Source organism: Rhinatrema bivittatum, chromosome 2 (assembly GCF_901001135.1).
Source record: "Rhinatrema bivittatum chromosome 2, aRhiBiv1.1, whole genome shotgun sequence".
Taxonomy (NCBI): Eukaryota; Metazoa; Chordata; class Amphibia; order Gymnophiona; family Rhinatrematidae; genus Rhinatrema; species Rhinatrema bivittatum.
The window spans coordinates 568,176,577-568,458,683 of NC_042616.1; the positions used below are offsets into that span (position 1 = coordinate 568,176,577).

The window sequence follows — 282,107 nt, forward strand, 5'->3', positions numbered from 1 at the left end:
GGGGACGCTCTAGCTAGCATATTAATTCCCACACTGACTCTCAATCCCTGGAGGGGGGGGGGACTTTTTATGAGGGCAAGCTCTCGTTTGCATCCCAGACGATAAGGAAAAACCCTTCATGTGTGTGTAGTCATTTGGTGCTTCCCATGAGGTGAGAGAGGCTGTAATAACTCAGACAGGACCAGGTCAGGGTGCTAAATAAAAGTTTACTGATTAATAATCATAAATTAAAGTCCATTTTTCAGAAGTGTGAATTTACATCTGACTGATGGTACAGGTAGGTGTCCTTTTACCAGATCTCTGGGTAGAGCCCATGGTGATCTAATTGTACAAACTCTCCCAGCGGCTGTGCAGCAATCCTCATGGAGGTATTCCTAACTTTACTGAAAAATCCTACCTTTGAACATCTTGACACCCAGTCCATCCTGGTCCTGTAGTTGTAGAGAACCGGATGGTTCTCCTACTCTTATTCTTCCTTCTTTAAAGAGCCTGTCATCCTTATTCTCTGATCTTTCTGGGGAACTGCTCTTGGGGAAAAGTTAGTGGGATCAGGCAAGTTCTCCGCTCTGAAATCCCAGTGGGGAAGGGGGATCCAAAAACCTCCCCACTCTTCTTAAGTCCAAAAAATACTTTAAAGCTTAAACTGGATCCCTCTTCTGCCTTCACGGTCTCTCGCAGCAGAGTCCATCACTGGTGCTTGCCCACCTAAAGAACAGCGTGGGCTCACAGGTCTTTGATCCCTTGGTGAGAGCCCTTTTGCCCTAAAGGGTATCAGGCTTAAAAGTCTCTCTGTAAATTATAAGAAGGACCCTCAGGCAGGGAGTGCACTGGGAGGGGTCACTTCTAAAATAAACTCCTTTGGGTGAAGCTGAGAGGCCCCGCCAAAATGTGGAAAAAAAAAATACATCTTTACTCCTTGACTGCTTCCTCAACTAAACACCTGGTGTTTTAAAATGGCTGGGCAGGCATCCATTCCAGACTCTCCAGGTGGAAGGGACTGAGGGGTATGGATGGCTCCTTACAAAGTGTGTTTTAAGACAGAAACTGTGACATCTTGTGGCCAGATCAAGGGGGGTCTGTCACATAAGAATTTACATTTTGATCATATTAATAAGATGAGATAAACCATTTCAATACATTGTACCTGGTTTGGAATAATAGGTGCTGGTTTAAAATAAGCACATTCTCATTATAGGCTTTAGATAGTAATCTCTCACCAGTTTGTACAAATGCTTCACCAGAAGAAGTGCATCATTTTAAAATATAATTGGATAGGTCTGGGGGTTCTCGGGGAGAATGTCTGTCCCATTCTAAAGGCGTCTCTTGGATATGTGATTGGTTACATTTGTTAGATGTGTGGCATACGCGCCATCCATTGGAGCGTGATTATTCTCATGACTCCCATGCTCATGCCACTCAATCTGGAACTGACTACCATTTACTTGTTTCTCTAAAGTGATTTCTGCAGTCATTGGTCCCAAAGAAAGTTTGGATCTCGCTATGATATGGGATAGATTTAAATTGAAATGAGCAATGGGATGACACTAGGATATGGACATTTCTGGCTTTCATGTATGAGAATACCCTTTTTCAAGATTGTTTAGTATAAAAATGGGGGGATTTTCAATTACATAATTCTGAACATCAAGGTACCTCAATTTTTTTTATTGGAATACAGCTAAGGCTCTGATGAGAGGAGAGGTGATAGCTTCCATGATTAAATATAAACAAGATCTAGATGCTAAGATCTTAAACCTAGAAAAAGAGGTCCAGAAATTTTAAAAGGTTTTGCTTATCAAGAGAACTGAAAAAACATATGTGAATTATTTAGCCTCATTGGCTTCTTTAAATACCTACATTCATCAGAGGACAAAGATTTCTTTTTTACTACAAATTTAAGCTATTTCAGTATGGGAACAAAACTGATAAGATGTTGGCATCTTTCATTAAAAAACAGGAATGACGGTTGAGGGCGAGTCAAGATGGCCAACACATAAGACACGTCGGAGGAGCTCTCTCTGTATTTCATAATTTCCTCTTTGAATTTTCTTCTAATTTGTAAGATTTGCAGGATGCCGCACACAAAGCATAAAGCTAAATTTAAAAATGTTTTACCTGGGAAAGAAGGCACCCTGCAAACTAAAATTGAGAGTTTCTTTGACTCCAAAACCAAAACGCCGAAAACGAGGGTCGCAGTGAAAGAGAGCCAGGAGCTTGGTTCTCCCTCTATGGCCGAGATGATCTCATTGAGCCCGGGGGCTCCAGAAACACCATCCCCACCACGAGGTCAGACTGGAGTTGAATGTGATGAACTAACACGTTCCCCGAGAGTGAGTAGGATGGATTTGGCATCTCCAGATCTGCACGGAGCGGGCGGAGAGAGAACAAGTGAGAAAGATGTGAGTATCCTGATGGGGGGAATCATGTCTACACCCAGGCCCCCTATGGCTCCACTGGCAACAAACATTGATGAATCCAGCAAGCCTCAGGAATTGCAAAAACTAATTTCAGGTACAATTTTCTCCCTGAATAAACCCCTGATTGTGACTTTAGACTCTGTATGGTTGGCCTTAGTATCTATTGAGTCTGCAATACCCACACTAACTCAGTCATTCTTGTAGACAATTAAAAGAGGTTTAAATGTGGAAAAGATTGTTATTCAGCAACAGGAAAAGTTTGAGAAACTGCAAGAAAAGATAACTTCGATGGAAAAAGTACAAACAAATTTAATTAAATCAAATATTATTGCTGAGAGAAAATTTGAAAATATTGAAAACTCTCTTCGGTATCTGAATCTTCGGGTGGTTAATTTTCCTGAATTGAAAAAAATGTCCCCAGTGGACATGTTTAAGACATATATGATAGAATGCTTAAAAATGCCTCAGGAGATTATTCCTGTAATTACCAAAGCTTTCTTCATATCCAAGAAACCTACGACATTGCAGGGAACAGAAACACAGGAACAGCATTCAATGAATATAACAGAGTTATTGGAGATGTCGATTCAAACTGAGTTTCTCACAAGAGGGATGTTGTTAGTTTCCTTTGCTCTGGAATATGACAGAAATTTAGTTTTGAAATGTTTTTTTTAGAAACAGGATGGCTTATTACCATGGACAACAGATCAGGATATATCCAGATATAGTTCGTCCGACACAAGAGCATAGGAAAACATTTCTGTTCTCATCGAAATAAACAATAGACAGAGGGGCTAGTATGATACTTAGGTATCCATGCAGATGTCTAGTAAAATACCATAATGAAAAATATGTATTTTCAGAACCAGAACAATTAAGGGGCTTTTTTGGATGGGAAGGTATGAGGTATAAAGTTGTGGATAAAATGGGGTGGAAGTATCTTATGTGTGGGTGATTTCCATGTTAAATGATTGATGTGTGAGCTCCTTTTTCATTTATGGCTCCCTATCACCTTAATGATTAGAGATTTAAGTATATGAGAATTCTTTGATTATGTTGCTTTATATAAATATGTTGTATAATCTCTATCTCTTTATAGTATTTGGATATTGTAATATATCTGAAAATGCAAAATTAAAAATAAAAAACAAAACAAAAAAAATAGGAAGGACAAAAGTTTATTGTGACTGTCAGAGATGTTATGGGCAACCTGGTTCATAGAAAGCAACGAATTCATGAGGTATTTTTGGAATGTTTTCGGAAATTGTACACAAAAGATTCTGTGAATCCTGATCTCATCCAACAGTATTTAAATAGTGTTCACGTGCTTCAAGTATCAAATGTACAACTGGATCACCTTAATGCACCAATCACAATTTTGCAAATTGCAAATCTATCAGGCTAAGCTTTATAAAACTCCTGGGCCTGTTGGCCTTGGGAGATAATTTTATAAGTTGCTTAATGGACAGGTGGTGGCCCTACTAGCCGCTATGTATGCATTGTCTATTGAAATAGGGACTTTCCACTATGATACAAATAAGGCATTAATGACTTTAATACCTAAACCGGGCAAAGATTTGGATAGGCCTGAATCATATAGGCCCGTTTTACTTTTAAATTTTGATTTGAAATTACTAACTAAGGTGATGGCAGAGAGACTAGCTCTCGTGTTCCCTGACTCGATTCTAGATAGTCAAGTGAGGTTTGTACTCCATAGGCATCCAGTGACTAATATTTAGAAAAATCTTAGCTTCTCTGGTGACTGTACATTACTCTCAAATAGATTTGCTCTTGGCAAGTTTTGATGCAGAGAAGATATTTCATTGAGTGGATCTATTTGATTGTAATATTACAAAAGTGAGGAATCCAGGGCAATTTTATGAAAATGATACTATTACTGTACTCTAATTCCCAGAGTGTCCTATTAATAACTGGAGGGGGATGGACAAATTCAGCTTACAAAGAGGTACATGTCAAGGATGTCCTCTGTCCCCATTATTGTTTATCCTTTCTCTAAATCCTTTATTAAGATGAATTCATGCATTAGATGCCATTGAGGGAGCTGTTATGGGGTGAACCAAATTCATAATCGCAGTTTTTGCAGATGATGTTCTGGTTGTCAGTGTTAATCCTGTTAATTCCCTTATTGAGCTACTGCAGCAATTTTCATCATTTGGTAAGATTTCAGAATTTAAATTGAATTCAGAAAATTCTGAGGCCTGGGATATCTCTCCCAAGGTGAAATCATTTGGAATGGAGACTTTCCTTTTTAATGGTCTGAACATTCTTTTCGGTATCTTGGAATTATTCTTCACTCTGATCTTAAGAAGCATTACAAACTGAATATTACACCATTGCTAACACAAGCAAAAGCAAAATTGTTACAATGCCAATCACTTCATTTATATGCAACATTGGCTCATCCATGGGACAGCTCTCTGTATTTACCGATTCAAGATAATCAGAAGTTTCTTGTAGGAACCCAATATAAGGTTTTTAATATGTGGATCTCTAAAGGTCTTACCCAACTCTGGCATGTCATTGGTACAGAAGGGTATTTATCCTTTCATGATCTTCAACAATTTTTTGGTCTTACCACCAAGCATTACCTTGCCTACTTGCAGTTTAAGCATGTCATGAGCTTAAGCTATCTCCATCTTCTAGGAATATTTGTGATAATTTAGAGGGGCTTTTTTTTTTTTTTTTTTTTTAAGAAGTGAAGAATTTGAGAGGGTGACAAAATCTAGACTATATAAATTGTTTTATTATTTATTTATTTATTTATTTTGGACTTTTATATACCGACATTCTTGCATTAAATGCAAATCATGCCAGTTTACAGTGAAACAGAAAAAGCAGGAAAAAATTCCTTAGTCGAATATAATGAAACAGCTTAGTTAACAAAGGAAACGTAAATATAAATTTTTACATTTATAAATTGTTGTTTATAATTTACCTGAGGCAGACTTATAATTCTCTACTTGAGGGAAATAGAAATCTAAATCTTACAGTTATTGAAACACACTTACAATCCAGTTTTAAACATATTGTTGCTCGTCGTAAATATTGAACTGAGAGAGCTGCAATACAAGTTTTTAATACAAGCCTACATTTCCCCTGTCTGGGCTTACCTTTCTGGATTTGCAAATATAGACCAGTGCCAAAAATGTAAAATAGCCTGTGGTACTTTGGGACATAGTTTCTGGATCTGTGAGGTAATAAAGAAATACTGGGGTGGAATTCACCTGCAACTTTCTGAGTGCACTGGTAAATCGATCTCTTGAGTCAGGCCAGTTTCTGGACAGTTTAAAACAAACTTCAGTTCTCCCAATAACAAAAAATAAATTGAGAGATCCTCTAGATCCCAACAATCTCAGACCTATCGCTTCCATCCTTAGCTAAACTCATAGAATCAGTAGTATTATCTCAACTCTCAGACTTTCTCTCTGAACATTTCTTCTGGTGTTCCACAAGGATCTTCTTTTTCCCCTATTCTTTTTAACAGCTACCTGCTTCCTCTCTGTCATATTCTTTCCTCCTTAAACATTCAATTCAAAATATATGTGGACAACATTCAGTGTTTGGTTCCTTACAATACCTCATGGTCCTCCACCTTATCCATGGTTACATTATACATAAATACGATCAATGTCTGGCTATCATAAAACCGTTTAAAATTAATCCCCTCCAATAAATTATAAATAAAAAAAAAAAAAAAAAATTAATCCCCTCCAAACAGAAATTGTTCATCTAACATCGATCTCTAATCCTACAACTGGTCCTCCATCTCATCTTTTAATAAATGGTTTATCCATCCCTATTCTAAACCAAGCATCCAACCTATGAATACTGATAAACTCTGATTTGTCAATGACACAACATCTCTGCTGTAACAAAAAAAAATCATTTTACAAATTACATCTGTTAAAGCAACTTCGTCCCCTGCTATTTTATCAAGATTTTCGAACAGTCCTTCAATCTCTTGTGTTTTCAGGACTCGATTACTGCAACGCCCTCTATCTGGGCTTACCTGATTCTACCATTCGTCCTCTGCAATTAGCCCAGAATGCTGCTGCGCATATATTATCTGGTACCTCTTTAAGAAACCATATATCAACAATACTCTGTTCCTTCCACTGGCTTCCCATAAAATTTAGAATTCAATATAAAACATTGCCCATAATTCACTCATTTATATATAATCCATCCTCAATGTGGCTATGCTCCATCTTATAATTTATAAACCAACACGACACCTAAGATCTTTAACAAAAAATGTATTGGATATTCCTTTAGTCCATTTGCAAGGCTGGACATTACATGAAAAAGAGCCTTCTCTGTTGCTGGCCCATGTATCTGAAATTCTCTGCCAAATTTTCTTCGTCAAATCTCAAATTCTCAACAATTCAAGAAATCATTAAAAACATACTTATTCCAGCTTGCCTTCAAAATTCCAGTAACAGAACACACCTCATCTATATCTTTCATTATCTTCTTTCATCTCCCCCCCCCAAAAAAAAAAAATCGACTTACTTCTTATGCGGTTTGGCACTTGAATAATTAGATTAGATTAGGTATTTATTTCAGTAGTTTTTATTTTTCTTATGTTTTGTTTGTTAAATTAGTTTTTATACCACATTGTTTGAGAATTGATGTTACTATTATGTATGCCTGTATTTAAACCATTTTGATTAATTTTATATTGTAAAAGTGGTATATAAACATTTTTAAATAAATAAATAAGATATTGTTTTTTTCCTGTAAAGGTGTTCTATTTGATTATCCTTTGGTGTTTCAGCTATGGGGTAGGGCTTCTAGTATGTAAAGCTTGTTTATTGGGGGAAGAGGAATATTCTTAACATGTGGAAAGCTGTGGATGCTCTTTCTTTTTGGATGTGGAGAAATTTCTTCCATAATTTGATGATGTTGGAAAAAGGTACAGTGGGACAATCCTTTCAATGCAAATGGTTCTTTTTGGAGGTTTGGCACAACTACCTTCAAGATCTTCCAGCAAGAGTCCGAAGCTTGGTGGTTAATGATATTCCCTTATAACCTGTTTATTTATATGACCAGCAATGGACATGACTGTGATAAGATACCGATTTGAAGTTTGGGTGGATTAAACAGAATTTGGGGGAGAAGATGGGGGTGGGTTGAGAAGAATATTTTCTTGTCATATAACCCCTGATTTGTATTCGGATTTTCCTTTTGGGGTGAAATGTAAAACAATTTAAATATTATACTGCTTCATGTGGTGGGCATCAGAAGCCATCATGCACATATGTTTATTTGTGCAATTGTTTCTTTATTCAATAAACAGTTTGAACATTAAAATATATCCCAGCTAATTATTATACATTCATGCCAAAATGCACATGTGCAATACATACAAATACTCGTAAAGCAAATGGTAAAACAAAAAGTTAATGAGTGTCAGTATTTGCCTACCATTAGAATATGTTTAAGGAAGAAACATAGGGGCAGATTTTTTAAAAAGTACGCACGCGCGTACTTTTGTTCACGCAACCGGCGCAAACAAAGGTACGCCGGATTTTAAAAAATACGCGTATAGCCGCGCGTATCTTTTAAAATCCAGGGTCGGTGCGCGCAAGGCTGCACAAAATCGGCAGCGTGCACATGCCGAGCCGCGCAGCCTGCCTCCGTTCCCTCCGAGGCAGGGAACTTTCTTTCCGGCGCCCTCCACCTTCCCTTTCCTTCCTCTAACTAACACGCCCCCTGGCCCTAACTAATTCCCCCCCCTACCTTTATTTCAAAAGTTACGCCTGCCCAAGGCAGGCGTAACTTGCGTGCGCCACGGCTGCTGCCCCCACCCCCGGAACGCCCCCGATGACGCGCCGGCCGTGACATGCCCCCCCCCCCCCCCCCAGGAAAGCTCCGGGACTTATGCGCGTCCTGGGGCTTGTGCGCGCCGCCGAGCCTATGCAAGATAGGCTCGATGCGCGCAGGGGGTTGAAGGGGCAGCTTTTCGGGGGTTACTTTGAAAATCTGCCCCATAATGCTTATGAAAATGCTCTCAAATGAAGAAAAATGGGGTGAAGAAAACCAGAAAATGTAGAGATTCTGTTCTGCTTCTACCACGATTCTAAACTTTACAAAAACCCACCAATTGAGTTCTCAGCACAGCTAATACCAAGAAATATTAATATTGTACCCGATATTGAGAAAATCCTCCATAAGAATGCACAGAGGATAGCAATTACCTTTCACCTCCTGCTAGTTATATTACTTAATGCCTTCATTTTTCTTCTTTCCGCTAAGGATTTCATTCCAGTTTGCAGGTAAGGCATCGATTCCCTTGGACATATAGGGGCAGATTTTCAAAGGGTTACCCCTGAAAAGCTGCCCCTTCCACCCCCTGCGCGCGCCGAGCTTATCTTGCATAGGCTCGGCGGTGCGCGCAAGCCCCGGGATGCGCATAAGTCCAGGGGCTTTCCTGGGGGGACGTGTCGTGGCCGGCGCATCATCGGGGGGCGGGACTGTGGTCGTGGTTCCAGCCAAGGGGCGTTCTGGGGGCTTGGACATGGCCTCCAGACCAGCCCCCGGACCGGAACATGGCGTGCCGGCACGTGCTAGTTACGCCTGCCTCGGGCAGGCATAGCTTTTGAAATAAAGGTAAGGGGGGGAATTAGTTAGGGCTGGGGGCAGGTTAGTTAGGGGCAGCCTCGGAGGGAACGGAGGCAGGCTGTGCAGCTCGGCGCGCGCAGGCTGCCGATTTTGCGCAGCCTTGCGCATGCCAACCCCAGATTAAAAGATACGCGCGTATCTTTTAAAATCCAGCGTACTTTTGTTTGCGCCGGTTGCGAGAACAAAAGTACGTGCGTGCTTTTGTAAAATCTGCCCCGTAGTATCTGCTCTCATCTGTACCTGTACTTTTCTTTATTTCGCAGGGTGAAATATGTATCTGAGTAATTTCTAATTAGATTTTTTGAGAGATTGACGTAAGTCGTAGTTCCAGCAGAAGTACTGGCTAAATATCTCAAAACATCATTGGGGTGCAGTAAACCCTCGCTAGAGCCAGAGCCGAGCAAAACCCTAAACTGCCTTCTTACCCTTTGCCATTCCATCTGTAACTTAGGGATTTAAAAAAAAAAAAAAAAAAAGTAAATAGAAGCAGTTTCTCACTCTTCTATAATATCGTTTTTGTGTTTTCATGGACTGGAGTATGTATACTGCAGGCTTATTTGTCTTTATTTGATCTTAGTTTGCAATTTTAAACATAGAAAACTAAAAGCACTTTTACATTTTGGAAGGTTTACCCAGAGTAAATAAGTTCTGTGGAACCTACCCCATGGTTCAAGCCATATCATTGCACAGAGCGGCAAGGAAATTCCAGGTCTGGGTCCTCAGAGCAGCACATGCTCTCCTCCCAAATGTCCCTCTCATTCTACTTTCAAACTGTACTGTTTTTACTCAAACTGTATTTATTTATTTATTTAACAATTTTATATACCGACCTTCATAGTAGATTACCATATAGAGTACCATAACTGTACTATTTTTACTCAAAAACTTGCCCGCTGCCCAGTGCATTTGCTCCACTGTGCATCTGTAGATGTCCCTGGTAAAACACAGGATCTGATCGGTTATATTAAAGACTGGAATAAACCGACTCTTAACCCTGTTACCCCAGGAAATGGGGACCTTTTTGATACACATTTTTGGCATGGGGTATTTTGTAACAAATTACCTTTCATTGTTGCTATGAATGTTATTATAATTGTTTTCCTATTTCTTTTGTGGCAGATTTTAAAAGACCTGCGCGCCGGCGCGCCTATGATGTATAAGCCGCCGGCACACGCAAAGCCCCGGGTCTTTGCTTAGGGGAGGGGGGCGTGTCGGGGGGCATGGCCTCCGAACCAGCCCCCGTGCCTGGGAATGGCGCTCCGGCAGCCGGCCGGTGTGCGCAAGTTACGCCTGCCTGAGGCAGGCGTAACTTTCTGAACAAAGGTGGGGGGGGGGGATTTAGTTAGGGCTGGGGGGTGAGTTAGGTAGGGGAAGGGAGGGGAAGGTGGGGGGACTGGAAAAAAGTTCCCTCCGAGGCCGCTCCGATTTCAGAACGGCCTCAGGGGGAACGTAGGCAGGCTGCTCGGCTCGGCGCGCGCAGGTTGCACAATTGTGCATCCCCCCTGCGCACCGACCCTGGATTTTATAACATGCGCGCGGCAGCACATAACTTTAAAAATCTAACCCTTTGGGGTAGATTTTCAGACAGCGCGAATAGGCGTACTTTTGCTGGCGCGTAGCCGCGCGTATCCGCTAAAATCCTGGATCGGCGCGAATCCCGGGGTCTGCGCATGCCGGTAGGCCTATTGAACATAGGCGCACCGGCGCGCAGGGCCCTGCTCGCCTAAATCCGCCCGGATTTGGGCGGATTTAGGCAAGCAGGGCTCTTAAAATCCGCCCCTTTGTGTTTAGATATCATGTGGATATGCTTCCAGTGGATATGCTTCCAGTGTCAGACTTCTGAAGCCCAGACTTCCTTGGTTGTGACGGAACATCCTCCTATTGATCAGGGCTCATATTGCACTCTCATTGGTACTAGGCATACTTGCCAGGAAATGAATAGGCTAATTGTTACAAATGATCTACAGATCGAAGAGCCCATCTGTGAGGACCCTATGAAGGAAAGGGTTCCACCACAACAACAATTTGTACATCCATAGGCGGGCAGTCATGAGCCACATGACTCTGAACCCTCAGCGATACAGCATTATTGTCCTTCCTCCACAGACACAAAGCTTAGGGGTACATTTTTTTAAAAAAAGCGTGAGTTCGTACTTTTGTTCGCGCACCAGGCGCAAACAAAAGTACGCCGGATTTCAATAGATACGCGCGTAGCACCTTGCGTGCGCCGAGCCCTGCGCGCGCTGCCCGTTCCCTCCGAGGCCGCTCCGAAATTGGAGCGGCCTCGGAGGGAACTTTCATTCCGCCTCCTCCCACCTTCCCCTCCCTAACCCACCCCCCAGCCCTATCTATACCCCCCCTACCTTTATCGCCAAACGTACGCCTGCCCAAAGCAGGCGTAACTCACGCGTGCCATCACCCGACCCGGGGCCTGATCCGGAGGCCTGGGCCACACTCCCCGGAACGCCCACGGGCCGGCACCCCGGAACGCACCGAACGTCGCGCCGCCCCCTAACATGCCCGCCTAGCAAAGCCCCGGGACTTACGTGCGTCCCGGGGCTTGCGCGCGCCACCGAGCCTATAAAAAAATAGGCTCAGCGCACATAACTTATGCGCGTAACCCTTTTAAAATCCGCCCCTTAATATTGCAACTTTTGTAATTAAGCAGGGGAATTTTACCTCAAGATGCTCTGGACGACTGAGGAATTGCATGGGCATCCCAGTATTTCCTATGGCACTCAAGTCTGGGAATCCTAGTATTCAAAGCATAACAGGAGGGAATATTGTGGAAGTTTCTTAGGTCAAGTCTTTACGTGATCTAGTCTGGCCTATGTTTAGTTTTGCTTTGTAAACTGAGAGATTTCTGGGTAAGCTTAAAATAAGTAATTAAGAGGTTAAAATTTAAGAGATTGCTTCAGGAAAAATAAGTTGAAAAACTTTGCAATAGGTGACAGTCTTATCAAAAGAGACTGTTAAGGATTGTGCAGGTGTCTTTCAAGTGTTTACAGAAAGATACTCTGTGGGTTTTTTAGCATAATGTACATGGAATTTTTAAATAAAGTTAGAAGTTACTTTCCCTCAAATAGAAATGTGGGTTTAACTAAAAGGCTAAAGGAATAAGTGACCTTTAATACAAGCGCTAAACTAATATATTGTTCCTATCTCATAACCATAATGATATTTTTAAATATAGAAGATAGCCTAGATCAAACAGCCAGATGTTCAGATGTGTAAAAAGCATCTGATGCCTCAAGCATGTGAAGAGACTGAATGAGCTTTTACTAGCACTTCTGTGACTCCTGCTCATTTAATATCCTGGGTAGACTGGTTTGCGATTGTGGATGCCTGAAGATATCTGTGCCCGCCGTCCAGTTTGTGGGTTTCACACCTGAGATGTATGTGATTGCTAAGCCTTGCCATGTATTACGATGGTCTTTGAAACATATACAAAGCTGTGAAGGTTTGTCATTAGGTAGAATGATCTTAGGGGGTTCTCCCTACATGTTTGTAATATAAGGCCAATAAATATAAGATAAGCTTTACCGTATTTACTGAATGATTCTTTTGTCTTTAAAGGAAAACTGCCTTGGGTCTAAAAATTTCCTTTCACAGTATCCAAAAGAAAAATCCACCATTGTTTGTATAGGTTTAACAATGCATGCATGTCTCACATACACACACACATACATCCCCTTTGATATTGCATGACTTGATCCAAAATTATCCACTTTAGATCAAAATCAGAGCGGCCTCGAAGGGAACATTCTTTCCCCTCCCCCCCCCTCACCTTCCCCTCCCTTCCTCTACCTGTCCCGCCCCCCAGCCCGAAAAAAAAAAACCATACCTTTGGGGCAGATTTTAAAACGTGCGCAACTCGGCGCGCACAAATGTACGCCCGAATTTATAACACGCGCGCACATCCGTGCGCATGTTATAAAATCAGAGGTTGGCGCGCGCAAGGGGGTGCGCACCTTGCACGCGCTGAGCCCTTGGGAAGACAAGATGTCTTTCCCCATTCCCTCCGAGGGCGCTCTGAAATCAAAGTGGACTCAGAGAGAACTTTCTTTCCCCACCTCCACCTTCCCCGCCCCCAACCCGAAAAAAAAACCCCTTACTTTTATCTCACAAGTTACGCCTGCCGACTGCCTGCGCGAGATCCCCCAGCACAGCCACTGTGCTTGACTCCTTGGCCATGCCTCCCACCCCGCCACACCCCCCTGCCCGCCCATTCAGAAAAGCCCCGGGACTTACACGCGTCCCAGGGCTATAGGCCCGGCACACGTAGGGCTTTGAAAATCTGCCCCTTTTTTTCGGTTACGCACGTCGGCCGAGTGCTGTGCCTGCGCGCGATCCTCCAGCCGCTGTGCCAGAGTCTTCGGACACGCCTCCCAGACTGCCCCCCCCCCCATGACCCTGGACCATCCCATCATGCCCCCAGACCACCATGCCATGCCCCCGGACCATCTGCCCTGCCCACCCTTTCAGAAAAGCCCCGGGACATACGCGTGTCCCGGGGCTTTACGCACGCCACCAGGCATTTTGAAAATAGGCCCGACGTGCTTAGAGCTTTGAAAATCTGCCCCTCTGTGTCCAATCAATTCTTCTACAATATCCAGTATTTCCCTCAGGAATGAATGAATCACCATGTCCGTAATATTCCTACCACGAATGAATACCTTAGGACTGGATGATATAAGAGTACATGCCAATATTATTTTTTAATAATGGTTATAAATCCATCACTCTGCTAGAATGCTGTAAAGCTCACATAAATGTTAATTCCTTCTCTGGTTGAAGATATTTTAATAGAAAATCATTATTGGCATATAAACCTTGCTTATAAGCTGCTTTCACACAGGATAGCAGGTAAGACCTAGCCAGAATATGACTTGTCAGCTCTTGTGCATTTAATTTACATTCATCTTCTGTGGAAAAATCCAACTTTCCCCTTTGTGGAAGGGGGAGAATCTGCTTTCCACCCCCAGAGTTTTCAGAGTTCTCTGCTGTGTAAAGAGGGTCACCCAGACAGTTCCCTGTGGTGGTGTTTCTGATACTTTACTGAAGTAGATGTATGTGAAGGATTCAGCAACAGGATGGAGATGGAGAATATCCCTGCTCCAAGGACATAAACCTCTCACCCAGGGTTTGTTCTTCTATGGGGGAAGGAAGACCCCCACATCCATGTGTGAACAAAGATGGCTGCAGGAAGAGTGAAAAGTGAGTGCCAGGTACCTGCCCAGGAGATAACCAGCAGTGTGGAAAGAGGAAAAGGAGAAAAGTGGAGAGCAGCTCATCAGGTGCTATGATCAAAGAATCCAGGAGAGAGAAAAGAGAGGTGTGCAGGAGAAAGACTCAGTCAATGGATAGTCAGGTACCAAAAAGGATTCTGGCGAGTCAGGGAGCCCAAGAGGGTGAATCAGCAAGGATTAACAGTCCCCCTTGGAAAAATCTCAGTATCTGCTTTTGGGTTTTCAGTACTAAAAGACGGCACCAATTGCCATTGTCTGATCTGAACTCTTTTAGTAAAGATTTTTATTTTTGGAATACCATCACCGTGTGTCAGGGGTTTCTTTAGTGCTGTACCACAACATAAAACCTGGAAAGTAATCCTTTTCACCCATCCCGTCAGAGAATCCACACCAAGTTTTGGAGGACTGAGCTCGGACTAAGCCCTGGTATCAAGTGTGTCCCCCAGATCACAGTTGTACTTGGAAAGGAGGCTATGCTAACATACAGAATAATAAAATAAGTTGTTAATTGTTTATGCACTTAATATGGGCATTATCTCCCAGAAAAAAAGCACATTTGGTTCCTAATGTACTAAAGAACATTAAACTTGTTTTATGGGAGATGGTGCAGTGGTAATATAATCACATTCACCATGGGAACCAGGCTTAATGTGAGTGGCAATCACCCCTGCATCCCCCCTCAAGGGAGACAAAAAGGGCCCTATTGCAGGTTGACCAAACTGCTTCCTGTCCCTCTCCATGCCCCTGGACACCCTTCAGTGTTTGTGCAGAAGCTGAAGATGGCAGGAAGGCCCATTCCTGCCTTTTTTGTCCTGCAGGCTCTGCCATGGAAAAAGGAGTCAGAGGGGCAAGAGGCAGATGCACTCTCTCCAGTCTCCCTTATGCTTCTGTATAGCTACAGATGTGGTAAAATAGGGGTTCCACCCTGGGGCAAAGGAGAGGGACCAGGCAGTTTCAGTTGGCCTCTGGGCAGGAAGGGGGGGGGGGGGGGTACTTCTACATTAGATGAGTGGGGAAGCAGCCCATGAAAAGCTGAAGCAATTGGTCAAAGACAGCCATTTTGTCTCACTTGCAGCTGGGGGAAAGCAACTGTGAATGCAGCCCACCTCAGACTCTGCATTAGCCCACCTTGACTAATGTAAAAACTTAACTATACGTCCCTATGCAGTTACATATTTGCATTAGACAGTGGGATAACACAAATCACTTAGCTTAGCACAATTTGCATACCCTACTTTAATATTAATGAACTTCTTTGAATACATTTGCATACAATATATTTCACTAATATTTTAATCTCTTCAATCTACATTAATGGTGCATTAATGTTAAGGCAAACTGATACATACATGCATTAAGACTAACACAAACTTTGGCCTGGATTTATCAAAATGCACTAAATATCACATGCGATAGAAAAAGGGGCATGTTTTATGGTAATAGGCAGTTTATAGAGATTACCCAGGTAGAGAGTCCTTCAAGCTAGGTTGAGAGAACATTGCACAAATCTCATCTTTGGGTGAGTTTCCTCACTCCAAAGGTCATCAAATCTTCACAAGAGAGCACTGTTCTGTTCATACGTCTCACTTTGAATGTCAAAGTGGTCCCTAACCCCTACCCTACACTAATACCTAAACCTCACCTCGAGTTACTAGGTGGGCCTCACATAGAGATATAAATACCTATCTAGTGTGAGGGTATTATGGCTAGGCTGGCTCGCTCTCTCTTTTTCTGATTTGCATCGCACCATACACTATTTGATAAATGACCCTGTTTATTACAAGAGCATCTTAGAGGATAATTTTGAAAGGGATGACTCTAGGTACAGCGCTACTTTATCCACAGAAATAGCCCTTTAGAAAATTGTGTGGAAGGTTACATGCATTGTTTGCATGTACTTTTATGAGCATATGGGAGAGGCATGCCAGGAGGATGGGGTTGGGACTTCTGCACACATTTTTTGACTTTAAAAAGTATCAGGTGAATTTTCAGAGGAGTTCTGCCAGCAAATGTAACATACTATCATGGCAGTTTTCATGCACTTAATGTGGGTAAAACCTATGGATAATGCATTGGCATGCATCATAGCCATTTTCAAAAGCCCAATTGCATAGATAAAATGCATTTGCAGGTGTAAAACCCGGTTTTAAGCATGTAAATGCACATAAATTCTCTCAACAAAACTAAACGCATCATAAAGCAGTTGTAACTGCATGCAGGCAGTTTTGCCAGGATAATTTTCAAAGCAGACATCTGCACACAAGTCCATTTTAAAAATTGGTATAACTTATGCACAATTTTACAAAATTACCTCTTTAATGTGTAAAACCCAAGGCAATGAGGGGAATGGGTAGCACTGGACAGAACATAATATTTTGCTGGACATACAGTATCTTCTGTACTTTTGTGAGCTCAACAGTCTCTGTCAATGAAAATTGTATATAGCAATTGATCTGGCCGTCTTTCACACACACATTGTACCATGATATTATACCATCAAGCAAACTGCACAGCGTGACACACAGGTCATTGTGCTCCTTACTAGACCTTTCTCAGCTGAAAGTAGAGAAAATAATCTCTAATCATTTTTTTCTGTATTAAATAGTTATCCCACAACAAAACTGCCTATTATCCTTTGGTTAAATATATTCTTTAATGGTGCAGAGTGCATAGTAAGACTGCTGTAATACAGATTTAATAGTTTTCAGTTTGGAGGGATTGGAATTTTTAGCCATGTTTTTTCCCTTACTGCATGGGTATGTCATTATTTATGACAAGATGAATCGAGCATTTCTCCAGTAGACACAAGTGGACTTCATTCATCAAGATCTTCCATAGATAAAAGAGGAGGAGAAAAGCCTTCATGAATCAAACCCAAAATGGAAAAACACCTGACCATAGGCTAAATGGAAACCAAAATGTTATTTCCAGTCATCTTGTTACTACATTGTAATAATTTTTAGTGCTTTTCAATATGAAATGTAAAATCAATGATTCAATCCCTCCATCTGACCATCCAGAGGTATGAAGCTTCCTCTAAACTGTACCAATCAGCTTGAAACTTGGGCATAAATTCCATCAGAGTCCTACAGGTTACACTATTAAAAATGACTAAAACCAGAGTCATAGATAGCCTATGCCAATATGGCCTGTGCCACAGACACCACACCTTCAGAAGGGGACCCTACTCCTGCAGCCCAGAGTGGGAAAAACAGGAAGGGAGAGGTTGAATTAGGGAACAGAGTAGCTCTTTGGTCTATTCTGCTCACTTCACTCCGAATTTTCCTGCAAGACTAGAGTGGAGGGTCTGGATTAGGGAGAAAGGTGATGCTCTTCCTCTCTGCTCTGTCTGCTCCAGTTTCTGCTTGATCCAGCCTCTCCCCTATCCTGCAGGCTGTTTGGTCGGAGCTGGAGCAGGAAGCAGAGGGCTGTTTTTGTTGAGTGAGACAACATGCACAATCCTTGTGTGCCTATAGATAGGGGATAGGAGAGTATTGGCATCTGTCCCAAGGCCAGAGAAGGGGGAGTGTACCTAGGTAGGGCACACACTGCCACATACATGTGCAGACACACAATTCACAATGAATCTCAGGGAGAACAGGACACAAATGTTCCAAGGTATGACCACACAGAGGCATCTTGGTAGGGGAAAAGGGTTGGAGAGAAAGTTTGCTGTTTGACTACACGCAAATAGCATGCACTAGAAATATAACTAAGCCTAGCAGTATCCCTCTGAAGTGGATTAAGGGTTGATCCTGTTCATAAAAAGAAGTGATTGGGATAGAAAACTAACCAGATATGCAAGAGAAACATACCAGTGACAAGACATGTTGGGCTTGTGAAAAGCAGAAAAAAAACTAATGAGACTAAGCAGTGAAAAGTGTTTAAAAAGTGTGTGAGTTGGCCAGCCAGGTGTAGGAGGTGAGGAGCCTATTGTGCAAAAGTCTTTAGCTAATAGTTACCACAGGCCCTGGAGTAAGGTTGTTGCTATGAGTCCTGGAAGTTAGTGCTGTTATGATATAGTAGATATCCTATAAAGGTCATGAGCATTTTTGACAGGGTGTTGTGGTGCATCAGAATGGACCTTGGAAGGAATTTGTTTTATTATTAATGAGATCTAGAACCTAGTTAATATAATCAAATATCATATAATTCAATGGAAGCAAAAAAGGCATGACATCATCATGGTTTAAAAGCACACATTCCCTCTTCCGTCCCTGCTACTTACAAGATAGAGATCACAATCAGTTGAGTAGGGGATAAGGGTCAGTTATGATAGAGGTTAAGAATCACATCCATACAAACCTAACAGTCACAATTTTGGAACCAGGATCACACTTTTGTCTACTTATAGATTGTAAATAATAATAGAGTCCCACCCATCCCAGGGCTGCCTTTCAAGGCAGCCCCACAATAAAAAAGTATAAGAAAAGATTTCAAAATCATGCAATTGCACCCCGCTCCCTATCCAAACCCTTTTCCTTTGCGCTAAAACCCCCATCCTAATTAACTTCTCCCCATGGTAGTATGCCCCCATGTACCCCACAACCCAGCACCCTCCTTTCCAAAAGAACTTAAGAACATAAGAAATTGCCATGCTGGGTCAGACCAAAGGTCCATCAAGCCCAGCATCCTGTTTCCAACAGAGGCCAAACCAGGCCACAAGAACCTGGCAATTACCCAAACACTTAGAAGAACCCATGCTACTGATGCAATTAATAGCAGTGGCTATTCCCTAAATATAATTGAATAATAGCCATTAATGGACTTCTCCTCCAAGAACTTATCCAAACCTTTTTTGAATCCAGCTACACTAACCACCTCCTCTGGCAACAAATTCCAGAGCTTTATTGTGCGTTGAGTGAAAAAGAATTTTCTCCAATTAGTCTTAAATGTGCTACTTGCTAACTTCATGGAATGCCCCCTAGTCCTTCCATTATTCGAAAGTGCAAATAACTGAGTCACATCTACTCATTCAAGACCTCTCATGATCTTATGCCCAATCATATCCCCCCTCAGCCGTCTCCTCTCCAAGCTGAACAGCCCCAACCTCCTCAGCCCCTCCTCACAGGGGAGCCGTTCCATCCCCCCCATCACTCTGGTTGCCCTTCTCTGTACCTTCTCCATCGCAACTATATCTTTTTTGAGATGCGGTGACCAGAACTGCACACAATATTCAAGGTGCGGTCTCACCATGGAGCGACACAGACGCATCATGACATTTTCCGTTCTATTAACCATTCCCTTCCTAACAATTCCTAAAATTCTATTTGCTTTTTTGACTGCTGCAGCACACTGAGCCGACGATTTTAAAGTATTATCCACTATGATGCCTAGATCTTTTTCCTGGGTGGTAGCTCCTATATGGAACCTAACATCGTGTAACTGCAGCAAGGGTTATTTTTCCCTATATGCAACACCTTGCACTTGTCCACATTAAATTTCATCTGCCATTTGGATGCCCAATCTTCCAGTCTTGCAAGGTCCTCCTGTAATGTATCAGTCTGCTTGTGATTTAACTACTCTGAATAATTTTGTATCATCCGCAAATTTGATAACCTCACTCGTCGTATTCCTTTCCAGATCATTTATATATATATTGAAAAGCACCGGTCCAAGTACAGATCCCTGAGGCACTCCACTGTTTACCCTTTTCCACTGAGAAAATTGTCCATTTAATCCTACTCTCTGTTTCCTGTCTTTTAACCAGTTTGTAATCCACGAAAGGACATCGCCTCCTATCCCATGACTTTTTAGTTTTCTTTGAAGCCTCTCATGAGGGACTTTGTCAAACGCCTTCTGAAAATCCAAATACACTGCATCTACCGGTTCACCTTCATCCACATGTTTATTAACCCCTTCAAAAAAAGGAATCAGATTTGTTAGGCAAGACTTCCCTTGGGTAAATCCATGTTGACTGTGTCCCATTAAATCATGTCTTTCTAGATGCTCTACGATTTTGACCTTGAGAATAGTTTCCACTATGTTTCCCGGCACTGAAGTCAGGCTCACTGGTCTATAGTTTCCCGGATTGCCCCTGGAGCCCTTTTTAAATATTGGGGTTAAATTGGCCACCCTCCAGTCTTCAGGTACAATGGATGATTTTAATGATAGGTTACACATTTTAACTAATAGATCAGAATAAGTCCCTGGTAGTCTAGGGTAGCTTTCTCACCCTCACTTACCTCAAACTAAGTCCCTGGTAGTCCAGGATGCCCCAGGCACCCTCCCACACCTCCTGTATCTACCTAAACCTTAAAAAGAATCATTGGTGGTGCAGTGGGGGCCCAAAGCGCCCCCTAGCTCCAGCTCCAGTCAACACCATTTTCCAAAATGATGCCAACCAGCCTTTTCCCCATCACATGGCACAGCATTCAATTAAACAGTAACCAAATTTAAAACATAATAAAAATAGTAAAAAAAGAAAAGAAAAAAAGAAAATATTAAACAGAATAATGAAATAGCAAGAATTAAAAACTATGTATGTAAGATTAATATAATAAAATGCAATTAAACCCAGAGTCTACAATCATTAAAACATATTAAAATATAGTCAACAAAAGCTTGGAAAGGCAGTAAGGATTTCAATAGATATCTCATATGAAGATAATCATTTGTTAGGGGACCTAAAAAAAGAGAAAGCCCAATCCCAGGTCAGGAAGAAGCATTTATTGATTCATATGTAGAAATTAAGACAACTGAAACCTGCTAGTGAACAGCTGCCATGATGTATAACCCAGCAGGGAACACACAAGGCTAAAGCAACAGAGACAACAGGTAGAAAAATGGTGAAATATCACAATCAGCCACAAGTGGCATCAACCTATACATTAACATCTGTAAAATTTCCCATTTCCTTTGTTCAGTATATTTACAATTTTTTTTATTGTAAAGTCCTCAATATTCAAAGCTGAAGAGCTATGTACATTAGATGAATAAGAGTTATCGGGCTAACTTACAAGGGATATTCAGCAGCATATCCCCGTAGAAACCGCCACTTAGCGGGCTAACTCATATTTGGCTAAGTTTAGACCTGCTATTGAGCAGATGTAACTTATCCATCCACTGTAGGCATTTAAGTCCAAATATCAGCACTTATATGATAGATGGATAAGTACCTCCTCCCAGATCCATCCATTGCCTGCCCATTAGATATTTGCCATCCACTTAGTCAGATAAGTACTTGCGATTGCTGAACATAGCCAAATATTCAGTGGCCCTCATTTACGAGATAAGTTGCTATTTATACAGCTAACTGGTACAGAATACCAACCTCAAAATATCCTAAAGATTATTGATTAAGTTTCTTGGAGGCTTTGAAAGTCAACCCTTCCGAGTGTAGATGGGGCTTATCTGCGCATGCAGCTTCTGATCTCTCTCTGGTGTTAGTGGGCTCTTATCGCTAATGTCCATCGTTCTTGGCCTCAAACTTCTAACAGGTATGCCTGCTTGCTCAAGGTTCCCATCAATACTGTTCCCCATAGATCGTCTACTCAGTTGAACTGTGCATGTGCTTATAAGATGGCATTGACCTATAAATTATCAGCTGTAACATTTATTTGGTGCTTGGTTTTGCCCTTTTGGACACTTTAGATGTTTCGTTGTTTTTTTCACTAATCTTATGCCATTATTTTGAATGGGCAGCTTTTGTGTGGTTGCTGGGTTTAAATGTCTTCTGTCTTTGAGAAAATGTTTAAGTACATTGAGGCACAGATTTAGAAACTGATGACGTTTTCACCTTTTTCCCCCCACTTTAGAAAATTTTTAATGTTGCTTTATATTTTTGCTTCGGTCACCAATTTTCTTTTGTTTTAGTATTTGAAATATCAACCATGAAATTGCAGAGATTTTTGGACTTATTTAAAGAAGAGACTCCTTAGTTGATTTATCGAAAGATAAGATACACAAGGTGCAGGATAATAGCGAAACAGATCAGAAATATATCTACAAAAAGAAAAAAGCTCAGCACACAACAAAGAATGAATGATTGAACGAGGTCTTAAATCATTTTTCTGCTGCCATTCGATGATAAAGAGGCCATCCCTTACTGTTGAGAGCAGTTTGTGAAGCACTGGGATTCTTTCTCCATCAGTGACAGATTAAATGATCTGTGCTTGCTGGTACATTTTTTTATATGAGAAACAAATTAGAGCATCACAGATAAACAAACACATACGGTCATTGTAGCCTGCAGCAGAAAGGAACATTAACCAGGAGATCAGCAAAAAAAAACTTTTGGAGTAGCAATTACCTCAGAGATAATGGCCTCTGCTCGCTATCCCCTGCATTTTAGGGGAAAGACACAATGAGGCAAAGTACTGCCATGCCAGCCCGACTTCGCGATGCACTAAGAAAAAAAAACCTATAGGCTTTGCGAGAGATTGAAGATCCAAAGAAGCATCACATAATAGAAAATGCCGCTTAGGGAAACATCAAAAAAGTGCAACGCCATCCTCTTAAAATGCCAGTGTTCTTTTGCAACAAAGCAAGTTAGCTTAAAGCATCATTCTTTGCATGCACAGCTGAAAACAAGTTAGGTTCCCAATCATTAGCACCTTCATGTGTCGTAATGCCAGAAATGACATGACATGACAAATAATTGCCATAACATGGAGAAGGGGGATCTTATATAATGTACATACACAAAATGCCGGCATGCTCTTTCATTTAATTTCTCCTTGCATTACATTGCCATGAAAATATGTATTTCCAACCAATTTTAAACAGAAAAGCAGAGAGATTCACAAGGTTGGCTGACAAGGTGGCTGCAGTAATTCTTGTATCACGGGAAATGTATGTAACAGAGGTCTTGAGACAGGTTTCTAATTTAGCTTTCTAGGCTAATGACTCTGCAAAGAGAACACAGTCAGAGATTTGTTCATTACTAAGTAATTAGTCAGACTTCTGGCTTTATAATGGCTAATGAGGTTAATTTTCTGGATAAAAACATCCTAAAACTCCAGTGATCTACATACTTACAAAAATACATACTGGACATTCATCACCTACAGACCTATTATATCAGGGAATGGACTCTGTTAGAACCTCTTTTTATTTTTGATGATTTTTTTTTCTGAAGCCTTTTGTCTCCCGATCTGATTCCTGCATATGTGACTCCAGGCATGTGATTGAGATGCTGGAAACATTACCCATTTTGTCTGGTCTCTATGGATATAGAAACCATCTACACAAATATTCTTCAGAAGCAGACTGAAAAATGCTCCAAGCAAAAGCATTTTAAATATTATTAATCGTTGCATAACTCATGCTAGATGAACTCAGCACTCTACAAAGTAGGCAGTCCCTGTTCCTTGGAGCTTGCAATGTGGTCAAGACCGACAAACATGATATGCAACAAAGAAACAAGAGGATCCGAGTTAAAACAGTGAGGCCATGATTAGGAAGAATTAACCCAGGTGGGTAGTGGATGAGATTAACCGAGGAAGGGGCATTAATACCGTACCTTAAGACCCTAAATTGACATTGAGACTGATCAGCATTGCAAGTTTAGCTAACATTTCTCCTGCAGTCAAAAAGTCCAATAAAAGCAAAAGGAGGAGGAGGACAGGAATTAAAGTCTCACATAAGCTCATTTCACCCAATTTCTTTCTGGCCTCTAGAAGGTGAATCATGGCACAACTGTCATAAAAGCAGATATCTGGCACAAAAAAGAAAATCACAGCATAAAGAAAGATATCCAGAGCACACAGGAAGAAGAGGCACCAAAAGTGCTCAATTAGTGTCCTCCCCGCCACCTACAGATCTGCTCGCCCAAATCCTTTTATTCACCTGCTGCAGCACTTAAACCTGAATATGTTGATTCCTGTACAAGGTTAAGTCCAGGCAAGAGAACTGCTTAGTTAAGCAGCTTCCACTAAAGATTTTGACATTTTTAAAACATTTTTATGTTTTGGAAAAATAGAATACATTTTTCTGTTTCTGTATCAGGTAATACTCCCTAGAAACATTTTGATTACCTTTGCCTATAAACTAAAACAGTCTAAAATTTCTCACTATTTTAACCCTATATTACTCAATATAACAGACATACCATCTCTCACATACTATCCTGAGTATCTTTTTTCTTTTCATCACAACTTTATATCTCTTTTCACATACACATTCTGTCACACCTCAACTTTCATTCCACATACTTTCTCCAAGTATACAAACCCCTTATACACAGATATACCTTTTAGCTATTCACACAGAAAACATTTATTGAACTATGTATTGACAAGGCTTTAAGGAGATCAAAAGGCATGTGCCCTGTTGGTATATAGCACACAAACATGATTCAAGAACTCTGAGTACTTATAGCACTAGGTAACTAGGTAACAGAAATTTCACTTCACATATAATACTTGCATCCATCCATAAAACCACACATATAACCCCACCACTATCAGTTCAACACTCATATCTTCTTTGCAATATATAGCATTAAAGCAACAATAGGCATAAGAAATGAACTATAAAGGATTTATTTACTAAAATTAAATAAAGAGGCCCATATTCAGCAGCTGTATGGCTGTGTTAGTTGGCTGGTTATACATAACCAACTAACTAGCAGAGTATATTCTGTGGCGTGGTTGCACCACTGAATATAACTGGCTAACTTAAAGTTAGCAGGTTATGTATAACTGTCTAATTTTAGAACAGATCTATGACCTGACCAGAGTTAGCTGCATAAGTTAACCAGTTAGTAGCGTGAATTGCAAACTGGTTGACTGACAGGAGACAGCATGTAATGATAAATGGAAACTACTCTGAAGAAAGAATGATGTTAAGTGGAGTGCCACAGGGATTGGTTTTGGGATCAATTCTGTTCAATATCTTTGTGAGCAAGCTGGAAGAAGGGATAGAAGGTAACGTTTGTCTATTTGTGGATGATACTAAGATCTGCAACAGAGTGGACATGCCTGAAGGAGTAGAGAGAATGAAAAGTAATTTAAAATAGCTTGTAGAGTGGTAAAAGATTTGGCAGCTGGGATTCAATGCCAAGAAGTGCAGAGTCATGAATCTGGCGTGCAGCAATCCAAAAGGGCTGTATGTGATGGGCGATGAAAGCTAATACGCATGGACTAGGAGAGGGATGACAATCTGAAGGCAGCGAAACAATGTGACAAGGCAATAGCTAAAGCCAGAGGAATGCTGGGCTGCATAGAGAGAGGAATAAACAGGAAGAAAAAAAAGAGGTGATAATACCCTTGTACAGGTCCTTGGTGAGGCCTCACCTGCAGTACTGTGTTCAGTACTGGTGCTCGTATCTCAAAAATGATAAAGACAGGATAGAGGCAGTCTAGAGAAGAGCGACCAAAATGGTGGGGAGTCACCATTGGAAGACCTATGAGGAGAGGCTGAAGGATATGAATATGTACACCCTGGAAGAGAGAAGGTGCAGGAGAGATATGATACAGACCTTCAGATACCTGAAAGGTTTTAATGATGCACAATCGTCAAACCTTTTCTGTTGGAAAGAAATAAATAGAACCAGGGGTCATGAAATGAAACTCCAGGGAGAACAACTCAGAACCAATGTCAGGAAATATTTCTTCATGGAGAGGGTGGTGAATACCTGGAATGCCCATCCAGAGGAGGTAGTGAAGATGAAAACAGTGAAGGAATTCAAAGGGGCATGGGATAAGCACTGTGAATCCCTAAAGGCTAGAGGATTGAAATAAAAAAAAAAATAAAAAAGAGTACATGGGGGTAACTAGGGGTAGCTTGCTGGTGTGGCAGTTGCTGCCCTTAACAAATAAGCCTTGATACCGCAAATGCAACTCCATCATTGCTCTCTGTTTCAACAGCAGTAGGAAAAAGGGAATTGGATTAAGACACCAACCAAAGTGGGTCCCAACTTTTATGGTTGGGGTAACAAAAACATTGGGGTAACTTGCTGATGTGGTTTTTAGTCCCCTTAATCACCAAGTCTGATACTTTTGATACAGCTCCAACATTGCTCTCTGCTTCCACGGCAAAGGTTAAGGGAAATTGGATTCAAACAGCATCCGAGGGCCTTGACATTTACCGTCTGGGGAACTGATAAGCATGAGGGTAACCTGTACAGTGCAGCAGATACTGGCATAAGCATAAGTTTGCTGGGCAGACTGGGTGGATCATTTGGTCCTTTTCTGCCATCATTTCTATGTTTCTATGTAGCTAACTCCACTCCTCCCCGGAATGCCTCCTACCCACCCCCAGAACATCCCCATCTTATCCATCTAAATTCTAGCCTAGTAACTAGTTACCCGGCTAGAATTTAGCCAGATAATGGCAGAATATAAACAAGTAAGTCATTTAAACTGATAACTATTATATTATCTGTCTGTATGGCTTTTTAATATGGACCTCAAAATTTCCTGATCTTCTTGACTCAGACTATATACCTGAGTCAATGGTAGAGTGTGCGCACTTCTCCTACTGCATCTCCAACTGGAGGAACTGTACATCATGATGGAGCTGCAAGAGAAGTAAAACAACATAAGAAAAACCAAATACTTAAACCCTATTGTGTTAGGGTCAACAGTCCTCACATTATAAAACAAGGAGGAAATTGTTTAGGCAAGAACAACAATGGTCCAGCCCCATAGACAAAACATGCAAATGAATATAACAGATTGGTACAGTTCAGAACCAGAAAGAGTCCTTGGGCAGAATTCTGAGGATAGGGTGGGACGGAATGCCACATCCTTCATCCGGGTATGGCAAATTGGAAAGGCCTCAAAAGAAGCTGTAAAATCTCAGAAGGGAGAGAGAAAAAAAAAAGTAAAGTGATCAGCCCATGGAAATTTTAATGCACAATAGAGCTACTGTATAAAAGATATAGGAAATAAATAGAGGTAACTGGCACTTGTGCCAGAGTACTAAGAAGACTGATAGATGCAGGGGTAAGGTATGTGATGTTAAAGTAAAGATATGCTCTGGGGAAACTTTGTATCAGAAGATGGTGGGGGTCGGAAGGAGGCAGCAGCTCTCCCAGACTCCAGCAAAACTTGGAGGAGCCAACCACAACTTAAGGGATCACCTACAGGGAAGTGAGAGAAATTATTTGTGTGTGACTATGAAGGTTGGAATGGTATAAAAGTAATGTTTTGTCTCAAGGTTGCTCTTGTTTCCCTGCATAAAGATAAAGGGATAAGATGATTAATTGTAAGAGTATTGGACCAGAATATGGAGTATTACACCTGCCCTTGATAGAAGGAAGAGGATAAGAAGCAGTGAGTAAGAGTACAAGTTTCCTCAATTGCAAGCTTGAGACAGGGAATTTTTGATTATGGTTTGAAAATCAGTCAATGAGCTGACAGACACCTCACTAGGGAACTCCTATCTTTCAGAAGAGTCTTGGTATTAGGAAGTCAATTTTTATTATTGATTTGTTAAAGTTAAGGAGCAGGTAACCCTGGAGAAAAAAAAAACTGATGAAGGAAGGAAGCACCTGCTGCAACCGGAACTGTTACCCAATACACCTGCTGTAACCAGAGACTTTGCACAGGATCTTTGACAAACTAGGACCAGAGATAAGTGTGCACAACTACATTAAAGTGACACACTCTAGGTTTGGACAGACTAATAGTGCTCTGTGGATTAAATAGTAAAGCAACACAAAAAGGAAGACTGAGAAGAAAAAAGATGGAGGAAAAAACCCCCAAAAATACTTACCTTAAGGAACTCTGCACAAGAAGAACTTGTAAAGAGAAACACAACTCAAAGAATCACTTTCTTAAAATACAAACCTTGAACAAAAACATAGAGATCAATATTCAAAGTGCATTCAGTGCTATTTAGCCAGAAAACAGAACTTATGCGGCTAAGTAGTAGCTGCTGAATATGCAGCCACTGCTTAGTCATATAAGTCCCTCGTACTGCTTAAAAGTTAGCTGAAAAAGTTGTGGGCGGGTAGTGGGCTGATCGAGCAGAGTGAGTTAGCCATACAACTTATGCAGTTAACTGCCCATATTCAGACTTAACTACATGAGTTGTACAGTTAAATTAGATGTGCAATACAGCATGTCTAACCTTAGCCAATTAAATTCAAATGGCTAAGTTACTTAACCAGCTAGTTTTGAATATTGACCCCACAAAATAAAGAGGACTATAAAGACAACACTTATTTGACTCATAGTTGGTCTCAGCCTAAAATCCTGTGACAAAAAAAAATAATTACTATGAGTGCTTCAAGGTATTTCTGTGTGTCAGAGAAAAGGGTATATTTCCTGGTCATGAACCAAGATTGACCTGGGGCAAGTGCCTTGTGCACAGAGCCATAGAATGACTCAGAAAAAAACTAACCTTAGACTAAAGTTAGCCTCCTATATAGCCCCCACCCCTGAGAATCCAGATTTGTCCTCAGGAGTTTCAAAAGCAGTCCTGAGATACCTGGGAAGTGTTTCCAGCATTTAGATGGCATGGGAGCCAAAGAAAGCTTTGGCATCCCGGGGAAGGCCTATGAGTGCTTTCCTTGGATGCTTATTAATGTTATATTGTGCTAAAGCCATTTGTGCTGTGTGCTGTAAGCTGACAGAATCTACTGTGAAAAGACCTGGATTGTGCACCTGGACTGCAAGTAAGCCTTACCCTAATTGTAAATTACTGCTTAAGTTTACCTGCCATCCATAAGTCAGGAACTGTTATGTTATTTCATTTCTAATAAAATCATTTTTTGAGACATAATTCCTGTGTGAATGTATTGCAGAGGTCTCCAGCCTGACAATATGCTGGGAATCCTTTACTCTGCCTCCAGCTTTTGCAGCTAGCTGGCGAGAGGAACCATGGACAGACAAACTTTCAGATGAATGCCTTTTTTACTCTGTCACTGTAAACTGCAATTCCTGTGCTTTTTTTTTTTTTGTTTGTTTGTTTTCAAACCTAAAGGAATATAGCCTTGGTCTGAAGATAGAAAATTAAAATAAGTATAGTTAGTGCTCTAACAGAGCAAAACAGATCACTAGTGAAAATTTTAGGTTTCTCTGTGGCCTCCCTTGCTTCCAAGACTTCTCCTAGAACTAACGTGGGTGCCTCTGTTACTATTGTAGGGGCTCCCCCATCTGGTGTCTTATCTTTAACCAGGAATGCCACGGGTTCAGGCCCAGGTCCAGACAAGGAGGAAGAATTATTTTCCAAGGCCCTGGGTGCAATCACTCTCTGGCTTACTTACAGCTCACAATCCAGGTAGATAATCTCACCAAGGTTCAATACTGTCCAGAAAAAAATCAAGGAAACAAACTGAGTAGAATAGGCAAGAAATAAGATTCAACCCAGTGTCCATCAATTCAGCCCTTTCACTGGAATCAGCAGGAAAAAATTCAGGAGTCCAGAAGTGGTGTTCAAAATAAGTACTTTACCTCAATTTAAAGAATAGGATCCAGGCAAAAACATCAACAATTGAGAATCAGCATACAGCAGACAACCAAAATAAAACATAGGGTTTCCTTGTCCATGGTGAACCTTCTCCTCACTCTCCTACCTCTTGCACCTTTATCATCAGCCAATACATACTTGCAAGTGGGGCGGGACAACTAGAGTGTGGCTTGCAACATCAGGCAATCTATTAGAAAAATATTCCCAATCCAAAAATATCAAAAATGGATTCCAAACTTCCCAAAACCTTAAACTGTAATCCAATTATACAACATTCAAGTTCTTGATGCTCTCTTCAAAAGTCTCTCATTCTTTCTCCACCTCACTAATATATCTAACACCAATCCTCAGGTAGACAGGGGGAAATCTTTCCCTTCAGACCAAGAAGTCAAAAACATTTAACTATCTAATAGTTCTCCTCAGTTTAGACTCTGGATGAATCTCAAAAACAGCTCTACTCTATCTCCTCTCTGCTCTGAGATCAAGAGGTGATCTCCAGCTCCTAGCCCTCTCTGTTGATATCCTAAGAAGGATCTCTAGCGCCTTCCTCCTGGCTTCTTCAGCCAAGCCTAATCCTCTTACTATTGAGCATGCTCCAAGGGATTTTATACCCCCTTGAAGCCTATCTGTCAAAAAGGTGGAGTTCCGGCAAGGGGAGGATTCAAAATGCAAACTTACTCCCACCGCCTTTAGCTGGAAAATCTGGGGATTATATTTAGTGACAGGCATAGCCCCTGTCACACTATTTTAGATTCTCCCTTGAAATCTGTAATCATCACAACCTCTCAGTATGATTCTCCTCTCCTCCTCTTATAGGACTGAAACCCTCCAAGCACTTGCAGACCCCTCAGAAAATGCAGATTGAAAATATACATCATCTTCATGAAAATAGAATGCAGCCATATAGCTATGGATTTCTAATACACTACTCTCTGATCACAAAAAGATTGCAGGGGACTGGGTTGTCTTCCCTTTGGGAAAAAAAGGGAAAACATGCCCAATCTCAAACTTTATTAGATAAAACATAAAGGAATAGGCCCACTATGTCTGTGTGTAAGGAGAATTGACCTCCCCCATTGAAACAGTGAGAAGTAGGCAAACACCTCCAAACAGCAGGCCAGCACCAATGCTCCCTGTCTCAAAAAGTTCTCCAAGATTACTGCTTCCAACAATACTCCTCCTTGAGCTGGTGTATTATAGATAGGGCTTTTGATTTTAGGTTTTAAGTGATAAAAACCGATAAAATGTGCAGATGAAAAAAAAAAAGAAAAGAAACTAGGTGTTATTTGAATAAATACTGGAAATAAACCACTTCCCATAGTCCTCTCACAACCTTCCTCTGGCTTTCTTTGTATCCTCAACTCTCTTTTTGTGCTTCTGCACTAACTCCTCAGTTGTGCAAATATATAGATTTGATTCAACCAGAAAAGGAACCCAGAAATAGTACCTGCACTGTGCAAACTATTTCATTTGAAATTAAAAATGTAATCAACAGTTTTCATCGTACCCCACTTCAAGCTTTGTTTTTCAAATAATAAGTGGCTAATAAATATATAAATATGCACACACCAGTTTTTTTGTATTCTCAAAGAGCATCTTCTTAATAGGAAAATAAACACCTACATCCACAATTTATAAACATCTGGGCTGACCTGGTGGCTCAGTTGGTAAATGCTGTGCATTGCCATGTGAAGGTCCCTGCTTCCATACCCAGAGGCAGGGTTCACAGATCCTGCAGTAGAGAGAGATTCATGTCATTGTTGAAGGGTGACACCTAGTGGCAAAATTCAGTGCCATGATTGAAGGGTTCTAGAAGGTTTTCCCTTGAGGGTCTACCTGCCAGTTTTGATGATATTTTGCTATGGTAATCCTATTTTTAGAGACTTTTCCTTGTGAGAGCCTTGAAAATCCTTCACAGTGGATTGGGGCATCCCTGTGTAAGTTTAGATCAAGTGTTAGAGAAGATTCCAGTAGACCTCTATCACGCCCTTCAGAGGCTGGATCTGTCTGGTGACCTGTTGCAGATGAGTTTCAACTTTTAAGTATTCTGTTTAAGAGGCTATCTCCTCACTTGGCGGCAAGGACATTTTTCCACCCTTCCTGTCTCTGTTTTGATTTGTTTCCCCTTTTGGAGTTACATACAATTTTGGTTTTTGGAGCTGTGTGCCCTTGTGACTCAGTTACCAATCCATTGGGAGAGAAACTGAAAGAAACTGAAGTGTGGAGAAATTCATCTGTAAGGAAAAGATCCCTGCCAATGGCAAGAAGGGAAAAATCGGAGGGTAGTGAGAACTATGTATGTTAGTGACTCAAATGAGAGGTACCTGCAAGGGGAGTGCCCACCTGGTACTACATAAGGAGAGCTAACTAACGTATTGCAGAAGACTTCAAAAAAGGTATGAGAATTGGGACTTATGGTCTGATACAATACTGGGACTTTATTCTAACCATTCCACAAGTGGGGAGAGAACAGTAATAAAAACAGTGGAAATTGGAAAAGGAAGCTTTGACTGTCTCAGATTGGAGTCATCTGAGTAGTTGGAGCAACTGGGAAAAGGAGATCAAGTATTAAGAAGCGTGCTTCCAGATGCATTAAAGAGACTTTGCTAGATGAGTGAGGTCACAAATTTATTAATCTTTCATGCTGTCCTATTTATCGACTTCATTTGAATGCTGAATTAAGAACTGTAAATATTCTTCAGTCACCAAATCAACTATCAGTAAAAATGTTGAAAACTACATTGCTTCTCGGTGTGCTTTTTGGATGCAAAAGACCGGTGATGATTATCTGTGCTGTTTACCAAGGAGGGACAAGGACTGGTATAGTGTTGAATGCAAAAGGCCCTTGGAACTCATGTTCCCCCCACGGGGAGCCCTGGAACTCAGAGTTCAAATGCTATCCATGGAGAGACTGCCAGATTGAAAAGGAGTTGAAAGCAGAAAGGGTCCACCTCATCTCTCTTCCTATGTGCAAGTTAAAGAATCCATCATACCCAGAGATTACTGAGCAAAACTAAAAATATCATTAGAATTTCCCATTTCATTTCAACAAAAGTACATCCCTAGTGGAAGTCAGGGTAAGATCCAAAGAAGAAAGAGAATCTCAGCCTAAATGTTCACCAGGTTTGGAGGAGAATTTAAACCAAGTAAAATCTTTGAAAGAAGAGTGGAGAAAGTAAAAAAAGGAGATGGAGCTTGTTCTTGCACCCCCCAAAGAGCTTAGGCCTTGCCAAGTTTGAGAGAGGAGAAAAAGAATGTCATGTTTGCTAGGGTAATTTTTATATCTGTTGAACTAAGTCCAGTAATTTCTAGAAACTGCAAGACTTTTGTGAATATTTGTCCTTCCCATTTTTTCAAAAGAAATTGATGTGGGAACCACATACAATGCATTCTCTACTGTGCTGAAATACCAAACTGTTTACACATTTCCTTTCATTTGTCAAAGCAGAGTTGCCCTGGAGCATTCTCTCTCCTCTCCCTGTCCCCCATCCCTGAACTCCAGTATTATAAATTCTTTTTTGGTGTGTGACCAATGAGTTAAGTGACTGGTTGCAAGTACATTTTGAATTCCTTAAGCCTCTCTGCATAGGGTTTATTTTACAGACTCTGTACTATTTTAGAAGTCCTTCTCTGAATTGCTCCTATCCTATCGATGTCTTTGCAAAGCTTTTTTGCCCTCCAGAACTGAACACAGTACCCAAGGTGGGATCGCACTAGGGAAGGTTCTTTTTCCTGCTGGGGATATTCTCTTTGAATATCTGAGCATAGTCAGCTTTCCCTGCAAATGTATTACTCTGTCTAAAAAAGCACTTAAAGGGGGTTTACATGACTTCTATGAGATACAGACGGTCCTGGAGCCCTGTTTTTAAACACAGGATATAATTATTTTTACTCACCAAGCTTAATAAATAATTGCTGGCTGTTAATTTTGTTAAGTCCCGAAATTTATGTGATCTAACCCCTATGAAACTGCAGTCTCTGCTTTCTTTCAGGCCATTACATTGATTCTGTCTCCCAGTGTGTCATTTTCATCAGTTAAAGAGAGATGGATTTTTATTTCATTTGACTTTAGAGATTTGTAGTGTCATATTAATGTCGTCATCTGGCCATTACAACTAGAGATGGACAATCTAGTTCAAATTAGGTTTGTAACTGATTTCCAGCGAGACGTTTTGAATGGTCTTAGGATTTTTTTTTAATTAATAGGTCTAGCAGATGGTGTAGGGGATCTCAGATGGAGAAATCAATGCAAAGCTGACAAATCCTCTCTGTGGTAGCAGATGCAATTTCTGTCTCTTAACGCTCAATAATTGGACACTGCTCAGCTGGTGTCGTTCCAAACTAGTCTAACCTTATTTACAATGCACTTGATGAACAGTCTACATTCCACAGGAAAGAATGAGCAGATACGGTTATCAAATTCTGTGCTGAGTAGTTGAACTGTAATAGAATGGCTTTTGAGCAATCTCTTTAGGAAAAACTGTACTAGCTTCCTTTTATTCCTGTGTGCCCAAGTCTCCTGACTAAGATGCATATAACTCCACTTCCTGGATCTACTGAAAGGGGAAATCCCACAGTATTCACACTTTTGAGTCTTGGCTGCACACTGGTATATCCAGTGATGAAGATTTCAACAATGGTGTTCTGCATGAACCTCCCAGGACAGTTACTTTGCCCAGCTGAGGAGCTAGATGGGATTCACCTCCTTCATGCTGATGCTGGCTCTAGCATTCTCCTCGATCACAATTCTCTGTATCTCCATCTCTGCAAGGCTTATATTTTGTTTCTTTCCTTCAGCTTATTACTTGTTAATATACAGGGTAATCTATAAAGGGTATAACATTCCCAGAACACACACAGACTGGCTCATACTACTAGGGGTCTGAAGCACATTCCATGTTACACTGCGCATGCTGACTGCATATGGAGGTACTATTTGAAGATGTCATATTTGAAAAATGTTCTGCCTCTTCATCAGGCTAGCTTGCCTTCTATTTTCCTTTGTTTATTTTTTTTTTGTTTTGTAACCTATCATTAAAATCATCCATTGTACCTGAAGACTGGAGGGTGGCCAATGTAACCCCAATAATTAAAAAGGGCTCCAGGGGCGATCGAGGAAACTATTTACCAGTGAGCCTGATTTCAGTGCCGGGAAAAATAGTGGAAACTATTCTAAAGATAAAAAGCACAGAGCATATAGATAGACATGGTTTAATGGAACACAATCAGCATGGATTTACCGAAGGCAAGTCTTGCCCCACAAAACTGCTTAATTTTTTTGAAGGGGTTATTAAACATGGATAAAGGTGAACTGGTAGATGCATTGTATTTGGATTTTCAGAAGGTGTTTGACAAAGTCCCTCATGAGAGGCTTCTAAGAAAACTAAAAAGTCAAGGGATAGGAGGCGGTACCCTTTAATGGATTACAAACTGGTTAAAAGAATAAAAACAGAGAATAGGATTAAATGGTCAATTTTCTCAGTGTAAAAGGTTAAACAGTGGAGTGTCTCAGGGATCTGTACTTGGACCAGTGCTTTTCAATATATTTATAAATTATCTGGAAAGGAATACGACAAGTGAGGTGATCAAATTTGCAAATGATACAAAATTATTCAGAGTAGTTAAATCACAAGCAGATTGTGATAAATTGCAGGAGGACTTTACGAGACTGGAAGATTGGGCATGCAAATGGCAGATAAAATTTAATGTGGACAAATGCAAATTGATGCATACAGGGAAAAATAATCCGTGCTGTAGTTACACGATGTTAGGTTCCATATTAGGAGCTACCACCCAGGAAAAAGATATAGACATCATAGTGGATAACACATTGAAATGTTTGGCTCAGTGTGCTACAGCAGCCAAAAAAAGCAAACAGAATGTTAGGAATTATTAAGAAAAGAATGCTGAATAAAATGGAAAAAGTCATAATGCCTCTGTATCATTCCATGGGGAGACCGCACCTTGAGTACTGTGTACAGTTCTGGTCACCACATCTCAAAAAAGATATAGCTGTGATGGATTAGGTTCAAAGAAGGGTGACCAAAATGATAAAGGGGATGGAACTGCTCCCCTATAAGGGAAGGCTAAAGAGGTTAGGGTTGTTCAACGTGGAAAAGAGATGGCTGAGGGGGGATATGATAGAGGTCTAGAGCAGATAAATGTGTATTGGTTATTTACTCTTTCGGAAAATAGAAGGACTAGGAGCACTCCATGAAGTTAGAAAATAGCACACTTAAAACAAATTGGAGAAAATTCTTTTTCACTCAACACACAATTAAGCTCTGGAATTTGTTGCCAGAGGATGCGGTTAGTGTAGCTGAGTTTTAAAAAAGTTTGGATAAGTTCTTGGAGAAGTCCATTAATTGCTATTAATCAAGTTGACTTAGGGGTAGATTTTCTAATGTGCATGCGCTTCCCAGCGCGTACACATGGGCACACCAATTTTCTAAAATGCACGCACCAGCACACACATTAGAAAATCGTTGCATCATGCACATATGCATGCCGGATTTTATAAACCACCCCCTAGCCCTATCCTAACACCCCCCCCCCCCCCCCCGACCTTTATCTTACCTTTTGCGTGGGCAAATGGCCGCTATGTAGGGAGCCTCTGCTGGGCGTGCGTGCGTGACGTCACGGCGTACGTTCGTGCGCTTTGCTGGCTTGAGCACCCATATTGACGTCACGGCGGAAGAGCGAAGAAGCTTCGGAGGAGAGGCCGCACTTTAGTAAAGAATTCGCCCGGGAGCGATCGTGGCAGAGGGCCCGTGCAGGCATCCATCTTCGCCGGCGGCAGTGGCGTAGCTACGGGTGGGCCTGGGTGGGCAGTGGCCCACCCACTTTCCATTCAGGCCCACCCAAATTTGTTTGCAAGACACTGCAGCCAATAAAAAGCAGGCAGCATCAGCAGGCACCCAAGGGAGGAAAAAAATTAATAAAACCAGCTGGTATGTTGCAGCTCCCGGTGTCCCACAGCGCCAGTAATACTTCCCTTTACCTTTTTCCTGCCCCCGCAGGCGAATGGGAAACCTCCTCCCTTCTTTCTGCCACCGCTTGCCAATCGGAAGCCTCCTCAGTTCTTCTTGCCCCCGCGGGGCCAATCGGAAGCCTCCTCCCTGCCAGTGGAAGGAGGAAGCCTCTGATTGGCTGGTGGGGCAGGAAGAAGGGGGGCATCGGGCTGGGAGGAGTGGCAGTGTTCTGTTCACTTTTAAAATCTAAATAACTTTTTTAATTTTCCTGTAGATTTCAAATAAAACTTGTTACATTAAAGCTTAAAAAAAAAAAAGCCATGGGCTGGAAGTGCTGAAATGCAGAGAGCCACAAAGAAAAGAGGCCAGCCCAGCCAGGAACCGCGATAGAGTAAGGATTCCCCAAAGCAAGCATGCAGAGGCCGGTTGCTCCGTGGAGTCTCCTCCTTCCCCCAGTGAGCGCGGCAAACTGCATTTAAATTAAAATTGGCACTCAGCTATGCTGATTTCAGATGGGGCAATTGGAGCTCCTAGCGGCCGTAAAAGCAGGCAGATTGGGGGGGGGGGGGGGTGCGGGAGCCTAGGGATATCCTGACAGCCAGAAGAAAGGCTTGTGTGCTGTGGCATATTTTTCTAAAATAAATGTTTGCTGCTTCAGTGCGGCTGAGAAGGCAGCGGCAGCACTAGGAAATCTGCTACTGCGAAATTAAAGGGGAACACAGTAAGCTCTAAGCAAAGTGTGTGTAAGAGACAGAGTCTGGGCAGGGAGGTGACTGGGGGGTGTGTGAGTCTGGGCAGGGAGGTGACTGGGGTGTGTGTGAGAGACAGACTGGGCAGGGAGGTAACTGGGGTGTGTGTAAGAGACAGAGACTGGGCAGGGAGGTGACTGGGGTGTGTGTGAGAGACAGAGACTGGGCAGGGAGGTAACTGGGGTGTGTGTGAGAGACAGAGACTGGGCAGGGAGGTGACTGGGGTGTGTGTGAGAGACAGAGACTGGGCAGGGAGGTGACTGGGGTGTGTGTGAGAGACAGAGACTGGGCAGGGAGGTGACTGGGGTGTGTGTGAGAGACAGAGACTGGGCAGGGAGGTGACTGGGGTGTGTGTGAGAGACAGAGACTGGGCAGGGAGGTGACTGGGGTGTGTGTGAGAGACAGAGACTGGGCAGGGAGGTGACTGGGGTGTGTGTGAGAGACAGAGACTGGGCAGGGAGGTGACTGGGGTGTGTGTGAGAGACAGAGACTGATCGTAGGGTTTAATTGGGGTGTGTGTGTGTGTGTGTGTGTGTGTGTGTGTATATACAGGGCCGGTGCTTCTATTAGGCAAACTAGACGGTGGCCTAGGGCGCCACAATTTTGGGGGGTTGCAAACTCCCACCAACAAATCCAATACCAAGGGAGGGGGCGCTGTGCCAGAGCTGCTGCCAATACGTAATCCAGGGGAGGGGTTGCATTACTGAATGTTCGCCTAGGGTGCCAAATACTCTTGCACCAGCTCTGTGTGTGTGACTTGTGGGCCCTAAAGAAGAGAACCGTGAGGACAGAGCTTCAGCAGCTGCTGCTGCTCCAGGTATGTGCTTTCAAGGGAAAGGAGTAGGAGAGTTGCTGGAGATGGTAAGTAAAAGGTGGCATTTTAAGTTTATTTTTCTTGATTGACTGCCATTTTAATTATTGAGTATTATGTGATGTGTCTGCTGTTTTGAAATATTTTATTGATATTTGGACAATTTTTAATAATTTTTATGAGTTTTGTTGGATGTTATTCTCTTCATCAGCTGTTTTGAAACATTTATTAATATAGTTTTACAATTATTTCTGTGTGGGGATCTATAGCAGCTTGGCTTGTTCTGTTTTCCTAATAGGAGGTGTATTAGTGTTTAGGACCTGATTTAATATTTGTAGTGTTGCCTTTTCATAGATAGGGTTGTTATATGTTCCATAATGCTGGTGTAACTTTGTGCGGCTTAGTTTGTATGCATTATTGCAGATCCTGGGACTGTATTAAGTGCTATATTTCTCTTTCCATTTCTCCAGGTTTGCACTGCATGCAGAGTGACTTTTTTTGGTTTTCCATTTCAGTTTCTATCTCCATATTTATAATGTGTGGTTTTTCTGTACTTTGGTGAAGGTCAGTTCTGTGTGTGTGCCCGAGGTGAGGTATTTTACTAGCATGTAGGCAATTGTATCAATCTTATTTGTGGATGCAGAGTGTATGTTTACATGATGATAGCTTAGTAAATGACAGAGCTGGATAGCCTTTTTCTCCTGTCTACCCAGTTATCCTCTCCACACAGTTAAGGATACATCCCAGCTGTCAGCCAAAGGGTGTGACCACCTTCAAGACATCTCTTTATCCAGAACAGTCTTTTTTCTGTTCTTCCTTTGTAAAGAATTGGGGATGAATGTCAGGAGCCCCTGGACTCGATTCAGCAAATGTCACCATCAGAGGAAGACTAAAACTAAATAGTTGAGCCATAGGAAAGGAAAAGTAGTCTTCAAAAGGTATTTATCTGTTTTATTGGTACAGATTAATAAGGCATTTGCTCAATTATGGTAAATATTTTGGTACAACATTCCAGAGGGTTTTAAAACATCTCACAGAATTCTGTGATGCATGATGAGATATTTGTCTTTATAGTAGACTAGTATATGGTTCTTTGTAAGGTATGGGATACTGCCACTTGAGATCTCTTTAAGTATAATTGAAATGCTTCCATAACTATATATTAGGTTTAGCATTGGTAGCTGCTTGAAGTAATTGAGTTTAAAATATTAAAAGTATAACAGCTGTAGCAGATTATTTAGAAATCTATTGTCAGGTATGTGTGTTTGAAAGTATTTATCAATAAGAATATGAATTCCATGGCTCAGACTTTGTTTAGTGCCCACCCATGTTAAACCTTGGGCCCAGCCAAAAATTCATTTCTGGCTACGCCACTGGCCGGCGGGGGCCGCTTTCGCCACCGGCTGCCCCCCAGGAGGCAGGGAAGCCACGGTCCGTCTCCGGAGGAGGGCTGCAAGAAAAGTTACACTTTGCATGTCGAGTCGCTTTTCCCCTTTTCCGCTTTTTTCGCTTTTCGTTGCTTCGGGAGGAGGGAAGAGAGGACTGGGCTGCCCCGGAGACCGGCACCCATGGACGCGGCCAGGGCAGGTGGACGAGGGCTGGGGGAAAGTTTGCCGCCTACCCTTACCCCTGCCTCTAACGCAGGGGTAAGGGTAGGCGGTAAGTTAGCAGGTTAAACGCGCGGCAAAACTGCAGGTTCAAAAAGCGATAATCGGGGCGCGCTTTACTGTATGGGAGGGAATAGCTAATCCGATCGTTTACATCTCATATACATGCTGCGGGCGGAAGGGGTTTCCCGTTGATTTAAAGAGGCGGTAAGAATGGGTTAAAGGGGATAGTGAATCGCGGGTTGGACTAACGAGGCCAAATTGTGAGTAGAAAGCGGGTTAGAAGCAGGGTAACCGCGGCCGCACTTTACTGTATTGACCTGTCAGCTTGTTAACAGAGGACTTCAGCTTTTGAAGTTTATCAGTTATAGCCACAGTTACAGCACAGGTGAGCTCCTTTTTTGTAACTTCAGGAATCCCCAACACCATTTTATCCTAAGCAGCAGAAGCAGCTTTATCCATTACCAAACTCTTCAATCGGCTGGCCATTGTGCTTGGTTTCTTGATTACAAAGTTGTCCATGCAGTTAGCAATAATAGTTGTTGATTAGGAATTAGTATAAACGTAGATTATTTGCAATTCGATGAGTCCTAGGGAGAGAGCAATGGAAGCTTTCTCTCAGGGCACATCACCAGAAGTCCACAGTCACTTCTTCCTGATATTCACTGGACAACCATAGGGCCTGATTTTCAAAAGCATTTACATGCTTAAATTTGGATTTTACACTTGTAAATGCACATTTCCTATATAAGTTGGCTTTTGAAAATTGCTACAATATATGCCATTGAATTGTCCATAATTTATTCATGTGTAAGTGCAATTTGGGGTAGATTTTTAAAAAGTATGCCCGCGCGTACTTTTGTTCGCGCACCAGGCGCAAACAAGAGTATGCCAGATTTTAATAGATACGTGCGTAGCCGTGCGTATCCTTTAAAATTTAGGGTCGGCGTGCGCAAGGCTGTGCAAAATTGGCAGCCTGCGCGCGCCAAGCCACGCAGCCTGCCTCCGTTCCCTCCACCTCCCCTCACCTTCCCCTCCCTTCCCCTACCTAACTGACCCCCCCCCCCTATCTAAACCCCCCCTACCTTTGTGGCAGATTTACGCCTGCCGAAAGCAGGCGTAAATCTGTGCGCGCCAACGGGCTGCAGGCGCGCCATCACCCGACCCGGGGGCTGGTCCGGAGGCCTCGACCATGCCCCCGGGCCAGCGTCACGCCCCGACATGCCTCCCGCCCCACCCCAAAATTTGTGCTGCCCACCCGACACGCCCTGACATGCCCCCTTTGCAAAGCCCCGGGACTTACGCACGTCCCGGGGCTTGCGCGCGCCGCCGAGCCTGTGCAAAATAGACTCGGCGCGCGCAGGGGGGGGGGTTGGGGTAGGTTTTCGGGGGGTACGTGCATATCTTATGCGCGTACCCCTTTGAAAATCTACCCCAGTACTTATTTTACTTCTACCCAAAACTTGTTTCAAACCTGATTCACATACATTTCATGATAGCCGCAATAGAGACTTCTTGTAGCTGTATCGGTCCTGATGAAGGCAGGATTGTCTGATTTGTGACACTTTTGTTGGGTCATCATAATAAGGGACCTATTGGTTCAGGTCTGGCACTGCACATGGCTCAGCTAGAAATGCTGTGGAAGCAGCATTCACAGCTCCTGGTGGAGAGTGGGGGGAAGTGTCCCAGTCATTGTGCAACAGTGACACCTAGTGGTTTTAGGGCTGATGATTGCAGGGTTCTAGGAAGAGACCTGGTGCATGATCCTTTGAGGACTGACACTGTAATGACTGGACAAAGGGAGAGAGAAAATAGAAAAATAACTGGGTAGTTTTAAATGAAGATTCATGGTTCCCTAGCCCTGCAGAGTCCAGTTGTAATGGTGCTGATTGCCCAAAGGAGCAACAGGAAGCTGCTGGGCCATAAAAAAAAAAGTAGAAGGGACCTATGTGATCTCTAAATTTCATATTTAGTAACGTCTTTGGATACTACTTGTGTTGCTGTAAAAACAAAGATACCAAAAATGACAAAAAAAAAAAAAAAAGAGTCCACATTACATTTTTGCACACACCTTTTGTTTTTGAGCGGGTGTGGAAATCCGGAAGTTCTAGAATCCAGATCCCAAAAATAAATTCTGCACAGCAAAGAAATGATGCTTTAAAGCAATATATTTTCCAATGTCTGAAAATCCAAATCAAGTGCAGTTTAGAAAAATCACGAGTGAGCAAAGTGGACAAGTGCCTTGAAGCAGAGGAGTATTTAAAAGCTAAAGAAATGAAGAATACGAAATGCTGAGGCAAAAGCAGCAATTTATAAACACATTTTATATAGCTGTATAACTCTTCGATTGATGAATCAAATCTCTCATTTTTAGCTTATTAACACAACACTCTTGGCATTGTGCCTTTCTCCATCCCATGCCAGGCTGTGTACAACCAGGGACAGTGCTTTTTTGGTTGCGGTACCTATTTTATGGAACACTTTTCCAGATGAATTGCATTTAGCAGACAGTTTAAAAACTTTCAGATCCCTTTTAAAAACATGGCTATTTAAGCAGGCTTTTTTATTAAGCTATGGTACTATTGTAAGCATCTCCTGATTCGGCTACCTTTTGTGTGTGTGTGTGTGTGTAATGTATTATTATAATGTCTAATTATTTTATGTATGTTTCAAGCTATACAGTGCCTAGGTTTCTTTAGGCGATTAATACATTTAAATAAAAGATAAAGATTGAGATATACACTGAGACTTGGGGTCAAAATGGTGAAGGGTAGTAGAAGTATATCATGAGAAAATGAATTACCATAGTAACAGAATCAGCTCACTTTAAAATGTACTCTCTCTGACAGCACTTACAGAACTTGTTCATCTTATTTAAAGATCATCTACTTACCTTCTAAATGCAGAGGGTAAAAAGGCTCTTGCAACCCAGATGAAGTACAAGACCTAGAAATTAAGCACAATCCAATGCAAAAATACAGGTTTCCAAATGGACTGCTTTAAAAACATGCTGTGGGCATATAGTGGTATAGTCGCATGTTAGGCCTTACAAAATGATATCAGGCACTGCCAAGCAGATAACACAATCACCACACTCTGTTGCAGAGATAACAACGTGCTCTCCACAACATGCAACACACAAAATGATCTTCAGTGTCTTTCTCAGCCACAGAGCCTGGACAGGGCAAGACATCCAATGATGGATTAAGTAGGAACAGGGGAATGAGGATGTGATAGGTGCCTGGGGCCCAAGCCAAGAGGGTATCCATATGAAGCATAAGGGTAAACAGTAATTATATATGAATGGGAGTAACGGGGAGGCTGGGAGCCTTAACTGGGATACCGCCTAGGGCCTAAGGCACTCCTCTTCCATCCCTGAAGACACCTAAGATTTGTGGTTTTGACAATGGCTAATTAAAAAACATAATTATGAAAATCCTCCAAGAGAGAAGACCTTTGTGTCCTATTATCAGTATTCTGTGGGAATACGAAGCAATTCATCCAAGCTGAAAAAAGGTGTAAAACAGACAGATGAATACCTACTTAATGAATTCTGACATTAGTTACAATTAGAGTGGGTGCACAAGTCACTCAGGAAGATGGGATAATTACCTTATAATAGATCTATACTGAGAAAAAGATAACTGCAAAGTAAAACTGAAATAAAAATGATCTTATAATCACTGCAGAGCATTTAAAACTACAGCTTTACATATTCACAAGAATAGTAAAACTGAAACTTGGACGTTAGGCTTCTCCCTGACTTTTTATGCTTACTGTGTGCTAGAATGATGGAAAGAAGGAATAAAGGAGCAAATATTTATTTTTTTATAAATGTTCTACATTACAGAAAAAAAAAAGTGTTTTGCATCGGACGTCCTCCATAAAGTAGACACATTATACCTTACCTATCTCCTCTGCCCATAGGAAGGAAGGAAAAGAAAAACATGAAAACGAAAAAAGAAATGGGCCTGCAACTGGATCAAATATATCATTACCATGTCATTTCTGGGCACACGGGCTAGGTGATATCAGTGGCCAATCTGCCCAGCTATTTCTATTCAACTTGCCAAGGTTAAATCCCCATCTGCCAGCTATAGCGTCTGATTGGATGCTTGTAGGACATCACTTTTCAGCCAGGACGGTTTTTGCCATTGCCCTCCTTTGCGCTCCACTGGGTAGAGGAGCATACAAGATCATCCCCAGTATCCATCCCTTCAAACATAACCGCCTGTAGGTGTCAAGGAACCTGCAGAGCAGGGAAAAACTGGCTGCACTCCGGATCAGGATGCTTCACTGGAAAACAAACTTTTTCCAGTAACATACTGCATTACTTTAGGAAAATACATTAGACAGAAGCAGGTGTAGGGAAACCCCCCAAAAATATGGTGCACTGTGTTGGAGTCAGGTAGCGGTACAAAGGATATTTATGCCTTCCTTGTTTGGGAAAAAAAAAAGTTTTATAGCTCTGTTGATGCAATGCTACTTAAAGACTACTGAATAGCGTTGTATATGTGTGAGCATTGTATTAATGAGGTAAGGTGATACTGGGAAAACAGTGTGTATGTTGCCTTAAAGACTTGGACGGTTGTGATTGGGTGATCCAGGTTTAGCAGGATCTATGCTGCTGAGTTTTGCCTTTTCTGTCCTGCCCTGTCCAAGAAATGGGTTGGGAGCTCCAGGAATGTGATCTTTTGCAGGCCCAGGGACCCCCCCCCCTCCCCAGGGAGAGGGGACCTGCAGGGGCTCTTCCTCTCAAGGGAAGAAGCCTGAGGCCACAAAGGAGAGGTTTCCTCTTCCTCCTGAAGAGCTTACCATAGTGGTGAAATGGAGATGGCCCGCAGCATGGAGTGCCCCAGAGTATCCCCTGATGTGCAGTGGTCTGGGGAAACTGCACTGAGAGGAAGGAGAAATAGAAATCGTAAAGGAGGTCAACGACCCCGGAAATGTGAGTAACCTATGTATTTAGGAATTGCATTTGGTTCCCATTGGATGTATTGATATGGGTACGCCATTATGAGCATCCGTCCCTAAAAGGCTTGGGATGAATGGTATTAAATAAGAAAATTGTCAAGGTATAAACCACATTTGTGAGGATGAAACATAAAAAACTGGGTAATGCAATCCAGTCTCCCATTGTAATTCTCCCTTTCAGCTACTGCAATAATAGAAATATGCTCAAGTTGTGCTATTTGTAATAGCAGAATATCGACCACATCACTTCCTCTGATGGGAGGATGAATTTTGACTCATCATGGGTTAAAATTGAGGATACGTTTTGTGATTTACTTGCTACAATATCTCTGTAGTTTACAATATATTGGTCAAACAAAGCAACCACTATGCACACGCCTTTTCAAACATAAGACTTGCACCAATAAGACATAAGACATGCACCAATAGTGTCCAATTTTTTGGAACAAAGACACTTATTTGGGGACATCAAATGGCCTGGGTTGGATATAATTGAAAGTGACTGGAGAGGGGAAATTAGGCTAAAATTTTATTATGATGTGAGCAACACTGGATTTTTTTTTATATGGACAAGGTTATACCAAAGGGATTGAACGTAAATGTGGAAAGGAGTCACTATTTTTAAAGGTGGATTCTGGTTGACGTTCTTGACAGCTGTCATTAGTTTAATTGTTCGCTACTCATGAGGTTGCACTAGCATATTACACATAGCATATTTAAAATGCTCTGATGCCACAACCATGGCGCAGCATTTTGATCCTTTGCTAAGTGTGTACCAACGGAAGCTCTCAATGCCAGTAAGCTTCATAACAACGGTGCGATATGAGGTTTATTTGTTCCCAATATCCATGTGTCTTATTTTGATCTCTCTGATTTCTCTCCTATTTAGCTAAATGAGTGACATATTTGCAGTATCTACCCTGACACAGAGCCTTCTCGAAACAGCGTTATGTCAAGATGCCTCCTGAGGTCTCTATGATTCAAGAACCACTGCTGCAACAGGATGATCAAAAAATAAGTGAGAAAAGAAAAGTTATTGATTTTGTTTGCAAAAGAAATTAAAAAAAAAAAAAAAAAAGAATTGGGGTCAGATGATTATATATGACCCGTTGTATGTGTGACAGCAAACAATCAGCTCCACGCTTACGGGTGTTATGATGGTCCATCCCACTGCGTTTATGATGTCTGTTTAACCAGCAATATTAACTGTGTCATGAATGCTTGAACTTTGCATTGGATACTGTGTGCATTCAGACGGCCTACTTTAGTGTTGGTGATTTGCAAGGTATATTCCAGCCATCCAAGTTAGTTCAGAAAAAAATAATTTGTGCAAGAAAGCAATAGCTGAGGAGGAAAGTTCCTAAGCAATTTGGGATATCTTGTGTAATGCTGACTGTTGGAAACTCATGAATTTCTGATCTATTCAGTGCTTAAATGCAATCATGCTTCACATCCCTGAATATAGTTTGCTGGCTGGTTAATCCAGAGAATAAAGTTAATTGTGTTGAATTCTGGAACTCTGCAGGTCACATTTTTTTCCAGCCAACATTGGGTTGAAGCAGAAGGTCAGAGTTCATGGAGGGGGGTTGAGGGGAAGTCTGAAAATGAAAGTGAAAGCAACCTTCTAATCCTACTGTCAATTCACAGGTCCACTTCACCATCTGCATCATCATATCTGAACACACCAAACAAATTTGGAAGGGATGACCCTTAAACAATAGGGAAATCCAATTCCATCATTTTAAGTACCCCAAACCGGGTTGCACAGGTAATAAAATTCATTGGTTAGAAATCATATTTCAGGTAACCTACATTGAGTTGTGCCTCCTCTTTGACATGCACAGGAAAAGCACCTGGAATAGAACAGTACCCCACCACCTGTATGGAAAAAAGGTAGAAAAGATACAAGGAAATAGCACACCTCATATAGCACGTTCCTTTTGCCAGATAGCATAGCTTGAAAAGGAAACTGAGAATGAATGGGGGGGATGGGGGACATCCTTCTGACTGGGATCCTCCATCCTGAAAATTAAAAAATGGTAAATGGCAAATTTATTTCGATTTTTAAATATCATCTAAATGGTTTACAAGCAATAAAATGTATAAAATATATACAGTTAATTTATTCCAAATTAGAAATGAATAAAAGAATAGAAAAACATATGGAAGTGTGTCTTGGAACAGTGGTTTTAATATTTTGAACTTGTTTTCCCTTTTTATGCATTTTTTCATATTGCCTTTTTTTTTTTTTTTATAAACACAAATCACCTATCAAAACAGGGAGGATAACTTTCAAACGAATGAGCACCATGGCATATATATGCATTTATGGCCACAAGTAGATATACGCAAGAATTTTATAACCTGTGTGTATAATATACGAACATTTTATGAAATATTTCTCTCTACCCCACAACACAAGCACGTAAGTAGACTTACGTGTAAATATATGCAATGCATTTAAAGAACGTAAATCAATGATTGAAAACGTGTACTTTTTCTACCTATTTTAAAAATACGCGTGCATATATTTTACATGTGAAAATAAAGTAGGACTTACATAAGTCGGCCAATTTTACAACATAATCACGTAAATGAAAATAACCAGTTTACCAATTAGTCCACCAGCTGGCCCAGTCCTTTTCCAGGTCATTGAGACCTTCCTTTTCTTCAGCCTGAACTCTACCCAGTTCACCCAAACATCCTACCAGTCAGTAGTGCACAATAAAAACGTTTAATATCACGCCAGATAAATAGCAGGTGTGAAAATACACGAGTAAGTTGGCAAATGAATGTGTGTTTTAAAATGGCAACTTATATATGTGTTGACCCTGCCCCAAAACATCCCTAGACTGCCCCTTTTTTACGCATGTATATATGCGCACAAAAGTGAAAATATGTGCATATTTTCAACATACAAAATATGTGAGTACAAGCTACTTATGAACATATATGCTAATGCTACCACATAAAAAGTTTTGAAAATTCAGTGTCACATGGATGCTTTCAAATTAACTACAATTAAGTCCTTGGAAAATCAGGTGTTCTTCCTTGCTCTTCTGCCTTTCAACCCACTTCCAGTAGGTCATCATCTTCATTGCATTTTTTCCCCTTAAGATTTCATAAGTTCAAACTGTTTCAGAACCTCAGATCACTGGAATCCTCACAGCAACCAACAACAAGTAATCAAGACACACAAGCACACAAAATAGAGAACAAAGCATTGTCTATTTGAAGTCTTCTCTCTTTCTTATGAGCCTAATAATAAGGTGAATAAGTGGAACAGTTAAATGCATAAGACAGTGCGGAACACCTGAAATCTCTTATTTAAGCAGTTTAAGTAGAAAGTAATTTTCCAAAGGGGCACTGCCTCCTCCTCAGAGCTCTCATCCCCAGGCCCCTGCACTGAAGTCTGAGATCTCACATCATGAGTGGGGACTGCATACACTGGTCTCTGTATTTCTATAGTCCCATCATGCAAGTGGCATGCTTGGAAAATGTCTGCAAAGTCCACTGAGACTACCTCAGGTCACAAACACTCTGACCTCATAATAACCGGCCATTTCAGGATCATACGTGAAAAAAAAAAAAGTTTGATGTCCAGGCTCTTTACAGCAGGACTGGTACTTCCACAGGCTCAGAGTGACTCTGACATTTGCTTGAGTCTCCATCACATCATGGAGACTCTCTCCTCCATTCGCAGCTGCATGGATCCATTAGACGCTGTCCTGGGGAAGTGCGTGCCAGGAGTTTACTTCTGCTCCTGAGGAGCAGTATGTATAGAAATAAAAAAATTTGGGGTACCTAGGTAGGGGTTAGAAGTCAGGGGGGAGAGGGCAAAAGGGAGGAAGGTTAGGTGGGGGGGTAGGGCACTGGGAAAAAGGCTGATCGCATCGCCACACTTAATTGGAAAAATACCCCCCCCCGTGCATGTAGACATCAGGAACCGCGTGCACGTGGATATGCGCGCGCGGGTCTTAAAATCGACCCCATAGTAAGGCCTAGACAAGCCTTACATATGTCCAACCACAAAGTTTTGATATAATCTAAATTGTTAATTTAACTGTGGCTTTGCACCCTTACCGAGCATTTTCTTGTTTACATCTGCTGGGAGATTTTTGGATCTTCCCCAGGGTTTGGCAATTCCCCCTGGTTTTTGGGATTGGTGTTCCCCTATATAAGCTGGGGATGAGCATGCTCAGTTGGTGTTGGCTGTAGCTTTGGTTTGAGATATTTGGTTGTATTTTTGGAGTTTGCCAGTTGGGTGGGTTTTGTGCTGGAGATCCCAGTGGGGGTAACAGGAAGAAATGCTATTTGTTTGCAATCCCAGTGCAGAAGGGGTAGACAGAAGAGATTCCCAGACTTTCAGAGAGAAAGCCTGGGAATCTGCCCAGCCTTGAAGGGAATTCTCTGCCTTCCTAATAGCCAAGTAGGCTTGCAGTGGTCAATGAGAGAGTTTTGGGTTGAAAAGAAGAAGCTGGTTTTTCCTATTTTTAAAGGGGGGAATTTTCGACTTTCACTGTCCTACCCCAATTTTGAGGAGCTGTTTTTCTTTTTCAACATTGGGAAAAAGATACTGATTCAGGCTGGGAGGTGGAAAGGGGAACAATGATTTTGGGAATGATCATTTTGTTTTTCATGATGATGATTTTTGCAGTCCTGACATGGATATTATTATTTGAGTTATATTAAATCCTTTTATTTTGAACACCACTCCCGAGTTTGTTACTCGAGTGTTTGATCTCATATTTGGAGCATCTGAAGAGAAGACTAAGTGAGCACACTGTGGGACTTTGAGAATGAGAAATTGTATGAGAAATCTCCCACTAGCACCATGGGCCCGAAGGCTTGTCCACCTCCCCACCGGTGGAACCCCAGCGCACAGAACCAAAAGTCTGGATGCATGAGAGAATTCGAGGACCAGGATGATGAAAGACCCTAGGCATTGCTATAATCTCTGCATTAGGTGTCCTAAAACCAAGAGAGGGTTACATTACCAAACTAATGAAACAGGACGGCAGAAAAAGACCATATGGTCTATCTAGTCTTTGCATCCAACCAACTAATGTATGTTTACAAGTACCATCACTCCCTCAGAGATCCCCTGTATTTATCCCATGCTTTCTTGAATTCATATACAGTTTTTGCCTCCACCACCTCCACTGAGAGGCTGTTCCATGTATACACTTCCCTCTCTGTAAAGAAATGTTTCCTAAGATTTCTCCAGAATCTACCTCCTTTCCGTTCCTTCTCCTTTTCACTCTTTCTGGACTCCCAGGAACTTCACTCCTGAAATATTTTACTTCACTCATAGAAACAGAGAAACATGAACCCTCCCTGTGAAGAGATAGGCCCTTCGGTACCACTCTGTGAAGAGAATTATATTCTAAGAAGCATTGAAGAGAAAGGGATTCCCTGGAGTTTTAGGGAATAGTATAATGGGAGGTGCCAAAAGAGAGGCATATTGCCTGGGAAAGCCCTTAGAATTAAAAGCTTATCTAACTCAAATCAGACAGCGACTCCAGGTAGAGAGAGAGGAGGAGAGGAAGATATCCATCATCCAAGAAGGTACTGGGAGGGTCCAGAATAGAAGGGAACGTTCCCTGGAGAGCTTACCTGTCTGGATAAAGGTGCAAGAAAGTGAAGACAGAGATTGAATTTGGATTGTTGCTGCCTTTTGGATTGTAGTACTGTGCAGCACTATCAATTAAGCCCAGATTTTATACGGGCTACGTGCCTAAATTTTGGGGGTTACGTGCGTGGCCAGGCCTTGCACGTGCTGCGCACATTTTACAAAGGGCCCCGTTATGTGCCGAAGTGCTGGGCCCAAAGAAAGAGGCAGGCCATGGGGCAGGGCAGGGGTGGGCCAGGACAGTGCCATTCAATGCTGCCCTGGGGAAGTGCATGCCGGCAGTCAGTCGGCACGTGGAGATTACTTCTGCTCCAGAGAAGCAGTAAGTAGCAAAATAAAAAACTGGGGGCTAGTTAGAGTAGGTTTAGGGGGTGGGGAGGAGGGGAGAAGAGGGAAGAAGGATAGGGGTAGGGGTAGGAAAGTCCCCTCCCAGTCCACTCCAATTAAGGAGCGGGGAGGCCCGATTGCATCTCCGCGCGTGTGTGCACACGAGACCCATATTTTATAACATGTGTGCCGACGTGCGCATGTTATAGAATAGCTGCGTCCATGTGCACGCATGCTCCTTTTAAAATCGACCCCTTAATGTTTTTCTGTTTGGATTTTAACTTTCCTGCCATCTGCTTGAATGTATTTATTTATTTTATTTAACAGTTTTATATACTGTTGTTAAGTGGGACACTGTACCATAACATAATAAATATAAATAATAAAATAATAAAATACAAATAATTACTCAAAAAATAAAACCTAATAAGATTATATAAAAATCAATAAGAGCATAAAACATCATTAATAATGTAAAATACACAATAAATACTAAAATCCTAATTAAAAAGGAAATAACAAATAACTACTCTAAGAATCTCCTTTCTCCGTGGTAAAAGCCTGTGGTATATAGCCATGTTTTCAAATCCTTCTTAATTTGCTTGAGGTCATGTTGAAGACAGAGTATCAAGGGTATGGCATTCCAGATTTTTGACCCCGCAAGTGAGATTGCTCTATCTCTAACTTGAGTTAGATGTGCTGTTTTTACTGATGGTTTCAGTAATAGGCCTTTATTTGCAGATTTTAATTCCTATGAGGTGTGTGAAGACGAATTGTTGTATTTAGCCAGTCTGCATGCTCATAATATATTAATTTGTGGAGTGTACTGAGTATTTTATACTGCATTCGATATTCGATTGGAAGCCAATGTAATTCTGCTAATATTGGTGTGATGTGGTCCTTTTTTCTGTTACCGGTTAATACCCTTGGCTGCTGCATTCTGTAAAATTTGTAGTAGTCTAATAATACAGGATGGTAAGCCAAGCAGTAAAGAGTTGCAGTAATCAGTACGTGCAAAAAGTAAGGACTGTAAAATAGTTCTAAAATCATTTTTAAGTCATTTTAATATCATTAATTTTCCATATCCTTCTCTTACTTTAAGTGCTATATGTTGTTTTAGATTCAGTTTGCAATCGATAATGACTCCAAGGTCATGCACGTTATTGGAAAGTTTAACTGTAAGACTATAATTAATTTTTAATCGGTGTTTGAACGATATTTGAAGACTTTCTTTCTAGATGAATAAATTCAGTTTTATGAATGTTTATAATTAATTCCATTTGTGTCAAAAGCTGTTTAATTATATTCAAATACATTGCTGCAAGTTTGAAAGTGTTCTCTATGCCGTGTCTGTTATTGGTAAAATTATTTGGATATAATCTGCATACAGATAATGAATGATACCCAGCCCTGCTAAAAGATGGCATGAAAGCAGCATGTATATGTTAAAAAGTGTGGCTGACAAGGCGGAGCCCTGGGGGACTCCATTTTTTTAACACAATTTTTTTCGGAAACCGTATTATTAATTTGCACCTGGTAAAATCGATTCTTCAAGTAAGATTTAAACCATTGAAGGGTAATTTCACTAAGTCCTATTTCATCCTGTCTTTTTTGTTTTGAACAGCACAGATGTGAACAGTGGTTATTTTGAATGCTTTGAGTTAGTGTGCAGAAGAGCCCCAGAAAAGAAGAAACTCTAAGGACCTTGAAAAGACTGAACATCCCCCCATCCCCATCATGGAACCGCAGGAGGTCATGGGGCCTTGCGTGGTCTGTGGCCCTTCCCATGTGGCTCCATGCCCAAGAGCTGACCAGGATGGGGTCTATACCGTTATAATAGCAAATACAATCATAACATTGCATTATTCTTAGACAGGAAGTTTAATCCTCCCTGCTGGTCATAATCATAACTGTGGCCCCCAAAGAGGTCGGGAGGCAGAGCATTAACACACTCCCCTCCCACATTATGCAGCTTCTCAGCCTCATTCAAAAGACCAAGAAGGGACTCTCCTTATGTCATGGCGCACTTGATAAAAGCCAAAAGACCACAAAGCGATCTACACAGAATTCTAAACCCACCGAGAGAACAAGAGAACATAGTGCATAGTCCCACTCTCTGGATGTCAGTATTCTTGAGTAATATCAATAGGTGCTGCCTTCCCTTTTGGTATCGCTAAGAACAGTTCCAACACCACAGGGTGATGCATTATAGTTAAATATTAATATTCTTTCATTGTAAAAGGACAAGCACAGTCAGATGCTAAGCAAATTCTTAACATTCAACGAGGTCTGTGTATACTGGCGAGTTCATTTTCTTAGCACTCCTGCATCAAGAAGGCAAGGGTGGAGAGATTCAATAAAACTGTGAGGAAAACATCTGTAATGGAAACCGAGCAACCCCAGGAATGTTTGGAGTTCCTGCTGGGATTTTATTTAGATTTTTAGATTATTGTCAAAAGAAATGTCATGAAATGGAAATCAGAACAACAGTGTAGAATAAGTCAAATGTATACAAAATCATCTAGTCTAGAAATATAGTGTAACCCCAAACTGCCCTAGTTAGCTTACTATTGTAGGAATTTTGTTGTAATTTGCAGACCATCTCGCAGGCATTCTCCTCAGAGCTGAATTTGGATTGGTCAGTCTTTTCCTATAAAAGGTGGTGCAACAGTGTGGCTTTTGAGTAGTTTTTGGTGTTGTGAGATGCAGTTGGAGATTTCCCTACTTTGGGCCTCCCAGCACGAGCCAGGGAAAGTTGTTTTGGTTTTTTTTTGTTGGTTATGAGAGTTGCGAGCGGAGTTGGCATTTCCCATTTCTGAGCACCCAGCTCAGTACCAGGGAAGGGGCTCTGCCCTTACCAGCACCCTCATGTATCTGGAAGAGATTGTTTCAGAGGAGTGAAGAGGAAGTTAGAAGACTTCAAAAGAGCTTTTGTCTTTTGCTGGAGATTTTGTTTTAAGATTGCTCCTGCCCGAGGAAGGAGCAGATTAGGAAGGTGCTGTGACTCCCTCTGTCCAGTTAAAGAAAGGACAGCAGTGACTTGCCAGTGTATTGAGAGAGAAGTCTTATTTGCTTAAGCCCTAATTATAAAAGCACTATGCGTAGTAAAATCGGGGGTTGTGCGCATTTTAGAACGGGCCCGGCCACACGTGTAACTCCCAGTACACGCAGAATTGCCAGGCCTGCTAAAAGGGTAGGCCAGGGGGCATGGACTGGGCGGGGAGGGTAGGCCAGCACCATTAGACGTTGTCCCAAGGAAGCGCTCGCCAGCAACTGGCCGGCACGCAAAGTTTACTTCTGCTCCGGAGGAGCAAGTATTAAAAAAAAAAAAAAAAATTATCGTTTTTCATATACCGCGGCACGTAATGCACATCACCTCGGTTTATAGCAAACAGTAATTCAGCCATAGGCTTTACAATAAACATAAGTGGAAAAAGCCAAACGCTTGTTTAACAGTTAACTAGGAATATAAATATCATATACATGTGTAACAATGATAACTGAAATAATTAACTTAAAGTCTGTCCTGTAAGGGAGATTTTTCTTGGGAATAATATGGGTAGGGAAAGGGGGGAATCGGGGGGGGGGGGGAAGGGAGTCAGGGGGGGAAGGGAAAGGCAAGGTAGGGGGGAGGAATCAGGAGGAGGTTGAGCAGCGATGTATGTAATTTGCATGAGTCCCATCCTCCAAGGGTAGGCTTTTCTAAACAGCCATGTTTTTAGGTTATGTTTAATTTTCGGTGGCAAGGTTCCTGGCGCAGCTCCGAGGGCATATTGTTCCACATTGTGGTTCCTGCTATGATGAGCGAGCGTTCTTTTGTAGATGCATGTTTAGTTAGTTTAGGAGAAGGTGTACCGGCCACCTCCAGCCCCGCCCCTCCCCTTTATCTGGGCCCGGCACTTCGGCACGTAACAGGGGTTACGTGCGTGGCCAGGCCCCTTTGAAGATGCACGCAAGGCCCAGCCACGTGCATAACCCCCATTTTTTGTGCGTGGGAAGGGATTTAAAATTTGGCCGTAAATGAGGTATCACCAGAGGCTTGTACAGAGATATCATCATCTCCTTTTTCCTGATGACTATTCCTCTCCCTGTGCACCCAAGCATCCTGATGGCTTTTGCTGTTGCCTTTTCTACTTGTTTGGTCACTTTAAGATCAAATGTGATTACTATCAGATCCCATTATTGTTTTGTGTACAGAACTTCACCCCATTCACTTTTCTGTTCATTTGGATTTTTGAAATCCAAATGTATAACCCTTCATTTTTTATCATTAAATATTTGCTGCCAGACTGCAAACCATTCCTCAAGCTTCCCTAGATCCCTCCTCATGTTTTCCAAATCTTCCTGGGTGTTTTATCCTATTCCAGATTTTGGTATCATCCACAAAAGGCAAACATTTCCTGTTAGCCCTTTCTCAATATCACTTACAAATACATTAAAAAGAATTGGACAGAGGACCAGCCCCTGAGGCACACCACTGGTAACTCCTCTTTCCTCAGAGTGAGCTACATTTATCACTACCCTTTGTCACCTTCCACTTAACCAATTTCTAATCCACTCAGTCACACTTTAGGGCCCCTACATAGGATGCTCAGTTTCTTTATAAGTCTCTTGAGGAACCGTTTCAAAAGCTTTGCTTAAATCCAAGTACACTACATATCTAATGCTCTCCTTGATTGAACTCTCTGGCCACCTAGTCAAAAATTGATCAGCTTCATCTGACAAGACCTACAATTGTATGCAAAAGTTTGGCATCCCTGGTCAAACTGCATGTTTCGATAAAGCTCTAAGTGAACAGATCTTGACACAACTTCTACATAGTATAAGGTTTAACAATGAAATCTATATACTAAAAACTTGATTATGCACCTACAAAAACATTATCACAAAAATACTGCAGATTCAAAGCAAAAGAAAAGAAAGTGGTGAATGCATGGTCAATCATATGAAAAGGCAATTATACCAAAACCCTTTGAACCATATTTTATTTCTTAACATAATAAGCTGCCAAAGTATAATTATAGCCCATGAAAGTGTACAAATAAGAAAAAAATAGTGAAAAAAACCCTAACATTCTTCTCAGTGCAGACTTCATAAATCAAATAAAACATCACTTAGCTTATTATGGAGAAAATAGCCATCACATCTTGATGGTGGAAAGAAGGCAAAACGAATACCGGCATGGTTAAAAGGATGAAAGAAGCTATTTTAGCCAAAAGATCTTCATTCAAAAATTGGAAGAAGGATCCAACAGAAGAAAATAGGATAATGCATAAGCGTTGGCAAGTTAAATGTAAGACATTGATAAGACAGGCTAAGAGAGAATTTGAAAAGAAGTTGGCCATAGAGGCAAAAACTCACAGTAAAAACTTTTAAAAATATATCTGATGCAGAAAGCCTGTGAGGGAGTCAGTTGGACCGTTAGATGATCGAGGGGTTAAAGGGGAACTTAGAGAAGATAAGGCCATCGCGGAAAGATTAAATGATTTCTTTTCTTCGGTGTTTACTGAAGAGGATCTTGGGGAGGTACCCATACTGGAGAAGGTATTCATGGGTAATGATTCAGATGGACTGAACCAAATCACGGTGAACCTAGAAGATGTGATAGACCTCAATGACAAACTTAAGAGTAGTAAATCACCTGGACCGGATGGTATACACTCCAGAGTTCTGAAGGAACTAAAAAATGAAATTTCAGACCTATTAGTAAAAATTTGTAACCTGTCATTAAAATCATCCATTGTACCTGAAGACTGGAGGATAACTAATGTAACCCCCAAATTTAAAAAGGGCTCTAGGGGCGATCTGGGAAACTATAGACCGGTTAGCCTGACTTCAGTGCCAGGAAAAATAGTGGAAAGTATTCTAAACATCAAAATCACAGAACATATAGAAAGACATGGTTTAATGGAACAAAGTCAGCATGGCTTTACCGAAGGCAAGTCTTGCCTCACAAATCTGCTTCACTTTTTTGAAGGAGTTAATAAACATGTGGATAAAGGTGAACCTGTTGATGTAGTGTACTTGGATTTTCAGAAGGCATTTGACAAAGTTCCTCATGAGAGGCTTCTAGGAAAAATAAAAAGTCATGGGATAGGTGGTGATGTCCTTTCGTGGATTACAAACTGGCTATAAGACAGGAAACAGAGCGTTGGATTAAATGGGCAATTTTCTCAGTGGTAGGGTGTGGGCAGTGGAGTGCCTCAGGGATCTGTATTGGGACCCGTACTTTTCAATATATTTATAAATGATCTGGAAAGAAATACGATGAATCAGGTAATCAAATTTGCAGATGATACAAAATTGTTCAGAGTAGTTAAATCACAAGCAAGGTGTGATAAAGTGCAGGAAGACCTTGTGAGGCTAGAAAATTGGGCATCAAAATGGCAGATGAAATTTAATGTGGACAAGTGCAAGGTGATGCATATAGGGAAAAATAACCCATGCTACAGTTACACAATGTTAGAAACATAGAAACATAGAAATGACGGCAGAAGAAGACCGAATGGCCCATCCAGTCTGCCCAGCAAGCTTTACACATTTTTTCTCTCATACTTATCTGTTTCTCTTAGCTCTTTGTTCTATTCCCCTTCCACCCCCACCATTAATGTAGAGAGCAGTGATGGAGCTGCATCCAAGTGAAATATCTAGCTTGATTAGTTAGGGGTAGTAGGGGTAGTAACCGCCGCAATAAGCAAGCTACACCCATGCTTATTTGTTTTACCTAGACTATGTTGTACAGCCCTTGTTGGTTGTTTTTTCTTATCCCCTGCCGTTGAAGCAGGGAGCTATGCTGGATATGCATTGAAAGTGAAGTATCAGGCACATTTGGTTTGGGGTAGTAACCGCCGTAACAAGCCAGCTACTCCTCACTTTGTGATTGCGAATCCTTTTTTTCTTCACCCCTGTCGTTGAAGCTATACAGGATATGCGTGAAGCATCAGTTTTTTTTTTCCCCTGCTGTTGAAGCAGAGAGCTATGCTGGAAATGCGTGATGTATCAGTCTTTCTCCCATGCCGTTGAAGCAGAGAGCCATGCTGGATATGCATGGAAAGTGAAGTATCAGGCACATTTGGTTTGGGGTAGTAACCGCTGTAACAAGCCAGCTACTCCCCGCTTTGTGAGTGCGAACCCTTTTTTCTCCATATAAGGTGCTACTACCCAAGAAAGAGACCTAGGCGTCATAGTGGATAACACATTGAAATTGTCGGTTCAGTGTGCTGCGGCAGTCAAAAAAGCAAACAGAATGTTGGGAATTATTAGAAAGGGAATGGTGAATAAAACGGAAAGTGTCATAATGTCTCTGTATCGCTCCATGGTTGAGACCGCACCTTGAATACTGTGTACAATTCTGGCCGCCACATCTAAAAAAAAGATATAATTGCGATGGAGAAAGTACAGAGAAGGGCGACCAAAATGATAAAGGGAATGGAACAGCTCCCCTATGAAGAAAGACTAAAGAGGTTAGGACTTTTCAGCTTGGAGAAGAGACGGCTGAGGGAGGATATGACAGAGGTGTTTAAAATCCTGAGAGGTCTAGAATGGGTAGATGTGAATCGGTTTTTTACTCTTTCGGATAATAGACTACGGGGCACTCCATGAAGTTAGCATGTGGCACATTTAAAACTAATCAGAGAAAGTTCTTTTTCACTCAATGCACAATTAAACTCTGGAATTTGTTGCCAGAAGATGTGGTTAGTGCAGTTAGTATAGCTGTGTTTAAAAAATGATTGGATAAGTTCTTGGAGGAGAAGTCCATTACCTGCTATTAATTAAGTTGACTTAGATAATAACCACCGCTATTACTAGCAACGGTAACATGGAATAGACTTAGTTTTTGGGTACTTGCCAGGTTCTTATGGCCTGGATTGGCCACTGTTGGAAACAGGATGCTGGGCTTGATGGACCCTTGGTCTGACCCAGTATGGCATGTTCTTATACTCATTTATACGCCCAACACAGTTGTGTTTTGGTGCATCCTGAGCGGCTGCTTCAGAGGCTTCAATTCTGATAATTCTGGCCCATCTGCAGAATTCAAGACATCCAACCAATATCACCTTACTCTCCGTGTCTCCTCAGTTAAGCAAGATATCTTTCTGAAATTTTAATGCATAATCACTTTTTTCTGATTTTAACAGATTGAAAATAATAAACATGTGAATATGGCTTGTGCAAATAAGGCCCAAAAAGTTGATTGACTCATTAGGCCATGAATTAGGTGAAGAAGGTTCTGCAGAATTAGATTAGATAAGACCCTCTTGATATCTTAAGGACTTCATTATTAGGCCAATTTTGCAAATAGTATTGCTGTGGAACAGATAGCTGTGCTAAGCAATGGTTTTTTTATTTGTCTAAAAAAAATGAAAGATTAAGTCATAACTGTCTGAAAACAAGATTTTAGCCCCATATGTGGGGTATTGGATCATAACGAAACTGCAATTGTTCCCCATTTTCGTAGGAGATAAACATGCTTTCCAGTTGAAAGAGTGAAAAACATCACATGATGCTCCATCTAAAATGGAAGTCAAAAGGACAGCTTGTCCTTGGATCTAAAATGGAGGATAATATCTAAGATGGAGAAAGGGGGCATAATATAGCTTACATCATACTAATTACTAAATCAGTATATATTTATATGAAGAAAGGAATCTCCTGTCTGATTGGCTCTATGAGGTGATGATGTCATGAGAATATGATGCAAGGAAATGCATAATGTATTGATTGGCTGTGTATGTGAGTATTGAAAATGTAAATTATAACACAAATTACCTATGTAGGATACAAGGAGCAAACTGATTTGTTTTAGATTTCTGTTAGAGTTGTACTTGAGATAAATAAACCACCTAAAAGAGGAATTTTTGGTTTCATGTCAGATTTTCTTGATTAATGTCACTCTACTAATTTAAGAGTTTGCTCCAAGACAAATTGGGACCTGGAGATCAGTTTTACTCCAAAGCCAGGAATTTTTAAAGGAAATTGTTGAGAACGGGGGAGTTTAGTGTGCCCATGGGCCTCAGCCCAACCCAGACCTTCAAGGCCGAGCCAAGGGTTGACGGTGGCTTCACATGGCTGATGGTCTGACCCTCTGCCAGGCCGGCAAGCTCCCAAGGCCAACATCCGAGGATGTTGGAAATTGAATGGTTCTCCGACTATTCCGAGCCCTTTCGGACCTGCTGCGAGCAGCATGGAGCAGCAGGCCTGGCCTGAGGTTGAGGGCAGACGGACCTTGACATGAAGACAAGACTATGAAGCTTGATGCAACGGCATCACATGGCACGAAGACTTGGGTTGATGCGACGGCATCCATGGCACGAAGACTTGGGTTGATGCGACGGCATCACGTGGCATGAAGACTTGGGTTGATACGACGGCATCACGTGGCACGAAGACTTGGGTTGAAGACATGACACCAGGACTATGAAGACGTGACACCAGGATCGATGCAACGGCATAGCAGATGAAATACTGGGTTGATGCAACGGCATCCAAGACGAGACTGGGTTGATGCAGACGGCATCCAGACGAGACACTGAAACTTGACTATGGCTGGGAAGACATTTGCATTGTCTCTCAGGGCGCCCTACTCAGCCCACCTTCACGGGCGCACCCAATGGGCTGTCGCGGACCTCCCTGTCCACTACGTGCCCTACACAGCCCCAAGAGGCTGGTCACGGACCACGAGAAGAATGGGACAGATGCAGGAAAGAGTCCAGTCACGGTGGAACTACAACGACGGAGCCATAAGTCGCCACAATGGCTGGCGGGACATGACGGCTCAGGAGCACAGGACAGACGTCCACCAGCAGGCTAGTCCACTCAGGCACACATCATCTGAGGGACCCCTGGCCTACCGGTACCAGAAGGCTCGAGAGCGAAGACGAGACACAGGAACAGGATATCCAGGAACTTGGAACATCAGGAACAGAGGATCAGGATGAGACACCAGGACATGAGGATCAGGACACCTGGACGAGGACCTCAGGCACGAAGACTTGACATGATACAGACGGACGAGACGAGGAGCTACACGAAGACAAGAAGACCTTACACAGGCTCTGGCAGGCAGGAGCCTCCAGAGGGAAGTCACCACAATGCAAGGCCAAAAAACGGATTCACGGAGCAGCCCTATATAGGGCTGGTACAGGAAACGGTCACAGAGGTGGGGCCAGGACACTTCCTGTGTCTGGCCCTTTAAATGTTGAAGAGAGGCACGCGCCGGCGCCTAAGGAGAGAGCAGGAGCTGTGCAGGACCGCAGACAGCGGCCTGCACAGACGTAATCGCGATAGACGCAGGGCAGGGCCTGAGGAGCAGGCCCTGACATTGGCAGTGGCTCCAGCCGCTGCGGGGAGCCCCAGGGGCGGCTCCAGCCGCCAGACCAGCCCGGGGATGTGGCCTTAGCGTCGCGAAGAAGAAGATGTCGGCGGCGTTCCCAGCCGCGCTGAGGGGGCCGCGACTCCGGCCACGATGGAGAGGGGAATCCGGGGCGGTCTCTGGACCGCGTGGGCAGGCCGACAGCGGTGTCCTGCCGCGTCAGCGAAGAAACAGCATGGTGAGTCAACGGAGCCTGCTCGCGGGGAAACCCGCGGGCAGAGTTCATAACAGAAATAAGGGACCGGTTTTCCAAATTCCTGCAGTTCCACAGTTAAACAAATACTATGACCATTCTAGCCTCTCAGCTTGTGATTATGTCTTCGTTCAACATTCATGGGTACCTATAAGCAGCCTGAGCATTTGAAAATGAAGATAATTCACTCTTATAAAACAGGGGAAGGCTATTAAAAAAATCCCTAAATGATTCCAGCTATAAATTTCAACTATCAGAAACATTGTTAAAAAATGGAAGTTAGTTAGTTCAGTTCATTTGCCAAACCAAAAAAAAAGAACATTAAACCCAAATATCTCAGGTTTACCCTGAGCCCTGGAGCTTGCTATGAGCTGACCCAGCACCAATGCCTACTCGGTGCTGAGTCATGCCCTGAACCAGTCCAGAACCAACATCTACCCACTGCTGGAGCCTACCCCAGGTTGATCTCGTACCAATGCCTGCCTGGAGCTGGCCTGTGGCCCACTTTCTCTCCTTTCCGCCTTTACAATTTCCAGAACTAGGGAAATTGTATCCCAGCCCCCACTTACCCCTTTCCCCAGATTCTCCAAAAAGGGTGGAAGAGATGCTCACTTGCTCCTACTCAAGTCTCTGTTGCTTTAAAAATGGCACCATCCACCTGAAGAATGGCACTGAAGTAATGTCACTTCAGCAACTTCTTCCATTATGGCCAGTGCCATTGCTGCCCCCTTTTTGGAAGATCTGGGAAGAGGGTAGGTGGAGGATGGAGTATGAAATCCCTGACCCTCCTGATTTTCAAGGGGAGGGAACGGGAAGTAATAGAGCAAGGCAAACCCCAGCACTGGGTAGGCCTTGATGCCAGGTCAATTCACGGTAGACCCCAATGCCAGATTTTTGGCCTGAGGAGGCCCAGCTAAGGCCAGTGGAAGCCCATTTTTTCCTTCAAAAGTACCACATATATGAAAACTATCACAACATTTTTAGGTATTTTCATAGGAGGCTTTTTTCAATTTGTTACATTTGGAATGGACCAAAAATGGCCTCATTCTTTGAAAATGAATGCTACTAGATAGCACTTTAAATCATTGCTAGGCACAGTATTAGTGAATGACTAACAGCACACTATTTTCTCTTTTAAATTAATATAAATAGTTTTGTAAACAGGATTTCTTTTACTCTAAAGTTTGAAGCAAGAAGCTTCAGAATCTCTGCCTTTGCTTTCTCAGATCCAACAAGGAATAACCGAGAATAAAACAGTCACTGCTCAAAGTTATCTTAGTTTCATTTTCACTTAAAAAAAAAATGAAGTAATGATATGCAGCTTCCAGCTGGGATAAGCTAGTTGAAAACATTTGCTGAAACATGATTGATCTCACTCCTTCCTTGACCCAGCCCCAACTGGCTCTGATTTGTCTGGCTTGGAGTACAAAGAATACATTGATTTGCTTCCTCAAACTTTAATGTCATCAAACCAATATACTGGAGGGGAGGGGGAGGGGGAAGCTACAGCCATTCCATTGTTGAGCCAAAACAAACTGAGTCATTGGCCATGTTTTTCCATTCAGATTCAACAAATGCATCTCTCTAATAATCAATTTATGCATCTGGAGTAATAGCCCAGATGAAACTCATGAATGGTAACCAATTTCCTCAATAGTCATGTCTGCTTAAAATGAAATTATAATCCGTAGTAGTATTAGGGCAGTTAATATTGTTATGCTATAATAGTGCACAGTAAGCACATTGCCAGACATGTTAGGTTGCCACAGAAATGTGATAGTCCTTGTGAACTGTTCCCACGGCAACCTGTGACATGTCCACAGAGCACAGCACACTGACAGCATCTTAACAATACCCAGCAATTTATAAAACATATTCCAGGCATAAGTAAGTTATGTCCATATTTTCATGCAAATTGTCTAGCAAATTAGAAATTGGGTTTCATTCTTAATTTTTGTTGAAGGAATGCAATTTATTTATTTTATACTTATTAACCACCAGTCCCAGAAAAGGCTCTAAGCAGTGTAAAAAAAAATTTCATAATTTAAAAAGCACAAACCAAAATGTGCAAAATGTTCTGCACAAAAACTACAGAAGATGTTTGAGGACTTGTTATGGTCATAAGTATGAATTAGACTCAGTATCATCTTGTAGTGCAATATTCTCCTGCAAGTTCACTTCCAACCGGCATCAAATAAAAACAGAAAAGGCATACAAAAGTATGAACAGAATCAACGTATGTCATATCAGCAAAAATCATTATCCTGTTGAGCAAAGCACAGTCAGGAATCTAATTATTTCTATTTCTAGCAGGTCAGTAACAAGGCAGAGAAATCCCTCCTGAACTGGATTATAGCTTGTCACATAATGTTCATTGTAAAATAAGTTGAGGTATTTATCCGCATGCTGGTTTCAAGAACCTCTAGAAACAATTGTTTAGGTCTGTATCTTCAAAATAAATATGCTTTTTAAATTCAGCATGGCAGAAGTGTATCCACTGTCTGCTATGGTTTGCAACTAAGTTTGATTAATTTTCCTGCTGTAAATAAAAGTACTTGTTCACAGCAGGAAACAATATAATGTTCATAACATTTAAAATAAAATAAACACAGCAAGTATACAAGTACAGTACAATTAAAATACCATGACTAGAAAGATATAGATATATATAAAATATACTAATAACCTACGAGGAATCTCCTCTAGCATTTAGAAAGAGGTGATTTGTCAAAGACCTTAATACTACATTTAGAAACCAGAAGCCTAAATATCTACCATAACCTTGTTATTCATTAAGAATTATGAGGTCTATTTTAAAAGGATCTTCTCTGTGGTGATTGTCAAAAGAAGAAGAAAAAAAAATGTACAGGATTGCTTGGTGGTAGGAGAGCAGTTAGGGGGATGAAGGAAGAAAGTGGCAGGATAGCACAGGCTATAGTAGCTTGGGGGATCAGCAATCACCCTGCTCATTTTCTCTACATGTGCTCCATTCTCTTCTGGCAACAGGTGGCTTTCCAATCAAAATGGTTGCAGGTCAATGAGCAAGCATAAAATCTGCATTGCATCTACCCATGTAACTTAGGGAGTTATGCAAATAGACCTAGTCATGTGAACATTTACCCCCCTCCACCCCCATCTAGTGGTTGAAAAGTGCATGTGTATTTTATAAAGCATGTACTTTTGACAGCATAAAAGAGAGCTTTTCCTATCTGTATGTTTAGGTTGGAAGAGTAAAATACACACTCATAAATGAACTTGCAAATATAATTGCATTATTTTATGCACCTAAGCCATCTGCAGATATAGGTGAAGAGTGTGCAGATACTAAATTGGTACTCCAAGTAATTTTAAGAAAGTTTGAAAATTAGCTACAGCATAGTGAAAATGGACACCTTGAACCCAGGGGAATATGTGAACCTGGAAGAGTCTACTACTGCCTAAATAAAATGTTCAAGTACAGCAATGTACAAATTCCATAAGCATGACTGAAAAAATTTAATCTGATGCTTTTTTTTTACCTCTTCTCGAAAACATATTAAGAGGGGTTAACTGCAGCAATCCGTAAACATGGCAATACTGAAAGGCGCAGCTGCAAAGGTTAAGAGTGTAGAATAGACAAGTATATTGTTTAAAAATACCATCTTAGAAGCGCAGTCCAGATTTATTCCTAGCATTAAAAGAGGTGGAAGGAAGGCCAAACGATTACTGGCATGGTTAAAAAGCGAGGTGAAAAAGGCTATTTAGCCAAAAAAATATATCTTTCAAAAATTGGAAGAAGAATCCATCTGAAGAATAGTAAAAAAGCATAGGCATTGTCAAGTTAAATGTAAAATATTGCTAAGACAGGCTAAGAGAGTATTTGAAATGGTTGGCTGTAGAGACAAAAACTCATAGAAACATTTTTTTTAAATATATCCGAAGCAGGAAACCTGTGAGGGAGTCAGTTGGGCTGTTAGATTATTAAAGGATTAAAGGGGCTCTTAGGAAAGCTATGGCTTTTGCGGAAAGACTAAATTAATTCTTTACTAATGAGGATGTTGGGAAGATACCAGTTCTGGAAAAAGTTTTCAAGAGTGTTGATCTGGATGAACTGAAACAAATCACAGTGAAACTGGAAGATATGGTAGGCCAGATTAACAAACTAAGAGTAGCAAATCACCTGGAGCGGATGGTATGCACCCTAGGGTTCTGAAAAAACACTAAAAAATGGAATTTCAGATCTATTAGTGAAAATGTGTAACCTATCATTACAATCATCCATTGTAGCTGAAGATTGGATGGTGGCCAATGTAACCCCAAAATTTAAAATGGGCTCTAGGGTTGATCCCGGAAACTAGAGACCAGTGAGCCTGACTTCAGTGCTGGTGAAAATAGTGTAAACTATTCTAAAGAACAAAATCATAGAACATATAGAAAGACATGGTTTAATGGAACACAGCCAGCATGGATTTATCCAAGGGAAGTCTTGCCTTACAAATCTGTTACTTTTTTTTTTAAAGAGTTAATAAACATGTGGATAAAGGTAAACTGCTAGAAGTAGTATATTTGGATTTTCAGAAGGCATTTGACATAGTCCCTCATTAGAGCCTTCTAAGAAAACTAAAAAGTAATGGGACAGTAGGAGATGTCCTTTCTTGGATTTCAAACTGGTTAAAAAACAGGGAACAGAGAATAGGATTAAATGATCAGTTTTCTCTCAGTGGAAAAATGACAACAGTGGAGTGCGCCTCAGAGATCTGTACTTGGGCCAGTGCTTTTCAATAAATGATCTGGAGGATACAATGAGTGAGGTGATCAAATTTGCAGATGACACAAAATTATTCAGAGTAGTTAAATCACACGCGGATTGTGATAAATTGCAGGAGAACCTTGCTAGACTAGAAGATTGGGCATCGAAATAGCAAATGAAATTTAATGTGGACAAGTGCAAAGTGATGCATATAGGGAAAAATAACCCTTGCTGTATTTACACGGTTAGGTTCTATATTAGGAGCTACCAACCAGGAAAAAGATCTATGTGTCATAGTTGATATTACATTGAAACAGTCTGCTCAATGTGCTGCAGTGGTCAAAAAAGCAAACAATGTTAGGAATTATTAGAAAGGGAATGGTGAATAAAATGGAAAATGTCATGTCTCTGTATTACACTATGATGAGACCATAGCCTGAATACTGTGTGCAATTCTAGTTGCCTCATCTCAAAAAAGATATAGTTGCACTGGAGTAGGTACAGAGAAGGGCAACTAAAATGATAAAGGGAATGGAACAGCTCTCATGAGAAAAGGCTAAAGAGGTTAGGGCTGTTCAGCTTGGAGAAGAGATGGCTGAGGGAGGATATGATAGAGGTCTATACAATCATGGGAGAACTAGCATGGATAATGTGAATTGGATATTTACTCTTTCAGATAATAGGAGTAGGGGGCACTCCATGAAATTAGCAAGTAGCACATTTAAATCAAATCGAAGAAAATTCTTTTTCACTCAACACACAATTAAGCTCTGGAATTTGTTGCTGAAGGATGTGGTTAAGGCATTAAGTGTAGCTGGGTTTAAAAAAGGCTTGGATAAGTTCCTGAGAGAAGTCCAAAAACTGCTATTAATGAAGTTGACTTAAGGAATAGCCACTGCTATCACTGGGATTAGTAGCATGGGATCTATTTAATGTTTGGGTACTTGCCACGGACTTATAGCCTGGTTTGGCCACTATTGGAAACAGGATGCTGGGTTTGATGGACCCTCACTCTGACTCAGTATGCCAACTTCTTATGTTCTTAACCCAAATAATTAAAGAGGGATTGGTGTCAACATTAACATTAGCAAATCCTTTCTGTAGTGTCCTCAACCATAGTGTACTACAGTTCCTAAAAGCAGCAAAAGTCTGCACTAAATTCAGACTGGGCTCCTCCTCAAGAACCTAACCACTGACCATACCTTTTCTTCATCAACAATGATTAACAGGCATGGAAAAAATGCATTCTCTGCGGGTGTCGTGGTTTTTATTGACTTTAAAGAGTAATTTTAAAAAAAATTCTGTCTGGCACCCTGGCCTGAACCTCAACCACAAATGAGTACAAACTGGAATTGGGGAATAACCTTTGATATAATTGAATCTATTAGCTGTAAGAAAAAAACTGAACAACATGCAGACAGGCAGATAGCTTCAGGAAGGAGCGAGTTGCAATTCTGTGAAGAAGCTTAAGCCCCCACCTTCTTTTAACATCTAACACCAACTGATTTCCCCATACTTTCCTGAAGGCCACGCATACTATTATCCAGGCAGTGAAAGAAAATGTTCAGACAGGCCAACTGACCCAGGTACATGGCTTTGAAAATTTGCAAGTGGGGCTAAAGTTAACCTGCAATATTTTGAACATCTACATTTCCTTTTAGGAGAGCACATCTCCTTTACTTTGTGCCAGGGTCAGCAGGATTTGAACTTGTAAGTTTTCAGGGCTAGAGGACTTTATAAACAGAGCCACAGGGACTCTGAAGCAATGCAGACCATCTGGTAATTATCAAGAGAAGAAATGTTAGGGAGGCCTGGCCCAGAGGGCTCCCTATTGGACCAGCATTAGAGTGGCTCTAGTAGACAGCCGTATATAAGGAAGCTCAGCCTGCCACACCCTTTGCTGCTCCAACAGCCCTCAGAGCTCTCTCCGTGTTTCCTTGCTTATTGGCCGTGTACCTGGATCCTTGCTTTGGTTGTGACCCTCAGTTCCTGGCTCCTGCTTCAGTTCTTACCAGTGGCTTCTGAATTTCCGGCTCTTGCTTCCAGTCTCGCCTGAGTCTCCCGGTTTCCTGCTCTGGTGTCAGGCCCTAGCCTTGGCCCTTCAGTGCTTCCCACATCTCTGAGCCTGCTTTTACCTGAAAAGACTTGTCAGGTTGACACAAGGGTTCAACCTATGGGGAACAGCTGTTGCAATAGGTGAAGTCTCCTGCTCCAGAGCGCCCACCCTTCTTCAAGGTATGTCTATTTGCTACTTCCCGTATACCCTAGACCTGTAGCAGAGCAGGCCGTGACAGTTTGGACCAGCTAAAAAAACATGATAAACTTAATATGTGATATGTTTTAAAATCAAAAAGGTATGCATGTAAGTTCCAAGGAATGCATACTTTAATACACATAGAGCCCAGGACTATTTTACAGGAGCCATTTATGTGCATAAATGACTTTGAAAATCAGGCTCTTTATGCATTAATTTGACAAATCGTTGGTGGGTGATGACTTATTTGTTATTGGAGACAAAAACAGATGGCCCCTTCCAAGGATGCCAGTTCTGAAGGGGGAAAAACCTGCAATGTGCTCATGTTTCTTTATCCCTGCTTAACAGGGTTCAATCTACAATGGAGAAATTACTTACCAGATAGTTTCGTTTTCCTTAGTGTAGACAGATGGACTCAGGACCAATGGGTATTGTGCTCTCCTGATAGCAAATGGGAGACTGAGTCAGATTTCAAAGCTGATGTCAGCCTACATATACCCATGCAGCATGCTTAGCTCTTCAGAATTCTCTTCGAAAAGCCAGTGTGGATATATGTTGCTTAATACTTGATTACACTTGAGTATACTTGATTAACCTTGAACTGGTTCAACTGATTATATATATTAGGACTTTTTTTGGCACTGGAGATCGTCGGTGCACTGAAACAACAAATCCCGACACCTAGGTAACTGCAGGTGTCTTAAAATAGAGGTAGACCGTGGCTTACCCGTACAGTCTCGAGACTCTTTTTCTGGAGCAGCCGTGGGTGGGATGCTGAGTCCATCTGTCTACACTATGGAAAACAAAATTATCAGGTAAGTAATTTCTCCATTTCCTAGCATGTAGCCAGATGGACTCAGGACCAATGGGGTGTACAAAAGCTACTCCCCTACCGGGTGGGAGGCTGCCCGTGGCCCACTTAGTGCTGCCCTTGTGAAGGCTGTATTTTTCCCTGGCCTGGACATCCAGGCGGTAGAACCTGGAGAAGGTCTGTAGGGAGGGCCATGTCGCCGCCGAACAGATCTTGGCTGGCAAAAGCAGCCTGGTTTCAGCCCAGGAGACTGCCTGGGCACTTGTAGAATACGCCTTCACCTGTAGAGGTAGTGGTTTTCCAGCCGCTATGTAGGCTGCATTAATTACTTCTTTGATCCAGCGGGCTATGGTCGCCTGCGATGCTGCTTCCCCTTGTTTCTTCCCGCTGTGAAGAATGAACAGGTGATCAGTTTTGCGCAAGGATCCTGATCTCTTCAGGTTTCGGACTAGGATCTGCAGACATTCAGGTGGCGAAGGAGGTGCGAGTCTTCCGAATTCCTGTGTTCATCTGGTGATAGTAAGGATATGGTCTGGTTTATATGGAACTGGGAAATCACTTTCGGAAAGAAGGATGGTACCGTACGCAGCTGTATGGTGCCTGGGGTGAACCTGAGGAACGGTTCTCGACAGGATAATGCTTGAAGTTCAGAGATGCGCCGACCTGAGCATATTGCGATCAAGAATGCTGTTTTTAAGGTCACGAGGCATAGAGACAGACCACTTGTTGGTCTGAAGGACTCCCCTGCTAGGAAGTCTAGTACTAGGTTGAGGTTCCATAGAGGCACCGGCCACTTTAGTGGTGGCCAGAGTTGTTTGACTCCTTTCAGGAAGCGAGACACATCAGGATGAGCTGATAGTCTGATGCCATCCACTTCGGACCTGAAACAGACTAGTGCTGTGACTTGAACCTTGAGGGAGTTGAGAGCCAACCCCCTTCTGCATGCCATCCTGTAGGAATTCTAGGATCGTGGGAATCTTGGCTGTCCTCAGAAGGAGGGCGCAGTCTTCACACCAGGCTTCAAATACTCTCCAGATCCATATGTAAGACAGAGATGTGGAGAACTTGAGTGCTCAGAGAAGAGTGTCAATCACGGATTTTGAGTAGCCGCGCTTCTTTAGGTTAGTCCTCTCAAGGGCCATACCGTAAGAGAATCGAACTGGGTCTTCATGGGAGATCGGTCCCTGCTGAAGAAGTTCCATGTATGGCGGTAGACGCAGAGGATTCCCCGCCAATAGTCTTCGCATGTCCGTGTACAATGGTCTTCTTGGACAATCTGGGGCGACTAGTAGGACTAGTCCCCAGTGGTGCTCTATCTTGTGAATGACCCTGCCCAATAACGGCCAGGATAGGAAGGCATACATGAGGTCTTCCTCTGGCCAGTTCTGAACGAGAGCGTCGATTCCTTGAGATTGTGGTTCTAGTCTGCGGCTGAAAAATCTGGGGACTTGGGCATTGTGATGAGTTGCTAGGAGGTCCATGGCTGGGGGACCCCATCGATTCACTATCAGCTGGAAGGCTGTGTCTGCCAGCGACCATTCCCCCGGGTCTAGGCTCTTCTCTGCTGAGATAATCCACTGAGATGTTGTCTTTTCCTGCGATGTGGGAGGCTGAAATCCCTTGCAGGTTTGTTTCCGCCCACTCCATGAGAGCGTCTATTTCCAGAGACACCTGCTGGCTCTTGGTTCCTCCCTGGCAGTTGATGTAGGCCACGGTTGTTGCATTGTCCGACATGACTCTGACAGACTCGCCTCGAAGTCTGTGGCTGAATTGCAGGCAGGCTAGTCTGACCGCTCGAGCTTCCAGGTGGTTTATGTTACATTCCGCCTCTTCTTTGTTCCATTGTCCCTGGGCTGTTAGTTCCTGACAGTGGGCTCCCCACCCTCATAGACTCGCGTCCATGGTGAGCAAGATCCACTTCGGTGCGGATAGGGTTTATACCTCTGCTTAGGTGTTCTTCCTGTAGCCACCATTGAAGCTGATGCCGAACCTCTGTCGGTAGCTGGAGGTGAATTGAGTAGTTCTAGGACATTAGACTCCATCGTGACAATAGGGAGCATTGTAGTGGTCATATATGGGCCCCTTGCCCACGGAACAACTTCCAGAGTTGATGTCATGAGACCAAGGACTTGAAGGTAGTCCCATACCTTGGGGAGAGCAGAGTTCAACAGGTTTTGCAATTGACCCATCAGTTTCCTTCTCCTTGGAGGGGGAAGGTAGACCTTGTCCTGCTTGGTATCAAACCAGACTCCCAGGTATTTTAGTGACCTGGAAGTCCGGGCTGTAGGCTGTAGGCAGCTCGACTGTATTCACGACCCATCCGAGCTCCTGTAGTAGGTTCTTGACTCTGATGGGCGCATGGCGACTCTCCTCCAGAGATTTTGCCCTGATCAGCCAATCGTCCAAGTAAGGATGTACCAGGACTCCTCCTTTTCTCAGTGCTGCCACTACTACCACCATAATTTTGGTGAAGGTTCTGGGAGCAGTAGCTAGTCCGAAGAGTAGCGCTCGAAATTGGTAATGATTGCTCAGTATCACAAAGCGCAGGAAGCGCTGGTGGTTCTGATGGACTGGGATGTGAAGGTAGGCTTCGGATAGGTCCAGGGAGGTTAAGAATTCTCCCGGTTGTACCGCCATTATAACGGAGCGTAGGGTTTCCATGCAGACATGTGGTACCTTCAGGTAACTGTTGATGGCCTTGAGGTCCAGGATGGGCCGGAATGTTCCTTCTTTCTTGGGAACGATAAAATAGATGGAATAGTGGCCAGTATTTTGTTGAGACATGGGCACCAGAGCTATTGCCTTCAGGCTGAGTAGTCTTGCTAGTGTGGTTTCCACTGCCAATCTCTTGGAGTGGAAGTGGCATGGTGATCTCATAAATTTGTCTGGGGGCATGCTTTGGAATTCCAGGGAGTACCCCTCTAGAATGATAGGACCCACTTGTCCAATGTTACCTCGACCCATCTTTGGTAGAAGAGGGTAAGTCTGCCCCCTATGTCTTCTTCCTGTGGATGGGTCTGCGTCTTCTCATTGTGGGGTACGGCCAGAGCTTTCCCCTGAGCTTGCTCCTCTCTTAATGTGCTTGTTCCGAAAGGACTGAGACCTTCCTGAAGAACGAGGTGCTTGGGACTGTATGTTCTTGTAAGGTTTAAAATACTGCGATCCTCTACCCTTGGTTCTTCTGGGGGAGAAGCGCTGAAATGTTCTTTTGTTCCTGTCTTCAGGTAATCAGGGTACTGGGGATTCGCCCAATTTGTTGGCTAACTTCTCCAGTTCGCTCCTGAAAAGGAGAGATCCTTTAAAAGACATTTTTGTGAGGTTTGCTTTGGAAGTCGCGTCAGCCAACCAATTTCGGAGCCATAATAATCTTCTGGCCGCCACTGTGGCGGCGACACCCCTGGATGATATGCGTAAGAGGACTGCGGTAGCATCGGTGAGAAAGGAGACCGCAGGTTCCATCACTTCTCTGGGCGTGGTAGCATCTCTGGAGAGGATTGAACAGGAACGTGCCACCAAGGCGCAGCAAGAGGCAATTTGTAGCGTCATTGCTGAAACATCAAAGGACTGCTTAAGGATGGCTTCCAGCTTTCTGTCTTGGGCATCCTTCAGTGCCGCTCCTCCCTCCACAGTGATCATGGTGCGTTTTCAGATAGCACAGATCATAGCGTCCACTTTAGGGAAGCGTAGAAGTTCCTTGGCTGTGGGCTCCAGCAGGTATAGGGCTTCTAGTGCCCGTCCCCCTTTAAAACTGGCCTCTGGAGCATTCCATTCCAGGTCAATCAGTTCCATGATGGGCTCCAACATAGGGAAATAGCATGAGGCTTTACAGAGGTACAGCAACATGGGATTCTTCTTCGGTTCCGATGTTGGTTCCATGCCTGGGAGACCCAGTGTCTTCATAGTTTAGGACGAGGGCTAGTAATTCATCCTTGGGCAAGAATCGGAGCATGGTCCAGTATGGCTCCATCCCTGGGGGGATTTCCCCTTCTTCCAGGGAGTCAGTTTCCTCATCTGAGATGTCTGGATCCCCATCCGGGATGCTCTTGGTTAGGAGAGACATGTCTCAAGAGCCTCGGGAGGTGCTGGGAAGGGCTTGTGCTTCCGGTGGAGTTTGAGGCAAGTGGACAGCCAGGTCTGGTTGTGCCTGGACAAAGGTTTGCAGCCCTTTCAAAAATTCCACCCAGGAGAAGGTTCCTGGGTCTATGTTGATACCAGGAGGGATTGCAGTGGAAGCCCCGAAGGAACTTTCCTATGGGGGCGCCGAGTTGGACATAGGCCTGGATTTATCAAATGTGATAGCAAAAGGGGCGTGGTTTATGCTGATTATCACAATTTGCACTAATTACCTATGCGAAGAGCTAAGTTAGCGCAAATTGCAATAACTTTTTCAGACTTTGCGATAAGTACCAGACCTGTTGTAATTCCTGCATACAACCACTGGGGGACCATGTTTAATATGGGGGAGAGCGAGAGAGAGCAAGAGACTAGCCATAATGTCCTCTCCCTAGATAGGTATTTCATTCAAAGTGAGACATACGAACAGAACAGTGGTCTCTTGTGAAGATTTGACGACCTTTGGAGTGAGGAAACTCACTCCAAGATGATATTTGTGCAAGGTTCTCTCAACTTAGCTTGATAGACATTCTACCTGGGTAACATCAAGCTAGGTGGAGAGAACATTGCACAAAACTCATCTTTGGGTGAGTTTCCTCTCTCTGTAGGTCATCAAATCTTCACAAGAGACCACTGTTCTGTTTGTACGTCTCACACTGAATGTCAAAGTGGCCCCTAACCCCCTACATTAATACCTAAACCTCACCTCAAGTTACTAGGTGGGCCTCCCATAGGGATACAAATACCTATCAAGGGAGAGGACATTATGGCTAGTGTGTCTCTTTCTCTCTCAGCATACACACACACATATGGCTAGGCTGGTGCTCCGGGAGCGTCAAACCTACTAAAACAGGCCTTTCAGGAGACATCACAAAATGCGCTACCACCTTACACCCCGTAATGCAAGCTATCACACTGCTTAACGCTACTGAAAAAGGTGTAGTTAAAAATCAACGTTAAGTCTGTATGATAGCACTTCGCAGACTGACAAACTCAGCCCACTCCCGCCCCTAACTCCTCTTTTTTGGATTTGCATCGCACTGTACGATATGGTGCTATCATATACGTTAAAGGCGTTTTCGCATGCGTTAAGGGTGTATTGCAATCGTTAACAGGGCTTTTCGCATGCAATAAGCCCTTAACGTATGTGAAAATGCCTTAGCGCATTTTGATAAATGACCCCCATAGTTAGGTCTGGGGTGCCATCATCAGTTGTTCCGGATCCTGCTCCTGGCTGTGGGAGGTCTTGATTTGGTTCTCCCTGGTTCTGTTCGCACTGCTGGCATAGGAGGGATTCTAAATCAGGCTGCGCAGCTCTCAGGTGGCAGGCCGGGCAAAGGAAGGGTCCCTTGGCCTTCTTGGATGGTGGTGCCATTGTTTGTGCACATATAGGGCTTAAAAAACTCATCCGTGCGAGAGTTGTGCGCGCGGTTGCTCTTAGTTGTGTGCATTGAGAGCGCAGAAGTTATGCGCAGTACGTGCGCACAAGTTGTGCGTGCAGGTGGTGGGCTTTGTGCGTGTGGTAGTTATGCGCGCAGCCTAGTTGTGCACTCCGCTGTGCGCACAACTGAGACGTGCGCGCAGTTAAGCATGTATCCCTATGGACACGCTCAAGTTAGGTGCCTCGGGCTTCTCGCCTGCTCCGCGTGTACCGACAGCGAGGGGGGGGAAGATGGCACAGACAACCCCAGCGACCCCACCCCCCCGGAGGGTCCCCACGTGTGAGGACCCTTGCACCAGATCGGGGCCTAGCCAAAGGGAGGCTGCTTAACCCAATTTAAGCCTCATCGGAGGAAGGTCAGTATGGTTTTTCGAGCCTTGGAGGCCGGAGACTTAGAAGTAAAGGTTTATACCTTACCTGGTCTCGGTGCTTACCGGTCGGTCTCCAGCTGCGGGGGGAGAGGGAAATACCTTAACTGCTGAGCTCGAATCTGCACCCGCTGCCTTTCAGCCACCCTGGGGGCTCAGTCCATGCCGGGAATCGGCCGGCGGACTAAGGCTCACCTCTGAGGGATATCGAATCAACTTCAGGAAAGCCTCGACTGTGGGAGGGACAGTTAGGTTTCAGCGCAGGAGAAGCGGGGCTCTCTTAAAGGTAAATTTTCTTTCTTCTTTCTTGTAAATGTTACACTATTCTCTTTTGGATAGTGTCCACATCTGCTATGGGAGACAGAGAAATACTGAAGAGCTAAGCATGCTGCATGGGTATATGTAGGCTGACGTCAGCTTTGAAATCTGACTCAGTCTCCCATCTGCTATCAGGAGAGCACAATACCCATTGGTCCTGAGTCCATCTGGCTACACGCTAGGAAATTTACTTCTTAAACTTAACATAACAGAAATAGACCAATTTATAAGAATTCACATTAACCACTCAATTATGACTTTTTTAAAAAAAACTTTCTTTTATTGATCTATAAAACCTGTACAACAGCAAAAACACACAATTATACCTTCAAAGAAGACATACAATATATATCTAATATACAAACTCTGTAGTCACCTCAGTAACAGCAACACAATCTCTCCACTATCATGCACTTTGGACATTATAAACTACAAAAAAAATTAAAAATCTCTACAGCAAACGTGCCATACAAAAGAGCACTAACTCCCAGGACTCATACAGCAAAAACCATACCTCTGAAAAGGCAGCATTGCAAATATTTAACTTGGGCCTAGAACACCAATACACTGCCTATTGAGGTAACAGAACACAGATTACTATAGATCTCCATTCAGAAATTATCTTAGCAGAATCCCTCAACTTGGTCACACATTCACAAAACACAGATAGATTCATCAAATATTGAATAAGTGACCACAAATTAGAAACAAAAACCCAGAGAAGTCAAAATCTGCAGTGCAGAAATGCATTTTCTCCTGTACTGTGTCATGGGGTGTGAGCCCTTGGCTGTGGTGAGGTTGACACAGCCTGGTAGGCAAACCTACTAGGCCCAGGTGGACACGCTCAGACTGGGATGAGGTCTAGGCTTCACCTATACCAGACCCATTCCCTGCAGGTTGAGTCCTTGGGTTCCAGAAGCCGGCAGGGCATAGGCATGGGTCCCATGAGGAGCGGTCAGGTGGAATCGAGTAGTAGGCCAAGGTGAGAGCAGTCATCGAACAAGCAGTGACAAGGTCCAGGCAGTGGTCAGGGAAGGTAGAGATCAAGCGGCGTCAGGACTCAGGCAGTGGTGGTCAGGAGAGGCAGAAATCAAGCAGCAAGGTCAGAATTCAAAGAAGTCAGAACTAGAACAGAACCGGGAGGCAAGGGAACAGGACAAACAAGACACTGAATAACTAGACAGACAGGAGCCAGGCAGGACGGACCAGAAGCAGGGCAAGCGACAAGGCAGGAGATACTGGGCAAAGCTGGAACAAAGCAGGAGACATGGAGCAACACACACTGCAGGCTAGGCAGGGGGACCTGTTGCGGAGGCATCCACTGAGCTGCGAGGCAGGCTTAAATAGCCCCATCAGGCTAACATGATCAGATGGTGCCATGGCCAGGTTCCTGCCATGGAACCTTTACCTGTTGGTGCACCATGCATGCATTCCTGGGGGGGCCCAGAGGAGGAGCAGCAGCATTCCAGCCTCATTGGTGGCGTCTTGCAGCAGCATTGAGGGTGAATGCGGCCGGTTGTGGGGTTTTTTTTTAATAAACCTTTTATTGAGAAGTATAATTATGACACCATAACAATGCCATATAGATTATAAACTATACAAATAATGCAGGGGCAGCAGAACAACCTTTTGGTTATGGGGACCAACCAACTTCTATCCCAGTTCCGCCCACATTCTCACCGCTAATTTAATGCTTGATGCTAGAAAACCAGACATAGTGGTACAGGAGAGAACAACAAAAACAGTATTAGTAGTAGGAATGTCAGTACTAAGTGACTATTCAGTACTATGTTATCAAGCACCAAGATCATCAAATACCAAGAGATGCAATCAAAGACCAATAAAATGCGGCCTAAAGAAACAGAAACAGTCCTCTTTCTTTGGACACCACCAGCCTGATTAAAAAGAACTTTCCAGCTCAGCTCAATGTTTCCTATATATAAGAAATTGTTTGGCACAATGCGAGAATAAAGAGCATTAGCAGTACATTTCAGAGATTGAGATCATATTGTCATTGTATGTGCAAAACAAACCCTATATAAATCCTGTATCTCCAATTCTGTAAATATATATTTTGTGATCATAGATCCCCCAACACTCACACACATCTCTAACAATGGGGTCAGAGCAGGATATTTTCTGCTACATCTCATCATACAAAAATTCTGGTGTCATCTAGGTAAAAGAAACACAAACTTCCTCCACTACCAAGCATATTGTGAAATAATACAAAATCCTGGGAAAAAAATCTCAGCACATACATTGGAAACCTGCCATACTACAGCAGCACTAACTCGCATGAGTCCAAAAGCAATCACTTTACCTATAATTATGCAGTACTGCAAATATTGTACTAGACCCTAGAACACAAATATAATTTAATTAATTAAATGGATATTTCACTTTTCAGGCACATCAAAGTGGATTACATTTAGATACTATGGGCCGGATTTTAAAGGAGGTTACGCTCGCCAGGCCTATTTTAAAAGTCCCGACGATGCGCGTAAAGCCCTGGGACAAGTGTATGTCCCAGGGCTTTACTAAAGGGGCGGGGGCGGGACCAGAGGCCTCCGACACGGCGGCCATTTGCCGCTGTGTCGAAGGATTGCGTGCCCGCAGGCGCAAAAAGTAAGACAAAGGTCGGGGGGGGGGGGGGGTTAGAGTAGGGCTGGGAAGGTCAGGCTAGGGGGAAGGCAGCGCGGCTCGGCGCATGCAAGGTACACAATTGTGCACCACCTTGCGCACGCCAACCCCCAATTTTATAACATGCGCGCACATATCTTTTAAAATCTACCCCTACACGTATTTCCCTATCCCCAGAGGGAAAACACAATGAACTGGACTAATACATATCCCTACACAGAAACTACATGCTAGCAGAATACCACACCTTAGTCATACATGCAAAATGACTCTCAAATACAAAATAAGTAATCACAAATTATAAACAGAAGTATGCAGGCAAAAATTAGAATAGTAACCTGAAGAAGCTAGACTCTGCATGCAATGCAACACTGGAACACTATCAACAGGCCTTTAAAAAGGTTTGGATAAGTTCTTGGAGGAGAAGTCAATTAACTTCTTTTAATCAAGTTTACTTAGGGAATAGCCACTGCTATTAATTGCATCAGTAGCATGGGATCTTCTTATTGTTTGGGTAATTGCCAGGTTCTTGTGGCCTGGTTTGGCCTGTGCTGGAAACGGGATGCTGGGCTCGATGGACCCTTGGTCTGACCCAGCATGGCAATTTCTTATGTTATTTCCTCCTAATTTAAGCTAGGCCCCAGTCATTGTTCTTGTGGGGGGTGAGGTCTGTTATGTTACATAACACCCCCTATAAGAAAAATGACAGTCTCATAAGTACCCACATAATACTAATTTATATTAGCTCACAAAGTTAACCCAAAGTCCTATTTCTAAACACACAATTCTTAACACTTGCAACAAATAGTCTTAAAAACTAACATACAATAAACACAGCCAGTAGCTAAGTTTTTTGCCTTTGGTTTTTTTTAAAGACTTTAAGCATTCTTTCCCAGCAAGTCTAACTTACCACCAGCAGACGACAGTTCTGTAGTCAGCATTCCCTCTGAGCCGAGGTTTACTCAGTTTTTGCTTTCCTATATGTCTGTGCTTCTAAGGCAATTACTTCAAACAAAAGTACTTCAAAAAACAAACAATCTCCTCAGAGATTCACACTGGAAGCAAAACAACAGCCTTCTTAGGGAATCTCCCTTCCTGTTCCTAAAAACACTTTCCTTTAACACCTTTTCACATCAAACCCTAGTGATGAATTATCCAGGAACCTGCACTCTCTCCTTTTAAAAAATTCCAGGTTATTTTGTTGAAAATAGGGTAATGGGTCCTGGTGCTAAAACCAATCCTCCAGTTAGAACATTCTTCTGATGGGACAATTGGTTTCAACTTTCATTTCAATTTAAGACATCATTGTCAGGAACCAATTGTTTCTTAAGTGAACTGTAAAAATGTAACTTGTAGACAAGCAGGGAAAAGAAAAGGAATTATACAGTTAACACTACCTAATTACGTTTTACTATAATTAACCAGTGCCCAGGGAAACTTGGTAGCAGATCTGTATACAGGATGCAGGGCAGAGCTGTGGCAGGTTCTTGACTACAGGTCTGATCTGCTGCACTTCCCTATCCAGAATGAAAGTTTCTGGAAAATTCTTAATTAACTCTCCCTTGGGCTGATTCTTTATATCCAATCATACCTCAGAGCCCGGGTTTCCCAACCCACACACTCATAGAACATTACAATGCATGCCCCTGGAGGAACAGGAAGTTAATGCCTCTGTTTTGAGTCAACGCAGCAGGTTCAGCTCCTTAAGTCCTGGCTGACACAAAGGGAAGCCTCCAGGCTGTCTGGAACTACAGAACACGTCAAAACCTTGCATAAATCAGGATAACATCTGCAAGGAAACTTAGGAATTTGCAACAAGAACAAGTCCTTAACTGGGGAAGACAGAGGCATCAGAGGAAAGCACAAAAACAAATAAAACCCCATTTCATAAGAGTAGTATGTTTGATAGAATGCAAGTTCAAGGACAAGGGGTCATCATATGAAGCTGGGGGGATGGGGGAAGAGGCTCAAAAGGAATGTCAGAAAGTACGTCATCACTGAGAGGGTGTCAGACACCTGGAACAGACTTCCAGCAGAGGTGGAATGAATTCAAGCACATATGGGATAGACACAAAGAGACCTTTGTGGTGGGAGACAGGAGGAAGAAAGAAAAACCAGAGTAAGCCCTGTGACAGCACAGTAGGCAGGTACATATAAGCAGATGAGGACCAATTGACTATTACCTGTTCTATGCTGTGGAGCATAAAATGGAGCTCATGCATCCAGAATGAGAAACTAGACAGCCGCATAGAGGAAAATCCTTAGAAAGCATTAAAAAGAACATTTATACTACAGTATAATAAAGTTAAATACAAGTTAGAATTCATTTCTAAAAATTCCACTTATTCCAAATGCTAGCTTAAGGGACTGGTTTAGGATGAGTTACCTCCAGCATGCAAACAGAATAAACGACAAAAGACATGAATGGATAATGATTAATCCCTAGTCACTTAAGGAATACTCAAACTGATCAGTTTACACAATCTTTAGAAAGACTCCATGTTGTTCTGTTTCTTCGAAAATGACCCTTGCTATTTTCTGGGGAAGAAAAAAAGACATACAAAATTTAATATCCTTATATAACAGAGCTCAACATAGAACTGGAGGACCTTCTGACCTCTAGAAGACATCTGTAAGTATTCCCTTGTAAAGCCAGTAGCTTTGTAGTAGCCAAAATGGGAAAACAGGGGGGGGGGGGGTTTTGTTTTTTTTAAACATCCAACTCATTTGGGCAGATTTTGTGGGTGACGAGACTTATCTCTGGATTATGAAGCTGAGTGGCTCTCCCAGGCCAAAGATAGGCGTCATATAAAGGTTTCCACTAGAAAGCTATCTCAAACACATAAACGACCTTTGCACTAAGACAGTGGCTCCAAACTATGGCCGTATCAAACTCCCTTGTCCCCAGTAGGTTCACGTGGGCTCTGAGGCCCCACACTATTTTGCAAAAATTTAATTTATTTTAATCACTCTAATTGATCTTATCCATTGAAAGAAATGCAACACACAATGTAGGAATCATCTCTGTCTCTTCTTTAAAGGTGGTGAGGGCAATAGATCCTCTTTACATTCTGAGGGGTGAGAGAAGGGTTTGGAGACATGAAGCACCATCAATCTCGATTCCTCACTGCTTCTGCAGGGGAGAAGACAGGGAGGACAGACAGCTCGCTTATCCCCAGCTTTTCCTTCCAACATTTAGTGGGGAGGAGGCAGCAGCAGATGACCCTGGTCATTACTGACTTCTTTCTGCTTTGGCAGTTGGGCAGACAGTGGTAGAACACAGGCTGCTTCCTGCAGTGATGGTACCAGGGAGGTGCTGGCTGAAGCCCCCACAATGATGCATCCATGCCGCCCAGATTGATAAGCAGTGAATTAAAAGAAATACCAGTGAAGTTTTTTCTTTTCTTTTTTTAAATGAAAATCATGTTGAGTAGCAGCCTTGTTTCTCTTTTATAAAAACAGGAATTAATACTCCTTCCCCACTCATTCGCTACACAGAGAACAGCAAGTAGTCATTACAATATGTATGAGGATAGTAATTTGTGCAAGTATGCATAGTGATTTTGAACAGCAAGGAATCCTTAAATTCTGTTTCACACAAATTACCAAATTTGCATGATTTTATGCATAGAATCATGTCCTTAGAAAGAAAAAAAGTAAAACCTGTACTATTTTATTCAAGAATTCAGTTTTGCCAAGTATAAAGTAATCAATTTAAACTATTTAAGTAGAGAATAAGGGTTTTATAAATTAGAAAAAAAAAGTCCAAATCAGACAGACAGTCTTAGGCTGCCTTAGCTGCAGGTTGGCCAGAAAGAAACCATATGATCCTGCCCTAGGAGAAATCGATAACATAACCAAATGGCGGCTTCACTGTCAATTCTGTATGTTACCTCTTACCCAGTTACATGCAGGAACCTGTACTCCTGGCTTTGCCAGAACACTTTGGAGCTGGGATCTTCAATGAGCCAGAGCCAGAACCTTTCCTGCTAAAGTTAAGTCCATTTTGGTTGTTATCTGTTGTTATCTGTGCTTAGAAGTAGGGCATTATATCTGCCAATACTAGGGCACTGTCTTTTAAAAAAAAAAAAAAAGCACAACTGAAATAGATATTTGGGAGGGCTGTAGTCTGCTTTAAACTGTTTCAGCCATTAGTTCAAAAGCAGTCCCTTCCTCCTCAGCCTGGGTTTGTAAGGGGAGGCAGTAATTGGATTAAGTTGCCAGAGCCTCATGTGCATTGGGAACTGAATTCACTTTGGAGCTGGGATCTTCAATGAGCCAGAACCTTTCCTGCTAAAGTTAAGTCCATTTTGGTTGTTATCTGTTATCTGTGCTTAGAAGTAGGGCACTATATCTGCCAATACTAGTGCACTGTCTTTTAAAAAAAAAAAGCACAACTGAAATAGATATTTGGGAGGGCTGTAGTCTGCTTTAAACTGTTTAACACCCTCCCACCCTACACCTCTACCCACCCACCCCTAGGTTTGTGTTTCTTATATACCCTGCCTAGATTCATAAATGGCAACAAGGTAAATTAGTATTTCCATAATTGCTATTCATCAAAAGTCAAAACTTACCAAAATGAGGATTATCCAATGTAACTGCTGTGGAGCCTTTATTCTGAGGGAAAGCATCTGGAAACTTAGAGCTTGCCCAATTTGTGCACAACTCTCTTCCTTGACAAAGGAGCTGAATGAGGTTAAAAGTCAATTAGCTTCAATTACAAGAATTACACCCACATTGCATTACTCGGAAAATAATTCCCTAACATCACAGAAAAACCAGAAGTCAAGAAAAAGAGATTCATTAGGCTCAGGCAGGACCCACAGTCACCCATTCTTGACAGATGGACAGCCAACAGGTACACCCTCCCACTCAAACAGGTCATTAAAAAATTATTTAAAATCCAGGATTACAGTGGGCTCTGGTAGAATTAGACCTGTGATGAGGAGACACACAATGTACCGAATGCAAAAAGAACAAAAAGCCTTCTCTATATTAAAAACTGAAGAAGTTCTTGAGAAAAACATTGAAGTGTTACCAGAAAAGAGAAAACAAACACAATGCATGCAGAATTTCAAGATCCATAAACAAAAGAAAAATCTAATTGAGATGGATAACTCTGTCAACAGTGGCACAACTGCAAAATGAAAGAGTGAAGTGAATAACAAATCTCAAATTAAATCTCATAAGAAGTCCAGGAAAAGCAATAACCTTAAAGAGAGTACCTGGAAGGCTATGACCACAAATGCTCATAGTTTGGGAAATAAAATCCCAGATCTGCAGGCCCTAATGACTGAGGCAGAATTGGACATTGTTGCTATCACAGAGGCATGGTTCACAGAATCTCATGATTGGGATACAACAATACCAGGCTTTAACTTGTTAAGGAAGGACAGAGAGGATAGAAAAGGGGGAGGTGTGGCTCTTTATGTCAGAAACAACATCCAAGCATCTGAGCTACAAGGAAGTTGGGGCAAGGAAGAAGCTCTATGGGTCGACCTAAAAAAAGATGACGGAGCATCCATTTATATTGGAGTGGTTTACAGGCCTCCAAACCAAAAGGAAGAGCTGGACAGAGATCTGGTTGAAGACATCCATAAGATAGGTAAGAAGGGAGAAGTGGTGATCGTGGGTGACTTTAATATGCCAGATGTAGACTGGAAAATCCCATCTGCTGAAACTAAAAATAGTAGAGCGATAGTGGATGCCATGCAAGTATCTTTGTTCAAACAAATGGTGTTGGAACCCACTAGAGAAGGAGCTATACTCGACTTAGTGCTCACTAATGCAGATAATGTCTCAGATGTCCAGGTGGGCGCCCACCTCAGCAGCAGTGATCATCAAACGGTATGGTTTAATATCACTAAAAGAATAGGGAAAAGAACCACAAAGACCCGAGTTTTACAGTTCAAAAAACACAGACTTTGAGGAAATGGGGAAGTACCTGGAGGAAGAACTTAAAGGATGGGAGAACGAGAGAGATGTGGATCAGCAGTGGTCCAATCTAAAAGGAACAATCACCAAGGCAACTGCTCTATATGTTAGAAATGTAAAGAAAAGCAAAAGAAAATTGAAACCTATCTGGTTCTCAAAGGAGGTGGCTGACAAAATTAAAGCGAAAAGAACAGCATTCAAGAAATATAAAGGATCACAAAGGGAGGAGCACAAAGAAGAATATTTGTATCAACTGAGGGAGACAAAGAAATTAATCAAGTTGGCAAAAAGTCAAGCAGAAGAGAGGATTGCCAAGGAGATAAAAAATGGTGACAAAACATTTTTCAGATACATCAGCGAAAAGAGAAAGTCCAAAGTGGTATAGTGAAATTGAAAGGTGGTAATGATCAATGTGTGGAGAGAGACGAAGAAATGGCAGAAATATTAAACGAATACTTCAGCTCTGTGTTCACTAAAGAAGACCCTGGAGAAGGACCATCTCTACACAACAAAAAACTGGAGGGAAGTGGAATAGATGAAAATCCTTTTACAGTAGAAAATGTGTGGGAAGAGCTAAAGAACCTGAAAGTGGACAAAGCCATGGGGCCTGATGGGATACATCCAAGGATATTGAGGGAGCTCAGAGATGTTCTGGCGGGTCCGCTGTGTGACCTGTTCAATAGATCCATAGAAACGGGAGTGGTGCCGAGTGATTGGAGAAGAGCGGTGGTGGTCCCGCTTCACAAGAGTGGGAACAGGGAGGAGGCTGGCAACTACAGACCGGTTAGCCTCACTTCGGTGGTGGGAAAAGTAATGGAGTCACTGCTGAAAGAGAGAATAGTGAACTATCTACAGTCCGGAGAATTGATGGACCAGAGGCAACATGGATTCACCAGGGGAAGATCCTGTCAGACAAATCTGATTGACTTTTTTGACTGGGTAACCAAGGAATTGGATCGAGGAAGAGCGCTCGATATCATATACTTGGATTTCAGCAAAGCTTTTGATACGGTTCCGCACAGGAGACTGGTGAATAAAACGAGAAGCTTAGGAGTGAGTGCCGAGGTGGTGACCTGGATTGCAAATTGGTTGACGGACAGAAGACAATGTGTGATGGTAAATGGAACCTTCTCTGAAGAGAGAGCGGTTTTAAGTGGTGTACCGCAAGGATCGGTGTTGGGACCGGTCCTGTTCAATATCTTTGTGAGCGACATTGCAGACGGGATAGAAGGTAAGGTTTGTCTTTTTGCGGATGACACTAAGATCTGCAACAGAGTGGACACGCCGGAAGGAGTGGAGAGAATGAGATGGGATCTAAGGAAACTGGAAGAGTGGTCGAAGATATGGCAGCTGAGATTCAATGCCAAGAAGTGCAAAGTCATGCATATGGGGAGTGGAAATCCGAATGAACTGTATTCGATGGGGGGGGAAAGGCTGATGTGCACGGAGCAGGAGAGGGACCTTGTGGTGATAGTGTCTAATGATATGAAGTCTGCGAAACAATGCGACAAGGCGATAGCAAAAGCCAGAAGAATGCTGGGCTGCATAGAGAGAGGAATATCGTGTAAGAAAAGGGAAGTGATTATTCCCTTGTACAGGTCCTTGGTGAGGCCTCACCTGCAGTACTGTGTTCAGTTCTGGAGACCGTATCTACAAAAAGACAGACAAGATGGAAGTGGTACAGAGAAGGGCGACCAGGAAGGTGGAGGATCTTCATCGGATGACGTACGAGGAGAGATTGAAGAATCTAAATATGTACACCCTGGAGGAAAGGAGGAGCAGAGGTGATATGATACAGACTTTCAGATACTTGAAAGGCTTTAATGATCCAAAGACAACGACAAACCTTTTCCGTAGGAAAAAAATCAGCAGAACCAGGGGTCACGATTTGAAGCTCCAGGGAGGAAGATTCAGAACCAACGTCAGGAAGTATTTCTTCACGGAGAGGGTGGTGGATGCCTGGAATGCCCTTCCAGAGGAAGTGGTGAAGACCAGAACTGTGAAGGACTTCAAAGGGGCGTGGGATAAACACTGTGGATCCATAAATTCAAGAGGCCGCCAATGAAGAGTGGGGGACTCGCCAGAATGATGGCTACTGCCTGGAAACAATACCCTTATTTAATAAACATATACATGGTTACTGTGACTCCAACATCACTCTAAGCTTCAACAGCAAGAGGAAATATGGAAAAAAGGATTTGCACTCACAAAGAGGGGAGTAGCTGGCTTGTTACGGCGGTTACTACCCCAAACCAAATAAGCCTGATACTTCACTTTCAATGCATATCCAGCATAGTTCTCTGCTTCAACGGCAGGGCTGAAGAAAAACTGATACTTCACACATCCAGCAGAGCTCTCTACTTCAACGGCAGGGGAGAAGAAAAAAGGGTTCGCACTCACAAAGCGGGGAGTAGCTGGCTTGTTACGGCGGTTACTACCCCAAACCAAATGTGCCTGATACTTCACTTTCGATGCATATCCAGCATGGCTCTCTGCTTCAACGGCATGGGAGAAAGACTGATACATCACGCATTTCCAGCATAGCTCTCTGCTTCAACGGCAGGGGAAAAGAAAAACAACCTTTCTTGGGGCCAGGCTTCTAGGAGTGATTTTGTTTTTATTAACCAGAACTAAAATGCAAGTTTACAAAGAAAAAAATGCAGGGTATGCAGTCAAAATATATTTACAGAAAGGGCTGTATAACATAAGGGCTGTATAAGGGCTGTATAAAGGCTGTATAAGGGCTGTATAACATAGTCTGGGTAAAACAAATAAGCATGGGTGTAGCTTGCTTATTGCGGCGGTTACTACCCCTACTACCCCTAACTAATCAAGCTAGACATTTCACTTGGATGCAGCTCCATCACTGCTCTCTACATTAATGGTGGGGGTGGAAGGGAAATAGAACCAAGAGCTAAGAGAAACAGATAAGTATGAGAGAAAAAATGTGTGAGGCTTGCTGGGCAGACTGGATGGGCCGTTTGGTCTTCTTCTGCCGTCATTTCTATGTTTCTATAACACAATAGATATGGTGACAGAATGCCAGTTTGCCCAGTAGCCAATTTTTTTTTCCAGACAGTCACTGAATTCTAATGGTCAGATGTAATATTGACCCCCTACCATCCACACAGATTTACCTTTACTTGCTTCATTCAGTTTTAAGGTGGCTTCATATTAATGAACTATATACATACAATACTTGATGAAATATTTGTGTAAGACTTTCATTGAACAACCATGAAGTTTTGCATGGAAAAAGGCCAGAGAAAAGAGAAAGCATGCAGGGCTGTTTTGCCTTCCCTGCTGTGCAGTATCACCTCTCTTCCTATGACCCAAGGCTCAAGCCAGGGATTACATCACCAGGCACTTTTTTTTTGATGAGAGTTCTCATCCAGACAACTGGATTTCCACTACTTCTAGGATAAAACTGTTAAAGAAAACTAGACTAAATACATTTTCTTTGCTGATTTGCAGCGACATCTGATACCAATAAGAATTGAAAAAAAAAAGTTAAGAAAAAAAAGGAAAAGATTTTAGTTTGGGACCTTGTGTCATTCTTCATAGCATTATGACATCACATTGCTTCTTAATCTACTTGCCTGCTCTGATTGCATTGTTGAGGTTTCTTCGTTTTTCACACCAACCTCAAGTACAATATTTTGTAATATTTTATCATCATGTTTTAAAAACTACAGTACCTGAATTTGTAAACTGTCTCAGGTTAGGCAATATATGGAATTACACAATAGTTTGGCTGGTGAAGTCACCCTACACGTCTGTTCGTATCCTCAGTGCATCAGCTTTTGTGTAAAGATCAACATAAAATAAGATCAACATAAAATAAAGTAAAAATTACTCAAGAAAAACCATTGCAATAAGTAACCAAAATTATTCACAAGCTGTTTTATTTTCTTGTGTCTAGAATTCTTTCATGAGTGTGCACAGTTTCCACCAGCTCTCTCCCTTTAAAGCTTTAAAGAAACAGTAACAATCTAATTTTGAACAAGATAGTATGTGTTCGCTACAGGTAACTGTGTGGCTTATGCTGCTGTCAGGCACTTGTGCACCTCCCACATCGTTCACCAGCAATCATCATCTTAGTGACAGAAGCACAGGAAACCGCTGATAAAACCATCATTTTGTTTTTGTGTACTGTATTTTCAGATAAACAGTGTATGCGGTAAAATGTTCCTTTCTTGGGGCCAGGCTTCTAGGAGTGATTTTGTTTTTATTAACCAGAACTAAAATGCAAGTTTACAAAGAAAAAAATGCAGGGTATGCAGTCAAAATATATTTACAGAAAAAAAGCAAGACAGTCACTGCTATCTTATTCTAACACACAATTCTGGAACAAGCATTTTCTGATTAATACCCTTTTGCAGGAAATCCTGTAGGGTAGGCATGTATAACTCTGGTCCCGGAGGGACATAAACAAATCTGGTGTTTGAGAGAAAACCTAATGTAGGCCTTTAATATTCACTGGGATTATTCTGAAACCCATGCCCATTTGCAGTTCTTGAGGAATGGAATTGTACACCCTTGCTGTAGGCCATTAACACAAAGCACCAACCCAAACATTGCATATTTTGTATGTGCTAATTAGTTGGCACTAATGAACTTAGTATCAATTTGTGTGGGAGTTACTTTTAATTGGTACTTAATTTATTTTATATGAACTACATATTTTTTTTAAAGTACTAATGTGTTACTGAGTAGTTTTAATTTATGAGTGAAAAGTAACTGAAGGAGGAAGAGAAGGCTGTGTGGAAGAGGTGAGAATCAGAGTGACAGACTGGGCTGAGAAGAATCAAGAGCAGAGAGCAAGAAGGAAAGAAAGGCAACAAAACTGGAGAAAAGGGAAACTCAAGACAAGAACAAGCAAAGGAAGGAAATTAAGAACTTGAACATAGGAAAATTAATAATTAGTAAAATGACAGCAAAGGTTAGGAAGCAATTTTATTTTGGTCTGCAATGCACTAGTAAAATATCATTGACCTTCATGTTTTTGTCTAACAGCTTTTCAAATATATCCCTCATATTTTGCTTTCCTTAAGTATTTTTTTTTTAAACTTAAAATCATTACTGCAATTAACTTCTTTTTAGAGAGCTTTTTATTTACGGTTTTTATATTAAAAGGAAAACAGCCATAAGTTCTATAGTATACCAGTATAAAAATGTAATTGTTTTAATGTTAGTTTCTAATGCCAGCAAAAGCATAACTAGGGCCGATCCCAGAAGCAATTATATTAATGGTAGGTAAGCCTGGTGATGGTGTGAGTAGATAAAAGGAAAGCAATTGATCAAGCAATAATAAAACTGCCAAAACAGGTGTCAAGATAAGAGAAGCATCATTTTTGCTTCTATTCAGCTTCTCAGGAGGTGAAATGGCAAGTTTAAGCATTAAGCTCTAGATACTCAATGATACAGAAGTAAGCATGAGGACATTTGAAAGATAACAAAAAGACAAATACTTTTCAAATTGGCACTGCTCATAGAGGAATATGTTTCTTAAATGGAGTTGGAGAGAAAGGAAAGTATACCTGGTCATGAGACCGCTAGATCAGACCAAGTTAAGTTGCATTAAGTCTATAAGTGATGAAGTTGTGACATCCTTACTTTTTTCCCCTCTTCATATTTCAGAAGAAAATTAGTCCAAAAATGATCAGATGGCACCCTTGATTCTGTTTTCTCCACTCAAACTTGAAAGAAAGACTTGAAAAGCCAAGATGGTGAAATTACTTCTTACCTGCCAATTGGGGTGTGTACTCCAGCCAGCAGATGGAGACAGAAATCACTGACTCACTGATTGTAATTTACCTTTCTTTATAGTTGCTTGTAAACCGGCGTGATGTTCCTACGAATGTCGGTATATAAAAGTTTATAAATAAATAAAATAAATGTGTCACTCATAGCTTAGCACAGACATCAGCCTGCCAGTATTTTCTTCAAAAGCCAACTGTAGACACTAAACCAACTCGTTAACAAGAAAATATTGCATCCAACAAGCTCCTTCTTTTAGTGTGTTCTTTTTTTTTTTTTTTTTTAAATAATGGAAGCACTGAACTCAGCATCACACAAATACACAGGAACAATAAGAACTTTTCTATAAAGGGAACAACTTACCAGGTTCAGTGCTGGTCCAGTCCCTATCCAAGATCCTTTAACCATTATAATACCCTTGACAAGGATCCTAGACGACAGAAGAAACTAACACCACAAGGCTGCCCAGGGTGGGATGGTGGATTGGCCTGCCTGTCTTAGAAGAAAGGAAATTATCAGGTAAGAAGTAATTTCACCTTCCTCTTCATCCAGGCGGGCCAGTCCACACAAGTGGGATGTACCAAAGTACTCCTCAGAAGGGCAGAAGGATGTCGGTGCCCCAAGCAGCACTGCCTTAGCAAAGAAACCATCTTTCCTTCCTGCCAACTCCAGTCAATAATACTTGGCAAACATATGAAATGAAGACCATGTTGCCGCCCTAAACAACTCCACCGGAGAGACCAAGTGCAATTCTGCCAGGAAACCGCATATGCCTGGGTTTAGCGTGCCCTCACTTGCTTCGATAGAGACATCCACAAAGGTCGCTGTCACAATTTCCTTAATCCAACTAGCCACTGTGGCGCAAGAAGCTGCCTCTCCCTTCTACACACCACCATGAAGAAGAAAATGTTGATCAGTCATATGAAATTAATTTGTAACTCCAGGTATCTCAATAAATGTCACCTCACATCTAAGGGATGTAAATTTCTTAACTTCTACTCATCCAAATCTCTATCCACGGATGGCAACAACACTGACGGATTCAAATGAAAGTCTGAAACCACCTTCAGCAGAAAGGAAGGCACCATCCTTATCTGGATCCTATCCGGAGTGATGACCAAGAAGGGCTCTCAACAAGATAAGACCAGCAGTTCTGAAATCCACCTCGCTGAATAAATAGTGACAAGAAACACAGTTTTCAGGATCAACAAATGCAAAAGGCCTTAAAGTGGGTGAAATGTCAGACCCACCACAAAGGATCAGATTCAAATCCTACAAAAGCACTGGGAAACGCAAAGGGGGCCTAAGGTGCTTCACACCTCACAAAAACCTAGACACATCTGGATGCAATGATAGATTTATATAGGCCACCGCTATAGTGTTGTCCAACATCACTCGTACAGCTCTTCCTTCTAACCGATCTGCAAACTCTAAGAAGGCTAGATGAATTGCTGGGGCTTCCAGACAGTTGATGGATCAAGACGCATCCTCGGGAGACCTCTGTCCCTCTGTTACCAACTCCTGACAGTGAGCTCCCCAGCCCTGGAGACTCACCATCCGTCGTGACCATCAACCATTCGAAAATCTCCAAATCCATGCCCCTTCTCAAATGCTTAATAGCCATCAGAATAATTGCTGTCTCACCTCTGGCAGCAAGGTGTTGCACATTGTATCCCTGAGACCAGAGAATCAATGTGCAACAGACCAGGAGGGACCTTCACAGAGGACACATATGTGCCTGCGCCCAAGGAACAACCTCTATTGTTGCTGCCACTGATCTCAGTGTCTGTAGGTATGGATGGACTGCCGCCTGCAATGCCCGGCACCAGATTTTCCGAATGCGCTGTTTTGGAATAAAACACCTTGCCTTGAGCCTTATCTAACCGGACCCCCAGGTAGTCCATAACCTGAGGTGGCTGCAGGCTTCTCTTGGCCAAATTCACTACCCATCCCAGGTGTTGCAGCAGCTGATCCACCCTGCTCAACACTATGTGGGGCTCTCCGCTTCTGTCTTGGATCTAATTAACCAGTCGACCAAGTATAGATGAACCTGAATTCCTTCCATGTGAAGCACCATGGCCATGACAACCATCATCTTGGAAAAGGTTCTGGGTATCTTGGCCAAACCAAAAGGTTACATCTGAAACTGGTAATGCCAACCTAACAATTGGAATGTGAAAATAAGCCTCCGAGAGACTGAGCAAAATCAGAAACTCTCCCTTCCATCCTGAATTGGGTAACCCAAAGAGCTCAATTGACTCCTTTCTTATCCAGGATAGGCTGGAAGACGCCTTCCTTCTTGGGGAGTACAAAGTAAATGGAATAATGGCCTGTACCTTCCTGATCCTTTGGGACTGGAACAATGGCCCCTCACATCGAGCAGCTACTGCAACGTGGATTGGAAGGCTGCCCATTTTCTATGAAGTTGCAAGGGGAAACCATAAAAGCGTCTGTATGAGGATGGATAAACTCCAGAACATATCCGTCCTGCATCACCTCCAGAACCCATTGGTTGGAAGTGATGTGGGTCCATCTCCAATAAAATTGAGACATGTGGCTGCTTATCTCTGGCACCAAAGAATGGACCCACAAAACTTCATTGGGAGGAACGAGAAACTCCAAAACCAGAGCCGTCGTCCTTACCAGACTTCTTGGCTTGAAAGAACTGTGACCTCCCCAACTTCCGGATTCTCTGATTACCTGAACCTCTGGATGGACGAAAATGCTGAGAGCTCCAGAATTGCCTTTTCGCGGAAGGAAAATGGAAGGCCAACTTCCTGTCTTCTGGCAACTATGTAAACTTGGACTCTCCCCAATGATCTGCCATTTTCTCCAATTCATCCCCAAAGAATAAATGACCCTTGAAGGGCAACTTGGTAAGGTTAGACTCTGAAATTGTATCAGCTGATCAGTTACATAGACAAAGGAGATATCGGGCTACAATCATTGATGCTTCTCCACAAGCTGTCATAAGCACCAAATCATAGCCTGTATCAGCCAGGAATATGGCCCCTGGCTCCAAGAATGGGCTATTCTTACCCAGAGCTTCCTGGGCTAAACAAACTGGCTCTCACTACCATACAACAAAAAGCAGAGATCTGCAGATTCATGGCCACTACTTCAAAGGCCTACTTCAGAATTGCCTCAATCTTCCGATCTTTGGTATCCTTCAGAGCTGCACCTCCTTCCACCAGAATGGTGGTCTGTTTTGTCACAGTGCAGCCCACTTTTGAAAAACGGAAGTCTTCCCTAGTGTTAAGATCTATAGAATACAACCCCGCTAAGGATCAATCCCCTTTAAAATTAGCCTCAGGAGAATTCCATTCCAGATCTATCAACCTTTGCACAGCCTCATGCAGATACAAAAAATGATGCCTTCCACAAGCTAACCATAATTCAGTCCTTCATGGATCCTGAGCTGCCAGAAACAGGGTTTCCTCACAACCAATGGCCTTTAGGGTCTTAGAAGTCAAACCAGACATCTCGTCCCTGTGAAAAAGCAAAAGCATTGTCCTATGCGGTCCCACATCTGGAGGAATCTCCCGGTCTTCCAACACCATCTTGTCAGCATTCCCCACCAAGGACCCCAACTCCATCTAGGAGTCTCCTGAAGGAACGCAGTCTGCACCTTCATCACTCTACCCCTTCCTCTGCTTTACCCGTCTGTGAGGGAAAGAGGGATGATTGAATGCTTCCAGGGCCTCGAGGTTGGAAACCTCTGGCACAGGCAATCTCGAGAACCTACACAGAACCCTTCCTGTCCCTGACAAAAAGCCTGAAGGCTTTTGAAAAAACCTCTACCCACAAAATGGCCAAGAGGTCCACTCATTGCAAGACTCCTTCCGAGCCCAAACCAGCAATAGAGGTGGCAGGGAAAGCTCCTCACCAGTCCTGGGAGAAGCTGCTACTACACCTTCCTCTTGCATAAGGAAAGCCCCCTGAACAAGATTCCCTAAACCACCCACACAGTTACAAACTCTCCTGAAAGGACCTCTCCCTGCGCCTCAACATACTTCTGACAAATGCTGAGGGATCTCCTGGGGCTAATAACTCTCATACGGCAGGCAGAACAAATGCAAAGCCTTTTCCCGTGCTGGTACCTGGACACTACCTCTAATACAATGGCGCCTGCTGTGTGCTTCCTTTGTGGTTATGATCGCTCTCCCAGCTGGCTCAGAAAGCAGCCTGCCAACACCAAGTGCACTGTGCCACTCAAGACAGCTCTCAGATGGCCAGGTGACCCATGTGGTCAGAAATATCTGACTGCTGCTGCACCAATTTTCTTTTCTTTTTTTAAACTAAACTTTCTCGGTCAGCTTACAGGAGCAAACCATTAGCCTGCAGCAATCAGAGCACGGACGGCACGCTGAGGGGAAACAGGACAAAGACAGAGAAGAGGAAGAGAGATACAGCAGGGCTGAGCCCAAAGCCTCCTTACCATACCAAACTCTTCCACTGTCAGAAGGGGAGCTAGGGCACCAGCCTTCACCTCACTCCTGCCTTCCTATTCAAGACTCTCATCTGAGGGAGGGAGCGTCAGCTATTATCTCAGGAGGCTGGTCAAGTCACCTGCCCTATCCTGGAAGGCCTCCACAAGCAAGTATGAACATCCATCTGCTGGATATGGAGAATACTGGCAGGATGATATATGTGCTGAGCTTTATGAGTATGACATCAGCAAGTCTGTGACCTCTGTTTCCACCTGCTGGTTGGAGTGCACAGCCCCATGTGTGTGGACTGGCCTGCCTGGATAAAGAGGAAATCTGCATTTTCTTTATGACCTAAAGATGAGATTGTTTAAACACCAAATTTTGACCCACAAGAGGTATTAAGTAGCATGCAAATTCTCTCACTTATCAAGCACCACTTGTACTCAATAGCTCCTTGGCAGAAACAGCAGTCTGATTCTCAGATTAATATTTTAATATGTTCAGAAGTACCATAGCATTAACCCATTAGCAACTTGCACATACAATGATCAAATGCCATCTACAAAGTAGATGCCTTTCACAGACCTTTAGGCAAATGCACTAAAAAGAAATATTAGTGTATTTTTCCCCCAAAAAGGACAAATAATGTACTTTACAAACATTTTCAAATTATGTCAGAGTGAATAAAAACTGACATTGCCCAAAATATTTCAATTGACAGGAAACACAACAAATGAGGTCTTACATGTAAAGAAAAACTATAGAATAAAATGTACCTTTTGTAGACAAAAAATGCAAAATTAAATCTGAATTACATTTCATGTCACAAAATGTTTTGATAACCATTACAACAATATTTAGTTACTAGAATATGAGGGAGGATCACATATGTATAATTTTTCTACAAGATTTGTGCAAAATGAAATGGTACTGTAAGCGTTTCCACAACCATGCAGATATACGTAAAAAAAAAAAAGTTTTAAAATGCCTAGGGTTCAGTCTCCCTCTTATGTACAAGCAAAAGTCCATCTGTCCCAGACAGGCAACTGTAATTCCGTTTCAATATGTAGATTCAGCTTTTTTGGCAGTGCTCTGCACACATCGTAATAAATGAAAAATAACTAAAACAAAAATGAACCCACGCACAATATAAACCCTTCAAAGCTGCTACAATTTTTAGATCAGAAAGCTTTGTTTTAAAACAAAAACACAATCCTAAAAGCAAAATATCTGACTTCTGAGTTTCCATTAAGTGATTTCTTGGGAGGGTTTCACAGCTGCTTTTCGAATGCAAAGACCAAATATATACCTGCAGAAGTAAAATGAGAAAAAAAAAATTTAAATTTTTTTCCTTCTACCCCATAAAGAATTCCTCAACATATATTATCAGTGCAAACTTGGCTACTTCACCACATCCTTTACAAAATCAGTTCCTCAGTAACAAGTCCTTGGAAAACATATCTCCTTACATAGAAATAATTAGTAGGCTAAAGGCATGGAGGATATCTGCTAAATACTAAATCAATTTACTTTCCAATTCTATGGTAGCTTGTGAAATCTCTCCTTCCTCAAAGAAGAAAGCCGACCACTATTTGCTTCCTCCACTTAGACAGGGTCATTTTCAAAGGGCCTTTCTCAGGTAAAGTCATGTTTTAGCTGCAGAAATGGCCCTTTGAAAAATTGTGTAACGGATGTGCTTACTTTTAAATTCATGGGGGGGAAGAGATGTTCCGGAGTCTGGGCAGGGTTAGGCCTTAACATGCATACTTTTTGCTAAAACTATGCACATCAAGTGGCAGGTATAATTGTGTGCACCTAGTTTTGTTGGGATCATTTTCAAAGTGGAACTATATACACATTAGGCCGTTTTGAAAACTGGTGTAACTTCTGTGAATAATTGCTAGCCAACTTATGTGCGGTGTAATAAAATTACTCCCAAAAGTGTGCTGTAACAATATAAGCACATTTTGGGAATAATAATTATATCAATTAACAACTTCATATACAAATTATCAGTTATGAGGGGAAGAGAAGCATAAGTATAGAATGATTCCTAGCTACAACTGAATGGATTAATTTTGGCTGAATAATAGTGTATTTAATAAATCAGCTTTCTAGGTTACATGGATATGCTTCAGCACTATGGCACTTTGCACAAATGCATAGAAAAAACGTAGAATATCACGAAATTTACTAAACCTCTCTTTCCAAATGTTACACTCACAATGACAAACATTTGTAGATGGACATCTGCAAGGTATTCCAAGCATGGAAAGGGAAAGATTTGACAGTCATTATGGGCTTCCAGCTATGACAGAATATATCTCAGTTTTCCTTTTGTTTCTTTTCAACAAAAAGTAAAGTTGCTTACATGTAACGAGTGCTCTCTGAAGAAAACAGTTCACCAGTAATCTAAGTGACTCAGATTAATTAACTATATAAATCACTAATCTTTCAATGTACAGGTTATGGGGGAAGCAGTGGGCTAGTGGTTAAAGCACTGTGCTGCAAACCAGGACAACCAGAGTTCAAATCCCACTTCCCCTAATGACTTTCCTTGTAATCATGGGCAAGTCATTGTATCTCCCTGTTGCCTCAGGTATTTAAGAACATAACATGATGCCATATTGGGTCAGACCAAGGGTCCATCAAGCCCAGCATCCTGTTTCCAACAGTGGCCAATCCAGGCTAGAAATACCTGGCAAGTACCCAAAAACTAAGACTATTCCATGTTACTGTTGCTAATAATAGCAGTGGCTATTTTCTAAGTCAACTTAATTAATAGCAGGTAATGGACTTCTCCTCCAAGAACTTATCCAATCCTTTTTTAAACCCAGCTATACTAACTGCACTAACCACATCCTCTGGCAACAAATTCCAGAGCTTAATTGTGCCGATATTAATAAAGCTACACTGGTTACCAATAAAATATCGTGCTCAATTTAAAGTGTTCTGCATCTTATATAAACATCTATGGAGACCAAACAGATTGGTTGAATGCAACAATTTGCTTACACAAACCACAAAAAAATTTGAGATCTACAAATAAGGGCCTCTTAGTAATCCCATAAGTAAATTCTGCCCATCTGAGCCAGGTAAGAGAAAGAAGTATTTCACTGGCTGGGCCTAAACTGTGGAATGCGCTTCCCACAGAGTTGAGACTGCAAACTGATATCAAAATTTTTAAAAAGAACTTAAACATGGCTATTCGGCATTGCTTTTAAAGAAAGTGATTGAGAATGCTTTATTATAATTCTCATTTTACCATTATTCAGAGCGGCTTTCGTTTTTATTGAGTACTTTAATTCAGCGAATGATGTATTAACTGTATAGATTATATTTAAAATGCTCATTTTAATTTGACTAGTGACAGGATAGTTCCCTACTTTTATTTATTTTAATTTGATTGACATCATGACAGCCCTTTACTTATTTTACATCATGTACGCAATTTTAACAGTGACCTATTTTACTAGTTTAATTTAATTTGTTTTTCTATTGCGCTGATTTTATTTTATTATTTTTAAATTTGTTCTTAATTTTATAAGATGCTATTAGGTTTCTTTTCTATGAATTTAAATTGTAACTTTTATTGTATCTTAAGCTTGTAAACCGTTGTGTTGGCTTGTCTGAATGACGGTATATAAAAATCTATTAAATAAATAAATATCAGACAATCTCAGCAGACAAAAAAGAAGATAGGAGTTGCAGGGCTGCTTCAGTGCAGGAATGACTGCATAACACAGTGAAAGGCTTTTGTGTTTCTAGAAAGCACTGGAAAATTCATGTTTGACTACTAAGCATAGCCACATGAACCACTTGTATTGCACTATGAATTGCTTGTGTTCAGTTGCTGCTGCCAGGTAACACAAATCTGAAGAGACCATTCACCCGAGCTGGCAGTAGGCCCCTGATGTCAGTCCACCTTTTGCTGAAGGGTGAAAAGCCGGGCATTCATATTTTATATTGCCTCCATTTTAGATCCACTAGATTCTTGAAGGCTGCTCCATCTTAATCTTAGCTCCGGGCTTGTGTTTGGGCTGGTCCAAACAGTCGGGACTCACTCTGGGGAGGCCGTGACTGTATCACACTTTCACAAGGAGTGTATCTTAGCGAAGAAGAGTGTCACCAGAGCTGCAGCAAGTGATCTCCAACCTGTGGCAGCCATTGTTCCTCCTGGGCGCGGACTGCTGCCAGGACTTCTCAGGCGAGGGCTGAAGCCCAGGTATAGGTCAAGATCTGGTAGAACAGGGTCTAGCATGAAACAGGCTTCTGCCAGTCCCGTACTTTACATATAGACTCAGTAATTTCTGGGAGAGGGGAGAGTGGGTTTTGGGCCTACACACTTGCTATGTTTCTGCCGTATTTTGAGGGGCTTGTATGTGGTGGCTTGGCCGCCAGTGGCCTCATGTTTTCTTAGGGGAAAACTAGGCTGATGGGCCCGCACCACAGCTGCTTTTTTTTTTAAACAGCATCTGCACTTTAACAGCAATGTTCTTTGAAAACTTTACCCTTAAATGGTTGTAATCTGGATATTTTATCCAAAAAACATGCTTCAAAAATTGAAAGAAGGATCCATCTGAAGAAAATAGGAAAAAAGCACAAGCATTGCCAAGTTACATGTAAAACATTGATAAGACAGGCTAAGAGAGAATTTGAAATGAATTTGGCCACAGAGGCAAAAACTCAAAATAAAACCTTTTTAAAATATATCCAAAGCAGAAAACCTGCGAGGGATTCTGTTGCAACATTAGATAACCAAGGGGTTAAAGGGGCTCTTAGGAAAGATTAGGTCACTGCAGAAAAACGAAATTAATTCTTTGCTTCTGTGTTTACTAATAAGGATATTGGGGCGATACCGGTTCCGGATTTGGTTTTCAAGGGAGATGAGTCAGATGAACTGAACCAACTCATTGTGAATCTGGAAGATGTGGTAGACCAGATTGACAAACTAAAGAGTAGCAAATCACCTGGACCAGATGGTATACATCCCAGAATTATGAAGTAACTCAAAAATGAAATTTCAGATGTTAGTTAAAATTTGTACTCTCTCATTAAAATCATACATTGTACCTAAAGATTGGAGGGTGGGCAATGTAACCCTAATATTTAAAAAGGGCTCCAGGGGTGATCTGGGAAACTATAGACCGGTGAGCCTGACTTCAGTGCCGGGAAAAATAGTGGAAACTAAGATCAAAATCACAGAGCTTACAGAAAGTCATGGTTTAATTGAACACAGTCAGCATAGATTTATCCAAAGGAAGTCTTGCCTCATAAATCTGCTTCATTTTTTTTGAAGGGGGTTCATAAACATGAATAAAGATGAACCGGTAGATGTAGTGTATTTGGATTTTCAGAAGGCGGGTGACAAAGTCCCTCATGAGAGGCTTCTAAGAAAACTAAAAAGTCATGGGATAGGAAGCAATGTCCTTTCATGGATTACAAACTGGTTAAAAGACAGGGAACACAGAGTAGGATTAAATGGTCAATTTTCTCAGTGGAAAAGGGTAAACAGTGGAGTGCCTCAGGAATCTGTACTTGGACTGGTGCTTTTCAATATATATATAAATGATCTGGAAAGGAATATGATGAGTGAGGTAATCAAATCTGCAGATGATACAAAATTATTCAGAGTAGTTAAATCACAAGCGGATTGTGATACATTACAGGAGGACCTTGTGAGACTAGAAGATTGGCATCCAAATGGCAGATGAAATTTAATGTACACAAGTGCAAGCACATACAAATAGGGAAAAATAACCCATGCTGTAGTTACACAATGTTTGGTTCCATATCAGGAGCTACCACCCAGGAAAAAGATCTAGGTGTCAGTGGATAATACATTGAAATCATTGCCTCAGTGTGCTGCGGCAGTCAAAAAAGCAAACAGAATGTTAGGAATTATTAGGAAAGGAATGATGAATAAAACAGAAAATGTCTTAATGCCTCGGTATTGCTCCATGGTGAGACTGCACCTTGAATACTGTGTACAAATCTGGTCGCCACATAAAAAGATATAGTTGCACTGGAGAAGGTACAGAGAAGGGTGACCAAAATGATAAACAGAATGGCTCCCATATGAGGAAAGGCTAAAAAGGATTGGGCTGTTCAGCTTGAAGAAGAGACAGCTGATGGGGGATATGATAGAGGTCTATAAAATCATGAGAGGTCTAGAATGGGTAAATATAAATCAGTTATTTACTCTTTCGGATAATAGAGGACTAGAGAGAACTCCTTGAAGTTTGCAAATAGAAAAATAATTTTCTCCAATTTGTTTTAAATGTGCTCTCAACACACAATTAAGCTCTGGAATTTGCCATCAGAGAATGTGGTTAGTGCAGTTAGTGTAGCTGGGTTTAAAAAAAAAAGGTTTGGATAAGTTCTTGGAGAAGTCCATTAACTGCTATGAATCAAGCTGACTTAGGGAATAGCCTCTGCTATTGCTAGCATTAATAGCATGGGGTCTACTTAATGTTTGTGTAATTGCCATGTACTTGTAAACCTGCATTGGCCTCTATTGGAAACAGGATGCTGGGCTTGATGGACCCTTGGTCTAACCCAGTATGGCAACTTATGTTCTTATGCATGGATAGCAAGTCTGCCTGCCTGTAAACAGGGTTCTCCATAAACAGGATCAATTAGCCATAATATGTGAGTGATGTCATCCGACAGCACCAACACAGACCCAGTTCTTTAGGCTCAGAAAAGGCTTTACTTAGCATGTATGGGAGTCCCCACATGTGCATATTGCATCATGAGCCCCTCTGTTTCTTCCAGAACTGAAACTTTAATGAGGTAGTCAACTCTCCAGTGAGGTGGACAGGAATTAAGTATGGATAATTCATCCAGCTGTCTATGGAGAACTTTGTTTACAGGTACACAAAATGCAAACAGGAATGAATTAATCATAACGTGTGGGGAGCCTCAAGCTGAGGGCTGCAGTCAGGATCAACTACTGAAATAAGCAACCCGGATCCACTACTAGGTGAACAGACTCTTCAAAACTGCTTATCCAAAGTTACTTTCCCCTTCAAGACATGTTTTTGAAACAGTAGTGGGATGTGAAATTTGCAACTAAGCAGCAGCTTGGCAAATGTCTTAAATGGAAGCATGTTCTCATATGAGCCACAGAAGTCACCATGGCTCTCACTTGATGAGCCTTGACAAAGTCTGTAATCTACAAGTCAGCCAGCAGATCAACAACACAGCCCACTAACATTCTTGTGTTCATGCTCCACCTCCAGGAGGTGGCGCTGGCCAACCTGGAAGAAGAGGAAAGCAAAATTGCTTACCTTGTAATAGGTGTTATCCCAGGACAGCAGGATGTAGTCCTCACATATGGGTGACGTCATCCACGGAGCCCTTAAGCGGGAAAAACTTCTGGCAAGTTTCTAGAAGTTTTAACTGGCTGCCTGAGGCTACTGAGCATGCCCGGCATGCCATGATATTCCCTGCCACAGGGGTCTCACTCCAGTCTTGTATGTAGCAATAAGCGTAAGCAAAAATATAATAATAAAGTCTGAGGCCCAACTCCGCGGGGTGGCGGGTGGGTTCCGTGAGGACTACATCCTGCTGTCCTGGGATAACACCTATTACAAGGTAAGCAATTTTGCTTTATCCCAGGACAAGCAGGATGCTAGTCCTCACATATGGGTGATTAGCAAGCTAGAGGCTGAGTCATTGTCCGTGCATGTAGCAGTGATGCGTTGTTGTGGAAATGATGCAGCCGAAGTACACAGCAGGTTGGATGTAGAAGGAGTTGGGATTAAACTGGAAACAAGTTCTTTAAGACAGATTGTCCATAGGCTGAATCCTGTCGTCCTTCCTTGTCTAAACAGTAGTGAGCTGCAAAAGTGTGGAGAGAAGTCCATGTTGCTGCTTTACAAATGTCAACGATTGGCACTGAACGAAAATGCGCTATTGAAGTTGACATTGCTCTTACTGAATGTGCCTTTACTCGCCCTTGGAGAGGAAGGCCTGCTTTTGTATAGCAAAATTGTATGCAGTCTGCTAACCAATTGGATAGAGTATGCTTTCCCACTGCTTTACCTGGCTTATTTGGGTCATATGAGACGAAAAGCTGATTGGATTTTCTGAGGGACGTCGTGCGATTCAAGTAAAAGGACAAAGCACGTTTACAGTCCAAAGTGTGTAAAGCTCTTTCGCCTTGATGAGAGTGAGGCTTTGGAAAGAATGTGGGTAGAACTATAGTTTGATTTAAGTGGAATTCCGTAACTACCTTGGGAAGGAATTTGGATGTGTTCGGAGAACCACTCTGTCATGGAGGAACTTTGTGTAAGGTTCGTATGTGACAAGTGCTTGTAATTCACTAACCCTCCTAGCTGATGTAATGGCTATGAGGAAAATAGTTTTCCATGTGAGAAATTTAAGGTCACAGGTATCTATGGGTTCAAAGGGAGAACGCATTAGACCTGTTAAGACCAGATTCAGGTCCCATTGCGTAGCTGGGGGCCGAATTGGTGGTTTAAGTTGAGTTAGACCTCTCATGAATCTACTGACGAGAGGTTGTGTGGAGATAGGTGCATCTCCTATCTTGTCATGATAAGCTGAGATTGCACTCAAATGTACTCTGATTGACGATGTCTGAAGTCCAGAGTCTGAAAGATAGCACAGATAATCTAGCAGAGTAGTTGTGGGGCAAGTGAAAGGATCTGTATTGTTTTGCTTGCACCAGGAAGTGAATCGTTTCCACTTGAAAGAATAATTCTTTCTTGTGGAAGGTTTGCGGGAAGCTATAAGCACTTGAGATACATTAGTTGAGAGGTTAAGTGATTGTAAGATCAAGCTTTCAACATCCATGCTGTCAAGGATAGGGATTGAAGGTTGGGATGGCGCAACCGGCCCTGATCCTGAGTGATGAGATTGGGAGCTACTCCCAGGCGAATTGGATCCTTGACTGACAGGTCTAGCAGTGTGGGAAACCATACTTGTCGAGGCCAATATGGGGCTATGAGAATCATGGACCCCTTGTCCTGTTGTAGCTTCACCAGTGTCTTGGTGATAAGCGGTATTGGAGGATATGCATATAGGAGGCCTGAGTTCCAAGGGCGAGCAAAGGCGTCCTTGGCTGGTTGGTGCTTCTGTTGGTGCAGGGAACAGAAGTTGGTCACCTTGTGGTTGAGGTGCGACGCAAAGAGGTCTGTTGTTGGCTGTCCCCAACATTGGAATATTTTGGTCGCTATCGAGGGATTCAGAGACCACTCGTGTGGTTGGAATTGCCGACTGAGTCGGTCTGCTAGTACATTTTGAATTCCTGCTAGATAAGTGGCCTGTAGTAACATTGAGTGATTCAAGGCCCAGTCCCAAATTTGCGCAGCTTCTTGACAAAGGAGATACGAGCCCGTACCTCCCTGTTTGTTGATGTACCACATGGCCACCGTATTGTCCGTTTGGATTAACACAGTCTTGTGTGAAAGGCAGTCCTTGAACGCATGCAGCGCATAGCGTATAGCTCGAAGTTCCAGAAAATTGATTTGATATGTGGCTTCGAGTTTTGTCCAAGTTCCTTGAGTTTGAAGAGAGTTTACATGAGCTCCCCATCCCAAGGTGGATGCATCTGTAGTTAACGTTATTTGAGGGATCGGCTTTTGGAAAGGCAGGCCCTTGCGTAAATTGTCTTTGATTGTCCACCAGTTTAGCGATGAGCGAAGTTGGTGGGTTACTTGGATGGGAGAATGAAGCGGTTGAATGGCTTGGATCCATTGCGACCGGAGAGTCCATTGCGTAAGTCGCATGGCAAGTCGTGCCATCGGAGTGACATGAACCGTTGATGCCATGTGGCCCAGTAAGATTAGGAACTGATGAGCTGTCACTTGCAGTTGTGTGGACATGGCGTACGCTAACTGGGACAGTGTATGTGCACGGTCTTCTGGAAGAAAAGCTTGTGCGAGGTTTGTGTCTAATTCTGCTCCTATGTATTGGAGTAGATGAGATGGTTGTAGGTGGGATTTTTGATAATTGATGAGAAATCCCAGTGTGTGCAGTACCTTTATTGTGTAATGTAGAGAAGTAAGCGCCCCTTGTTGAGATTGACTTTTTATAAGCCAATCGTCTAGATAAGGGAAGACATGAACACCTTGTTTGTGCAAATGTCCTGCTATTACTGCTAGGCATTTTGTGAATACTCTGGGAGCTGAGGCTAGGCCGAATGGTAGGACTCTGTATTGGAAATGCTGGCGTCCCACCTTGAATCTTAGGTACTTGCGATGAGGTGGGAAAATAGGTATGTGAGTATAAGCGTCTTGGAGATCCAGAGAACAAAGCCAATCCCCCTTTTGTATGAGAGGAAGAATGGTGCCCAAGGATACCATTCTGAATTTTTCTTTTCTTAGAAATTTGTTGAGATTTCTGAGATCTAGAATTGGACGCAGTCCTCCGGTTTTCTTTGGAATGAGGAAATACCGGGAATAGAATCCTCTTCCCTTCTGTGAGCGTGGTACGTGTTCCACCGCTCTTGCTTTCAGAAGAGTAGATAATTCCATTTGTAATTGAGGTATGTGATCGAGATAGGAGTTTTGTGGTGGACACTCCGGCGGGGGAGCTGTGAAGTCTAGGTGGTAACCCTGATGAACTATGGATAAGACCCATTGATCTGTGGTGATATTTTCCCAATCGTTGTAAAAGTGGGAAATCCTTCCCCCCACTGGCAAATTCGGAAAGGGGTTGGGTTGGCTCTGTTCTCCGGGACTGCTTTCAAAAGCCAGAGGTGGAAGCAGTTTGGGGCGGAGGCTGTGGCCTTGCAGCTCTCTGCTGTCTCTGCTGAGGGCGCTGCGGAGGCCTTGTAGAGCGTGGCCTTGAGGTCTGGGGGTAATACCTTCTTGGTCTAAAGAAAGGCCGTCTGGTGTCTCGCCGTGGCGGCCTGCGGGCAGGGTGAGTAGGAGCATCGTGGGACAACGTAGAGAGCTGTTTTAATGTTTCAGAGTGCTCTCTAAGCTGCGTTACGGCATCTTGTACTTTTGTTCCGAACAAGTTGTCGCCCAGGCAAGGCAAGTCCACTAGTTTATCCTGGACCTCTGGACGTAGGTCAGACGCCTTCAACCAGGCCCATCTTCGAGCACTGATGCCTGAAGCTGCCGTTCTGGAAGAAGTCTCAAATGCGTCGTACGCCGCTCGCACCTCATGCTTGCCCGCATCCAGACCTTTCTGCACAATGTGTTGTGCTGCCTCCTGCTGCTGTTGAGGGAGAGAGGGAAGAAATTCCTCAATCTGCTTCCACAGGTTTCTTTGATGCTGTGTTATATACAGTTGGTACGCAGCAATTTTCGCATTTAGCATCGCTCCCTGGTAAATCTTACGCCCCATAAGGTCTAGGAATCTGTTATCTTTCCCAGGAGGGATAGAAGCGTGAGTTCTTGACCTTCTTGATTTCTTTTGCGCAGATTCCACAACTAATGAACTGTGTGGTAGTTGTGGCTTCTCAAAGCCTGGGGCCGCTTGGACTAAATATGTAGAATCAATTCTACGATTAACTCCCGGTGTTGTACATGGGTGCTCCCAAATCCGTTGCTGAAGTTGGAGTAGTACTTCATGAACTGGAATTGCTAGGTTATGTTTTGGAGGATCTACAAATTGTAGAATCTCCAGTGTTTGCTGTCTGTCATCTTTCTCTGCCTGAAGTTGAAAAGGGATGGATTCCGACATCTCTTGAACGAAAGAAGCAAAGGATAAATCCTCAGGAGGGGATTGCTTCTTGGTTTGTGGCGGAGTACCTTCTGATAAAAATTCTTCTGAAGAATACTCCGATTGTGTGTCAGACCATGTATCCTCTGGTTGAGGATATGAAGGATGGCTTGGAATTGTAGATGGAGGAACCCCCGAGGGTCCTGGTAAAGGATCCTGGATGTCCGGTGCCCCATCACTGGTATCACTGTTTTCCGCCGGGTATGAAGGCAAGGAAGATAAAAGATCATGATATCTTTTGGTGAGGATAGCATGTAATCTTTTCTCAGAGGGAATCTCTGGATGTTTGGACTTTCCTGTTGCCTTTTTTCCCCGGCTTGAAGCTGCAGAAGGAGCTACAGTGTAATGTGGAGGTGGTTGTGCCGCCGTAGAAAGTGATGTAGTGAGAAAGGAAAACCTGGAGATGGGAATCAATGAGGAGATTGGTCTGGAAGCACTTGTGGACATTGTAGAATGTACACTCGTCGATTCCATCGAAGGATGTGCAATTTGCATCGAAGATGAGGCTGTTGACATCGATGGAGCAGCAGGCATCGTTGGAGCGCAGATAGGCACGTCCATCGGAATAGATAGAGCTGCAGCAGTCATCGGCACCGAGATTGGCATCGGTATGGACGATGACGTTGGCATCGGCACTGGCATCGATGTGGACGATGGTACCGGCATCGACTCGGTAGTCGGCATCGATGGAGACATCGGCATCGGCCCGATGGCCGGCATCGATGGAGTCATCGGCATCGGCCCGATGGCCGGCATCGACTGGGGAGTCGGCATCGACCCGTAGGTCGGCATCGGTCCTACCAGGGCCGGTATTGGAGATGCAGCCGGGATGGCTTCTTTCATGGCATCGGCGACAAGCTTCTTAATCAAGGTTGTTAAGTCCGCCACGGACGTCGACGGTGTCGATTCCTCTGAAGGGATTACCGAGGTCGATGACAACTTCCGCTGTTTAGCCCTTGGTTCTTCCGGCGATGGCAACGGAGGAATCGCATGATGTCTCCGGTGTTTATGTTTGGGACGGATCTCAGAAACGGATCTGGACGATGACGGGGTTGGCGAGGAAGCATCTCCCGAACCTTGTTGGACTTTCTTTAGAAGTATCTTCTTCGATACGCCTATCGGGGAAGATCTAGTCGAGGTCGACGGCGATGTCGGTGCTCTGATTTGAAAAATCTGAGCCATTCTTTCATGGCGAAGCTTCCTACCTTTCGCCGTCATTTCTTGACATTGGGCACAAGAAGCGATGTCGTGGTCTCCTCCCAAACAACGGACGCACTCCACGTGCGGGTCGGTGATGGACATAGTCCGGTTGCAGGCCGGACATTTTTTGAATCCGGAGGTTTTCTCCGTCGACATCCGTCGATGAATTCGGATTCCTTTTTGTCAAAAAAGAGTATGAAGTTTGTCACCAGCCGGTGACAAACCGAGCGAGACCCGTAAAGGGTAAAAAGTTGAGAATTAAAGTTAGTCGTTGTGAGGTAACTCACGGGGCTCCTGGAAACCGCGATGCAGTTAGCAGCGCGGAAAAAAGAAGACTGGAGTGAGACCCCTGTGGCAGGGAATATCATGGCATGCCGGGCATGCTCAGTAGCCTCAGGCAGCCAGTTAAAACTTCTAGAAACTTGCCAGAAGTTTTTCCCGCTTAAGGGCTCCGTGGATGACGTCACCCATATGTGAGGACTAGCATCCTGCTTGTCCTGGGATAAAGACCTTTTTCCCCCCACCAAGAAAGTCTGTAAGACATGCACACTCATTCCCACTTGCTTTGTGAGAAGTGGAAGATGAAAATGTTAGTTTGTAATAAATAAATATTTCTGTTTGACATTTGGTATCCTCTGTGTTCTTCCCTAGGCTTAGTATGTGTGTAAATAATGGGTCTGAGTGCATGTGTATAAGTTAGATCCCAATATTTGTCCAATATTCATCTCCTGGAGGCCAAACTCATTAGGGGTGAATCGACCCACAAAGTGGCTGCCACCAACAATCGCTGCTCTTCCAACTCACACTGATCACTGGCCTCTAGTGGAATATATTAGAATTTCAGATTAGAAAATTGTAACTAGTGCTTACTTGTTGCTTCCCATTCAGATTTTGATAATGTACCCTAAAAAAAAAAAACCAAACACACTTCATTAAGTACAAACTACTGGCTGAAAAAGGCAAGCAGATTATTAAATTATACTTGTCTGTAAACATGCAGGTGTTGATTTCTCAAAAAATAAGTAAATAAAAGTTTTCCCTGAAGAGTGTTTTGAATGAGGACTGGTACCTTCACTGAGCTGTCAGTGAAGGGACCAATCAGTGATGAAGTGAATAAAATATTATTACATGATGGTACAGCTGAGAGCCATACCAGCATTTGCCCTGCAGCCCATTGGGAGAAGGTAAGAGGCTGCTCTCCTCCCACTCAGAATCCTAGGGATTTTTAGAAGTTGGGGATCGTGGTGGACCTCAATTTCTTACTTTCAGGATGTGAAGGGGGCACTGGGCGGCTTCACTGCAAATTGTTTTGTCTATGGAGGCGAGAGGGAAAGGCATCGGAGCTCTTTGCCAGGCTATCCACCCTCCCTTTTTTTTTTTTTAAACTGAGTGGGGGGGGTAGAAAGGAAGTCAATCAGGCTGCCCTTAGACCACAAACTTTTTTTTTTTTTATTATTATACTGCAAACTTTAGGCCAGCTATTTTTCCTGACCGGAATTAGCTGGATAATTTTATGCGGCTGGCGCTGAATATCAGTGCCAGCCAAATAAACATAAGCGCTGCCCTTGGAATGCCTTTACAGCACCACTTTCCTATCCAGCTCAGTTTTAACCGGGTAATGATTACCTGGTGGGACAGGAAATTTAAAACTCTCGGTTTGTCCTGCTAACTCCCGAAGTTAACGGGACAAACTCTTTTGAATGTCGACCTCAATCCAATTAAAAATGTCATCCCCTAAACATCTAGAACATGAATCATTCACTTCCTATCAGATTTTTCTATTTAAAAAAGGTACTTACCAAAGGAGGCTTTGCTTGATCATTTTTTAGGTACTCCTCCACGTGTTTGTAATCCTCTTCATTTTCAGATACAAGTTTCACATTCTCACCTGCAGGATATTGCTGCAAATACAAAAGGGTCACATATTTGTATATGAAGTTTACAATAATTCCTAACTCAGCACGATATCCAGTCACACCTGTGGGTATCATCAGACAGCGCCAACAAGGCACACATCCTAGAGCCTTTTGGAAAAGCTTTTCTAGGCATGTGTGGGAAGTCGTACAGGCACACCACCTCGGGGAGCACCTTCAGTCTCATATAATAGCTTAAAACAATTTAACTCCAGAGGGGGATGTAGGACTGGTTGGCATACTCTCATCAGAAGACACCTGTTGTAGGCACGCAACTTTGCTTTCTGTAGAGGACAAGCAGAATGACCAGTCATAAATGTGAAAATCATTAACTATGGATTGCCTTCAATAGAAAAGGTGTAAAAACATCACCAGAGGCTAGAGAAAATGTTTTTGGAGGGTAAAATCCCTCTCCATTTTTTTTTTTTAAATTATTTTACATGAGGACAATCCAACTTCTCAAGACTAAAATTGTTAAACTGCTACTGATCTCTGATTGTATGCTGCCATTCTAATATGCTGTACTCCGCCTCGGGTGAGTTTATTATTCAAAAACATCAGATAATAAATTGCAATAAATAAAATGTGTGCGAGTAAATTTACCCATTGCAAGACAGGTTGCAAATCTGCATGCATAAACAGCATGTTTAAGTAAGGAATTTTTGAAAATTTAAGTTATGCAGAAATTAACGCACCCCACAAATACTGGTACCTCTTTTTTGTGTGTGTATGTGTTGTGAACTTACACGTGAAACTTAGGCAGCTGAAAATCCACATAAGTGCATATGGGCAACATTTGCTCATAACTTCTTTATATATATGCATAATTCCTGATTCAGTTTGAAAATGTGCTCCTCTATGTGCCAGGCAGAGCAACCAGAACCTGCCTTGTTTGGCATGGATACGTACCTCCAAAGCCTGCATACGTTTTAGCAGTAATTTATGCTCCTCATCCTTTATCTTCTCTTCAAAAAACTCTCGAAATGTCTTTTGGTAGACTAATTTCATGTTATACTTCTTAGCCATTCTGTCAAAACAGACTGTGTTTCATTTGCATATTCAAGTTTTTTTTAAAACATTTATTTAAAAAAAAAAAAAAATCACAGAACAAACAGCATAATGCATAGTGGTCTCTTCCATGCATCACTCAGATAGCAAGAATGAAACAATTCATTTATATTTTCCCTCTCTATTTCCACCCACTGCATATTCAATTTTCAAATCCCTGCACAAAAAAAGGTTACTGCAGAATGATCACAACAGAAGAAAAGAAAAAAAAAAAAAAGACATCTATGAAAAGTCCTATTCACTAATTAGTGACATCTTACGGCTTCAAGTAGGAATACCTCAACTCTCTATATAAAGTTACAAGGAAGAAGGCCATACTGTGGTATTCAAAGAATTCAACACATGCTTGGCTAGCTACAGTGCTATATAGAAGTTTTCACACGCTTGTACATTTCACATTCTGTCTAAAAAATACAAATCAAAATGTATTAAAGTAGGAGGTTTTTCATGGATTTTACACAGCATTCTCTACACCAGTGGTAATCAACTTTGGTCCTCAAGAGCCACAAACAGGTCAGGTTTTCAGGATATTCACAATGAATATGCATGAGATCTCTTTGCATACAATAGATGCAGTGCATAGCAGAGTTGTTTACCTGTAACAGATGTTCTCCGAAGACAGCAGGATGTTGGCCCTCACACATGGGTGACATTATCAGATGAAGCCCTGCATGGAAAACTTATGCCAGTTTCTATAACCTTGACTAAGTACACTGAGCATGCCCAGCATGCCCTATACCACGCGTCCATGCGGAGTCCCTCTTTAGTTTTGTTACATAGAATTACGATAAAAATATAATTAAAAAAATAGGAGAAACCCAACTTCACAGGGTGGCGGGCAGGTTTCGTGAGGACTAACATCCTGTTGTCCTAGGACAACATCTGTTACAGGTAAGCAACTCTGCTTTCTCCTAGGACAAGCAGGATGGTAGTCCTCCCACACGAGTGAATCCCTAGCTACAGGCTGCTCCCCAACATAAAAAGGGTCCAACAGACACCAACTAGGTTCTAACGGGCACAGCAACCACAGCGCTGTTGGTAACAGAGGGGGACAGCCTGAGCCCAAATAATGGGCCCTAGGCAGGGAGAGTTGGGTTCTACACTTTAAAGAGATTCCGGAGGACAAACTGGCTAAACTTACTGTCACTTCAGTCATCCCTATCCAGACAGTAATGTGATGTGAATGTATGGAAAGAACTCCATATCTCAGCCTTGCAGATCTCCTCCATGGAACTGCTCACAAGTGGGCCACCAATGTTGCCATTGGCCAATGTTGCCATCTGACAAGATGCAGTCCCGCCTGGGCATAACAGAAGGAGATGCAATCTGCTAGCCAATTGGATAGGGTCTGTTTGGCAACAGCAACTCCCAATCTATTTCTGTCAAAAGAAATGAAAAGTTGGGTGGACTGTTTATGGGCTTCTGTCTGCTTCAGGCAAAAGGCTGTGGCTCTCTTGCAATCCAAACTGTGCAGGGCTCATTCGCCTTGGGGCAAATGGGGCCTGGGAAAGAATGTTGGCAGGATGACTGACTGGTTAAGATGGAAATCCTTCACCAGAACTTGGGGTGCGTACGCAAGACCACCCTATCATGATAAAGCTTGGTATAAGGTGGATAAGTCACTAATGACTGGAGCTCGCTGACCCTGCAAGCTGAAGTGACCGCCACCACAAATATGACCTTCCAGGTCAGGTACTTCAGGTCACAGGTGCGCAGCGGCTCAAAAGGAGCTTTCATCAGCTGAGCTAGCATGATGTTAAGGTCCCAAGACACAGCGGGAAGCCTTAGGGAAGGCTTCAGTTGAAGCAAGCCTCGTACAAAGCATACAACTATAGACTGTACAGAGATGAGCGTACCATCTACACCTTGGTAGTATGCACCAATTGCACTTAGATGAACTCTAACGGGGGTTGTTTTTAGGCCAGCCTCTGATAGGTGCAGAAGGTAATCAAGCAGTTTTTGTGTGCGGCAGGAGAATGGATCTAGAGTCTTCTACTCACACCACATGGATAACCTCTTCTACTTCAGCCCATAGGACTTTCTAGTGGAAGGTTTTGTAGAAGCTACCAGGATCCAAGACACATCTTCTGAAAGATCAAGCGGCTGCAAAATCAGCCTCTCAACATCCTGGCTGTGAGCAACAGGGCCTTGAGGTTGGGATGCTGGAGCCTGCCTTGATCCTGTGTGATGAGATCTGGGGAAATCCCCAGACTAATCAGTTTCCGGAAGGACAAATTCCGAAGGAGTGGAAACCAGACCTGTTTCGATCAATGAGGGGGCTATGAGAATCAGGGTCCCTCGGTTTTCTCGAAGTTTCAGGAGAGTATTTCTTACTAGAGGAATAGGAGGATATTCTTACAGAAGACTCTTGCCCCAATGGAGAGCAAAGGTGTCTGAGGCTGGTTCACCATCTGACCTGTACAGGGAGCAGAACAGTCTCACCTTCCTGCTGCAGGATGATGTGAACAAGTCCATGTCTGGGTTTCCCCAGAGACGGAAGATCTGATTTGCCACCCCCTGGACAGCAACCATTCATGGGGTCTGAAGGCTTGACTCAGTCTGTCCGTTATCACGCTCTCCGTTCCGGCCAGATACATGACCCGGAGCACATCCCATGAGGCAGAACCCAGGACCAGATCTGGACCGCTTCCTGTCACAGGAGGTATGACCCTGTGCCTCCCTATCAGAGATTGTCTGTTTGGATCAGAACAATTTTGTTGGGCAGCCGATCTCTGAAAGCCCATAGAGCGTACCTGATCGCCCGGAGCTCCAGGAAGTTGATTTGACATTGTGCTTTCTAGGTGACCATAGACCCTGGGTGCGGAGCCCTCTACATGAGCACTCCACCTCAGGATGGATACAGCCATGGTAAGGATAATTTGGGTAGGGGGAGTTTGGAAAGATATTCCCTGCTCCAAATTCAAGAGAACCTGCCACCAGGACAAGGAGTCCCGGAGAGACGAAATGATGTGGATGCGAGCCTGAAGATCCTGGGTGGCCTGGCACCACTGAGACCTTAAGGTCCATTGGGCTCTGCACATGTGTAAACATGCCAAGGGAGTGACATGGACGGTTGCAGCCATGTGGCCCAATATGTGATAAGCTGACACCTGCTGGCTCTGTTGAATCACCACTGCTATGAACACCAAGGTGACCGCCCTGGAGTGCGGCAGGAAGGCTTTTGCCTGAGTCGTGTCTAATAGGGCTCCTATGAAATCCAATTGAGGTGATGGGCTGAGATGAGACTAGAGGTAGATGATGACTAACTCTAGTAGCTCCAACACCCAGATGGCCAAGTGCAAGGACAGATCTGCCCCTGCCTGAGGGGTGCTCTTGACCAGCCAATCATCCAAATAAGGGAAAACATGCACTCCCAGCCTGCGGAGATGCACCCCCACCTCGACCAGACACTTTGTAAAGACACATGGGGCTGACGCTAGCCCAAAAAGCAACACACTGTACTGGAAGTAGTGTTTTCCCACCACAAATCTGAGATACTTCCTGTGACTTGGAAAGATCTCAATGTGAGTGTATGTGTCCTTTAAATTGAGGGAGCATAGTCAGTCCCCTTTTTGCAGGAGGGGAATCAGGTGCCCAGGGAATCCATTTTGAACTTTTCTTTTTTTAGAAACTTGCTTAAAGGCCCTCAGGTTTAGGATGGTATGAATCCCCTTGTTCTCTTTGGAATCAGGAAGTACCAAGGAGTAGAATCCCTGCCCTCTTTGCCCTGTTGGGACAGGCTCGACCGCTCTGGCTGTTAAGAGGGTGAAGATCTCTTGTAACAGCACCTCCTGATGTACCATTGGCCCCCAAAATGGGGGACAGAGGAGAATTTGGCAGGATACCCAACAGATTCAATCGGTATGCTTGGCGGACGATGGACAGAATCCACTGGTCTAAGGTTATTCTGGGCCACCAAGTCGCAAAGAACCGTAGCCTGACCCTTTCTGTGGAGTCCAGCATCTTGGATATAGGCAGCTGGCTTATGCTCCTACAATCCAGTCAAAACCCCATCCTGGGATTTGGCTGGGGTGCCGGCTGGGGTTTGGGAGCTCGCTGCTGCCTGGGACGGCCTTGGGAGTTCATCTTCTGTGAATGGGAGCGAGGGGCCAGAGAATGGTACTTCCCCTGGCAGTAGAAAGACCTTATCTGACCCTGCCTCGCAGACCTCCTAGCTGACAGAGATGCTGTAGGGTGTCATGTTAACTGGGCCACGGCATCCCAAACCTTATCTCCAAAGAGATTCTCTCCTGTGCACGGCAGGTCAGCAAGTCTTTCCTGTACCTCTGGTCGGAGATCCGAGGCCCGCAGCTATGCCATTCCGCAGGTGTCAATTCCCGCTGCCTTTTCAAAAACATCTTAGGTGGAGTGCACCTCATGTTTTCCACGGTCCAGGCCCTGGCACACCAGCAACAAGAAGGTATCCTGCTGCTGTTGAGGCAACCATTCAGCTGTCTCCTGCACCTGCTTCGAGAGGTTGTGAGAGTATTGGCTCATGTACAGCTGGGTAGGAGGCGATGCAGGGAAAAAGAATTGTCCCCTGAAACACCTTCCTTCCAAGAGCGTCCATCGCTCTGTGATCCTTCCCCAGGGGTGCTGAGGCAAGGGTCCGAGAGCACTTGGCCCTCTTGAGAGCAAATTCAACCACTACAGATTGGTGTGCCAGCTGATGTTTTTCAATTCTGGTAGCCTGTTGGATGAGGTAAACCCTGTCCACCTTCCTGTTTACAGGAGGTACTGTGAGGGGGTGCTCCCAAATTCTCAACAGCAACTCCTTAAAGATCTCATGTACCAGGACTGCCACAATATCTTTAGAAGCCACAAACTGGAGGATTTCCAGCATCTTGTGTCTGGCGCCCTCCTCTGTCATTAACTGAAACCATCGCCCTTACAAAACCTGCAAAGGTTAGGTCCTCAGGCGGAGACCTCCTTCGTTCTTCTGGAAGAGACAGATGAGGGGAGACCCTCTGAGGAGGATTCTGCAGTGTCATCCTCCCAAGGGTTATATGGGGCCTCATCCTCACTGTAATCTATAGGGGATGGGGTCCCAGGTGCTCAGCCTTCGTCCAGAGGCCTAGGCACCGGTGGCATTGGTGCCATTGCCAGCCTTGATGGAGCTTCCTCCTTGGATGACCCAGCAATGAGCACCGCATCGGTCAGAAGAAGCATCAGTGCCCCGCTGGGCATCAATGGCCTCCCAGGACCCAACCCCAGCTGGGTCAGTAACACAATGATTAGCATTGTTGAGCTGTTCCAGCAGCAGTTCCAGCAGGGAGAGCACGGGCATCAATACTATCTGTACTGCTGACTCAATGCCCTGCAGGGCCCAATTGACCGCCAGCTGGACGCTCTGCTCCAACTCCTCAAATGTTGCCAATGCCAAAACACAGACAGGAGGAGTGGCCAGATCTTCCTCTGATCCCCAAGGTGAATTGGTTTGACACCAGGACTGGTGGAGCCCATTGTGGATCTCCGGCATCAATGGAGGAAGGGCACTCCTTGCTGCGGGGTTGCTTTAGGGCATCACGGCAGAAGCTGGCACCTTCCTGAGCCCAGCACCATGCATCAAAGCTGACAGTACTAATGTTTCCTTGGCTTCCCTTTGTACTCTGTCTGGTCTTTCCCCGGTGCCAAGGTCTATGATGATGAACCTGATGGGCACTGAGGGCATCAATGGAAACCAGACGAGGCCATGACGAAGCTAACTGAAGGGGGCGAAACGAAAAGCAGTGATGGCAGGCAACAGACACTGGCGGGCACTGAGGCACCGCCGCCATGGGGGGAAATGGAAGCGAAATAAAACTTACCGAAGTGCCAAAAAACCTGGCTGGAGATTAAGGGTAACCAGAGAGGGAAAGGTGCCCAAAAAGACATGAAGAATGACCGAAAAATGGTGAAATGTTTTCCAAGGCAATTTTAAACAAAAAACCACAAACTCAGAAAAACTATGATGCAAAAGCTCTGCGGAAAAAAAAAAGAGAGAGACTGAAGAGGGACCCCACGTAGACACGTGATATAGGGCATGCTGGGCATGCACAGTGTATCTAGTCAAAGTTCTAGAAACTTCGACTTAGGTTTTCCATGCCGGGCTCCATCCAATGATGTCACCTATATGTGAGAGGACTACCATCCTGCTTATCCTAGGAGAAGCAAATCTCTCTCGTGCATAATCATTACAGATATCCTGAGCAGCAGACCTTTATGACTCCTGATAATTGAATCTAGCTATCCTTGCTCTACACTTTCATTGTGAAAGAACAATTTTGGGAATATTTCTATAATTATGAATAAAAATAAATAAATAAATAGATCTTGGCTGCATAAGTCTTCACACCCTTTGTCACTGCAAACCCAAATTGGCTCCAGTTCAAAAAATTGACTTAACAAGGCCTATAATAAGTTAAACAGAGCCTACCTGTGTCCAATCACAGAAGCTGAATAGATTCAAATGCTCCTGGATGAAGAATTAAGCTGTTTGGAGAGGAATCAACTAGACCTATAAAGAGAAGCACACCATCCCTACTATGAAGCATAGAGGTGGTTTTCTGCTGTTTTGGCGGAGTGTGATCTACAGCGGCAAAGGGAATTTAATCAAAATTAATGGCAGGATGAATGCGGCATTCTATCAGAAAATATTGGAGGAAAATTTGCATTCATCAGCCAGGAAGCTGTGTATGGTGGGCACTTGGGCTTTCCAACATGACAATTTATCTGAAACAAAGCCAAATTGTCTCTTCAGTGACTGCAGCAGAAGGTGGTTCTGGAGTGGTCATCACAGTCTCCTGACCTCAACATCATTATTAAATCACTTTGGGGAGAACTCAAACATGAGTTCATGCTAGACAACCAAAGAATTCACAGGATCTGGAGGCTTTTTGCCAAGAGGAATGGGGAAGCTTTACCACATGAGAAAACAACAGGCCTCATTCACAACTATCACAAAAACTCCAAGCCGTCATTGATGCAAAAGCGGACAATACACGATATTAAGAACTAAGAGTATGTAAATTTTTGAACAGGACCATTTATTATTTCCTTTATTGCTATGGTCTGTTTAATGATTGTGCTAGTCTGTGATGCATGGTGGTTTAATTTGAAATATTTAAAAATAACAGACATGTTTTATCTGATCACTCATGTTTTCTTAAAATACTACACAACTTACAAATTCTGCCAGTACGTAAACTTATGAACACAACTGTATGCGTATATGAATCAGCAATAAAAATGTATATTTTATCTTAGAGTCTTTGAATTTGTGCCAAAGTGCCAGAGTGAGAATATTCTGCTACTAGTAGGTATAGATTGCCCATCAAAGTAAAATAAAAGTTGGTCAAAATAGTAGAATGCCCAAGAATGTTTTTGATTAAACAATCGAGTTGGTTTTTATTGCATTTTAAAAATGTGTCATAAAGACAAACTTTTTGTAATCCATTTCTCATGGGCCCTTGACATAGACCGTGTTTCATTTAGCTGCGTTGGAAGAAATCTCAATCTATAATAAAAAAAAAAAAGTAATTGCTAAGTGTTCAGACACTAGGACAAAAAGAGGCAAACAGGACACAACCGATCAAATAAGCTAACAAACACTTACCAGAAAGTCAGAAACCTTTCATTTACACATTGAATGGCACATCAACCAGAACATAGAGTACAAAGTGATTAAATAGATTGTACAAGTCATATATATATCACAAAATTTGTTTACTGCACAACTTGCAGAATTTAAATCCAATCTCTCCAAGTTCCACCAAGATCTCAAAGACCTGAAATACAAGAAATGTATTTGTGACGAGCAAGACTAGGCAAAAGAAATCATTTATCCATGGGCTTCCAGACCTTCAAATACCAAAAAGACCTTCGACTCTACTTCTTCCTCAGATGACTTGTCTGAGGACGAACTTCCACGCACGACCGCAGCAGATGCATCTACATCCTCTGTTCATTCTATGTATTTTTTTAGACCCATGCCAGGAATACCATCCACCAAGACTGCAATAATCTCGCGGCAGATACCGACCTCAGAACCCTCCACGCGCTATGTGAATCACCACATCATCTTTCTTCGAGAGATTCTTAGCAATAACACCTCTGGCCTCTTTGGTTTTGAACCTATCTTCACGGACCTTTACTGGATCAGAAATCTGTTAACGGATTAGTCTTTGTTCCCTCTCCATGCTAGGATGTTTTTGAATCATGCATGGTCCATCGCTTTCTCAGTCTTCTTCAGACACCTCGAGAATGTCTAGAAGATATATATGGCTACCACCTGACCCACTACTAGCAGCTTTTGAATGGCTAGTTTTGTATGACGCTAGAATTTTGATACACCATTTTTTCTTTCAGAATATGACTAGCCATGTTCGTCAGGCTCTCAAATCTCTCACTATGGACAATTCAATTTTTACCAAACCTGCTGAAGAGGGGGCTAGGATTGTTATCCTGGATAGACAGAATTATGTGGTGGAGACTGAGTATCAACTATCTGTTTGTTCTTACTACATACCTCTAACTAAAGACCCTACACCAACACTTCAAGTTCAGATTGCAGCTATTATTCAAACAGGCTCTATATGCACTTGTACTTACTACCATAGAAACCTCATATCTTATAGGAACCTATCCACGCACACCAATTATTTTCCATTTTCCATAAGGTTCACAAATTTCTTAATACAGCCACCAGGGAGACCTACTGTCTATGGCATAGGTTCCTTACTAGAACCATTTTCTTGTTTTGTTGATTATTTCTTGAAGCCCCCTCCTATAGTGGGAGGTCCCTTCATCACAACTATTAAATCAATTAACTCTACCAACTTCAGACTGTATTATGGCCACATTGGATATTGAATTGCTGTATACAAGTATTCCTCAACTGTTCTGTCTAATCGACCTGATGACCCATTTGCCTTAGTGACCTTTCTCAATGAATTTGCACGCATTGCATTAACCAAGAAATTTTCACATTCAACAAACATTGCCTGTGTCTATGTTTCCAAATTTGAAGCCTCTTCCTTAAAGCCATTTTTGGCCTTTCTGTATAATATGGTTGCGTTACATAGATGATGTATTCTTTGTTTGGAAGGGCATTATAATTCAATTTTTCATATTTTTTGATTATTTAAACTCAAGTAATAGCCATCTCCATTTTGTCTTTGTAGTACATCAGACTCAGATTCCTTTTTTGGACATTTCTGTTCACAAAATTCATACATCTTTCATTACAACCATTTTTAGAAAACCTGATAAGAACACCCTGCTTTGATGTGTTAGTTAAAAAAAAAAAAAAAAAAAAAAAAAAAAAAAAAACTTTAAAAGCTTTTTTAGCCGATTTTAAGCACATATACACGATTTGATTTTCACGATTTTTTCACATAAACATTTTCCAAAAAATATTAAAGGAGGATGGAGGGGAGTTTATGATTATCAGTATAGTAAGATTCTGTCTACAAGGCCGTGACAGGCATGTTACAGAAAACATATGAAACTTTCCTCATCCTACTTCATTAATTTTTATATATGAGTGGGGTAAATTAAGTTGTTTTTTGACAGATATTTTTTACCTCACAAAGAGCGGGGATTTTTGTGTTATTGTTTGACATGTTAGTTGTCATCCTCATTCACTCCAAGATAATGTCCCCGTTGGACAATTTTTCCAGCTAGGCAGACTTTGCTTCTCACGCGATGAATTTCTAACTCAAGCCCATGTCATGTACGAGTATTTTTTTACAATGTGCTAATCCTAATAAAAATTAATCAAGCAGGCTTTTAAATGTGTGCTATAACCATCTTGGGACACAAATGATGTTACCTGCATTTTACCTTATTCACCAGCATTTCAACATATTTGTTCATTTTTTCACCATCCTTGTCCAGTTTGTACCTCACCTGATTTTTCGCAAACATCTCCATTTTGCAGCCATGATGAAATGTAATCTACATGACCTTTTAGTTTCATTGGAATTTCACCCAATGCAGTGTCCTCCACTCTTGTCCACTGGACTAAAACCTTGCAGTCGCTGCAAAGCCTGCATCTATTTACTGACTGACTCTCTCCATTTTTACCAATACCTTCTCCAGAAAAAGTTTTCCCTTCCGTTTTTCCTCTGGTTGCTCATCCAAGGACATTATATATACTTTCTTTTGCCCATGCTCCCTTATTTATATTGGATAAACATCACGTTGCATTTGCACACGGATATACGAATACTGCTCCTGCATTACTTATTCGAGAGAACAACCCCTTTAGTACAACACTGGCAGACGAAACATTTTCAAAAATTTGCTTTTGTATACTTGAAATATGCTCTCCCCTCACTCGTGGGGGTGATTTTTTATGTTTATTATTAGATGAGTAAATGTGGATAAACATTTTGAATACTGTAATCCCCTATAGGCTGAATATTATATGGTCTATATTTTTCTAAAGCCAAACATTTTTTCAAGTTTCTTGCCAATTTCAATTTTTTGATTTAGGTCTCAATGACATTTTTATCTCAGACTGTTCTTTTCATGTAGTTAAGAATCTAGTCAATGTAATTATGTTGACTTATACTGTTCTTTACTGTAATTCGGCTTCTGTGCTGTGACTTTTTGAATATGTATGTACGTGGTCATTTTGGTCTCTGTTTATCACCCTCCAACTTTTGATTGACAGCATGGCATCACTTGATCATACCATTTGGTGAACTTTTACTGCTAACCTATTTAATCACTTTGTACTGGATGTTCCAGTTGATGTGCCATTCAATGTGTAAATGAAAGGTTTCTGACTTTCTGGTGCTACATTTATGTTAGCTTATTTGATAGGTTGTGTCCTGTTTGCCTCTTTTTGTCTTAGTCTCTGAACACTTAGCAATTTTTGTTTTTAAACTATAGATTGAGGTCTCTCTCAACACAATTAAATGAAACACGCACTGTGTTGGGGAACTGTGAAAAGTGGATTGCAAAGGTTTTCTGTCTTTATGACATCTTTAAAATGCAATAAAAATCAACTCAATTCTTTAATCAAAATCATTCTTGGACATTATAATATTTGACCAATCCTAATATTACTTTAACCGTTGTTTGATGGTTTGGTTTTCTAACCCTTTGATACACAGGTATATATTGCTCAACATCCTGTTTTCTAAGTGGGCTTCTACCACAGGGCACGATCTATATATTGATCATACGATAGGTATCTGACCCTTTCCATCATTAAACTTCCTGTAACACATCAACTGGGTCAATGCAACCTTGAGGACCCAAGGGAAGCTTAATGGTGGGATTCAACAGAAGCAAGCCTTACATGAATCTAACAACTGTACAAAGATGGGTTTACCTTCTACATGGGGATGGCTATTTATTTCAATTTGTATGCTGCTTTTCCAAAAAACTATGCTCAGAGCAAAAATGCAATATATAACATCAAGTAACAGAATTTCATAAAACTCCACAAACAAAACAGTTTAAAAACTAAAAAAGAAAAAAATTTAAAACCAACTTCAGAAATATAAACTAAAACTCATGTAAAATAAACATATCTACCATTTCTACAGGAACAAAAACAGAGGTTCACCTAAGAAAGAAGCCTAAACACACTAAGGGGCAGATTTTAAAATCTGCCCCTCAGTGTGAATCCATGGGGAGTTACGCGCACCGGGCCTATTTTCAAAAGGCCCGGCGGTGCACATAAAGCCCCGGGACGCATTTAAGTCCCTGGGCTTGAAAAAATGGGCGGTCCAGGGGTGGGGCAGGGGCATGGCCAGAGGCCTCTCCACTGCGCGCTCATGTTATAAAATCGGGCGTACATTTGTGCGCACCAGGTAGCATGCACAAATGTGCATGCTACCCGATTTTAAAACATATGCGCGCATATGTTTTAAAATCCAGCCCTAAGCCAATATAAGCTGAAAGACAAGTCTTCACAGATTTCTTGAAAATTACATAGTCCTCTGAATTCTGAATAGCTATAGACAAGGCATTCTAGAGAGTTCAACATGCAAATGCCAAAGCCTTATTTCTGGTAGTTTGTAAATGAATATCCTTCGGTGAAAACTGCTGCAGACAAATTTCATGGGCAGATCTCAAAGCCCTATTTGGCTTATTATGACTAAGTATTCAGGACCCGAATTAAGAAGATGCTTGTGTGTCAAAGTTAAAAACTTTAAATTTATCATGGCTAGCCACTGGAAATCAATGCAAGCTGCTCAGAACTTGCAAAATGTGATCCCTGATCAATGTAACAATAATTACATGAGCTGTATTATTCTGAATCAATTGAACACACTACAATGTCTTTCAATGTAAATCTAGATACAGAGCATTACAATAGTAATCCAAGCATGGACTACTGTAAGCAGATCTTCATTCAACAGATAAGTTGGTGATGTCAAGCCAGATGTATATGAAAGAAAGTAGACCACTATTGCCTAGACCTGTTTATCTCTTTTCAGATTTGAATAAATCCCAAGAACATAGACTTTGTTGGATAGTAACAGAGTACATTTCCAGCTCAACACCTGGCAACAACAAACTAGAAGGTGGCTTCCCATCCCAGAATACTTCAGTCTATGCAAGGTTACATTTGAGTTTTAGAAGTTTTAGCCAAATAGCCAATTCTTTTAAATATAAGTTAATTCTCAGCTTAGAATCTTGTCTTTCCTGGCCAACAGGACACAGTAACAGAATATTATCTACATACATAAACAGGATCATATTAAAGATACAAAACAATTGTCCCAAAGATTGGATACACATATTAAAAAGAAAAAGGAAAGAACTTAACCCTGAAGGACACCGAAACTAAGAGACCCTGAAAAAGGAGAACATTCTCCTAAGAAAATTCTTTAAAGTCTATTCTCCAGAAAGATAATGAACCAGCTAAGAAACTGTCCCACAATCCCAACAAGCATTTAAACAGTCCAACAATAAACAGTAATTAATTATATCAAATACAGCAGTAAGATCTAATTAATACAATTAACAGAATCAGTTTTCTTATCCAACAGCCTATGGAATTATTGATCAGAGCTTAGTGCTATGAGACCGTCTAAATCCAAATTGGGCTTCATCCAAAACAGATGACTTTCCAAAAGTCACAGAGTTGTAAAACCACAGCATTTTCAATCAAATTTCCAAAGAAAGAAAAATTAAAAACTGAGTGATAGATAACATATCAGCATCTAAGGAAGATATTTTTGAAGAGTTGACGAAATCACCAAATAACCGTCTGCTACAAATGCATTAATTATATTTCCTGTTGTGTCCAAAAGCTCAGCTTTAGCAGATTTAACCAGCCATGAAGAACAAGCGTCCAGTTGGCATGTGGTTAGTCTGGCCTTCATCATGATCTCATCAATTGACTTCAATGCAAGAGGCTCAAAGGAGTTGAACAAATGCAATGATGGTTTAACTATATGGGGTAAAGTGAAAATCACATTAGCATCTAACTCTTTCCTAATTTTAACAATTTTATCTAGGAAGAATTCCTCAAATTTGTTACAATTTAAGTTAACTGGCATTGCCTATTTGGCAGATAAATTTTTATCCAGCAGGCCAGCAACCACTCCAAAAAAAAATTCTTTTCATCTGTTTTTCATTAGTGCCAGAGAATTGGATAAGAAATCCTTCTTAACAGCTACAATCTCAGAAGCCGATGCAGTAAGAGGCACGATAAAATGGGTGCTCGTATTGGGCGTCCTTTTTTCCTAATGAGCGCACAGCAGCATCCTCTGGGCACTCAATGCAATATTAAAATGAGGTGCTGCATTAAAAAGAATGCATTAGGGAAAAATTGTGTATCCCTAGCTCTCAATGCATCAGGTGCGCATCCGTTTTATCCCGCTTCAGGCCAATTTCACCCCTTGCTATTGTGTGTGTAATATTTTGCATGTAAAGCATACGTCCATAATTTTTTTTTTTCACAGCAAGCCATTACATTATACCTTTATTTTTATATGTGTACAATAGCAAGGAGCAAAAATCAGCCTGAAGTGGGATAAAACAGACACGCGCCCATTGCAATTTTGGGTGCCCAAAGGTATTTTTTAATTTCTTATTGAGCCCTTGACTTGCGGATTGACTTAACACCAGCATGAGGGCTGGAGTTAAATTTGCCATGTTAAAAAGTTGCCGATGGGTGTCTGGGGATTTTCTGCATCAGGGGGGTTATAGCTAATAGCCTTATCTACATGGAATTTACATGTGATGAGTGCTATCGGCTACGCATTTGTTTGGGCATGCGTTTTGGATGCACTGATCTCCTTATTGCATCGGGTGCTAGTCTAGCGCATCCAACCGCACGTAAACCTGCGTGCTAGGCTGGGCGCACTTTATTGCATCGACCCCTCAGTATTATAGATGTTCTAAAATAACCTACTAATCTCTTCTAAGGTTGTAGACATTAGATTGGCAGCTAGTGCTGCCAAAGCCTGGAGGGCAGGTTAGACCTGCCAGAACAAAACATTAAGAAATGAAACCTTTACCCAATTGGAGATGGTATTCTTTGTCTCCAAGACCTAGCCAATTGGGATCAAAAGAAACAAAAAGCTGGATGGACTTTTATGGGCTTTACTCTGTGCAAGATAGAAGACAACACTTATCGTGAAATTGAGTGCATGAATTACAGCCTCTTCCTTATGTATTGTGTGCAAGTGAAGAATATTGGCAGGAAGATTTAAATGATGAAGGTGGCAGTCTGATACCATCTTAGACAAAACCTGGAACAAATATTGAAGCACCACCATGTTCTGAAAAAACTGTCTCAGGTGGCTATGTCACTAAAGCTTGGAGTCCATGGAATGCCACAAAAAAAAAACTACCTTCTAGGGCAGTGATGGTGAAGTGCCACAAACAGGCCAGGTTTTCAGGATATCCACATGCATGCACTGCCTCCAATGTATGCAAATCTATCTCATGCATAGTCATTGTGGATATCCTGAAAACCTGGCCTGTTTTGTGACACTCGAGGACTGGAGTTCACATCACTGTTCTAGGGTCAGGTAATTGAGCTTACAAGAGTTTCATAAGCTGTGTTAAAACCATGATGCTGTCCCATGATACTGCCAAGGATTTTAAAAGCTTTAGATGAAGAAAATGGACAACTGGTGAAACCGAATGACGGTGCACAAAACACATTAAATAAATAAACTACAGGCTGAAGAGAAAGTGGAGGTATGTGCCAATTGCACTAAAGTGTACTATAACAGAATTGTATTTTAAAACAGATTCAGATATAGAAGGTACTTGAGCAGTTGTGTGGGTAGAGCAAAAGGGAATTTGGTCTAGGGCAGTTAAGGTGAACTCCAGTCCTCGAGCGCCAAAAACAGGCCAAGTTTTCAGGATATCGACAATGAATAGGCATGAGAAAGATTTGCATGCACTGCCTCCATAGTATGCAAACCTACCTCATATGCCTATTCATTGCGGATCTCCTGAAAACCTGCCCTGTTTGTGGCATTCGAGGTCTGGAGTTTCCATTAATGGACTAAGGATTTGCCCTCACTCCAGATGCCAAATCTCCATTTGAAATACGAGCTTCTGGGCAATTCCTTTCTAGAAGCCAAGAGAGACTAAAGATTTTCTCAGATAATTAAAGGCTACCAATTATTCCTTTTTCAACATCCAGGCTATGAAGGCTACAGACTGGGTGTTGGGATGGAGTAATAATAATTCTTGATACTCAGTTAATAGGCTTGGAGAAAATCCTAGTCTGATAGGTTCAGTGATGGACAACTACAATAGAAGAGGCAAACGCATCAAAGATGGCCAATACATGCTATGAGGTCAAAGATTCTTTGTCCAATTCAAGGTTTTTCCTTGAAACCTTTGGAAGACCACTCCTGTGCAGACAAAGACAAGTTTAAGTGACGCCCTCTATGTATCACATTGCATCTGCTTGTCATCAGGGAAATACCCGCGTGTCTAATGCTTTTCAAAAGTGAAAGGGAAGCCTCAGAGTCTAAAAAACAAAATTGTACTGTTCCCAAAATTTTCAACCAGACATGAAGATAAAAAGTAAATTGCCAATTTTTTTATAACAAATTAAATCTTGAAAATGAAGCGTCTTGCATAGAGGTAACCGTGCTGTCCCAATGCTCATCATGGCAGGATTCCCCCAATTCTAGAGTTCTTTCACTTTCTGCACCTGTAAAAAAATAACTTTCCTTTCTTAGCAATTTTTTAATTTTTCCTTTTTCTATCATTAAGTTCTAATAAAACATTTATTATATTTGTTTGCCAAGGATTCACAGTATTACTCTAAAAGACAGCTTCTTCAGTTCAAATAAAAGTGAAGTTATAAAAAAATGAAAAAATCTACTTACTCTACCATCAGAGGAAAATAGACCAGGAATTCTGGGACATCAACTACCCCTTGCAAGTTAAAGTCATACTTGCAGCCAAACAAAGGGTACTCCCCCTTCTTCTGAAACTTGACTGTGTATACCTCATTCCCAAAGGAGTCTGTATCTGAAGCTTCAAGGCGCTTTCTGTGAAAAAGGGGAAACATTCACTTGCTTTACAAACCAAACACAAAAACAAAGTTGCTTACCTGTAACAGGCATTCTCTAATGTCAACAGCTCACCATTCTTACAAGTGAGTCACGTAATTGTGTGTGGTACTGAGAGGAATTAATTTTCCAGATCTTTCTGTTGATTTTAAGTCTTACTGCACATGTAAGGACTCCCCTTGCTCTGCAGAAGTTGTTTGTTTTAGATTTATAATTTGCTTTTCTGATTTAAAAAAACAAAACAAAAAAAACCCTCATGAAATAAATGCAATTAGAAAGCAAGTTTGCTTACCTGTAAATTGGGTTCTCCATAGATAGCAGGATGAATTAGCCATGAGGAGGAGTGTTGGTGACATTATCTAATTGTTCCCATGCACAGAATGCCTCATGAGCGCTTCAGTTTATTTAAAGCTAAGCTTTAGCAATATAGTCAATTCTCCAGGGATGTGGTTGGGTAGTAAGGTTGGCTAATTCATCGTGATGTCTACAGAGAACCCTGTGTACAGAGGAAGAAAACGTGCTTTCTCTGTCGACAAACAAACTGAATCAGCCATCACAAGTGGAGAGTCCCAAGCTGAGGGTTGCACAACAAAGCAGTACTGAATATCCAGCCCGGCCAACCAATGGAGAGTAGACTATTGGGTGAACAGGCCGCACAAAACTGCCTGTCCAAAACTGTTGTGAACTCTTGACGTGCTGTCTAGATATTAGTGGGATATGAAGGTGTGCAAAGAAAACCAAGTTGCAGCTTTGCAAATATCAATGGATATGACCTTGAGGTTAGCCACCAAAGCCAATACTTGATGAGCCCTGTCAGAATCTGTAATACAGCCAGTGAATAACAATGCACTATATGGACAAAGCTCTTTTGGTACCTGCCATGCCCAATCTGTTGGGATCAAAAGACATGAACAGTTGAGAAGCTTGGCAATGAGACTGAGTTCTCAAATAGGCCAAAGTGAGTTAGTTTATTTGATGAATCACATTTCATACATCATATCAATGTGGTATAAATAAAATAGAAGAAAATAAAAAAAATAACACAAACAGTAAAATTAAAATAATAAAATACAATGAAAAATAAAAATAAAAAAGATAAGCCAAATAATAGTTATTTAAGAGAAAAGAAAAACAATGGAATGAAGAGCCTTTTTTCCTATATGCTTGTATGGCTATGGGAAAAAAGTAGGAAAGACAATAGCTTGATATATATGAAAAGATGATACCACCTTTGGGAGAAACTTGGGGTATATGTTCACAGGACTAACCCTATTATGAAAGGACTGAAGATACAGTGAATAAGAAACAGTGCTTGTAATCCACCAATTCTTTGAGCAGATAGATGTGATGGCTACTAATAAAGCACTTTCTAAGTGAGAAATTTGTAACACAGCTGACTATAGTCTCTCAAATGGAGGCTACATGAGTTGAGTCAAAATAATATTGAGATTCCAAAGCACTGGAGGTTTAGCATGCCCCAATATTTTCATGAATTTGGACGCCAAAGGGTAAATGGATATTGGGGCTCCTTCCACCTGCTGATGGTAGGCTGCTATGGCACCAAGGTGAACACTTACCAACAGAGTCCCAGCGACAAAAGGGAGAATAAATACTGGAGTAAGTCCTTAGGGATACAGACAAGAAGATTTATGGGACTAGTCTGACACTAGGATGAAAACCTTCTCCATTTGAAGCTATATCACTTCCTAGTTGACCAATTCCTAGCTGAAATTAGGAAGGAGCAGTGAGGAAGTTACTGTGCATTCAAAATCCATGCCGTGAGGTTCAGCGAGAACAAATCTGGATAACACATCAGCCTGTCCTCCTGAGTAACAAGGTATGGAGAAGTCCCTAGCAGAATCAGAGGCTGCACGGACAACTGGAGGAGATAGGGAACTATACTTGTCTCAGCCATGCTGGAGTGATGAGGATTAATCTTGCTCGATATTCAATGCTATTTTCTTCAGATGGATCATTTTCAAATTTTTGAAGGAAGATCTTTTGACTAAAATAGACTCTTTCACCTCATCTTTTAACCATACCGGCAATTTGACCTTCCTTCCACCCTGCTTAATGTTTGGAATACTTCTGGATTGTGTTTCTAAGGTAGCATTTTTTTTTTTAAACAATGTCCATGCCTATTGAACACACAACCTCTGTAGCTGCATTTTCCAGTTTTTTCTTTTTTTTTTTTTCATTTTATCAAAATGTAGGAAAGGAGAGTTGAGGTAGTAGTACTGGAGAGGATGCAAGGATCAACAGCCTGGAGATTCCTAAAGATGGAGGTGACAGGGGGATTCTGTGGAGGAGGGTGGTTAAATGTAAAAGTTAGCAATTGATCAGAGGAGGGAAGAATCGAGATGGAAAAGTCAGAAATGGCAGCTGGAAGAAAGGATTAAGTCAAAGCAGTGGCAGTACAGTAAAGTTGGCGGTCAAATAAGGAGGTTAAACCAAGAAGTTTGAAGCATAAGAGACCAAAGAGTAGAGATGTGATTCGTCTGAACCTTTCGATTCAGCCTGCATTATCGGCCCGCTGTGGGAAATTTCGTTTCCCGCAGTTCGGGCCAATTTTTTTTTGGCTGACCCAAATCGAAAAAAAACAAACAAACCCCGATCCCAACCCTTCAGATTTAATTAATTACAATCCCCCCCCTCCCAACCCCCCCCCAAAACAAAACTTGCCTAAAGTCCCTGATGGTCCATCGGGGGTCCCGGGAGAGATCTTCCACTCTCAGGCCATCAGCTGCCAGTAAACAAAGTGGCGCTGGTGGCCCTTTGCCCTTACCATGTGACAGGGGCTATCTGTGCTATTGGCCGCCTCTGTCACATGGTAGAAGCAATGGACAGCTGGAGCCATCTTAAAAAATGGCGCAGGCCATCCATTGCTCATACCATGTAACAGGGGACGGCCAATGGCACAGATAGCCTGTCACATGGTAAGGGCAAAGGGCCACCAGTGCTATTTTGTTTACTGGCAGCCAACGGCCCCGAGAGGGGGAGATCGCTCCCAGGATCCCGCTGGACCACCAGGGACTTTCGGTAAGTCTTGGGGGGGGGGGGGGGGGGGATTGCAATTAATTAAATTTGAAGGGTTGGGGTGAGTTTGGGGGTTTTTTGGGGTTTTATGTGCCCTTTCTCCCCCCCCCCCAAAAAAACGATAAGAAAACCACACGAAATTTCATGGGTTTTCCTAACGTTTTCGGGACTCCCCAAAACGCCACGAAATAGGAAATATAGACGATATTTCCTATTTCGTCGCAAACGAATGCACATCCCTACCAAAGAGTCACTGGCATAGAGGTTCAAGTCTCCAAGAATGAAAGAAGGGGAAGAAGAATCAAGGAAAAAGGAAAGCCAGGAGTCAAAGTCCCTGAAAAAAAGGAGTGGGACTTATCAGGGGATCGATATATGACAGCTAACGAGAGGTGAATAAGCAGATGGAATGGGCCTCAAAGGTAGAAAAAGTAGTGGGATTAAGGTGAAAGGGGGCGAAATTTACAAGAGGAAAGGATAGCAGCCCAACAATCTAAGAAAGAAACAAAATAGACAATTTCAGTGCTAATCCTTCTTTGAGCAAATTCTTCACCACAGGGTCAACATAAATAGTAAATGGAAATTATTCAGATTTAGTCAGTAATAGCTGTAGTCTAAAAAAAACTGTGGTTGATGCATGATTATATTTTAATGTTTTGATTTTATATGTAATGATTACGAATATTTCTTATGTACATCGCCTAAGAATAACTTAATAGGTGATTTATAAATCCAGTAAACACTGCCACTGCTGCCTACCACACGAGGTGGAAAGGGAGAAAAGAGCCTTCATGACAGAGAGCAGTAACGGAAGCAGAATTGTCAGGGGAAAGCAAGGTTTCAATCAAGATGAGAAAATAAGAGCTTGAGAGATATAGGTGATGAACGTAGGTAAGCTTGCTGGTGGCATGCCAGAGGGAGAGAAGAGAGGAGAGAGAAGAGAAAGGGTTAAGATTGGAGGAATAACCGTTTGATATGTACAGATAGGGTGAGAGTTGCTTTTGTGGGCCAGGATTGGGATCTTTATTCTCAGCATAGAGAAGCAGCAGGAGAATATGGGGGAAGAGAAGCAGAGGAGTGATGACAGTGATCAGGATGAGATGCTCTCAAGCAGAATGGAGATAGCTGTACGAGAGGATAAACATTTTGAAGCTTAAGAGCAGTGGACAAGGCAGAAGACAGAATAGCTGGTGAGCTGAAGAATGTAAAGAACAGAAACAGTGGACTTAATGTTAGTAGTGGTTTACCCTAGGGAATAAGCCTGGGGAGGAAGAGAAAGTGTCATGAAACCACAGAAAACAAGAGAGGAAAAACCTACTGTGTGAAATAAGGTGCATGCCTTTTGGTTAGCTGGTGAAAGGAGAGCAAGGTGCCAAAAGCCCAAACCAACATGGGTTGTGATATACTCCAGAGTCCACCATCAAGACAGCTGGGAGAAATATAAGATGAGCCACAATCTTCCCAGCAAAATGAACTCACAACTGCCACATACAGCACACAGTTTTAGCAAGTTTACTAAAACCTAGCAGCATGACATTTCTTCAAGCAGATAACTTACACAATTTCATAACCATTTGGGGTTGTACCAATGAAATAGCCTCCGGGGTTCAGCCTCTCACAGGCGTTCCTGAGCATCATGTCGGCCTTCTCGTATGTCTCAAACGAATAGTGATAAACAAACTGGCAGCTGCAGATGTCAAAGAAAATCTCTGGATCGCTGTACTTATCAGTCAGAAGGTCCTGAAACAAATTTGAAAGACAATTAGGCCTCTGTCTATCTGCCATGTTAAATGACAGAATCTACCAGCCTCCTTATGAAAGAAAACATATATGCAAATTAAATGTATTCTGCTTTAATCACCAAATCTTTATTTACAATTTTATATACCGCAGTATGTAGAAATGTAGGCAGCCTACATTCATAAAATCCTATGGCTACCTTCAAATGAAAGTAATAAAATACACAGAGCTTTTAATATTGCATTAGACACGGTAAACAATACTTTCTTTTATGAAACAAAGACCCACTGAAGCTGGACTCAATTTTTAATTTTAAAATACCCAACGGCCATAATTTACATCATTTTATTAATATTGGTATTTACTTGTGATTGCACATTTTAAATATAAAGGAAAAATTAATTGTACAATTTGATTATGCCACACTAACCAAGCTGGATTAGGCTTCATACTAAAGAGCACCGAGCACGGTAAAGTCTGAATACTGCAAACATGCAAGATCTCTCAGTGAGCGTGTTAGCCAATACCACTTCCCACACCTGCTTATGGGCTATCTGCATCCAGAAAAGTGCGCCACACGGTACAAAGCTAAAAACAGCTCTATAATAAGTTATCCAGGAATAAAGCCAGAGGCAGAGAGAAGCCTGTTTACTGGAGGAAATCCCAATGTTCCATTAAGCCAATGCTGTTCACTGTTGCAACAAAAATGGTACAAGACCAGTATCCAAGAAAGCAATGTAAGAAAAACAAATTAAACTCGGATTTGTTAGAGTCACCATGTGTGGGCTTATGAATGCCAGAAAGCAAAATTCTTACACCCACACCTATCAAAAGACTAATTATATCTTGGATAAACTGCTCATTTCAATAGGTATGCAATCTCTGTACAACTACATGTAAACCACATACTCTCTCTTCTAATCTGTTTTGTGTTTTTTTTGAGGGGGGAAAGGCTCCCCATGATAACCCAGTTCTGACCCAAAAGTCTTACACAAATTCATGTCTACAGAAATTGAATAAATAAGGATTTTTTTCCACAGATTATGCCTTTAGTTAGCTGAAAGACTTAGAAAGTTCTGTTGCAGGCATAAAAATAAAAGTTCCTTTTAAAGCCAGAGCTCAAGAGAACTTAGGAAACTTAAGATTAACGATATCAACCATTATATAATCCTGCAAGATTATATTACTGCAACAGAACTATATAGCAGCCCATAAAGTTAAATGAAACAATATGCTAAATTGGTAGAGATCTTCAAAACATCTGCAGTCAAATTAGCATCTTTATTGCAACCAAACTTCTATAAATGAACAATTTCTAGTTATTCTTTGATTAAATACTTTCTCATGCTGGAAAAAGCTACAAAAAGAATATGGGAAAAACAGACAAATTTTGTCAAAACTTGTAACTTGTTTATAGTGAAAGCATAATTTTTTTTTTAATTCTTTATTTATGGAGTTTTTACAAACATGACATTAATTAGTATTGAAATTTGTGGAAAATCACAATTATTATAAGTATGTAAGTTAAATTCAAATACTATGACAAAAAACACTTCCACTTAGTAAACAGAATACTCTGCATTGGGGGGAGAAGGGCAATTAAAGGGAGATATGCAAGCGGAAATATGGCTCAGGTGTAAAGGCTTAACATAGCTAAAACATAAAAATTTAATTGTGAACGGTTTGTCCTGAATTGAAAGGGCAGTATTATATCTGATGAGCTCAATGTTATTCCAAGAATAAACACTATTTCCTTGAAATTTGCCTGTTATAATGTCAGTATCTGTCATTGAAGAAAACAGTTATCTACCTACCAATCTGGTTTTGTTACAAAATCTGTTTCAGATTCAAGTTTCGTAAATCTTTTAATCCTTCCTTGAATCTAAATTTGTATAATGGATGGTATGCCCATTGGCATTAAATTATGTCTATAGAATTAAAGCTGATGTACTCTTAATTCACCTAAGAGGGGGGGAGTCACATGATGCTACAGATCTGAGCAGACATGTCGGAAGGAGCTCCGGGTGCCATTCCCTACTAGTCCCAGTCATCCACGCACCGACTGCTCAGCACCAAAAACGCACAGAGACATCAATTCACTTGACAGTTTTTATTAAAAACATTTTCATTCATTCTCTAGAATTTGGATGCCGAAGACTTGTTAATTGGTATTAGAAGTTTAAAAAACTATTTAACCTCAAAAGGGAAGAGTAGAGGCTATGCCAGTTAAAAAAATATGATAAAATTACACTTCTTTTGTGCCATATAAAATGCAAGAGTGTGCTAAAAAAAAAAAAAAGTTTTCCCTGTTCGGGAGGAAAATCCTAAAAGAAAGCTTTGCTTTCTCCTTCACAAACAGCATGAAATACTTTATAAAAAAAACTGGCATTTGATCATAATTAAATGTCTTTTTATCAAGACAGGAAACAGAGAGAAGGACTAAATGGACAATTTTCTCAGTGGAGGGGAGTGGGCAGTGGAGTGCCTCAGGGATCTGTATTGGGACCCTTACTTTTCAATATATTTATAAATGATCTGGAAATGAATACGATGAGTGAGGTAATCAAATTTGCAGATGATACAAAATTATTCAGAGTAGTTAAATCACAAGCAGATTGTGATAAATTGCAGGAGGACCTTGCGAGACTGGAAAATTGGAGATCCAAATGTGGATAAATGCAAGATGATGTATAAAGGGAAAAATAACCCATGCTATAGTTACACAATGTTAGGTTCTACATTAGAAGCTACCACCCAAGAAAGAGATCTAGGCATCATAGTGGATAATACTTTGAAATCATCGGTTCAGTGTGCTGCAGCAGTCAAAAAAGCAAACAATGTTGGGAATTATTAGAAAGGAAATGGTGAATAAAACGGAAAATGTCATAATGCCTCTGTATCGCTCCATGGTGAAACCGCACCTTGAATACTGTGTACAATTCTGGTCGCCGCATCTCAAAAAAGATATAATTGCAATGGAGAAGGTACAGAGAAGGGCGACCAAAATGATACAGGGGATGGAACAGCTCCCCTATGAGGAAAGGCTGAAGAGGTTAGGGCTGTTCAGCTTGGAGAAGAGACGGCTCAGGGGGAATATTGACAGAGGTGTTTAAAATCATGAGAGGTCTAGAATGGGTAAATGTGAATCGGTTATTTACTCTTTCAGATAATATAAGGACTAGGGGGCACTCCATGAAGTTAGCATGTGGCACATTTAAAACTAATCAGAATTTGTTGCCAGGGGATGTGGTTAGTGCAGTTAGTGTAGCTGTGTTTAAAAAAGGATTGGATAAGTTCTTGGAGAAGTCCATTACCTGCTATTAATTAAGTTGACTTAGAAAATAGCCACTGCTATTACTAGCAACAGTAACATGGAACAGACTTAGTTTTTGGGTACTTGCCAGGTTCTTATGGCCTGGAGTGGCCTCTGTTGGAAACAGGATGCTGGGCTTGATGGACCCTTGGTCTAACCCAATATGGCATGTTCTTAAGATTACTTTTGACATTCTGTTTAAAAGGTCTTCACTCTTTTCCGCTTAAATTTATTGCATAATACGAGAGGATTTTTGGACTATAATAAAGGTAAATAACAGCGAAGTGCTCAACGTCGAGAAGGTATTGAAAACAGAGCTGCATTTAATAAAAGTATTTTCATATTCAAATTCTTAGATTGTGAGTCCTCTGGGGACAGGGAAGCACATACAGTATCTGAATGTAATTCATTTTGAAGTGCCAAAAGGCAGAATATAAATAAAATAGTCACCCAAAAGATCTAATCATTTGCTATATACTTGTATGTAGTTCATATTTTGTAAAAGATCCTCTGCATTGCTCCATGGTACAATCACATGTAGAGTTCTGTAATTCAAGTCGCTGCATCTCAAAAAGGCATAGTGAAAACTAGAAAGGTACAGAGAAGGACTATCAAAATGATAGAGGATGAAGCGACACCCTCCCAATGAGGAAAGGCTAAAGAGGTTAGGACTCTTCAGCTTGGTAAAGAGATGGCTGAGGCAAGATATAAAAATCGCTTTGGGTGTTTTTAACAGCAAGGCAATTAAAACATGCTTGTAATAATAATAATAATAATAATAGTCTATAAAATCAGGAGTGGAGTGGAATGGATAAATGTGAATCTTTAGTCTTTTTTAATTTTTGAAGTATAAGGAATACATCATGAAGTAACTAAGCAGCATATTTAAAACAAATCATAGAAAATATTTTTCACTCAATGCACAATTAAGCTCTGGAATTAGTTGCCAAAGGATGTGGCAAAGGCAATTAGCATAGATAGGTTAAAAAAAACACAAAAAACCACTTTCCAAGCTCCTGAAGGAAAAGTCCAAAGGTTACCAACCAGAAAGACTTGGGGAAAACCACTGCTCATGGAATCGAGTTACTATTTGAAATCCTACCAGCCACTTGTGACCTGGACAGGCCACTGCTGGAATCAAGATACTGAGCTTGATAGACTCTTGGTCTGACCCCATATGGCAGTTCTTATGTTCTGAAATATTTTTGCACCCTTAATATGTAACACTATTAGTGTTACTCTTCTTGTGAGTCATATGAAAGCATTCTTCCTATAGCTGATGCAACTCCATGCTTATGAAGAGATTTCATAATTCACAGTAAAATATTCTGGCATGGAGCGGGAGGAGCTAGTGAGCCAGCGTTAACATGACAGCTTAGTTCCTTTACTCTCCTCTTCGATCACATGTAATCATTATGTAGTAACCCTATGACACAGATTTAGGAGCAGCTAAATTCTGATAATTGTATTATAAACCTTTTAAGATGTCAGAGGCAAAAGGTTCTGGAAGATTTTCCTTGATGGAGGTTCTTGAACTGAACTCAGAGAGGCCCTAGCTGAGTTATGTTGTGAGTGCCCTTTTTCCCTGAAAGGGGGGGGGGGGGGGAGAAAACAAAATCTTCCTTCTTCTTTGTCAAAATAAGCCAAGGAAGTGGAGAACTTGCGAGTGCAGAGTAAAGTGGCAATCACCGCAGAGGAATAACCACGCTTTAACAGGCGAGCCCTCTTAAGAGACAAATCATAAGACAGAATCGAGTTGGATACTCGTGAAGAGCCAGTCTATGCTGAAGCAGATTCATGTGCAGCGGAAATCGAAGGGGGGCCTCAACCAGGGTAGCTTAGTAAGGTAGGACTTTGAAATAGTATCTGTGAACCAGTTGCGCAGCCACAGCTGCTGCCTGGCCGCACAACTGAAGCAGCTCCTTTGGCGGCTGTGTATATCAAGTCACAGCCTGCAACCACCAAAAAAGTGGCACCCGGTTCTCACACAGATCCAAGATTGGACACAGCGCCACCAGACTCTTGACAAAGACGTAAGGTAGCTTGAGCTAGTAGGGCGCAACAAGAAGCAATTTTCAAGCTCATTGTCACTGCCTCAATGGCTTGCTTCAGGATAGCCTCAATCCTCCTATCCTGAGCATCCGTCAGGGCCATGCCTCCCTCTACCGGAATGGTGGTACATTTTGTGACAGAACACACTAGAGCATCCACCCTAGGGAAATGCAACCGCTCTCTGGCCTGCAGATCCAAGGGGTATAAACCTGTCAAAATGCATCCCCTTTAAAAGACGCCTCTGGCACACTCCATTCCAGATCAATCATCTCCTGGATATCTAAGAGGGAAAACAAACAAGAAACCTTGCGCAGGGTGACAAAATAGGATCTTTCTTCTGCATCCCCAGGAGTCAGGCCCAACCACTCTGAGGGTCTTCAGGATCTGAGATATCAAACCTGGCAACCCATCTCTCTGAAACAGAGAAGAGTTCGATATGACTCAAAATCTGGGGGAATGTTCCCTTGTTCCCCAGGAGAGCCACCTCATCATCGGTATCATCCTGATTCACCTGTATTCGAGCTCTGTCAGACCGCCCTTATGCCACGGCGCTTGGCTGTGGAGACAGGTGAGGAGCACTCAGGAGCACCTTCTGAAGCTTCAGAAGACAGACCATGTAGAAATGTCTGCTATCCCTGGAAGAATTTTTCCCAGGAAAAGGAGGACGGGACCATACTAGGCCCCACTGGCCCGAACCTGACATCCTGTGAGCCTGTGTCCCCTGAGGGCTTGATCCTTGGATCGATCAGGGGAGGGGAGATCCCTGCAATGTCTCCCTCTGTACCATTCCCTCTCAGACAGGAGAGATGGACCATTGCCGTCAAAATCAGAAGGAGGTAAATCTCACCAATCAAACAGGCAGCGCTGACAAAGGCTTTAAAGAAAGCTCCAGCTGAATGGCTCTGATGTGGCATGCAACTGAGATAGATAGGCACTTAGGTTTCTTCATTGCGGGCGCCATGCTGTAAATGTGCAGACTGATGAAGGCTCGTGCCTAGCTTAACCATGTGTATAAGCGCACACAAAATAGACACACAAATAATGTGTGTCCAAGTCCACGCACCTAGGCTGTTCATCCAACTGGGCGCCCAAACCGGACGCCCAGTATCGACGCCTAAAGTGGATGCATAAGACGTGCATACAGAAGGAAGAATGCCCAAACAGGATGCACAGGTGAGAGTGGTTGCCCACATGGACATGCAAGTGTGCGCCAACAACCTACAGCACAAAACACACAAACTACCCCACGACAAAAACAGGAGAAGCCTGGGAACGGGGCCTAGCCGAAAAGCTGCTCAGTCCACCGAGCCTGCACTCTCTTCTCACCTCACAGACCTTCCCAGAGACGTGAGTGGGTCAGTCGAATGCCGAGGAACCAGACCTTTCTCCTGATGTCTTCCTTTTGCTTTTATTTATTTTTAAAATAAGAAAACTCTTACCTGAGCTCAGTCCTCCCTGACTGAGAGCAGGAATGGATCTCGACTACGGGGATGAGAGGGCGAAAGCCTTTACCGCTGAACCTCTCTCAGCCTGCAACCGCTAATTGGAATTTAGGTCCATGGCAGTCAAGACTATTGGACTGAAGGTACTCGAGGGACTGCACAGTATTACCTCAGGAGGCAAGCGGTGCTACATAGACAGCTCGTCTGTCCGATATCTCCTTTCCAAGTTCTTTCTTATTTTCTCTTTTTCACTCACAGGCAATCATCTGAAGGGAAATGCATGTCCACCATCTGCTGGAGATGGAGTATACTGCTGGGCTGATGTCGGCGCAGGACCATAGAGTAGTGATGTCAACTTTTGCTCTATCTCCATCTGCTGGCAGAGATGCATAACTCCCTCATTGGGATTGACCTACCCAAACGCTATGGAAGTGCCATTGTCTAAAACCTCTACTAAAGTACACATACAACAGTCACTACAATGAAAAGCATGCATATTTAGACAATAAAACAAGACTACAACTACTCCGTTTGACTTAATAGAAAAGTAGGGAAATTTAATTTAGTGTTTAGAGATAAAGGAAAATTAACATAGAAACATAGAAATGACGGCAGAAGACGACCAATCGGTCCATCCAGTCTGCCCAGCAAGCTTCACACTTCTTTTTTCTCATACTTATCTGTTTCTCTTGGCTTTTAGTAACCTTAGGTTCTATTTCCCTTTCACCCCCACCATTAATGTAGAGAGCAGTGATGGAGCTGCTTCCAAGTGAAATATTAAGTTTGATTAGTTGGGTAAGCGGCAGCATAGCTCTCTGCCGTTGAAGCAGAGAGCAATGCTGGATATGCGTGAAGTATTAGTTTTTCTTCTCCCCTGCCGTTGAAGCAGAGAGCAATGCTGGATATGCGTGAAGTATTAGTTTTTCTTCTCCCCTGCCGTTGAAGCAGGGAGCTATGCTGGATATGTGTGAAGTATTAGTTTTTCTTCTCCCCTGCCGTTGAAGCAGGGAGCTATGCTGGATATGCATTGAAAGTGAAGTATGCCTTGAAAGTCACATTAACTATCATCAAATATTGAAAAGCCTAATAATTGGTAATTGAATAAGCCTAATAATTGGTAATACCTATAGCCCATGAACCCATCCCTGTTTTTTTTTTTGTTTTTTTTTTCTTTTTTTAATTTGGAGATGGCAGCCCTCCATCCTTCCGCTCCGTGAAGGTGGAACACCAACCACTGGCCACTGGCATCCCGCTCCGTGAATGCCTCTGTGGCTACTGCCGCACCGTGCAGTGTTTTGCTGCCTCCTCTTTATACTCGTCCTCTAGACCTGATGGATCCACAGTGTTTATCCCACGCCCCTTTGAAGTCCTTCACAGTTTTGGACTTCACCACTTCCTCCGGAAGGGCATTCCAGGCATCCACCACTCTCTCCGTGAAGAAATACTTCCTGACATTGGTTCTTAGTCTTCCTCCTTGGAGCCTCAGCTTGTGACCTCTGGTTCTGCTGATTTTTTTCTGACGGAAAAGGTTTGTCGTTGTCTTTGGATCGTTAAAGTTTTTCAAGTATCTGAAAGTCTGAATCATATCACCTCTGCTCTTCCTTTCCTCCAGGGTGTACATATTTAGATTCTTCAATCTCTCCTCGTATGACATCCGATGAAGACCCTCCACCTTTCTGGTTGCCCTTCTCTGTACCGCTTCAATCTTGTCTCTGTCTCTTTGTAGATACGGTCTCCAGAACTGAACACAGTACTCCAGGTGAGGCCTCACCAAGGACCTGTACAAGGGGATAATCACTTCCCTTTTCTTACTCGATATTCCTCTCTCTATGCAGCCCAGCATTCTTCTGGCTTTTGCTATCGCCTTGTCGCATTGTTTCACAGACTTCATATCATTAGACACTATAACCCCAAAGTCTCTCTCCTGCTCCGTGCACATCAGCCTTCCCCCCCCCCCCCCCCCCCCATCGAATACAGTTCATTCGGATTTCCACTCCCTATATGCATGAATTTGCACTTCTTGGCATTGAATCTCAGCTGCCATATCTTCGACCACTCTTCCAGTTTCTTTAAATCCCGTCTCATTCTCTCCACTCCTTCCGGCGTGTCTACTCTATTGCAAATCTTAGTGTCGTCCGCAAAAAGACAAATCTTACCTTCTATCCCGTCCGCAATGTCGCTCACAGAGATATTGAACAGGACCGGTCCCCAACACCGATCCTTGCGGTACACCACTTAAAACTGCTCTCTCTTCAGAGAAAGTTCCATTTACCATCACACATTGTCTTCTGTCAGTCAACCAGTTTGCAATCCAGGTCACCAACTCGGCACTCACTCCTAAGCTTCTCGTTTTATTCACCAGTCTCCTATGTGGAACCGTATCAAAAGCTTTGCTGAAATCTAAGTAGATGACATCGAGCGCTCTTCCTCGATCCAATTCCTTGGTTACCCAGTCAAAAAAGTCAATCAGATTTGTCTGACAGGATCTTCCCCTGGTGAATCCATGCTGCCTCAGGTCCAGTAATTCTCCAGACTGTAGACAGTTCACTATTCTCACTTTCAACAGTGACTCCATTACTTTTCCCATCACAGAAGTGAGGCTAACCGGTCTGTAGTTACCAGCCTCCTCTCTGTTCCCACTCTTGTGAAGTGGGACCACCACCGCTCTTCTCCAATCACTCGGCACCACTCCCGTTTCTAGGGATCTATTGAACAGGTCACACAGCGGACCCGCCAGCACATCTCTGAGCTCCCTCAGTATCCTTGGATGAATCCCATCAGGTCCCATGGCTTTGTCCACTTTCAGATTCTTTAGCTCTTACCATACGTTTTCTACTGTAAAAGGGTTTTCGTCTATACCACTTCCTTCCAGTTTCTTGTTGTGTACAGATGGTCCTTCTCCAGAATTAGTTCTTACCTGTTAATTTTCGTTCCTGTAGTACCACGGATCAGTCCAGACTGTGGGTTGAGCCTCTTTTCCAGCAGGTGGAGACAGACTAAAACTGAAAGGATATCCTATATGAGGACAGAGCCTATCCTGTAACCCTTCAGTATAACTATTGTCAAAGCAGAAAATAACAAAAACCAGAATAGGATCAAGCAAGTAACCATAAAGCTCAATTGAGCAACTGTAGAACAATGTAAGAATATGGTAAGACTATACGCTCTTGCATATACTTGGTACTTGAACAAACAAGGCTTCTGGTGTAATTGCTCAGTATTCTTGAACCAAAATGAAGTATTGAATCTGTGAATCTGCAAGAAACAAGCTTCGAGAGGACAGAAAGAAAGACAGACAGGGAAGGGTGTCTGGACTGATCCGTGGTACTACAGGAACGAAAATTAACAGGTAAGAACTAATTTTCCTTTCCCTGTACGTACCCGGATCAGTCCAGACTGTGGGATGTGCCAAAGCTTCCCTAAACCGGGTGGGACCGAGACAGTCCCGCTCAAAGCACTTGCCGCCCAAAGGAACCAAAGACCAGAGCTTGCACATCCAGACGATAGTGCCGAGCAAAAATAACCAAAGACGTCCATGTGGCAGCTCTACAAATTTCCTGCGGGGAGACTGATTGGCTCTCCACCCAGGAAGTAGCTTGAGAATGTAGCGAATGAGCCTGTAGGCCCTTGGGAACTGCCCAACCTTGGCAAAGATAGGCCGAGGAGATCACTTCTTTCAACCACCGCGCAATAATGGTCTGAAACGCCGGCTTACCCCGACTGGGACCACTCCAGAGGACAAAAAGATGGTCCGAGACCCGAAAGTCATTTGTAATCTGGAGATAGCGAAGTAGAACCCGTTTGGCATCCAGCTTACGAAGATCGCCCCCAGTCATACCCGCAATCTCCTCTGGGGAAAACGTAGGGAGTTCTACCGACTGGTTGACATGGAAGTTGGAAACAACCTTTGGCAAGAAGGAAGGGACCGGCTTGAGGGATACCCCTGAAGCGGAAAAGTGCAAGAAAGGTTCCCGACAGGACAATGTTTGACTCTCGGAGATCCGTCGAGCGGAGGAGCTAGAGACCAGGAAAACAGACTTGAGTGTAAGATCTTTTAACGTAGCGCAACGGAGAGGTTCGAACGGAGCAGCACAGAGGGCCCGAAGGACCACGTTAAGACTCCACGAGGGGCAAATGGTACGAGAAGGCGGACATAGGTGTTTGATGCCCTTCAAGAACCGGATCACGTCCGGGTGGCCGCTAAGGGATGACCTTGTACCCGACCAAGGAGGGAGCCGAGAGCGGAGACTTGCACGCGCAGAGAACTGAAGGAAAGGTCCTTGGAAAGACCCTTCTGAAGGAAAGAAAGGCCAACGAGACTGGGGCGGAGCGCGCCGAGACACCCGACTCCACACAAACAGATTCAAAGACCTTCCAGATACACACGTAAGCCAAGAAGTCGACTGTTTTCGGGCCCGCAGTAAGGTGAAGATGGCATCCTCCTTATAGCCCTTACGCCTCAGGCGTCGCCATTCAAAAGCCAGGCCGCTAGGCAGAAGCGATCGGCCTGGTCGGAAAATATAGGCCCCTGCCGAAGTAGACGAGGGAGATGATCGAGCCGGAGGGATCCGTCCGTCACCAGGTTGATGAGATCTGTGAACCACAGCCTTCGTGGCCACCCGGGTGCTACCAGAACCACGGGTGCCTGGAGGAGCTCTATTCTTCTGAGAACTTCTCCCACCAGGGGCCACGGGGGGAACACGTACAAAAGGACGTCCCCAGCCAAGGGAGAGCCAGAGCATCCCATGCCCTTCGAGCCGTGCTCCCTCCAGCGGCTGAAGAACCGATTTGCCTTGGTGTTGCGCAAGGTCGCCATGAGGTCCAGGTGGGGGACCCCACCTGTCCACTATCAGAGCCATGGCTGCGTCCGAGAGCTCCCACTCCTCCGGATCTAGCGATCGACGACTGAGGAAATCAGCCTGAACATTCTCCTTGCCCACGATGTGGGAGGCCGCCAGACACTGCAGATGCCATTCCGCCCATGAGTGTGCCAGTGAGACTGAGTTGGTGACCAGGTCCCCTGAGTGGACTGGGAGAGACAGACCTCACCCCAGCCCGACAGACTGGCGTCCGTGGTTACTATCATCTACTGTGGAGCTTGGAGAGGCGTTCCCTGAAGGAGACGAGGGAGCGACAGCCACCACTCCAAATCAGTGACTGTAGAGTCCAAGAACAGAAGGACTATGTGAAACCGTTCCGACACAGGCTGTCAACGGGATAGCAAAGCTTTCTATAACGGATGCATATGAGCAAGGGCCCAGGGGACTAGGTCGATGGTGGAAGCCATGGATCCCAAGACCTGCAGGGAGCGTCAGGCCGTTGGGGAAGGTAGCGAAACAGATTCTGAATCTGCCCGATCAGCTAGAGAGCTCGCGCACGAGGTAAGAAGACCTTGCCCACTCGGGTGTCTAAGTGGGCTCCCAGGAACTCGAACTCCTGAGAGGGCTGAAGGTTGCTCTTGGAGAAATACACTATCCACCTGAGACGCGCGAGGAGAGCTAACACGCGATCCACCGCCTCTTGGCAAAGAGCCGCCGACTTGGCCCTGACGAGCCAGTCATCCAGGTAGGGGGGGGAATAAGGATTCCCTCCCGGCGAAGAGCCGCTGCAACCACCACCATGACCTTGGTGAAGGTGCGAGGCGCGATCGCGAGGCCGAAGGGAAGTGCCCGAAACTAGAAGTCCTGGTTGAAGACGTGGAAGCGAAGATACTTCTGGTAGTCACAGTGAATCGGAATATGGAAGTATGCCTCTGCAAGAGCGAGTGAAGCGAGGAACTCTCCGGGGCGAACCACTGCGATGACTGCTCGCAGGGTGTCCATGCAGAAATGTGGAATTTTGAGGGCCCAGTTGACCCTCTTGAGGTCTAAGATCGGGCGAAAAGACCCGTCCTTCTAGGGAACAACCAAGTAAATAGAATACTGGCCGACACCAAGCTCCCTCTCCGGGACCGGGACCACCGCGCCCAGCTTCAGGAGCCTGGCGAGGGTTTGGTTCCACCGTGTCCCTCTTGGACCGCCCGCATGGGGAAAAGAAAAAAGATCCGGTAGGTCACAAACAATCTCGAAGGCATACCCGTCCCTGATAACATTGAGGACCCACTGGTCCGACGTGATTTTGACCCATTCCTTGAAAAACAGGGAAAAGCGGCCACCTAGGGAGGGAACTGAGGAATGAGCCAACTGAACTTCGTTGCATGGCAGGCTTAGGGGCTGAGCGCGCGGGCTGGCCCTCGCGAAAGGTTCGACGCCCACGAAAGGGTTGCGACCAAGACTGAGACCGAGAAGAATAACCTCTCGAGGAACCACCCCGTCCACGCGGGTTATATAGTCTCTGGCCCCGAAAGTGAGGACGAGAGGGTGTAAAGGAACGGGAAGGTTTCGGACGGCCCTCCGGGAGCTTATGGACCTCATTTTCCGCCAAGGAATCCATAAGCTTCTCAAGGTCCTCACCAAAAAGCAACTTACCTTTGAAAGGCAATGTGCCCAGCCGGGCTTTGGAGGACGGATCAGCCGACCAATTGCGCAGCTAGAGGAGTCGTCTGGCAGACACCGCCGAGGCCATCACCTTTGCTTGGACGCGGAGCAGGTCGTAAAGCGCATCAGCCCCATAAGAGACGATGGCCTCGAGACGCTCAGCCTGCTCCGCCTCTGCCAGCGGGAGGTCTTGGGTGCAGAGTAACTGTTAACCCCACCTGAGGCCTGCCCGTAGTATGAGACTGTTGCAGATAGTCGCACGAACCCTCAGCGCCAGGGCATCAAAAATATGCTTCAGAAGTGCCTCAAGCTTGCGGTCCTGGGTGTCCTTCAGAGCCGTGGAACCCTCCACCGGGATGGTGGTAAGTTTTGTGACCGCAGAGATGGAGGAGTCCACGGAGGGACTTTTCAAAATTTCCAAACATTCCTCCGGGAGGGGGTAAAGCTTATCCATAGCCCGCCCTACTCAGAGTCCCGCCTTGGGAGCTTCCCATTCCTGCAAGAGCAACAGCTTGTGCATAGGGTGAAAAGGGAAGGCGCTTGTCGGAGCCCTGATTCCCGCCAGGACCAGGTCCATAACCTTGAGCCGTATGGGTGTCCGCCGGGGGGGGGGGGACCCCTCCAAGCCCAATTCCTGGAGGACAAAGGGGATGAGGAGCTCCAGCTCCTCCCTGCGGAACATCCATAGGTCTCTGGGATCATCCCCCTCCAGGGGAGGCAGGCACCCTCTACATCAGGGATGGCGTCAGGATCCGGGAGTACCGGGTCCACCGGGGGATCAGGGAGAGGGGCCCTCCCGGGACCACCCGCACGCGAATCGACCCCCAGGGGCTCCGCAACCGGGCCAGTGGTCAACGGCGTGGAGCAGGGACATTTTTTTTTCCCGGGGGGGGGGGGGGGGGGGTTTGGGTGGGAACCTTCCTCCTCCTCCTGCAGGCTAAAGAGGATTTATACAGGAGGAGGACAAATTCTGTGGAAAAACCGGGTCCTAGAATTCCCGGGGGAGGCGAGGGGAGGTCAGGGATCCCCCCCCCTGGGAGTCCGTGGGGGGAGAATCTGAAAAAAAAATCAGTGCCCCAGGTAGCTCCGAAAACGAAGCCGCTGAAAAATCCAAAATGGCCACCGTTCCCGGCCTTTGCCGAGCCAGGAACGGCCTTGGCCATGCTGTGGGGACTCGAACCCCGGACTAAATTTGCTTGCTTTGCCGAGGAGGGACCTTCCCCACCCAGCAGGCAAGCAGAACAGAGGCCCTCTCGCGAAAATTGCGACGAGGGCTGACCACAAGAGAGGCAGGCTGCCTGCCACAGCATAGGGAGAGCCGCACTGAAGAAAAAAAACTGCAGGAAAAAAAAGTTTTGATTGGCAGCCTGCAGGCCCGGAGTGAAGCAGTCGGGAAACCTGCTGACTCCTGCCTTTCTGGCTGCCGGTTCAAGCCCTCCGAAGACCAAAATGAGAAAAATGGGTCTACTGCTGTAAGGTAAGTTAAAAAAGCACTTTGAATACTTTTAACTTTAAACTGTATCTTTGAATCTTTTTTTTACTGACTGAGCACAGCAGTGGGCTACTAAGCCCCCTCGGCAGCCAGAGGAGGGGGAGATGAGAACTGGACCACCAGACTCAGTCCCCACACCTGGAAGCGGCTACGGACTCAGGCTATGCTCTGCACAAGGGGCAAAGCCCCCCTGACTCCGGCAAGAGCCAGGAGACTGAACCGTCTCCTGCACAAACAAAACTAAAACTCCCTTTTTTATTTTTTTTACAGGAAGAAGATCACACTAAATCCCTAAGGAATAAGTACTTGCTTGATCCACGAAGAAAAGGAGAAAAGAAAGGCTAACTAGCCTAGAGCAGAGAACCGAAGGGTGAGCTGCTACACCTGCTGGATACAGATGAATACTGAAGGGTTACAGGATAGGCTCTGTCCTCAGAGGATATCCTTTCAGTTTTAGTCTGTCTCCACCTGCTGGAAAGAAAGCTCAACCCACAGTCTGGACTGATCCAGGTACGTACAGGAAACTAACAGTTGCATGGGCCATGCTAGAATTATTCAAGTGTTGTGGAGAAAGAATGTTTATCAACACCAGAGTGCACACTTTTTCAGGACAGAGAAAAACTGGATATTATTCTACAAAATTAAGAATGTATAACTCCCAGCTAAATACATACAAAAAACATTTAAACATACATTTCACTTTTACAACTTACATGCCAATTAACCCGAACTGATATGGTAAAAAAAGGATTGCAGTATCCAAAAATTGGTAAAGGAGAAAGATACCTTAGTGGAATCAGCAACCACAAATTCTGCATTGAAGATATATTCATTGTAACGGCTTCGTTTCTTCATGTCATCGTAGCGCTGTTGACACTGCTGTATAGAAACATCAGCTAGGTCTGTAAAATAAACAAATATAAGTCATCATATACCAGGTCTTCCCAAAAACTTTTATCAAATGTGATGATACTTTAGCACTTGAAAATTCATGTGATACCTAAGAACGACCAAAACAAATTAGCAAATGTGCAGTCCACCTCCAATGATCACTCCGCTCTCACCCTCCCTGCATTCCAGATCTCTGGTGTATAAACTCTGGTGTATAAACCTTTTATATAATCCCTTTTGTTATATAATCACTGTATAATCTCTTTTGTATAAAAATCCACTGTATATTGAAACCAACAGTTGAACTGACCTCCTTCTCCCTCTAAGTAACCGATCTATGTCCGAGCGAGTCATCCCCTACCGCTATACCTCTTTATCTCAACCTATCTCTGATTCCTTCCACCTCCAAGGTATTTCCCCCTGTTTTATTGTAACTTTGCCTCTGCTTCCGTGTTAAGTTACCCGAGTTCCATGTAAACCGATTTGATATTTTTATGAATAGCGGCATAGAAAAAATGTAAATAAATAAATCTCTCAACCTCCATCCTTTCTTCAGGAGACCTTCTCTCATTACCTCCACTCCTCCAACTGATCTCTCTTGCAACCTCTGCCGCTCCCTCCAGCTGATTCCCTCTTACATTCCCCAGCATCTCACCTTTCAAGCCCATCCTCCCTCTCACCACCTCCAGCCCGTTTTCACATCTCCCCAGCTGATCTTCTTTCATTCCCAAGCCTTCATTATAGCCCCCAACTGGTTCTCTGTCATCCCCTCCCCCCTCCCCCCTCTCTCTCATCTCCCAGTCTTAATTCCTCTCTCCAACTCTTCTCTCATATCCCACCAGTTGATCCCCTCTTATATAAACCTAGTTAATCTTCTTTCATTTTCTGTCTCACCATCTATAGCCAATCTCTCTCCATAAGCTCTAACCCTCAAATCCTTCCTGCATCTGATCCCTCCCTTCAAACAGCCCCTCTTACAAACATCCCCCTGGCCATAAGGGGTAACATTTTCCTTTGGGATCCAGGCTATAGAAGGACGACAACTGGTGGAAAGAAAGACAAACTGACGACAAGAGCAACACTTTTCTCGAGTAGGTTCAGTGATGAAAAGAAAAATGGTAATCTCCACCAGCCCATGCACACTTGGCTCTCCCTTCCCCTCATGACTGGTCCCAAACCTGACAATGATCTTCAAGCAGCAGCAGCATTAGTAACTAAAGTCAGCATGGAGCTTGTGAGTCAGTGCAAGTTCACAGGCCCTGCAGCTGCCCTGGTCCCTCCTCACATAGGGTTGTTACCCCTGAAATTCATGCAAGGGCAAGATCACCGTAGGGCCTGTGACTGAGTGCTGGTTCACAGGCCCCCCCAACACTGACTTCCATGGCTAACGCTGCTGGCACCTGAAGAGCGCTGCCATTTGAGGCACTTGTGATGCCAGTTAAAGCTTTTGTGACCCCATCTGGGGTCCTGACCCACAGTTTAGGAAGTCCTATCACACACTATAGGCCACAAGTACTAAACAGTACTATCCCATTGTATCACGGGGGGGGTGGGGGGGGGTGAGCTTAGTCCATATCATAGAGTGGTCTCAGAAGAACATCAAAATGAAATGCCACACTTTGTGTTTATTCTGCTGGTTTAAATAAAAAGTTGAACAAATAAATAAAGAGGAGCCACAGGAGGCCTCTCCTGGGAAGGACTAGTTACCACTACCCTAAAGATAGAAAGTAAGGGTGCTCTGACATACCCATAGCCTGAGCATTAGCACCAGTGGGGCACTTTGCACTTGCATAGCCCATTTCCCACTGCTCTGTCTATTTTAAAAAGAAAGCTAGCACAAATTGAAAGTATCTGTAAACAAAAATGTATTTCAGCTGTAAGAGAAACGTCAGGATTAAGAGGGTAACAATAAGTGTTCCCTGGCATGCTGGGATCATAGCATTCTAAACCAAAGATGAACATTTATTCTTCTTCAAAAGAACGTGCAAATGATAGGCTCTGTTCAACCTCAGGGATCTCTATTTTTTTGTTTTTAAACAATTTCAATGTTCCACCATTCATGTCCTAACTGTGCACTTTGTTTCTCTGACTTAGAGTAATGAACATGAAAATTCAATCACAACACAGCAAATGAAGAGCATTTGATTAAAAAAAAAAAAGGCAAAGAACAAATTCCTATTTTGTAACAGGTTAGGAAAGACAATTGTTACAGGACTGACATTTTAATGCTGTAATCTAAGAATAACTGATGTTACAATCAGCAGAATATAAACGTTTTAAAAGAAAAAAAATATATATATATATACATTCATTTGCCAGGAGATGTTCTGCTCTGTTGCCCATATCCATTATTGTTTTAATTTCTCCCGTAATTTATTTGTGGGATTACAGGGAAGTTTTATATAACACTGTGTCCAGAAATTGTTCTATATATTTCTTCTATGAATTTAGATCTTGAAAGGACAACAATAGCTCCTCCCTTTTCAGCAGGTTTGTTTACGCTAGTTACATCTTCGATTATATTTTAACACCATTCATCGCTGGATAAATTAAAGCATGACTTTTGCTTAGTATTCTCAGATTTGCAACAGATAAAGCGCACCAAACATTGGAAAGTTTAATAGAACCGGATATATGGCACTGGGCGGTGTCCATTAAAGATATGAAATATTTGACATTTAAACATCTAACCAACCAGTATTAAACCTACCATTAATATATAGCATTTAATGTTAACCAAAGCTCTGAGGGAAAGAAGAGACCACGGTTACTTCTCCATTCATTCACTTCACTTAGAAAGGAAGGACCAATTCGCATTCAGAACCTGGAGCCAATAAACATTCAGAATGGAGACTGTTTCCTAGTGCTGCTTGGGGATACAGCTTCTCTTTCCAAAAGAAGTGCATAGGTGCTGTCACTAAAAGACTGCAATGGTCTCTACAGCAGGATGACAGTGAACTTCTAAACAATTAAATGGCTGACCTATATTTTAATAGTTTAATCTTTATTAAATATATTTTTTTCATTCCTGGCGCCCAAGTGAATTCGTTTGACATGAGAAATATCTTCCACAGACAGATGTATAGAAAAATGTAAGCAAAGCTGTAATAATTGAAGAAATCTATGAAAGTCAATTTGAAACAGAATAGGATCAGGTAACAAAGGGAGTACAAAAGAGGAGCCTTTACTAGTATCAGCTGATTAGAGGTGAATAGGTTATCAAATACATTTGTCACAGTTTCTGCTACAGAGTCACTGTTGGAACCCGTGTGGAGTTTCACAGATACATTTTTGAAATCATACATTGGAGAGTTGCAAGATAAAGCAGTCACTCGTGCATTAAAATATTCCACATCATGCTCCAAAATTTGCACACTTATAAAACAATATTGCCATGTTTAAAGCTTGCACAGTGTGTTATTTTTGAAAGAATCCAAGGTTTGCTTTTTCCTGTGGGAATAACTTTAGAACAGAATGAGATCTGGCAATAACATGGTATCACTAAGGGGGTTATTATGGGGACAATTTTCAAAACTATGCAGACTGTTACAGGTTCTTTTCCCCATGGACTTTGCAACAGTTCTCAAACAGAAAGTATGCATGTATTTTTCCTTTGAAAATTACCTAGGGAAAAAGTACTCAGATTTGTACCTGCTGTTTCTGCAGATACTTTTCCCCATACGTACTTTTAAAAATGCAAAACTGTACATGTTGTTGCTGCCTCCCCTGACCTAACTCCACCTCTGAACCCACCTAGTTTTCCCACAAATAAAATTATGTGCGCTGTTGAGCCCCATACATACTTTTATCTGCGTATAAGGTGGATAATTTTTGGACAGCTTATTTACCCAGGTTTATTACTTTTGAAAGTCATCCCTTCTCCCCTCCCAGCTGTGGATAATGTTTTGTGTGTGTGGGTCTACTAAGCATTTACACAGCTTCCAGCGGATGAGCCAAGCTACCTTATTGGGACTTTCTGGATACAGGCCTTTTGACAGCAGCTTGCGACATCCAGTGAAGAGATATGTAACCATTTCCAGTTTGTTCCGGCTGAACTGCACTTTTCCCCATTTTTATTTCTATACTTGCTATAAACCATCTTGTCTACAGTGCACTGTCCCGTAGTGCATAACACATTCATGTCCTGTTTGCCATTTCCAGCATATAGTAATGACCATGAACTCGCAACCACATAAAATGGCAAATGAAGAACAGCAGCTGACACAAAAACAAAGAATTACCCTTTTTGTTTCCAGATGTATAAGAGCAAGTTTGCTTACCGGAAACGGTGTTTTCCGTAGATAGCAGATGAATTAGCCATGCTGTCTGGGAATGTCTTCCATACCACTAGGTGGCATGGCTAATTCATCTGCTATTTACAGAAAACATCGTTTATGGTAAGCAAACTTGCTCTTTTCACGTAGATAAGCAGCTGAATTAGCCATGCTTTCTGGGAGTCCCCTGCTGACGTATTGAGCAGTCGGTGTGTAAAGTTTGTATATTTGCTCAATACAATAGGTAGTGGCGGACAGTTCCTATGAAGGCTGTGTATGTGAGGAACATGTGCTCCTCTGTAGGATAGTCCATCCCATTAGTGCATCATCCGCAGTTTGTTTGTCCAAACAGCAATGGGATGTGAAAGTGTGCAGCGATGACCATGCTGCCGCTTTACATATGTCTATGATAGGAACGTCATGTAGATGGGCCATCGAGGCTGCCATTGCACGCACTTGGTGTGCTTTTGGAGTCGTAGGTAGCGTTTGTGACTGTTGTTGATAGCAAAACTGAAATCAGTTTGATATCCACGTGGATAGAGTTCTTTTCGTCACTGGACATCCTTGCATGTTCGGGTTGAACGATAGAAAGAGCTGTGAAGGTCTGTTAGGTGAATGAGTGCGCTGTTTGTAGTAGGCAAGCACATGTTTACAGCCTAAAGTATGGAATTTTCTCTCATTGTCATTTGCATGAGGTTTTGGATGGAAAGTGGGTAAGGTCATGGTTTGGTTAATGTGGAAACTGGAAATCACCTTTGGTAAAAAGTTTCAGGTGAGTGCATAAGGTCACTTTGTCATGGTGAAATTGAAGATAAGGAGGGTAAGTGGACCAAGGCTTGCAATTCACTTACTCTTCTTGCTGAAGTTAAAGCAACCAGGAAAAGCACTTTCCATGAGAGATATCGAAGGTGACAAGTATCTAATGGTTCAAAGGGTGGAAGCATTAGCTGTTCGATGACTACATTAATGTCCCACGGCACCGGCGGTTTCTGTACAGTTGGGCGTAGGCGTAACTCTCCTTTCATGAATCTGGATACTGGTGAACGACATGAAATGGGTTCTCCATTCAGGTGAATGTGGTAACCTGCTATAGAGCTTAAATGAACTCGGAGTGAGGAAGTAGCGAGGCCTTCACTGTAGAGAAGATAGAGGTAGGAGAGAAGCTGTTCTGGTGGGCAAGTTAAAGGGTCAATACCCATTGTTGAACACAAAGAAGTGTAGTGTGACCACTTCCTTTGGTAATTGAGTCTGGTTGACAGTTTTCTTGAGGATAATAATATGCTCTGAAGAGCAGGAGAAATGTTTAGGTGTTGGTATGCGAGCCGTTCAATCTCCACGCCATGAGGTGTAGGGAGGAGTGAAGAGGATGTAGTAGAGATCCGTTGTCCTGGGTAAGAAGCTGAGGGCTGTTGCAGATTGATAGGTGTAGAAGGTAGCTGTACTGTGGTTGTCGTGGTCATGCTGGAGGAATTAGGATCAGATCCGTTTGGTCCTCGATGCATCTCTGGATTGGCGAGAGATAAGTGGTATTGGAGGGAACGCATACAGTAGATTGTGAGACCAACTTACGAGAAAAGCGTCTGGAGCGAGTCTCAGTGGGCTTGGGTAAACCGAGCAGAAGCTTTCCAGCTTTCTGTTGTTCTCTGTCGCGAAGAGGTCGATGGAAGGAAGGCCCCAAACTGAGAATATGTGTTGAGCCACCTTTCAATCTAGTTCCCATTCTGCTGAGTTTGTCTGCTCTGGAATTGTGAATCCCGGGCAGATAAGTTGCTTGAAGAGTGATTGATCGTTGATGAGCCCACTCTAGTATCTGAACTGCTTCCTTGCAGAGGCTCCAGGAACCGGACCCTCCTTCCTTGTTTATGTAGAACATTGTAACTTGGTTGTCCGTGTGAATCATTACTATTTTCTCTCTTAGGGAGTCTTCGAAGGCTCGAAGGGTGTACTTCACTGCCTTGAGTTCAGGGCCCAGATAATGCTCACCACGGACGCGTCCCCCAAGGGATGGGGGGCTCACCTGGACCAATTACAGACACAAGGTCTCTGGACCACAAAAACCTACTAGAACTGGTGTCAGTGCTCTGGTAGTTGGTAGGGGGAAGATGAATTATATATCCCTTTTTTTTTTTTTATTTTGCCATTTCAGATTTATTATAATCAAAAGAATAGAGATTCCAATCAGCTTAATCCTAGAAAACAAATACACTTACAATCATTCACTTATTCATATTTCATCTCTAATCACACAGGGGAAATATTGGGAGCCAAAATGTAATACAGAGAAAATACAGGAGCTCTATATACTCATTCAATTTAAAAGAATGAACCTCTGCATGAGAAACACCCCCTACTTTATGAGCTTCACTCTTCACCCTTTCCAATCAAGAAAACTTCTCAACTGTTCAGGTTCAAGGAAAATATACTTCTCATTTCGAAATTTTAACAAACATTTGCAGGAGTATGTTAATATACTGGCGCCTCTATTTATCACCTCAGATCTCATTTGGATGAATTTCTTTCTATGCTCCTGTGTAGGACGGACAATGTCCGGGTAAACCCAAACTTGTTGCCCATAATAATAATAATGGGCCACTCTATTTCTAAAGAAAAATTTTAGGACAAAGTTCCTGTCCTGCTCGAAGCCAAATGAAACCAATAAGGTGCCTCTCTCGTAAGTATTTCTGTCTGAAAAGACATCTCTATCATTTGACTGTTGTTGTTCTTGCATTTCCCCCTCATTTACAGGCAAAGGTTTTCTTGACACAAAAAAGGCTTTAGTTATCACTGATGAAATTTCCTTTGGTATTTTAATACAATCCTTCATATATTCTTTAAACTTTTCAAGAGGAGACATTTTCTTAATGATAGGGAAATTAACCACCCTCAAATTTAAGTATCAAAGTGAATTTTCAATATTTTCAAATTTTCTCTCAGACAAACTTTCTGATTTAACTAAGTTAATTTGAACCTTTTCCATTTTCAAAGATGTTTCCTCCAGTTGTTCAATTTTCTTTTCCTGTTTACTCACAGTTTTTTTAATATTCGAACCCTTTTTATTAGTCTCAAGAACTATTTGTGTCAAATTTGATATAGCTGATTGAATGGATAATAAAGCGTTCCATACAGATTCCAGAGTAATAAATGGTGGTTTTTGTAATGAAAAAACTGTTCCGGTTCAGGTCCTGGGTTCTTGTGGTGTGAAGCTCTCCTTGTTGTCCTGTGCTGGTGCCAATAATGGGGGCTTAGGAGTCAAGGTAATTCCTCCAAATGGAGCTCCTCTAAATCCCTCTTTTGCGCTCTCTCCTCCTCTTCAGTCAGGGTCCTGGGTCAGCGTCTCACTACTCCTTTCTCCCAAAGATCACGATATTTCCCTCGATTCAACCCGCATCTGACCTCGGGGAGGTAACGGCAGCTCAGGAGCCACCAGGCTTAGCGAGATCATCTCGGTCCTGGCTAGAGAGCCGAGCTTTTGGCTCTCTTCCATCGCGGCCCTCGCTTCTGGAGTTTTTGGGGTTCTTTCGAAGAAGCTCTGGATTTTTGTTTGCTGGAGTCCTTCATCTTTATAAGGTACATGGTTTTTAAGATTGGCTTTACGCTTTGTATGCGGCATCTTGAAGGAATTCCAGCACAGCCAAGGAAAATCAGTAGCAAGTATAGAGAGCTCCTTCGGCGTGTCTCATGCAGTGGCCATCTTGTCATGTCACCTTCCGAATTATATCCCTTTTTGCCCCTGACAGAATTCTCGGCTTGTCAGTATACTGCTGTATTGGAAGAATTGCCGCACGATGCATATACGGTAAAACAACCTGTTCTGATGTCAATGGTGTTAAGACTCAATACATATCATGCTCTGGGGCTTGATACATCTATGCTGCCAAATCTCCATGTGTTGATGGTGTCACAGCTCCACTGAGTGGCATTTCATTTTCTTCAACATAGCTCATGACGTTTTAGGTTTATTCAATCCTGAAGACTCGACTTTCTCCTTCAAATGGAGGGAGATATTTTTTGAGAAACTCCTGCTCAATTCTAAACCCGGGAAGGCAGACAAGTCTGCGGCTTCTGAGAAACTTACGCAATTCCTCCATTTTCCAGGTCCTCAACTTCTGGGAACGTGGGAAATCCAGCCACAATGACAACAGTTGGCCTGATCATGATTCAGTCCGAGGCAGCGGTAAAAAACTTCATGTCTATCAATAATAGACATTTTTCAACCAAATATGCAATCTTTAATGCTGCTTACTATGCGCTTTTTCTTGCCAGACATCCTGAAGGGAAAAAAAAAATTAATAGCCCTAAAAAGTGCTATTTGGGAGCTGCTGAAGCAAGGCAACTTTGAAGAAAAAAATATTAAGAATTTTAAAGAAAAATTGAAGAAAAATGCAGAGAGATAGGATATATGTCTGTGCTAGTGCTTGGATGAAAAAAGACTGAGGGGGCTCCGGAGGCAATTCCCGCACATGCTCAGTACAGCAAACTCTCTATGAGCTTGGAGAGAAGGGTCCATTCAGTGCCACCGAATGATATCATGTCATGGCTAATTCAGCCCTACTTGTCAACAAAGAAATATATTTACAACACTCTTCAACCGAGGTCATATCCATCTTCAAGAGGTCTTTCAGTCCTGCTTACCTGTACACACAAGTTTGCTGATTTTGCCTTTTCTCCACTTCAGCAAATCTCCACCCTTTCCACATCCCAGGTCTAGCACTGCAATGTCTTTCTTCTTTTCTCTTACCTTGTCTAAGAATTCACCTGGAAAAGATAGGACAAGCACTGTCTCTAACCAATCAATCAATCTTTCACTTTTCTTGAACTCTAAATAAAACATGCGTTTTTTCAGAAGTGATAGCAAGTGATACAGCTTAATTTTTTATTTATATTCCATTTTTCATGATTGGTCAGCCATTTCAAAGCAGATTGCATTCAGGGACTGTAAGCATTTCCCTGTCTCCAGAGGGCTTACTATTTAAAGGGCCTGATTTACTAAGGCTTTTCTCTCTGTGTCTATGGTAAAAATGCTTAGTAAATCAGACCCTAAATTTGTACCCATAGTCATATGCAAAGCGGCTACATGGTCATCCCTGCACACATTCACGCTCCATTACTGCTTAGAACAGCAGACATCTGAAGACGCCAGAATGAGACGAGAAATTCTACAAATGTTTAACGACTTAATTACATAGTCGACTTTCCACCAAGACTGGATCACACGTAACACAAATGTGCACAAACAATACAGCGTGATCAGGAGCTTAGGACTCCCATGACAGCATGGCTAATTCAGTCCTGCTATCAACGGGAAAAAGCAAGTTTGCTTACCGTAAACGGTGTTTCCGTAGATAGCAGGATGAATTAGCCATGCTGACCCACTCGCCTCCCTGGATAGTCGACCTACAGCAACTTATATTCACACATTGCAGACTGAGGAGATTTTCCTTTCCTGTGCGGGAACACACGTGCAGTCGCACAGAGCAAAGCTCTGACCTCTATTTTGGAAGCTCCGCCTCCCAGGCCCTGACTGACAGTTCCCATGACAGCATGGCTAATTCAGCCCTGCTATCAACAGGAAAAACACATGGCAGCAAAATGGAAAAATTCCCTCCCCACTTATAGTCAACAATGGTTTGATGAGCTGTTTGGAGAAGCATGCAACAAAGCTTTTTGATAAACACAGTGGGGATTGTATACCTAGTATCTCAGCCTGATAAGCAGTACTATGTACAAGTCACGCCAGATAATTTGACAAACAATATATAATTACTAACTTCATTGCATAGGCCTTAGTAAAACACACAATGGCACTGGGCTTCTGCTTAATGACCTGTTTATATTTTATAGCTACATCCACCTCATGCACAATAAAATTTTCAGCTTTCTATGATATTTGTATATTTATGTCATAAAACTTTCATACTTTTTTTCTTGTGCTCACAATTTATATTTGCACATTCCAATACTTAACTTGTTCTCTTTCAGAAAAAAAGAAAAAAAAAATCCTACATCTGCAAGCCCTCTGATATCCCTGTGCAGGAGTGACATACCCTCCCTTCCTCTGTGAGAACTAGTCACTTGTGGTTCTTTATAACCTAAATAAACACAACCGACTTTCTCTAGACGTTTGGACGACCAGTAAAAATGGAACTGCTCAGATTAAGAGAAGACTGGAATTGTGGCTGTTTGGCTTGTTACTAACATAGCTCACTCAGCAACAAAAGTGGAGGGTCACTGTGCTAGTGGTGCTCAGCTAAACGTGGGCTCGTTACAGCACATCACCAATTCAGGCAGCACAGGTTATTTACCAATAAGCACACTCTTCATCCAGTTGTTGAAGTTTCGGAGGAAGAAAATACGACTCTGGCTCCGTTTTTCCAGCCCGCACTCCTCAAGCTCGTTGTAATGCCTGGCCACTTTGACTCCATGGTCGCCATCCAACCGCTGTGCAAGTACACGACGTAAAGAAGAGTTTCAGAGAAATGTGATCAACAACAAGCAAAGGAAATAAAGCAATTTTCATTGGAAAAGTAAAAGATGTTAACTGTGTTTGGATTTAAAGTCGCAATACTCAGTAAGCTGCTCAAATTATCAGATGGCCTGTTTCTTGGACGTTTCTTTTTTTCACTCATCTTATACCCAAATCTTCTCTATTTTTGTCCCCAGTTATTTTACTTATCCTTGCATATTTTTTGGGAGGGTGGGTAAGAGGAATGCCCCTTTTGTAAAAGCCATCTACACGGTTTAATAAAATCTCCTTCTCAGTCTACCCCTTCACACTTTAGTGCTATGCTCCTGCATTATCTTGAGGTAAGAGCTGGCAGTTGGACCGCTTCCCATTCACCTAGATTCATGTATGTAAAAGCAGCTTTCACAACTTTACATGTTTATTTTCCCTTAAAAGGGAAAACAGAATAAAAAGGGGAATACAAAAGTGTTTTAAATACTAAATGAGTTACTTAAAAAGAACATGATCTTTGCTGCTTTTAGTTATATTCTTTCTTAAATGAACTTTTCATAAAGGCCTAATTTCTAAAGTAACACTAAAAATAAGAGATTTGTATATTTTCATTAGCTGAAAATATACAGTGAAAGTTTACATTAAAGAAATGGTGCCCAAGATTCAGTTCTGAGATTTTTTTTTTTTTTTTTACCACCATAAACAAAAAGTAAAGTTACAATAGTAGCAAAAATAACCATTTTATGCCAGATTTGTTTGGTACCTTTCCATTTGAGAGCTTTCACCTGGGAAAAGCAACAGCACAGTAACTACAAACTAGCACTAATTCCCAAAACCCTGATCCTGCAAAATATCACCTACTTATCAACAACAGCCTGTAAAATATTGAAGTACTAATTAGCCAGGCACAGGAGGACTTCTGGGGTTGCGGAAAAGGAATCCCTGGCCCTGTTTTTGGTTTCTCTCTGCTTCCAGGACCGAGAGAATAAAATTCCTGCCCTAGACTTATTGTCTCTGTTTCTGAGGCCCAGCAGATGAGATCCATACCCTGTACTCCTCTCTTCTCTCATGGCACGGATTGCCCAGCCCCACACACATCCATTCTCTCTCTTTTTTCCCCTCTCAGGATACAGGAAGGAGATGCTTGCCCCAGTATGCGTTCACTCTCTCTTTCTGGGATACAGAGAGAAGGGTCGCCCAAACCTACACAGGTGCGTACATTCTCTCCCTCTTTCTCTGGGAGGAGATTCCCAGCCCTGAGTGGGTTATGTGACAGAGTACACATGCAATGTTTATTGGCCATTTTTATAGCAGTCATATCAAACACCATACAGATCTTTTTTTCTTGAAAACACTGACAAAAGGTTCAGTTAGGTTCTTACCTGCTAATTGGCTTTCCTGTAGTCCTGCCAGACCAGTCTGTACAAGTGCGTGGGATTATCCTCCGGCCAGCAAATGGAGGCAGAGACCAAAAGCTCAGCATTGAGCCCCCTTCTCCATAGAAAGCACTCAGTGGTTCCTCAGTACCGTGTGCCAAAGCTAAAAACATCCAAAGAGTTATTAGTTTTGGTTTCCAAATCCTCATCATAACTAAAGCCTGATACCATCACCAGCATTCACTCCCTGGCTACTAGCACAGGAGCAAAAATTCCTACTTCATGCTCCTAATTAAGATTCTGTATGGTCAACCACTTACTCGATGTTCATTTTCTGAGGGTAAGGATCCCCTTAAACAAACAATGTGTATGTCAACCTACATACATATATATGTATATGAATGCCTGCACATAGTTTTTGTTTTGTTTTTTAAACTCTCATTCTCTTCCTAGGGTGGAGCTATAGACTGGTCTCTCAGGACTACAGGAAAGCCAATTAGCAGGTAAGAACCTAACAATCTTCCTGATCCTCCTGCCAGACCAGTCTGTACAAGTGGGACGTATCTAAGCTGTACCTATCCTGGGTGGGGGTAATTTAGACCTGCTCACAGGACTCCCAAAGTAATACTGTGCCCTTCTCCTGAAGGTTCAGCCTCAAATCTTTTGTAAATGCATGCAGAAATGCCTTGCAGTTTTCTGCTGGGTCCACTAGTTTATACTGTGCCCAGGATGATGCCGAGGCCTGCGCCGAGAATGCTTTAAGCCCTTGGGGCATTGGCTTTGCCTTCAATATACCTGTTCCCACAATTGCTTACCTAATATCTGGTGTGCAATTGCTTCACTAAAGGCCCCCCCCTTGCCCCCCCCATGGGCTCCTGTGGCTGTCACCCACGTCTGTGGCTTTCTTGTACTCCTTGTGACTTCTCACTATCGCCTCAGAGCCTTGGGCACTTCTAGTGATATGAGCTCCCGCTTCTGACGATGACCTTCTGTTTCGTAAAGCCCAGTAATGAAACCTCTTGATTTATGAGAAACCACTATTGAAACAAAGGGCTCACAGTGAGCACCCAGATATCTTTTCCTGTGAATTTCCACCACCCTCTCCCAGATGCTACCCAACATCTGAAAAAGAGGGTGATCACTGATCCCCTCCTGCGTCCACCTCCAAGTTGAAGAGGCCTGCCCTCTGAAGAAAGTAATCTGAGGGGAGTAAGGAAGCATTTGTTTCTATGTCTTTTTCGACAAGTCAATGTAGATTAGACACCAAGAATAGTCCAAGTTTGACCTTTATTTGAGAGGAGACGTATATTATATCTGTGCCCGACTCAGGCCGAGTTTCGCCCCACCAGGGGCTGCCTCAGGAGCTAAAACCAACAAATAAACAAAGTGAACAATACCGGACATACATAAATCAATTAAAAACAACATTTTACTGTCTTCACAAATAATTTTAGCCATTTCGGAGGGTTGTTTTCAAGTTATTCATCAGCCACGCATGTTTATGATTTTTAATCTTTTATTTTTTATTTTTCAATTTTTCATTTTCCTCACCAGACTTTAAGGTTTGTTTTTTTTAAAGTTGTAAGCCCTTAATCAAGTTTTACAGTGATGGATTTTGTACTACGATTAGACCCACACACTTGTTTCAAGTTTCAGATATAAATTATGTGCCTGTAGGTCATGCTGTACCATATTCATTTTTTTAATTTTTTATTATTCTATTTTTTTTTTTAATTTTTATTAACTGTATGTTGTACCATAGGCCTCTTTTTCCTGTTCACTTTTTATTAATCTTTTGCAGACCAAAAGACCATTTGAATTTTGGCGCACTAAGTTTAAGCGAATTTTCTGGTTAACAGTGTTCATCTATGTACAGGTAAAAATATGATATCATACTGTGTTTCTTTTCTTTTTGATTCATTATGTTTTGTCTCCACTCCAGTTCTGTTTTTGATCTTATTGACTTGTGTTACCTTGTTTTAGACATTGTTTATGTTCTTAAGCTATAATTCAAAACTATATTTCAAAAGATATTTTTATGTTGTTTTTAATTGATTTATGTATGTCCGGTATTGTTCACTTTGTTTATTTGTTGATTTTAGCCCCTGAGGCAGCCCCTGGTGGGGCGAAACTCGGCCCGAGTCGGGCACAAATATAATACACGTCTCCTCTCAAATAAAGGTCAAACTTGGACTATTCTTGGCGTCTAATCTACATTGTTGCCTAAACGGCCTTCTTCGATAGCCTACCCTCTTGCTTTATTGGTTTTTCGACAAGTCAGACTGAGCCTGCCCTCGTAATCTTTGTACATCATGTCAGCCTCTCAATCTCCTTTGATGGAAGGCCACCATCAAGAGCCTGGACTCAACAGGAAATATACTTTTCGCAACCTGATCTCCCAAAGGCTGAAGATGCTACCCTTTGCTGTGTGGTCTGCCTTCACACCACCAGCAGCCATGACACTTGTCAGTGACTATTCTCCTTATGTAGTCTGCTTCTCTTAACCGAGAAGTCAAGAAACTTCTCATTGTTTGGCTACGTAGAAAAAAATGCACCCTTTCGTGTACCTCCCAGACTAAGTCCAGGGATTATACTGGCTTCTGGCTGCTCCATTCTCCGAAAGCTAGATGCCAGTTATGGTCTTCCCAGGACATTTGAATCCTCTGGTTCCCATTTTCCCTTTTTGACCTAAAAACTTGCTCATCTAAGAACTTGCTCATCTAATACTTAATGAGGTTAACCCAAAACCCTTATGACAGCACATTACCTGATCCTTAGTAGAGCAAAAGCTACTTCTGCCAGACCTTAACCATCCAGGTTTGCAGAGCGTCATCTCCAGGCACCTCACACATAGGACAATTATGTTGGTCCTATGAGTTGCTGCTCAGTGCTACCAGAGAACTCCCTCATGGCCTGAATCTGACTTCCCAGAGTATGAGTGCGCTAATTTTTATTTCAGTTTGCTCCCAGCCTACACTACTGGCTACTACCTCCTACTCTGCCTACTTTGTGCTAGCAGGTGATATTTTGGAATTCTAGACCATCAGGGAAATTCTAGACATTTGGCTCTTGTGCTCTGCCTGGACCCAGCCACCTTGGTTCTCCACTAGGATTCCCATCCAAGCTTTTGCTAGTTCTGATCATATCCTCCTTCAAGGGTGCAATTTGCAGAAGGGGCAACTGTGAAGACTGCTCTATACTGAAGCTTGGGAAGACTAGTTAGTATCTGAGATCCTGATCCGTGAGCAAAGGACTTCACCTCGGCCCTATACTAATGGCTGCCTAAATGAAGGAACTAGTTTCCCTCCCAGTCTAATTAGGCTTTACCCCTTGTCTCTCAGGTACCTGGAGTCCCAGCTAATCCTTCTTACTGTCCTTGAGTGCTCCAGAAGGCATCTGAGAACTAATTTGTTCTTAGGGCTACCTTAGGGAATTCCCCTTGTTGGTGTTTTGCCACCCTGAGAAGAGACTCCCTACATTTCTGCAACTTAAGTGCAACCTGATGAAACTCATGACATGGCTTACTTCTGAGGAAGAGAGAAAAATTCCTAAGCAGATTTCTTTTAGCCTTTAAACAGTCCTCACACCCTCAAACAGAACCAGCTCTGGTTGGGGGGGTTAATGTACAGAAGGAACTTCTGATACGCACTCCCCTACTAGGATCATTCCATAAAAGATTCTTTCACCATGGAAAATCACTGTGCACCAAATTTGGATATATTGCATGATAACTGCAAACATTCTGTGTTTAAAGCCCTAACACATTCTAGTAAACGACCCCCTAAGCTCAGTGTGCTGCAGCAGTCAAAAAAGCAAATAGAATGTTAGGAATTATTAGGAAGGAAATGGTTACTAGAACGGAAAATGTCATAATGCCTCTATATCGCTCCATGGTGAGACCACACCTTGAATACTGTGTACAATTCTGGTCGCCGCATCTCAAAAAAGATATAGTTGCGATGGAGAAGGTACAGAGAAGGTACAGATGGAGAAGGTACAGAGAAGGGCAACCAAAATGATAAAGGGGATGGAACAGCTTCCCTATGAGGAAAGACTGAAGAGATTAGGGCTGTTCAGCTTGGAGAAGAGACGGCTGAGGGGGGACATGATAGAGGTCTTTAAGATCATGAGAGGTCTTGAACGAGTAGATGTGACTCGGTTATTTTCACTTTCGAATAATAGAAGGACTAGGGGGCATTCCATGAAGTTAGCAAGTAGCACATTTAAGACTAATCGGAGAAAATTCTTTTTCACTCAATGCACAATAAAGCTCTGGAATTTGTTGCCAGAGGATGTGGTTAGTGTAGTTAGTGTAGCTGTGTTTAAAAAAGGCTTGGATAAGTTCTTGGAGAAGTCCATTAATGGCTATTAATCAATTTTACTTAGGGAATAGCCACTGCTATTAATTGCATCAGTAGCATGGGATCTTCTTAGTGTTTGGGTAATTGCCAGGTTCTTGTGGCCTGGTTTTGGCCTCTGTTGGAAACAGGATGCTGGGCTTGATGGACCCTTGGTCTGACCCAGCATGGCAATTTCTTATGTTCTTATGTAAGTTTATACCCAAGGCAATGAACGGCAAAGAGCCCTGCCCTGCCCAAGGTCACAAGCAGCAGTCACTGGAACTGAACCCTGGCCTTGCCAGTCCATAGTGCTGCTTCAGCCACCAGGCCACTCCCTCTTTGAGGCAGCTCCGCAGAGGGCCTCTGGTCCCCTCTTGAACTTGCTCCAACCAGGCTAGATGGGGGCATCTGGCAAAGGGCAAGCCCTAGCACTCTCTGCGAGAGTCCAACTGTTACTCCAATTGGGACCTTATGTAAGATCTCACCCTCTCTGTCGATTATTACCTGTGGGGGGAAAAAAGTCACCTTGGCATCCCTGAGGGCTGTTGGACCCAGCCCAGGAGAATTTGAAACCCAGAGCCATCGTATCTATTAGCCTGGGGAGAGAATGAGAAGGAAAGACAGGGGGAAGCTCCACTAAACCTATCTGATCTGGGAATCCTTAAACCTCTTTTTCCTTCCTCTGCTAGCTATGGACATCATAGCTGAAGGCAACACTCACTCACTGACTCAGTTTCCCACCCTGGAGGGACCAGAATACCAGCTGGTTAAACATAGGTAAAGAGGTAGAGATAGACATATGGAATCACCTTGCTAAAGTAAGGTGCATCATATAATCTGCCCCCTTAAACCTCGAGGCTTCTTTGGCAGTGGCAGCTTATGATTCTGCCAGTCCCTTTAGGAGCCTTTGTCAAGCAGAAGGGCAGACAGCTGGTTCCACCAGATGTTCTCTCTATATCGAGAGAGAAAAAGAGAGCAAGAGAGAAAGACATACAAATGAATAACTAAATATATGTACACATAGATATAGTAGTAAGTAGTTATTTATATTAAGGCAATCGAGCCATATGCTATACCTCTTATCCCTCCCATAGTCCATGGGAGCTCACCTTTCCCAGCCTCTCAGTGGACAGACAGAGATATATCTATATATACACACACATTTCTTTTAAACTAGGTACCCTAGCAGGGAGCTAGGGTAAGGCAAGGTACTGGAACTTGAAGTTCAAGAAAGATCTTTAGCTGCAATCAGTTATCTGGGAACCTAAGTCAATGCCAAGTTGCCTGAGTTCATGGCAAGAAAGGGCATCTTCATCCAACTGCAACCTGACCATTAGGATTACTGTTCACCTACTCTGAACTCCTAACTGGCTTTGCCTGTTGTCACTGTGATCCTCTCATTAAGGGAGTTTCCCATAGCTGTGACCAATCAAGGGTTTTAGAACCTGCAAATCTACCTTTATTATTATTTTTTCCCCAGCTCTACGGCCACAAAAAAAGAATTCAATCTTCTTCTTCCATAAGGAAAACTGCAGTTATGACTGTATTTTGCTATGATATGTGGGATCTGAACCCAGGATCTCCAAAAATGTGAATTTCAAACAGGAGATGAATTGCTTTGCACAATGTTAGAAAGAATTATCATGTAACAAACCAGCTTAGAGCCTTGGTTTTCCTGCTTACTAGTCATTTATCTTAACCACGTCCTCTCCTGGTTCCCTGAAGCTGGCTCATCAGGTTAACCGGCTATGCCTGCCCAAGCAAGGCACAGCTCTCTCCCAAAGGGGTTCCAGCCTGAACAGGGGAGCTCATCCAGTCTTGATTATGGTATCCCAACATCAGTTCTATTATACGCATTAACAGCAAGGCATGTTCTCACTATTTCACAGCAGTGGTTGTGGGCTGGAGCTTTGCTACCATGTAGAAGAACAAGATGGGATTCCAAAGTTCTGTTTCTGATACTCAGGCCAGCAGAGGTTTGTGATCCATTAAGACTTATCTGCACTTTTTCCTTTCTCCCTCTTTGGCTCCTGCTCTACCAGGGAAACCAGAGCCTTATCTGGCCTGTTGCCCTGGGATTCAGCTCCTCCTGCCAAGGTAAAGCCACAGGGAATTCTCCTCCAGTGCTGGCTCCTTGGCACTGGGACTCAGACTCCACTGAGCAGGTTCCCCGAGAGGAGTGGGTTATCTCAGTATGGCCCTCCTTTTTCAGTGAATGGCTTACCTCTACGCACCTCAAGGAAACAGAGAGACTGAAACACCTGGTTGCACTGGGGAAAGGAAGATCAGCCCTTTGAAGGACTGTTGCCCCAGAGTATGCTAACGAAAGTAACACTACAGAGTGCCATTACCCTGGAGTCACTCCTTTCTGTTCCATGAAGCTACAGCACCAATCTGTCTAAACATCTGCTGAGGCAGCACCAAACGCTTATATGGAGAAGGGGGCTCAATGATGAGCTTTTGGTCTCTGCCTCCACCTGCTGGCCAAAGGATAATCCTACCTGTACAGTCTGGTCTGGCAGGACAATCAGGAACTTCAGCTTTAACTCTGTCCGAAGAACTATGCATAGGGCAAAGGTAAAGTCCTAACAAATGTCCAGAAAAACAAGATGAGCTCTTTATAAGTTTTTAATAAAGAAGGTATGAATCATATTTAAAGTGTGTAAAACTACAGCAGAGTTCTGTGCATTTCAAATGAAACAGATTTTAAACACAAGCTTTAAAATTACCCACCACGCATGCGTTCCATAACCTTGGACTTTTATTTTCTTGACAATCTGGTTTCGTGGATCCCTAGCAGTCAGGTAAGCTATTTTCAGTGATTTTTATATTCCTAGTTCCTAAGTAATTTAAGACTGCCAACCCAAAAAAATTCCACAGCACATCCTGTATACAATACAGATCTTGAAGGTACAATTAGTTCAACTACATACCTACATCTACTGCTTTTAGCCCTCATTCTGCTAAAAAGATCAAACAAATAAATCCTCAATATCAAATATGAGCTCTCATGTAGATACAGCAATTAGATTAGAGCTATAATAACCACACTCTGCAATTCTTATATTCAAAAGATTGCACGTGGGGCTTTAATGATCGGTCGAAAAGGGTCTCAGTGGATCATTTATGTACACCAGGTCAGCTCGCTGCAAGAGAAATTCAATATACCTACTGGACACTTAGAAGGAGAATCTTCTCTTTCCAATTTCCTCTTCCGTGATGTGCTGCCAGTTTGACTTGATGCCCTGGATGCACCATTCGTTTTTTCAGAGTCCTCCTCCTCCTCTGGAGGTTTGCATGCAGTTCCTTCCCCCTCCTCAAAAGAACATTTCTTCTCTATGGCACATTCTTCGGGTTTTACGGAATTGTTCATGTTTTATTAAGTGTATTCCTCTGCTATTTGGTTAAAGTCCGAATTGTGTCTGTCCATCCATTAAAGTATCTGAAAATAATAAAATTGTAAACAATATTATTTATGTAAATACTGCTTTTATCCAGAGAATTCTCCCTGATTTAAATCCATATAAACATGTGCTGCAGCAGTAGACATTAGAGGAATTATATAGTCAGATCTAATGTAGAACTGTCTCAACACTACATAGAGATGTGTTTTGAAGTGACCTTTAAAGAATTCTCTTACCAACAAGCTATAGTTTCTAAACAAAAGTACAAGGGTGGGCATATAGGATGCTTAAAAAAAAACAAACAACCTATCAAGAGAAAGATAGAGATAGAGATATATAGATAGATATAGATTATATAGTTGCATCCAGATCTTGTTCAGATGTATGTGATCCTACAGAGCTTTGTTTTGAGATGGTCAGAAGACCTATTTGACTCAAGTACTGTAATATATGAAAAGCATATATAAGCATAGGTACAGCAATAGGAAAGATGACACTGAAGACCAGTGATTTACAGGTGCAAGACAGAAGAAAAGCATGAATTGAGAACCCCCAATGCTGGTTTACCATTTTCTCAAAACTATGTCTACTTAAATGCTACAGTTTATCCTTCCTCCAGGACCAGTATCATTGCCAAGTTCTCTCATACTTGTCCAACTTATTCTTTAAACCTGTAATAATCTGTTCCAGTACAGCAACTTATCTGTGCAAGTACTCCTGCCTTCCAAAAGCAGGCAACAGCATGAGTTCCAGAACAAGCTTGAGCAGCACGAGTATTTTTGGGGAGTTTTTATATTATGTTCCATTCATAAACTTTTCATACTGACAGTTGCCAATCCAGTGGATAATGATTTTGCTGTATTGTGTTGTGCTGCCTTTGCATCTTGGCAAAGGGAAGGAGCAAATGCTGTAATATTGCAAACACACACAAATAATGTGTAGCTTTGAATCAGTTTGCAGCCCGCTGAGCATATGAAAGTAAAGCAGCTTCACAGAGCCTGAGCACCAGAGAAAGGCCTGTTCGCTCATGACATTTTTTCTGGCATAAAATGTATTTTTATGGACATATTTTTGGAGGGTTTTTTGGTAAACTTTTTGTCAACAGATTTCATGAATAATCAAAAAGCAGACAGCTTGGAAAGGCACTACCACAATACAATACACAGTACAATTACACAGTGTAAAAAGAAAAAGAAAATTTTCTTGTTAAAAAAACTGGCCTGCATATAGCTAGTCTGAATTTGCACAGAACCTGTCTTTAGAAAAGCAAATTGTCTTACCTATCAGACTCTTGCATTCCCCTTACTGCAAGTTTTAACCAGTTCCTCCTCAAACTCACTCCTTTGCTTTGGGTCCACTTTCTGCTTATTCACACCAGTCTCGCCAATTAGCTGTCTCCTATAGATTTCCTGATAATTTCTCCTCCTCTTTCCTCAGTGACTGACTTCTAGATTTCCTTCTTTTTTTGAATCTTTCACCCTTTCCCTTGTTCTTGGGGACTTTAACTTCCACACTGATGACCCACTCCAACTCTCATGCTTCAAAGCTCCTTCCCTTAACGTCAAACTATGTGCTACTTCAAGGCTACTGCTTTAACCCAGTCTTTTCTAATGACTGCACTCTCTCAGGCTTCTCTACCTCTGTTCTTCCCCTCTTTGATCATCACCTGAAAACTGTGAGGCTTAATCATTCTTCCCCAGAGTTTCGTGCACCCACAACATTAGGAATCTCCGGGATTACTGATCCTTGTATCTTCTCCATCACCACCCTGTCAGTATCTTGTTACACCACTCTTGACCTCCCCGAGACATATCAAACCCCAACTTTAGTTCACTTCCAAAGTTTGCTTCTTACATACTTGCACCTATGGGTGTAGTGTCCATAGTGCACAGTGGTGCGCAGTCACCACCAGTTTTGAAACAGGATGTGCCGTGCACCACCAACTACATGCACACCAAGAGCATGGCAGCTGAGAAGAGGAAGAGGCCGGGGAGGTCACTGGCAGACTCCATTTCACCAGCGGCCGAAGAAAGAAGAGGTCCAGAAGGCCGCCAGCAGCAGCCGAGAAGAGGAAGCCCATTTTCCCACTTCTCTGTGTGCCAGCCTTCAAATCACATAAGGCCAGTATGTATACTAGCGGATCTCGTGTGCACCTTGAGATTAGTGTAGAGGAAATGCTAGCCCCAAGAGTATTGAATAGCATGGGGCAGGCACCCGAAGAGCAGCAGGAGAATGGGTTCCTTCCTCTTCTCGGCTTGCTGCGAGAGAGAGCGAGCCTGCCCCCGTGTGTGTATGTATGTATGGGAGTGGGAGGCCTGCGCATGAGAAAGAGAGAGAAAAAGAAAGGAAAGAGAAAAAGAAAGAGTGTAGGGGGAGTGGGTGCCTGCATGTGAGAGCTTGAGTGTTTGTATGGCAATATGAAGCTTGTGAGAGAGAATGTGTGTGTTTATTTGGGGGGGGGGGGGGGGGGGAGGGACAGGAGCCTGCGTGCGAAAGAAAGCATATGAGAGTGAGAGCCTGCATGTATACATATGTATGAAAGTGGGAACCTGCATGTAAGAGGCTGTGTGTGAAAGATGCATGTAAGAGTGAGAGCCTGTCTCTCTCTGCAGGGGAATGGGGGAGCCTTGTGTGAGGCACGTGAGAGTGAGAGACTGTGTGTGTATTTGTGAAAATGGGAACATGCGGGTAAGAGCATGTGAGTGTGAGAGAGAGCCTTTGTGTGAATGAGAGCATGTAAGAGTGAGAGCTTGCATGTGTGTGTGGAAATAGGAGCTTGAGTGTGAGAGCACATGAGAGTGGGAAGCTTGAGTATGTGAGAGAAAGCATGCAAGAGTGGGATACTGGGTGAGAGAAAGCTTGTGTGTGAGAGCGAGTCTGATATGTGCATATGGAAGAAGAAAAAAGACAGGAGGAGAGAGAAGAAAAAGAATAAGAGACCCTGAAAAAGGAATAAGAAAGAAAGACAAGGGGTAAAAAAAAAAAAAAAGAGACTGGGACCAACTGATTAGAAAAATAAGATCAGACAACAAAGATAAAGAAGATTATTTTGCCTTTCAGCAACTGGAAAATGCCATCTTGGGAATGTGCATTTCTTATATATTTGTATTTTGCTTTTTCTTCAGTATTCCAGAGTTCACAGAGTCTGGTTTTGTCTGCATATTTCTGTTTCTAATTTGTAGTCTCTTATTCTGTATTAGGTAAGGGTCTGTCTGTGATGTGCACGTGTGACAGAGGTGCAATATTTTGACTAGCGTGTAGTTTTCTCTGTAGGTATTTACAGCTGTCCGGCTTGTTCTGTTTGCCCAGTAGGTAGTGTGTCAGTGTTCTAGGGTCTGGTGTGTCACACACAGGCTCTCATAAGCAGGTGCATGGGAGAGAGAGGGAGTATGTGTGAACATTGGTAGGTATATGAAAGTGAAAATGTGTGAAAAAAATGAATGTGTTGGCATGTATGTTTGAATGAGAGAGGGAAGTATTAGTTTGTATGGCTCAACCTCGCCAATCTATAATTTGATGTTTCTATTATTTTGAAACATTTTAATCTTTTTTGTGGGAAATATTAGAACTTTTTTTTTTTTTTTAATTATCGGATGTTTTATTCATCAGTTGTTTTGAAAGATTTTGTTTCGTAAATATTAGAATAAACTTATGCAAATTTTTAAAAATTATTTGATGTTTGTCGGCTGTGTTAACATTTATTCTTTTTATTATCATAGTTTTAGTATTATGAATATTTTACTTCTCTTGATTTTATAAGAAATCCCATACTTGGTCAGATCAAGGGTCCATCAAGCCTAGTATCCTTTTCCAACAGTGGCCAATCCAAGTCACAAGTACCCAAACATTAGACAACTCACAAGATACTATTGCTTATTAATTACCATAATAGCAGTTTATGGATTTATCATCGAGGAACTTATCCAAATCTTTTTTAAACCGAGTTAAGCCAAGTGCTGTAACCACATCCTCTGGCAATGAATTCCAGAGCTCAACTATGTGCTGAGTGAAAAAGAATTTTCTTTGATTTGTTTTAAATGAACTACTCACTAACTTCATGGAGTGCCCCTGGTTCTTCTATTATCTGAGAAAGTAAATAACCAATTTACATTAACTTGTTCAAGTCCTTTCATGATTTTGAAAATTTCTATCATATGCCTCCTCAATTGTCTCTTCTCCAAGCTGAACAGCTCTAACTTCTTTAGTCTTTCCCCATAGGGCAGCCGTTCCATGGCCATTTTGGTCACCCTTCTCTGTACTTTCTCCAATGCAGCTATATCCTTTTTGAGATGCAGTGACCAGAATTTCACAGGGTATTCAAGATGCGGTCTCACCATGGAACGATACAGAGGCATTATGGCATCCTCTGTTTTATTTTCCATTCCCTTCCTAATAATTCCTAAAATTGTTTGCTTTTTTGATTGCCACAGTACCATGGGCCAAAGATTTCAATGTATTATCCACTATGATGCCTAGATCTCTTTCCTAGGTTGTAACTCATAAGATAGAACCTAACATTGTGTAACTACAGCAAGGGTTATTTTTCCCTATATGCATCATTTTGCACTTGTACACATTAAATTTCATCTGCAATTCAGAAGACCAATCTTCCAGTCTCCAATTCATCAACATCCACTTGAGATGTAACTACTCTGCATAATTTTGTGACATCTGCAAATTTAATCACCTCACTCAACATACCCCTTTCCAGATCATTTATAAATATATTAAAAATCACCAGTCCAAGTGCAGATCCCTGAGGCACTCCACCGTTTACCTTTTTCCACTATGAAAACTGACCATTTAATCCTACTCTCTGTTTTCTGTCTTTTAACCAACTTGCAATCCACAAAAGGACATCACCTCCTAGCCCATGACTTTTTAGGTTTCTTAAAAGCCTCTCATGCGGGTCTTTGTCAAACGCCTTATGAAAATCCAAATACACTACATCTACCAGTTCACCTTTGTCCACAAGTTTATTCACCCCTTCAAAAAAAATGTCGATTTGTGGGAAAGTCTTCCCTTGGGTAAAGCCATTTGGGCTGTGCCCCATCAAACCATGTCTATCTAAATGTTTTGTGATTTTATTCTTTATAAACAGTTTCCACGATTTTCCCAGGCACTTAAGTGAATGTTATAATATGTACACCGATATGATATCTTTTTTGAATACCGGTATAAAAAAGTGAAATAAATAAATAAATGTCAGGCAAGCCGGTCTATAATTTCCCGGATCACCCCTAGATCCCTTTTTAAATATAGGGGTTTACATTGGTCATCTTCCAATCCTTCAGATAAATCGGATGACTAATGATAGGTTAAAAATTTTTACTATTAATTCTGAAATTTCATTTTTTAGTTCTTTCAGAACCCTGGGGTGTATACCATCCAGTCCAGGTGATTTACTACTCTTCTCTAAGTACCCCTTTAACCCCTTGATCATCCAACAGTGCAACCAACTCCCTCGCAGGCTTTCTGCTTTGGATATATTTTAAAAAGCTTTTAATTTTGAGTTTTTGCCTCTATGGCCAATTTTTCAAATTTTCTCTTAGCCTGTCTTATCAATGTCATATTTAATTTGCAATGCTTATGCTTTATCCTATTTTCTTCTGAAGGATCCTTCTTCTAATTTTTGAATGGAGATCTTTTGGCTAAAATAGCCTCTCTTTCACCTCACCCTTTAACCATGCCGGTAATCATTTTGCCTTCCTTCCACCTTTCTTAATGCATGGAATACATCTGGTCCATGCTTCTAGGATAGTATTTTTTTTTAACCAATTCCACGCCTGTTGTACAATTTTTACCTTTCCGTTTTTTTCTATTTTTCTTATTTTATGAAACTTTCCCTTTTGAAAGTTTAGCGCTAGAGCCATGGACTTACATACTGTCCCCCTTCCAGTCATTAATTCAAATTTGATTATGTTATGAGCAGTTTTGCCAAGCAGTCTCACCATCATCACCTCTCTCACCAAATCCTGCACTCAACTGAGAATTAGATCTAAAATTCCTCCCTCTCTTTTATTCCATCCAGGAACTTTATCTTTCTAGCATGCCCTGACATTTCACTTACCCAGTCAATATTGGGGTAACTAAAATCTCCCATTATTACTGCACTATCAGTTTGGTTAGCTTCCCTAATTTCTCTTAGCATTTCACTGTCCGTCTCACCATTTGGCCCAGTGGATGGTAGTAAACTCCTATCACTATTCTCATCCCCAGCACACAAGGGTTTTCTACCCATAAAGATGCAATTCTACATTTAGTCTCATGCAGGATGTTTATCTTGTTGGACTCTATGCCATCCCAGACAAAAAACACCACCCCGCCACCAAGATGCTCCTCTGTCACTGCGATATAATTTGTACCCTGGTACAGCACTATCCCATTGGTTTTCCTCTTTCCACCATATCTCTGAGATGTCAATTAAATCTATGTCATCATTCACTGCTAAACACTAAGTCCCCATCTTATTTCTTAGACTTCTAGCATTAGCATACAAACGTTTCAAAGTGTGTTTTTTGTTTGTATTTACATTCTGCTTTTCAGTTGACAGGGATAAACTGGAATTTTTTTTAGGTCAGGTGAGTTTTTAATTATAGGCATTTGGACTACTTTTATTTTTAGTGAAACCTCGCTGTTGAGATGCCCTAACTCTAATGCATCATTAGTATCCTTTGAAGATACCTCCCTCCGAACCATGCGCTGCTGAGCGACTGTCAGCTTTCACCTTTGTTCTAGTTTAAAAGCTGCTCTATCTCCGTTTTAAAGGCTAGTGCCAGCGACGTAGTTCCTCCCTGGTTAAGATGGAGCCCATCCCTTTGGAAAAGACTCCCTCTTCCCCAAAAGGATCTCCAGTTCCTTATAAAACAGACTCCGGAGCTCTGCCTGCCTCTGGAGACCTGCACGTGGAACAAGGAGCATTTCAGAGAATGCTACCCTGGAGGTTCTGGGTTTCAGCTTTCTACTAAAGAGCCTAAATTTGGCTTCCAGAACCTCCCTCCCCCATTTTCCTATGTTGTTGATGCCCACATGTACCACGACAGCTGGCTCGCCAGACCTGTCTAAAATCCTATCTAGGTGGAGCGTGAGCTCCACCACCTTCGCACCAGGTAGGCATGTTACCAGACTATCCTCACGAGCACCAGCCACCCAACTGTCTACATTCCTAATAATCAAATCACCGACTTGACCCTTCCCTCCTTGGCAGAAGCCCTGGAAAAACACATCCTCGGTGCGAGAGGACAATGCACCACCTGGAGAGCAGGTCCTTGCTACAAGATCATTTCCTGCTGCACCAGATTGATGCTCTCCAATCATGAGATCTTCCTCTTCCAAGGCAGCACCAGGGATGACAGACTGCAGTTGGGGCTTGGCTACTATGTCCCTGAAGGTCTCATCTATATACCTCTCTGTCTCAGCTCCTACAGGTCTGCCACTCTAGCCTCCAGAGATCAGACTCATTCTCTGAGAGACAGGAGCACATTTCAGAAGATGCACATGTATAGTTTCTCACCAGTGGGCACATTTATTTATTTAATTATACATTTTTATATACAGACATTAGATCAGTGATATCACATCGGTTTACAGAGAAGGGAACGGAAATAAGTGGGGGGGGGGGTACTTATTTCTAACAGTGAAACGTATTTCTAACAATGCAACATAATAAAACTTAAATTCATGTGGCACTCGATGCAAAAGACTGGGAGGCCTCCCTCTTGCTGCTGGACTGCTACCTTCATCTTAAAATTTGTTCAGTTCCTAGTTAAGTTTTAGGTTGCTATGGTATAGGATTGCATAAAATTAGGGTTCTTTAAACGTATTAGTGTATTCACTATATTTCTGGTAGTAACCTACAAGGGAATGATCAAACTCTTGATAAGGTATGGGGAATTTCTGAGTTTAAGTTAAAAAAAAAAATTTTGCCTTTTAAGTGTGAAAGTGACACCTGCCTATAAATTAAAATATGGGCTAGCGGTGGGAGGGTTGGGTAATACAAAAACACACAAACTTTTGTTTGTTGCCAGCCTTTTGCTTGATGTTTAGCGAAGAATAATACAGTCGGGCTTCTGGTTTCCAGTACAGTTTTTGGTGGCACATTTCTATTTTGTCACTTCAGAATCTATGCAGACAATATTCAACTATTACAAAACTTCTTGGCCAGACACACTTTCTACAATAATACTATACCTATCCACAATCACACCTGGCTCGCTCATAATCAGCTAAAATTAAATCCAGCAAAAAATGATCTTAAATATCTGTCCTCAATCTCTGACTCTTCCTTAGGCCCCCTTCTCATTTATACTTTAAAGGCATTTCCATTCCTATTCACAGCCATGCTACTAGTCTAGGGGGTCACAATAAATACAGATCTATCCATGTCACACATCTCGGCTATTACAAAAAAATCCTTTTACAAATTACATCTCTTAAAAAGACTTAAACCATTGCTCTTCTTAAAGACTTTCGAACAGTTCTGTAATCCCTGCTATTCTCGGGATTGGACTAATGTAATGTGTTATACCTAGGCTTATCTGATTCCACATTATATCCTTTACAATTAATACAAAATGCTGCTGCCCGGATTCTTTCCGGCACTTCTCCCCAATTGTATTCTCTCTCCACTGGCTCCCAGTTAAATACAGAGTACATTACAAAATACTGACAATCATTCATACACTTATTTACAATGCCTCTTCCACATGGCTCTGCTCCACTCTTCGTATATATAAACCTTCTAGACAATTAAGATCGTTATCAAAAAGCTTTCTAGATGTACCCTCAGTCAACCTTGCTAGATTGGAAATAATTCGCAAAAGAGCTTTTTCGGTAGCTGGGCCCATCTTGTGGAACTCCCTGCCCGATTCTTTACGCCTCTTACCTTCAACTCAACAATTTAAGAAATCATTAAAAACCTATCTGTTCCAGAAAGCATTTATTTCCCTAACACTCAACCATAAATCAGTCTTTTCCTCATTTTCACCTCCAATTAATTTTTCATTCATCTTTCCTCAATCATTCTCTTCTCATATTACATTTTAGAAGGCACTATGTTTGTACTTATTGTATTTTTTGTAACTTAGTTTTTGAAGTATGTTTTATAATGTTATTTTGGTTTTTATTTTTAAATTATATATGTTTTACTTTGTGAACCGTTTTGATTAATTCCCCAACTGTAAAAAGTGGTATACAAACATTTTTAAATAAAAAAAAATAAATACAATTTTTGGCATGGGCAAATAATATAGAAGCGGACCTAAAATTCTTTGTATTTGATGTGTTGCTTCCTCCATCCTGGGGAGGCAATTTATCTGAAATGTTGATTCGCAAAGGGAAACAGGAAATGAGACTGCAGCCTTGGCACACCTGCACTCTAACCATAGCACACCGTTAGGAAACACCGAGTTAGAGTGTATAGCATGGATGAAGAGGTACATATAACTGGCATCTCAGAGACCTGGTGGAACGCAGATAACCAATGGGACACTGTGATACCAGGGTACAAATTATATCGAAATATGTTAAAGAGCATTGAGTCAAATAGGATAAAAGTTCTACAGCAAACAAAATGCAATCTTGAAACTTTATGGACATAAATTCCAGCTGAAAAGGGGAATAAAATAGTAGTGGGGGGTGTATTACCATCTACCTGGCCAGAATGAATTAAAAGACAATGAAATGCTAAAAGAAATTAGGGAAGCTAACAAAATATGCAGCACAGTATTAAATGGATGATTTCAATTACCCCACTATTGACTGGGTGAATGTTACATCAGGACATTCTAGAGAGGTAAAAAGTTCCTAGATGAAATAAATTACTGCTGCATGCAGCAACTGGTAAAAGAACCAACAAGAGTGGAAACTATTTTAGACCTAGTCCTTAGTGGAACACAGGATTTGGTGCAAGAGGTAACAGTGTTGGAGCCACTTGGCAATAGTGATCACAACATTATCAAATTTTACTTAACTGGAGGGAGTGCACTAAAGAAATTTACTGCGACAGCATTTAACTTTCAATAAGAACATAAGAAATTGCCATGCTGGGTCAGACCAAGGGTCCATCAAGCCCAGCATCCTGTTTCCAACAGAGGTTAGACCAGGCCACAAGAACCTAGCAAGTACCCAAACACTGAGAAGATCCCAAAAGATTGAAATGAGCAATTACAAAAGGTTAAGAGTTTTACTCAGGCATGGACATTGTTTAAAAATACCACCTTGGAAGCCCAGACCAGATGTATTCCATACATTAGAAAAGGTAGAAGGAAGGCTAAACGACTACAGACATGGTTAAAAGGCAAGAAAAGCTATAATATGTAAAAGAACATCTTTCAAGAAATGGAAGAGGGATCCAGATGAAGAAAACAAGAAACAGCATAAGCACTGGAAAGTGCCTGATAATGAAGGCAAAGAGAGAATTTAAAAAGAAGCTTGCTGTGGAAGCAAAAACTCATAAACAACCTTTTCAGGTACATTAGAGGTTTAAAAAAAAAACAAAAAAAAAACCCTGTGAGAGAGTCAGTTGGACCATTTGATGATCAAGGAGTAAAAAGGGCACTTAAAGATGACAGATAATTACAGATAAACCCACACACAAAGCAGGGCATTCACTCGATCTGACATATCAACCATAGCTTCCTCGAACACATTAACACCAATTATAGTTAAATTCCATGGTCAGATCATTTCCTAATTCAATCTAATATTGAATGCCTTAAACCAAAAGAAATACAAAAAAAGTAAATATTAGAGTTTAAGTATCATCCACCTATTAACACTGAAATAATAAAAAATAAATTAGAAGAAACATTAATAAACTTTGACCACAAAGACTGCGAAACCGCAACAATGGCATGGCTAACGAACACAAATAAAATAGCAGATGCGTTAAACCCAACTAAACTGATACAAATCAATAAGCCTAAACAAGTAAACCCGTGGTATAATGAGAAGCTAAAGGAAATCAAACGAAATCTAAGAAAAAAAGAAAAAGATTGGAAAATAATATACTTTATCCCTCGCAACATGGTTTCAGGAAACATTATAGTACCGAGACATTGCTAATTTCTCTAACTGATAACGTACTACGAGGATTTGATAGTGGAAAATACTACATTATGATGCTATTAGATTTGTCCGCAGCATTCGACACAGTTAATCATACCATACTACTCAAAAGACTAGAAGAGATAGGACTACAAAACAAAACAATTGAATGGTTCAGGTCTTACCTAAATAATAGATTTTTTTCAAGTATAGATAAAAAAATACAATTTCAGACAAAATTAAACTAAAAACAGGTGTGCCCCAGGGATCAGCCTTCTCAGCGACACTAACATCTACATGCTACCCCTATGCCACCTCCTGGCAGGACCAGATATCATACATTATATATACGCAGATGACATTCAACTAATCTTGCCAGTAGATGAAACAATTAAAAAAAAACTTTAAATCTAGCAATGATGTACCTAGATATAATTAAACTACTAAACCAGATGGAATTAGTGATTAACATAGAAAAAAAGAATTTATACATCTTGAATGAAAAAACATTGAGTTGATTCAAAACCCCAAACTTAAAAATGATCAGAAAGTAGAGCTAGCCAAGAAAGCTCAAAACCTAGGAGTAATAATTGACATGAACTCAGCCTTAGGCAAAACATATCGCTAAAAGTTAAAGAAGGCTACAAACTTATGATCCTCTGGAGGCTAAAACCCTTGCTAACACAAACACACTTTAGAACAGTCCTACAGGCACTCATATTCGCTAGCACAGATTACTGTAACACTCTTTTTCTGGGATTACCATATTCGACAATTAGACCACTACAAATCACACTTGCCGAATTACACTGGCTAACAATAGAACAAAGAGTTCAATATAAAACACTCTGCACGATTCACAAACTAATCAATGAAGAAAAAGCAGACTGGTTAAACACAGCACTACGCTTACATATCCCCCAGAGAAATCTCAGATCAGCCAATAAAGCACTTTTAACCATCCCTTCAGTCAAGACAGCTAGATTGACCCGAGTAAGAGAAAGAGTACTATCTTTAGCCGGTCGAGTGGAACACAATGCCACTCGAAACAAGATTACAGAGAGATTTAAAACTCTTCAAAAAAAAGTTTTAAAACTTGGCTTTTCAAAAAGCATTTTACAGTGAGAACGGAGAATAAGAAATATAAACGAACAAGCAAATGAACTTCAACACACAGCACAAAGACACCAGATGCATTTTTGCATATTTTATTATTTTCTCCAACTTAACTACTAAGAATATAGATAATCAGTATAAAGTACAATAATTGTATGGCTACCCACGTTACCATATAAATGGACAAGATCCATGTCACCTATCATTTAATTTTATTAGTAAAACATGTAACCAAAATGTTATTGGCACTGTTAGAGATTTTTACCCAATCATGAATGTATGTGCCTCCCTGTAAACCGTGATGGTGCATGACTAAACAACGGCATAGAAAAGTTTTTAAATAAATAAATAATTCTTTACTTCAGTATTCACTGACAGGCCAATACAGTACAGTGCGCTCCGACGGAGCGCACTGTACTGTATTGGCCTGTCAGGCTAACAGTGCGCTCCGACGGAGCGCACTGTTAGCCTGCTATTGGACGCGCGTTTTCCCTTAACCTTTATTCAGTAAGGGGAGGAAAACGCACATCCAACCCGCGGCACCTAATAGCGCCCTCAACATGCAAATGCATGTTGATGGCCCTATTAGGTATGCGCGTGGGATACAGAAAGTAAAATGTGCAGCCAAGCCGCACATTTTACTTTCAGAAATTAGCGCCGACCCAAAGATCGGCGCTAATTTCTTCCGGCACCGGGAAAGGTACACAGAAAAGCAGTAAAAACTGCTTTTCTGTGCACCCTCCGACTTAATATCATGGCGATATTAAGTCGGAGGTCCCAAAGAGTAAAAAAAAAAAAAAAAAAAAAATTTGAATTCGGCCCGCAGCTGTCTGGCCGAAAACCGGACGCTCAATTTTGCCGGCGTCCGGTTTCCGAGCCCGTAGCTGTCAGCGGGCTCGAGAACCGACGCCGGCAAAATTGAGCGTCGGCTGTCAAACCCGCTGACAGTCGCCGCTCCTGTCAAAAAGGAGGCGCTAGGGACGCGATAGTGTCCCTAGCGCCTCCTTTTCCCCGTTTCTACTCGCTGCCTAATTTGCATAGTGAATCGCGCACACCAGGAGAGCGGGCGTTCGTCCGCTCTCCCGCAGACTTTACTGTATCGGCCCGATTACTCTTTGCTTTGGCCGTTAACACCCCCTGACACCAATATAAGCTGACAATTAGAATCAAATCACTATTTCTGGAGCCTTTGCTTTTATTTTTCTTCTCTCCTTATCCCTCACTTTCCTACGGTTGTTTATTGATACCTGTTTTATTGTTTTTGCTTGACTTTTATTATGTATTTTATTTGTAAACCGTTTTGCCCAACGTTTTAGTTGTAAAAGCGGTATATACATAAACCCTTTTAAATAAATAAATAGACTGTAGCGGGAGGAACCCAAAATCACAATCTTGCAAGTGTTTAAAGATTGAGAAACAAACAGACTCCCAGAGTTCAATATATGCAAGGTGGATGCATTGAAAAGTACTTTAAAGCATCCAACCGAGCATTAAGGATACTTAGAAAAAAGGCCAATCCAGGACCACCAAGATGACCCAGCCCCGTGGTGGGAAATGCTCCTAAGGAGTCTTCCAATCATTGGCCATGGCAGAAAGACGTATAATAATGGAGAAATTACTTACCTGATAATTTCGTTTTCCTTAGTGTAGACAGATGGACTCAGGACCAATGGGTATAGTGTACTCCTGAGAGCAGTTGGAGACAGATCGGATTTCAATCTGTCAGCCCTAGTACATATACCCCTGGCAGGACGCCATGCTCCTCAGAATTTTCTTCGAAAAGCAATTGTGGATATATGTGTGACTGAATAACTTTATTAACTTGGTTAACTTTGATTAACTTGCATAACTTGGTTAACTTGATTAACTTGAACTGGTTGATGTGGTTATAGCTGGAGACCACCAGTGCACTCAACCGAGAAACGCCGACACCCGGTAGGTATGGGTGTCCTAATTAGGGGGAAGCTTGGCTTACCGTGTTTGTCTTGCTCTCAGGGATTGCCCCCGAGGTTTCCATGATTGTCGGCAGCCGTAGGCGGGATGCTGAGTCCACCTGTCTACACTAAGGAAAACGAAATTATCAGGTAAGTAATTTCTCCATTTCCTAGTGTGTAGCAGATGGACTCAGGACCAATGGGATATACGAACCAGGTGGGAGGCTGCCCGTGGCCCACTTAGTACTGCCCTTGTGAATGCTGTGTCCTCCCAAGCCTGAACATCCAGGCAATAGAACCTAGAGAAGGTGTGGATGGAGGACCATGTCGCCACCTGACAGATCTCGGCGGGTGACATCCACTTGGTTTCCGCCCAGGACACTGCCTGGGCTCTAGTGGAATGAGCCTTGATTTGTAGAGGTGGAGGCTTGCCTGCTTCTATGTAGGCCGCCTTGATTACTTCTTTGATCCAGCGGGCTATGGTTGCCCACGAGGCCGCTTCCCCTTTTTTCTTCCCGCTGTGAAGGACTAATAGGTGGTCCATCTTTCGTACGGATTCCGTCCTTTCCAGGTATCGGACTAGGAGTCTGCCGACGTTAAGGCAGCGAAGGCAGCGAGATTCTTCAGAGTCCTTATGCTCGTCTGGCGATGGCAGCAAGATGGTTTGGTTTAGATAGAAGTGAGAAACCACTTTTGGGAGGAAAGAGGGGACCATGTGTAGCTGTATGGATCCTGGTGTGAACCTGAGGAACGGTTCTCGACAGGACAGTGCTTGAAGCTAGGAGATGCGACGGGCCGAACGGACTGCCACTAGAAATGCAGTCTTCAATGTTAGTAGACGGAGGGACAGACCGCGGATGGGTCTGAATGAGGTTCCCGCTAGGAAGTCTAGGACTAGATTGAGATTCCATAGAGGCACCTGCCACTTTAGGGGTGGTCGGATCTGTTTGACCCCTTTCAGGAAGCGGGAGACGTCCAGGTGAAAGGCTAGGCTGCCGCCTTCCATCTTGGCTCTGTAACATGCCAACGTGGCCACCTGCACCTTGATGGAGTTGAGGGACAATCCCTTCTGTAAGCCGTTCTACAGGAATTCCAGAATCATGGAAATTTTGACTGTCCATGGGAGGATGTCACGGTCTTCACACCAGCCTTCGAAAATTCTCCATATTCTTATGTATGTTAGACATGTGGAAAACATGCGTGCTCAGAGCAAGTTGTCAATCACTGCCCCCGAGTATCCGCTCCTCTTCAGGAGAGTCCTCTCAATGGCCAGACCGTAAACGAAAATCGAGTTGGGTCTTCGTGGAGGATCGGGCCTTGTTGGAGCAGATCCCTGTGCGGAGGTAGAGGGAGAGGGCTCCCTGTCAGTAGTCTTCGCATCTCTGCGTACCACAGCATTCTTGGCCAGTCTGGAGCCACTAGAAGTACTGGTCCCCTGTGGTGTTCTATCTTGCGGATGATCCCGCCCAGTAGCAGCCACAGAGGGAAGGCATATAGCAGGATTTCCTGTGGCCAGGCCTGGATGAGGGCATCGATCCCTTGGGACTGTGGTTCCCGTCTGCGACTGCAGAAGTTGGGAACTTGTGTGTTGGACCGGGTTGCCAGGAGGTCCATGGCTGGTGTTACCCAGCGGTTTACTATCAACTGGAAGGCTGAGGCAGACAACCTCCATTCCCCTGGGTCTAGACTTTCTCTACTGAGGCAGTCCGTTGTGATATTGTCTTTTCCCGCAACGTGGGCGGCTGAGATCTCCCGTAGGTTTGATTCCACCCACGACATTAAGGGGTCTATGTCCAGGGACACCTGTTGGCTCCTGGTTCCTCCCTGGCGGTTGACTTAGGCCACTGTTGTGGCGTTGTCTGACATGACTCTGACCAATTCACCCCGGAGACTGTGACTGAACCGTAGGCAGGCTAGTCTGACTGCCTGTGCTTCCAGTCGGTTGATGTTCCATCCCGATTCTTCCTTGTCCCATTGCCCCTAGGTGGTCAGTTCCTGGCAGTGGGCTCCCCACCCCCGTAGACTCACATCTATGGTAAGAAGGATCCAGGTTGGCAGGGATAGCCTTACTCCCTTGCTCAGACAGTCTTCTTATAGCCACCATTGTAGCTGGGCTCGAACTTCCTCCAAGAGCTGAAGGCAGACGGAGTAGTTCTGGGACATCGGATTCCATCGTGACAGTAGGGAACGCTGTAGGGACCGCATATGAGCTCTTGCCCATGGGATCACTTCCAGTGTGGATGACATGAGACCGAGGACTTGGAGGTAGTCCCACACCTTGGGGCGAAAACTGCTTAACAGGTTTCGCAATTGGTTCATCAGTTTTGTTCTCCTTGTAGGAGTTAGGATGACCTTGTCTTGTCTGGTGTTGAACCGGACTCCCAGGTATTCCAGAGATTGGGAGGGCTGCAGACAGCTCTTGTTTGTGTTGATCACCCACCCAAGGGTCTCCAATAGAGTTTTGACTCTGGTGGTCGCTTGATGACTTTCCTCTGGGGATTTTGCCCTGATCAGCCAATCGTCCAGATATGGGTGTACGAGGATTCCTTCTTTCCTCAGCGTCGCCGCCACTACTACCATGATTTTGGTGAATGTTCGGGGCGCTGTGGCTAGTCGGAAGGGTAGTGCCCGGAACTGGTAGTGGTGGTCCAGAATCGCGAAGCACAGAAAATGCTGATGCTCGTGGTGGACTGGGATGTGCAGGTAGGCTTCTGACAGATCCAGGGATGTGAGGAATTCTCCTGGCTGTATCGCCCTTATGACCGAGAGTAGGCTTTCCATGCGGAAGCGAGGGACCCTCAGGTGATGGTTGACGGACTTGAGGTCCAGGATGGGTCGGAACATACCATCTTTCTTGGGAACGATAAAATAGATGGAATAGTGCCCAGTATTTTGTTGTTGCGTGGGCACCGGCGTTATGGCCTTTAAGGCAAGCAATTTGGTCAGAGATATGTGCATGCAATGGGCTTCCTAGAACTAGGCATGCTGCAGAATTTTGAATGGACTACAATGCTTGCAACAAGGACTAGGGTAGACCAAGAAGCAAGGAACTACAATAATCTAATGAGGAAAAGATTAATGATTAAACTACCGTACGGAATTCTTCAGTACACAGAAATGGTTTCAGTGATCTCAGAAGATTAATCTTAAAAGTAACAAACATTGCACTAAAGACTGAAAATGAGGAAGGAGGGAAAGAAGAATCTCCCACCACCCCCAAGTTCATAACTTGACATACAATGGGAATAGTAACCCCCTCAAAAGACCAATAAGCTAGAATGGGCAGAACAGAATTTGTCAGCAACCAGTACAGGCTCTAACTTTTATGGTCTGGAGCACTGATAAGTACAGGACTGCTTCTAAGGCCAAGTCATAAGCAAAAACCATAGCACTGTCTGCATTTTCAAGCAGGCTCATCAAATAACTACATGGAGCGGCAGTTGCTACCCTTAAGAAAAACATAGGGTAATCTGTATAACATGGCAGATACTATCAGAAGAAGCTTGCTGGGCAGACTGGATGGACCATTTGGTCCTTTTCTGATATCATTACTATGTTATATTTCTATGTTACTTCATCTTTCCACAGCTCATAATGAAGGAAAAGAGAATCTTTAGGTCGATTTCCTCATCAGAAACATTTAGATCCCAGGGAGTAGGAACTGAACCAGGATGCCTTCCAGCTAAAAGTAGATCAGTGGGATTTCCCATTTATGGCCCTCATGGTGACCTAAAGAAACACCAAATCTGATTGTTCTTCAGCTACAAGAAAGAAACAAACGAGAGTGGGAGAGATGCATTTATCCTGCCAAGCTCCTGTGTGTCTTCTCGCCCTGGCCACTTATAGGCAGGACTCTGAAGAAAAAAAGATAATCCTTCCACGGTGATCTTGATAGCCGTAGACTGGCTAAGGAAGCCATGTTACATGGACCTAATAAGACTGCTGACTGGGGCACTGCTCCAACTGCCCAGTGGTCATGGGTTGCTGTTGCAGAGTCCATTACCAAAGAAGGACCCAGCTCAATTCTGTCTTACAGCCTAGCCCTTGAAGCTACTCCTCGTAGAAGAGAGATATTCGCCCTCCAATCTGGGGGGGGGTTTGGCATCATTGAGGGGACTTGGACGAGGCACCCGGGGACGTCCCCTCCCGAGACGTTCTGTGGCCGCGAAAGGAACGGGGCCACGACTGGGATCTGGATGAGGGTGTCCGGGGCACTGGCTGTCTAGAGCCGTGATAGCGACGTTGTGTGCGGGGCAGATTTCTGAAGGAATTAAAAGATCTGGTGGTACGCTGATGGTCCTCGGGCAGGCGATGGACTACGTTTTCCCCCAAAGAATTGATGATCTGGTCGAGGTCGTCCCCGAAGAGAAACTTGCCCTTGAACGGAAGAGATCCCAGGCTGGATTTGGAGGAGGAATCTGCCGACCAGTTGAGTGGCCAGAGAAGGCGCCTTGCCGAAACCACGGAGACCATGGACCTCACCAGGACGCGGAGCAGGTCATACAGAGCATCCGCTCCGTAGATGGTGACAGCCTCTAGGTGGTCCGCCTGAGTTGCTTCCTCCGGCGTGAGTTCCTGAGAAGTGAGGAGTTGCTGAACCCAACGAAGTCCTATCCTCTGTGCTAGGGAACTACAAATGGCAGCGTGGACTCCCAGAGCCGAGACCTCAAAGACCCTCTCTTGAGGTAGACTTCCAGCTTTCTATCTTGAAGATCACTCAGGGCTGTGCCGCCCATGCCCGGTATTGTCGTCATTTTGGTCACCGCCGACACCGCTGAGCCCACCTTTGGAACCTTGAGTAGCTCCAGGAAATCCTCAGGGAGGGGGTAGAGCTTTTCCATTGCCCGCCCGACCTTGAGTGAGGCCTCGGGAGCATCCCATTCCCTGGCCAATAGCTGGAGAAAGGTGGAATGGGTGGGAAAAGCCAGGGACAATGGACGCAGCCTGGCCAGGATCGGATCCCCCTTTTTACTAGTTGAGGCGACGACGGGGCCGGCGGAGGTTCGGGGTCCAGCTCCTGCGGGATGTGAGGAATGAGATCATCAAGCTCTTCTCTGTGAAAGATGCGGAGGACCCTCGGGTCATCTCCTTCCAGTTGCGCCGCCAGAAGCGGGTCATCCCCCTGGGGTGATGGCAGATCTCCCCCCATATCCGGGAGCGAGCCAGCCCCTCCCGCCGGGGGGGGGGGGGGGGGAGGCAAAGTGTACCCTGGGGGCCCCCCCACTAAATCCAGTGCCTCCGATAGCTGGGGGACCTTAGCTAGTAGCTGTCCTATCGCGGGAGACATGGGATGTTCCATATGCTGCAGGTAGGCATTGTGCATGAGCACAATAAAATCCAGTGAAAACACTGGGGGGCCCGGAGGGGGGGGGCAGAGGAGGCACCCCCCCTGGATCCCTGGGGGACCAGTGCAGGAATCGGCATCAAAATCGGTGGCGGCAAGTCGGGGAAACCCTCTCCTTCATCTCCCAATAGCTGCTGCACGCTGTCCTCTGCTTCTAAAATGGCCACTGCTCCCGCTGAAAGTGGAGGTGGGACCGGCCCCTGTTGCCTAAGGCGCGCAGAAGCGCGAAAGGGAATTTGTCTGGCGGAACGGAGGTGCCCTCCCCACTGTGGAGGCACAGGATGCAAAGACCTTCGCGGGACAAGCGGAGCCCCGGTTCGCCGCATGCTGAGCAGCGGGACGGCCGCGGGATGCTCGGGGCGAACGGGGGAGAGAGGGAGGTGAGATCCGCTGGGGGCCAGCCAAAATCAGCACTGCGGGGAGCGGGAAACGCCTCCGCTACCATCCTGTCCCTGGAACTAGGCAGCAGAAGAATCTGCCTCTCTGCTGCGGCGGCCGCAGGGGGGGGCGGGAGGCTGGCGCCACCAGCATCCACCACCCTGTGAGTCCTGAAGCTAAAACCTGAAACCAAAAACGGGAGAAAATTGACAAGAAAAACCCAAACAAACCACTTACCCCACAGGGGGAGAAGGGAGAGGCGAGCAAGCAGTGCTTCTTGCGAGCCACAGAAATACTCTTACCAGGATTAAACTTTCCTGTCACTAACTTAAAAAAAAAAAAAAAAGATCTTTCTTGTAACAACTTGATCCAACCTCAAGAAAGCAAACTGAGAAATTCTTAAGACAGAGGAAATATCCTCCAAACAGGGGAAGCACCAGGTTCCCCTACTCCTATCTGCTGGAGTCAGAAAGATACTGAGGATTTATGGAGGGTTTACTGGTTATTATGGCAGCACCCTCCGAAGCTTTGTCTGACTCCATCTGCTGGACAGGGGACCTAACCCACCGTCTGGACTGATCCTGGTACGTACAGGGAATTCTTCTTTGTTTGGAATTTTTTTTCTTTGGTTTGCTACGGAAAAATACTGAAGAGCAGAGCTTTCTGCACGGGTATATGTACTGGTGCTGACATCAGATTGAAATCTGACTCCGTCTCCAACTGCTATCAGGAGCACACTATACCCATTGGTCCTGAATCCATCTGCTACACGCTAGGAAATATGATATTGCTGCTACTCAAAACTATGTAGACACTGTAATGTGAAGCTAAAAATAACTAATTTGTTAACCTTTATTTTGCTAGCAGTATAAAAATAACTGCAGCGGTAATACTCAGGAGTTAAGGATGAAGTCTCAGTGCATAAAAGGGTACATTTCAGCAATGCAGAAAATGGCACTCCAACCTTTGGACTTTCTATTCTTTGGCTTCACCCTCGCTAGCTGCATCGATTTTTGCTCCAGTTTCTTTTGCTGATTTGCCACTCTTGAATATTGTTGATGGCATCAGATTCTGCAAACACTTTTAGTTTTACAGAACAGGACTTCTACAATCTTCTCACAGCGACTCCCCTTTTCGCCACATCTGACCGGGCCTTTAATTCAGCTTCCTGGTCTGATCTCACACAACGCCTTCAACAAGAAGTTCAAGCTGATTTCCATGCCACCACTTTGAGTAGTGCAAAGTGGAATGAATTCCTCGTGGACCCCGGATTCAAAAAGAACCCAAGTTATACACTCAGAATCCTGAGTTGATAACATGCTGGAATCAAATCTTAAACAAATGCTCATCTGACTTAAAGATTCTCATCAAGAATACTCAAACTTCTATTCCTCCATTACAAGAAGCTGCCATTCACCTTGGTTCTTTGAAACTTCACCTTCCAACATCTTCCAACACTGTCTTTTGAGGCTCAGTTACTTGAACTCCAACAGAACACTAATAAATGTAAAGCTGATTTAAAATCCCTTAAGTTTAAAAATGTCCAGCATGACATACTGGACTACACTAAGGGCTTCGTTTACTCATGGATGACACCATCTCATGCCGGGCAGAAAAAGGTTACTTTCAACTCGTCTTCAGATGACTCTTCCAGAGACAATATTCCAGCACAACCTCAGCTCATTTCTCTCTAGGGATCCTCTGGCTCCTCTGTTTTTTTAGAAGCACGTCCGACACTCAGACCTAATTGAATTAATCTATCGCGAGGTCATTTGGGGAAACTTCAACAATCCACCGCATCCTCCCCGCAACATATAAGTCTGTAATAGTTTGTTTCTCTTTCCTGAATCTTCAACTGGTTGCCTTAAACCCATGACCACTTTTTCTCTCCCTTTATTTAAACCTTTGTATGCTTTAATGTTTGCTGACTACGCCAAACTGATGAACCTCACAAGTTTTTTTAATATTATGTTTTCCCATTATTGTGATACCTTATTATTAACTTGTCATCAAGCCCAATATCCTGTTTTTAACAGTGGCAAATCCAGGTTACAAGTACCCGGATTCCATGCTTCCCCACGTCTATCTGGTTAATAGTTTATGTACTGCTCCTCCCGGAGCTCGTCAAACCTATTTTAAACCCAGCTATGCTAACTGCCTTCACCGCATCCTCTGTCAATCTATTCCAGGGCATAATTGTGCATTGAATGACGCATTTTTTCAGATTTGTTTTAAATGTTTTACTTAGTAACTTCACGTCTGCAAAGAAGTTAGGCTGCTAATAAAAATTTGGCAGATAGTAAAATCATTTTCATGAATTAGCAGCTCTGATCATCTCCCCCATCCCCCGCTACAACGTATCAGCCTCCATCGCAAACCCCCCCCCAACTGCCGGGTAACGACTACACCACAGCGCACGATGCGATCATCCCTCCACCCGAACTACAGGCCAACGGTTCCCCGACATCACGTCCTTCCCGCCATCTTCGGGAACAGACCGAGAGCTGCCTCTGCCGCAGAAGCTGCAGAGAGGAGAGAGCGCGCGCAGGCTCGTCCGTTCCACCCGCCCCCGACAATGCATTATCAACACGGCAGCCCTCCCCCTCATCAAACCACACAAACTAACAAACCTGCACAGAGAGCAGTCTTTCCACCATGTTGTTTAAGGAAATGACATACAAACGTACTCTTCGTAAAATCGTTCATTTCCGGTCAGCTGAGGTGGCACATGCGCACAGGCCGAGTGGCTGCTGGGGGGGGGGGGGGCGAGCAATTTTTTTTTTACGCATGCGTAGCCTGAGATTTGCGTCGGTAAATTTGAAAACAGTACTTGGAGTTCTAGGCTGAGAATGGATGTACTTTTTTCCCTTTGCTGCACACAGGTAAATATAATACAGAGGGGCGACCTAATAGATCTCCGAGTGTGCGTACTCGCTGCTTAGCCTGCGGGACTACAATTCCCAGCATGCCCGGGGGCAGCGCGGTGGAGCCGTGTTGGGCTTGCGCAGAGGGGGGGGGGGGGGTGCGGTCGGTTTCGCTTGGTGGGGCGTCGGTGGATGGGAGAGTGTGGAAGGTGATCCCGCCACCTCTACCGGTGGCTACAAATAGACGGTGGTGACTTCCTGTCCACTGTACATGCGGGGCCGTGTGGCGAGGTGATGGGCAGTGCCGGGTTGGTGAGAGCAGGTGCTGTAACGGGGAGGCTGCGTCCCTGAGCTATCACATACCGTCCCGTATGGAGAGACATGGGGGAGGGGAGGCGGAGCAGGGGTGCCCTTCATAGATGAGGGGCAGGGGGATGTTACTTCCGTCTGTGCTGTGGAAGTTACAGCGTCCAGAGCACCGAGGGTTTCGGCCAGTCCGTTCACGAACTTAACGTGGACCGCGACTAAAGACCTCGAGGCCCAGCTAATCCGCCCGTATACTGCTGTGATCTGTGGTTGTACTTTCACTTCCCTTAACGAAGCTACGATGTGCCATTCGCAGGCTTTCCTGACTGGTTTTGCCTCCATGGGTTGTCTATTCTACTCATCCGCCGTCCTTTCTATGAAGAAATTGTTTCTGGTGTTACTCTTGACTCTCCTTTGAGCCTCCTATTATGACGTCTTGTTCTAGTATAGGAAGTGGTCACTGTACTCCAAAGGTCAAGTTTTAGGGATCAAGCAAGTAGTTGCAGTGTCCGCGCCTCTTGCTTAAAGGTGACGCAAGGTGATCTGTTGATCTATCATTTTATTATGACTGTTCAGTTCTTACATACTATAAGAAAACTCATCATGAGGATAATTGTGGAAGGACTTGTTTTCCAAATTATTACAGATTAGGTAACTTGGCCAATAGTATTTTCCTGGCATGATTTTCGTTTTGCAGTTCTGCTTTGGTATGGTTTGAATCTCGGTTGCATCTATTTTACACAGCTCCTGCTGGGCTACAGTAGCTGCATGATGATGACAGTAGTGTAAAGAGGAATCTTTTATCATATGTTTCACAGTTTTGCTATTTACTTTCTCTGCAAACAGGCAAACATCTGTTCCTATTATCTGAAGCACTTAATCTCAGTTACTGCACCCCCACTAATTGGTGCCTTTTTTCTTTTAATGTGCCGACATTCATATTAGACTTTTGTGGTACAGTGATATCACTTGCAATACATTATGGGACCTTGAGGTACTTTGAAACTAAGGAGTCAGACCTCTTCCCTCCTCCCCCATCCACTATTCATTACTCTTTGAATTGTAAGATTTTTAATTCAAATAAGGCACCAAAATGTTTTTAAAATACCTGAGAAGCAATAAAATTGAGTTCTCTTAAGCAACATGTTAATGGTACAGAACAATTTGGGTTGCCACAGTTGTGTAGCACATTAATTGTCAATGCAACTTTTTCACACAACTACATTTTTTTGAAAGCATACATTTTAAGATTAAATTAATAGAACAGTGTGAATGCCATGCTAGTACACTTGGATATGTAGAAATAAATGTCTACAAACAAATTTCATTTGGACTACTTAATGCTTTTGTGACTTACTTTTGAGAGCTATGCTCCCTTCATCAAGTCTATAACTAAGAGGTTTCTATAAATTGCATGTGCTTGCAGGATTGAAACATCTCTTGCATGAAAGTGATTTTCGCACAGTTGTGCAAGCCTATATCTTTCATCTAGTTGATCATTGCAATAATTCTTACTTATCTTCCTGAGGTAGCTTTGCAGCCTCTTCAGCTTCTGTTGAATGCAACATTTGGAATCAAATGCAATCAACGTATCATTCCTACCCTTATGGGTTTTGCCCTGGCTTACTATGCAACAGCGGATTGCTTACAAAGTAGAAATGACTGTGTTGAAATTGATAAATTCAAGCTCTTATCCATGGGCTAGTGCCCTTAAACTATATCAACCCTCCCGCCAGTTAAGATTAGCATGGCATGCTTTATGTTCCTTCAGTGAGAGTTGCTCACCATGCAGCTCTAAGAGAATCGGCCTTTCCTGTAGCAGCCCCTGGTTTTTTTTGTTTTTTGGTTTTTTTTGTTTTTTTTAATTCTCTTCCAGTGGAAGTAAGGCTAAGCAATTGCATTAAGGTGTTGAGATCATCTTTGAAAACATTCCTATTCAAGCAGGCATATTACTAGGTTCGCAGGTACTGCTGTTTGTTTAGTATTTTTTTGATATGATGCATAGAAAGTAGTTTACTAATGAGCGCTGCATTATTGAGAAGCAGATAAAACCTGAGTGAATTCAGTCCATTAATGAACTCTACATTGTTGAGAAACTGTTAAAACCACAGTGAATTAGCTGTTATGTTTGTTACATTTGTATTATATGTTATTGTAAATTTGTATGTATGTGCTCTTGGATACTGAGTATACAACCCAAGAAAGAGATCTAGGTGTCATAGTGGATAACACATTGAAATCGTCAGTTCAGTGTGCTGCGACAGTCAAAAAAGCAAACAGAATGTTGGGAATTATTAGAAAAGGAATGATGAATAAAACGGAAAATGTCATAATTCCTCTGTATCGCTCCATGGTGAGACCGCACCTTGAATACTGTGTACAATTCTGGTCGCCGCATCTCAAAAAAGATATAATTGCGATGGAGAAGGTACAGAGAAGGGCTACCAAAATGATAAGGGGAATGGAACAACTCCCCTATGAGGAAAGACTAAAGAGGTTAGGACTTTCAGCTTGGAGAAGAGACGACTGAGGGGGGATATGATAGAGGTGTTTAAAATCATGAGAGGTCTAGAACGGGTAGATGTGAATCGGTTATTTACTCTTTCGGATAGTAGAAAGACTAGGGGACACTCCATGAAGTTAGCATGGGGCACATTTAAAACTAATCGGAGAAAGTTCTTTTTTACTCAACGCACAATTAAACTCTGGAATTTGTTGCCAGAGAATGTGGTTAGTGCAGTTAGTATAGCTGTGTTTAAAAAAGGATTGGATAAGTTCTTGGAGGAGAAGTCCATTACCTGCTATTAAGTTCACTTAGAGAATAGCCACTGCCATTAGCAATGGTTACATGGAATAGACTTAGTTTTTGGGTACTTGCCAGGTTCTTATGGCCTGGATTGGCCACTGTTGGAAACAGGATGCTGGGCTTGATGGACCCTTGGTCTGACCCAGTATGGCATTTTCTTATGTTCTTATGTTCTTATATTTTATTCTGTATATCCCTTAGGCCATAAGTGTTACCGGTAAGAGAGAAATACATTTTAATAAATGGGGAAAAAATGAAATGAAGGAAAAAAGCCCTAAAAGCTAGGCCACAAAAAGCTTAAGTGGAATTTGGGAGAGCCAGGCCTAGAACGTTTTGAAAATTAAAGAATAATTGAATATCTCAGAAAGATGTTCAGTGCAATGTGTTTTCAATATAGAATGATAGAATTTAAAAAATGTATCTAGGATTCACTTGCCAGAGCCAAACTACACTCTCCATGTACTCCTACAGCCATCTTCCAAAATGATTTGATTGTTTTTGGTGGGAGGTTGGGGAAAGAGAATGAGAGCAACTGGAATACATAGTGAAGGAATTTCTTCCCTAGCAGCTGCTCCCCACCACATTGCATGCATCCCTCTCTTTTGTCTTTTCCTCTCCCATCCCACCCAGGTGAAGTTCCTCTTTTTCTTCCAGTCCCCTCACCTGCCTGCTGCAGCTTTGTTCTGCCAAGGCATCAACTGGGGGCCAAAGATGTGGCTTGATTAAGACCAAGAAGACAATATTTATATTCTGCTTCAAAGCTGATTATATTCAGATACTCCCCAGAGAGCTTACAATCTAAGGGGCCAATGCAATAAGACTCAGGTTGAAAAATGGGCTGTTTTCCTAACACACATGCAGCCACATCCCCTGAGTGCCCAATGCAGTATTTAAATGAGGAGCTGCATAAAAAAGGACACACTAGGGGAGAATTGTGTAACCCCCAGTGGTTAAATGCATCGGGCACCAAAGTTGCAACAGGTATTCAGTATGAGTGTGTGTGTTTATCCCACTTCTTCTGGCCGATTTTGCTGAGGCTGCTGAAGACGCTGATAACCAAGTTCCCCTTGCTATGGCTGTCTAAATCACTGGTTCTCAACCTTTTTCCCATCGTGACTCACCTGACAGACCACATTCACATGTGTGACACACTGCTCATTACAATTTATGGCAGAAATAAAAAATAAAGGTCCAGTATTTTTATTAAGAATGACTCAAGGAAAAGATACATATTCTGTCTGAACAGAAATTGCATAAACGGTAAACATCCCACACCAAAACAGCACCAATTTCCAGCACTTAACAGTAACCACCTTACCTAAGAAAAGGCAACACTGAAAATATTACACCAGGCCTTAAGACACCAATACATCTCCTATTAGGAAAACGGACCAAGTCAGGCTGCTATAGAGTCCTACACAGAAACTACACGCCAGCAGAAAACCTCACCTGAATCACGTGCTGTCCCTCACCTAACATAGAATAAAGAGACCAAAACGCATAACTAGAAGCATGCAGAAAAAACTGAATTGGAAACTGCAACAAGCCAGGATCTCTGCATGCAGTGCAACAAAGGAAAAAAAGAAACATCACCAGTCTTTATAAAACAAATCAAGAAATATAAAATCAATAGCAGTAAAACCATACTAACAAAAAACAGATTATTTCAAAACAGTAGATGAATGGAATATCCAATAATTAAAAACTCATATCAAAAATTTCTAGATACCAATAAAATATTTCAAAATAGCAGACACAAAGACCCAGTAATGAAAAATAGTGCAAACAATTTTTTGCTCTGCATACCTGGGAACATTTGATATCCAGGTGCCCTGAGATTGTTTTGAATTAGCAGGAGGAGGGATGGTTTGCTGCTCTAGCTCGCTCTCAATCACTCACATATACACATACTTTTTCTCTCACTTTTATATAGGCTCTTAATTACACATTTACACACATGCTGTCTATCTTTTCAGGCTTTCAATCACACACATACATGCTGTCTTTTTCTCACACACAATCTCATTCACACGCTTACAAACATGCTCTCTCTTTCTCTCATTTACACACAGGCTCTCAATCACATACTCGCGTGCTCCCTCACCTAAACCAGATCTCAGTCACACGCATACTCTTTCACATGTGCAAGCTCTCAGTCATTCACATACATGCTATCTCACACACACACAGGATCTCAAACACATATGCTTGCTGCTCATTCACTCTCTCCCCCTTCCCCGAACTAGCAGCAGCAGCCTCCTCCACTTCTAACCCTAAAGGTAGCAGCAACCTAATTCATTTTCAGCCCTCGCGGAGCAGAGAGTCCCATTGGCCGTGGGGGGTTGACTACCTTCTTCGTTTTTCTCCGAGCCGCACTGCTCATTCCTCAGGCTGCGCCTCTCTTCTTTTCTTCGGTTCGAAGCTGCCCACACTAGCATGGTCTCTTCTTCTTTCCGCGCACACACCCGGTGATCACGACTTCCTCTTCCAGGTTGCGGGAAGAAGAGAGCATGCCGGTGCTGCTGACTCCAGCTCTCCTGCATTCCGCCCGGGCTTTCAGCGTTTTAAGCCCGGGTGGAGGACCTATCTTGCTCGGGTAGGGGGAGCAGCTGGGTCATTAGGGGACCGAGAAGTGTGGTGACACAACGGTTGAGAACCACTGGTCTAAATCGTGTGTCTCTAGAAGAATTTTTTGGGGTTTTTTTTTGTTTTGTTTTTGTTAAATCAATCCAATGCACACTTATTTTTCCTAGCAGTAAACTTAAGGGTCACGATATTATTTATTTATTTATTTATTATTTTTATATACCGACATTTGATCTGAGATATCACATCGGTTTACATTCAGGTACTGTAGGTATTTCCCTATCCCCAGAGGGCTTACAATCTAAGTTTGTACCTGAGGCAATGGAGGGTAAAGTGACTTGCCCAAGGTCACAAGGAGTGACAGCAGGACTCGAACCCTGGTCTTCTGGTTTGTAGCCCACTGCTCTAATCACTAGGCTATTCCTCCTCCCCCCTATTAAGTAGGAGGAACCAAAAAGAACTGTATATATGTTATTTTTTTAAATTTCTCATGAGCCTTTGACTTGCGAATTGACTTCACTCCAGCCCCAGAGGTGGAGTAAAGTTTGCTGTGTTACAAAATGTACAATTTTCTTCATCAGAGGGTAATAGCCTCATCTACATGGAGCAGCAGTGGGATTTGAACTGTGGTTTCCATGGTTCAGAGCACGATGCTGTAACCATTAGGCTATTCCTCCACTCCACAACACCTGTCTTGCTTAAAAAAAAAAAAAAATAATCCAGTTACAGCAGGCATGTGCGAAGTGTATTTTTAAAACCATGTAGCATGGCATTCTAACACCAGAAAAATTTGTGCAAGAATCCAGCATAGTTATTTTTTATGGTTTGCATTCAAGCACTAAGAAAGCCATTCAAACATATGGGTTCTCAATCCTAGAATAGGAGTTTTGGGTGTCTTTTTAAATCCTAAATTTCCTAGCGTGTAGCAGATGGACTCGGGACCAATGGGTATAGTGTACTCCTGATAGCAGTTGGAGACTGATCAGATTTCAATCTGACGTCAGCCCTGGTACATATACCCCTGCAGGAAGTGCAGCTCTTCAGTATTTTCTGTCTCCTTAGCAGTTAGGGACTCTATGCATGCTAGCATAGCGTTAGAGTAAATTTTACCGAAGAAATCTACATCAGCAGAGAGAGTCTAGATCCAGGAGAATGGAAACTGTCAATCACAGTATTCCAATTGATAGTAAACCGTTGGGGGAACACCAACCATGGACCTCCTGGCAAGCCGGTCCAACGCCCAGGTACCCAGTTTTTTCAGCCACAGGCAGGAACCCCAGTCCCAGGGAATCGATGCCCTGGTACAGACCTGGCCACAGGAGACTTATACCCCTTCCCGCCGTGGCCCCTATTGGGCGCAATCATCTGCAAGATAGAACACCACATGGAGCCAGTACTTCTAGTGGCCCCGGACTGGCCAAGAAGACCATGGTACGCAGACATGCGAAGACTGCTGGCAGGGAACCCCCTGCCGCTACCCTCCACACAGAGACCTGCTCCAACAGGGACCGATCCTCCACGAAGATCCAGCTCGATTCTCTTCTCTTACGGTCTGGCCATTGAGAGGACTCGCCTAAGGAGGAGAGGATACTCGGGGGCAGTAATTGACACACTACTCGAGCACGCAAGTTCTCCACATCCCTAACATACATAAGGATTTTGAGAGTATTCGAATCCTGGTGTGAGGACCACGACATCATACCACACTCAGTCAAAATTCTTGCGATTTTGGAATTCCTACAGAACAGACTACAGAAGGGATTGTCCCTCAACTCCATCAAGGTACAGGTGGTGGCCTTGTCATGCTACGGAACCCAGAGTGAGAGCGGCAGCCTAGCCTCTCACCTGGATGTCTCCCGCTTCCTGAAAGGAGTCAAGCACATCCGACCACTCCTAAAGTGGCCGGTGCCTCTTTGGAACTTCAACCTGGTCTTAGATTTCCTAGCAGGAACCTCCTTCAGACTTCTCCGTGGCCTGTCTCTCCGACTATTAACATTGAAGACAGCCTTCTTGCTGGCAGTCTGTTCAGCTCGTCGTATATCTGAGCTACAAGCACTTTCCTGCCAGGAGCCGTTCCTCAGACTCACCCCGGGAACCATCCAGTTACACGCAGTTCCGTCGTTCCTCCCCAAAGTGGTGTCTCACTTCTATCTCAACCAAACCATCTCGCTACCATCACCAGATGAGCATAAGAATTCAGAAGAGGCTTGAAGTCTGACATGTCAACATCTGCAGGTTCCTAGTCCGATATCTGGAAAGGTCTGAATCCGTAAGAAAGACAGACCATCTATTCGTCCTTCATAGCGGGAAGAAGCAGGGGGAAGCAGTCTCGCGAGCAACCATAGCCAGCTGGATCAAAGAAGTCATCAAGGCGGCCTATGTGGAAGCAGGCAAGCCATCGCCTTTACAAGTCAAGGCCCATTCTACTAGAGCCCAGGCAGTGTCTTGGGCGGAAACCAAGATGCTGTCACCCGCTGAGATCTACAGGGCGGCGACATGGTCCTCCATCCACACCTTCTCCAGGTTTTACCGCCTGGATGTTTAGGCTCGGGAGGACACAACATTTGCAAGGGCAGTACTAAGTGGGTCACGGGCAGCCTCCCACCCAGTTTGGGAGTAGCTTTTATACATCCAATTGGTCCTGAGTCCATCTGCTACACGCTAGGAAATGGAGAAATTACTTACCTGATAATTTCGTTTTCCTTAGTGTAGACAGATGGACTCAGTATCCCACCCACGGCTGCCGTTACTCATGTAATTCTCGGGGGACATCCCCAGGAGCGAGTGATTCAAGGGTAAGCCATGCTTTCCTTCATCTGGGACACCCATCCTACCAGGTGTCGACATTTCTCTGTTGAGGGCACTGGCGGTCTCCAGCTATAGCCAATTCAACCAGTTCAAATTAACCAAGTTATTCAATTAGTCACACATATATTATTCAATTAGTCACACATATATCCACAATGCTTTTCGAGGAGAATACTGAAGAGCTGCACTTCCTGCAGGGGTATATGTACTAGGGCTGACGTCAGATTGAAATCTGATCAGTCTCCAACTGCTGTCAGGAGTACACTATACCCATTGGTCCTGAGTCCATCGGTCTACAATAAGGAAAATGAAATTATCAGGTAAGTAATTTCTCCAATGCTGTTTTGCTATCTAGACTTCCATTCCAATTCTTAAAATGATTGTTCTAGACAGATATGTGGGGTTTCTGAATCAAGAGCCCAATTTTACCTTTCACAAAGCATAGGGAAAAGGTATTCAGAAGCCCGCTTTGTGGTTCAGAGGGTTTTGTGTTTATCACTGTACAGAAGTAGAAGAAAAAATGGTGGTTATTGATGGAATACATTATTTAAAATTGAAGGTTTCACCAACAATAGCAATGCTATGCAAATATCTTCTGTATGTAAATACTTTACACTAACAGACCTTGTTTAATGGGCACTTAGCCTGCATCATTGACACCGCATTCAATGGTGCAGTCTGTGTCCCTTGCACAGCATTGCTATTGTTAGTGAAATATTAAGTTTGTTGCTTCAGTGTGTTTCACAGTTTGGTCATGTCATACACAAAGTGAACACACATCAAAAGAAAAGGGTATCACTGGTCAAAATACATACGCATGTAATGAACCACATATGTCAAAGAACTCAGTTTGTAGGACCTATAACTTGATGAGTTTGGCTATCATTCAAACTCAAACTCATTCTTGGGTACAACGGTCTGTTTAATTTATTAATCCAAAACCAATTTTTTAGTTTTTTGTTTATAGAACCAAAAAGTTCATTTTCAATAAAATGCTACATCATTGATATAGCATTTTATTGAAAATGAACTTTTTGGGTTCTATAAAACAAAAAACTAAAATATTGGTTTTGGATTAATAAATTAAATGGACCGTTGTACCCAAGTATGAGTTTGAATGATAGCCAAACTCATCGAGTTATAGGTCCTACAAACTGAGCTCTTTTTGACATATGTGGTTCATTACATGTGTATGAATTTTGACCAGTGATACACTTCTTTTGATGTGTTTTTACAGTGTGAGGGTTCTGGAATACGTTTGGGCTTATTTTGTGTGATACACGAAGTGAAAACACAGTTTTAAAAAATACATGTCCTGTATCTCATGCAGATATAAGCCTTGCAGAGCTGAATGTTGACAAGGTATCAGCAGTACAAGGTGTTCCAGCTTCCAAACTGATTGCCAAGCACAGCGGTGTTTTCCTTTCTTGCCACTACATGAATCATATGTAGTGATACTATTTTTTTATTTATTTTTAGATTTTTATATTCCACTTTTCCTGCATTCTATGTTACAAGACTGAAGGGGATCCCCACGTGGATGTGTGGCTAGTGGCATGCTGGGCATGTTCCATGTGCCAGTCAAAGTTCTAGAAACTTTGACAAATGTTTTCTGTGCCAGGTTCCATCTGATGTCACCCATCTGTGAGGACTAACATCCTACTGTCCTAGGAGAACACCTGTTACAGATAAGCAACTCTGATATCTCTAAAGAGTCACAGCAGATCCTCCTCCCACAGAGCAGCGTCTGTCTCATTGGGAAAAGACCTGAGTGGAAGCTCCTCTAAGACTCCCCATTGACACAAACTAGCGTCATGGGGTCGAGTTTGGGCAGCTGCTCTGTGTCAAAGAAAAAGTGCCACTAGTCGCTGGAGCTGATGGAGCCCACACTGAAAAAAATATAAGCATTCGAAGCACATGACGTGACCATCGTTGGTGCAGTCAGCATACGTGGTGCAAGCTCTGCATAGAGGTGCTTGCAGGATCTGTTGATGCACAGAGCTTCAAAGCACAACACTGCTCTTGCACAGTGCATCAAGGCTTTCCACACTGCCTGGCCATCGACACACATCATATTGGTGCGTTTAATGCACGATATATACATTGTAATGATGGCAAATAAAGACCAAATGGTCCATCCAGTCTGCCCAGCAATTTAATTATGGTAGTAACTGCCGCTTCATGCAGGTTTCACCCATGCAGAAATGTTACACCATCCCTCTTCTTCATTTCTAATCTCAAGCCTTTAGGGATCCGCAGTATTTGTCCTATGCCCTTTTGAATTTTACTGTTCTTGTCTTCACCACCTCTTCTGGGAAGGCATCCCAGGCATCCATCTCTGTGAAGAAATATTTTCTAATAATTGGTTCTGAGATGTCGTCCTTGGAGTTTCAGATCTCTTTGAGAGTTGCTTTCACCCTCTTTAGCTTAATTGAATGAAAAACTGGAGGTAGCTGTGGGATCTTCTATTGCAGGGAAAGGCCTGTCCATCTTTAGCAGAAAGCGCTGAAAGAAAGTTCCACTTGAACCACAAAGTCACATGATCTATCTGTGTGACTGGTTATGTTCAGAGCATTGCTATTATAGGTAAGCAATTTTGCTTTTTCACGGAGGGTGATGGACTGCTGGAATAGACTTTGAGTGGAGGTGGCAGGAGCCAGAACAGGGCAAAATTTAAGCATGGCTGAGCCTTTTATAAAGGGATCTTAGTGGCAGGGCAAGGGAGGGAAAATACCATAGATCAGGGTTTCCCAAACCTGTCCTGCAGCTAGTCGGGTTTTCAAGATATGCAAATTTATCTCCTGCATATTCAATGTGGATATCACAGAGACTTGGTATGTGCAAATGTAGCTCCTGCATATTCATTGTGGATATGCTGAGAACCCAACTGGCTGAGGGGTTCCTGGACAGGTTTGGGAAACACTGCCACAGATCATTGTAAACTCTGATCACACAGTAAGCAGGTGCAAAGGGGCAGACTTCTTGGACCGAGTGATTCTTACCTGCCAACTTCTGTATCTGGTTTAAGGGACAGTTGCTTGTTTCTGGGGGAAGCTTGATTTGTCCAAGTTAATAAAACAGGGGGAAGCTACTCCTTGAAAGGTTCCTTTCTGTCACATTTTAGGCTTTGTACTTGTACTTCTAGCAGTATGGATGAACAAAGGTAGCTTTTAGGGATGTTACTTATTGCCACCAAAATGTAGACCAGAATATGGCACACTGGTTGTAAGATACCAGCAGCTTTTCTGATTCTTTCTATGACAAATTCATTTTATTCTGCTATTACACGTTTACAAATTCTAGCAGAGGTCAAATAGTTTCCAAGGAGACTAGTGGTATGACTAATTGGAAACTCCCTAGACAGCTATGTGTATACTTTGGATCCTGATATGACAAATCTACTCACTTGATCATATTTTCCAGCAGTTTCTGGTGGAAAGTTCTTATTTTGCTCATTTCTTTTTTTTGTTTGGACATTTTGGTTTAACTTTTTATTAAGAAGTTAAACTAGTGTATAACAGCATCAGCAACAATCTCATCTGTAACCGGGATCTTTTTGCTTTGTTTTATCATTTGTTTGATTCTTAGCCCAACAGTGGACTCTGGCTGCATTGGGTTTTCAGCTGTACTTGGCCCTGCATTGCAATAAGCCTTCAATGACAGCTGCAGGGGAATTCCACCCCTCGCCCCAGTTTTCACCTCCTTCCTGTCTAGTCCAGCTATTGCAATGGTGGTTCTCTGAAAGGCATAGACCGTGCTTCCTTCTGAATCCTGGCACAAGTGAGTAGCTGGTGCTGTTGCACAGCAGAATCCCCGGCCATGGGATCTAAAACCAGATTTCAGAATCTAACATGAGTCTCTGGCCTGGCAGTGCGCACACCACCACTAAGGAATAGTGTTTCCAGATGGGTTAATTTTGCACAAAACTTAACAGGAATGAACCTCACTCATAAGCCAAGAGGTGTTGAGTATGATCTCCATCTTGAGGTTCACTGCTCATGCCGTTCTTAATACTTGCATTGTGCCAAAGAGAGCTTCCTTCTGGATTTCATAGGTAACATATCAAGATGCGCTTGGAAATTCTTATCAGGCCAGCGATTACCAATATAATTCTATTTCTGCATTGTTCTGCCACATTTTCTCGGACTCTGATTGCATCATTTGATAATTGAGAAGCTTCTCTCCAATCGGTTCACAGAATACGCATTTGGTACAGTCTCTCCCCCCCCCCCCCCCCCCCAACAGTTCCATATCAGTTGCTGTTTATTCTGAATTCTCGGATCCCGTTCGGGTTGTAAATTCACATTCCTTACACTTTAAGGATAAGTGTCACTGAAAGATTCCCTGTTCAAGTTACTTATGAGTAGCTAGGATTATCTTTAACATGGAGACAGTGACAGTTTCCATTTCCTTTTTTTTTTTTTTTTTTTTTTTTTTTTATTTATAAGAAATTTAATAAAGAGATAATTTCTTTACAATAAGATAAAGAAAATACAATTGTTGTAAAGCAAATTTACAAGTATAATCTTCAGTATAAACAAATATACAGCAATCATATGCCCTATAAAGTGGGGCATAAGGAAAATTATCCATAACAAAAATGTTAACAAGAAAAGGAGAAATATACCTGAATATTCAATATTTCCTAAGACCTTCCCCGCAACTACTCTCTAATCATAGGTCATTAACTCTGGTCTACTAAACCTTTCTCTGCATTTTTATTAAAAATAAGTTTCCAAATGTAAGGAATTGGTAAGCACAAACTTGTTTGAATTCAGCGTTATTAAACATCTACAAGGAAACTTAAGGAAAAAGGTTGCTCCTAATAGAAGGACCTTATTTTTTTAAGGAAAGAAAATGTCTCCATACTTGTGTAGGACGAGAGGTATCAGGAAATATTTGTATCTTTTGTCCACAAAAGGAGACATCCTTATTTTTTAAATATCTATAGAATATCAAATCTTTCTCTTCACAGAAAGAAACTATTAAAGTAGCTCTATTACTTATTAAATCTACCGATTCCTCAAGAAATGTTGAGACCAGAGCAATCTGGAATAGGAGGTTGGTTTATCTGTTCGGTCCCTTCATCTTAAACATATAAAATATCTTAGAAATATAAGGTACCTCTGCTTCTGAAAAAGATAAAACCTCTTGTAGATATTTTTTAAACTATTTGGATGCTGATAATAAACTAGTATAAGAAAAATTATACACATTTTTAACTCTTGTTAGCATTGGAGAATCTTGCTAATCTCGTTATGCAATACCAAACTGTCCTTAATATGTGCCGCTTCAGCATTAAGTAGCAGTGGAATTTGTGGATTCAAAGCACATGTTGTTTTTTCCAGCTCTTGTAGGTTTTTTTTTTTTTTCCTTGTACTAAGATGGTATTTTTTTGTCTCTATCATAAAGACATGAGATATGGATTGATTTACCGTATTTGCGGGCATATGATGCACTTTTCCCCCTGAAAATAGGTGAAAAAGGAGTGTGTCCTATACACCAGTAATCAAAATTAACAGCATCTGATTTGGGGGGGGGGGGGGGGGGGGAGTGATGCGGTGACATCAGGGAGGGAGCGTGGGTGCCCAGCACTGGCCATTCAGGCAGCACACCTTCGCTCCCCGACACCAGTTCGACACTCAAACACCCCCCTCCCCCCCCGACAGGACGCTGTTAGTAATTTTGATTACCGGTGCATAGGACCTGCAGAATCTCTCCCGGAATCGGGCGGCACATCACTATTCCCTCCCCCCCCCCCCCCCCCCCCCCCCCACCGGATGCTGTTGATTTAGTGCCCCAAAGTTAAATTATATTTTTTCCTTAAAAATATGTATAGAAAAGGGGGTGTGTCTTATGCGCCATTGCCTCCAATACGCCAGCAAATACGGTACATCATTATCCAACTTTTTAATCAATGTCCATAAATCAGCAGTTTCCTAGCATGTAGCCAGATGAACTCAGGACCAATGGGTATTGTGCTCTTCTGCTAGCAGATGGGAGATGGAGTCAGATTTCAAAGCTGACGTCACTCTAGTTATAACCCTGCAGTAACCTCAACTCTTCAGTATCTGTCTCCTAGCAGATGCGGATACTATCCCACACACTAGAATAGTGTTAAAAATTACAGCAAAGAAGAAACAAAATTTACCTTAAGATCAAGCCCCGCTTTCCTGCGGTGATACTTAAGGGTCCCTCCCCCAGTCGAGAATTCCTGAGGTGATCTCAGACATCCCTCAGAGGCGTGCCTTGGTCAGGTAGCCAATTCCCGGCATGGACTTAGCCCCCAGTGTGGCTGAAAGGCAGCGGGTGCAGAAACGAGCACAGCAGTGAAGGTAATTCCTTCTTGGTACACTCTTACCTGGACGATTGGCTAATCAGGGCAAAGTCTTTGGAGGAGAGCCGGCAGGTGACCAGCAGAGTCAAGAGCCTACTGCAGGAACTCGGTTGGGTCGTGAACACATGCAAGAGCAGTCTGCAGCTCTCTCAATTGCTAGAGTACCTGGGGGCCCGTTTCAACACAACAGAAGTCTTCCTCCCCCCTCCAAGGAGAAGGAAGCTGATGGAACAATTACGACGATTAATGATCAATGCATGCTCCAAGGTATGGGACTATCTTCAAGACCTCTGCCTCATGGCATCAAACCTGGAGGTCGTCCCATGGGCAAGGGCCCATATGCGACCGCTCCAGCATTCCTTACTGTCACGATGGAACCCACTGTCCCAGGGCTACTCAATTCGCCTCCAACTACCAACAGGTACGTTCTCAGCTACAGTGGTGGCTATAGGAAGACCACCTAAGCAGAAGAGTAAGCCTATCCCCACCGAACTGGATCTTGCTCACCATGGATGCAAGCCTGTGAGGGTGGGGAGCCCACTGTCAGGAACTGACGGCCCAGGGACAATGGAACAAGGAAAAGGCGGCATGGAACAGAAACTAGAGCAGTCAGACTAGCGTGCCTGCAATTCAGCCACACTCAGAGGCAAAGCAATTCAAGTAATGTCGGATAACGCGACCGGTTGCTTACATCAATCGCTAGGGAGGAACCAAGAGCCAGCAGGTGTCTCTGGAGATAGACTCTCTCATGGCATGGGCAGAGAGAAACCTACAAGGGATCTCTGCCTCCCACATTGCAGGAAAAGACAACGTCTCAGCAGACTTCCTCAGCAGAGAGAGCCTGGGCCCGGGGGAATGGATGCTGTCAACCACAGCCTTCCAAGTGATAGTAAACCGCTGGGGCCTCCCAGTCATGGATCTACTGGCCACTCATCTCAGTACCCAAGTCTCCAGGTTCTTCAGCTGCAGATGAGAACCACAATCCCAAGGAATCTACGCTCTCATCCAGGCTTGGCCAGAGGAAGACTTACCGTAATCTCTCTGAATATCACCATTATCTAATCTGTAAATAAATACTTGTTAGACAAATCTCATACATTTTATCACAAAGTTTGGAAAAGGACATTATTTTACCCTCTTTACATTATGAATCTATTCTGCCTATTCTCTTATCCACCCAACCCCTAAAAAGTGAACATCTAACCCTAGCTGAAATTTGATGATATGATTAATGGAAGAACTAAGGAAATATCTATTTCCCACCAGCTTTCTTCATCATTGCTTCCATATTCAGATTGTATGGGCAGTGGTAGAGAGTGAATTGGTCACCATGTAGATTGTAGTTGCCAAATCAATGCCCACAAGGGCATAACCATCAATATTTTGTTCAGTCTGGACCCACTGTTTTTGGTCATATTTCCTATTCCAGTCCATTATGGCTCAGAGTTGCACAGCTGTATAATACCCCCCCCCCCCCCCCAAAGTGTGGGACTCCCAGTTCCCCATTCTTTGCCACCTTAGGTTTACATTTCCAGATAAATGCAAAGATTCTTCTTTGCCATCTTTTGAGTAGGTGTGTTATCTATAAAGATAGGTAGCGTTTTTGAAAAGGATACCCAAATCTCAGTAAGATATTCATTCTTATTGATGCTATACGCCCCAACCATGAAAGGGGAAATCCCATCTATTCCTTCATATCACAAAATATAGAGTTGAGTAAAGGGGTATAATTCAGGGCAAATAAGTCACTAAGTTTATTTCTCACATTAATACCCAAATATTTAACTTTCTTTGCAACCCATTTAAATGGGAATTTCTTCTTCAGAAGAAATCTGAGTCTCAGGAACAGAGACTCAAAATTTCAGATTTCTCTAAATTCAGTTTAAAACCTGAAACCTTGCTGTAATGATTTGTCTCTTCTACCGCCCCTTCTAAAGACTGAGCTGGATCTGATAATTGCTATTTGCTGATGATATCCTATTTACATTATTTGTAGGTATTTAGTCCTACTTGAACTCCTTTTATGACCATAGACTGCTGGATATGAATCGCTAGGGGCTCCAAAAATAATAACAAAGGTGAAAGAGGACACCCCTGCCTGATACCATTTACTTTTTTACACAGGCCCTAGGAACATTATATAACTGTCGAAGCCAATTCACAAAGCCAGGCCCAAAAGTCATTCTCTCTAACACATGAAACAGAAGCAGTGTACTATATGAAGAGTTTGGGTTTTTTTTGTTTGTTTGTTTTTTTTTTTTTAGCATCAACAGCAAATAATACCGCTGGAATCTTCCCCCATCCAATTAAATTGACTATCTTTCGCCCGTTGTCTGCAGCCTGCCTGGTCAATGTATCAAATTTGTCATTACTCTGCTCAAGCACTTAGCAAGCACCTTGGCCAAAATCTTAAGTCCATATTAGTAATAATGGGCCTATAGGAACCACATAAAGAAGGGTTCCGCCCCGATTTAGCCAAGATAGTACCAGAGGCAAATTTGGCAGGTATCTAGAGTACCACCTTCCCGTAATGAATTAAATAAATCCAGCAAAGTAGGTGTGTGTTCGCTAGAAAATTTTGTAAGCCTTAGCAGTGAAGCCATCCAATCCAGGGGCCTTGCCTGCTGAATTTCTACAAGAGATACCTTTATCAAAAAAAATTCCTTTTCACCATCTGATATTGTTGGTAACTCAATCAACTAAATACTTCTGTCTGAATCTAAAATATTAGTATCTTGCTGTACAACTCACCATAAAACAAAGAAAATTGGTGCCTAATATCAGAAGAAATCAACAAAGATCCCTCTGTTTTTAATGTTGGTAATATGATTTTGCACCATATGTATATACTTTGGCTGATAAATTTAGAAAGAATTCATAAACCAACTTTGACACAGTGTATTCTAGCTTACAGATCGATACTCTAAGGCCGCGGTAGAAACAGTGCAGCAGTGTCAGGCGCACCCTCATTCCCCGCACGCACAGTTCTCTTCACCTACCGCTCGATACTCTCTTCAAATTGCATGCAAATGCATGCCGCGGCTGCGAAGCCTTAGGCAAGCGTTAGGCCCGCGCAACCCATTTTACTGTATAGAGCGCCTATACAGTATCCTGGGTTCGCGGGCCTAACGCTTCACGGCCGCGCTGGTATCTGTCATTTCAAATGTTATTTCAAATGACATTTGAAATGACAGGTACCAGGAAGTGGACAGTTAAGTTCCCCGATGCTCGGCAAACTTTCCCCCAGCCCCCGCTCACCTGCCCTGGCCCCGTCCGGTCTCCGGTGCAGCCCCAATCCTGTCTCCTCCTCCCGAAGCAAAAAAAAAAAAACCGAAAAAGTAGCAAGGCTCGGGCCTGCTACGATAGTCCCTTCTCCCTTCTCCTCTCCTCCCGATTTCGGCGCTCAAGGCATGAGCGCCGAAATCGCACGGGCATTCATTCACTGCCGGCGGGGGCCGTGCATTCATCCAGGCAGAGGGAGCCGGAGGCCGCTTTCGCCGCCGGCTTCCTCTGCCTGGATGAATGCACGCCCACCCAGCTGCCTTGAGCGCCGAAATCGGGAGGAGAGGAGACGGGAGAAGGGACTACCGTAGCAGGCCCGAGCCTTGCTACTTTTTCGGGTTTTTTTTTGGGTTTTTTTTTTTGCTTCGGGAGGAGGGGACTGGACTGGGGCTGCACCGGAGACCGGACGGGGCCTTGAGCGCCGAAATCGCCCCCATTTTTTACACTTTATTCGAACACCACACTAACACCAAGTAGAGGGTAGGCGGTAAACTAACAGGTTAAGGACGCGGCAAAATAGCGGGTTACAAAGGAGATAATCTGAGCGCGCGTCACAGTATCGGAGGGGAATAGCTAATTCCTTCATTATACAGCTAATTCGTTCATTTACATATCATATACATGCTGCGTGCGGAAAGGGTTATGCGTCTGTTTTAAGAAGCGCTAAGGACGCGTGAAACTGGAGACTGGATCGCCTTACGCGTCTGAATTGTGCGCTCCCAGCACGTTACAGACGGGAAATCTTCAACCGCACGTTACAGTATCGACCTGTTTGATCTGAGTTAGGTGCATAAATATTTAACATAGTGTGGACAATGCCTTCAGTCTCAAACTGAACTAAAGCTATCCACCCTGTAGAGTCCCCATAATTCAGTTTCACATTACAAATAAAATACTTCCCCCAACAAAGTCCCAACCCCCGTATATTTTTCTTGTTTAGTGGCAGATTATTCTTTCCAATTCAGCGGGTTTTTATATCTGCCCTTTATGTGAGTTTCTTCTAAAAATATAACTGATGCCTGTGATTGCCTAATTTCCCTCCTAAGCAATTCTTTCTTGCAGAATTTAATCCTTTTACATTCAAAGAGAATCTTTACTTTAGACATCATAACACTAAAATAGTTAGAAGCCCTTTATATCCCACTCTCCACCAGAACATATGTCCCATGTATTGTCACGCAGTGATCTAAAATACTGTGCATAAACAACTTTATTTCCCAAAAAAGACTTTATTCCAGTTGATCCCCACCCCCATAACAAATTGCTAAGAACCTGGAAGCCTTGATTTATACCCAAATGTAACGTTCTGCTATTGCCTTGCACAAAACCTGCAATAGCAAATGGAGGCGTGAGCAAACCAAGTAACAGCATGCTGCCCCCCAAACAAGCTATCTTGAACAACATTACTTATAAACTGTTTCGCCATATTATTGATTATGGCATAAGAGAAATGAAAAATATTTCCAAGAAGAAAACAGACGGTAGGTTCAGAACATTGTCCCTTCAAATATTAAGAACACAGTTGACTGCACTATAACGTTCATCCTGCGTTGTCCTTAAACGGAGTGGATTCCCCTGAATTTCTCTTTAGCCACCATCCTCCTTTGCCACTGCGGTAAGTCTTTTTTGAAAACAGACTATCTGCCCACCCGCTAAGGCATACTCAAAATGGTGGTTCCCGCGCTGTTCAAAACATCCGCTGCTTCATCAATATTTTTTACTTTAGGAGTTGTACCCCAGATCATCATTGCCATGCTGAAGGGATACAGTGAACGACATTTAAATCCTTCTTTTCGCAATGCAGAGATAACATCTCTGAATTCCATTCCCTTTTTAAGTTACTGGCGATAAGTCAGCCTATTTGGAAATCGTGTTTGTTGCCCAGGTGAATTGCTTCCTCGCTGTCACCAACACTTGTTCCTTGACTGGATATCAATGGAAGCAGGCAATTATATCCCTAGATCTGTTAGCAACTTTAGGAGCCAGTGACCGATGAGCCTGTTCCAGTTCCACTCTCAGGGATTCAGCCAACGCATTCTCAGTCACATTTTGCTGTAGCAGGAATGTGCATATTTTTTGTACCACTGCAGCACGATTGCAAAGTAGTCATTTTCCAGAATACCGCAAAAACACAAATTGCAGCAGCTCGCTCTATTTTCCGTGTCTTCTTATTTTTCACTTATAGAGAAGTTATCCAGTGCTAAGCATGCATATTGCGAACGCAAATTCTTAATGTCATCTGCATGGTGATCCAACCGGACATCATGTGCGTCTACCCGAATATCAATTTCAGCCATTTCTTCCCGCATGCCAGTAATCGTAGATAAAATTTATTTTATTTTCCGGCGGTCACAGAACCAATGACAGAATTCATCCCGAGATGGGATCTGGTTCATTTCATCACTTTTATGTGGCTTACCGCTCTCATTCTCACTGTCTGCGGGTGACATGCAAACAGCCTCCTCTATTTCCTCCAGGGTCTCCAGTCCTGCCATGGTTTTCACATATGAGAATGGTTTAAAATTGGGCGCTTTTTTTTCTTAGAGGACACTTCTGCTGTGTATGGGGATGAATTACAGCAATAGCCAGTTCAAAGTAGCAAAGGATGTGGTAGATCTCTAATGGATTAGCTTGCTCTGGTATAGGAGCTCAGTTCTTAAGCTGCCATTGCTACCGGCGACGTCACATCCTCCATACTGTCGCTTCTGTCAGCAGTGCTGTTCTTATGCTCTTCTCCTTTACCACTATATCCATTTTTCTTGCATCAAGCTTTGTATCCATTGGGATGGGGGATGTCTCGGGTAATCACAGCTTCATTCTCTACAGTTCTCGCACGGCATGCTCCCAGTGCTTTTCTGGCACTGTGATGTTATGTTTACACAATTTCCAGTGAATGAGACATGCCACCTTCTTATGGCTTACTGTATACAGGCCTTTTGAGATAAATGCTTGACATTCAGCAACCAGGTGTGTAACTGTTTCTAGTTCTGGTTACTGAATCTGCATTTATCGGTTATTTTTCTTTTTCTCTGTTGGCTGTAAACAGTCTTGTCTGTAATCTCTTTCCTGTGCTGCAATTGTTACTCTCATTTTCCAGGTACAAGTTTACCTCTAATTTAACCATTCCTGAGTCTGAGCTTGATCCATTTGGGGTTTCTGAAGTAACGCTCTGTATTTCCCACCATTTGTGCTTTTGCTAATTGGTTTTCCTTGTTTGATAGATTCTTTAACATTGGGTGTTTCTCTTGTTTTGCAAATTCCATTGCCTCTTTCCCAGCAAGTGCTGGTAAATTCTCACTCATTCTGTCAATTCATTGAAATGATCATCCAAGCTTAAGGATGGAGACCGATGTTGGCCATTTACTTTTGAGTATTAGGACCTGGGACCTGTTTTCATTTGCTTGGGTCTATAGTAGTTCTATATATATATATAATGTATTTCTATAAGGCCCATATTGCCTTCAGATCTTAGACTGTACAATCTCAATATACACTGATTCTTAATGATTTATATGATGCATATGACATTTTCTTGTTCTTACATTCATCTGTTTTTAAGGTCTTTTATTGTGACATTCTATTATTCCAAAACCATAGGAGAGTGCAGGTATTGCAAGCTGATAGCTTGTATTTTATATTGTGTTAAGTTCTTTTCAAAATCACTTTCAGTCTCCTATAATATTCTTTACTGGTCTTTTTCTCTCAATAACTTATGCTGAATTTGTGCACCTTCATTCACCCCTGGATATTTGTTTATGCTTCCTACTGAAGTTTTTAATGGTATAGACCTCAGACAGATGTTTTCAGTTTTACTTAATTTTCCTTTACAGAAAGCCACCTTAGCATTTTTATTTAGGCCACATGTCATCCTAATATCATCTGGAACTCTTCACTGCTCTTAGTTATTCCAGTAAATGATGATCACAGCAGCTGTAAAGCTTCAAGTCATCTACACGCAGTAGGTGCAATGTCTCTGGATCATTAGCATCTCTGGAATTAAAGCAAAATCTATAGCCTGGAGAGTTAAGAGTACTTGGAGTAATCGGTGCTAGGCAGAACAAGAGTGGTGAAAGGGAATCTTCCTGAAATATTCTTTGCTGGAATTTGATGCTAGATATAACATACTGTCCATCTTCATAATTCAGATGGAGTGTAGTCTGCCACATTTTCTAGGTAGGCTTGATGTGCTCAATCAGGCCAGGATTCGCTTTGTAAGTTCAAGGCAATTTATTTTCCCCGAGAGTGGGGGATGCTATCAAAAGCTTGTTTTACAGTCTGTAATCTACCACTGAGCTGTCTGGCCAGCCCGGAACTCTGTCTGGGAGTGTTGCTTACAGTCTTGTGATTTTTAATAATAGCTTTTGACAAAAAAAAACCCTTCAGAAATATTTTAGTTTGTTTAAATTGTGGAAAGTGGGACATGACTGTAACTGAACCAAAATATTTTGTACTCCAGTCTCCAGCAGGCAGATTATTCTCGCTTCATAGGATTGCAGTACATTGGACTATATGTGGGAGCTCAAATCATCACTATTCATGGTTTATCTGTTTTGCAAATACAATTTCAGTTCCCAGTGCCATTATGAAAAGAAAAAAAAGCTTTTTTTTTTCTCCCCTCCCCCCCCCCCCCCCCCCCTCCCCCCCAGCTTGATACACAGCACCAACTTGAGGAATCTTTCACGGTTTTTCCCAGCTTTGTGAGTGGCCCGATTTTCTGTAAAGCTTAAAGTATTCCACTCAAATCCAAAACTTTTTTTTTTTTAACTTTAATAATAATTTATAGAGCTAATAATCACAGGGCCTTGCCTAGACTGACCACTGTTATTGAGTGTGTAATTATATTTAAAATCGCCTTTGTTCTTGAATTTTCAAATGATGAATCCTTTGTAATGCTTTCCTGAAATAATTGGGTTCAGGTTTTCCCAGTAACTAGCACACAATAGAAACTGTCTTTCTGTATGTTTTGCTCACACAAATGTAGTTTTTGGGGGTGGGACATAGTACAGTTCTGCCCCTCCCTATATATATCTCTCTTGCATTCTTTCATGTTCACTAACTCTATCTTACACTCTTGTCAGTCTGTCCCAGACCTCCCATCATGCCCGGTCTGTTGATCCAAAATCCCTGAATGGGGCAGGAGCTCCTGACCTGCCGTCTGGATGTACAGACTTATCTCCATACAACCAAATGATGCTGGCCACAGGGCCAGCTGGCACCATTTTTATGTACTGGCAGGTAGTGCCAGGAAGAAAACCCTGCAAAAAAAAGCAACAAGATACTTGGAAACCCATATGGTAATTAGACCTATTGTAACGCATGTGGGTTTGGCCGTCGGAAAGCGATCAGTAAACTGAATTACAATTACAGTATAGTAAGCCTTCCATACCAAAACTGTGCTAACTGCCAGCACTCAAACATTAACAGCCCTACGTATAAAAACACAACACTGCAAATATTACACCAGGCCCTACAACACTACTATACCACCTATTAGGAAAACAGAACAAAGCAGGCTGCTCCGTAGAGAAACTACATGCTAGTAGAATATCTCACCTTGGTTACGTGTACAGAACACAGACAAGATCCCTGCCAAATACAGAATAAAGAGACCATAAAGTATAAAAGAAAATATGCAAACAAAAACTGAAACAAGCCAGACTGTGCAGTGTAGCAGTGGAAAAACAGAAACAGCATGATTCCTCATAAAACATCAAACAAAGAAATATGCATCAATCATAAATAAAATCATACCAATAAAAAATATATATTTCAAAGTGGCTGATTAATAGAATATCCAGCAATGAAAATCTCCTTTAATTTCAAAAGACACATCAAATAACACCCAAAAACAAAGGATTTAAAAAAAAAAATCCCCTGTTCTAATCACCCTGAGATTGTCCTGGATTTATCAGGGTAGAGGAGGGTGGAAGGAGAACACACAAGCTTTTTCCCTCTTACGTGTGTCTATTCTCTTGCACATATTCCCTCTCACGCACGACGTGCTGTTTCACGAATGCCTGGCCTCTCTTTCAGCTGCCGGCAGGATGGGATCTGCCAGCCAGCCCTAGCAGGGCTCCTCTTTTCCGCTGTCTACATGCAGCTCTACACTTTGCACATCCAGTAGCGACAGGCCTGTTTATTTCCCCCCTTTTCAAAAACTAGCTGACTATATTTTTAGATGGTACTGCAGCTTCTCAACCTTTTACTACTCATGCGCCTAAGTGACTTTCGGTTTTGTGACTTAATAACCTGTAAGCTTCCTTTTGAGCCAAGGCCATGTTCTAAAGCAGTAGTCTCAGCCTCGTGCTCTGGGCACACCTAGCCAGTCAGATTTTCAGGATTTCCAAAATGAGCATGCATGAAATATAGATCTGCAGCACTACCTCCATCGTATGCTACTCTCTCTCGCATGTATATATGAGAATATGCTGAAAACCAGATCGGCTAGGTGTGTGTGTGTTGGGGACTCTGTTGATAACCCCCCCCTTACTCGTCAGTACCACGAAGAGCCCAAATACTGTCTCTGGGCAACGGACATTGATCAGTGTTGCATAGGAAATAGATGAGATGAATGTTTTGCTAAATCTTGGTTTCCTCTCTCTTCTTTTGTAGGAGCCATAGTCCAGAACTTAACATCCCTCATAATGCAGAGGAATTTCCTCCAGGCATTATTTCACCAAGCGGAGAGGATGTCCATGGCACCTCCTCACTCCAGCTTCCTGACATGCTGCAGAAGTCTCAGAAGATACCCGGTCTTGCCCCATACGCGGTACCAAACGGTTGCAGTACGGGCCTCGCAGAAACAGTGGGTGCATGTTGCGGCCACGCGCTGTGCCGCTGAAGAAAAGAAGCCCTCGGCTGACCCTGTGGCCCAGCAAGAGGATCCGCTTTCAAGAGCACCATCGCCAGGGCAGGCTCCCCAGCCTGGGAGCAGTACGGAAGCTGGGGCCCCCAAGGCGGCCGCAGCACAACCCAGTGCCCCGGAGACTGATCCTTTGCAAGACAAATCAATTAGTGTGTTTCAGAGATATAAGAAAACTTTTAAACAGTATGGAAAAGTTCTGATCCCAGTGCACCTGGTCACCTCGACTTTTTGGTTTGGATCGTTTTACTATGCAGCCATGAAGTAAGGATGCTTTTTAAGTCGGGGTGGGTTAAATTGCTGTAGGGTGCATATGCTTTGCTTTTTTTTTTTTAACCTGTTTCAGTTATGTTAAAATGTTATAGCCGATTCACGTTTTTATATTGGAGAGAGAGGAAATGTTCTTTCAGAAGAATCTATGCAGAATCAAAAAATATTAGCAATATATCATATAAAGCAGCAAAGTATTTTATGTAGTGTAAAATAGAAGAGCCCAAAAATACAAGAGACCAGGTCGGCAATGATACACAGTAAATAAGGCCAAAAGAGGCTCATTACTTCCACAATAATGTTAAACTAAGGAATTGGCAAAGAAGGTAGTGGACATGTAGATAATCCACAAAAACTAGGGGCAATTATAGCAAAAGTTGAAAGTCCCAAGGGAACTGATACAAAGCAGTTTGCTAAATATATCATAGTCCAGAAAAGGCAAGGCATTTCAGAACCCTTACAAGGAAACAGCGCGACCCCCATTGCAAGCAGTGTTTAGCAAAAGCTTTTTCAAGGGGATAACCATCTAAAAATAAAACAAAATCCAATAAGTGTGTAATGTCAGGTATGCACACAAAGGGACAAAAACAAGTTCGACATCCATATAGCAAAAACTTACAGTGACAGGAATACAGCTTGACAAGCTGCTTGCCTGGCTTTGGGCTTGCCTTTTTGGACTATGATTTGATTATCAAAAAGATTTGTATTTAAGTCAGTTCTCCTGGGATTTTCTCAACTTTGATATACCTCTCCTATTTTTAGTAGAAACTGAGAAATCATACATAGAAAAACTCACAAATTAGAAGGTGGTTCAGAGTAATGCTAAATGTAGGTTGATGTGAGTTAATATTCTCACATCTGTGCTAGTGTGGGCTCTCCAGAGGATCAGGATTTGACTGACTGCTATGACTTTTCAGCCCGCTTCTTTTGTTTGGTTGCTCATCTTCTACGAATGTGCTCGGCCATTCTGGGTAACTTCTAAAAGCATTTCTGGGGGGGGGGGGGAAATCCTTTACCTTCGGAAATGGCTTTTTGTAAAATTGCCTGCCCAGTAAGCGGGTAAAGGCACAACCTCGGAAGTTTACCCAGACTGAGTGGAGGCCTTCCTTGGGGGGGGCAGGGCTAGGGAGGGCTCTGCACTTCAGCACGCTTTAGGATGTTCCAAAGCATGTGCATACGATTTCCCAGAAGCCCTTTGTGTACGTATCACTAGCTGTAAATGCGTGCGGGTGGCATTGGTGAGAGAATTTTCAAAGCAAGTATCCTTGCATGAATTTGCTCTGAAGATTGGTGTAACACTTGCTTGTGGGTTTTTTGTTTAATGCTGACTGTTACAAAATTCCCTCCTGTCTCCCCTCCCAAAAAAATACATTCCCTGTATAATTAATCTAGCATTTTGCAAGATATGTTAAGCCAAAGGTAGCACCTATATCAAGAACATCTTGCCCCATCTGCAAAAACCTTCTTGTCTATGCTACATCAGTTTTAGTTCCCAAATTAAAACCTCTCCTCTTAAGAAAAAATGTAAGCAAAGCTTTATAGTCTGGCTTTAGAATTAAAAAGAATCAGAAGGGTGGCTAGGGCTTAAGGGTACCATCAAGTAAAGAAAACATCTCTTAAAATAGGAAAGTTGCTGTAATTCAGTGATGCACTAGGACAGGGGTAGGCCATTCCAATCCTCAAGTGTTACAAGTCACTCAGGTTGGCAAGATCTCCATGATGCATAAGAGCACAGTGGAGGCAGTGCATGCAAATGCATCTCATGAACATTTGAGCGTGGAGCGCCTGAACACCCGGTCAGCTTGTGGTATTGAGGACCAACATTGCCTGACCCCGTCCTAGGATCTTGACACTTATCAGAAAATATGTGGACTTCTTTAAAGCATTTTTCTTCTCTGATTAATTGGAGGAAAATATTCTGTTCCTGAACATACCCAGATCAGTCCAGACAAGCGGATTTTATTCATCCCTACCAGCAGATGGAGGTAGAGAACAAAATTTTGGGCACTGCCACATATACGAGTGCCACCTGCAGTCCCTCAGTATTTCTCTACCTCCAGCAGATGGTGGAGGTGCTAACCCTGCAGTACTGACTGACTGGATATTTTAAGGAAAATTGTTTCCCTAGATGACAGGCTCCTGCAGAAGGGGTCGTCTCCCGGGTTGGATGCCCCTAGCCAACTTCAGCCCGGGACCACTGACAGCCAGTGGTCTGGTTCCCTCAGTGGACCCGAAGCCCCTCCGCCTGCCCAGACAGGGAAGTACCCTTACTTCTATTTTTGTGCTTTCCGGTGTGTCTGGGCCTTTAAATCTTTGTTGTAAAAAAAAAAAAAAAGTCACCGGCAGCTGTCTGCTTTTGCAACAGCAGCTGCATGTGAGCAGGCTGTGTGGCCTAGCAGGCTGAAATCCTTGGCGAGATCGGATGCAGGCCAGGCAGTAAGTGGGCAGATTGGGGGATCATTTGGAGGAGGGTAGTCCCAGTCGGGGCAGATTCACTCCGGTGGGGGCTACCCCCTGCCCCAAGACAGTCCTTGCACAGGCAACAGTCCTTTCAAGGGACTGGAAGGTCATCTAGAGGTGGATCCACCCAGGGTGCAGGTGGCAATAAGTCCTCACAGTGAGATCCGGTGGGTCCACTCCTAGTCTCTGGTAATCCGGGGGCAGGCTGGCCCGGTTCTACGGGGAGTGGACCAAGATCACTTCCGACCGGTGGGTGTTGAGCGTAGTGAGAAACGGCTACGCCTTAGAATTTTCTTGCTTCTGCGGTCGGTCTTTCTGGAGTCGTGTTGTCTTTCCCGAAGCAAGCGGGCAGCGGTCCAAGAAATGCTTCAGCGGTTAAGTCTGGAGGCAGTTGTACTGGTGCCAGTGTCCGAACAGGGTCAAGGCAGATATTCCATCTATTTCATGGTGCCCAAGAAGGAAGGCACGTTACGACCTATCCTAGACCTGAAGAAAGTCAACCAGAATTTGAAGGTACCACTTTTTCGGATGGAGACGTTGTGCACCGTAATTGCAGCAGTATGGAGAGGAGTTTTTGGCGTGTCTGGATCTCACAGAGGCTTATCTGCATATCCCCATCCGTCAGGAGCACCAGAAGTTTCTCAGATTCATCAGTCTGGGACAGCACTATCTGTTTCAAGCGCTGCCTTTCTGGCGGGCCACCGCCCCAAGGACCTTTACAAAGGTGATAGTGGGTAATGGCAGCGGCGCTGCGACAGGAGAGATTTCTGGTGCACCCATACTTGGATGATTGGCTGATACAGGTGAAGTCACTAGAGGGGAATGTGTTCGGTCCGTAGACTGAGTTCACTCGCTCCTGGAATCTCTAGGCTGGGTTATCAATGTGCAGAAGAGCCATCTGGTTCCCTCTAATATTTGGGAGTCCGTTTTAACACCCAGCGGAGCGGAGTGTTTCTTACAGACGACAGGGTGAACAGCGCAGACACAGGTTAGAAGCCGGGTCAGGCTGAGAAGCCCTAATGACAGGCAACACAAACAGGAAGCCGCTTAGGCTTCTTACTTACCGGCACCATTGCAGCAGTAAGCTGGCATCAGCATGGTTTGTGCTTAAAGAAGCGTGCCAAAAATTAAGCGCCTAGAGGAAAACCCGGCCAAGCACGCGCACAACTTGTGTGCTCAGTGAAGCGTGTAAAAGGTTTGTGCAAGTAAAAAAAAACAAAAAAAACCCCCACACACACAAAAACTAAGCGCACAACGTGGGCACAGAGCGGACGGCCTATAGAGGGCAGCAGAACATGCACAAGCACGCGGAAATGCCTGCCGTGGTCTACCATGCGATGTGCAAGGACAAAGCCTAAATGCAGGGCCTAGCCCAGCAGCTGCCCAGTTCCCCAACCCCACAACAGGAGCCGGAACGAACGTCGGTAAGGCACGCCGAGAACGGAGACCGGAGGAAGTGCTGAAACCCCTGTCTCTGATTCAGGTGAGAAAACTTTTTTAATCTTACCTGAGCTCAGTTCTTACCAACTAAGTACAGAGACTGTCTCTGGCTGCGAGGAGGGGGGGGGGGGGGGGGGGGTTGATCCTGCTTCCCTGGGGAAATTCCTCCAGGGCTGGAACCATATTGCGGTTCTTTAATAGAGGTGAACTGCCGGCTCTGATACCCCAGACCTTGAAACAGCTGGGTGTTCTGGTTCGGATGCTATGTCGGAGCCGAAGAAGAATCCTACTTTGGTTTCCTTGCCAACCCTGGATAAGGTTGGGGATGCGGAGGAGTATCTCCTCTTGTGCTCCTGAGATGTCAAGGACCTTGTGCGGTATCTGGAGGTTCTGAAACTTTTTGAAAGATGGATCGCTTGTTTGTTCTCCATGGCAGGAGTAAGCAGGGCGCTTCGGCTTCACGGGCTACCATAGCTCACTTGTTTAAGGAGATAGTCACGGCCACGTATGTCTATGCTGGAAAGCCATTGCCTATTCAGGTTAGGAATCATTCCACTAGACAAATGAACCTCCACCCAGGCAATGTCATGGGTGAAGGTTCATTTGTCTCCTGTTGATATCTGCCGAGTGGCGACCATGGTCCTCCATTACACTCCCTTTCCAGGTTTTACCATCTGGATGTGCAGGCCTGGGGAGATGCAGCCGTTGCAGGTGAGGTGTTGACTGGACTACGGGCAGCCTCCCACCCTGTTGGGGAGTAGCTTTGGTAACATCCCACTGATCCTGAGTCCATCTGTCTACACGCTAGGAAATGGAGAAATTACTTACCTCATAACTTCAATTTCCTTAGTGGAGACAGATGGACTCAGCTTCCCGCCCTCTGCTGCCACATGAGTTTGTCAATGGTCCTCCTGTGGGGCTCTGGGTCCAAAGGGGTTACTGGTAAATGTTCATCCAGTCCCTAGTTTGGGGTAGCTAGTATCTTGCATGAGTTCAGTGTTTATGGTTTGTTTGAATACAGTTCTGCTTACCTGTTTTTTGCTAGTCTGTCCACAGTTGCTTTGGAAGCAAATACTGGCAGGCTGGGGTCCCTGTAGGAGTATATATGCTGTGACATCAGCTTGCTCCGTATCCATCTGCTGGCAGGGCAGCATAACCACTGGTACTGAGTCCATCTGTCTAAGAAAAACGAAATTATCAGGTAAGTTCCCCAATCCGAGAGACTCTTTTTCCTTGCCGGAGTTCACGCAGCCTTTTTGTAAAGGACCAAATGCACATTTTGTCTCGAGTTTGTGCTCTTTTTAACTCGCTGTGCATTAGCATATTGCCTTTGGTTACATTTTTTACCCATGTCTGTTTAAGCTGTGTGCTGAATTTCAGCATTCTAGTTTTACCACACTCTGTCAGCTATTAGACAATCAGACGATCAGTGGCATGTGGACTAAGGCTAAACACAGCTCCCATGAAGATTATGACCCTTTAGGATTACTCACAGAAACAAATCTTCAAGCTAAATTAAAAGTGTATTTGAACTGTACTTCATACATCGATTTCCTTAATGTTTCCAATTCTGTTTTAAAAGTTTGCAAACTTAAAAAAAAAAAAAAAAAAAGTTGAATCTGAATCAGAAATGTTTGCAGCTTCTTTTCTGACTCAAGACCTGGAGACATTCAGTAGTGACAGGTCGATGTAATATCAGCGCAAGGAGAACAGGCGCTCTCCCAACGCATGCTGATTGACTTCTGCAGAGCACCCAATTTTATTATTTAAATTGGCTGCCGAGGTAAAAAGGAGGCACATGGGGGAAATTGTGCACCTCTGCAGCGGGCGCCCAGGACAGGTCGGCTGTCAGCCAGTTAGGAAAATGGACGCTTAATTTTACTAGCGTCCCTTTCCTAAGCCGTGCATGGCCACAGGTTAGGAAAATGGATGCTTTAATTGAGCGTCCCTCTTCCTAACCTGACCACCAGCATTTTTTTTTTTTAAGTTGCCCTTTTTGTTCCTCTGACTTAACCTCGCCACGATATTAAGAGAGGTTAACTGCAGCCTTGCTGTAGGATATGTGATTTTTACCCTGGCCTGAAATCTGTGTTCTTCCAAAAACAGCAACCTATGTATAACAGAGGGTGCTATCTGACCTTTGTGTCAGGTTTAAGCTATTTCATGAGTACTTTACTGCTAATTAACCAGCAACTGACTAAATTATATTGGTGTGCCTATGCTAAGGCGGTTGTACAGAATTGTCTTGTTAAACAATGCCAAATAGAAAAAAAACGTGTGCAGATTGTGTACCCTTCCAGTCTACCTTCCCTTCCTCCTCACAATAATATAGGCTCGGCCACAGGTTTTCAAGTTAAAACATCTTCCTTCACTTGAAAAAGTGTGGCTTTCATCAGCATGTAGTGCAGGGTAACTAAAACAAATAGTTACTCCCAGCCAGCTGGTACTATTCACCACCCCCGGCCTTTTTCCCCCGGAGCTGCCATTCGCAAAATGTCAGGCTATACTTAGTCTGTCTCTGTTAGAGTCCAAGTTATTCTGACATCCAGCTTTGGCGAGAGTCTAGACCTACCACTGCCTGGGCTGTTTCCAGACACCTTTTGCACTGTGCAGCTCCGGGTCACCATAGCAGCTTCTGAAACACTGTTTTGTTTTAACAGTCGTGAAGGCCGCTTAGATCATGAGCACAGCTAGGCTGAAAGCAAGCTAAAAAAATAGCTCCGAGAGGAAACGTTTGTAATGGTCTGCTAGAACAGTGGTTCTCAACCCGGTCCTTGGGATGCATCCCCTCCCTCCTCCAGCAGGAGAGAGATTTTGCATGAGCCACCTCCATTATATGCAAATCTGTCTCCTACATATTCATTGTGGCTGGCCTGGTACGGTGTCCCGAGGACTGGGTTGAGACCCCCACCCTGTACTCGAGCATGTCTAGGCTATAGTGTTGTGTGCAGGAGATCTGAGCTCGATTTTGTTATGCATAGCTAAAGTTACAAGAAATAAGCAGAGAGAGAAGGTGGCAATAAAAGAAACAGAGGAGCAAGTTTGGTCCAAAAATCCCCGTTCTCCAGTGGTAGTAACAAGGGAGGGGATCGTATGTCAGTGTTGCTTCATCTACATCAGTGGGCCCAGTAAAAGCCTTTTGACTCCAGTTTCTTTCTTATCTTGTTCATCTGTCTTTACTGCTTTCTCCCAACCTCTAGAGCTGAACTGTTGACCTTTTCTGATATAGTGTGTCCTTTTTGTGGTTTACATGTTCACGCCTCCTTTACCTGTACAGCCTGTGGTCACACAAAGATGCACCCAGCACTTGGAAACGAGTGTTTGGTGTCAGGCAGATCACAGGAACTCCGCTGTTCTAGCAGCCGCGCCAACTGACTCTGCTCGTCCTTTTAGCTTCATGGCAAAACACATGCAGCCACCTCTTGGGTGGATGATCTGGCTGTTAATCTTGCTCTCTGGTCTGCTTACTGACAGATCAAGGAGGCTAAATATGGATGAACCCAGGCTCAAGGAGAGAGTTTCTCTTTTTCAGAAAAATAGATCTCCCCTGTTATCCTCTTCTCACTGATCTTTTTCTCTGAGCAACAATACAGACTTAAAACTAAAGGTTGGTTCAATAAAAATCAGCAAAGCAATGTATATGGGAATATGAAAATTATATATAGCATTTGTCTGTTTTCTTTTGCTTTAGTTTGGCAAATGCTTGTTGAACAGCAGGGTATAACTATTACTGCTTTATAGGCCTTTACAGTCCATATATTTGTACCATGGAAAGTGCAGAAGCAAAGTGCCTGAGGTTCTGGTACTTGCCCAGCAGGGGGCAGTATGTGATTGTATTTAGGAGCTAAGCATGTCGCAGCTGGCTTTCATGTAATACATGATACTGTTTCCAAGTTAGAAAATTCCTGGACCCTTAACGCAAGCATTTGATCTGGCAGCTAAGATTTGCTGCATCCATAAAAGCAGGTTCAGTTTTCACCACTGTTGGCATGTGCACAGAGCAGAGGTGAGGCCCTCTTGCATTCTGGCATAGATATTGCATTACATAGTCATCCTTTTGGCTTGCATATTAAAATATAAGTGTAGTTAGTACGTTAAGTAAACAGTGAACATGTGCAAAAGGTATTTCTTTATTTAAATTGATGGATGTTGCACCGGTGTTTGAGGAGGAGAAAAAAGGTATAGGCCTCATATTTGCCAAGTAAGAAAACAGCACTGGTTCTGTGTATTAATCCTGAAAATTCACAATGGTTTTTCCTCCACCCACCCAATAGAGGCATAAACGTCGTTCCTTTTCTGGAGTTCATTGGGTTACCTGAATGCGTAGTGAACATCTTGAAGAATTCTCAGAGCGGAAATGCACTGACTGCGTATGCCATGTATAAGGTAAATATCTGTGAACCCAGACTAGCTGAGAATTAGTCTACATGTTTAACAATAGTCTTGGAATGTGCATTTTTCTTTCATGCAACTCTTCTTGCTTATCTGGTCTGTATAACAGGGCTTTCCAGACTGTGAGTCGGGACCCCACGTGGGGTAACACAACCTTCTGTTGGGATCACAAATGCCTTGGACAGCAGCGCTCATCAGGCGGCGGCAGCATTAGCGTGGAAGTCAGCAAGGGGCCTCTGAGCCAGCCCGCAATCATAGGCCCTGCAGTGCTTCTGCCCTGACACGAGTTTCTGTGATGGCAAAGCCCTGCACGAGGAGGGATCGGGGCCTGAGAGTTCTCACAGGCAGGGAGGCTTCATGCTGACTGTCCGTACCAATGCTGCTGATTCCTGCAAATTGCTGCCCCCATGAGGGGGGGGCGGCGGCTCAGAGTGCATGGTGAGCTAGTGAGGATTGCCACTGCTGCTTTCTCCTCATCCGTCATCAAACTTTCTCTTCTCACTGATTGTCATCCACCTTTGGCCCAGGGCTCCAAAGAAAATTTTTGCTGCTCACCCTGACCAGGGGGTTTTTTTGGAGGAGGAGCTGTTTGAAGGGAGGGATCAGATGCAGGAGGGGGTTTGAGGGGGGAAGGGAAGACAAGTCAACTGAGGGACATGAGGGGATTAGCCTGGGGGGTGGGTATGAAAGAAGAGTGGGAGAGCTTAGAAGGAATGGGGGATGATGCAGGATCAGTTGGGGCTTATAAGAAGTGCTTGTGGTGAGAGGATCAGCAGTGGGAATGTGCTAGGGAGGTGTGAGGAGCTTGGGGGGATGTAAGAGGAGGTCTACTAGAGGGGGAGGAAGTTGAGAGGTTGAAAGCTGGGATCAGCTGGCATGTGGAGAGGGTATGAAGTGATGGTGGGAGGAGGACCCGCACCGCTGCTAATTTCTTGGTTGTCTTCTGGGCGGGGGGGTGAAATTGGCTGAGACTTTGGGGAGCCCCTGCTGTACTGTATAGTTTGTGGAAGTATTTTACTTTTTGGGGTTTTTTTTCTTTGTAAAACCTCTCTTCATCACTTTCCATCAGGCTCTCTTGTCTGAGCCAGCAAGCACAGACTCCAGTGCTCTTCCACCTCCCTTCCTCTCTGCGGTGTCCTGCATTTTCAGCTTTTATTGCCAAAAAAAAAATCTGGGAATTTTTCATGGTTTATTGTCCAAAAGTAAAAACCAGAGTGAAACTGGGAGAAAAGGAAGAAAAGAGAATTGATTTTAAATCAGAGAAAATGATACATTTTAAGTCCTATACACTTTAGGCACATAACACCCCCACCCCCCCCAACAAGTAATAAGCCAAGAAAAGTCTAAAACTACAGAAAGGCACTAGGAACCTACTTATGTGAGCCAGCCAATGCCCACGGTGTCAACGTAGCTTAATCGGGCATTGTGCGTCTGGAGGGAGTTATGACATTAAGAATTGCTTCAGTGCTGTAAATACAAAACAGCCTGTCAGGTTGGCATTTCATAAAAGATACCTATGTAGTAAAACATGAAAAATCCTGAAGTAATCCTATCAGTGAAGTCCAGTAAAACCTGAAAATGCAGATCATCTTTTCTGTATAGGCCAAATAGTACCACGTGGCCAAGAGTTGAAGATCCATTCAGAGTTTAAGATGTTGATGCAAATGGAGGAGCTGCCCTAGAGGGGAGTAACTTTGCTGAAACTATGGAGCTTGAAGTGCTCTGATACTGTTTGTGGCTCTCTCATGGGGCTATTTTGAAACCTACCCACACTGTTGTAAAGTCTGTGGGGATGGGGTGACCTCTTCAAATGGAGCCCAATGCGGAAAACTTAATTCAAAGTTTCTAGAAACTTTGAATTATTTTTTATTTATTTAGATTTATATTCCGCTTTTTGCACTTTTTTTTTTTTTTTTTTTTTTCAGCATTTCAAAGCGGATTACATTCAGGAACTGTAGGGTCCCTCAGTCTTTTTTTATGTGGCGCTAACAGCATCATGGTTGGATTGAGCTCTAAAACGTTTTTTGGCTTTTTGCCTGGTGGAAAACATTTTTGCAGTTTTTCATCGTCTCCCCTCAAGTCTGTTGCCGGGTCCCTCTTGGTACCTTCCTGTAGTGTCCCCAGTCAGTGTTCAAGTAAGTTTCCTTTTGCGATTGTGTTGTAGTCACTAGGGTTTGTTCTCAACTGCCTAAAGTCCCTACCTCAGTTGGACTTCATTGGAGCCCTGCTAGACACAGCTCAAGCAAAGGCCTTTCTGCCATGCCAGAGGGCCGTTCTGGCAATCATTGTGACACAAGTGCAACAGAACCAGCAGAACCTGGCACATGCTGAGGATGTTGGGTCACATGGCCGCAACAGTCTGTCACTCCCTTGGCACAATTACGCATGCATAGAGCCCAATGGACCCCAAGGTCACAAGCGCGCCAGACCACTCAGAGCCTCCAGGATTGCATCATGTCGCCCGGTCTCTCTGGAACTCTTTGTCCTGGTGGTGGGTTCTCTCCAATATGGAATGGGGGGGTTCCTTTCGGAGTCTCTACTCAAATTGTGCTAACCATGAATGCATCTACCATGGGGTGGAGAGCTCATGTATATGGGCTCAGCACCCAGAGGCTTTGGTCTGCTCAGGAACATTCTTGTCAAATCAACTTCCTGGAGCTTTGGGAGATCAGATTCGTGCTATGGGCTGTCCAACAAAATTGTCCTGATCCAGAAAGGCAACAAGGTTGCCATGTGGTATGTCAAGCACGGAGGGGGCTCAGGGGTCATACCTCTTGTGTCAGGAAGTGGTCCATATCTGGTCCAGGGCCATGTACCTGACTGGAATGGAGAACGTGATGGCAGAAAGGCTGAGCAGGGTCTTCAGAAACCATGAGTTGTCCCTGAGCCAGGGGAGTAGTGGATCAGATTTTCCGCCTCGGGGGGGGGGGGAGCCCAGCCAGATCTATTCTCGTCCCCCTGCAACTGGAAAGCGCCTCTGTTCTGCTCCGTGTTCAGGTCAGACTGCAAATCAGCATTGGACGCACTTGCCCATCACTGGGGCAGGGGTCTTCTGTATGCATATCCTCTAATTACCTTAGTGGCGCAAGTTCTCTTGAAGCTTCTTGAGGACAAGAGAGGTCTGATCCTCATAGCTCCTCATTGGCTGAGAGAGGTCTGGTTTCCACTCCTGTAGGAGTTGTCCATCTGGAAACCAATCAGATCTCATTACACAAGATCAGGGCAGACTGCGGCATCGCAACCTCCAGGCGCTGTTGTTTGCAGCCAGGATATTGAGAAGTTAATCCTGCAGCCTTTTGATCTTTCTGAGGATGTCTGATCCTTGTGGCTTCCAGAAAGCCTTCCACTAGAAAGTCCTATGCACTGAAGTGGAAGAGGTTTTCCATGTGGTGTGAGCAGAAGGCCCTAGATCCATTCTCCTGCCCCACATAAAAACTGCTTGTCTACCTTCTACACCTTTCAGAGGCTGGCTTAAAAACCAACTACATCAGGGTTCATCTTAGTGCAATTGGCGCATACCGCCATGGTGTAGATCAGTGGTCCCCAAACCTGTCCTGGAGGGCCACCAGCCAGTCGGGTTTTTGGGATATCCACAATGAATATGCATGAGAGAATTTGCATGTTATGGAGGCAGTGTATGCAAAATTTCTCTCATGCATATTCATTGAGGATATCCCAAAAACCCAACTGGCTGGTGGCCCTCCAGGACAGGTTTGGGGACCACTGGTATAGATGGTACGCCTATAGTTGTACATGTCATGCAGGGCCAGCTTCAATTGAAGCCTCCCCTAAGACCTCCTGCTGTGTCTTAGAACTTCAACATGGTATTGACTCAGCTGATAAAAGCTGCTTTTGAGCCGCTGCACACCTGTGACCTGAAGTACCTGACCTGGAAGGTCATATTTTTGGTGGCGGTCTCTTCAGCACGCAGGGTTGGCAAGCTCCAGGCCTTAGTGACTTATCCACCTTATCCTAAGTTCTTTCAAGACAGGGTGGTCTTGCGTATGCACCCTAAGTTCCTGCTCAAGGTGGTGACAGATTTCCATCTTAACTAGTCAACTGGAGCAGACAGAATCCCACAAAGTCCACACAACCTTTTATGTCTTGATGATAAGAATAGGATGGGCATTGCCGTTGCCAAACAGACTATATCCTGTTGGCTAGAACCTTGTATCTCCTTCTGTTATGCCCAGATGGCACTGCATCTTGAGGGGCATGTCAAGGCTCATTCTGTCGGAGCCATGGCAGCATTGGTGGCCCACTTGCGAGCAGTTTCGTGGAGGAGATCTGCAAAACTGCAATATGGAGTTCTCTCCACACATTCACCTCCCATTACTGTTTGGATAGGAATGGCCAACGCGACAGTAGGTTTGGCCAGTTTGTCCTTGGGAACCTGTTTGAGGTATAGAACCCAACTCACCCAAACTAGTGCCTGTTTGGGTTCAGGCAGTCTCCCCCTCTGTTACCAACAGCACTGGTGGTGGTGTGCCTATTGGCACATGGTTAAGTGTCTGTTGGTCCCCCTTTTGTGTTGGTGATCAGCTTGTAGCTAGGGATTCACAAATGAATGACTACCATCCTGCTTGTCCTTGGAGAAAGCAGAGTTGCTTACTTGTAACAGGTGTTTGCCAAGGACCGCAGGATGGTAGTCGTCATGAAACTCGCCCGCCATCTGGCGGAGTTGGGTTTCTCCAAATTTTTTTTATTGGGATTTTTTTCATAATTCTATGTTAAGAGACTGAAGAGGGACCCCGCGTGGACACATGGTATAGGGCATGCTCAGTGTGCCTAGTCAAAGTTGCTAGAAACTTTGACACAAGTTTTCCGTGTCAGACTCCGTCTAATATCACCCATGTGTGAGGACTAACATCCTGCTGTCCTTGGAGAACACCTGTTAAAGGTAAGCAACTTTACTTTTTGGAGATTTGTGTTAGAATTTTGCTGCAGTGCTACTCTTGGCACTTGCTCTCGTGCAGTGCTTACCTTTTGGTTGTGCAGTTCTTAGATACTTGAGAATTTTCTCATGCTTTTCACATCTGTATCCACAGGTAGCATCTGGGGTTTAGTAGCATAAAACGAAATCATTTTTTGGTATCTTTTTTTTAAAGATACAGTGAGGTCCTGTGGGTACATTAATGGAATGCTGAAAGACCGTGTCATGATGATGATTAATTTAACATGCTCCATCCGAATACCTAGTAATGGAGCTATCCTTCACCCTAGCCCTACCATTCCCTCCCTTGGGGAATAAATATGCCTTTTTCAGAAGAAATATTTTCAAAACAAGAGAGTATAAGGCTGGGCTGGAAAAAGGTAGACTCAAAGGTAGCATTAGGAAACATTTCTTCACCAAAAAGATGGTTGTGTGGAACAGTCTCGGTGTAATCAGTGGAGATTAAAAAAAACAAAACTGTATGAGAGTACAAGGAAACATGGAACCTAACACAGGGTCTTCAGTGTTGGATAAGTGATAGTATAGTTGGAGATCGGGGTACAGTCTGCACTATTACCATATTTAGGAAAATTATGCAGATTAGATGGGTCTTGTGCTCTTTATCTGCTTTTTTTTTTAATATTCTGTTTGAGAACAGCTTCAGTCCTATATCCTGTGACTGGATAATGTTGCTTTTGATAAAATATTGAATGTTTGACATCTGGAATAGCAGCTAATTTTACTATGTTAAATGGCCATAGAGTGTGAGCATAAGAAAGTAAGATGAGAGGGAGGAGAGTGGAAGCAGAGTACCTGCTTGGGGTCCACCACAGGGAGATTCACTAGTGATGGTTAGAGTGCCTGAGCATCTTTGTTATATAACTGCAAGTCCTGCGATGTTTAGACAAATTAAGATACACAAATATTAGGCAGCATGTAAACTGTTTTGTTGTTTTTTTTTTCTTTTTGTGCTTTCATTCTTAAAGATTGCAACCCCTGCAAGATACACGGTGACATTAGGGGGAACATCTCTCAGTGTTAAGTATCTCCGAAGATATGGCTATATGTCAACTCCGCCCCTGATGAAGAATTACATACAGGACACGTTGGAGGAAACTAAAGAGCGGCTTTCAGAGAAAATGGAAGAAACCAGGGAAAAGATCAGTGAGAAAATGGAAGAAACAAAAGATCTAATAACCGAAAAAATACAAGAAACCCAAGAGAAATTTTCCTTCAGGAAAAAAAAGGATGAGTGAAAGTATCATTGCTCATCTGGGGAAAAATGAAAGCACTTGAGGTGTCGGTGAATAAGCCTCTTTGAAATGAGTAGTCAGTCCTGCCCTAACGTGAGTACGCTCCTGCCACAGAATACTAACATGTTACTACAAGTCATCAGCATGCATAGGAAGGGTTAGAATCCAGCTCAAGCAATCAATATTTTGCACTGTGGCAGCACTTTGGTGGGGGCAGGGAAAAATCCACAGACTTCCTAAACAAACAAAAGGAAACACGGACGTACCTTTTCAATGCCACAAATTCCAAAAGGGAGAACCAGACACACTGATAAATTTTAGCAAAAAATTTTACTAATCAACCTTTACTTCATAAGCACTTGCATTAGCATGACATAATAAAATAAACTGAAATGATTGGTTGTTAGGTGTTTTGTTTTTTTTTTGTTTTTTTTTATTACTTTATCGGTGTGCCTGGATTTTTTTCCTTTTTGATATCCAACTCAAGTCATGATCATCTGTAAACCAGAGTGGGCCAGTAAGTTTGCTTGTTTATGTGAAATGAGCTGGTGGTCTTGGTCCAGGGGTCCATGTCATGAGAACCACCACAGTTAACTTTCCCAGCTATTTGCCTCAGCAGAGAAATCGGCACCTGCATGGTCAGAGAAAATAAAAAAAAATAAAAAAATCTCATCTTGCCCTCTGATATAGTTACAGCAGGTGGAGCAGGCAAGGAACACATGCACTGCAAACTCTGTGTAATATCAGAATGATGGATGAACAGATGACTTAGTTTCCAATGCTGTCAATCTGGAACTGTTCACAAATGCTAGAAATTCACTAAAAATAAGAGGGGAAAAAAAAAAAAAAACCCATGCGCAAAGGCCCAAGCACGGCCAATACTATGCGTGTTTTGCTGGCATTTCCTCTGCAAGTTGTCTGCCTAGAAGCCCTGGTCCCATATGCCAAGGAACTAAGGCAATAACTTTTTCAGAGAAGGACAATGGGTGACATGCGTTAATCTTAAGCACGTGTAAAATATGTCTACCATTATGACTAATCTTTAACTCTGAGGCACGCTGTAAACTAGATGAACGAAAGGATACTTGAACAAATAGTGTCTACGAAATTTTCAGCACTCGAAAGAAGAGTTAATAGGAACAACCTGATGATGATATCTGATTCTGTATTAATAAACTAAAGCTGATTTCAACATATGTGAATTTGTATCTGTAAGTAGAAATTAAAGTATATTGATTGTTTCTCATTTAATATAGTACTTTTTCAGAGGTAAAGTATTTATTTATTTGGCCTCTTTGCACAGGTCTGGCACCAGAGCTATGAATTTTCCCTTAACTGAGAGTCATTGTATTCCAACATCTCTTGAATGGTCACGAGTAACATGAAAATCAGACCTAGCTGGAGTCAGTGAGGGCCAGTACTGCCTATTTCAAAACCTAGATCTAAAACAGTCCCCTCATTCTTCCTGGCACCTGCCTATGCTATACAATTTCTAAATATTCTTGTTTTACAGTTTGTGTACCCTTTATGATCCTGTTCAGCTCAATCACAAATGGCGGCTGCTGTGGTTATGGTGCCATGAGCTTTTAATGTGGATGGTTTCTTCCCAATTCTTTATCTATTGCCTAGCCCAGGGGTGATCAAACCAGTCCTCGCCCCCTCCCCAACCAGGTTTTCAAGACATCCATAATGAATAAGCCTGAGCAATATTTCCATGCATAGAGAATGCATGCAAATCTCATGCATATTTAGTAGAGAGATTCTGAAAATCTGACTAGGAGGGGGAGGGGGGGGCCCAGAGACCAGGTTGTGCAGCTCTGGCCTTCTCATCAATTACAGGGACATTTCTTAGCCAGGGGCCAGACTGCAGTACATGTGCACCCTGAGCCTAGGCAAGATCTGCAATATTCCCAGCACTGGTTGTCCCAAGAAACAGAAATCAGGTAGCACACAGCACTGCCACTGAGCTATGGGGGTACGCCCTTAGATAAGAACATAAGAAATTGCCATGCTGGGTCAGACCAAGGGTCCATCAAGCCCAGCATCCTGTTTCCAACAGAGGCCAAACCAGGCCACAAGAACCTGGCAATTACCCAAACACCAAGAAGATCCCATGCTACTGATGCAATTAATAGCAGTGGCTATTCCCTAAGTAAACTTGATTAATAGCCATTAATGGACTTTTCCTCCAAGAACTTATCCAAACCTTTTTTTGAACCCAGCTACACTAACTGCACTAACCACATCCTCTGGCACCAAATTCCAGAGCTTTATGTGTTGAGTGAAAAACAATTTTCTCTGATTAGTCTTAAATGTGCTACTTGCTAACTTCATGGAATACCCCCTAGTCCTTCTTCTATTAGTAGAAAATGTATATAACCGATTCACATCTACTTGTTCAAGACCTCTATCATATCCCCCCTCAGCAGTCTCTTCTCCAAGCTGAACGGCCCTAACCTCTTCAGCCTTTCCTCATAGGGGAGCTGTTCCATCCCCTTTATCATTTTGATTGCTCTTCTCTGTACCTTCTCCATCGCAACTATATCTTTCTTGAAATGTGGCGACCAGAATTGTACACAGTATTCAAGGTGCAGTCTCACCATGGAGTGATAGAGGCATTATGACATTTTCTGTTTTATTAACCATTCCCTTCGTAATAATTCCTAACATTCTGTTTGCTTTTCTGACTGCTGCAGCACAATGAGTCGACGATTTTAAAGTATTATTCACTATGATGCCTAGATCTTTTTCCTGGGTGGTAGCTCCTAATATGGAACCTAACATCGTGTAACTACAGCAAGTGTTATTTTTCCCTATATGCAACACCTTGCACTTGTCCACATTAAATTTCATCTGCCATTTGGATGCCCAACCTTCCAGTCTTGCAAGGTCCTCCTGTAATGTATCATCCGCAAATTTGATAACCTCACTCGTATTCCTTTCCAGATCATTTTATATATATATATTGAAAAGCACTGGTCCAAGTACAGATCCTTGAGGCACTCCACTGTTTACCCTTTTCCACTGAGAAAATTGGCCATTTAATCCTACTCTATTTCCTGTCTTTTAACCAGTTTGTAATCCATGAAAGGACATCACCTCCTATCCCATGACTTTTTAATTTTCTTAGAAGCCTCTCATGAGGGACTTTGTCAAATGCCTTCTGAAAATCCAAATACACTAAATCTACTGGTTTACCTTTATCCACATGTTTATTAACCCCTTCAAAAAAATGAAGCAGATTCGTTAGGCAAGACTTCCCTAGGGTAGATCCATGTTGACTGTGTGCCATTAAACCATGTCTTTCTAGGTGCACTACGATTTTGAGCTTGAGAATAGTTTCCACTATTTTTCCCGGCACTGAAGTCAGGCTCACTGGTCTATAGTTACCCGGTTCGCCCCTGGAGCCTTTTTTTAAATATTGGGTTACATTGGCCACCCTCCAGTCTTCAGGTGCAATAGATGATTTTAATGATAGGTTACACATTTTAACTAATAGATCTGAAATTTCATTTTTTAATTCCTTCAGTACCCTAGGATGCATACCATCCAGTCCAGGTGATTTGCTACTCTAGTTTGTCAGTCTGGCCTACTATATCTTCTATGTTCACAGTGATTTCGTTCAGTTCATCTGACTCTTCACCCCTGAAGGCCATCTCCGGAACTGGTATCTCCCCAACATCCTCATCAGTAAACACGGAAGCAAAGAATTCATTTAGTCTTTCTGCAATGGCCTTACCTTCTCTAAGAGCCTCTTTAACCCCTCGGTCATCTAATGGTCCAACCGACTCCCACGCAGGTTTCTTGCTTTGGATATATTTTTAAAAGTTTTTATGAATTTTTGCCTCTATGGCCAACTTCATTTCAAATTCTCTCTTCACCTGTCTTATCAATGTTTTACACTTAACTTGACAATGCTTTTGTTTTATCCTATTTTCCTCAAATGGATCCTTCTTCCAATTTTTGAAGGATTTTTTTTTTGGCTAAAATAGCCTCTTTCACCTCACCTTTTAACCAGGATGGTAATCGTTTTGCCTTCCTTCCACCTTTCTTAATATGTGGAATACATATGGACTGCACCTCTAGGATTGTATTTTTAAACAGTCCATGCCTGTTGAACACATTTAATCTTTACAGCTGCACCTTTAAGTTTTTTTTTATTTCTAACTATTGTCCTCATTTTATCAAAGTTTCCCTTTTGTAAGTTGAGTGTTAGAGCTGCAGACTTACTTATTTTCCCCCTTCCAGTTATTAGTTTAAATTTGATCATGTTATGATCACTGTTCCCAAGTGGCCCCACCACCATTACCTCTCTCACCAAATCCTGCGTTCCACTAAGAATTAAATTTTTTATTTTTTTTTTTAAGAATTCAATATCTCTCTTTCATGGTTCTCTCTCAATAAACCGCTCTCGCTCACTCTCTTATATCATGTATTCAGTTGAATAGGCTAGTCTCTGAACCCAAACTCTGATGCTTAGATTGATTGCTGATACACCCCTGCAGACTCTGCCATATATTTTAATCCACACACAACTGCCCCCCTGAGTGTTCTTTCATCCTAACCACACATTCTGCTGCAGCCAGACATTTTATTCCCCTCCACCCCAACTAGGGACTCTTACCTTTCCTAGCAAAACATTCTCCCTGGGATACATTCATGTGATTAACCCTTTTCCATGCCTCAGATTTTGAACACAATGTGACTCCATGTCTTGTTTTAGCCTAGGAAGTTGTTTGCGTTGGGTGAGCAGTTTCTCAAAGGACAAGCAGCATAACAGTTCCCATATATGAGTGATGACATCCGAAGTAGGCCAGAACAGAGTACTTTCCTAGTAATGTAGATGGATTCAGGACCAGTGGGTTATGCACCTCTACCAGCAGATGGAGACTGAGGAAACTGACCTCACAGTATATATATTCCTGCAGTGACATCTGCCTGCCAGTATTCTCCATCTCCAGCAGATGATGGCTGTGCATCTCCCTACTGGGGATTGCTTCAGATTTTAGAAGGAGAAATAAAAGGAAAGTTGTTTGCCCCACTCTCCTGCGCAGATACCAAATGGTCTCTTCCCCAGCTGAGAATACCTGAGGTGATTTCTGTGGTCCCTCAGATGAGTGCCTTGCGTCTGGTAGCTGGTTTTTTCAGCTGGTGTGGACTTAGCTGATTGTACAGCTCAAAGGCAGCGAGTGCAGGAAGCCGAATGCATCGGTGACAGCAGATGCCCTCTTCCCCCTCAGCTGGAGACTGTCTCTATACTCAGCCTGGGAAAGGCTGAACTCAGGTAAGTGGTTTTCTTGTGTGTTTGTTTTTGTTTTTTTTTAAATTACAGAGCAGTGAAGGAGGGTTGTTTAAGGGATTCCCTTTCCCCAGTCTCTGTGCTCAACGTGCCATTCTGTCATTCATCCCGCCCTGAGGGAGGTTAGGGATGGGGGTAGCCTAGTGAGTTGAGCAGCCTTTTTGGTGACTGTTTTTGGGTGCTTTTGACTGCGAGTTCGGCTGCCCTCTACAGGACACCGGTTCCGCTGTGGTTTTTGGTTGAGCATCCAGGTTTTGGATGCTTACTTTTTGAGCATCAGCTTGGGTGTCCAGGTTACACAGCATCAGGTTTGAATGCATGTTTATTCTGAGTGCATAAATTAAGCATTTGTTTGTGTGTACTTAGGTTGAGACGCCTAGCCTTGTGGCACCTAGTCTTGGGCCGCCCACATTTTGGATGCCTAAAATTATAGATGCACATTAAAAAAAAAACAAAAACTGCGCCTATAGTGAAGATGTCTAAGCACCTTGCCCTGTGCACAGCCTGTCACATTCGAGCGTCTCCTAGTAGATGTGGATGTGTTTTCCCTACACCAGCATTGGTTTAGTAGGATTGCAGTACTCGTTAGAAGGAAAAATTGCCTTTAAATTGGAGAAAGATTGAGCCCCGCTATCCTGTGGAGGTGCCTAAAGGTCCTCCCAGTTGAGAATTCTTGAGGTGATGTTAGAGATCCCTCAGAGGTGCTTTGGTCTGGAAGCCGGTTTTCCGGTGTGGACTTGCTGCTGAAGAAGCTGAAAGGTAGCGGGTGCAGAAAGCTAAACGTAGCTGTGATGGCCGAAGCCCTCTCCCCCTGCAGCCAGAGACAGTCTCTGTACTCGGCTGGTAAGCACTGAGCCCAGGTAGGTAAAAAGACTCCTCCCATTCAGATGTGGAAGGGCTTCGGGAAGTCTTTCCTCCGGTATCTTGCTTAGCACACTGTACTGACGTTCCAGATCCCGTTGGGGCAAGGGAAGGGGGTTTCCCCGAGCAGGTTGAGCAGCCCCCCCAGATGGGCTTTACCTTGCTTCAGCCTAGGTGGGCACTCCATGTGGCAGGCTGCAGCAGCGGCATCTTGCGCACAGTTATATGCAGCACCGTTTTCCCTTATAGACAGTCTGCGCGTGATCCGGGTCTGCCCTGCTATGCGCCTAATGCACACATACCTGCATACATAAGTGAATGCATACAGTCGTGCACAACCAGATGCTTATACTTACATGCATCGGGGCAGATCTGTGTGCGTTTAGAGTCCAAGCACTATCCAGCTGAATGGTCAAGTTACAGTTAACTATGGCTCCAGCAGCAAAGAAGCACTAGTGACACTCTGTTCTGCCTGCCCTATTAGGGCTACACACTCTGACCTAGAATCCTTCCTGTGTCATCACTGTGAGGAGGCCCAGGGAGAGTTGAACTCCCAGAACTTCTCCAAGCCCGGTCCTTCCCATTTGGAAGATGGGTCAGCCACAACCTTATCCAGTAGCACTCCAGGTCTGAGCAATCCCCGGGGCTGCATCTGCCTCAGGAGAGGGCAGTTCAGTGGCACCTACCCCAGTTCCTCCTGGGCTAGGTATAGACCCGGCGGCCTTTACTTGGGTAGAATTTTTTCAGGGCCCTCAATCCTTTGTTCAGGATTAGTCAGATGCTGCCCCTGCACAGACAGATCCTCAGCCGGGAAGGCCTTGTCCTCCCAGCCCTATCAGCATGCCTTGAGACATGCCTCATCTCACGAAGGGTATCCCTGACAGGAACCCAGACACCACAGATGACAAAGGGGATGCAGACTCATTGGACAATGGGGAAATCTCTCCAACTTGGAGCCATACTGGACCATGTTATGGTTTTTCCATACAGATGAATTTCTGGCACTGGTTTCCCAGACCCTGAAGATTCTGGGAGTTCCCAGCATGGACCAGACAACGGAACCATAGAAGAGTCCCATCCTGGTGTTCTACGGAAAGCCTCTTGCTATTTTCTGATGCTGGAAGCTATCTAGGATTTGATTGACCTAGAATGGGATGCTCCAGAAGCCAGCTTTAAAAGAGGTTGGGCATTGGAGGCCCTGTACCCTCTGGACCAGATGGCCAGAGAATGCCTGCATTTCCCCAAAGTGAATGCCCTGGTCTGTGCCATTTTGAAGTGAACTATCCAGTGGAGGGAGGAGTGACTTTGAAGAATGCCCATGATAGACAGTTGGAGTCCATTCTTAAGCAAGCCTTTGACGCAACAGCAATAACACTGCAGATTGCTTCCTGTTGTGGCCTGGCGGCTTGCTCATGCCTGCTTCTCTCGAGAGAGGCAGATAGCTCAAGGACGCATTCCAGAGCGGCGATTGGAGCCTGCTGCGGCCTTTCTAGTGGACACAAGGACTGATCTAGTTCGTACCTTGGCCAAGGGAGTGGCCTTAGTGGTAGCGGCCAGAAACCAACTATGGTTGCAGAATTGGTCAGTGGATGCGACCTCTAAGGCAGACCTCACAAAGATGCCCTTTAAGGGATCCCTCCTATTCGGAAGCAAATTGGAAAAGTTAGCCAGTAAGTGGGGTAAATCCCCAGTGCTGCGGCTACCGGAAGATAAGAGAGAGAGGTCGCAGCACCCCTCGCCTAAGAGGGGTCAGGCCAGGAGCTCCCAATGATTTCGGCCCTATAGAAACTCTTCATTTCAGACATCTTGGCCCTTGGGAAGGCCTCAGTCCTTTCAGAGCTGACAACCAAAAAGAGGGGCTGGTTCAGGTTCAGCCCAAACTTCACAATGAAGTTTTGCTGACCCATCCACCTGACAAGGAGATAAGGGGTTGACTCCCTCTTTTATCAGTGGTGGGTCAAGATCATATCTGACAAATGGGGTACTGGAGATCATATGAAAAGGATACACTCCTGAAGTTTTGCAGCATCCCTCGCGACATATTCATGGTGTCACATTGCCACTCCCAGCACAAGAAACTGGCAGTGGAATCTACCTTAAGGGTCCTCAATTTGAGGGCTATAATTCCAGTACCTATGCCCCAGGAAAATACGGGCACTATTCCATCTATTTCATTGCTTCCAAGAAGGACTGTCCCTTTCACCCCATCTTGGACCTGAAGAGCATCAGTCGTCATCAATAGATAATTCATTTCTGCATGGAAACTCTACGCTCCGTCATAATGGCCATACAATCGGGAGAGTTCTTAACCTCCCAGGACTTCTCAGATGCCTACCTTCATATTCCAATCCGACAAGACCACCAGCGTGTCCTATGCTTTGTGGTACTGGGCTGCAATTATCAGTTCAGGTGTTGTCCTTCAGCCTGGCCACTGCTTCCAGAATATTTTCCAAAATTATGTTGGTCATGGCGGTGGCACTAAGGAAAGAAGGGGTCCTGGTGCACCTTTACTTGGATGACTGGCTGATCTGAGCACAGTTGTTGGAAGAGAGCCTCCAGGTGACTGGTAGGGTGATGTCCCTGCTTCAGATTGTGTACATGGATAAAAGTGATCTCAAGCCCTCCTAGTCCTTGGAGTATCTGGGAGTCTTATTCGACACCAAACAGGACAAAGTCTTCCTCCCACCCTTGAGGATAAGGAAGCTGATGTGCCAAGTGTGTTGGTGGACGAGAACAATGCACCCCCAGGATGTGGAGCTAACTTCAGGTCCTCTGTCCGATGGCATCAACCCTGGAGGTAGCTCTTGGGTAAGGACACACATGCGTCCACTCCAGCACTCCCTGCTGTCACGTTGAAACCCACTGTCTCAAGACTACTAGATTTGGCTCCACTAACCGATAGACGTATGTTCACCTAAGCAAGGGTGTAAGCCTGTCCTCACAACAGACGCAAGCCTCCAAGGGTGGGGAGCTCACTGTCAGGAATTGACAACCCAGGGGTGTTGGACCAGGGAAGATGCAAGCTGGAACATAAACCACCTGGAAGCCCCAGTTGTTGGATTAACATGTCTACAATTCACCTACTGACACCAGCGATAGGTGGTTCACATGAGGTCGGACAACACCACAATGGTAGCCTACATCAACCGCCAAGGAAGAACCAAATGCCAGCAAGTGTCTGGAGATAGATCCCCTTATGCAATGGGCAGAGTTGAATCTACAGACTATCTCAGCCTCCCACAATGTGGGAAAAGACTGTCAGAGCAGACTTTTTTTCAGAGGGAGAGTCTGGATCCAGCAGAATGGGTGTGGTCAGCCAGAGCCTTTCAGCTCCTGGTAAAATGCAGGGGCCTCCTGTCCATCGACTTTCTGGCCACATCTCACAATGCGAAGGTCTCCTGATTCTTCAGTCGCAGAAGAGATCAGTGTTCCCAAGGGATTGACGCCCTTGATCAGACCTGGTCAGAGGAAGATTTACTGTACTCCTTTCCTCCATGGCCTCTGCTGGCCAAGATCATTCGCAAGATCAAGTGCCACAGAGGACTAGTGGCACTTGTCCTCTGCGGCCCTAGATTGGCCCAGCCACCTGTCAGATGCAGACATGCAGAGACTTCTGGTGGAGAGCCCCCATGCCTCTCTCCACACAGGGATCTGCTCCAAGGTCTGATCCTTCACGAGGCCCCCCCCCCCCCCCCCCCCCGTTTTTTGTCTTATGGTCTGGCCCTTGAGAGGGCTCGCCTGTTGAAGCGTGGATATTCGGCGGTGGTAATTTCCACCTTGCTCTGCATGCGGAAGTTCTCTGCGGCCTTAGCATACATCCGGATATGAGGCCTGGCGCAGAGAATGCGGGGTGCCCCCTCGTACAACCAAAATCCCTATGGCTCTGGAATTTTTACAGAACGGACTGAATTAAAGGCTGTCCCTCAACTCCTTGAATGTCCAGGTAGCGGCTCTCTCCTGTTTCAGAGGCAAGGTGAATGGAGCATGCCTGTCGGCACATCTAGACTTGGCCCATTTCCGAAAAGAGGTTAAATACCTTCAACTACCCTTATGGTGGTATTGGACTTTTTAGCAAGGCCTTCCTTTCAACCACTGTGCTGTCTAACCCTACGCCTGTTAACGCTGAAGATTGTGTTCGTGGTAGTGATATGCTCGGCTCATCACATCTCGGAGCTGCAGCTATTGTCAATGCGGGAGTCATTCTTCCAGTTGACTCCAGGAGCATTATAGCTTATCACAATTTCTTCCTTCTTGCCCAAGGTAGTCTCGGAGTTTCACTTGAACTAGGCCATTTCCTTATCCTCCCTAGATATACGTAGAAGCAGGGAATCCATAAGAACATGCCATACTTGGTCAGACCAAGGGTCCATCAAGCCTAACATTTTGTTTCCAACAGTGGACAATTGAGGCCATAAGAACAGGGCAAGTACCCAAAAACTGTCTATTCCATGCTACTGTTGCAAATAGCAGTGGCTATTTTCTAAGTCAATTAATAGCAGGTAATGAACTTCTCCTCCAAGAACATCCAATCCTTTTTCTAAACACACCTACACTAACTGCACTAACCACTTCCTCTGGCATCAAATTCCAGAGTTTAATTGTGCGTTGAGTGAAAAAGAACTTTCTCCAATTAGTTTTAAAAGTGCCACATGCTAACTTCATGGAGTGCCCCTAGTCGTTTTCTATTATCCGAAAGAGTAAATAACTGATTCACATTCTAGACGTCTCATGATTTTAAACACCTCTATCATATCCCCCTCAGCTGTCTCTTCTCCAAGCTGAAAAGGCCTAACCTCTTTAGTTTTTCCTCATAGGGGAGCTGTTCCATTCCCTTTATCAATTTGGTCACCCTTCTCTATACCTTCTCCATCGCAAAGCTCATTCCATAGTGCCCAGGCAGTCTCCTAGGTGGGAGCTAAGTTACTGTCTCTCATCTGCCAAGCAATGAGGTGGTCTTCCTTGTACACCTTCTCCAGGTTCTATCGCCTGGATGTTTGGACCCAAGAGGACACTGCCCTGTTCAGGAGTAGCTTTTGTACATCCATTTGGTCATGAGTCCATCTGGCTACATGCTAGGAAATGGAGAAATTCTTACCTGATAAATTTCATTTTTGGTAGTGTAGACAGATGGACTCTGCATCCTGCCCACAGCTGCTCAAGAACGCTACCAAGGATTTACCTGTGGAGTGAACATCAATTCCAAGAGACTAAGGGTAAGCCATCATCCAGGCCCTAGATCAAGGCATCTATAATCTTACTGGGGTTTAGTGTTGGGTTGAGTACAGTTATCTGTTTTTAATCAAGATTTTTTGATAGTATGTCTACAATATTTTAAAAAATTGCTCAAAACCTGGCTCTTCAAACAAGCCTACAACAACTGGATTGGCTAATTGTCCACATGACCTCTGACATCATGAATTCAACCCCTCAATGAACTTTAATAACCAAAACCACCTCAATCACCACCCAGCTCGTATTCCAGCAACCTACTTAGTTGAACCTTTTAAACCCAATCGATTTCACACTATTATATTCAATAAAATCACAAGAAATTAGCAAAGAATCCACTAACAATGGATGACATAAATACCATGACAAACCTGACTGCATTAACATATACAACTAGACATTCATCCTGTCTCTAGCTTTAGCACACCCCACAGTCTCCTATCTGTCCTCATTTCTACTCCTATAAACATGTTCTCAGTAATGTTTCTCTGGAAGGAAAACCCATGTCACCTCCCACAGTTATATTTGTGGTAGTTAATCTTTTTGTAACTGATGCTATACATAATCTGTTGCTATATAAGCGGTTATGTATAATCTATTTGTATCTGATGTTATAACCTAGCTGTAGCTGATGTTATATCAATTGTGTTACGCCTGTAATATGTTGTTATACCTGTAAACTGGAGTGAGGGCCTTTTGTTAAACTTCGGTATATAAAAGCTTACAAATAAACAAATAAATACAATGGCTTTTGAAAAGAATATTGAAGGGCTGAGGTCACTGTAGGGATGTATCTAGGGTAACATTGCCTTTGAAACCTGACTCATCTCCATCTGCTGGCAGGGGCGCATAACCAACTGGTCCTGAGTCCACTTGTCTACACTAGGAAAATGGAATGATCAGGTACATAATTTCTCCAATAGTTAAGGACAACTAACCTTTTTATTAGGAAAGTCTTCTAAAGCAGTATCTGAAATCGGTAGCATTCATAAACTACGCAAGATTGCAAAATAAGGAGGACGAGCTAATATCTGGAAAAGCTAAGACTTTGTGAAAGTAGTCAGGAATACAAATATGCAAATGGAAGAAAAAAACTCTGAGGTGAAAGATGAATAGGTAGAGGCTGACAAAGAAAAAGCAAAATTGCTTAACAAATGTTTCTGTTCAAAGTTCACTGTGCAAGGGCCAGGAACAGGACCCCACAAAGCAAACACAAATAGGAAGGGAAGTAAACCTCAATCAATTTTCAGAAAAGTGTATTTGTGAGGGGATAACTAAACTTCAAGTACTAACTTAGGGCTTAGTAAATCGAGCCTTTTCTCCCATTCTGTGTCTATGTGAAAAATGCTTAGTAAATGAGACCTTAGCTTGTAAGCCCTCCTAGGAGAAGGAAATACCTATGGTACCTGAATCTAATCCATTTTGAAGTTATGAAAAGCTGAATATAAATCAAATAAATAAAATAAAGCAATGGAGCCAGTCTGGATATATCTGCGTGTATTAAAGCAACTAAGAAAAGTTCTGATAGCTCTGCTGGTTGACTTTTTCAATGCTTCTTTCGAGTCTGCAGTTCTGCCAGAGCACTGGAGCCAGGTCTGTATGGTTGTTCACAAAGGTGGATGTAAGGAGGAGGTTAGAAACTACAGCCTGGTTCTTCTGACCTTTGTAGTGAGAAAATTATGGAATCGCAACTACACTAGAGGCTAGTGCGGTTTCTGGTACCCAAGGCATTACATGATCTGAGGTACATCTTATCAAAACAATCTGATCAATTTCGTTGGGTGACCAGAGAGTTGGATCAGGTGCAAGTGCTAGATGTAATCTTCTTGGAGTCAAGTAAGGCCTGTGCCACAGTTTTGCATAACTAATTTATAAATAGAGTGCCTTTGGTATGAGTCCTAAAGTGATTGCCTGGGGGTAGAAACTGGTTGAGTGGGTGACGAGAAAGAGTAGTAGTAAATGGAGGTCAGTTCGAGGAGAGCAGCATTACTAGCAATTCTTGGACTGATTCTTTTCAACATCTTTAGTAAGAGACATTGCACGAAAGTTTTGGGGGTGGGATTTTTTGGTTTTTTTTTCTTCTCCTGCTGCTGATACCAAAATCTGTAACAGGGTCAATAGAAAGGTGTGGAAATCATGAGGATGGATCTAGTGAAGCTCAAGGAGTGGTTGGGGCATCTTAAAGGGCTGCCAATTGGTCAGGTTTTCAGGATTTCTCTAATGAATATGCATGAGATAGGTGCATGCAAATATGCCTCCAGTGTATGCAAATCTTTCATGCATATTCATTAGGGGTATCCTGAAAACCTGACTTGGTGGCCCTTGAGGGTGTAAGGTCCAGTAGCTAAAATGTAATGCTAAAAAAAAAATGCAGTGTTATATTTTGGCTGCAACAATCCAAGGAAGAGATACAATATAGAGGTGAAATTCTAAGCAGGAAAGGAGTATATTCTGAGACTGATCAAGGTGGTCAAATCGATAGATAAGAGGGTGGTAAAATCCAGAAAGATACTTGGCCACATAAGGGAAAAAGTTAATATTCAGCCTGTATAAGTCCTCATTTAGAATACTGGGGCGGATTTTCAGCGCCCTGCTCGCCTAAATCCGCCCAAAACCGGGCGGATTTAGGCGAGCAGGGCCCTGCGCGCCGGTAAGCCTATTTTACATAGGCCTACCGGCGCGCGCAGACCCCGGGACTCGCGTACGTCCCGGGGTTTTCGGAGGGGGGCGTGTCGGGGGCGTGTCGGGGAGCGGGCCCGGTCGACGCGGCGTTTCGGGGGCGTGTCGGCCGCGTTTTGGGGGCGGGTACGGGGCGTGGCTATGGCCCGGGGGCGTGGCCGCGCCCTCCGTACCCGCCCCCAGGTCGCGGCCCGGCGCGCAGCAGGCCCGCTGGCGCGCGGGGATTTACGTCTCCCTCCGGGAGGCGTAAATCCCCCGACAACGGTAAGGGGGGGGTGTAGACAGGGCCGGGTGGGTGGGTTAGGTAGGGGAAGGGAGGGTAAGGTGAGGGGAGGGCAAAGGAAAGTTCCCTCCGAGGCCGCTCCGATTTCGGAGCGGCCTTGGAGGGAACGGGGGGAGGCAGCGCGGCTCGGCGCGCGCAGGCTATACAAAATCGATAGCCTTGCGCGCGCCGATCCAGGATTTTAGTGGATACGCGCGGCTCCGCGCGTATCTACTAAAATCCAGCGTACTTTTGCTTGAGTCTGATGTGCAAGCAAAAGTAGGCTGTTCGCGCGCCTCTTAAAATCTACCCCACTGTGTACAGGGCGGGAGCCCATATGTTCAAAAGGCTATTAAAGCAGTTGGAGTCTGGCCAGAGATTAGCTACTAAAATGATCAGTGATCTTTGTTCTAAAGCATAAGGGGATCCACTTAACGATCTATGTTTCCCTGCACCAGAGGCAGGCCTCTTTCAAAGAAAAGAAGGCTCTAAAATGAGGATTCTTGGGATGTGGGTGAAGGGAAGTAGATTCAGGCAATATCTAAGGAAATCTTCACAGAGAGGGCAGTAGAGGCATGGAACAGCCTCCTTGTGGAGAGAAGGATAGTATCTGAATTCAAGAAAGGATATGATAAACAAAGGATTGCTGAGGGACTGGTAGGAATTGTAAAGCTGAATCGTTGGTGTAGGATCTTTTTCTGCCATCATGTTTCTATATTTCACCTATCTTCTCCACCCCGGGGCCTGATGCAGATGCTAAAGAAGGGAGAAGGCAGTGGGTAGGGTTGCCAACTTCCTGAAAATATTTTTCTTCATGGAAAAATAAGATCAAGGCAGCCATGTAAGTAGGGTGATGTCATCCTGATGGTGCCAGGACAGAAAAGCTTGCTCAGAAAAACCAAGAAGGGCCTGGGATGCTGTTATGCAGACATAAGGGAAAAAGCACAGTATTGCTTCTACGGCCAAGTCCTAAAGGAAATGGGAAAAAGTGTGCATGGGTGTTACTTGCTGCTGCAGTAGCTACTCCTCACATAAGCCTTGATCCGTTTAATGCAACTCCAACATTGCTCTCTGCTGCAATGGCATGGAAAAAGGGGAATTAGATTTACACAGCAACCAAGTGGGTCCTGCCTTTTATGGTCTGGCGAACTGATAAGCATGGAGATAACCTGCAAAGAGCAGCAATTGCTACCCTTAACAGAAGGCATGGGAATTACCTCCCTTAGCCAATAAGTCTTGATGCTTTTAATGCAACTGCAACATCACACTCTGCTTCAAAGGGTGGGGGTGGAAGGAAAGAGGAATTTGGATTGTTAGACAACCAACATAAGCCATGACTTTTTTAGTCTGGGGTACTGATGTGCAGACATTAAGGAAAAAACACAGGACTGCTTCTACAGCCAAGTCCATAAGCAAAGCATGTCAAGCAGCACTGTCTGATACATGGGAGTAACCTGCATGGCACGGCTGATACCTCCATGGAAAGCTTGCTGAGCAGACTGGATGGATAAGTGGTCTTTTTCTGCTGTCATTTCTATGTTTCTAAGAAGGGTTTCTAAGCATGGGCAGGCCTTCCCGTACAGCTGCTGACTAGACAAGTCGCTGTATTTCTCAGCTGCTCATGTGATTTTTTTTTTTTTTTACAAGACTCCTAAAAAAAAAAATCCTGTTTCTATTTCTTCAGAATTTTATTTCTTCTTAAAAACTGAGTTTGACTTTGCTTTCCTTCTTTTTGTCATGCTGAGTTTCAAGATGCTAAAATGTCTCTTAGAGATTGCTCTGGGAGTTGTGTAGGGACCCTCGCATGATACTGTGTATCTTAATTGTGCTGCCTGTGGTCGTATATGTCCCAGTGGCAGAAGATACGAAAGTCTCAGTGTGACATGTTTTCTGAATTCTCAGCTATTGACATCTGGAAATAAGAGATCTTCAAAGCTGAGGAAATCATTGCATAAGCTTTAAAAAAAAAAAAAAAAAGTGGAGCTTTGTTATGCTCAGCACCATGAATCAATGCACTCTTAGTACAGACACTCTAGAAAAGAGGAGTGGGGTAAATCATGCTCATTGCTGCAGAATCACAGTGGCACCATGCTATTCCAAAGCTCCAATACATAGAAACATTTAAAAAAAACACATTCTCAGTGCTGCATATAGAAAATGCTGGTGCAAAGTACAATGCTGTCCGCAGAGTCTTTTTACCAGAACAGTCAACAGGTCACCATTGTTGACTAGCAATGGAAATGTCGACACCCAAAATTGTCTTAAGTGCAGAGACAAGTCCTTCAGCACAAAGAAATGTAAGCATGTCACATCAAGCAACATTAATAAGATACAAGCTTGCAGTAGCTATGCTAATTCTAGTTCCATAATCAAATGGCTCTTTATCAGTATTTTCACCACTCAAAGGTCATTTTTAGAGAAAACATGGTTGGAATTTGCAAAGAAGTATCTGTTGGATATGCCATCTCCTCTAGTAGAAGTAATGTCTCCCATTTTGAATACAATGGCTTCCAGGTTAGGCACTCAAGCCACTATCCCTCCTTATCAGGTAAGGAATGACACGGTCCAGATGGAAATCCATTCTCAGGCCCCTGATTCAGTCTCTTCCAAGGACAGGTCAACTCCAGCAGGCCCTCCTATTATATTATCTCGGGCAAATTTTAAAAGCCGTGTTCAAGTCAAGCTGGCACACGGTGACCACATTTTAAAAGCCCTCGAGGATGCGTGTATCTCCGGTTGTGGGTACAAGGAAAAAGTTTGCAAACGCGGAGGGCCAGGCTATTATAACATGCACACATATATGTGAGTATGTTATAAAATGGCTGCACCTCTGGATGCGAGCACATGTGCACTGGCTTGTCTGTTTAAAAGGTACCATCCTTGTGAGCTCTCAAGAAGGTTCTGAATTTTCCTTATCCTTTCTCTTATCATTCAGATAATGACAAATCAACATCTTCCATCTGAACCTTTGCCACAGCAATCCACATCACCTGAAAATACCTAACTTTTGCTCAGAAAATAAGAAAAATATTTAAACTTCAGCAAGAATCATACCCGAGAAAAGTTGTTTTGGGGTTGCTTAAATACATTGAGACAGTCGAACAAGTAGTAGTGGTTCCAGTTCATCAAATTCAACAAAAACGTCAAGCAAGCATGTGGCAAACTCCATTATCTACCATTCTGAGAACATGAATATTAGATATCAAATCTACAGGCTAATTTTAAAACAAATGTGCATGGGCCCATACACGCACGTATCAGCACGCAAGTGGAGATGCCCTGGAATTTTAAATCATGTGCACACTTGCGTGCATATAAATTAAAATATGTCTGCCGTGCGCAAGTATGCACCTAATTTTAAGAGGTTATACAAGCAAACCTACTTTCCATATCTCCCATAGGACTTTCTCGGCTTTAACATGCATGTGTGAGCAGATTTTAAAAGATGCTCATGTGAGGGAGATTCCCAGTTTTTCCATGTAAGCTACCAGTTTGCCCCCTCTAGTTCATCGTTCTGGACCCCTTACCCTCTCCGGTAAGCCCTAAAACACAAGATCTACAGACTTACTTCTCATCAGGAGCAGCAGGAAAATTTTGCTGCTAACAAACTGACATGCACTCTGGCCTCTGGTTTTAAAATACGAAGTTACGCATGTAGGTTTTGATACCGCCCCAGAATGTCCATGCCCTGCTCCTTTTCTACCCCCTTAAATTTTTTTTTTGGGGGGGGGGGTATAAACAGTTTTATTGGTGTAATAAAAACAAAACAATGAAATAAAAGTATGAGCAACACACACACACACACACACACATATATATATATATATATATATATACACACACACACACACACACACACACACTGTATTTTTGTCAGTGATTATTCAGCCCCCCCATCACCCACACATATAGATATCGGTAATCTAAGAGCTATACTAGCCAGTAAAGGCTTGCTGGAGTCAGTATCAGCTTGTCTGATAAAGTCACAGGTAAGTTTGTAGAGCACCATTGTAAATATACTGGTTCCATATGAGATGATACTTCTTCAGTTTATGATGCTTTGTTGCAGTCAGCAAGTTCATGGTACAGAGATGATCAAGTCTTGAGAGGATCTCCTGCTTAGAAGGACATGAGGGAGATTTCCAGGCTTTGGCAATTTCCATTCTGGCTGCTGTGCATAATTGTATCAATAAAGGTTGTTGGGATTCCCCTTTGGTGTCCAATTCACTATGCAACAAAGCGAAAGCTTTGCCAATTAGAATAGGTTGGTTCAATATAGAAGAACCTAAAGATTGCACACTCTTCCACAAAGATACAACACATTATCCTGACCACCACATGTGGTCGTAGGTTCCTAATACATCACATCCCCTCCAGCACTTCCCATTAATCCCCTTGACCATTTTAGACATCCGCTCTGGGGTTAAATACCATCTGTATAATTGTTTATACCCATTTTCTATCAGGGAAGCTGAGACCAAGATCTTACTGACATTTGCAAAGATTAACAACCAATTATCAGTAGTATAATTCCCCAGGCAGTTCCTTGTTCCATGCTTTGATATGAGTTGGGAGCTCGGGTAGTCTTGTATTTAATAATTTATAAACTTTGGATATTAAACCTCTCTGAGGATGAGCAGGAATGCAATACCCCCTCAAGCAATGTTTTCCCTTGAATGAGGTTATCTTTTAGTAATTTTACATTTCAAAAATGTCATATCTGCTGGTATGTTAAAAATTCCAAGGATGGAAGACCATATTTTTGGCATAAAGAATAAAAAGAGATAAAGGACTCTCCCCTCCCATATATGTTCTAAACGGGTAATTCCCCTACTTTTCCACTCAGGAAAAGCCTCCAATGGAGATGCCAGCGGGAAGGCAGTACTACAGTACTATGAAATAACTGTGTTGTGTAGTAAAATGATTGTCTTCCTGTTAACTTAGATTTCCAATTCTCCCAAATGCTCAGGATATGTCCAGTAGTAGGTAACATATTAGGGCAGGGCTTCCATGTTTTCTTAGGTTGCCACGGCATGGCGGGCAAAGGCATCTGTCCAACCTCAGATTGCTCTATTATTGACAAGTGTCTAGGATCCGAGGTCAGGTGCCATAGCAGCAATGGTTGTAGTTGCGCTGCTATATAATACCACAATATATTTGGCATTCCTAAACCTCCTTCCAGTTTATGTTGATATAATGTGTTTCGGCTAACACGAGGCAGTCGCCTTTTCCAGATGAAGCTAAATATTTTTTTCTGCCATTGTTTTAGAATATCATTGGATATTGGTATGGGTAAGGCTTGAAATAGATATAATAAGCGTGGTAAGACATTCATTTTTATTGTTGCAATCCTACCCAGCCACGAGATAGGTTGACCGCCCCAACAATCTAGCTCTGTAAATGTTTGTTTCATTAGTGGTAAGTAATTGACCTTAAATAGATCCTTCGGCTGTGATGGAAGGTGTATGCCTAGATATTTCAACTTGCCATTAGCCCACCGGAACGGATGGTTTTGTTGCACTTTTTGCACTGTGTTTGGGGCACATGTAAGATTGAGTAGTTCGGACTTTTCCCAGTTGACCTTGAATTCTGATACACTACTAAATAACTGAATATCCTTTTCGATAGCCGTCAGAGAGTTGTAGGGATCAGTTATAGAGAACATAATATCGTCAGCAAATAACGTCAGTTTTAATTCGTGGCAAGTAAACCGAAATCCTGACACCTTCTCATATCTAATCATAATAGCTAAGGGCTTGACCAATATAGCGAATAAGAGCGGTGATAAGGAACACCCTTGCCTGGTACCTCTTCCCACTATGAAGTTATCGGAGTATCCCCCATTTATTTTCAGACAAGTCTTCAGGTTGTTATATAATTTGGATATCCAAGGGCAAAAATATGGTCCAAAACCCATTCTACCTAGAACCCCAAAGAGAAAAGGCCAATGGACCAGATCAAAGGCCTTTTCAGCGTCAATTGAAAGTAAGACCACGTCTGTTTTGGTTTTATGTGCCCACCACATGATATCTATTAACTTGCATATATTGTCTCCATCTAATTGTCTGGGCATGAAGCCAGCCTGATCCTGATCATTCTATTGGCTAAAAATTTAGCTAGAATTTTGATATCTAAATTAAGAAGTGATATGGGTCTATAAGACCTGCACATCATTGGATCTCACCCTGGTTTAAGAAGTATAGTGATTCCTGCCAAATTGGAGTGTAGGGCTAGATTTCCCTGAGTTCTCAAGTGATTGAAAACCTTCTGTAAAGGTACTACCAGAAGGGGAGCAAATTGTTTATAAAATTTGGCCATTAAGCCATCAGGCCCTGGAGACTTTCCCACTTTTAAGTCTTTAATAGTACGAAGTATCTCCGGAGTGGTGATTTCTGCCTCTAATGAGGACTGGGCATCTATGGTAAGCGTAGGCAGTGTAATGGTGTCTAGAAATGAATCAACCATCTCCTGCATGATGTAATGTTCTGCGGAATATAAGTTGGTATAAAAATCTAAGAATCTTCTCCGAATATCAGTATTATTTGTGAGCAGATCACCATGCTCATCTTTAATCTTTATGATAAGATTTTGACTTATACGGTTCTTTAATTTCCTAGCCAGATTACGACCGGCTTTATGTCCCCCTTCAAAGTATTCTTGTTTTGTCATATTCAACTGGTGTACCATCTGGTTGGATTCTACCCTCATGAGATCTTCCCTAGCTTGCGATAAATGGGTTAACATGCAGGGGTCCCCTGTTGTCTGGTATTGATTGGATAGATGTGCAATTTTAGTTCTCAAATCCTGAGCCACCTGAACTCTTTGTTTTTTTTATATAGGATGCTCGAGAAATAAAATGGCCCCTTATATAAGCCTTAAAAGAGTCCCAAACTACTGGTGGAGGTATGAGATCAGTGTCATTCCTTTGGAAAAATTCAGAAATTAACAAATTAAGATTCTGGCCATAATTTTTGTCATCCAATAATGTGTCATTAAGTCTCTAAAACCGGATGCCTTTATCATAGGTAGTGAGTCTCATTTCCAGGGAAATGGCAGCATGATCCGACCAAGCCACCGGAGTTATATCTGGTTTGGATATGGAATGAAACAACAATTTATCAATAAAGAAATAATCAATTCTAGAATGTGAGTCGTGAGGTATGGAGTAAAAAAGCGTAAGATTGAGATTTTGGAAAATGCAATCTTCAAATGTCTAGCAATTGCCATTGGTCAATCTGACTGTAATTTTCTCCTATGGGACAAAGCAATGGTCACACTACCCTTGGAGGCATCCAATTCAGGATTGCTTACTAGATTGAAATCGCCTCCAATTATGTTCCCTTTTCCATGTGTTTGGAGGCTATGATTCAATCTCTCAAAAAATTTTCCCTGGACATATTATAGGAAAATATCAGCCTGGGGTATTGTTTAAAAACCAGCCCACAGGTTATTTGACTGACTCCCATGTGAGCTTTCTGTGCAGCAAGTATTTCAGCATCTCCCAAAAGCAAGCAAAGCTGACCCTTGAGAAGTAGATAAGAGACCTGAAGCCAAAATATTTCTAATGTAAATTTCACATTTTTTTCCTAAATAACTAAAAGTAAAGCATACTCTAGATCTGGGATGAGTAAACTGAGCTACAGTTCCCCTGCCATCCATTCAATTGGTTGGCCTCTCCCCCCAGGTTTGGTTAAATCTTTCATATATATATATAAATCCTGGATTCTTAGCCTGGTGTTAAAGTCTCTTGCCAATCCGGGTGGGCACCTATCTGAGTACCAGTGATAATCAAATGGTATGGTTTGATATCTCAAATAAGATACAGAGAGGTCACACAAAGACCCAAGTTCTGAATTTAAAAAATATGGACTTTGTTGAAATGGGGACATACCTGAAGGTAGAACTAGAAGACTGGGAGATAATGAGAGAGGTGGAACAACAGTGGGCCAAACTAAAAGTAGCATTACAATGGCAACAAATCTCTATGTTAGAAAAGTAAATAAAAACAAGAGAATTAAGTAACCGATCTGGTTCTCAAAGAACATGCTGATAAAATAAAGACAAAAGAACCCAGCATTTAAGAGGAGCACAGGGAAGAATATCTGGTGAAACTGAGGTAGATGAAGGAAGAAATCAAGAAAGCAAAACGTCAGGCAGAAGACAGGATTGCCAAAGAGGTAAAGCGTGGTGACAAAACATTTTTCAGATATATCAGAGAAAAGAGAAAGGTCCAAAATGGTATAGTGACATCGAAAAGTGAAGGTCAATGTGTAGAGAGAGATGAAGAAATGGTCGAAATATTAAACAAATACTTCAGTTTGGTGTTCTCTAAAGAAGACCCTGGAGAAGGACCATCACTAGTTGACAAGACTGTGGATGGGGGTGGAGTAGACAAAACTCCGTTTAAGGAAGAGAATGTATGGGAAGAGCTAGGAAAACTGAAAGTGGTCAAGGCCATGTGGCCGGATGAGGTACATCACAGAATACTGAGGGAGCTCAGAGATGTGCTGGTGGACCTGCTGAAGGACCTATTCAATAGATCCCTGGAAACAGGAGAGGTGCCACAAGATTGGAGAAGAGCGGTGGTGGTCCCGCTTCACAAGAGTGGAAGCAGATAGAAGACTGGAAACTACAGACCAGTTAGACTCACCTTGGTGGTGGGAAAATTAATTAATACTCTGCTAAAGGGGATGGAACAGCTCCCCTATGAGGAAAGGCTGAAGAGGTTAGGGCTGTTCAGCTTGGAGAAGAGACGGCTGAGGGAGGATATGATAGAGGTCTTTAAGATCATGAGAGGTCTTGAACGAGTAGATGTGACTCGGTTATTTACACTTTCGAATAATAGAAGGACTAGGGGGCATTCCATGAAGTTAGCAAGTAACACATTTAAGACTAATCGGAGAAAATTCTTTTTCACTCAACGCACAATAAAGCTCTGGAATTTTTGCCAGAGAAGGTAGTTAGTGCAGTTAGTGTAGCTGGGTTCAAAAAAGGTTTGGATAAGTTCTTGGAGGAGAAGTCCATTAATGGCTATTAATCAATTATACTTAGGGAATAGCCACTGCTATTAATTGCATCAGTAGCATGGGTTCTTCTTAGTGTTTGGGTAATTGCCAGGTTCTTGTGGCCTGGTTTTTGGCCTCTGTTGGAAACAGGATGCTGGGCTTGATGGACCCTTGGTCTGTCCTAGCATGGCAATTTCTTATGTTCTTATGTTCTTATGCTAAAGGAAAGGAAAGTGCACTATTTACAATCCAGAGGGTTGCTTGACCCAAGGCAGCATGGATTCACCAGGGGAAAGTCTTGTCAGACAAATCTGATTTTTTTGATTGGGTGGCTAGAGTACTGGATCATGGAAGTACGCTTGATCTGATTTACTTAGATTTTAGTAAAGCTTTTGATATAGTCCCACATAGGAGACTCATGAACAAAATGAGAAGCTTGGGAGTGGGTGAAAAGGTAGTAGGGTGGATTGCAAACTAGTTGACTGACAGGAGACAGCGTGTAATGGTAAATGGAACCTACTCTGAAGAAAGAACAGAGTTAAGTGGAGTGCCACAGGGATTGGATTTAGGAGCAGTTCTGTTCAATATCTTTGTGAATGACATTGCAGAAGGGATAGAAGGTAAAGTTTGTCTATTTGCAGATAATACTAGGGATGTGAATCGTTTTTTGACGATTTAAAATATCGTCCGATATATTTTAAATCGTCAAAAATCGTTAGGGCCACGATACAATACCAATTCCCCCGATTTATCGTCAAAAAATTGTAAATCAGGGGAAGGGGGAGGGCAGGAAAACCGGCACACTAAAACCCCCTAAAACCCACCCCCGACCCTTTAAATTAAATCCCCCACCCTCCCGAACCCCCCCCCCCAAATGCATTAAATTACCTGGGAGTCCTCCGTAGCGGCGGTCCGTGGCTAAATCGGGGGAAGGGGGAGAGCACGAAAACCGGCACACTAGATCGTGAGGTCTTCAGCCGGCGCCATTTTTCAAAATGGCCGCCACAAAATGGCGGCGGCCATAGATGAAAACGATTCGACGCAAGAGGTCATTCCGGACCCCCGCTGGACTTTTGGCAAGTCTTGTGGGGGTCAGGAGGCCCCCCCAAGCTGGCCAAAAGTTCCTGGGGGTCCAGCGGGGGTCAAGGAGCGATTTCCTGCCGTGAATCGTTTTCCGTACGGAAAATGGCGCTGGCAGGAGATCGACTGCAGGAGGTCGTTCAGCGAGGTCCGGAAATCTCGCGAGGGTTCCGGACCTCGCTGAACGACCTCCTGCAGTCGATCTCCTGCCGGCGCCATTTTCCGTACGGACAATGGTGCCGGCCATACGCGTATGGCCGGCGCCATTTTCCGTACGGAAAACGATTCGCGGCAGGAAATCGCTCCTTGACCCCCGCTGGACCCCCAGGAACTTTTGGCCAGCTTGGGGGGCCTCCTGACCCCCACAAGACTTGCCAAAAGTCCAGCGGGGGTCCGGAACGACCTCTTGCGTCGAATCGTTTTCGTCTATGGCCGCCGCCATTTTGCGGCGGCCATTTTGAAAAATGGCGCCGGCTGAAGACCTCACGATCTAGTGTGCCGGTTTTCGTGCTCTCCCCCTTCCCCCGATTTAGCCATGGACCGCCGCTACGGAGGACTCCCAGGTAATTTAATGCATTTGGGGTGGGGGATTTAATTTAAAGGGTCGGGGGTGGGTTTTAGGGGGTTTTAGTGTGCCGCTGGACCACCAGGTAATTTAAGGCATTTGGGGGGGGGGTTCGGGAGGGGGGGGGATTTAATTTAAAGGGTCGGGGGTGGGTTTTAGGGGGTTTTAGTGTGCCGGCTCACGATTTTAACGATTATGACGATACTTTACACACACAAACGGCAACAATACGATTCCCTCCCCCTCCCAGCCGAAATCAATCGTTAAGACGATCGAGGACACGATTCACATCTCTAGATAATACTAAGATCTGCAACAGAGTGAACATGTCTGAAGGACTAGATAGAATGAAAAGTGATTTAAGAAAGCTTGAAGAGGGGGCGAAGATTTGACTGCTCGGATTCAAAGCCAAGAAGTGCAGAGTCATGCATCTGGAGTGTGGCAATCCAAAAGAGCTGTGTGTGATGGGCGGTGAAAGATAATGTGCATGGACTGGGAAAGGGACCTTGGTGTGATAGTGTCTGATGATCTGAAGGCGGCGAAGCAATGTGACAAGGCGATAATTAAAACTAGAAGAATGCAGGGCTGCATAGAGAGAGGAATAACTGGTAAGAAAAAAAGAGATGATAATGCCCTTGTTCAGTTCCTTGGTGAGGCCTCACCTGGAGTACGGCATTCAATACTGGTGTCCATATCTCAAGAAGGATAAAGACAGGATAGAGGCGATCCAAAGAAAAGCGACCAAAATGGTGAAGGGTCAGCACTGGAAGACTTATGAGGAGAGGTTAAAGAATCTGAATATGTACATCCTGGAAGAGAGGAGGTGCAGGGGAGATCTGATACAGACTTTCCTGAAAGGTTTTAATGATGCACAATCATCAAACCTTTTCGCTGGAAAGAAATCAATAGAACTAGGGGTCATGAAATGAAACTCCAAGGAGAATGATTCAGAACCAACGTCAGGAAATATTTCTTCATATATTTCTGTGTAGCCTGGCTTGTTCTGTTTTCCTAATAGGAAGTGTATTGGTGTTTTAGAGCCTAGTGCAATATTTGCAGTATTGCCTTTTCATAGTTGGGATTGTTACTGTTTTAATGCTGGCAGCTAGTGCAATTTTGGTATGGGAGGTTTACTATATTGTAATTGTAATTCAATGTACTCATGGCTTTCTGAGAACCAAGTCCACACTCAACATGCATTACAATAGGCCTAATACCATATAGATTCCAAGTTTCTTTTTTTGTAGGGTTTTCTGTGGTGGATGCCTGGAATGCTCTTCTGGAGGAGGTGGTGAAGACGAAAACAGTAAAGAAATTCAAAGGGGCATGGGCTCAACACTGTGAATCCCTAAAGGCTAGAGGATGGAAATAAAGAAAAGAGTGCATGGGGGTAACTGGGGGTAGCTTGTTGGTGTAGCAGTTGCTACCTTTAACAAATAAGCCTTCATACTATTGATGCAACTCTATCATTGCTCTCTGCTTTAATGGCAGTGAGAAAAGGGGAATTGGATTCAGACAGCAACCAACGAGAGCCCTGACTTTTACAGTTAGGGGAACAAATAAACATGGGGATAACTTGCTGATACAGCTGTTACTACCCTTAATCACTAAGCCTGATACTTTTGATGCAGCTCCATAATTGCTCTCTGCTTTCACAGCAAGGGTTAAGGGAAACTGGATTCAAAAGTATCCGAAGGCCCTAATTTTGATGGTCTGGGAAGCTGATAAGCATAGGGGTAACCTGCCCAGTGTATCAGATACTGGCATAAGCATAAGCTTGCTGGGCAGACTAGGTGGATCATTTGGTCCTTTTCTGCCATCATTTCTATGTTTCTATCAATCAGCTCTTGAACCAGTTGCCAAGTAATGAGGCAACTATACTGCCAATCAGTGGCTCGGCACAGACAGAAACAGACTCTCTCTGAGACACAGGAACACTTTTTGTTTTTGTTCTGCTGCTGCTCTGGAGCTGCCACCCCCAACCTAATGCTGCTGCATCTTTATGTAAAGGTTTTGCTTGCTGCCAGTCCCTTCCTCAGTATGCAATATCTCCCTCCCTTTCCCATTCCCACCTCTTCTCAGGATCCCCCACTTCACTCTCCAGGAGACTCAATGGTTCCACAATAAGATGTTCCTCTCAGAGCTTACCCAGCCACCTCAGAGAAAAGCCTCACTAACACTGCATAGGCAAATCATCCTGTCTCACCATCTCCATTTCTATGATTGTAGCATGTGTCTTCACTTCTTTGTCCCATCTCACCCCACCCCAGCACATTCCCATTGACTATGTGCTACATGGAGTCTGCTGCTTATATGGTTCTCAAGGCTCTGCTCTGCGTTCTATTCCAGGGGAGGGAGATCAGAAGTGACCCATGCTGTCAGCTTCCTCTGGGATTAAAAAAAAAAAAAAAAAAAGAGAGAAAATTTAGCTCTGGCAGAGACTGCAGCTGAGGCTGGGGACAGCCACTGACCCAAAGCACCACAGCTCCAAATGGAATCTTATTTTCCATCACAGAGCCAATATAACCAGAGAAAATGCAAGGGTATTAGGTACCTTAGTTGAAGCTTACAGCCTTGTACCTCCCCACCCTCTCCACACACAGTTAAAAATTATGCACTTATAATAACAGATTTAACATGAAAAAGGACATTCAAAATATGGTCTTCTTAAATTAAAATACACCAACATGTACATTATATTTACATGTACTGCTGTAGTGCCAAACAGAAAACCCTACAAAAAAAGAAACTTGGAATCTATATGGTATTAGGCCTATTGTAATGCATATTGAGTGTGGACTTGGTTCTCAGAAAGCCATGAGTACACTGAATTACAATTACAATATAGTAAACCTCTTATACCAAAACTGCACTAGCTGCCAGCATTCAAACAGTAACAATCCCGACTATGAAAAGGCAATACTGCAAATATTGCACTAAGCCCTAAAACTCCAATACACTTCCTATTAGGAAAAAGAACAAGCCAGGCTACACAGAAATTACATGCTAGCAGAATATTCCCCTGAGTCACACATGCAGAACATAGACTCTCACAAAATACAGAATACAATGACCATAAAATAAAAATAGCAATGTGCAGACAAAAACATACATGGAAACTGCAACAAGCCAGACTCTGTATGTAGTACAAAATTGGAAAAACAGAAACATCATCATTCAGCATAAAACATCAAACAATAAAATCAAGAAATATAAACATCAACCATAGTAAACCATACTAATATTTCAAACTAGCTGATGACTACAATATCCAATAATTAAAAACATCTGAACATTAAAAAAAAAAAAATATCCCAAACACCAGTAAAATATTTAAAAATAGCAGACACATCAAATAACACCCAATAATTAAATCCAGTAAGGATAAAATACACCTTTGCGCTCCATACCTGAGAACTTTTGATTCAAAATACACTGAGATTGTCAGTAGGGATGTGCACAGACTTTTTCCTCTTGTTCTCATATACATACACATTCTCTAACACACACACACACACACACACACACACGATCACTCTCTCACATACACACACGCTCACACACTCATTGACTAACACATACTCATACTCAAATACTCGAAACACACTCCCACTCACATGCTCACTACACACACACACACACATACACACACTGGGGCAGATTTTAAAACATGCGCGCGGGCGCAGATTTGTTCGCGCAACCCAGCGCGAACAAATCTACGCCCGATTTTATAACATGCACGTGCAGCCGCGCGCATGTTATAAAATCCAGGGTCGGCGCGCGCAAGGGGATGCACAATTGTGCAACTTGCGCATGCCGAGCCGCGCAGCCTGCCTCCGTTCCCTCCGCCCCCCTCACCTTCTCCTCCCTTCCCCAACCTAACCAGCCCCCAGCCCTACCCCTTACCTTTGTTGAAGAAGTTACGCACATCGGCCGACGGCTGGCCCGCGATCCCAGGCACAGCAGCAAATGGCTGCTGTGCCTGGAGGCTCAGGTCCCGCCCCGCGGGCTGCCTGGACTGCCCACGCCCCGCCCCTTTTTGCATACGCGCATCCCGGGGCTTGCGCGCGCCGCCGAGCCTATGCAAAATAGGCTCGGCGCGCACAGGGGGAGGCAGGGGTAGGTTTTCAGGGGTTGCGCGCAAACCTTTGAAAATCTACCCCTCTGTCTTCTCCCCTTCCAGAATGCAGAAGCAGAAGCAGCCTCCTGTGAATAACCTTAAAAAAAAACATTTTTAATCACATTGATGGTTAAGGGGATCCTGGCGAAACCCCAGGATAATAGAGTCTTGGTGGGCTGCCTGTTGCTGCAAGAAAAGGTGTTTAATGCTGAGGTAAAGGGGGGCTTCAAGGCCTCAATACTGTTGTTTTTTGTTTTGGTTTTTTTTTTTGCAGTCCGAGGATGATAGCAGCTTGTGGCAGAGGAGCAGAGGGCATGAAACATTACGCTGGCAGAGGAGACAAGAATATGAAGCAAGTGGCCCCTTCTCACTTGGAGAGGCAGAGACCCAGTGAGGTGGGGGTCTGAGATGGCAGCAGGAAGAGGACCATGAAGCCACCACCACCATGGGAAGAATGAGAATAAATGTATGAGTCAGCGAGGGAGAGCCTCGGAGGAGACTCCTACGCAAGAAGTATGCCTAGGGGCCTGATGTTGGTTGCAGTGCCCCCTGCAGGCTTGGGGCTGCTGCAACCAACACTAACCTCATGTGACTGGCCTGACCAGCCCACCCCCATACTTTGTTTTGCCTGCTCTTGAACGATCAGCAAATTATTCCAGAACAATCTTTCAGCCACAATAAGTTACCCCACCAAGTCTTATTCTAATTAATTTGTAACTTGGGACTGTGAACTAGGATGTTCTGTTTATTCCTCCTACTTCTTGTATTATTCCAGTTTCTCTTTTAAGGCTTTGCACTGCAGTGTTTTAGTGGGGGGAAACACAATCTAGAACAAAAGTATTTCTTAGGTTTTTTTTTAACTGTGCTTTAACCACAGTATATGAGGAACAAGCATAAAATCTGTAAACGAACGATAGCAGTTTAGCATCAGCTTTAATGCTTTGCAACAGTTACAATATTCTTTACCTTTTGGTAACTGAGTTACCCCACAAAAGCAAGCAAGAGATTGGTTATGTTAAAATATAAACATTAAAAAAACATGAATGAGAATTTCCAATACAGTTTTTAAAAGATCTTTTGTTTTTGATACTTTTTTTTTTTTCACAATGACAAAACCTTAAAAGAACTAAATAATACACATGGTGATATATACATAGCTGAAGAACAAGATGGAGAAAGGTGGGTGCATAACATTTGAAAATATTTTCTTTTAAGAAAGGCCTAATTGAATCCTAAGTATGTGTTAGTAATTTTTGATACATTGCAGGGAGGCTGCAAACAAAGCACATATAGCAAGAGCACATTTTGTAAGTGGCAAATTAATGTGGTTTTCCCTCCTCTAAACGCTGATGGTACAAAATAACCAAAAACAAAAGAGAAACCTATCAAAAAGAGCTGAAAATCAGCACAGGCTCAAAAGTAAGCTCTAGGTCAGAGGTGGCTAACTCTGGTCCTCAAAAAAACACAAACAGGCCTGTATGCATTATCATCATCGTCCATTTATCTCATGCTTTCCAGCAAAAGAGTTCAAAGCAAGTCAGAGTAGAGTTTGGGTTTACAATAAAATAGATATAGGGTACATTAGTAATAATGTAACAAGAACAAGTGTGGGTGCACTAAGGAATAGTAGATAGGACAGGGTAAGCATGGAGGACATTAGGGTTTATGTTACAGTTGCTCAGCTCGAGGAGTTCAGGGCTCAGGTAGCGAGCTGAAGGCTGCTATAAATACCTAGGTTTTCAGTTTCTTCATAAAAGTGAAGAAGTCTGGTATATGCTTTATGTCTGCAGGTAGAGAGTTCCAGAGGATGGGACCGAGCCTGAGAAGGTTCTTTTCCCACATGATGCTGAGCTGTCTTTCTTTGGGGGCTGGCACCAGTAAGAGTGCTTGAGATATTGAGCGGGAGGTTGTGTATTAGATGAGTAATGCCTTGAAGGCCAGGACCAGTACAAAGAGAAGGCAGTGCACGCAAACCTCTCTCATGCATATTCATTGTGGAGTTTTTTTGAAAACCAGGCCTGTTTGTGGCTCCTGAGGACTGAACTTGGCCACCCTTTTTCTAGGTCAGGGGTCAGAAAACTAGGGGGCTTGAACAATACTGAACAAGGGACCACTGGGTGCCCAAACAAGGGAGAAAAAAATGGCTATGCTGTTGAGTCTAGGTGACATGGAGGCACTGCAAGCACAGGAGGGAGGGAGCTGCCAGAACGTCATGATATCGCTGCCATAAGCATGTCATAGCTTAGCCACGCGTCTCTTTCCGTGGGCCAGGGAGAGGAGCTGACTGCTGTGGGGAGTTGCTTACTTTGTGGCAGAACTGGCCATAGGAGTAGCCATTGCAGTGTTCCACAACCCAGGAAGAGCTGCCACCCTCAGGTCTCAGCCGGGAGGAGTTCCTGCTGCTACTGGGGTCCTTAACAAGGGAGAGAGATCATAGCTGTTGGCCGTCAGGGGAAAAGAATTGGTGAGGGGAACAGGCAAAGAGGCAAAAGAAAATTAGGTGGAGGGGAGGAAGGGAAGAAGTGGGGAAGAGAGAATAAAGGCAAAAAGTGTAAAAAAGTAAAAAAAAAAAAAAAAGCATATAATAACATGAGAAAATAAAAAAAAGATGAGCAAACTAAGAATAATTAATGAAAACAATTAAAAAAGCAAAACTACAATAGGGTAGGGTAGGATGGAGTTTCGATCAGCTCTTAAAAATTTTTGACTGGCACCTAAGTTTTTTTTTTTAATTTTCCAGCCCTTACCATTATGGTATGTGGCCTATGTGTCTGGGTGTAGTTCTGGGGTGTGTGTCTTTCTGTTTGTCATCTTTCTGTGTGAAGTCTGTGTCTGTGATGTAGTCGGTCTGCCTGAGTCACTCCCTGTGTCTAGGTGGGGTGTGTCTGCTTGTGTTTGTCTGGATATGTTGTGTCAATGCCTCTCTCTGTGTCTGGGAGTGATGTGTGTGTTTTTGTTTTTCTGTCTAAGAACATAAGAAATTGCCATGCTGGGTCAGACCAAGGGTCCATCAAGCCCAGCATCCTGTTTCCAACAGTGGCCAAACCAGGCTACAAGAACCTGGCAAGTACCCAAACACTAAGAAAATCCCATGCTACTGATGCCAGTAGTAGCAGAGGCCATTCCCTAACTCAACCTGATTAATAGCAGTTAACTGATTTCTCCTCCAAGAATTTATCCAAAACATTTTTTAAACCCAGCTACACTAACTGCACTAATCACATCCTCTGGCAACAGTTGTGGTACATCTGTATCTCTGTGACTGTCTGAATGTTAGGTTTCTGTCAGTCTGTGGGTATCTGTGTCTAGGTTTGGGGTATCTTTGTCTCTCCGTTTCTGTCTAGGTGTGGGGTAATTATGTCTCTGTTTGTCTGGGTGTCTGTTTTACTTTCCGTCAGCCCGAGTATGGGGTGTCTGTGTATGAGGTATCTGTTTCTCTCTGTGTCTTTCTGTGTATGGGGTGCCTGCCTCTCTGAGTCCATGTACATGTGTGTGTGTGTGAGCTTACTCCTTTCATCAACTTGAAAAGAAACAAAATGGGGACTTTGAGTCACTAGTTGGCAGTATGGCTACCTGGTGAATACCCTTCATCTATGTGTATATGTCTATTTATCTATATATATATATATATCTATATATATGCAACTGTCAAGCAAAGAATACTCATGCATAAATGTATCAAAAATTACAAAGAATATTTTATCCATAAACCTAAAAATACTTACTTATTCATTATATACATCATTAGTAAAAACAATTCAGTTAGTACTAGCTAACTACTTAGCACTCTAGAGTGCAACATATCATACATATATATCTGCATATGCCACTCAAACTCTAATAAATTTCCACTACAACAGCTTAAATTGTCAATCAGTTCTAACCACCATAATGTCCATAAGAGATTCCCAATGGGACTATATTGAAAATCCTTTTTTATTTTCTTTTAAGAAAGGCCTAATTGAATCCTCAGTATGTGTTAGTAATTTTTGATACATTTATGCATGAGTGTTCTTCGCTTGACAGTTGTACATATTGTTTCATGAACACTTTATAGTAGTTGTTTCTGCCTTTATTTTGTTTTTGTTACTATAAATATACAATAATGCTCTTAAGTTTACATACCCCTGGCAGAATTTATAAGATGTGTAGCATTTTAAGAAAACATGAGTGATCAGACAAAACACTTGTCTGTTATTTTAATGTTTTCAAAATAAACTATTATGCATCACAGAATAGCAAAATCATTAAACAACCCATAGCAAAACAGAAATAATAAAATGGTCATGTTTAAAAGTTTGCATATCCGTGAATGTTTGGGCTAATGATATACACTTAAGTTGACACACACAGGTTGAGATGGCAATGAAGGATAGGTATCCACTCATGTGCCTTGTTTGATTGTAATTAGTGTCTGTGTATAAATAATCAATGAGTTTCTTTACTCTTGAGAAACCCTTGTGCATTTCATCCAGAGTTGCACTGACTTTGGTGCTTCTTGAAGCATTGGGAAAGCAAAAGAATGGTTAAAGGATCTGCGAGCAAAAGTAGTTCAACTTCACTCTGATCAAGAAGTGGAAAATTATGGGTTCTATTAATACCAAGCCACATTCAGGAAGACCAAGAAAATTTTCAGACACAACTGCGAGGAAAATTTGTTGGGATGCAAAGAAAAACCCACAAGCAACTTCTATTGAAATGACACAAAGTGGTGTGGGTGTTTCAGCATGCACAATAAAGAGATACAAGAAATACAAATGGGCTGCATGGTAGAGTTGCCAGAAAAAAGCCATTGCTGCACCAATACCACAAAACAGCCTGCTTACAATATGCCAAACAGCACCTAGAGAAGCCTCAAATCTTCTGGAACAAAATAATTTGAGTGATGAGACCAAAATTGAACTTTATTATCACAACCATAAATTGTATGTTCGGAAAGGAGTCAACAAGATCTATGAAGAGAAGCTCACCATTCCTGTCGTGAAGCATGGTGGTGAATCTCTGCTGTTTTAGAGGGAGTGAGCTACAGCAGCTCAGGAAATGTAGTTAAAATTGATGGCAGGATGAATGCACCTTATCAGAAAATATTGGAAGAGAATTTGCATTTATCAGCCAGGAAGCTGCGTATGAGGGGCACTTGGTCTTTCCAACATGACAGTGATCCGAAACATAAGGCCAAGTTGACCCTTCAGTGACTGCAGCAGAAGAAAGTGAAGGTTCTGGAGTGGCCATCACAGTCTCCTTTGAGCCACTTTGGGGAGAACTCAAACTTGCAGTTCATGCTAGACAACCAAATAATTTATAGACTTTTTGCCAAGAGGAATGGGCAGCTTTCAACATGAGAAAATAAAGAACCTCATTCACAACTATCACAAAAGACTGCAAGCCATCATTGATGCAAAAGGGGGCAATACAGGAGATTAAGAACTAAGGGTTTGCAAACTTTTGAATAGGATCATTTTATCATTTCCTTTCTTTCTATGGTTTGTTTAATAATTGTGCTATTCTGTGATGAATAATAGTTTAATTTGAAACATATTGTCTGATCATTCATGTTGTCTTAAAATGCTACACATCTTATAAATTCTGCCAGAGGTATGTAAACATATGAGCACAACTGTATATATAACTAATATATAGGACCACCAAATAAGTGGAGAGCAGGACACACCAACGGAGAAATCCAAATAATCTAAGCATGTGCTATGTGTAGATGATCTACTTGTCCTGACACACCCTTACATTATTTGGGTATATATATATATATATATATATATAGTAAACCATTTCTTGGGGGGGGGCCTAACCAATTGCTTGAAAAGAAGGGGGAGCCACAGCTGAAAAGATTTGCTCACCCCTGCTCTAGGTTATGCCCTAGCTCGATGCACATGCCCCCAGGAAATGTTCCAAATAAACAGGAACTCATAACTTCTGTCTCAGATGCCTGTTGTGCTTTTCATCTAATCAAAGGAAGGAAAATATTCATAAGGTTTCATACTGAATTTTTTCACTCCATTTTCAGAAGTGCACTAGTGCGATTTGTACATTATCTTGTTTGATTCAGTTTTTGTATATCAATTATTTTCTCCTATCTAGGAAGCATTTAATATTTCATAGGGTTTTCAATCCAAGTAATACTACAGGGCAAGGAAAAAAAATGAGATTAAGCGAGTTGCAAGAGCTATTTGCAAAAAAAAAACAAAAAAAACAAATGTTATTCTGACAGCTTATCAAGGCAGCAGTTTGTAGTTTTATATAACAAGGTCTCTCTGTTTTCCAATGTTCTCCCAGAACTAGGAAGGCTAGGTGAAATCATCTCAGAAATAAGACTCCGGAGAGTACTTATTTGTATATCTCAGGGCTAAACAGATAAACAGGGCTACTTCCACAGAAGGTGAGGAGAGGAAGTATGAGTGATGCTATAAAATGTCAGAACCAAACCAGAAAGCAAGCTTTCCACAGATTTATATCTACCAATCCTAAGCAACCTGTGGCAGTCTCATTATAAACTTCAAAAATAGTAAAAAATAATAATAATGACGATGATGATAATAATAATAATAATTTCAAAGAAAAGGTTTTAGTGCACATCTACAACCAAGTGCTGCCTTCATTAGTTTCTAGGCTATACTGGTAAGTACTAGGACATACCTTTCCAGATTTTAACTCTTCCTCTACCTCACTTACATATTGCTGTCTTAGGACCATGATTGTATCCTGACAAGCACAAAAATCTATGTTTTGTGAGCAGAAACGATTAGTTTATCCACTGGATATTAGACTGGACAAGTCTAATTTATCAGTTTCTTCTGAAATGGTGAAAATGAAATAACATGTAGAAAAGTATTTACCTAGTCATATTGGTCCAAACTAAAACTTCTTTTCTGAGATATGTGGTTTACCTAACAAGAGCAGAGAAGCAGGAAGGCATGTCACACCTGACACCACTAGATCCCTTCCTCTAGCTTCAGGGTGTGTCACACTAACAATGCCTTTTCTGGCACAACCAAATTTACTTGTTATTTGACAGCATTTTTTTAGCTCTATGGAGCCCTGTCAGTAAGGTCTCAATCCAATCATTGTTCTTTCCGAGCGGGAAGAGAATTCTATACTGGAAAATGCTATATATATCAATCCACTCTTTCCTAGGACATACAAATATGGTTGGGACATAAAGATATGGGAAGGCCTTACACTAATAGTTACCTTTCTTCTCTGAAGACAAGCAGGAACATACTCCTCACAAATGGAGCCCAGCACGGAAAATTTTATCAGAGTTTCTAGAACTTTGATTGTGCTTCACTGGGCCTGCACATGCAAGCCATCATGCCATGAACCACGTGGGATCTCTTCAGTCTCTCTTTTACTGCAGAGCCTATTGGTTGCATTGTGTTGCCTCTTCTCCTGTTTCTGGGGGTCTTTATTTTTTCAATTTTTCTTGTCCCAGCCCCAGGATCATCCATTGTTGGATCTTGCCATTTTATTTCTCGTAGTTTTACCTAGGTAAGTTTTTTCAATAGGTGTTCTAGTTTCCTTTCATTCCCCTCTACAGTGGCGGGAATTTTTGGTGCCCACCAGCAATCAACCCACCATCACCATCAAGTTTGATTTTGCAATCTTTTTATTTTGGTCCAACATGTCTAGAAAGTTCCAGTGATGCCCCCAATGCAAAAGGACCATGTCATACTTGGGGACATTGCATGATGTTCATTCATGCCTCAAGTGTGTGGCTATGATCAAAAAAGGATGATGGTCCTGTTTGAAACTTTCGGATTTATTTATTTATTTAAAATTCTTTTATACCGACATTCTTGATAAAAAGTATCAAATCAAATCGGTTTCCATTATAACAGAACAGCTAAGGCGTTACATTACAACAAGGCGTGTTATAAAATAAAAATAAATAGAACAGCAAAACATTAATAAACAGGCATTACATTAAAACAAGGCGTCTAATAGACTATCGCTATGAACCTGAGAACCATCCATATAGGGCGTAAACTGGGGCCCTAAAGGATATAAGAACAAAACCAGGATATAAAAACATTTGCATTAGTTATTGGGAATAATGGTTGGGATAGACACTTCAGGCACCAAAAGATGCATTGGAAGCATTGACATCGAAGGACGATGGAGCTGCATCCATGGAAGGAACATCTTTGGTAATGGGAGGACTCTTGGTTCCCATCAATGCCATCAGCCAATATGGAACCCGGAGACGGGCCATCGTCTGATTATTCTCACTTGAAGGTGAACCTTGAAGGTTCTGCCTCTTTGACTCCGGCATTGAGGAGATCTCATGCTAAGTATTAAGGGAAAACAAAGAAGCATCGGTCTACATTGATGCATAATGCTAGGAGTGGGGATGGTCTGGCACATGCCTATAACTGCCCAAGCAGTCCTTCGGTGAGGACAGTTCATTCTCTGGACATGCCGGGGACTCACGACAGTCTCCACCGGTCCTGGTTTCCACCACTGATCCACCTCTTGATTCTGAAGAGGATACGTTCTCTCCTCTTGCCACCCAGTCAGTATTGGCATCAACAATTTTCAAGGATATATAGAAACATAGAAACATAGAAATGATGGCAGAAAAGGACCAAGCAGTCCATCCAGTCTGCTCAGCAAGCCCATGGCAGCATCAGCTGTGCCATAATGACAGCATCTGACGCACCATAAAAGTCACCCCATACTTAGTTTCCCAAACCATCAAAGTCAGGGCCCTTGTTGGTTGCTGTCTGAATCCAATAGAGGTGTGAATCGTGTGCCCTATCGTCTTAACGATCGAAATCGTCTGGCAGGAGAAGAAAATCGTGTTTGGCACGATTTTTTAGTTAAAAAATCGTTTTTTCCGATTAGTGCGCACTAACAGAAAATGATACAATTTGACACTTTTCAGGTCAGTTAAGGTCAGTTTAGGAATGAATATGTATTCCTATTGGCTGCCCTCTTATTTATTCATGTTACCAAGGTTCCCACTGACAGTATATGGGGGATGGGAAATGGAAACAGTTGGTAGCTTGACAAAACAAGTAATGTGATCAGTCAATGTGACTAGAACTTGTGCCCTAACCCTGATACCAGGGGTGTTGTGATCTTCCTGCACACAGTGCCCTAACCCTGGCACCAGGGGTGTTGTGATCTTCATGTACACAGTGCCCTATCCCTATTAATACCAGGAGTGTTGTGATCTTCCTGCACACAGTGCCCTATCCCTGATACCAGGGGTGTTGTGATCTTCCTGCACACAGTGCCCTATCCCTATTAATACCAGGAGTGTTGTGATCTTCCTGCACACAGTGCCCTAACCCTGATACCAGGGGTGTTGTGATCTTCCTGCACACAGTGCCCTATCCCTATTAATACCAGGAGTGTTGTGATCTTCCTGCACACAGTGCCCTAACCCTGATACCAGGGGTGTTGTGATCTTCCTGCACACAGTGCCCTAACCCTGATACCAGGGGTGTTGTGATCTTCCTGCACAAAGTGCCCTATCCCTAATACCAGGAGTGTTGTGATCTTCCTGCACAAAGTGCCCTAACCCTGATACCAGGAATGCTGTGATCTTCCTGCATGCAGTGCCCTATCCCTGATACCAGGGGTGCTGTGATCTTCCTGCATGCAGTGCCCTATCCCTGATACCAGGGGTGTTGTGATCTTCCTGCACAAAGTGCCCTAACCCTGATACCAGGGGTGTTGTGATCTTCCTGCACAAAGTGCCCTATCCCTAATACCAGGAGTGCTGTGATCTTCCTGCACACAGTGCCCTAACCCTGATACCAGGGGTGTTGTGATCTTCCTGCATGCAATGCCCTATCCCTATTAATACCAGGAGTGTTGTGATCTTCCTGCACACAGTGCCCTAACCCTGATACCAGGGGTGTTGTGATCTTGCTGCACAAAGTGCCCTATCCCTAATACCAGGAGTGTTGTGATCTTCCTGCACAAAGTGCCCTATCCCTAATACCAGGAGTGTTGTGATCTTCCTGCACAAAGTGCCCTAACCCTGATACCAGGAGTGCTGTGATCTTCCTGCACAAAGTGCCCTATCCCTAATACCAGGAGTGCTGTGATCTTCCTGCACACAGTGCCCTAACCCTGATACCAGGAGTGTTGTGATCTTCCTGCATGCAGTGCCCTATCCCTATTAGTACCAGGAGTGTTGTGATCTTCCTGCACACAGTGCCCTAACCCTGATACCAGGGGTGTTGTGTTAGGGCACTTCCTGCACAAAGTGCCCTAACCCTGATACCAGGAGTGCTGTGATCTTCCTGCATGCAGTGCCCTATCCCTGATACCAGGGGTGTTGTGATCTTCCTGCACACAGTGCCCTATCCCTGATACCGGGGGTGTTGTGATCTTCCTGCACGCAGTGCCCTATCCCGGTTACCGGGGGTGTTGTGATCTTCTTGCACACATCCCGGTATCAGGGATAGGGCACTGCATGCAGGAAGATGACAGCACCCCTGATATCAGGGTTAGGGCACTGTGTGCAGGAAGATCACAACACCCCTGGTATCAGGGATAGGGCACTGTGTGCAGGAAGATCACAACACTCCTGGTATTAATAGGGATAGGGTACTGCATGCAGGAAGATCACAACACCCCTGGTATCAGGGATAGGGCACTGTGTGCAGGAAGATCACAACACTCCTGGTATTAATAGGGATAGGGCACTGCATGCAGGAAGATCACAACACTCCTGGTATCAGGGATAGGGCACTGTGTGCAGGAAGATCACAACACTCCTGGTATTAGGGTTAGGGCACTGTGTGCAGGAAGATCACAACACCCCTGGTATCAGGGATAGGGCACTGTGTGCAGGAAGATCACAACACTCCTGGTATTAATAGGGATAGGGTACTGCATGCAGGAAGATCACAACACTCCTGGTATCAGGGATAGGGCACTGTGTGCAGGAAGATCACTACACTCCTGGTAGTAATAGGGATAGGGCACTGCATGCAGGAAGATCACAACACTCCTGGTATCATGGATAGGGCACTGTGTGCAGGAAGATCACAACACTCCTGATATTAGGGTTAGGGCACTGTGTGCAGGAAGATCACAACACCCCTGGTATCAGGGTTAGGGCACTGTGTGCAGGAAGATCACAACACGCCTGGTATCAGGGATAGGGCACTGTGTGCAGGAAGATCACAACACTCCTGGTATTAATAGGGATAGGGCACTGCATGCAGGAAGATCACAACACTCCTGGTATTAATAGGGATAGGGCACTGCATGCAGGAAGATCACAACACTCCTGGTATCAGGGATAGGGCACTGTGTGCAGGAAGATCACAACACTCCTGGTGTTAGGGTAAGGGCACTGTGTGCAGCAAGATCACAACACCCCTGGTATCAGGGTTAGGGCACTGTGTGCAGGAAGATCACAACACCCCTGGTATCAGGGATAGGGCACTGTGTGCAGGAAGATCACAACACTCCTGGTATTAATAGGGATAGGGCACTGCATGCAGGAATATCACAACACCCCTGGTATCAGGGATAGAGCACTGAGTGCAGGAAGATCACAACACCCCTGGTATCAGGGATAGGGCACTGTGTGCAGGAAGATCACAACACTCCTGGTATTAATAGGGATAGGGCACTGCATGCAGGAAGATCACAACACCCCTGGTATCAGGGATAGGGCACTGAGTGCAGGAAGATCACAACACCCCTGGTATCAGGAATAGGGCACAAGTTCTAGTCACATTGACTGATCACATTACTTTTTTTGTCAACTACCAACAGTTTCCATTTCCCATCCCCCCAACCATCACTTCAGTGGGACCCTTGGGAACATCAATAGATAAGCGGGCAGCCAGCCAATAGGAATACAGATTCATTCCTAACTGACCTTTACTGACCTGGAAAGTGTCAATAATTTGTATCATTTTCTGTTAGTGTTCCTGAGTTTCCATTTCCATTTCCCATCCCCCCAACCATCACCTCAGTGAGAACCTTGGTAACATCAATAGATAAGAGGGCAGCCAGCCAATAGGAATACATATTCATTCCTAACTGACCTTTACTGACCTGGAAAGTGTCAATTTGTATCATTTTCTGTTAGTGCGCACTAACACGATTTAACGATTTTTAACGATAAATCGTTAGAATTTCTATTGTATTGTGTTCTTTAACGATTTAAGACGATATTAAAATTATCGGACGATAATTTTAATCGTTGAAAAACGATTCACATCCCTACTAGCGAGCTTGTCACCGATGCTGTAATTGTGCTTTGTGGGAGAAAACTTCTTTGAGAAAAACGAAGAAGGGTGAAGTACTCCTCTAGACTAGTGCTGATTTAGTACAGCTCCTATTTCCAAGGTGGAAGTGTCCACCTCAAGGATGAATGGTCGTGTGGGGTCTGGATGGTGGAGGCAAGGGTTTTTCAAAAAGGTATCCTTCAGCTCTTGGAATGCTGCGACAACTTCGGGGGACCAATCCCTCGTATTAGCTCCCTTCCACATGAGAGCAGAAAGCAGTGCTGCTATTGTCAAGTAATTCGGCATGAATTGATGAATATAGTTGGAGAACCCCAAAAACCTCTATAAGGCTCGAAGCTCTACTAAACAAGGCCAGTCTTCAATGGCCATTACCTTTTCAGGATCCGTATGGAAGCCCTCCCTTGACACGATGCATCTCAGGAAGGGTAGACTCTCCTTTCTGAACAGGCACTTTACCAGATTAGCAAACAGATTGTTTTTCCTCAGGCATTGTAGAACTATATGTATGTCCCGATGATAGGTGTGCAGGTGCTGAGAGAATATGAGAATGTCGTCAAGATATATGACTAGGCAGATATAGAGTAAATCCCAGAAGATTTCATTAACCATTTTTTGGAAGACTGATGGTGTATTACACAGCCCGAAAGGTATAACTAATACTTGTAATGTCCATCATGCATATTGAACACTGTCTTCCATTCATCACCAAGTTTAATCCAGCCTATGTTTAAGGCACCCCGGAGGTCTAATTTGGTGAAGATCCTAGCTCCTTGAAGCTGGTCAAAAGGTTCTGAGATTAGTGGCAGGAGGTACCAATCCTTATTGGTCATGGCGTTTAAACCAAGGTAGTCAATAAACCACAGTAGTCAATACATGGCTTGAGCGAGCTGTCTATTTTGGTCACCAGGAAGAACTCGGCTCCCACCAGAGAGGATGGTGGCTGAAATTCACTCCAGGTTCTCCTGGATGTAGTCTGGCATTGCTCGGATCTCAGGGAGAGACAAGGGATAGACTCTTCCCCGCGAAGGCTTGGTGTCTGGGAGTAGTTCAATCCTGCAGTTGTATTATCGATGGGGTGGTAGAGTCTCAGACTTTCTCTTGGAGAAGGCGTCCTCAAAGTCAGTGTTCTGAGGAAGAAGGCCAGAAGAGTAGTGGCCACCAACAGGTGAGGCAAGGATTCCACATACTCCAGGCACAAGTCTCGGCACTGCTGACCCCAGCAGGCAAGCTTCAAGGTGGCCCATGTCAATCTGTGGAGTGTTTCTGGAGGTAGGGTAGTCCTAGTACAAATGGATGGATGGCCCAGGCAATGACATGGAAGCTTATCTGTTCTTGATGAAGCAACCCTGTAGGGTCAGTGGGATGGTCATCAGTGTGATCTGACCAGGCAGTGGTTCCCATAAATGGATGAGATGATCAGAGGTGATGTCCTATTGATAGTGGGAATCTGTAATTGGTTCACAAGTTCCTTCATTATAAAATTTCCTCCTAAGCTGGAATCCACCAGGGCTTGAGTGGAGAAATTCAATTGGCCCATTGTGATGGTCACGGGAAGTATTAGTCGGGGAGCACGTGTAGTGAAGTATTAGTTTCTGGAGTTTCCTGGGTTTCAACGAGAATTGGGCTAGTATGTGGCCCATGCCCACACAATACAGGCATAGATCCAATTGCCGGCGGTGGAACCTCTCTTCAAATACTAGATGGCTGCGGCCTAACTGCATGGGTTTGTTGGAGAGGCCCTCGATGGAAGGAGCTGGAGTCAGTGCTCATAGTGGTTGCTAGAAGTGAGGGGGCCAGCATAATGGCTTTATAGGAAGGTAAAGCCTCCCTACCCATTGTTGATGGTGATGGTCTATTTTGCCTGTAAGGTTGATGAGTCCTTCCAGGGTTACCGGAAGGTCTCGGGCTGCTAATTCATTTTTGATCCTGGGGTATAGGCCTTCCAGGAAAATGCTGCGGAGTCAGTATTCCCTCCAGTCAAGTTCCATTGCTAGAGTCCAGAATTTGATGGGTGCCTTGGTGCAGGCGCAGAAGTTCTGAGCCCAAAGTGGCCACCCGGCCTGGCTCTTCAAAGCCATAGCCTTGGTAATCTGTTGCAGGCAAAGACCCTTGGACTGAGGTGGAGTTGGTGCAACCTGCAGGGTGAAACCCCGCAGGTCCCCATTGTCGGCTGGCAAAGTTAGATGAGGCAGAGGCCCAACCGGAGCTTCACTTATACCAGCCCACATTCCCCTTAGGTTGAGCCCTTGGGTGAGGGGCTGGTAAGTCTTAGGTGGGGGTCTCTGCTGATGAGCTGGAGATCCATGAGGAGGATCGAGAAAAATTGGCAATTGGTGGGCAGAGTTCAGGTGTAGTTGAGAAATAGGGTTCAGGCACAGTCAAGAATCAGGCAGTGGTCAGTGGCAGGCAGATTTCAAGTGTAGTTGAGAATCAGGCAGCAGACAGTGACAGGCAGCATTCAATCAGAGTCTGAGAAGCAGGCCGAAGTCAGAACCAGAGATCTGTCCAAGGGAAGGCGGGACAGACAGGCAGGGAGGCAAGGAAAAGCACAAGTGGGCAGACAAGGAGACAGAGGATACCAAAGAACTGAAGACTGACTACACAACAGAAGACAAAGACCACTGGAACTGAAGACACTGAGACCAGAAACTGAAGACATGGAACACTCTCTACAAGATGCAGTGGACCTATTGTCGAGGAAAGGACTGCAGGGTGAATGGGCCTTATATAGGGATTTTCCACCATGGGTTCTTTAAATCATGGCAGGTCAGGTGTGCATGCAGCTAGGGACAGCCATTTTGGAAGTCAGTGGCATCTCATCCAACATTGCGTTGGAGCCTGGTTGAGCATGGCAGCCCACCATGCATCTACATAGGGACCTTCCCCCGCATCAAGAGTTGCTGGTCACAGCTCATGGTTGGAGGTAAGTGTGGTGGTTCATGGGGCAGACCCACGGATCACCAAACACAACACCATGATTCTCATAGCCCCCTTTTGGCCAAGACAAGTCTGGTTTCTGCTGTTGTGGAAGATGTCCATAAGGGAACTGATCAGAACATAAGAAATTGCCAAACTAGGTCAGACCAGCATCCTGTTTCCAACAGTGGCCAATCCAGGCTACAAGTACCCAAACACTAAGTACATCCCATGCTACTGATGCCAGTAATAGCAGTGACTATTCCCTAAGTCAACTTGATTAATAGCAGTTAATGGACTTCTCCAATAATTTATCCAAACCCTTAAATCAGTCTGGGGTTTTCCTCAGATCTCATCACTCAGGATCAAGACAGGTAACACCATATCAATCTCAAGTACCTATTGCTCATCGCTTGGATGTAGAGAGGTTGATATTGCAACCCCTTGATTTATCTGACGATGTGACTCAAGTTCTTTTAGCTTTAAGAAAGGATTCCACTAGAAAATCCTATGAATTTAAGTGGAGAAGTTTTAAGTGTGGTGTAAGAGTCTCTAGCTCCTTTCTCCTGCTCCACACAAAAACTGCTTACCTTCTACATTTGTCTTAGCCTGGTCTCAAGACCAACTTTTGACGAAAATAAGCTGGGGATTGCCATTTCCAGACTATTTCTAATTGGCTAGAAGATTGCATCTCCTTCTATTATGTCCAGGTGGGCCTAACTCTGGTAGATCATGCAAAGCTCACTCTGAGCTATGGCAACATTGGTGGCTCACCTGTGATCAGTCCCAATGGAGAAGATCTGCAAGGTTATGTCTTAGAGTTCACTCCACTCATTCACATTTCATTGCTGTTTGGATAGGGATGGACAATGTGACAGCTAGTCTGTCCTTTGGAATTTGTATAAGATGTAGAATCTAACTCTTTCCCCTCCTAGGGCCCATTCTTTCTGTTCCAGGCTCTCTCTTAGGTTAGTGAAAAAAAAAAAAGGCTTGCCAGCAAAAACATTATTTTTATTGTTGTTCCTCCCCCCCCCCCTTTTTTTAGGGCAGGCTGTAGCTAGAAATTCCCCTTGAGTGAGGACTGCCAACCTGCTTGTCTTCAGTAAAAGCAGAGTTGCCTACCTGTAATAGGTGTTCTCTGAGGTCAGCAGGATCTCAGTCCTCATGAAACTCGCCCACCTCCTTATGGAGGTGGTTTCTTTCAAATTATCTTTATTGCTAAATTATGAGACTGAAGGCACCCTGCATGGACGCATGCTATAAAGGCATGCATGAGCATATTCAGTGAAACACAAAGTTCTAGAAACTCTGATATCATTTTTCTGTGCCAGGTTCCACTGGATGATGTCATCTATGTCTGAGAATTGGCATCCTACTGTCCTTGAAGAACACCTATTACAGGTAAGCAACTCTGCTTTCCTAGAAAAAGACAATATTGGGTTCTGTTCATTAATGCACAGTCTAGGCAGTAATAAAATTAAACTGTGCATCTCTACAAACAAAATGATACATATACAAACATGAATACATAGTTAGATTTGTAACATCACCTTCCAGTAATGCAGACACGGCAGCAGAACACCTTTTTGGTTGGGGGTGCAGGGTAAGGTTGCCAACTGTCCTGATTTTTCGGCACTGGACAGGTTTTTGAGATGCTTTTCAGAATAAAAGGGGAGGAATGAAATATTTGGAAATATCCTGATTTTAGCTCTTCAGTTACAACTTAGCATCTGCTCCTCCCCTGCAACACACTGTGTGCTTTGGTACTTACTCTATATTCAAGGTGTTGGATACACTTATTTTGTGTCACTTCCATAGACATCAGTCCACAGTTTAATCAGAGACCTAAAATAATTTAACAATACAGTAATTTGACCCCTGGGTTGTTAAAAGCAAACTGTTTTGGAGTAAAGAAGTTCTATGGAGACAGGGAAATATCTTGCCTTGAGCTACCAATCAAAAAGGCGTGAGCTAAATAACTAAATAACTAAATAAAAAATAGAACTCGCAGTCATGATATGAGGCTCCAATGTGGTAGTCTCAGGAGTAACATCAGAAAATATTTCTTTATACAAAGGGTAGTGGATCCGTGTAGAGATGAAAACAAGCAAAAATAGCATCTCCAACTGTTCAGAAATTTGATAGTTGAAAGCTGGCAACTCTATTGGGAGGGCCAAGCCAATGAAGCTTTGCCTCCTTCGCACCCCCTCTCTCTATCCCTCCTGCCCCTCCCACCAGTTTCTCTTTCTTTGTCTCCCCATGCCCTCCCCCACCCACCCTCCATCTCTCCTTTTCTCCCCCACCAACAATCCCCCTTCCACCCTGACCAGTGGCAGCAGGAGAGCAGAGGTGCCTTGGGCTGAGTCCTCCTTCTCTGCTGCCTGGCTCAACTGCTGTTTTGAACCAATCAGCTGTAAAGTCCTGTATGGTTCATAGCAGCAACTGGGGCCCAGAGCTGCAGAGGTTGAAGATGCGACGAAAACGTCGATGCTCTCCTTCTACTGAACAGCTACTGCCTGCCTGACCCGGCTCCAGATCTTCCACAGCAATTCTGCGGGGTTAGATTCCGATTGGTCCATAACCACTGTGGCCCAACCCATTCCGACACCTAATGGGTGCAGACATCAAACAATTTCATATGCAATGAAATGGTCTCCTGGGAGCCAGCTGTCAACATGTTTTGACAACAAGCTCCTTTTCCTGCATTATTTTAGAATGATATCATGAAGCAAATCCAGACCGAAGCTTCCATTCAAAAATGACAATTACTGGACCCTTGGAAGGGAATAATGACCTCTGTGGGCAATAGTGCTGAAAGCCAAAAAAATGTTGTTTTTTTTAACCAATTCAATACTTTCCACTGTACTTATTTATGTGTGTGTGCGCTAGTGCTGTTTAGTAACAGCAAAATAACACATCAAAATGAAATGCTGTGATATTAAGCTTGGCTTTGAGAGGCTGGGGATGGGAGGTAGGGAAGACAAAAGCAAAGAGCAAATTTCACAGCAAATGAGCTATTATAAATAGGCTGTTTACGGACTATCACAAATGTGTTCAAAGTTCTTTTTCCATATGATAGAATAGCGATATTTAATAGGAAAATAATATACATAGACCTCTGTCAAGTGTATTCATTCATTTGCAGATTTTCTTACAAAAAAAAGGGACAAAGCATATGTTAGGCATTCACAAACTCTATGCCATTTTGTTAAAATTTGATATCTACATATTATCTTACAATATTAACATGGTCTTTTATTTTTGTTCTACCCATTGGGTAGGATATGTGCATAATATATTCAAGTTATATACAACACCTTACAAATAAAACATAAGAGACAGACAACTGAGAAAGCACCATTTTAAAGTGAGGCACAACAAGGGTATGAGCATCAAGTGCGAGGGGAATTTCGACACCTGAACAATGAGGTGCCTTCAGTTGCTTACAAGCTACTAACATGCAGCCTCCTCATAAAGCAAAAAACAGAAATAGTGCTTCTACTACTACAGGCAAGACAATGATGCATGAGGGAAAGACAACTTGATCAGCCCAACAAAGAAGATTCTAACACATACCGCATCATTTCAGAATGCTAACATACCAAACCATTTTTTATTTATTTTATTTTGTTTTTTTTGCTTTTTTTTTTTTTTTTTTTACAAGCAGCAGGAATAACATAGCAAACAAATAGATCTGACCCTAGCAGTCATCACCAACACTTTTTTCTTTTTTTTTTGTTATGCTTTTTTAAATTTATTTTCAGTAGCACAAAGAAAAGAACACTCAGTATCAAAGTAATATTGTGACAGTAAACTTTGTTTTTTTTTTTTGCCTGCTTTGTCATAGGCAGCTGAGATGCATAAAATTGTTTTCTTTAACGAGGCACTATACCTTACAGGAATGCAAATTTGCTGGACAAATGCTCCTCCCTCCCCACCACCCCTCACAATCCTACAATGTGCTGGGTATGCTGCATACTATCAGTTCTATAACAGACACTGCCTGAGAGAGAGAGAGAGAGAGAGAGAGATGGGTACAGAGAGAAGCAAAGAAAATGAGTGAGCTCTGTAATTTTCTTTATTTCTCTCCCATACTTTGGAATTCTTTCCTTTTTCTGCTTCAGGTGTTATTTTGGCAACACGTGCACAAACTATCATACAAATACATTTTCTTGAATCCTGAGAGAGACAGAGAGCAAGAGAATGAAGTTCGCTTACCTGTAAACAGGGTTCTCCATAGACAGCAGGATGAATTAGTCATAACATGGACCTACCTCTCAAGAGCTCAGTAAAGTCTTTACTAAGCATGCATGGGAGGTCCTGCACCTGCACGCTGCCTCATGACCTCTTCAGTCTCTTGCAGAGCAACAAGGTAGTAGACTCTTCAGGGAGGCGGCTGGGAATTAAGTATGTCTAATTCATCCTGCTATTTATGGAGAACCCTGTTTACAGTAAGCGAACTTTCTTTCTCCATTGACAAGGAGGCATGAATTAGCTATAACACATGGGGAGTCCAAGGCTGAGGTTAGAAGCAGAACAGACTACTAGGTGATCAGACAGCACAGAACTGTTTGTCCAAAGTTACTGTCTCCTCAGGACATGTTGTCCAGACAGTAGTGAAACATGAAAGTGTGAACAGACAACCATGTAGCAGCCTTGTAAATGTCTTCCATAGAAGTGACCCTGAGATGAGCCATTGAAGGTGCCATGGCTTTGTCTTGATAAACCTTAACAGCCTGTAATCTGCAAGCCAGCTAGCACATAACAGTGCATGATAGTTTGCTAGCCAATTACACATAGTTCATTTGGCATCATTTTGCAAGCACTGGTCCTTATTGAATAAAATTATTGCAATTCGATATATATATTGGGTTTCTAGCCAATACAATAAAAGCCCTTCAGATGGTCCATAATGTGGCCACCTTACTGGGGTTGTTCTGAGAAAATCCATAACTCCTAAATTTTTGACATGTTTTTGTCCATTCGATATTGATTTATTATAGAAATTTTTTGGATTTTAAGCATGTTTTCCTAAGTAACCTGCCATGAATAACAGAGCAAGCAGACAAGTTTGTTAAATAAATAAATAGAATACTGCCTTTCCCAATCTATTGAAATCGAAGAACATGAACAGCTGAGATGCTTGATAATAAGGATGAGTCATCTTCAGATAAGGTCTAAGGAGTAAAGAATATTACCCTCTCAGTCCAAGACCTGAAGTCCCATTTATTCACATGTGGTCTTGGAAAGAATGATACTAGTACAATAGCTTGATTAATATGGAATACAGATATCACTTTTGAAAGGAATTTGGAGTGAGCATGTAGAACCATCTTATTATGAAACAAGTTATGGCAAGTATGAAACCAGAGCATACAGTTCACTTACTCTCTGTGCTGAAGTAATGGTCATTAAGAAACACCAATTTCCAGGTGTGAAACTTCAAGTCCACAAAGTTGAGAGGTTCAAAATGAGGTTTCAAAAGTTGAATTAGGACAACATTGAGATCCCAAGGCACTAGAGGTTTATTAAGCGGAGTGCTACAGTCCTTTCATGAATGTTGATACCAAAGGGTGGAGAGAAATTGGAGCTTCTTCCATCTTCTGGTGATATGTGGCAATGGCACGAAGATGAGCTTTGACTGAAGAGGACAAGAGGAAGAACAGATACCAAAGCAATTCCCTTAGGCCACAGAAAAAGGGATTCAGCTGGTTGATCCTATACCAAGTCAAGAAACTCTTCCATTTGAAAGTAAGATTTTCTGGTTGAAGGCTTTCTGGAGGAAATTAGTAAATCTTCCATCTTCTTGGGAAGGAGTGAGGAGGATACTATTGCACATTCAACATCTATGCTGTGAGGGCTAGGAATGGTAGGTTTGGATGTCAGAACTTGCTGTTCTCTTGTATGGTGAGAATTGGAGAGGTTCCCAATAGAACTGAAGACCAAACTGACAGATGCCACACTTACCATGACCAAGCTGGTACTATGAGGATTATCCTTGCCCTATGCAGAAGGGCCTTCTGGACAGTACTGGCAATGAAAGGAATAGGTGGATACAGAGTAGACCGATGCTCCAGTCTAGCACAAAAGCACAGGGAGCTGATCTGTACTTGCTTGGATGCTAAGAGCAGAACTTCTCAACATTTCTGTTGTCTTCTGAGGCAAACAGATCAATCACTGGCTTCCTTCAATGACTGAAAAATTCACCAGTAATGATCTGAACCAAGGACCACTCATGCAGATGTAACACTCTGCTGAGGTGATGCACCAATAACTTGAGGTTGCCTGGAAGGTATGTCCCCTGGAGATGGACATTATGCTGCCCTACCTAAGACCATATCTGGAGGACGTCCTGGCAGAGGGCATACAAGCCTGTACCTTCCTGCTTGTTTATGTAGAACACAGTCACTTAGCTGTCTGGATCAAAATTCTCTTTCCTGACAGGTGACAGAAAGCCCTTAGAGCATAGCAGATGGCTCACAGTTCTAGGTGGTTGATCTGCAGTTAACTCTTCCCCGGGGACCATAAAGCTCAGGGAAGAGTCTTCTGCTCTTGGGTGGAGGTGTTGGTAGACATGTTGGATGCAAAGCGAGAAACCCACCTCCAGCACTTTTGGATTTATCTACCACCAAAGGGATGACCTCTTCGTGGAAATCACAGAGATCTGGTGAGAAAGTAGTTGGCATAGCTGATCCCATTGACTTCAGATAAGAACATAAGAACATAAGAAAATGCCATACTGGGTCAGACCAAGGGTCCATCAAGCCCAGCATCCTGTTTCCAACAGTGGCCAATCCAGGTCATAAGAACCTGGCAAGTACCCAAAAACTAAGTCTATTCCATGTTACTGTTGCTAATGGCAGTGGCTATTCTCTAAGTGAACTTAATAGCAGGTAATGGACTTCTCCTCCAAGAACTTATCCAATCCTTTTTTAAACACAGCTATACTAACTGCACTGACCACATCCCCTGGTAACAAATTCCAGAGTTTAATTGTGCGTTGAGTAAAAAAGAACTTTCTCCGATTAGTTTTAAATGTGCCCCATGCTAACTTCATGGAGTGCCCCGAAAGAGTAAATAACCGATTCACATCTGCCCTACTGAAGGCCTTGCATGTGGCTGAGAATGATCGGGGTGGACCTTGCTGCCACTCTGTCCTGTTAAAGGAGAGACCATACCAGGCCCATGAACAATGTGGCCCTCTCAATGGGGAGAAACGCTTGCTTTTGAGGCAAGTCTATCCAGGAATTCTTTGAGATGTAACTAGATTTGACTTGACAAAACTGACCAGGAAATCTAAGGACTGCTTTATGGACTTCAGAAGTCCTCCTGGAGATGGACCCATTACCAACCAATTGTTCAGGTACAGAAGTATACAGACTCCATGCTGATGAAACTGTGTAGTCAGCATAAGGCCAAAGTAGATTACTTTTCTTTACTGGTAATGAATGCACTTCACTAAGAAACGTCTGATGAGTGGGGTGGTAGGGAACATACACATATGTGTCTTTCAGATCCAGTGCACACATCCAATCCCTCGGTTGAATGAAGGCGAAATTCATTGGAAGGAAATTTATCTTGAACATTTCCCATACAAACCATTCAGTCATTGCAGGTCCACAATAGGCCTCAATTCCCATGACTTTTTGGGGATTAGGATATACTGAGAATAGAATTCCTGGCCACACTTCTGAAGAGGGACACGCTTGAACATCTACTGCTATAGGAGCAACTTGAAAAGGGTCAGAGCTGAAGACTGAAATCCATCAAGTTGGAGGAGGGCGAGAGAAGTGAAAGCAGTAGCAATGCTCCACAATTTTTAGAACCCACAAGTCCTCGTGATCCAATGCCATTCTAGGAGGAAGAACTGCACCCTTCCTCTCCATCAGAGGGGAGAAGGGGTTCAAAGATGTTAAAAACTGGTTGTGGGCTTATTCTGGAACTGCTGCTAGGCAGTTGACACTTTTCCCTCTGCTGCTCCCTAGTGGGTAGCTCTTGCAAAAGATTGGGAGTGTCCCAATGGTGCTGAAAAGAGTGAAAGGGATGTTTTTGGAAGAATGTGTGTTTGTAAGAGAAGTTCTGGTAGCAGGATGGAGCAGGTTGAACACCTCCAGCTGCTGATAATGACTAGACAGTGGATTATTGCTCCTTGATCAGATCTGTTGTATCCTTTGCCTTGTTGCCAAACAAGTTGCCCACTCTACAGGACACATCTGCAAGGCGGTCATGCACATCCTTCTGAAAGCCACTAGCTCTCAACCATGCAAGTCTTTGAGCTCCAATGGCCAAGGTCCTGAATGCGGTATCAAAGGCTTCATACACAGAGTGAATTGGATGTTTTTCACACTCTTCCTCATCCCGAGTTGTACAAATACAGCAAAGAGTTTAACATCTGCAGGCATTTGTGCAAATATTGTGCCATATATAGCTGATGGGCTGTGATGCAAGCTCTCAGCATGCATCCATGAATTTCCTTCCTAAAGGCATCCAAAACCTTTGTATCTTTCCCAGGGAGCATAATGGAGTGATCTTCAGTGCACTTAGCCTGCTTCAATACCAACCACCATGGAGTACTGCGGCAACTGGACTACCCTAACTCCTAGGGCAGCCTGGACTCTCTACTTCAGATCTAACTTGCAGACCACAGGGAGGCATGAAGTAGG

General features: G+C 43.1%; 2 protein-coding genes across 6 annotated transcripts; one reads left to right on the forward strand and one right to left on the reverse strand.

Annotated features, from left to right (window-relative positions):
- Positions 1-89,927: 89,927 nt before the first annotated feature.
- Positions 89,928-189,318, reverse strand: RNMT (RNA guanine-7 methyltransferase). Its single transcript, XM_029590924.1, has 11 exons — positions 189,221-189,318; positions 166,541-166,810; positions 157,501-157,636; positions 155,831-155,953; positions 146,820-146,935; positions 131,077-131,258; positions 126,300-126,464; positions 109,834-109,951; positions 108,811-108,912; positions 107,882-107,915; positions 89,928-95,420 (listed from the first exon to the last, which is right to left on the reverse strand). The coding sequence occupies exons 2-11, from the start codon at positions 166,739-166,741 to the stop codon at positions 95,383-95,385; spliced, it is 1,215 nt and encodes a 404-aa protein (XP_029446784.1). The 5' UTR covers positions 166,742-166,810; positions 189,221-189,318; the 3' UTR covers positions 89,928-95,382.
- A 29-nt stretch (positions 189,319-189,347) lies between these two features.
- Positions 189,348-230,381, forward strand: FAM210A (family with sequence similarity 210 member A). 5 transcript variants are annotated; one of them, XM_029590928.1, is made up of 4 exons: positions 189,348-189,472; positions 214,192-214,705; positions 222,886-222,997; positions 228,923-230,381. In XM_029590928.1, the coding sequence occupies exons 2-4, from the start codon at positions 214,224-214,226 to the stop codon at positions 229,190-229,192; spliced, it is 864 nt and encodes a 287-aa protein (XP_029446788.1). In that variant the 5' UTR covers positions 189,348-189,472; positions 214,192-214,223; the 3' UTR covers positions 229,193-230,381. The 5 variants fall into 5 exon arrangements, with proteins under 5 accessions (XP_029446788.1, XP_029446785.1, XP_029446787.1 ...); XM_029590925.1 differs by lacking the exon at positions 189,348-189,472 and adding an exon at positions 189,610-189,776; XM_029590927.1 differs by lacking the exon at positions 189,348-189,472 and adding an exon at positions 189,612-189,766.
- The last annotated feature ends 51,726 nt before the right edge of the window (positions 230,382-282,107 follow it).

Coding starts and splice junctions, on each gene's coding strand:
- RNMT (XM_029590924.1), bottom strand. CDS start 166,741: ATGAACAATTCCGTAAAACCCGAAGAATGTGCCATAGAGAAGAAATGT. Junction 155,954..157,500: donor GATGAAGAGTGTGCTTATTG/GTAAATAACCTG, acceptor TATCTTTTCCAG/GTGAATTCTTAGACAAGGTA. Junction 107,916..108,810: donor ATCAAGCAAAGCCTCCTTTG/GTAAGTACCTTT, acceptor TTTTTTTTTTAG/GGTACATTATCAAAATCTGA.
- FAM210A (XM_029590925.1), top strand. CDS start 189,749: ATGGGCAGTGCCGGGTTGGTGAGAGCAG. Junction 214,706..222,885: donor TTTTACTATGCAGCCATGAA/GTAAGGATGCTT, acceptor CCCACCCAATAG/AGGCATAAACGTCGTTCCTT. Junction 222,998..228,922: donor CTGCGTATGCCATGTATAAG/GTAAATATCTGT, acceptor TCATTCTTAAAG/ATTGCAACCCCTGCAAGATA.